At 40.3% G+C, this 288,358-nt stretch overlaps 4 long non-coding RNA genes and 1 other non-coding gene across 7 annotated transcripts; 3 read left to right on the forward strand and 2 right to left on the reverse strand.

Moving 5' to 3' along the window:
• The first annotated feature begins 2,057 nt into the window (after positions 1-2,057).
• Positions 2,058-192,601, forward strand: LOC121642434. Of its 3 annotated transcripts, XR_006010881.1 has the most exons (5): positions 2,058-2,188; positions 66,263-66,372; positions 122,207-122,777; positions 178,473-178,613; positions 192,329-192,601. It is a non-coding gene; the product is annotated as an uncharacterized LOC121642434 (long non-coding RNA). The 3 variants fall into 3 exon arrangements; XR_006010880.1 differs by lacking the exon at positions 192,329-192,601 and having other exon boundaries at positions 178,473-179,057; XR_006010882.1 differs by lacking the exons at positions 2,058-2,188; positions 192,329-192,601 and adding an exon at positions 49,958-50,022 and having other exon boundaries at positions 178,473-179,057.
• Positions 40,795-57,989, reverse strand: LOC121642435. Its single transcript, XR_006010883.1, has 3 exons — positions 57,561-57,989; positions 53,359-53,363; positions 40,795-40,805 (listed from the first exon to the last, which is right to left on the reverse strand). It is a non-coding gene; the product is annotated as an uncharacterized LOC121642435 (long non-coding RNA).
• On the reverse strand, positions 134,668-134,777 carry LOC121642514. The gene has a single exon (XR_006010908.1). It is a non-coding gene; the product is annotated as a U6 spliceosomal RNA (small nuclear RNA).
• On the forward strand, positions 136,010-150,700 carry LOC121642439. Its single transcript, XR_006010887.1, has 3 exons — positions 136,010-136,071; positions 140,002-140,006; positions 150,689-150,700. It is a non-coding gene; the product is annotated as an uncharacterized LOC121642439 (long non-coding RNA).
• A 41,695-nt stretch (positions 192,602-234,296) lies between the features above and the next one.
• On the forward strand, positions 234,297-245,275 carry LOC121642436. The gene is made up of 3 exons (XR_006010884.1): positions 234,297-234,380; positions 235,842-235,848; positions 245,261-245,275. It is a non-coding gene; the product is annotated as an uncharacterized LOC121642436 (long non-coding RNA).
• The last annotated feature ends 43,083 nt before the right edge of the window (positions 245,276-288,358 follow it).

Here is a 288,358-nt window from a genome sequence, read left to right on the forward strand (position 1 = left end):
ATAGTCATTTATAAAGTCTTTATAAGTCCAAATAATGAAATGATTTGACATTGTGGAATTTAACAGCACAATTTCTATATAAAGTTGAGAGCAATTTATTGTCACAAGAAATGCTTCAGGAAATATGGAGGTTTGTAATTTTAGGTAAAGATCAGAATTTTTAATGAAACAAAATCAAACAGCAAAAAAATTGTAGAACCGTTAGTGGAGCTGAAACCACATCCAAACATCAATATACTCAATAAAAATACATTATTTTTACAAGGTACATAAAGAGGGGCCTTAACACCTAGCTGGAATATACTTGTCATGTATTATATGGTGTGTGTGTGTGTGTGTGTGTGTGTGTGTGTGTGTGTGTGTGTGTGTGTGTGTGTGTGTGTATTATTACATATAATATCCATTGTGTGTATATTGACATAATTTTCCAAAATGTCAAGTTTTATTGGTAAAAATATGTACAATGTAGTAATGAATGACGTAATTTCAGTAGGTACAAATGGATTATATAGGCATGGTAAAATAAAACACATTTTAAACGTGTCTATATCGATATGAAAATATTGGGGTGGCGTGGCTCAGTGGGTAGAACGGTCGTCTTGTATTCTGAGGGTTGCTGGTTCGATCCTCGGTCTGTCCAGCTCATGTTGAGGTGTACTTGAGCAAGACACCGAACCCCAAATTGCTCCTGATAGGTCGTGGTTGAGCACCTTGCATGGCAGCTTCCACCATCTGTGTGTGTGAATGTGTGTGTGAATGTGATGTACAATGTAAAGTGCTTTGGGTATCATTCCAGGTACAGGGAAGCGATATTTAAATACAGACCATTTACCAATATTAAAAGAATTTAAATAAATTGAAAAACTAAATAAACATAGTTAATTTATATCGAAGCCACATTGTATTAAGCTGCACATATATTTATATTCACATGTACATTTATATTCATGGTTTTTATACTTTGATCTATTTAAATGCAACAACGGAGCATTGGATAAAGGTGGGATTAAGTTTGTTACTTCTTTCTTAACATGTTAAGAACATGTTAACAGCTTTTAGATCTGATTCACTAATTTGATTATTTCAAAATAAAACATTCATTCATACATTCATTCATATTCATTTTATATCTGTTAGATTTTCCAACAGAGTCTCAGGTTTTATTTTAACATCTTTTCTTTATTTAAATTGATTCACTCTGAGATTAAAAATGTGGAATCCAGTAGTTAAGAAGCAGGTCTCTTCAACCATTTAAATAGTTTTTATTTTTTAAATAATCCATTTATTTTACAAAACTGAAATTATTCATATTTTTATATCTGGCTCACATGTGTCCTACAGAGAGAAGCTAAGGACTGTTAAGAAAACTACTAGATTACTATTTGTATTTGTATTTTCTGAAACAAAATAAACCAACATGGCGTGTAGACAGGAATCAGCTTTACAGAGAAGATATGTCTGTATGCAACCTGACATCTAACTACTTTCACATGTAATTGAATTAAAGATGCACAAGTTACTATTCAGGAAAAGTTAGGGATAAGTAACATTTGGGTGAAATTTACAGCAAATTTAAAAATGTGTTAATAACTCATCATCTGTTAGGTGTCGTGTTGGTCTCGTCATGTCAAAATGTGAACGCTGTGATGAAGACTTCAAATACAAGTTGTCACTGAACCAGAACATTTAGTGGTTTTGACTCTTCTTTTTTTGTGTGTTTTTGTTTTTTTCTTTTTGCAATTATTAATCCTATCTAAGTGTGGTACTTGTACATTCAAAATGTTAGAGAAAGTCAAAGTTATAGTGCATTTTATTCTGACATAATGTAAAAAGTGGCATGTCCCTAAAGTTTTGCAAATATCCGGCGCATTTGTCTTTGTAAAAAAAGTATGGATTTTAGTTGGTTACTGGGTCCATATAAAAAGGTTCATCTGCATGCAAGTTCTCAAATCCGGAGCAGTCAACCTGTAAAACAGCAGGTGTCATACTTTCTCTGGCCTGCAGGTGTCGCCAAAGCGTCACTAAGAGCAGGCGTCAGCAGCGTGTACTGTACAGTAGGACAGCTGAGCTTTATTTTGCTTCCCTTGACACCACTAGTGCAGTTGGACTTGACGTCTAGCAACGCAACATCCCAGACTTTAAACAACCAGCCACGGCGGCTCTGCATGTGAGTCCACTGCATTTACAGGTAGGAAGCCTCCGACGTTTTCTTAGTTATTACTGTACACCTGCGCTTAAAAATGATGCATACTGCTTCTGTCTTGTGCATATGGAGGAATGTTCTGGTTATGCTAGCTGGGGTGGCTAAGCGCTAGTCAGGCGTCCGGTGTGGGGTCTCACTTTGGGCCAGACGGGGGAAGTTGCTGTGCAGAGTTGGAGCCGCTTTGCAAGCTGCGCCAGACTGCAGAGCTAAGCTAACTGAGCTTAGTTAGCACACATGAAGTAGACCAGCCCTGGCACCCATCCATCCGCCGGGGCCGCAGCACCTGTCCGCTATGCCTGCGTCCCTGCGGGGGTGACGCTCCTCTCCCACCACCTTTCACCTTGAGGGGACACTGAGATCCTTTATATTCCGTCTGCTTGCTGTGTTAGCTGTCATGTCCAGTTCATTTGAATGAACAAGCTAGCTGGGAAGAAGTATGATAAACTGAAGTGACTAATATTTTAGGCCAACTTTTCTTTATGCAAATGAGACATGCAGTTCACCTGATGAACTGATGGAGCAGCTTCTTCTGGGTTTAGGGTTTAGCGCTGCAGGGTGGGGTGAGGACCACAGTGGGGCACAAAAACATCAGCATCCACACTTATCCTCTGTCTTCTCAGTTAAAAAGTTATAATTATGTAAGAGCTCCTATGGCCCCCAGCCAGAACAAACCATCAAATCAGCTTCTTAGTCTATTGAACTCTCTTTTGAATAAGTAGAAGTGAAGTGAAATGTTTAACACTTTAAACAAGCCCATGCCTCAAACTGGAAACTAATGCAGTCCTGCAAAAATGTTGATCTTTATGTGACACTGCTGCCATACTCCAGCCCTCTGATGCTGCTCACATTCAGCTGATTACTGAGCTCTGATCTGTGATGAGCTGCGTGAAGGGCAGGGCTTCTCTCTTTGTGGGTAACTGGGGTGAATTTAAATACATGCTGAATGTGTCTTTTTTTTGTCCTTGCCTGGCTTGATGTATGGAAATTTACCACTCTGTCGCTTGTCCTGAATGTCTCAATCAAGAACACCTTGAGGAGCATGATTGTTTCTTTTCCATCTGTTTTACCTGACTCCATCCTGTCCGATATGCATGCAAACTAAAGCTCCAGCAGCCTTCTTTTCCCCCACACAGCCTGGTACGTTGTAGAGGTTGACTGTTGGGTCAGAGCAGAGTCCACTGCAGATGTCTCTGAAGCTGAAGTTGGTGCTGTTGCTGCTCTTCTGCAGCACCTGAGTTGTTTGGCTGCGTCTGTGTTAATATTAAACCAAGGAGAAAGTCGAGCCCAAATTGGACCCTTTATTGAGATTTGCGTCCCCTTTAACGGAAGTTAATGCTTCCTTTGTCACATAATTTTTTTAAACACAGTTTGTGTAGATGTAGGTGCAAATACAGGTCTAATGTCAGCTTCATAAACTGCTGTAGTACATTCAGATGTATAATTTATTATCCGGGAATGGAGAATGATTTCTAATTAATTCACTGTGTTGGAGTCAAGTGCTTTTATACGATGTGAACGTGGCCCTCAAGACTCTGTCATGAAGAGATGATTGTGAGATTACTTAGTACGAGGGAAGTCGTTTGGCTTGACATAACATAACCAGTATCTAACAAGCTTTTAAATCCACTGCTGACATTTATAGTGATTATATCAAGCTGTGCTAACTGTGCTAGCTGTCATTCAGTTAGCACAGCTGACAGAGACTTGGTCTTCAGAGGCAGTGAGTTTAACTCTGCTCATTTTAAGCCTCCATGATCAGCTCTAAACTGGAAATATGAAACATGTTTATGATGAAATACCTGAAAACTTTTAGGATGGACATACAGTATATTGTATATTTCTGGTACCATTAAAACTACCGTCATTCAACAAACTTTTAGGAAAACAGTGAGACTGCTGGAAAAGGGAGGGATGAGCTGCAAGCAGCTGCAGCAAACACTGATGCAAACCATGCAAGTTTTAAACCACAAACCACAAAATCTGATGTTTTTTAAATAGTGACATACCAAATAACATGATATTAAGTGTTGATGGTGCACATTGTTATTTTATGACTTGTTTTATAATTAAACTCTGAATGACTGCTTTAATGTAGAGCAACTGTGTAAAAGATACCGAACAGTTTATGATCATGTATCTCACCACAGTTTACAGTGATCTGCTTAACCCTGACCGCTCAGGTCAAATTTAACCTGTGTGGACGTTTGACAGCACCAAAATGACCCTAAACATCATACTATTGTCTGAAATTTGACAGCTTTTGCTCAAGTGACACAAAAATGAAAATGTTTTCAATTTTTATAGTTTTGTGTAGGTGCTACAGAATCTTGTACTCTGAGGTTGTTTCGGGTCAGATTTGACCCGTATCCATTTAAACAGATTTGAGATCTACCAGTGTCGGTCAAATCATAGAAAAAAGGTGGTTTTAGGGAATCTTGAGACTGTGAAACTGTACAGACCGTGATTATGTGTTTTTGTTTACATATATATACACACACACACACATATAATGTTATTTATTTATTAATTTTTATGGGAAAGCGGTGACAGAGTTCAAGTGGGCCAGGAACTGTTTGCATTCCCACTACATTTGGTTTATACAGAAACAGGTCCCTGTTGGTCTTATTAGGGGTATTTGGAGGTGATTTGGGGGAAGATGTGTAAGAGCAGGGAGACAACATGCAAGAAAAAATAAACTGTGCTATTTGTTGGTCTTCACACAAGAAGCCAAAACAAGTTGTCAGAGGAGAAGGAGACGTAACTTCTGTCCTTTAAATGACAATAATAAACATTTTATTGTTTAATATTTTGTGTTTAGGTGATAAATGATAAATTATTATTGATAATCATGCCGTGGTGTTTAGCTCAACTGCTTCGCCTCATGTACGAAGACTTCAGCTCTTTGACAAGGTGCTTGGCCCCAGCCGAGGCCCTTTGCTGCATGTCTCTCTCACCCACTTTTCTGTACATTAACTGTAAAATAAAGACCACTAGAGCCAAGAAAATAATAAAACAAAGGATAATTATAATTTCTTATGATAGGCCTATGGCAGCGAAGACAGTGTTTATTGATTGTAAATGGTTAAACATGGTCATATTATAAATGCTAACAGTTCCAAAAAGTTCATGCTATTATTAAATTAAGTAAACATAAAAGCTTTAATAGTTTTATGTAAAACAGGACATTATATTGTGTAATAGTAGATATTTTTCTCCAAAAACAGTGCTGTAAAACCTAAAAAATACACTTTTCCTTCTCTCTGAAATATTTCTAAACATTTAATCATGTATTTATCTGTGTGACAAAAGCTATTTAAAGTGATCTGTAGTTTAAAATTTGCTATAGAGAAATAAAGAAAAGTTCAGTATGGGTCAAAATTAACCCGGACCATACTATGAAGGCACAAAGTAACCAGTATGTGAGGGTAAAATGCATTTTTAAACTTTATTGGCGCATATATTTGTGGCTAGGCTTGAAAAAATAGTTGAAATCAGTATTTTGACAAAAGTAAAATATTCCAGCTGCTCTGTAAAACATAGACTAAGAAAAGGTACAACACTGTTTCCCTGTTATTATATTGGTGGAGGGGGGGTTCATTTTGATCTGGTCTTCTAAACAGCACCAAGCCACAACAGAAGTCATTTCAGGTTCCTCTTTCCTTTAGAACAGGTTTATACTTTGTCTTTTATTAAAAACATTATAGTTACTGATCTGATTTACATGACGGTAGGTCGTAGCTGCTCTCCAAAGCGCCGTCCCCACGATGCTGAATTGCAGGAAAACTGCAAAAGTATTTTAGCAAACCACCCTTTTACCCCCACGAAACCAGGGATTAGCCTCCATGAAACCGGTCATGTCTGAAACCAGGTACCAAGGTGGTAGGTTTGAGACCTCCACCGTCTGTGGTATCATGAGGACAGCGTAACCGCACCACTAGAGGACGTCAGTGTGATGAATACGCGGCAAACACAACAACAATCATGGCGTCTGTGACCAGCTGTGTTGTGGTGCTGGTCCAGACAGTCCTGGCTTGTTACAGCTTTAGCACCAAAATGCTCTGCTTGAACAACACAGTGCTGCGCTGCTGTAGCATCAACAGCGGGAGCAAGCAGATATGTCATTGTCAGCACATGCTCCACGTCTTGTTCTAGCTCTGGAATGTTACTCTTTAATCATCAATCATTAAGTAGGAACACATCTAAAACCTGCAGGACAGGCAGTGGGTCTTGAGGACCAGCGATGAGAAACGCTGTTCTAGACAATGAGTTCCAAATGTCAGAGTATGGGAGTATTAGATGGGACGAGTTTTGAGGACAATGACAGATTCTGCTTGTTGAAGCTGTGTGGGTTCCCGTGATGAGCATACTGTCCTCTGCATTATATACTTGACATTATTTAGAGTAAACAGGCTAATTAAACAGCTGCTGTCATGACTGAAAGCTTAACATTGTGGCCACTTACCACCTTAAATGTGCAAAAACATTTGATGTAAGAATGCTGTGTCATCCATCATCCCGTATAAAACCACAGCATAGTGAACTACACTGCTCATTTCTAACTGTGCATACCATCATTATTTAACATTAGAAATAGTATTTTACTTCTCAAGCTCCTCCTGAACTTTGTCTTTCCATCCGCCAGGACCCGGACGCTGCTTACTTCGCTTGCAGCTAATGCGTTTGTGGGGGGATTCTGTAACTAAAACAAGCGCACCCAAAAGAAGACTGTGGCAACCTCATTGGCCAGCATCATATCTGGCTTTCTATTGGCTGGGGGACTTTTGGTAGGATCATCTCGCTACAATCAAAATACGCAGAAAAAATCCACAAGGAGACATTTTTAAAGTGCAGAGCAAAGGTCTGAGTACAAAGGGGAGGGGTTTAAACTCAAGAGAGGAGCATTTGTAGGAATTTGAGAACAGCAGGTTTGTTTTGAGAGCAAGAAAAACACATCTGAATGCAAGCAGAGGCTTTTTGAGTGTAAGCAGTGTTGTAAGAAAGAGATGTAGAAGATTTGAGCTTGAACAAAACAATTAATGTTCTCAAATCTACCAAATATATTCTTAATAAATGGCAGGATAAACTCCTCATAATAGAGCAGCTTTGGGATGTGGTGGAACGGGAGATTCTCATCATGGATGCAGCTGACAAACCTGCAGCAACTGTGTGATGCTGTCATGTCAATATGGAGAAAACCTCCGAGGAATGTTTCCATCACCTTGTTCAATCTATGACACCCAGAATTAAGGCAGTTCTGGAAGAAAACGTTACCAGAAAGGTGGACATAATGAAGTGGTTAGGGTGTGTATATGAGGAAAAAAAAGAAGAAAGTTGAGGAGAAGGTCAGCTGACAGACGGTGTATTCTTAGCTGCTGTAATGTGTTCACGTCTGCCAGGTTGAGCTGTGCGAAGCAGACACACACATGCTGCACAAGTGCCTCTCAGAGCCAGACTCCTGTGTCCGTCTGTCTCTTTGTTCTTACAAGTCAGAGTGTGTGATCGAGGCTGTACCTGACCGCCAGTGTGTGTGTGCATTCAGTGAAAGTGAGTGTGTGTTTTTTGCCCTTTGCCAATTAGCGGCTTCTCACCTCCTGAGGCGAGAGGCTGAGAGTGTGTTCGACAGAGGAAGGAGACTTGACGGGGCTTGTCTGCCGCTGACGGCTCAGTCTGAGCCTGAACTCACACATACTTCAGTCTGAGCGCCGACCCAAACACACCCATGTGTGCCAGTTGTTGATAATAATGGGCTGTCTGTGTGTGGGTCCATGTGACACGGTGAAATGTGACAGCATTGTGTCGGTGGAATGAAGGCGTGAGACGGGCAAAGATGAGTGCCAGCCTGCACCAGAGTGTGTGTGTATGTGTGTGTGTGTTACTTTGTCTGGATTGTGCTCATTGGAGTGTTTTGTATGAGCCAATACACTGTATGTTATTGTTCATATTTTAAAAATGGTGTCTGTGACTTTGCAGAGTGAAAAAAGAGTAAAAAAAAAAAAAGCCAGTGAATGATTGAATGTGTGATGGAACTGTCTGAAGATGTGTTGTATGTCTGCCTGTGTTTCTGCAGATCAGGAACCTGCTCAAAATCTGTTTTGCTGAGTCAGGCTTGATTGCTTTTAATCCTTTCCTGCATAAAATTAAAAAGAAAATAGTTTTTGATTGATTGTCAGAAAATGTTTCTTGATTAAACTGGAAAGCCAATTTATTCCTCTTTTTAATTGAGCCACATGCATTTGTGTGATGAGCAGTCGAGTTGAGCATGTGGGTGATACGCCTCAGCCTGGTACCTCGTCCTCATCCTGTAAACCTGCTCGGTGGAGGTTAGTCATCCTGGAGGACCGAGTTCGGTCCCAGACTGTGGAGATATGAGATTGATGCTGGTTGCAGAATTTCATCTCCACATCTCTGCACTGAGATTTCCTCCAGTGAGGTCAAGTCTTGTTTTTCCATTGACGGAGACACTGCCCTACACCATCACTCTGTCTCCACCAAAAGCTGCTCCATGTCTTCTCCACACTCCACACTAATTGGACCTGTAGGGGTACATTGTATTGTCACTGCTACCCTGAAAGGTACTACTGTTGTGCCACCTTGTACCCTAATTTAGCAGTACTGATCTTTATAAGAGACAGTCTGAAAGGGTACAAATAAGTACCCCCTATTGAGGGTTCAACAGCAGTACAGTTAAGGGTACCACTTCAGTAACAATCCTTTGCATCCCTAAAGCAGGGATCTCATTGATAAAGCAGGGACATTTAGCACACCATCCTGCAGATTTTAGATGCTTCCCTGCTCCAACGAATCTGGTTATAATGAAACAACAGCTTGTTAATTTGCACAATGAGCCATTAATCTGAGTCAGGTGTGTTGAAGCAGGTAAACATTTAAAACCTGCAGTATACTGGGCGTTGAGGTTCGGAGTTTGAGATCCTTGCCCCTAAAGATACATTTAGGCACTTTATTTTCTGTTTTTATTTCTCTTTACAATCCAGCTGCTGTAGGCAGAATCTGGACTCATTGTTGCAGACACCAGTACAAATGGCCCTGACAGTGACAAGCAGTCATGGCAGCCTTATGAGACCAGAGATTAAAGATTAACTGTGTGCAGTCTGTGCCAGATTGATTCCAGAGCTGTCGGCCATATCGTCCTGCAAACCTTGACTACAGATCTGTAGAAGACTGGCTACAGTTCCCAAGTGCTGACAGAGTGAAGACAGAGTGAAGATTGAAGTTGCCTTATGACCTGGGCCCTATCCAGATCCGTCAAACGTGGCATGCTTGAAGCAGACACCAACTGATTGCTGTCGCAGGGTCCATGCTCATAGGTGCTGCTACTCAGACGCCCGACTGTCAACACCTGGGGAACCAGAAGCTGAAAACAAGTCAGTAGCAGAGTCAGCTGTTTACAACAGGCAGAGGAGGTTTGGCAAGTTTGTCAGGGGTGTTCTCCACATCCTCAACTCTGCTGCTCATCCCACAAATGCATTTTCCTTACAAGTGTGGCTCCATTTAAAACCGACTTTCCAACAGTATCAGATTAATTACCAAGAAGCAAAGAAATAATCCATGTAAAACTTATTTCTTTACTTTTTGAGCTAAGTTTATAAAAACCACAGTGCAGTGAGGAACAGCGATCTGGTGTGTTTAAAAGAGAAGAAACGGATGTTCAGCCTGCATCAGCCTTCATGCCACGATAAAAAGAATCGCCATGGTATTATTTAATAAATCAAGAAAAATCGTAACTTGTGAGTGAAAGTCTTCATTTTTTATTTAATTTTCTCAACTTAAAAAGGTTTTTGTAAACAGCTTGACACCATAGTTTCTCTTTATTTTTGAGTTTTAGCAAGATTTTCAGTTTCACCAAAGAAAGGAAAATAGTTTTTACATCTCTGTTCCCTTTGTTAAGTTATTTTTTAAAAGATTTAATCTTGGCCAGAGCCAATCATCTTGCAGAGATCTGACTGAATACATTTGAAAATGTTGTTATAGTCGAATAGAGGATCAAAGTGCTGCGTGTAACCCGCTGAGAAGGGAAGGGTTTTATTTTTAACCCCAGCAGACACGCCATGATAAGTTGATCAAAGAACTTATTTGTCAAAACATGGTGCATTCTTCAGTGGTACCCTGCGGAAATCACAGCATTGAGGTGAGTATCCTGTGTGACAGTTAATCTCAGTTTTATTCAGAGAACAGAGAGCGGCTTTCACACATATTTCTGTTGAGTTTTCAGCCTGTTTGATACTGTTTATTTCTGTGTGACATTTCATGGGTTGTGTTACTGATTGATTACGTATATTTCTCTATTTTAGGATTACTGCAAGATGTCAATTTGTACATCGGAAGTAGCTTATTGTGCTGTTAATGTGCAGGTTTTAGTGAAACCAGAGCTGCTGCTTTAATTGATTGATTTCAGAATCAGATAATTAGGTCAGTCTTGGGCTTCACGGTGGTGTGATGGTTAGCAACGTTGCCTCACAGCAAGAAAGCTGCTGGTTGGAACCTCAGCTGGGGCTCTTCTGTGTGAAGTTTGTTTCCTACAGTCCAAGAACATGTATGCTAGGTTAAATGGTGTTTCTGGAGATGACTGGGTAGTTGTTTGTCTCTTTGTGTTGCCCCTTGGATGACCTGTCTAGGATGTCCCATGTCCCTCGCCTAATATCCACAAGGGTAGACTCCAGCCCCCCAATGATCCTGCAGTGGAATAACTGATAGTTTGGTCCTTTTTCTGATACTAGTCAAATGTGAATTATTTCTCAAATTTGAAGCTCTGGTGATATTTGTTGTTACTTATGATAGGACACAGAATTGAAGGTATTTTAATCTGATAATTTAATTTATACAAAGAGGTTTTCAAAAGTTAAGAAAAATATTGGGCAGAAAATTCCCTTTTTTTAAATCTGAAGTCTTTATTTTAACAAAATGGAATAAAATAAATAAACAAAATGTTCATATATGTATGATTTATGTGTGGCATGTCATGGTTATTGAAGTAGAAAAGGCATCTACCAGGGGGCAGAAGACAGATGTTTTATTAAACATTAGGGTTTAATACGATGGAGTATTATGTCCACATTAAGAACAATATTTTTTCACAGGCTTCGAAAATAAAGTCATAATATTACAAGAAAAAAGATGCAATATTACGAGAATAAGGTCTTAATTTTATGAGAAAAAAAGTCGGGATATGACAAGAAAAAAGTTGTAATATTTTAAGAAAAAAAGTTGTAATGTTACGAGAAAAAAAAAATCGTAATTTTACGAGAATAAAGTTGAACTTTTACGAGGATAAAGTCATATTGTGCCAGTTCCAGGCATTTCCCCCTCCACAAAAGCAGCAATTTCCTTCAAGTCTGCTTGCTTCTTTCTGCAGAATCGATTCATTTTCTTGCAGATTCTTTTCAAAGTCCTGATACGTATGATCATGTTGTGCTGATCTGTGTGAAAAGATGAAGCATCTCCTGGTTTGTGAAGCCTCATGAAGTGCTCTACCGCCCTCATTTTAACAACGTTCCTCTTCTAAAATAACTGGTTAAAATATTATTTTTGTAATAACTTTACAACTTTATTCTTGAAGCTTGTGAAAAAATATTTTTCTTAATGTGGCCCTAATACTCCGTCGTAGTTTAATGTAGGGTTAGGCGATATGGTAAAAAAAAAAAAAATCCAGTGTTTTCACACAAAACTTGATTTCCACTTAATGTATTAAAAAAATAAAGAAGAAAGAATAAAATAAAAATAAAAAAAAAGGTATTATTTCTTCAGTGATATGCAACATGCCTGTATCCTGACCTCTTTCAACTGGGATCCTCCCCCGTCACACAGGATAAATTGTAAAATGATTCCCCTGATGCTGGTTGCTGGAGTGTGCAGGCCAGAGTTCAGCATTTCTCACTGCACTCAAATGGACAGCTAAATTCCAGCAGTGAATGAAAAGCTTGCTTGACTATGTATCTGTGTTTTCATGCACTGGAGTCTCAGAACCAGGGTTAAAAATAATCAGAGGCAGTTTAGAAAGTGAAGCGGTAGGAGATGTAGGAGAAAAAAGCCGTATCTGTTGTCTGGAGATATCTTGGTTTTAAAAAGTCGGACGTGGACTGAAAATGATGTTGGGATAAAGGTGCTGAGCAGTTTTCAGCACCACCTGAGCAGCAAACGTGCTTTAAAGTACCAAGAATGTCTGAAACTAAGAGTCAGATGTCACTTAGAGACACTTTTCTAAAGGTGCTCTGTATGACATAACAAAACAAAACATGTTGGATGAAGATGACCATCACAATCCATACAGCAAAAGACCCGAAGTTCTGTGGAGAAAGTCAAATTCTTCTCAAGCGGTGGAAAATATGATTAACACTCCGTCATGCATGAAAAAAATGCAAGTGTGGTTAAATATGTATAATTTCTAAAAATACCACCATATGTGGTTTTGATCACCCAGCACTAAAATCCTGACATCTCTGTATTAGCCGTGAACCTTATCCAAGTAGTGAAAAAGTCTATTATTCAGATGTAGATATTCTGTGACAAAGCCGCTGTGTGACATTTTCCAATAAAGAAATAAGTGAGAAATCCTAGTAAGTTAGTCATACAAGTGACATTTGATTCTAAATGGTTCTGTGTAATTTACACCATACCCAAAGTCCCTCAGGTATTCTCAGATGTGGCTGACGACACCAGCGTACAGGATGAATGTGGGCGAATCCATGACAGAAATTATGTGGCAGCATCATTAGCAGTGATAAAGGTGACATTTATTCCACCCTAAGTAAGCAACAAAACTACTAGGAGAGTGAAGAAGCTGTCAGACTCAACGCCCACACAGTCCTGACAGGTGGTCTAATCAGCCACATGAAGCAGGATCACCTGTGTGGGTTAACGTTGGATTAGAGACCATTTAGAGATGGCAGTTGATAGATTTACAAGACCTGTGTGGCTCTAGAAAACTTTATATAAAGCAAGTTTTACCTTTTACACATGTGGCGAATAAAACTAGTCTGAACATGAAGGGTAAATAAGGCAGTTGTTTTTTTGTTTTTTTGTTTTTTTTCTCCCATCAGCCATGCAGCTTCCCTAAAGAGCTGCAGCAGATCTGCTAAGTGGAATATTTAAAGTGGAGAACAAGAGCAGTCAGACACCCACTCTGAAGTACCTCTGTGTGTGAAGTACTTATGAGCTGTGTCTTACCTGTAGCAGGTGGCAGAAAGAGGCCCCTTGTTGTGGTGGAAGTGGGGCTATTGGACTGGCCGAGCTAACAGCTACACAGAGCGGGAACAGGAAAAGTCTAAAATAAGTTAACCCATATGAACTTATTGGTGTTTGAATTAACATTAGGTTCAGTGGTTAGACTGATGGTGGAACCTGACATGAAGGATGATGATAAAAGGTCGGAGTCTAGATGCTGGTGGTGGGTTTGGAGGAAGCAGACTTCTGTTGGGCAGTAAAGAGATCAGATGTCCACATCTGTAATTTCATATTTAATCATATTTATGCTGCTGGCATTTTGTTTTATTTCATTGTTTCCTACGCCACTTGCCTCCCCAGCTCCTCCACTTGACTCTGCTGCTTCCTCTATCTCACCTGTGTCACGCTGTTCTGTATCTATGGTGCGTTCCAGTTCATTGCCCCCATTTACTTTCATTTATTTCTATACGAGGAGCTACACGTTTTCCTCTGACATGCAGTATCTGAGCAGATCATGCATGTCATCTCATTCTGGCACTTTTTGAACAGGAATCAGCATCTTTGGTCAATGTTTGATTGGTTTGGATTTGTAGTAAAAGGTACGCTCATTGTTTGCCACGATCAGGATTGTAATCTTACGCATGCTTCTTGTCCTTTACCAGATCTCAAGGCCTCTCAGTCTTAAAAAAGGAGAAATTTCCTCAGCATTTCTGAAATTGCTCCACCGTTTCCACAGTGATAAGAAACAATCCAGAAACCAACGTATGAGTCATTGATGAAGTATTTAAGAGGCTTTTAAAAAGATCCAAAAAGTGCTGGAGACAGCAGTTTCATAGTTTTCCTCTGAATGTGTTTCTGGGAAGAGATTTAAACCGTTTTGTCACACAGTGCGTTCACGAACTGCTACAGCATCTTTAATACAGTTCATCCTTGTTTGCATAGCCTCATTTAACCATCCGGCCTAAGTAGTGGTTTAATAATTCAGTGATGTCGCTGCGTGGGAGAATTTACTACTGAATTAGACCCACTTTTTACATTTATGGCATTACCACAAAAATCTCCCCTATAGAGGATTTTTCCATTTTGTTCAGCATTATCATGACGGTGAGATAGAAAGAGATAGAGTAAGGTGGATGTACTTTCCAGAGGAATGCTGTACCGTGTGCTGCTTTGCTCTTTTGTGGTAATTCAATCGAGAAGCTACATTAGCCACTTACTACACACACCCCTAATTATGTTTGTGTGTGTGTACGCTGCACACTTATCCATTCATCTATGAAACTTTGTCTCAGAGTGTGTACAACTGGGTAGACAACAGCAGTGTGTTTGTCTTGTTATCTGCTGTGTGTAAGATCATTGTGTTTTTTAGAATAGTCCAGGTTTCAGTGCTCATGTTCTCACGGTGCCAGTCTGTGCCGTCTTCAGCCTGTCGAGCAGACCTCTAGCTACAGGCTGAGATGTTAACAGGCTGTGGTCTCTGCATTATTGATGCAGACTGCGACGAGGCTGTGCGGGCCATAGGCTACAACTTAAAAAAAAATCACAAAGTGGGATGAACTCTGCTTGAACTCAAAGGGAATTTAGCTAGAGAACGCCGAGATAGAGAGCATCTCTGACTTCCGTCTAAATTGGAAATGGCTTACACTAGGAGCCGAGAGACGACCTGATTCCGGTGACATGATGACTTCACTGCTGCATTTTAATGAGCCAGGGTCCCAGGGCAAGATTCAGATGATTAAATTTGGCTTTTAGGCCGGAAAAGTTTAAGACAGCCTGCCTTAAATAGAGGTCGAGATGCACTGCGGATACCTGTACGACATAAAAGGATTCCTTAATGTGGTGAAAGGAAATTAAACTGGCTGATTTGCTTGACTCATCACTTGGAACATGTGAGTCAGTGGTTTACTGGTTTGATTATCATCCCTACAGTGGGACAGTGGGTGAAACTAAAACAGTTATACTGTTTACCAGTTTATGCTGACCTGTGTTTCTTCGTTCAAATTAACCTTAAAAATGACCAAAAACACAATATTATGACTTATTGTGAACCTGTTTATTTGTGGTCTCATCTTCGTCATAGATCTACATTTGTATTAGTTTTCAGTTTTTTGTATTATATCTTTATTTATTTAATATAATGGGTGTTGGGCGCCAGCGGGGGAGGGCACAGAGCAGTGCTGACTCCGCCCACAACTCATAGGCGAATTGCCTGTGAGTTGTAGGCGGAGTCAGAGTTCAAATAATTACTTCTAATAATTAATCATTTAAATTATAATGCCTGCAGAAGCAGGAACAGGCAACAGGTTTTGTGATTTTTTGCCAAAAACTTCATAATTAAAATTTAAAGACCAATGAGAACATTTTAAATTGTTCCAAATAAGCATTGGAGTCTTTACAGGAAACTGTAGGTTTTCTAGATCTTCTCTCAGTAATTATGTCATCATGAATTTGTGTTTGTATTTCAGGGCTAGTATTTTCAAATATGGTTTTTCTTTTGTGGTTTTGATGTTCATAAGAGGAAATGCTCTACTTGTTTATTTAAAAATAACAGAATTACTGAGAGGTGGTAGATTTTTTTTCACATTTAGGAAACAAACAGATTCAGTCTGCTGTGTTGTAAATGATGCTGAATGTGGAAATCAAGTGGAGACTGGTGGCTTTAATTTATCAGTATTCAAACCCAAATCAGAGAAAGAGTGCAGGTATCCTTTTTGTTATGACCTCGTGATTGTACAAATGACCAGAATTTTAACAAACTCACCTGAAGACTAAAACTGACGGACATCACTGGGTTGCTTTTGCTGTGCTTTTTGGGTCATTAAGAAGGGTCCTGTAAACTTTCTGCATTTGGTAGAATCTGAGCAGACAGTATATCTCCTACACAATCAAGTTATCTGACTGCTTCTGTCTCCTGTAGCATCGTCAATAACCTCAGGCTCATTGGAAACTCATGTATACCCACTCACATATGTTATTCCATCATTCTGGTTCAGGTTTAATTAGTTTTCACCTGTCTAATGAATTATATGAATGAATAATTGAATGAAAAACCCTTGATATGTTTCAGATGCATTTGTTCAGCTTTTCAGATTTTGAAGGGCTTACGAACTCCTTTCTGCTTCTTCTTGTAGATTCACTGTTGTGACCTGGTGAACGTGAGGTCTTTTGACACAGTTGAGTGATAATAAAATATCAAAGGAAGAGTCCTGTCCAGGAAACAGGTTGTGAACTGTCAACTCACATTTTAGTCCTAGAAAAATAGGGTTTTTACCCCGAAGCAAGAAAGGGCTGTATTTACCAAACCCCTCTTTAATTTAAACACTAATGACAGTCTGCACTTTAATCCCATGTTCAGTAAACTACATCAAACATTTTCTTGTTTTATTTCTGGATAAAAAAGTAAACTGTGAGGCAGCATTTGGTGTTTTTAGATTTAGATGTTACCTCAATGATGCCGCTCTGGTACCCTTGCTGTGTCTCAGCAGATGTGCCTCAGGTGTATTGACATTCAAGAGTAATGCAGCTTCTTTTTACAACATCAGCAAACTACCTTATCTTTGTCATGTCCTGATGGTCCATGGGAAAGGCTTAGCAGTGCCAGTGTTCTCCTTGTAGAGGTTGGCTTAATTTATTAATAGCTTAGATGGGGGTCAAAAAGTAAAGCTGGACCAGAGCACAAACTTCTTAACAATGGGCAGTAGAAGCTGACTGGCTTGACCACCCTTAGACTGAGTTTTTCTTGCTGGCTGGTCAGCCAGAGTCCTCTCAAGCTTTACATGGGGTCAGTGTTACCAACTCACAGCTGGATTTTTGGCTTCTGCACCTGCTGCAGAAAGGCGTTGCAGTACCAAGCCAGTATATAGAAGAAGAGTTTGATCAATGATACAATATTTTATCAATACAATATTGATTCAATGGATAATAAATAATTGTACAAATATACATATTCACTCACCAGCCACTTGATTAGGTCCACCCTGGACCCCCTTTTTCCTTCAGAACTGCCTTAATTCTTGGCATCTTAGGTTAACCGAGGGGTTGGAGGTTTAGAGGTTTTGCTTCATATCAACATGACAGCATCACACAGTTGCTGCAGGTTTGTCGGCTGCATCCATGATGAGAATCTCTCGTTCCACCACATCCCAAAGCTGCTCTACTGGACTGAGATCTGGTGGCTGTGGAGGCCGTTGGAGTCCAGTGTCCTGTCGTGATGGACGATCAGACCAGCAACGTTTTTCCATTTTTTATTGTCCAGTGTTGGTGAGTGTGTGTGAATTGTAGCCTCAGTTTCCTGATCTTAGCTGACAGGAGGCACCCGGTGTGGTCTTCTGCTGCTGTAGCCCATCTGCTTCAAGGTTGGACGTGTTGTCTGCTGCTCACTGGATATTTTCTCTTCTTCAGACCATAGAGAGTAAACCCTAGAGCACCAACATTGGTTTTAAGGTACATGATGTAAAATAAAGAATTGCTCCTACTTAGGCAGCTCACTAACAGCTTTTATGGTCAGATATCAGAATGATTGATGGTCCTTAATCTACTTAGAAGCACGTAGAACACAAAATGCTCTGTATGGATTTCTTTGCTGCTTGTCCCTGAATTTTACTACCCTGGTTACCTCTTTCTTATGTCTTCTAACATCCTTTGCTCTGTGGTCTGTTTTCAACGTTGTTTTTTAAAGCTTAGGACTTCACAGACATTCCCCCAAGGCAGTTTTTCCTACAACAAAAGTTCAGGCACATTACTGCTTTAAAAAGAGGTGATTTGTTTTTTCATGCACTGTTGTGAGCAAATTCCGTACATAATGATGCATTTCTTCTAATCCAACCTGCTGTCCAACTGTTGTCCAGGTGCACTGCAAAACTGGCTGAAAATGCCCCTAATTTTACTGACATTGTGTTTTCACTGCATGCAGCTGAATTTGCTTTACACATTCCTCTAGGTCAGGGCTACTCAGTTCAGTCCCACGAGGGCTGCAGTCCTGCAGGTTTTTGATGTGTCCCTGCTCCAAAACACATGAATCTAATTGAGGCTGTTGGATCCATTTATTTTGAGTCAGTTGTGTTGGAGCAGGGGCACATTAGAAGCCTGGAGCACTCTAGCTCATTCAAGTATTCAGTCATCTGTTATTTATGTATGTAAGCCAAGTATAGTTATTAATGCAGACTCCAAGCTGTCAAATGGAGATGTTACAAGTTCTTGATGATCAGAATTCAGACAACATACAAATAAGAAGTGATGAGATATGTTTTTTTGATTTGATGTAAGAATCTAAATTTATTTAATTCTAGCTGTTATCAAGAAGTTTTTACTGCAAGAAACTTGCCTACCCTCTCAAACTGGTACTGCTGATGCCTCAGAAATGTAAATTAGCAGATGACGTCTTTTTGCCCTCAGGACATGAGCAAGACTTTTAAATCAGGATAAAAAATCTGCTAGTTGGCATTCTTTAATGTCTCCCACACCACTTTTAATGAAGGATGTAAGGTCAAAAAAATAAAGTTTATTTTGTTAACAACATTGGACATAATCATAGACAGCCTTTAACCTGTGAGAAGAAGCGGAGTCTGTACACACCAACACACGTCCTTGAGGCTGCTGCTTCGTCTTCGAATTATTAGAATTTATCTCTTGTCACTCACTTTTTGGTTAATGATCTATCATTTTAGTGTTTTGCATTTCTGCTGGGAAGCTAAAACCAGCCAAGAAAAACCAATCTAAAACATTTTTGTATCTGTCCCATTAGCATTCGGCATCCACCTTTAATCTTTGTTTCAAGTAGATGTAAATGCTTGGGAAATGATAGAAGAGTGGAAATTTTTCATGTAGGAAGTAAAGGGGTTTATATGACATAACTTCTTTAGCACTTCATGTTCTGCTTAGGGGTTGTGATCTGTAGGGCTGTGTCTGTAGGGTGGATATTGACAGTGAAACTGGACTCAGTGATCCACATATTTATTTATGGTAAATGATCCACTGTTGTATGGGGCATTTTAATCTTATTTCTGCTCTGCAAAGCTCTTTGCATTGTGTTTTTCATTGATTCAGCCTACATTGGGGCAATGTGTTTTCAGAGGAGGGTTCAGTGTTTTGTCCAGGGACACAGAAACAGGGAAATTAGTGAAATTTGCTCATATGTTTGCGTGATCTGAAAAAGAATGAAAAAGAAAACCTGGATGGGAGTTGAATGAATTTTGACTTCTGCAGTCCTGTTGATGCGGATTGGCTGCCATGTTTCTATCAGTTTAGCCCAGGGTAGCTGTGCCTACACAAGTAGCTCACCACCACCAGGAAGGAATGTGGTGTGAATGAATAATGGATTCACTGTAAAACACTTTAAGGTCAGTTATGGAAGGAATTTCAAAGGAGTAGGGTAAATTCCTCTCGTCTGATTGTAATAGAATAGACAAAGTTAAATTAGCTTGGGAATGCGAGTGACACGGTTTGGCGGAAATGAGGACGGAGAGGCAAGAGGCAGTTGGAAAGAAGGAAAAAATCCAAAATTCAGAATAACAGGGACCACACAACAGGGGAAAAACCATAGGGAAACAACGGCTGATGTGACAAAGTAAACTGAAACCAAGAGGTATAAATACACAGAGGAACTAATAGGGAACAGGTGAAGTGAATTTGAAATTAAACCAGGTGCGCTAACGAACAGGAAGCAAAACACAATACACAGGGGAATGACCTACAAAATAAAACAGGAAATGAGACAAGACAAAGAATCCATAAACTAAACCAAAACCAAAACCACACAGACAATGATAAAATCAAATCCAAACATAATCAATTATTAACTAAAATTACCACAAACTACACAAATGATGCTTGTGGCACCTACAGCTGCTACTAGTCAAAGTTGCTGCATTTCACACGGTCGACCATAACATCTTTCTAGACCGGCTGAAAAACTCGGTTGGCCTTTCTGCCACTGCAATCAATTGGTTTGAGTCCTATTTAAATAACAGGGACTACTTTGTGTCTATAGGTAACTATAAATCTGAGCGAGCCAAAATAACCTGTGGGGTTCCCCAAGGCGCCTTCCTGGGGCCACTGCTGTTCAACATCTACATGCTGCCACTCGCTTAAATTATGAAAAACAACAAAACATGTTACCACAGTTATGCTGATGACACACAAATCTACATAACCATCTCACCAGGAGACTACAGTCCGATCCAAACTCTGATCAACTGTATCGATCAAATTAAAGATTAGATGTGCCAGAACCTTCTTCAGTTAAATGAAGACAAAACTGAAATAATAGTTTTTGAAGCCAAGGAAGAAAGATTCAAACAGCAAAGTTTAAAACTAACAACCAAGCCGGAAATCTGGGAGTTGTCCTGGACTCAGACCTGAATTTTAGCAGTTATATTAAGACAGTGAAGTTGGTCTATTATCACTTAAAGAACATATCAAGGATTAAAGGACTGATGACTCAGCAAGATACAGAAAAACTTGTAATGCTGTCCTCACAGGCAGTTAGTCCAGATTGCTGCTGCTTGAGTCCTCACTAAGACCAAGAAAGTGGATCATATAACTCCAGTCCTCAGATCTTTACACTGGCTTCCTGTCTGGCAAAGAATTACTTCAAAATCCTGCTGTTATTCTACAAAAGCCTGAATGTTTTAGGACCAAAATACATTCAGGATCTTCCGGTTTGTTATGAAGCAACCAGATTCCTCAGGTCATCAGGGTCAGGTCTACTTTCTGTTCCCAGAGTCAGAACTAAACATGGAGGCAGCGTTCAGCTTTTATGCCCAGAAAACTCCCAGAAAACTGCAGGTCTGCTGAAACTCTCAGCAGTTTAAAACCAGGGTTAAAATCTTTTCTATTTGCTGCCTTTTATCAGAACAACTGTTAATTCTTCACATTGGAACTTTATTTTGTGCTTTTTATTTATTTGATTTATGCCCTTTTTTTCTTTCTGTTTTTATTTAATTTCTTTTATTTCTTTTAAAGTTTGTTTTTAATGCACTTGTTACTGCTCCCTGCACCCCGCTGTAATGCTTTTAATGTTTTATGTAAAGCACTTGAATTGTCTTGTACATGAAATGTGCTGTACAAATAAACTTGCCTTGCCTTAAAGTTGTGGTGACTGGTAAACAAATGCAATATCCCAGTATTTCTTGAATCAAACCTTCAAGGGTTAATCTTTCCAGTTAATTTGTATAATCTAACATTCAAGCAAGTCTCCTAAAAGCTCACCTTTATTGCATTTTAATTTTATGTGTCTGTCTCTGCAACATTCACTGGAGAAATGATTATCTTCATTTCTTTTTGTAGGTTTTTAAATACCTCATGTTGTATCTACGACTTTATATATTATTAATGATACTATAACTACTGGAGCATCTTTTTTGAATGAACTCAGCACATGTCTTATTTATGACACCAGTGTATGTTGCGGTTTCCTGTGGGCCACAAGACTTAAATGAGTCCACAGTGTGCTGTAGAAGCTTAGTTTCCCCCTTCATGCATCGATGGTAATCACAGTAAATGATCCACCCTTTTACTCTGATTTCTGCTCTGCAAAGCTCTTTGCATTGTGTTCTTCATTCATGCAACCTTCACTGTGGCAATGTAGGTTTTTTAGGGAGGAGTTCAGTATTTGTCCAAGGAGACATGGACGGGGAAAAAGCTTTCGATCTTTTCATTGCCACGTCCACAGCAATCTATATATGTTATTCAGTTTTACTTATAGACAGCAAGGCTTCCTTTCTCTTTTTTCCTGACATAGCCTCAAACATATTCCAAGTTCTTAGTTTAATCTGTGTTTGTTGCTACAGATATGTTTTTCTACATAGATTACCAGGTTTTTCTACATAGATTACCTGGTTTTTCTACATAGATTACCTGGTTTTTCTACATAGATTACCAGGTTTTTCTACATAGATTACCTGGTTTTTCTACATAGATTACCAGGTTTTTCTACATAGATTACCAGGTTTTTCTACATAGATTACCAGGTTTTTCTACATAGATTACCTGGGTTTTCTACATAGATTACCAGGTTTTTCTACATATATTACTGATGCAACAGACCTATGTTTAAGTCTCTTCCTCCTACTTTAACAACTGGACACTTTGGGACTAATAAGGTATATTTTGATTTATTAATTTAATTTCAAATATTCTTCACAGCACTGTTCTTTAAGAGGAAATGAAGTTAAATAGTCTCAGATATAATGTTAGATAGTTAACTTTTAGATAGCGACCTGGTGAACTGGTTTTAAGACCAGCATTAATGATGGCTTGAACATGTGGGGTTAGGGTTGGTATTGATTCATAACGTATTGATTGAGGCCAAGCTAAGCTAGTTGACTTTTTGCTTGTTAGCTTCTTTGGTGGGGAGGTTTTTCCCTTTTCAATACATTTTTGGGACAACTTTTTGTCTAATGGAGAACAAAATGAAAAGGGAAAGTAAACCATAAAATGAAGAGACTCCAAGTTAGTTTCCACATTTTGTCGAGAGCAACTATTGACTGTTGCTGACGTTTTCTTGCTTATAGCCTTTGGATGGATCAGCAAATGCCACTTCTCTGGTAAGTTTCTACATTTCTACTGATCTTAAAGCTTTAGCAATTTTTAACTTCTATTTTTTTACACATAATTTCCATCTGAGCATCCACCAGCTTGAAACTGGGTATGAAGCTATGTGGGTGTACCAGCTCTTCAAACTTTGGCCACTTTATTAGGTCCACCTTGCTAGTACCAGGTTGGACCAACTTTTTCCTCCAGAACTGCCTTATTTCTTTGTGTCATAGATTCAACACAGTGTTGGAAACGTTCCTCAGAGATGTTGCTCCATATGATAGCATCACAGTTGCTGCAGGCAGCACACAGGTAGGCTGTGGTGGTAAAACAGTGTTTCCTCTGCCCTGCCCCCCCAACAACACACACACCCACCCCTACAAGGTCATGTTAATTTATTTTAATCTAATTTTCTAGTCACAACATAAGTCATCCAGGGCTCCAGACTGCGACCAAATGAATGCATTTTGCGACTAAAATGTGAGACAGTGCGAGTGAATTTTTCATCTCCTCTACAATGGCGATCGATACATTTGACGGTCTTTTTCTTGTATCAGTTATAACTGAATTTAATTTGTCGCTAACCAACTTCTGCTTCCCTCTTCAGCCCAGTAGTTCACAGTAATGCGCAAATTAGCTGCTGGTTTGCCGACTCAAACTAACTTCAATACGAGACAAGGAGACAAACACCAATGTGCGTGTGAGCGGGAACGAACGAGCACTGTGATTGGCTTATGTGTGGAAAGAGGCGGGTCTTGGGGGAATTTATTATTCCGCAGTGTTGCCAACTTAGCAACTTCGTCGCTATATTTAGCGAGTTTTCAGACCCCTCTAGAGACTTTTTTAAAAAAGCGACTAACGACAAGTCAAGCGACTTTTTCTGGTATTATTGTAGACTTTTGGAGACTAACGTGAATAAATGTAGTTTACTCTTATCAATGAGGAGTGGGTGCTGTGCAGACCCCTCCCCCGTCCAAAAGCATGAATATGAGGCCTTCTTGCAGCAGCAGTATTCAGAGCAGACGACATTCGCCTCTGTTTCATGACCAGGCTGAAAATTAAACGTACAAAACTGCTGCTGGAGGATCCTGCGCTGGCTTACCGTCAGAGTAATGTCTATTAATGAAGAGCGTGGACAAAAATATTTAAAAAGTTTTTTTGCCTTTCCCACGACATTCCTCTTTATGGCAGCATCCATTACAACTATATGTACCAGGCTGGTCATGTTAATTAGCGACTTCTAGCGACTTGTAGGACATCCAATAGCTACGTTTCTTACTGAGGAGTCGGGAACAGTGACTGGAGAGGAGTATCAGTCCCTGAAGCTGTTTATTACCAGGAACTACATGGACCAGTCATACCATGTCCTGTGGGGGGATGATGGGGACAAAGTTCGTTCTGCTTCGACTACAAAGTTTTCAACTACTTGTTTTGTATTAGTGCAGCCAGTAAGATGTTTTTTTGTTTGTTTGTTTTTATGTCAACTGCTTCACAAAATAAAATGTGAATTGTAAACATTGTAATTTCTGAATTTATTGTTCAAGTATTTATCACTAGTACAGTGAAAATGAGAGGAAATGTGAATATTTGCTTTGCAAGGTGATTTCAGTGTGCGCCCCTAAATTTTCTGCTTGCGCTCCTAAAAATTTAAGTTAGGGGCCGCTGTGTTCCTCGTAAAAAAGTTAGTCTGGAGCCCTGTCATTTAAAGTCACATTTCTGCTAGAACTGGTTTATCCTTTTAATAAAACTAAACAGTCTGACCGTATTTATCTGATTTACACCTGTCATAGCTGCTCTACACACCGTGGACAGAGTGCATGATGGAAAACAGGCCAAGCAGCTGGTAATTAGGCAAAAATATCAGCATTTTTAAACTCTACCAAGAGGGGAAGATGGAAGCAGTCGCGCTCCAGTGAGGAGTATTTCTCCTGCTGCTGTGGTACGGCGACAGCGTCATGTCCTTCAGGGGATTGAACTTTTTTCTGTCCTGAGTGATTTCTCCTTCACATTTCAGTCATTAATAGAGACTTAGTCTGTGATGACGTTTGAAAACACAACATGACTTCATAGCTGAGTCTAGCTGTCAGATGATGATTAAATTATTTAGTCTTCATCACACGTGTCATATTCCCACTGTAATGCTGTAACGGGTAGACTACCTAGTGCGGCTACAGAGTTCATGAATACACGATTCAGCAGAACTGATTCAAGTCAAAACGGACTAACTATGATGGAGGAAACACAACTTTCCACTATATCTTTATGTTTTTAATTATTTTCATTTAGCTTTTCTGTAGAAATATTTGTAAATCATTTGGTTCCATTTCAGCCTGAAGCTTTAAATCGGTTAACGTGTGGTACTTTGTCCATTATTAACATCAACCATTAGATTTTTACGCTGGTAAATGTTGAGCTAACATTAAAAACAACAGAAATATGGAAATTGGTTACTTATAAAAGCATCAGGAACCTTTTTGTATACAGCTAAACCAAACGTTGGCTAGTTGACTTGACTTGAAGGAATAAAATGGACATCATTGACAGGGACTGTGTAGAGAGGGTTTCAGACTTCCGATTTCTTGGTATAAGTTTAGAGTAGGACCTGGGTAAGAATGGGTAAAGCAGTTGGATGGATGGATTGCAGGTCTTATTCAGACACAATGGGACCATTTTGTTCTCACGTTTGACAGACTTTTAACTGTGAAATTAAATTATAAAAAAAAAAATCAATATCATTAAGGTTTATAAAGGTAAAAATATCCCACCTGTTACCAGGCAGCTGCACTAAATTAAATGTGTGTGTATGTATGTGTGTGTGAGTGTGTGTGTGCTTTAGTCTGCTAATACAGTGTAGTGACTCAGTGTGTGTGGGTTGGTGTAGGCTGCAGTAGGTTCGGGTAGGATGGTTTTGTGCATGTGAATGTGAGATAAGGCGTGTTACTGTGGGCCAGCGGAGGCTGGTGAGGGGTTAGCTTGGGTTACAGGTTGGTGTGTATGTGTGTGTGTGTGTGATTGTGGAGGAGGAATAGCCTCAGAGCCACTGCCAAGACCTTCAAGGAAGTTTCCATGGCTCTGAATCCACAGCTTTAATTGCTGCTAGTCTTTGTGAATACCAACAGGCAGAACTTACTCTCTCCCTTTTTTCTAGTCTCTCGCCCCGTTTCTTTCTCTTCTTGTGCTTTTCATGTCTCTGTCTCCTTTCTGGCTCTGTGAAAGGGTCTGGGTGTGTTTACATCCTTAACTCAGTAGTTACAGGTAAGTAGTTCTTTCTCATGACAACTGCTGCATATCTGTTAACAGTGTTATGACTTTATCTTAAAGGGGCATTATGTAACATTTTCTGGTGTTTACTGGCCAAAATCGATATCTGCATGTATATATGTGTTACCATTGGTGTATTATGACCTCCGCTAATGATCTGACACATTCTCTTAAGTGATAAATCTTTAATTTGTTCATACATATGATGGGTAAGCTGGTAGGGAAGCGCCATGACGGTCTGCCATCTTAAAACTACAGCTGCTGGCAAGGGACAAAAAGCACCAACTACGCGTTTTCCCTGCGAGCCATTACACAGTGATTGGAATGTGGGAGGAGAAGATAAATGAGAGTGACTTACTACCCTGGCAAGTTGGAATATCTATTAAATTGTAATTCACAAAAATGCAGGACCATGCATATGCAGCAGCAGCACGGGAGCGTTTTTACCGTTGGCAAGAAAGCGAAAAAGGGGACTTTAAAGGCAGCGCGACCAGACCATACAAAAAGGAGGATCAACATTATGCTACTCTTCCCCAGCCAGAAGGAGCTCAAGACAGATTTTAAAAGGGATGCTAAAGTTGCCGCTTTCTCCTCGACAAATTAGTTCCGCCTAAATGAGCCTGAAGCTTTTTTCTTTGGGTTTTGTTAGACAGTGTTACTCGTTGCTCGTTACCATGGGCAGCATAACAGTAGTTTCTGCTAAAATACACCAGCCTCGTTGGTCCAGAAGTGTATGTTTACGAGGTTTCAGTCGCTTCCATAGTTACGTGAACACCGGCTTTCAGTTGAGGTAAAGCCAGACTAAAAGCCGGTGGGAAGGCTTTATAAGCTGGATTTTAATGTGACACAAAGCCGGTGCTGTGTCGAGGCCTTTCATCGGTGTTGTCGAGGCTTTTTGAGATACGGCGGCTACTGTTTTTGCAATACTTGTTTATGAAAGTGACACTATATGTTAACACGTACGATGGCAGTAATTCTTACACAATGTCCCTTTATTAGCTGTTAGCTGTTAACTGTCATCCTTTCAAGATGTGTAAATATTTTTTTGCTAATACTAACTTGAGAAGATCACAATACATTGTTCTGCTTTTAGTTTCAGGACTTTGCCTCCAGATCACTGGTTTAAATGAAATGAAGACTGGACTTTAACCCGTTGGTAGCGGACCTCCTGTGGGTGGGACATGACAAATGAATTTGTATTTTGTATTTTACTCAATCTCCGTTTCAAGTACTTAAAAGTTATGCACTACTGGAAAGCTAAGATTCTTGAAATTTGCATTATGCATGATATTCCAGGCTTAGATCATCCAGTACTTACTTAATTTAGACCAGTTGCAATCTTTGAAGCCGTACTATACTCCAGTAGCAGATGATGCTGCAGCAAAAACAGACCTGTTACATCAGCACAGGTCCAGTAAAATAGTCGTTCCACAAGTCTCTCATCCATAAAAACCTGTCTTAGGTGGAAATTGTTGGATTATAAGGGGTTAAGGTGGGGTAAACAGCAGGTCTGCCTTTGTTCATATTTAAAGTTATTCAAGTTACTCATTGACAGAATTTTGATTATTGTTCTTTATCTCCAGAGCTCTTAATTAACACACACCAAACCACCAGATGTGGGTTAAAATTCATCTTGGTGAATAAATATGAATGAAACTTTGGTGTCCAGTTCAGCAGGTGATGAAGGAGGCAAATCATTTTCAGTTATTTGTCCTGGCAGTGCTATCACTGCATTTTACAAGTACAGCTGGATGAGGAGCAAAATTCAAACATAGTGAAGGAAAAACAAAAATGTAGTGATGGTTGGACGGTGTAAAGAACGAGGCTGTAGGCACAGCAGAATGTTGATGACAGAAGAGGAGGTCAGACAGAGAAAACTTTCAGTACAAAATGGCTCTTGGCTCTCTTATATAGGAATTTTCTTTCTTCTTCATTTACTTCTTCTCATTCACTACAAAGAATTGGCTCTTAGAGCCGGCTCGTCCATGAACCACACATCTCTAGTTGGAAGAAGCTTGTGTGCCGAGTCCGTCCCTGCAGGCACTGCATCAGTCTGGTCACAGAGCCCCTCCATGGCTTCAGTTAGGGGTGTCTGGGCAAAGCTGAAGATCGCTGACCTGCCACGAACAGTCAAAATGATGGATTCCACTTCATATCTGCTGAGATTATGCTGGTGTGTTTTCAGTTAAGCACGTATGTGTTTGCACAAGTATATTTGATTGATAATTTTGATTTTATTTGGGAGTATATTTAAACATAAGCCAAATAAAAAAGGAAATTGAACCAAAAATACCAATATAATGAAATGTTCTTGTTCAAAAGGAGTTGGGAGAAGCCAAAGCTAATTTAATCCCACCCCTTGTCTATACGCCAGTGAAAAACTAGATAAATGTGTTAGTGTTTTGCAGAAAGTGTGAAGCTGATCTTGTGTTCAGGGCTGACATTGCTGGAGTGGTGCTCTGATCATTACGCCCATCAGGATGAAGAACAAACTAGACTCAGTTGAAGTGAATGAGCAAATGAGACCAGGAGGCTTAATGAAAACTGAAAGCAACACAAGACTAACATAACCCTAAATACAAGAAACCAAGCGCCTAACCCAGGAACGTAACAAAAACCAAGAACATGAACCAGAACCAGAACCCTGACAGTAAACCACGAACATGAAACAAGAACATAACAGTACCAAAGAACATAAACTGTGTGTCATTTCTAGATATCTGTGTGCATTTGAACATACATTTGAAAGTACCCAAAGTTATACACAACATGGTTTATACAGTTTACAAACCATGCCTTACACATACAACTACCCAAAGTTACACACAAATTAGCTTACAGTTTGCAAATCAGGTATTACACACGCACACACACACCCACACACACACACACACACACACACACACACGCACACGCACACGCACACACACACACACACACACAGAGTTGATTTTCTCTCCATAAATCTGTGTTAAATCTTGGTATGAAAGCTGCTGGTGCCTGCAGCAGTGACTTACTGGAAAGTAGCTCAGACTTGAAAATGAAGGCACAAAGTGACTACAGTAATGTTGAGGAAGGGGGATCTATTCTTTAGTGAGAATCACGTCACCTCTGCATTGTGTGTGTGTGTGTGTGTGTGTGTGTGGAATGTTTGTGCCGAGCGCTGCAGTCTTGTCTTGCCAACTGTTCTGTAGGTGGCACCTGGCCAACTGTGACAGTCCTTTCTGGGGGCGTCAAGTCAAACACCACGCACACACATGCACACGCACACCCATGGAAATGCCATATATCTGTCAGTGAGGCTGAAATGAGCTCAGTGCCACCAGGGGGCTGTACGCTCTTCAGCAACGTGTGCATGATAAAATCCCATGAACTATAAAAGCCGATCTGTCGAGTGGAACTGTGTGTGGACGTCTTTGTCTGCACATACAACATGTTCTGGAAAATTCACTCTCACACACACACACACATACGCACACACACATACTCTCCATCTGACTTTGACTTTCTCTGTGTCTTTGTTTTTCCCATCTTGTCTGTTTCTCTGCCTCTGTAGCCCAGTTTCCAGCCAAATATTATGTAAATCAGGATGCAAAAAATGAAAAGCTGATAGAAAATTGCTAAATTTTCTTTAAATTTTTGAGACAATTTAAGTAGGAAGTTTAATTCTGATTATATAACTTTGATTAACTTGACTAAATAATGATTTATCCACAGTTTCCAAGCAATAACATATAATCATTTACACCAGAAATGAATTGGTATGCATGAGGTTAACATTATGAGGTGGGGTGGCTGTTAGATGTTTCACATTTTTGGTAATGTTAAGGTATGCTGTCCCAGCAGATGGAAGGAAATTCACATCTCTTCTCCACCGTGTCAGGATTATGATCTGGTTGTTGCTCCATCTGTTATCCATCGTGTTTCACATACAACAGTTACGGTCTTTATTCAAAGGGACTGATCAAGACTGCATCACATTTCAATCATGTAAACATATGGCTTTTAAAAATAAACCATACTGTGACTTTAACACCTTAAATGATTCATGCAAAACATGCAAAATTGTTACACTTATAGAAACATACATCTGCTAAGCATCATTTGTAGTAATAACCTCTACAGGGTTTCCAAGATTAAAGCTGACCTGAAGCTAAAGGTTAATTTTCTTTCCTTTATCTCCATTTCCTGTTATGTCATTGTGCTTCCTTGACAACCACAAAGGAGGTGTTTGTAATGGGAGCAATTAATGAGTTCAAAATATTCATTGTAAGAAATTAAATATTTCAACCAACTTTCCAATATGCAGCTGTTTTATTCTAACCACCCCCTGGTAGTAATGTGTTACTACCACCACAAGGTGGCGTAAATCTTCTAAGCTGCTTGTCAACCGCTAAGAAACCAACCGAAAAACACGTTACTGTAGCTAGACTCTGCTACAAAGTGTGCAATACTTTGCACATTTCTTATTTTTGTACTCCATTAGCACCAAATCTCAAAGTTGGCAGAACAGTTCAGTGTGAAACAGCTTCAAGAAAATGAATGAAAATGAGAAAGCACAGCTGTTAAGTGGAAATTAGAGCAATGTCGGACAGTTGTTGTGTATTTGATTGTTTTAATTGTCAAGGCATAAAAGCGGAATAAGTTTTCCCGTGTTGCTCATGAAAAACACAGTGAGCAGGCGATGCCATGGCCGGTTTGTCTGTCTGATGACACCAAAGGCGTGGACTGTTGCCTATCTGTGGACATGAAGGGGAAGTTGAGAGACAGCTGCCTGAGTAGGAGGCAGCATGAGTTCATTGCCGTGAATTTACTCTATTTCAGTGAGAGCATCACTGACCCACTTATTCAATAAATGCATTAACTCTACAGCTGAATGAATTGGACATATATGTCATCTGTCCGATTGAAATCAATCAGATTGAGAGATTCAATCTGACATGTTCACATGGACGCTGGATAAAGTGATCCGATCAGTTGTGGAAAGATTTAATACGATTGTAATGTAAGAATTTCTCATTCAGTGACAATACCAATGAAGGACCACCAAAATCCACTTGTAGGTGGCCTAAGCTAGTTCTGTCCCCACGCTTCACAGCTTCTTGCTTTTCTCCGCCGGCAGCGTCAGCTAGTTAAGCTGTCAAAATCACGACGTGTTGTTTTAGACGCTTCTTAAGCTGATCCGAATAACTTTTGTCAGTATCTTCTCTTCAGGTTCTTCTGTTCCGCCTCTTTATTGGACATTTTACTCTAGTTTTAAAGATGATGCACGCTGCAAAAATGCTCTTTATGTCTTTCAGATGTAGTTATGTTCAGTTGTGCACGTGAATAAAAATAAACATTTCTGATTTCCAGGTGTCTGAATTTTTCTTTTAAATTAATTAATGTTGCGTATGTACCAACAATCCAGACTTATTTTGCATTAGAAAACAGGAAATAGACAATGTATATGTATATACATCGCTCTGGCCACCTTAAGTACTGTCAGGCGAATCCAGAGAGGAGCCGGACACAAGCGCAGGTAAGAACAAAGGAACTTTAATAGAGCCTCTGAAGTACAACAATGGTTGTTCTGAGTCGCGAGCATGAGTGAGAATACCACACAATGTAGCAGTCTGTGCAGAGAGATTATAATGGCAGGTCACCAGGTGCAGGCTGATGATGATTGTGATGGGAAGCCGGTGTGTCCATTATGTCTGAAGCAGAGGGTTTCTGGGAATTGTAGTATGGAAACCAGTGATCAGTACTCCGGAGATGCGGAGCGCACCCGAGAGGAGGGAGCAGGCATGACAAGTACGAACACTTTTATGTTGTCTTTACATTAAATACACAGAAAATGATATATATCTATAGATTTCTTAATGAGGAAAGTAAAAGTATTAAATAATAATCATACAATAATTAAATAGAAAACAAAAACAAACAACCAAAGAGGGGAATAAAAAGGACATGAAACAATCTCCCCACACCCTCACTAACACAAGTTCCCATTTAACTACATTTTTTATAATTATTACCATCTACATAAAGCATTAAGAGGATGGCTAACAGGACTGAGATTGAGTGAATTCCTCTTTGTCTGATATGACAGAGTGGGTTTTCAGGTCTCATTAAATGGCAGAAACCTATCTTAGTGTTTATCTTTTCTAAATGAAGTGTTTAGTCACCAACCACATCTTAGATGAAGGGACAGCTCTGGTTTTCCACATCCTCACATTTATTTTCTTTGCTACGATGAAAGAGAAGGAGAGGAAGCCCTTCTGCTCTTCCTTTCATTTTTGAAATAGCTCAGAGGCACCAAGAATTAGTAGAAACGGCTCTGGGTTGATAATGTTTTTATTAACCTCACACGTGATGCAACAGATGTCATTCCAGAAAAAGTAAAAAGCTATGAAGTCTGGTACCGGCACCTACTGAGGTATTACATTTATCACACATAGGGGACATCTCTGTAATTTGTTTTCCGAGTGGTAAATATGGATCATTTTAAATTGAAAAAGACAACATCTGGCATTTTTGGAGCAGGTGTGTATTTTTTCCAAGACATTTTTCTGATATGTTTTCTTGGATTTATACTCCAAAATCTTCCTCCCATTTGGATCTTGTTGGACTTTTATCTCCCTGAATGTCTGTGTGCCTTTTCTGTGTTCTTTCCCTCTTTACCTAAGTTCGTGGAAGAGTGATGTGTGATAAAAAGCCAGTTAAAGGCAAAAAAGAGGTGGATCTTCTCTGCTGATTGGCTCTGATCCACAGTTGTACACCGCATCGTGAATTGGTTTTAGAATGACGACGACTGCAAATTAGATATCCAGTACGATGAGGAATAACGCAGGTGAGTCAAATATCGTTTCAAGAGGAAGAAAACATTGTTTATATTAAGTTTACGGTCAAGACAAATACAGTTCTGTCAAATTCACGCTTCTTATTTCCACCCTGACAGTTGTCATGACTGAGGTGACTATCCAGGCATCAGTAGGACCCTGAAATTTCCACAATGTAAAAAACATTGACAGAATCTCGGAATTTAATAATAAAACTGGAATCAAAAATAAATGTGGAAATTGCTCATATAATCTGTTAGCCCCACTAACGCGAAGTGTTTCATAGGGCCTGATGAGAGTTGAATGAATTTTGACCCTCGTCTGTGTGACGTCACATGACCTGCAGAGATCTAGTCTCCTCCAGAAGTTCAGAGTGGCTACAGGCAAGGCCGCTCTACTGAAACTGCTCTCCTGTCAGTTACTGATTAACTACGGGTTGCCAGATCCGCTGGTCAATCCTCAGTCCTTATACTGCTGGACCTGTCTGCTGCCTTTGACACGGTCAACCATCATATAATGTTCTCCACACTCTCGGTGCTTGGCATCTCAGGATCTGTCCTCTCGTGGTTTAGGATATTGTTGCCTCGGTTTCCTGGTCTTGCTGATTTGCTCTCTACAACATCAGGAGGATCAGACCCTACCTGACTGAACACACAGCCCAGCTCCTGGTCCAGGCTCTGGTCATTTCACGCATTGACTACTGCAACTCCTTACTGGCTGGCCTGCCTGCATGCTCAGTTAAACCTCTGCAGATGATCCAGAACGCAGCAGCACGTCTGGTCTTCAACCAGCCTAAAAGAGTTCATGTCACTCCGCTGCTAATCACTCTTCACTGGCTTCCAGTTGCAGAGCATCAAAATCAAAGCTCTGCTTCTGGCTTACAGAACAATAACCCAAACGGCTCCGGCCTACCTTCACTCCTTAATCCAGAGCTACACTCCCTCTCCACAGTTACGCTCTGCCAGCGAAAAACGCCTAGTGCTCCCACCACAAAACCAGTGGTGCAAAACCAGTAGCTAGACTCTTCTCCTCTGTTGTTCCCCGGTGGTGGAACGATCTACCAAACTCCGTCCAAACCGCAGAGTCCTTATCCACTTTTAAAAGCAAGCTAAAGACTCTGTTGTTTAAGGAGCATTTCCACACTCAGCTTAACTATTTTACGCAACAGAATGAGTTAGAAAGATTTGTCCAGTTCTTTGGCTCAACCAAGTACTGAAGAAGCTGCATGCACTTATGCCCAAGATGATATTGTGTGATGAAATCGTGATGTTGTATTTAAACAAAATGACTTACAAAAAACTACAAAAAACTTAAAAACAAAAAAAAAAAAATTATATATTATATATATATATATATATACATATATATATATATATATACACTGTCTCTAGCACTACATGACAGCACCTGGGTCCAACTGGACTTAAAGCAGTCTGACTACCACTTAATTATGACGTCCCATCTTGTTTGAATTCTTGCTTGTGTTGTTCTTACTCTCAAATGTAAGTCGCTTTGGATAAAAGTGTCTGCTAAATGACTGTAGAATAGGCTAAGAGGCCAGGAGAAACTGCACAGTTGTCCAAAAAACCGAATGGACTCAACACTAAAAAAATGAAAAAACTCTTTTTGTTTCTGGTGAAACGGAGGGGCACATGAATGCTGGTAAAGTTTCCCAAATGTTCCAGATATGCACTGAAATGCAAAATACAATACAAATAGTTCAGAAAAAAATAGACAGTAAATGCTAAAGTAGTTGAGATATCTGGGACATAAACCATGAAAGTGGTTTGTTTTTGGTGTGTGTGTGTTAGCTGCACAGCAGACGAGTGGCAGTCTTCCTGTCTCCCACTGTGTGTGACGAAAGCAGATCATAAGACCTGAGAGTCTGCTTACCTGGCACTCACCTCCCTTTATCTGTTTGTCTTCCTGCATCCAAAACTCTCCATCCAGTCTAGCTGTCTGCATGTCCATCTGTATCTGTTTATCCCGCCTTTCTCATCCCTCTCTCTCTGAAACTCCGCCCCCCCTCACCTGCTTTCATAAGAACAGGCGCACATGACGGACTGTCCTTCCTGTTTCTCAGCGCCAGTCAGCTGATCTTGAGCCACAGATTTAGTTTGAAGTGAGCCGTATCTGCTCAACACTGTCTGTGTTTGTGTTTCATGTGTCTGCTGCTTTACTAAATTTTAAATATTGGTCATGTGGCTCAGCTCAAGAATTTTGGCGTATTTGGCTCGTTTCATTTACCCCAGTCTGTCAGTCTTTGCTGCAGGGGAACATGCATGTCTGTACCAAAGTGATGAATCTGGTTTATGAAAGCAGAGATTTCTTTCAAATCAACAATCCCATTTGGCCTGGAAACATGTTACAGTGCAGCTTCTCCCTAGTCTAAGACTGTTTTAATACATTTCCTTTGTCTTACAACCCCAACACCTCCAGTACTTTCCAGCTCTAGTCCACTAAAGCACAAGTGGCTGCAGGCCAAAGAGCCCAATGCATTTTTCTTCCATATGAATTGCTGATTGACTCTTCTGATTGCCAACTGGCAGATTCCTGTTGTGCATCTTTATTTTCAGCGGAAGCATTTCTGCTGTGTTAGCGTTCAGTTGCATGAATAATTTTCTGACACCACTTCAACATAATGGCAAGGCAGCATTTATTTAAGGCAGATTAAGCTTCATTAAAATCAGATTTCTCACAGCCTTTTCAGATTTTGGGATTCATTACATTTTACAATTTATTATAGACAACAAAGTTCACTTTTGATATTCATGCAATGATATATCCAAGAGTAGAACGCCATGCTCTGACATTGCATGTCAGATTGTAGATGATTATTTCATGTAACCATCATTAGAGGCATTAAATCCTCTTTAGTTAGAGCAAATTTAGACCTGAAATACACCTAAAAGCAATGGTGCAAGCTTTTTGGAGTCCCAGCATAGATCATGCTACATGCTCATCTCTTTGGCATTTCCCATCATGCAAATCAAACCTCAGCCGATAAGGTCAGCTCATTTTGGAGCTTGCAAATCCAGACCAATATCATTTCATGGCGTTCGCAGTCATGCCAGTTTGTGCGTGTACATGCTCCAGCAGCATATGGCAGTAACATGCTGTCAGGGGAGCTTGTCTCCTGGCTTGGCCTCCCCAGCCCCGGGACAGATGGTGGCTCACTGGGCCCCGGAGAGAAACTGTGCTGCTCAAGACGCTTGGCCCGCTCCATCCTCTTACCTTGGCTCGTCTTGTTTGCCTGGTGGCATTTTTTCCTGCTGCATGAGAAATGCAGAATTAAAGAAAAATCGTTACCTTAAAATCGCACCATTAATAAATGATCTTAGTTTAATAGCTCACCCAGGGCTTATTATCTGGAGTCAGAAATTAGTTCATCATAAATTGGTTTGGTACTTAAAAAAATAATAATAAATGAATGTAGCACCCCCTGGACTTTAGAGGTCAGTTACCAGTCACATGTCAGCATTAAATTAAAATTATAAGAGTACAGTCGTCATGAACCTTTGTGTTTGTGTACCAACCCTGCTTTTCCTGGAAATGGGCCAAACTTACTATGATCACCCCTCAGTATCTCGTCACTCTGTGTGCTGCATGTATATTTAAAACGGCTTTCTGAATTTATAGCTATACTAGGAAGATCGCAAATGCTCTGAGAGAACACCATCCTACCTCATTGTTGGTTGTGGTTCATGCATTCACCAGACAGTGCTTTCTATTTCAGCTGGAACTGCTCATCTTTAGTAAGTCAATCAAGCTTCTTGTCCAAATGTAGAACATTTAGAGGATGTGAGGAGGTGTAGAGATATATTTACTGCTAATTCCTTTACATGATAAAACCAATGTGAAATTTATTTACTACTAAAATTAAGATAGATGTCAACATCACTATAAAATGTCAGCGTGGGGTAGGGCTGCACAATTAATCGGATTTTGATCGTGATCACGATTTTGGTGGCTACAATTAAATTAATCTGATCGTCAACGATATTTACATTCAAAATGCGACTCTGCTGCATGCATCTCTGATCACATACATTCTCAACCTGTAGTCTGCCAACCACCAGGGGGCGAACGCAAGGCCAAAGCTTCATTAAGCTGCCTAAATAACGAGGGCGCAGTGGCGCACCCCTTTTACAGTTGACAGCTAGTTGTACTCAGTGTTGCCAACGTAGCAACTTCGTTGCTATATTTAGCGAGTTGTCAGTCGCCTCTAGCAACTTATTTTTTAAAAAAACAACAAGCGACAAATCTAGCGACTTTTTCTGGTGATATTGGGGACTTTTGGAGACTGACGTGAAAGAGCGTATAGTTTACTCCTCAATGAGGACTGGGTGCTGCGCAGACCCCTCCCCGTCCAAAAGCACTCAGTAGAGGCTTGTTCCTCACGCAGCAGCAGCTGCATTCAGAGCAGGAGACGATCGCGTCTGTTTCATGAGCAGGCTGAAAATTAAACGTACATAGCTGCTGCTGGCTGATCCCGCGCTGGCTTACTGTCAGATATTAATGTTTATTAATGAAAAGTGTGGACATAAACATTAAAAAAGTTAAAAGTGTTGTGACATGTTGCAGACTCCTAATTAAAAACAATTACACTTAAAAAATTTAAACTTAAAAAATAAAGAAAATATTGACTGAAGAATTAAATTTTATAATTTTTTTGCTGTTCAAAACATTCTAGGTTGTCTTTTCTTCAATTTTTGCCTTTCTCACAACATCCCTCTCCATGGTAGCATCCCTTAAAACTGTATATACTAGTGATGGGATGTTCGGCTCTTTTCAGAGAGCCGGATTTTTTGGCTCCCAAAAGCCTCTTGATTTAGCATCTTTTGTAGCCCCATAATTTACATCAGCTTCTCAAAAATGAATGGTAAATGTATTATATTTTTTATCATCTATTCTAATTTAAAGTTTAATTTTTCACAAAAAATTGTTGCCACATAGTTTGTTTATAATTGGTGCAATAAAAATACATGTTTTTCCAAACACGGTGAATAATCGTGATTAATAATCGTGATTACAATATTGATCAAAATAATCGTGATTATTATTTTGGTCATAATTGTGCAGCCCTAGAGTGGGGGCAGATTACTTATCTGTCACACTCATCTAAGCAGAACCTGCACATCATTTAGACAGGATACCATTTGGCCCACCTGCCAGATGCCCTGCTGTGATATGGTGATGGGAGATAAATAAAAAAACATACCTGATGACCAACTTTGCCTTTAGGAACATGACACTTAAAAATCTCAAAATTATCCGGACATCATAAGAAGTTTTACCATTGATCAGATGTTTGTTGGGCATCGATTACGTGCAGCAATGCCACAACAGATCCGAATACTCACCTGGTGAGACCTGATCCCTGGATGCTCACAGAGCTACTGTAGCAGGAGCAAGAACAACAACACACAATAAAGACACTGATGATGAGGGCTCATTTCAACTACAACTACAGTTTGGTGAGATCACTTACAGCATATAGTTTCTGATTTATTATTAAAGATTGGCCAACATGCAGCATAGTGAAGAGAAACTGCTTTGTTTATGTGATACTGTTACTGCTGAGGTAAAGACCAGGAAATATTTCACCTGTGTGCCAGACTTGTATTCCAAAGTTAATAAAAAAGTGAAACAAGAATTAATGAAATGGAGTATGAATTTTTAAAAATGAAATATATATAATTATTTCATTATTATTCTATGTCAAGGGTATTTAACTAAAATTTAATATTCAAATTATTCAACTTTGCTGCAGGGGAACATGCATGTCTGTACCAAAGTGATGAATCTGGTTTATGAAAGCAGAGATTTCTTTCAAATCAACAATCCCATTTGGCCTGGAAACATGTTACAGTGCAGCTTCTCCCTAGTCTGAGACTGTTTTAATACATTTCCATTGTCTTACAACCCCAACACTTCCAGTACTTTCCAGCTCTAGTCCACTAAAGCATAAGTGGCTGCAGGCCAAAGAGCCCAATGCATTTTTCTTCCATATGAATTGCTGATTGACTCTTCTGATTGCCAGCTGGCAGATTCCTGTTGTACATCTTTATTTTCAGCAGAAGCGTTTATATATATATATATATATATATATATATATATATATATATATATATATATGTATATATAATACAAAAATATGTGCATATCAACAAACATAGACACAACAGTATTAAGAGAAAGCCTGTCAGAGTAGTAAAGTTTTAAGTTTGTTTTTGTTGTTAGACATTGACCTTAAGTCTGCAGGCAGTTTGTTCCAGAGAACATGACCACAGTAACTCAAGGCACCTTCCGTGGCCTTGGATCTGATTCTAGGAACAACTAGAAGTGTTGACCTGAGGGACCTGATGGGGTCGTGCACAGTGAGCAAGTCAGAGATGTACGGAGGGGCTGTACCATTTAGTCCTTTATGAACCAGAAAGTTGCTGCATTTTGTAATCGTTGTAATCATCCAGTTGATTCTTTGGATAATCCTGCAAAAAGGGCATTAGAGTAATCCAGTCAGCTCGATATGAATGCATGTAACAGTTTCTCAGAGTTTGGTGGACATGGGATCAAGAGAAGAGGTACAAAATTTCAGCTGGTGAATAACGTTTTCTAAATCACGAGAATGAGAACATTGAGCTTGCAGCAATAGGTGTGCGATGGGGATTAATGGGTTACTCCAGAAAACCAACAAATTATTTCTAATATTGAAGACTTTTTCAGGAAAAAGGTAGAAAATTCATTACATTGGGATGTGGAAAAAAATTCAGTTGGTGATGATTTGGAAGGCTTAATTAGCCTATCAGAAGAAGAGAATAAAAAGCCTGAATTAAACTAATTATTGTTTATTAATTGGGAAATGTAGGATTGCCTGGCTAATTGCATTTCCTCATTATAGATTTCTAGATGCATTTGAATAATTATTATTTCTATATGTCTTTTCAGCTGTCCAGCAGATTCTTTTTACCATCCTTAACTTTTCACTGTTTCTCCAAGGTGCTTTTTTTGATCACAGATATTTACAGTTTTTAATGGAGAAATGTTAATCATTTCAGATAAAGTTGCACATAAGTAATTTGTCATTGCATCACATGATGGACGTGTTGGTAATGTGTTCTTAATAAACTTAATAATGAATATATCAGCTGCATCTGACCTAATAGGTATTGATTGTTGGATTATTATTGGTGATGACGGGGGAGCAGTTACTTCTGATAATATGTAGAAATGGTCAGATATGTCCACCTCAAAAATATCTGTAACTGAGACATCAAGACCTCTGGAAAACATTGAGTGGAGTATGTCATTTTTAATGTGGGTGGGTTTGTTGGTGGGTTGGTTGGAACCAGTGCTAATCTGACTTCCTGTTGTCTTTCTATCATCTCCAACCAGTCTGCCCATCCTCCTCTGACATCTGGACATTCTGGTCCAGAAAACTGCTGCTCACTGGATATTTTATCTTCTTCAGACTCTGTAAACTTTAGAGAAGGTTTGTGTGTGAAAATCTCAGTAGATAAGCAGTTTATGAAAATACTCAGACCAACAAGCATGCCACGTTCAAAGTCACAAAAAACCCATTTCTTCCTCATTTGTTGGCCAGTTTGATCTTCACAGTCGTCTTGACCCTGTCTCCTTGACTGCATTAAGTGGCTGACATGTAATGACTACAAGTAATGACGCATCAACAGGTAACAGTTATATGACACAAGACTCTTATGTCTTGAAGCTATAGTCTATTTTCAAAAGAAAAAGTTGTAACGTGTGCAGAAATAGGTGTATTGTTTTTTTTTTAACAATTTAAAAGCCTTGAGGTCTTGGTTGTTGTTTGCCTGAAGTCAATGTTTTCATGTCTCGTGGAGACATTCACTACCAGCTTCATCGTTTACAGAACTCCAGTTTTTTCAGATAGTTTGGTTGTGCAGTGCAGCTCAAGTTCAAGGACTTCTCCACTTTACAAAGACCTTAATGAATTCTTGGCACTGTCAAATCAGTTCTTGCTCCTCTCCATGTGTCTTTAGGCTGTAACACAAAGAGTTTATCTTTGCACTCGACAAAGGAGCAACATCAATCTTCAGATTCAACACTGTACTTTTTACACACTTGTTACAGACAAACATCTTACAGTCGCCCACAGTCGCTTTCATATTTCTTTAAAATACTGACGCTGCTCTCCTACAAAGACTTTTTTCTTGCCCTGTAGCAGAGCAGATCCATTTGATTCATGCGTGATTGAGTGGTGTAACCTGTCTCTCCCACTCCGTCTTCACCTCCTGCTCTCTCTAAGGAATGTAATTCTTTTCCTTTTACTTTTCTTCCTCTCAGAATTCCCTCTCATACGCCTTCACGCCTCCTTACTCTCCTTTCCCTGTTTCTTGCAGGCATGGGGTAAATGAGCACACGGCTAGCTGCCTGCTCTGTCGGGCGTTTAAATTTGGTCTGAAGGGATGGTACAATTCCTGATCCCTTTTTTTTTCATTAAGAATATTTCTGAATGTATGAGCAGAATCTTAATGCACTTATTTGGTGAAGGACATTGACATTCAGATAAATTCCTGGTCATGATGAGACACACCCACATGCAGCACTACCTGCTTTTTGCCCTCTCTTCGCTGCTACCCATCGGTAGTGCCACCTCCACCAGCACACATACATCACTGGCATGCAGCACACCCTGTCATGTGTGAAATGGGCTGTAGTTGATCCCTGCCCTGGGTGAGGAGAAACCAAAGTGTTTCAGCAAACGAGATGAGAGCACATCCAAGGAAAAAAAAGAAAGTCAGTGAAGAGACATGAGATTAGAAAACAGGGAATGGAAAGGCAAGCAAGAGGACAGAATGACGAGGTCTGAGTCAAGCTGGCAAACAGGTTTTTTTAGCTCTATGAGGAGGAATGAAGGAGTAGTGGACAGATGGGTTTTGTGAAAACATGAGAGGATTGGTTTCAGGAGAAAGAAAAAGATTATAGGATAAAGAAGGAAAAGGAGGTTGCAAGAATCGACAGCTCTGACATAAACCTTAACCTGTACTTTCTGTTTTGGGTCAGTTAAAAACTATGATGACAGATTAACTAATAACAATCCAAAAGGACAACCACTTATTTTCTATGCAGCTACTGAAAGGTTATCTGTCTCAAAGATTTACAAGTGAAAGCTGAACATAGACACCACACATGAGATTAAACCACAGCAGGAACTGAACAGAAACTATTTCCAGCAACAGCTTCAGCAGACACTGCCAACAGCTGGACGCTGTCTAAGAGCAGACTTTCCAAAGAAAAATGAATAATCAGCTTTAAATGCATCACATGAAGTGCCATGGTTGATGTTTCACATACTAAAGTTTTAGGCTTAATTTCTGAAAAATAATTGTGATTTGATTTCAGTCTTCCTCAATTACTGTTCCTCAATATTAGGAATGGGATCATCATCACGATATGGAGAGAAAAAATCTTGTAAGGATGTGCAGTTCAAGCAAAAACACCATTAGAAATGTCTGGGAATTACGCTCGGTGTGTTTTCCAGTTGAGTGGATGATGACGTTTGAAGGTTATGTAATTCAGTATCATCAGTTTCTTCAGTCTGATACTGAAAGTTTTTTCGTAATGGGGCTGTAAACTCAAACTCAGCTAATTCCATCAATCTGAAAATTTTACCTTCAACAAGTGAAGCTAGAATGTCTTTAGCTATCATCTTTGAGATGCTCCATTAGTACCTAATCTCACAACACCACACTTGTAACCTGAGGGTTAGGGGTCAGGGGTCGACCAGACCACAGCGACCAGGGCACCTACACGGATACCAGTACTGTGGAAGGTGCCCCCGCAGGCACAACCCCCGGCGCAGAGGGCTCCTTTTTGTACCAAGCTTTAAACATGTTTATTTCTGCTGTGAAGTTGGTCTTTTTAACAGTCTATGGGGATTGACTCTGTTTTAGAGCCAGCCCCTAGTGGATGAGGGGTGAACTGCAATTTTTTTGCATTTCCGCATAAGCTTCACATTTTACCGGCGGAGGAAAGTTCAAATCTCACAGGGATAATTTGCTTTGGAGAAAAGCGTCTGCTAAATGACAGTAATGATGCCGGTAATTTAGTCATTTGTTTTAATTTATGAAATAAACATGTACAGCTACATCTGACATTGGCAGCAGTTTATTTAGTGTTAAATAATATTTCTTTCTAGTTGCTGGGTGTTCCAACTGGGTGGGCGGTGCAGAGGGACACCATCACCACTATCAACCAGGTGGACAAGGAATTGTGGGTAATAAAGACCCTCTGGACAGAAATTGGGACAACAATTAAAAACAGCTTTGTGTAAGAATAAATAAACAAAAGGAAATCCACCTCTTGTGTGTTTCATTAGTGTAGCATCACTTCTAGACCTCCAGCCTCCAGTCTGCGTCCCGCTCTGCTGGACTGAAGGACCAAAGCTACTTTTCACACTGATGCTACATGCTGGCAGCAGACTGTCACCTTATTTAGCTGACTGTGTTTTATAACATATAAATTTTGTTTCACAATGACAGAACATATTTTAGTGGTTGAATTTCTTATTAATATCATCTCCCTTTTTTACTGAAAATCCTGTTTTTTCTCACTGAGTGTGGCTCTTAGAAGTATTAATATCGAATGTGTGTCTTTATTTATTTCTGCAAACAATTTTAATATCTAACGTGTTGTGAAAGGTAATAGTGGATTGTGTACAAATGTCTCACATTTCACATCATTTCCTTGATTTTAGTTGCCGTGAAGGTTGGAACATTTTCCCATCAAGTTTGGTTTTCGTAAATCCCAAAAGTTGACTATTTTTTTTTATCCTACGATAAATAAGGCCCCTGGCATAGAAAACAAAGCTTTTTTTTCATTTTTCCTTAAATGTTTTTGGAAAGTATATGCCAAAAGGAGTCACCTTTTGAGTTAATAAATAATAATAATAATGGATTAGATTTATATAGCGCTTTTCAAGGCACCCAAAGCGCTTTACATTGTGTGAATCCATTATTCATCCACTCCTCACTCATACCTGGTGATGGTAAGCTACGTGTGTAGCCACAGCTGCCCTGGGGCAAGCTGACGGAAACGTGGCTGCCAGTCTGCGCCTACGGCCTCTCCGACCATCACCGAACATTCATCCACACATTCATACACCAGCGATGCCAACACATTATTATATTATTCACAATCTAGAACATTCCTAAGATTAAAGAAGGCCTAAAATGCTGGATTTAGGGTCAGCACTCAGCCCATGTTCAGAGTCAGGGTTACATCACAGATTATCGTATCTACGCATCCATAGGCTACCATTTTAACAACTCTTAGGAATTAATGTTAAAATAATAAATAAATAATTAAAATGACAAAAGTTTTATTGAACTGGAATCTAAAAACTATTTACAGAAGGTGCACAAGTAATTCAATGATGCTCCGCTGCATCCAGTTTGATTTAATAAATGAAAGTAAAGGAAAGCCAAGCTTATTTGTATAGCTCATAAAACATTAAAAGCATCACAGCGGGGTGCAGAAAGCAATAAAAGTGCATCAAGAACAAACTTTAAAATGAAATCAAAGAAATAGAATTAAAACAAAAAATAGCTAAATAAAGTAGATAAAATGCAGGAAATAAAAGTTCCAGTGTGAAAAAAACAGTTGTTTTGATAAAAGGCAGCAAAAAAACAGGATTTTGTGAGGGACGTGGTCTTTAAAGACCTGTGTAATCCCATATTGATGGTGTTTAAATAGTAATATGGTAATCGTTAAAATAACCAAAAACTCCTGTGTATTCCTAAAATATACATATAAATAGACAAAACCTATAAACTCCTAATGCCGTGGCCCAATGCTAATTTGTAATGGAACGCAGGCCATTGTCAGCAGACGGTAAAAACAGAACTGGAACATGCCACGCGTAGCAGTATCCATTGCAACCACAGTCGCGTCCATAGCAACAACAGGAATGAGAAGCAGCCTTTTCATGGCTGTAGTCACAGTTTAAATGTCATGAATTTATGTTGGATTTCCTGAAAATACGACGTAATGCTGAGGATTTGAGGTCTGTCGGCGGACTGGTATCCAGTCGGATGGGATTGGGAATCTTCCTGGATCAATGCTGCTGATCAGTGATATGGAAAAATGATAACAGTCCACTGCCCCATATGAATGGGCTGTTAACCACTGATAATGTTTATTCAGCCCAATGAGAAGGTCTGAATCGGCAGCCTGTCCAATGTCGAGCGCCTCATTAGGTGTCCGCAGTGTGACTGTACTTCTTCTTATTACCAATTTTAGCAGTGAATTGATTCAGGAGGATAAAATTATCTTTTCATTTTTGTAAATGAAACAGTCAGTGGGTTTCATTTAAAATGATCTTATGATGTAAAAAACACACAAAACTAAAGAACAAAACTTTCATTGTTAATTCAGTAAAATTATGATAAAGAAATGAAAAAGTTTTTCTGCCTTTTTCGTTGCCGTTTCTGAGCCAGAAAAGTGCTGCAAACAGGGCGACAGAACGCCTTCAATAACTTGGACACTGACTTGGTCAAAATTTTGAAGGATTATGTACAAATATTCATGCACTGCTTTTTGTAGGAAATCATAAGGACCATTTGTGAGAGCAGTCTGCACTGTGTGTGTGTGTGAAGCCGCCATCTTTTTCTTTTTGAACTGAATATATTTCAAAATGAAGCAAAGGTCTGTATTGATATTTTATGTTGTTAATTATATTGTAATATTTTATTCGAACCTCCACCAGCAAACTCGAACCAGCTACCTTCTTGCTGTGGGGCCACGATGCTAACCACCACCGTGCAGCCTGTTTTTCATTTTATTTTTTATTAACTTATCACTTGACTGAATAATTTATTAGCACAGATACATACAATTAAGTGAATATAAGATACTGTATGAAAGACTGAGATCTTTATTAACACTGTGAGTTCATCGACATCCATCCAGTTTATGATTTCAGTGGAGAAATAAGTAAAACAGAAACAAGCTAAAGTGGCCACATATGTCAATAAGCAGATATGATGTTATCAGACGTTAGAAATGACCAAATCCCTGAAATGAGACTCGGATGACATTCAGGTGAATATTCAGGCCTCAGGAAAAAAACAAAGTGGACAAATGAAACTGAGACGGGAGGAGACGAGAAGTTTTGACCAGAACTGGAAGGCTGACAAGGACAGAATAGCAATGAGAAAAATGAGGCAAAAAGATGAAAGAAGATCTACTGAAAAAGGAGGAGTGCAAATGTAGAAGAGGGAGGAGAGCAGCAACAAGAAAAGGAAAGGATATGAATACTGGGAGGGAAAAAAAGATGGAGGACGAGAGTGTAGAAAATTAAAGCGGTGGAGAGTTTTAGGACAGCATAAGGGCACGAGGAGAATAAGGATGGATGTTAGGAGGAAAGAGCGAGCGAGCATGGAGAGAAGTGCACAGACAGGGAGAGAGAGTGTGGCACTGCGCCACTCTGCAGCAGCAGCACTGACTGACAACCGTAGCCTGACAACTGACTGTCTGTTTGTGCTGGCTGGCTGAATGACTGGCTGACTGGATGCAGCCGTGTCCCCACAGCGATGCCCTTCCCCACCGCCCTCTCTGTCTCCTTCTCTGTCTCTCAGCAATGCAGCACCAAGTTTATTCTAGATTAAGGAGAACACTAAGATTTGACTTGTATTTTTAGAAAATAGCTGTTTTTGGTTCTGTTTTTCAGACCACATGGGAGCAAACCACACGTCCTGCTGCATGCTTCAGCATTACATCACAAAATAACGGAGTTAATGTCTGGACAAATACAGGCTAAAGAGTTAGTGTCCTCTAAAATAAACTCCTTTATTTTCATCTTTGCTCATATAACCTTGAGTCTCTGTTTTTACTTTCTCATCTGTCACACTTTGACAAAGTTTACAACATAATCATCTTGAGCTCCAACTCTCCAAACGCCTCGACAAGATTAAAACAGATTTCATCGCCAGTGAAAGCAAACACAGCACTCGGAGCGACAGATAGCCCATAAAGCACATAAATGCAGGTCTCCTGGTTCCCCTACTGCCCCGACCATTATTATCCTTCAGAGTGAAGCCAAAGATAAATGAACTTGAGATACGACCGCAGACTTAAAGGCTGATAAAGGGGTCATAACGTGTCTGACTAAGTGCCCTTTTTCCTCCGCTTGGGTCATACATGATTATCTTCAAAGGAAGGGAATCTTTAAGTTACCGCTCAGATTGGATCGTCACAACAAAAACGGGGCCCCTGCTTCACAAAGTTGTACCGTTCGTTGGCTCTGCTGCTGCAATGCAGCACTGTCGTCCTCTCAGCTCCCTCTCTGTCTCTCCCGCCCTCACCACGTCTCTCACCCTTATCTCACCTCCTGTAACACACCACCACAGCTTTATTTTGCTTGCTTGGAGGTGGTCGGATGAAGTAATGACTTTAACATTAACCAGAACCTGTTGTGTTGTTAATGTAAATCTTTTAGACATTTAAATATATAAATGCTTGTGTGGCTGTTGGAGCAATGCAAAGCCTGTAGAGATAAGCTGGGTTAAATTGTGCATACAAGCTATAAGCTGGCCTTCATCTGGGAGCAAAGCTCCAGCTCGTACTCTTTCAGCATTTTCTCTTTGTAGTCTGTCATGTTAAATCAATAAACATCCATCTGCTATGCATTTTTCTCTAAATATGGGAGTTTATTTACTACAGTACAGCTACTCACAGACAGTGGAGATCACAGATAATAGTGCATGTAATCAGACAGAAGACTACTGTGCCAGGGTCTGAAATTCATTTTTCCAAATAAGTGGGAATTCTCCCCCCACCACATTCTTGTGAGCTCAACTGCAGGCCGTCTTCTATCCAATTTGTTCATGACATCACATTTTTTTGCTTTACTGTAACTTGAGGGTCTCTCTCAACTTTATACATGATGCAGTTCATCACTCTACCTTCTGTCTGCAGTGAAGAGTAATGGGTATTTTTAACAGAGGCAGACAGACGTCCAATCCTCAAGTCCTAATAACATATATCTGTCAAAGATGATTATTCGCTTTGATTCAATGCTGACTGACTGAAAGCTTCAGTCAGTAGAGGCTGAAAACAACTAACTTCATAGCAAGGAGGACAAAGCACCTGAAAAACAACAAATAATCAAGGACAGGTGAAAAGCTCAGACGACATCTGATGGGACATTATTTACTGGCAATAGCCAATACCAACGTTTTTCCTTTAATCATATCGTTAGTTTATGGTTCTTTTTCATCTAAATCAGTGTTAATGCAGATACTTCTGGTATCTCAAGGGAAAATCACATTATTGTGCAGTGCAGTATGTGCAATATGAAATGTGTATAAAACTCTTGAACATACATACTTGAAAGAAATGTTTTTGGAAATGATAGTAAAATATACAAATAAGAAAATAAAATGTTTTAAAATTATGTTTTTTTTTTAATGATAATAAAACAATTAGTCCCATAAAAGTATGTAGAAAACATATTTTATATTAGTATGGTGGTATTGTGATCTCCTATATCACTTTTCTATGTATTTATTTTTTTTAAATAATCTGCTGGCCTGACTTAAATTAATACGTGTTGAAAAATTACTTTTGTTTACGTTAGTTTTAAATTTTCGTACAACACTGTAGTTAAGTTATAAGAATTTAATGGTATAATTATTAAGAATGTTCTTTTACAGAAGTAACTAAAAAGGTACTTTTAATGGTAACACATTTACTTTTGGGGTAAATAATCAACAAAGTAACTAGAAACTGTAACTAGTTATTTTTTCAGTAATTAGCACAACACTGCACAGATCACACCCACATTCAAGCAAATTCCACAATATTCCATGTTTTACTATTGATACCAGTTTCATTGTCATGTGAAGTCGATGACATCACAGCTCCGTGAGCAGCCCACGGCTTAGACTGTCAGCACATATTTTTTAGAGGCTGCCCTCATGTGGCTGCAAAACACTTTGTCATGTAGATGTGTGTTTACGAGCAAGGACCACGCCAAGACAATGACTTTACTGATTTATTGAAGGTTTAAAGGGTAAGGTTGATGAGGCGCATCATCTGGGGCGTTACGATAACATGCTGGGTGGATGAGATTCAGGATGGAGGTACCATCTCAGGATGTCAGCTGCCCTGGATTTTTAGATGGCACCTGAGAAGAAAGAACACAAAGAGGAAAAGAGGAAAGGTAGAGAGGCTGTAAGGAGTAAAGAGGAAGGATAAATGGACCAAAGGCCAGATAAAGGGAGGTTAGATGAAGAAAAGAGGGAGACTGAAGTGAGTGAGGGATGGAGAAGGAGGGGAAGGCTGACTGGATGATGAATGAGGACAGGGGTGGTAGGGGTGAGATCAAGACAAAGAGAATTGAGGAAGTGAACCAAGTATAAGGCGGCTCACCAGGTAATTGTAGGTGTTGAGGTATGACCCTGTTCCCAAACCTAAAGTAACCTGTAAAAGTTATTGTTTAAAGCACTAACCAACATAGAGAACCTTCGAAAGTACACCTGGGAACTAAGTGTTCATAAGTTTAATAATTTTTCAGTTATCCTTCGTGAGCTATATGTTTGCTGTCTATTTGGTCAATCGTTAATCTATGACAGCATAGGCACATGCTTCTTTAACATGAAATCTTCCTATTTTTACAGCATCCTTGTAGTTTAAATAAATGTCTGCAGTCTGTAGATGATGAGGGATAAAATACATTACAATTGCTCAGTGGGCGCATCAATTTGTTTTAATGAACAGTCTCCGCCAGCAGGTGAAACCTGCACACATCAACATTGACAGACAGACCCGCACAAAGCTGTACCAGAAGCAAAGACACAATCAAAATGACAACAGGTTGGCAGGGGTGTTACTATGAAGCAACATCGGTGAACATCAACATCTGCTGTATGTCAAAATGTTTGTCTGACTGAGTGAATATCTGTCTGTCTTCATCTCTCAGTGACACGGGGTTTGGTTCTTTCTCTGTCTGCTGCATCTGCTGCAAGAATCGACCTCATTAAAGTGAGCTGAAACCAAAAGAAGGTTCCAGTTTTTCCATCAGTGTTTGTTGGTGGCAAGAGATCGTAGCCCAAGTATCCAGGAGTTCAACCCAGTCAAGACATTCTGGTTCCTTTAACACGCAAGAAGTCGAGAATCTGTTACTTTGCTAGGTGCATATTTTGTTGTAGTGTGAAAATGCAAAAAGAAAAATGTTCTTTTTTTTTTTTTTGTTATAGTTTGGACCCTCATATAGCTTTAGATAACCCAGTCTGAAAGGACTTCAAGCCTGAACTTCAAGATTATGACATTCTCTTTCTACAATGTGCTGTGACCCTTGCACCCTGAAGCACTCTGATTGTACCAGCAAATTTATGGCAATGGTCAAAATCACTTGCAGTGTAGTGATTAAGTGTCCTTGTGCAGCTCTCAACTTTGCCTCTGATCCATTCATCAGTGCAAAGCTTGAGGGTGTGTGAACAGGTGAATGCGCTTTACACCACAGAAGTGCTTAGAGTGGTCAATGCTACTTGGATAAAGCAGTGCTAATGAGGAATGGGTTGTGGTTATTGAATTTTATGCCATGGTCTTGTTTTAACCAGCATCTGATTGTAATGTGTTACTTTCAACACAAGGTGGCAACAATTAACCAAACTGTTGCTAACTGCCAGGAAAAACAGGAAAATGCTTCACTATTGCTAGGCACTGGTACAAAGTGTGTGGTGCTGTGAGAGTCAATGCTAATGGAATACACGTAAAAGAAACATGCAGAACCAAAGCATCTATAAAAACATCTGAGTGGAGCCTTTTGTTGAGGTCCAGTCTAACCTCTGCCTGGTAAAGCTAGCATATCCTAAATTTACCACGAATGTGCATTTGAGAGCGAAGCATCCAAAGTTTGATGTTAGACGTGAAGAGCAAGTAGCCAAGCTAATCTTAAAGAAGCTAGCAAATGTTAACGGGCCAGGTTAAGAAAAACAATCTGACTGAAGAAACTGGGTGAAAAAGCTTCATTCTCACAGATTTATGGACAGATCTTATAGAGCTGTATGCATACTCATACATACTCATTTGGAGAATACACAGGTGGAGACAAAACAAATGCTGTAGCAGCATACTACTCTTGCTAATCTGCTTTCCATGGCTACTAGGGGAACTAAATGGAAAAGTTGGCAATTTGTGTAAATGACCATGCCAGTAACCTGGTGTTAGTCAACACCAAATACATGCCAGGTGTGGAGGTGGGTTATTCAAAGAATGGTCAAATTTCTTTTAAAATATTTAAATCAGGATGAGTCATTGTGCCGAGGCAGGACATTTTTCCAGGGCATAACACAAACAGGGACCACCTCTGCTTTAGGCTTCAGGACACCACTGTGTGTGGTGTGTTTGCTCTAAAGCAGGGATCCCAAAGTCCGGATTCCAGTCTGGATCCAGCCCAACTTATGCTTTTAATTACAAAACGCTATTAAAGTCTTTTTCAGAAATAATCTTCCATAAATAAATAATTCTTTATATTAGCATATATTAAATTATTCACTGTGATTTAGTGATAACTATGTTCACCAAGTTTTGCCGTTCCGCCCATAAAGCGGTGTGTTTCGACCTGTGACACCTAGACTGTGTCGTGACCGCTGACTTGCAATTTGTCTGTGAAACAGGTAGGAGGACACAAGCAGAGGGCTGCTATAAAAGACAGGAACCAGTAGCCCATGAATACACAGGGGTTTGTAATGTTAGAGCCAAACAGAATCAGAGTAGGACGGGCATTTGTGACAACTCCGCTAGCAAAAAACTAAACGTAACCAGAGCCATGTCTCCCACCAGGCTGGAGAAACTGTTCTGTTTCTGACTTCATGTGTCACTTCAAGTTAAGAAGTAAAAAAAAAGAAAATAATAATAATTATATATATATATATATATGCATATATGTATATGTGTGTGTGTGTGTGTGTCAGGTGTTTATGTTGACTGTTTTTCCTTTCTTATTTGCCATTCTGAATTTTCTCCAGAATGTAGTAAATTGAATTTATATTAAATATTTATTTAAGTATTTATTTGTAATATTTTTGTTGTTATTATTGTCATACTTTTGTATGTTGTTTATGAAAGAAAATACTTTCCTCTCATCTAGTCAAATTATCTAAAGCTACCTTTCCTGTAAAACAGGTTTCTACTTGGTCCTTTTTGTTGTTGTTCATCTTAGTTACATGACATGGGTGGTATTTCGCCCTGATGTGAACACATTGCAACCAGTGGACAGAAAACTTCAAGATTTGAAGGCTGGATTCGGAGGCTTGTTTGAATGCTGTGAATTGGGACAGTGCTTAGTGCACCACAATGACGTATGTAGCCGATGAATCTGCACTTCAAAGTGTGCAGACCCTGAATTGGGACACACTATATAAGACCTTAGATATATAATGAAGCCTGGTCATGGAGAGCTTTATATTTGAGGAGAAGAATTTTAAATTCTATCCTAGATTTAACAGAGAGCCAGTGAAGAAAAGCTACAACTGGAGAAACCTGATCTGTACTACTAGTTCTTATCAGAACCCTCGCTGCAACATTGTGGATCAGCTGGAGACTTTTCAGGGTGTCTTCGGATTGTGATCTTCAATACAAATGCTAATTTAGCACATAACCTGACAAGCTTAAACTATTTGACTCTGTGAGTTTGCTGCTCACTGATTCATAATACTGTATATCACCTCAGTTTACACTTCTGTCCGGAACAGCCAGTTGGTGCAGAAGTGGCTTAAAATGCAGCACGACATAAACAGCATCTAAAAATCCCCACTTATTAACATGTAATTCAAAATTTATAATCTTTCATGAAATAATTATTCAACACATATTTCTACAAGGCGTTATACGATCACCAGTGCATTCCTTATGATCAGTGTGTGGTGGTCTTCAGCTCACAGCCATGTGCTGAAGGAAACAGCGAGCCCTCTGAGACCAAAGTCGCTTCCTTTGTTGTACCTTGTTTCACGCTGCTGCCCGTGTCAGCTAAGATCCAATGAACTTTATTAAATGATATTGCTGTAAATGTGTGCGTGGATTTTCTGCATTATAAGGTCTACATTTCTCTGAGATTATGCACAACACTTTCAAGCATGTGCTGCATATCTGGTCCCTGTGCTTGGTGAATTAAACACACTGTGGGCTGAACTGGACTCAGTTATAATATATAACCCATTACAACCTTAGATAAAAAATAAAGATACCTGTAGGTTTTCTGGAAAACCACTAAAACCTTTCATTACTTTGTCTCTAAAGAAAAACCAGAAGCATGAAATGAAATAATTTGAGAGATCAGAAGAAAGAATTAAAGGACCTGCCTTTGATGTTCCATACAGTTTCTCTTCCTCTGTTTGTTTCTGTCCTCTTTTTTATACTCATTACCTCTGGTTCTGTCCCTGTCCCTCCATTTTTACTCTGTCACCTACCTCTGCCATTATTCTGCCCACATGTCTAGACTGAAGACGTTTCCCGCTTGTGTGTGTGTGTGTGTGTGTGTGTGTGTGTGTGTGAGAGAGAGAGAGAGAGATATGTTATACAGAAGTGTGTCTGCTTTCTCAGGAGCTTCTGGTGTATTTCAGGCATCTTTGTGTTGACAGAGGAATCATTATTGGTCGTTTTGGAGCAGTGAGACAGAGCTTCCTAAATGAAGATTTCACATAAACTGTTGTTGACGCTGAGTCACTACCAGGGATTTATATCACCAGAGATAAATAAGATGCTGTTAGCTGAGTGAGAGGAACTTCCTTTCCTCCAGCACTGTTGGCCAATTAAAGATGTGTCTGAAGTTAATTAAGCCTAACTTGTGGGGGGTGTAAATCACACGTTGGATTGCAATTCAGTATTGACTTATTGGGTAATGATTAAGGGCCCATTTATGCACGATGCAGAGGACAGATTGACAGACTGATGGACAGTTTCGTCCATCTTCTGCATCGGGTATGTGCATAATTTGTCCGTTTTCAGGGCTCCTAATTATTTGTCGCTTAATACTGAAGACGAGGCAATACCTCCAGAAATTGCGGGGGCAGTGTTGAGCTAACATGCAACCAGCGAAAGGAACAAACCAGAGAAGAAGACGAGGAACAGAAAGAAGATGACGCAGAAAAGCCAAATACAAAGCACCCGAAGAAGAAGACACAGACAAAGGGGCCCCTGGAGCCCTGAGCCCTTCGCTCGGGCCGCCCTGGGTGGCTGGTCCCTGGCCTGGCCGGCGGCTCCAGATCTTGGCCCACTGGGACCTGTGCCCCAAGACCGTGGGGGGCTCTTGCTGGGGCTCTCCTCTGGCGCCCTTCGGGTGGGGCTGGAGTCGTCTTCGTGGTGGGGTAGCTTGGGTTAGTGCTCCGCGGATGCTGCTGAGGGCCCAGGTCTCTGGGCTGCCCTGGTCTGCCTCTGACCTCCGTGGAGGCGTGGTCGCATTTACATGATCTCACTCACCACTCTTCATCACTGATCACTACTTATTCCTCATGCTCTGCATGCTGACACAGTCACTGAGTTGTCCAGTGGTTTTTTATACTAAGAGATCTTTTTTTCTTTCTTTCTGTGAGTTAGTATCTGGTCGCTGTTGTGCTACTTTCATGATATTTTTTTTTTATTTGGTCATTATTTAAGAACTCTAGCAGCTAGCAGCTCTGTTTTTTTGTTTTTTGTAAAAGTTGTAGGAAATTTTCTGGTGTGTTCATGTACAGGTGTAACAGTTTGTTGTCTGGTGATGGTGTGGATTGAAGGGTCTTTGCCTTCTGTCTGTGATGTTTTTGTCTCTTTTCTTTCCCTTTTGCTCTTTTTGCTATTTTCCATCTTTTTCTGTCCCCTCCGGTCAGGTCCAGCAAGATTACATAGATTCCATGATTCAAAGTAAATAAATAAATAAATGAATCAGACTATCAAGAGGATAGGCCTCCCCTTGGCAGAGCAAATTTGTTCAGCACAATACAGCAACACGATTATGATTTTGCTTGCTATGATGCTGGACAGGACATGTTTAAAAAACAAAAAAATGCTGAAGTTAACTCTGAACTCGGCACTGTCGACTTGTGGATGAACTGACTTATTACCCATGGAAACGTAAAAGACACATGGAAGGATGAGGGTGGCCATGTATGACAAAACTGCCTGTCTTCTGCATATCGGTCTGTGTCGAGCATAAATGGGCCATTTGAAAGGCTCCTCACATCAAGATGAGAAAAGAAGGGGAGGAGAAGTTGGGCAGGACATGGCCATATTTAAATTTAGCACAAAAATAAAGGAATTGAATGTGTTTGGTGGATTATTCCTTTGTTGTAACCATATTTCTTGGTAATTAATCTAATACTGTTGGAAAACCTGTTCATTTCCCTTTTAAATGGAGCCACATTTGTAAGTTAAATGCATTTGTGGGATGTGCAGCAGAGTTAAGTATGTGGGTTGTGCTCATTAAAAACTCAAACTGCTGATTCTGTTATTGACTCTTGTTTTGAGCTTCTGGTGTTCCAGGTGCTGAAAACCTGACACCAAGTGATAATTTAAGACGTTTAGTAAAGCTCCATGGGTGAAGAATTGTAGAGACATGTCCTGACTCATATCAGCTACTCACGTCTTCTAAATTTAAAAAGTTCTGATTGGCTCTGCTCTTTTGTTTCTTGTTGACATGATTGGCTGTCACTCACTTTGTTCAAAGAGCTAGCGCTAGCTAAGAACTAAGCTAAGTTAATAACGACTAACATGTGTTCAGTCAGAACTTCAGGATCAAAGAAAAGAAGGAAGGACATTAGTCGTTTATATGTTGTTGTTGTCTACTCTTGGACGGGTTAGTACTGGAAATTTTATTTGTTGCAGCTGTTGCAATGACAATAAAGTTTCATAAAGTCATAGGAATCGCCCAACGAGCGTCACTTTTGCTCTTTAGAAACCTATGGGTGACGTCACGGAGGCTCCGTCCATCTTTTATATACAGTCTATAGGTGTGTCCCAATTCAGGGTCTGCACACTTCGAAGTGCGGATTCGTCGGCCACATATGCCATCATGGTGCACAAAGTACTGTCCCAATTCACAGAATTTGAAGGACCCTCCAAATCCACCCTTCAAATCCGTACTTCGTTTGGCTCCAAACGAAGGCTGTTGGTGATGCATCCTTCGTGGCCTCTTTTCTCCCAGAATTCATTGTGCTGAACATGCAAACTCCACACAAAAAGGCAACCGTCCCCCAGGTTCGAACCTCCCCCTAGCCAAGGCTCGAACCAAATAAATTTTTTTTCAATTAACACAGTGAACAACCCGGGATTTAAGAAACACTTTGGACAAACAGTATCACTGCCATCTCAACAGCATGTTAGTGGAGCGTCTCTCCTGCCCTGTATGATGAGTGTGGTGAGTGTGTTGTAAAGGACGTGGCTACAGTCCAGTGTTTCGCCACCGCTACGGACCTGTGGTCAAGCTGCACCATAGAGCTGTATATAAATGTCATGCTACACTTTATTGATGCGGATTTCAACGTGAAAACGAAATACCTCCACACTAATTTTTTCCAGATCAACTTGGGCATAGCTGCTGGTCTGAGACAAACAATAGCCACGGGGACCTTCTGGAAAGAAACTAGTCTGTATTACCACAGACCACGCTTATAATTTGGCATTTTTCTGGACTTATCCAAGGCATTCAATACCATCGACCATGATATACTACTGAGGAAGATGCATCATTATGGCATTAGAGGAACACCACACAACTGGTTTAGAAGTTACCTATTTAATCGACAACAATATGTTAGCATTAATAATCATATTTCAATAAATAAGGAAATTAAATATGGGGTCCCCCAGGGTTCAATTCTGGGCCCACTGCTCTTTCTTATCTACATTAATGACTTTGTAAATTCATCCGAAATATTACATAAGATTATGTTTGCTGATGATACTAACTTGTTTCTTTCACATAAAAACTCAATAGACCTACAGACTCTTTTAAATGCTGAATTAAATAAAATAGATAACTGGTTCAGGTGTAATAAACTTTCCCTTAACATCAGCAAAACAAACTACATTGTATTCAGATCAAATAAAAAAGTAATTGACACAATCAGGATCTGTCTGAAAGTAAACGATGAGAATTTATTACAAGTCAGTTCTACAAAGTTCTTGGGGGTTCTAATTGACAAGTCTCTTAACTTCAAAAGCCATATTGACCACCTGATATCAACACTATCCAAATATGTCGGTCTGCTCTTCAAAATAAGACACTACCTTCCTTTAACTGCACTCCTCACCCTGTACAAGACCCTGTTTGAGCCCCATATTAATTACTGTAATGTCATATGGTGTAACACATTTCCCAGTCACCTAAAGAAACTAGAAGCCCTACAAAAGAAGATGGTACGAGTCATGTCTTGGTCCAGTTTTAATGCCCCCAGCCACCCCCTATTTTCTCGCTTACATCTTCTTCGACTTAAGGAGCTAAATACATTTCAAAATGCATGTATAATGTTCCAAATTGTGAATAATATGAATAATAGGCTGTCAGAGCTCATTCCAATCTGGGCCCCAGCCCATACTCATGATACCAGGAACAAATATCTCATCAGTGGTAAAAAAAGAAGACTCGCTAGCACCAGCCTGAGCATTGTATGCAGGGGCCCTCAGATTTGGAATGAGCTCGACGACAAGTTGAAAGTGTTAAAATCCATCTCCACCTTTAAAAAGATGTTAAAAACCATTCTAATCAATTCATACAAACATTCCAATACCTAAGCTGTAAACTCTCTAGCCCTAGGGAAATTGTTTTTTTTTTTTTTTTTTTGTGTGTGTGCGTGTTTAGTATGTAATACTATTGTTGTCGGTACATTAATGTTGTATGATTTTTCTCTCCTTCTTTTTCTTCTTAAAATTGTCATTATGTATACAGGTTCCTGCTTATAAGCTTTAGGTAGCTTCCTAAGGAGACCTGATTTATACACGATCCTGGCTAAGCCATATGAAAAGGTGTAGAACATGTGAATGTGAATATGGATGTGTATGAATAAATGAAATGAAATGAAATGAAATTTAGTAGCAGTTGTGCTGCATGTACATAGTTTGGACCCTTTAAATGACAAGGACGTCTTGCATTCTCCTTTAAAGGCAAAATAAGTGGCATTGACACCAAGTGTTTCAAATCAGAACTGCAGTCGAAAGAGAAAAACACGGAGAGAGTCCCACCTTTTAAAAGATTCTCCAGTATAGATCCTCGTTTTATTCCGTTTTTGGTTGTTTGCTTTTTTGCAGGATGCCGAGGCTTTTTAGGTTTTTCTGAAACTATTTCTGGTACGCTTCTTTTACTAGCTTCCATACCTGCACACTTCTGCTCGTTTGGCGACATAAATTACCAAACGATGCGTTGTTTGGCAACCGTGGGGAGTCGCATATGATTGGTTAGGGAACCAGGAAGTAGGAAATAGCTACACAGTGCGACAAAGTTATTCCATCATGTAACTCTTATTTTGAAAGAAAACCTTGACAAAAACATTGTTGATGTAGGAGACATATTGTTTAAAGGGAAGCTACCTTTTATCCCTCGCAACGAATGAAAACATTTTAAATTATTTTTACAGAAAAAAATCCTAATTATTTAGCCTTTAAAGGAGAAGATGAGACACATAACAAAGAAGAAAACTTATTCATCTATTTGTTAATGCAGAATGACTTCTGCTTCTACCACATAACAGCAAAATATGTAGCAACATCAGATCTTAACCAAATTGGTTTGATTGTATGTGTATCAACACTTTAAGTGAGATCTTCCACACTTGACCGCAAGTTATTTCTCCATTCCAGAACCACCAATCATTCCAAACACATGTACTGTATGTTTTTGGCGAGGCAAGTTTGTTTGTATAGCACATTTCATGTATAGGACAATTCAACTTGCTTTACATAAAACATTAAAAGCATTACAGACGGTGCAAAAAAAGCATTAAGAAATAGTAAAAGGCAGCAAGAAATCACAATAAAATCATAAATCACATTTAAATGATTAAAACAATATAAGTTAAAAAGTTACCGTGCTGATTTCATGCATAGTCCCATAAGAAAAGAAATGTTTTTAACCTGGATTTAAAAATGTCTACATTTGGTGAAAGTTTAATCTCCACTGGCAGTTTGTTCCACTTGTTTGCAGCATAACAGCTAAATGCTGCTTTTCCATGTTTAGTCTGGACTATGATCTGGACTAGTTGATCAGAGTCTTTGGATCTAAGAGCTCTGCTAGGTTTTTATTTTCTGAACATATCACAGATGTATTTTGGGCCTAAGCCGTTCTGGGATTTGTAAACGATCAGAAGGGTTTAAAATCTATTCTGTGACTGACTGGAAGCCAGTGTAAAGATTTCAAAATGGGTGTGATGTGTTCAGATCTCTTAGACCTGGTTAAAATTCTAGCAGCAGCATTTTGGATGAGCTGCAGATGTTTAATGCTCTTTTAAGGAAGTCCTGTTAAAAGACCATTACAGTAATCCAACCTACTGGAGATGGATGCATGGATGAGTTTCTCTAGGTCAGTGTTTCTCAATCCTGGTCCTCGGGGACCACTGCCCTGCATGTTTTAGAAATGTCCATCTCTAACACACCTGACTAAAATGAATGGATCATTAGCAGGCTTGCAAAGAACTTGACAAGCAGTTCAGTTAATCTGAATCAGGTGTGCTGGAGTTGGAAAGAACCAAAACATGCAGGGCAGTGGTCCTTGAGCACCAGGATTGACTGCAAGACTGCTCTAGGTCTTTCTAGGAGACTAAACTTTTAATTCTGTTGATGTTTCTGAGCTGGTAAAAAAGCTGTCTTAGTGACAGCTTTGACGTGGCTGCTCAAAGTTAGGTCTGAGTCTATCAACACTCCAAGGTTAAGAACTTTGTCGGTGATTTTAAGATTCCGAATCTCCAAATGTGTATTAATTACTCATCGTCGATACCAAACAGAATAATCTCAGTTTTGTCTTCATTTAATTGTACAAAAATTCTCCCTCATCCAAGTGTTTGCTCCAGACACTGACACAGTAAGTCTATTGGGCAGCAGTCGTCTGGTGACAAAGACACATAAAGTTGTGTATCATCTGCATAACTGTGAAATTAATGCTAAAGTTCTGTAATAGTTGACCCAAAGGGAGCATATACAAGTTGAACAGAAGAGGTCCAAGGACTGGCCCCTGGGGTACTCCACATGTCATGAATCTCGCTCAGATTCTTAGCTGCCGATCGTAACAAAATAAATCTGGCCTTCTAACCGGAGTTTTGGTTATGTTTACTCACAATACCATGCATTGAACCCACCGTGTACTTCTTGTGTTTGGTCTGCTTGAAGTGGAACGAGATTCGCATTTGTAGACAGAGTCCGCTTTTATGATCTAAATCAGTTTGTTTGCACGCTTGCAGTACCCCAAACAAACCAGATTTTTCGAGTAAACAGACTTTAATTCGAATCAAAAAGACTTGTATCAACACTTCAGGACTCCAGTGCAATGTAAAAGCAAGTCATGAGGAATAGATTTAAAGTCAAGATGTAGCAGAAATAACTTCAAGTAAGCATGAAGCTTTGTGGACACATGATCCCATTGACCCCAGAGTATTGTTTTTTATTTTTTAATTTGGTTATTGTTGAATTATATGTTAATGGTGGAACTGACAAGTGTAACAAGGGAACAGGGAGAGTGAGGAGAAGAAAAAGGAGATAAAGATACAAACGAGAGAAAAAAGCAACTTTACAATTAAATTCAAATTAGAGAAACCAGATGACCAGCTGGTCTGTAAGAAAACATCATATAGCCTCTGTAAAAAAAACAAACAAAAAAAAACAACAACAACAATGCAGACCATCAATAGGAGCATCTATAAAAAAGACAAACTTAGAAAAAACATGAACGAAAACAACACCAGCAGAAAGTATTAGAAACCATAACTGCAGCCAGTAGTGGTTGGTTGGCTGGGGTCAAAGCCCTCAATATACTCAGAGTTGCGACATCCGTTGACTTCTCTGTGGGAGCGGTCATGTGGGTCATGGAGCCTCCAATAGTTCAAAATAAACCCCGCGCTGCTAGACTCTACTACGGAACAGACAGCAGCGATCAGATTACTGAGGGTGGATACTAAATAAATATATTATTGCTGCACATACATGTTTGTCACTGAATGCATTATTATGTTAATGTTGATTTAAGTGATGATCAAGTCATGTTAGATTAAATAAGTGTAACCAGCACACGCATTTCATACATTTTTGGAGAGAAATATTCATCTCAACCAACAAGCTAGCATTTATTAAAGCTCAGATATGATGTTTCCTCATTAGCCGCTATATTTCACACTATTAACCATCCTTACAATTTACTTTTGTAAGGTTAAATGGTTAGGTTGTTACGGCTTACTTTCATCTAATTATTAAAACCAGCCTTGTGGTAGCATGTCATGTTCCAGCAGGATGGACTTAAAGACAAAGACACAATGCAGACAACACAGAAGATCCCCTTCAGACAGGACTGTGTATCTCAGCTGCATTTAAATTGTTTGTATTTAAAAGTCCAAATCTGCACTGTCTCTCTTAAACTGGATTTTTTTTACTTGATCATTCTTAGTTTATTTTCTTCCCTTTTTGTCTTGTTTTTTATTTTCAGTTGTGCCACATATATTCCTATGTTTTTAATGTCTTTGTAAAGTCCTTTGAATCACCACATTGTTGAATTGTGCTGTACAAATAAAGTTGCTTTGCTTTGAATGTAAAAGGAAATGTCTCAATGAGTAACAACTTGGTTTAACTTAAAACTTGCTTGATCTACTGGTGGGACTGGCACCGACAGGACAAGAAAACAAGTGAAAAACAAGTAAAACTTTTCAAAAAAACTAACTTTTTAATGACATAAGACAACAGGGCAAGGCAATACAGTAAATAAATCCAGGGCTCCAGATTAACTTTTTATTATAAGGAACACAGTGGCCCCTAACTTAAATATTCACATTTCCTCTCATTTTCACTGTATTAGTGATAAATACTTGAACAATAAATTCAGAAATTACAATGTTTACAATTCACTTTTTTTTTTTTTTTGTGCAGCAGTTGACATAAAAAAAAAAACATGTTACTGGCTGCACTAATACAAAACAAGTAGACATAGAACTTGTCAAATCAAATGAAATTTGTTGATTCGATTTTCACTTTGTAGTCGAAGTAGAGCCATCATCCCCCCACAGGACATGGTATGACTGGTCCATGTAGTTCCTGGCAATAAACAGCTTCAGAGACTGATACTCCTCTCCAGCCACTGTTCCAGACTCCTCAGTAAGAAACGTAGCTATTGGCTGTCCTACAAGTCGCTAATTAACATAATCAGCCTGGTACATATAGCTGTAATGGATGCTGCCATAGAGAGGGATGTAGTGGGAAAGGCAAAAATTGATTAAAAAAGACAACCTAAAATGTTTAGAACAGCAAAATAAACAAACAAATAATAAATAAATAAACAATAAATAAATTAATTAATTAATAATTCTGTCAATATTTTCTTTATTTTTTTAGTTCAGTTTTTTAAGTGTATTTTGTTTTTTAATTAGGAGTCTGGAACATTTCACAACACTTTTAACTTTTAAAATATTTCCACACCCTTTATTGACATACATTACTCTGACGGTAAGCCAGCACAGGATCCTCCAGCAGCAGCTTTGTACGTTTCATTTTCAGCCTGGTCATGAAACAGAGGCGAACCTCGTCTGCACTGAATACAACTGCTGCCGCAAGAAGGCCTCATATTCGTGCCCCCGAGACCCACCTCTTTCACACATAAGCCAATCACACTGGTCGTTCGTCCCCGCTCACACACACATTGGCGGTCATCTTCTTTGTTGGTGTTTGTCTCCTTTTCTCGAATTGAAGTTAGTTTGAGTCGGCAAACCAGCAGCTAATTTGCGCATTACTGTGAACTACTGGGCTGAAGTAGGAAGCAGAAGTTTGTTAGCGACATTTTGATGACGAAAAGTCAGTAGGCTCTGGAAAATTACTGAACAGGTAATCACTCTATGATTTTCTATTATGTGTAATGGTTATATATAACATTTTACAGACAAGAAAACAGTCAATCATGGTGAACTGTGCAGCATTTGGATGCTCCAACCGGTCTGAGAGGGGCTTCCCAATATATGGATTTCCGAGGGACTCAAAACAGAGGAAGAGGTGACTTGGTCGGCAGGAAGGGTTTTATTATAGCTGCACGAATAAGCAACAATAAGAAACTGTGTAAGGTACATTATGTCTACAGAGGTGACAGAACAATACCTTTTTAATTTTTTAATACGTTTCTACTAACCTAAGTCATACTGAACATCAAAGCTGGGAGGCCATGGGGTTAACAATATCTATAACATAAAAAGGCAAAATACATTTAAACAAAAACTTATCACATTGAACAGACATACTTATTTTATTGCAGGACGTCTGACAGAATGTACATGCATTTTCGTGACTTATAAGACTGATATTGCATCAACTTACCTCTGAAAACGAATGGAATGCATTGGCGATGAACGCAGTCTGATCTAGAACCACTGAACGTCTACTGTAAGCTGAAAGTGCGCCGGCATTTTTTGTACGTGGGAGTCAATCTGTGTGTCCCAATTCTGGGTCTGCACACTTTGAAGTACAGATTCGTTGGCCACATACGTCATCGCTGTGCGTGAAGTACTGTCCGAATTCACAGAATTTGAAGGACCCTCCGAATCCACTGTTCAAATCCGCACTTTGTTTAGCCTCAAACGAAGGCTGCTGGTTATGCATCCTTCGCGGCCTCTTTTCTCCCAGAATTCATTACGCACAAGACGGTGGCAAATCAGCAACCTCAGAAGAGTCGTATTAAGTTTAAAGAAAGTTTTATTTAAAAAAAAGTACGCTTTTTTAAAACTATACTTTAATATATACATTACAAAATCAAGTACATTTAAAGCATGTTTGTTAAATGGTGACATTAAAAGTCGGTAATATTTGATATTCAAGGACTTTTAAGGGGTTAATGAAGTGTGTACCGGCTGGAAAACAACAGAGCCTCAAACTGTGTTTTTTTTTTTTTTTTTTTTTTTTTTACTGTCGGTGTTGCCGCGCCGTGTTTAGCGTCCACTGAAGTGTCCTATGAGTAATTTCAGAGGTTTAAGTGATTCAATGTCCTGTGTTGTTGCTATGGCCCATTTCAAGAACATTAAGCAGACTTCGAAGTGTGCAGACCCTGAATTGGGACACACCTAATGAGAGTGTTGCGACTCTGAGTATATCGAGGGCTCTGGCTGGGGTGACCTGGTCCTCTATGTTGTTGGGTGGGGCCTCTGCTGCCACAATGCGTGGTTTCTTGACTCAAACAGGGCAGACAGCCTGGTTTGGTCCCTTCTTATTTCACTGGGCTTTTCACTGGTCCTTGTGTGCCACAGCGATCACTGAGGTCTTCTGACCAGGGACTCTAAGTAATCCCAAGATTCAGACTGAACCTTAGAGCCAGTCGGTCCTTTGCTGTTCTCGCTCCTAAACTATAGAACATCCTCACTTCTATATCAGGGCTGCCCCCAGTGTAGACACTTTAAAAACAAGCTTACAACACACTTCTTCTCACTGGTGTTTCAAGATTAGCTCCAGATTGTTTTCAATAGTTGGGTCTGTGATTTTATGTTCTGTTGGTGTACTGTGTTATTCTGCTATTATCACAGCTCTGTGTGTACTTTTTGTGTTTTTATTTTTTATGTTTAACTCAGGTAAACCCCTGGTTTTTAAAGTTGACTTTGATGCTTTGCTCAGGTTTCAAGTATCAGTAAAAGTGGCTGTTTTGTTGTAGTGTTGAAGGCATTTCACAGCAACTATTCACATCAGGATCATATTTGACTGACTTATGACTGCTTTTACTCACCAAGGAAACAACCCACAAAATCTTTCTTCAAAATTAACATTAATAAAGAATTTGTCTTTTCATCTAATTTTATTTAATTTAATTTAATAAAATACAGTTGCGCAAAACATCTGCTCACTTATCAGGTGAGACATAGTGATAAATATCTGTAAATCTATCACAAGCAAGAGCAACATGTGAGACAAAGACACAGTTGATAAAGACATTTTCCTGCCACAGCTCAGCGAGGTCAAAATTAAAGTCTGCTTCTATTCCCAGATTCATTGGTAAATATTTACAAACTTTAGAAAAACTTGGGAGCTTATGTAACAGCGTAATTAAGGTGCTTTTGTCCTTAGCAATCTCTGCAAAGTCGATGTACCTTACAAAAAAGTTGTCTACCTTGTTTCAATGCATCTCATTAATGTGTTTTTTCTTTTTTCTTACAAATAAATTGTACTCTATGGCTTGGATAAATAAAACTTGACAAAAGAATTATTCCATTGTTTTCTTTTCACACGAGTTGATTACAATAGAAAAAGAACAGAATTTCACATCTGTGAGAATCACTTTGAAGGAAGACTATGACTGAAACATATTGATTGTATCTGCAATAAACTGATCAAGCCTCCCGCTGACACGTCTGGTGTTAGTGCTGTCAGACCACCCCCTCCCCCCACCTCTTGTATAAGTCCCGTTAACCAGTACTGAGAAAACAATGCTGATTTCCTTCTTGCTAAATCAACAGGGAGCCTGTTTTTGTTCGGTACATTTCTGCTGCGAAAGCCTGGTCAGGACAGCTTGTCTGGCTGCTTCTCTTAAAGCCTCGCTGTGCTGACAGACAGACAGACAGACAAACAGACTGCTAGTTCCCAGAATGGACACAGAATGGAGGCTGGAGTCAGTTTGGACTGAACGAACCAAACATTTTTAGTAGCACACACACCCACACACACACACACACAGCAGACTTGCTGTGATTGCACAAGGCAATGGCTGATCATTTTCACTGCTGCAATGATAAAATTTCATTTTAATCTATATCACCAGGTAAAAAACTGCACTGATCAGATACACTGTGCAAGCAGGTATATGAGTACAGAAGCGTTTTCTGATGAACACATTTGAATCCTTCTGACATGCACTCCTCCAGGCTATTTATAGAGCTCTGCCTTTATTAACACTTGTCAAGACGACACTCTTATATTACTTGACTTTTATGAAAAGATTTATGACAGATACTGTCAGTTTTGGAGTGTTAGAATAAACTCACTTCATCATGTAATCAATATCATAATTTCCTGTGTGTCACTTTGATTTATAGTTTTGCCCACTGGCTACATCAGCAACTTTGTAATGCAGGGCTTGTTAACTTTGTGATTTCAGTGGGACGTGAAAGCGATCTATGAGTGTACATCTTGACTGACTGCCTACTGGGTCTTTCTCATGCTGGAGATGAGGAAAGAATATGTATTTCAACAGGTTATCTGCTACAGGTACTATTATGGCTTTCAGACTTTTATATCTTCTTGTTTGTATCTTCTTGGGGGGTTCTGCTGGAGGTTTTTCTTTCAGTTAAAACAGGCTTCTTCTTTCCACTGTTGCATCATGCAGGTCCTTAGCTAGGTAATTAATTTTCATGAACTGGTTTATTTAAACAATGATTGTAAATTGGACTCATGTGGGTCATATAATAGATTTGCTTTGATTGGATTACAATGAATTAGGTTGAATTATGTTTGGATTGGACTGTCTTTAAACTGACCTTTGGCAGATTTATGTACTTCTGCGCCACCTAATCAAGGCTAATTCAACATCCACCTTGTATCCTGTCTCTTCTCTGAGCTTTCTCCAGCCAGTCCAAGTCAATCTGATGTTGACTCTTGTCTCGTTTCTTGCTCTGTCACTTTCTCTCTTTATTTTCCTCTCTTCCTCTGATAATGTCTTCTTAGTTTTCCTTGATGAATCAGTAAGTCATGATGCACATGCAAAATGTAGTGAAAGGTAGTGTAAATTGGCACTATAAAAATAAAGTTGAATTGAATTGAACTGAAAACAGAAAATTTATGCAGGTATGGCTTGACTAATCAACCAGTCAGTTTTAATTGGCCTGATTAGTTAAAATTGCTTTAAATGCCCGTCTTTACTGTGTATATTGTTTGGGTCAGTTTTTTAAAGAGACTTCAGGCTTCAGGTTTCTACCAAACCTCATATAATGTGATATTTCACCAAATCTGATACCAAAATGAATAAATAAAAACATAAATCATTTAAAATGTTGTAGGATTGTAGTCAGCGGTTGGCCAAGAAATCTTGATGAAAAAGCAGATAAAAAAAAAATAAAGCTTATCCAACAGCCAAATATCTGCAGCGAGTAATGCAGTCAAGTCAGCTCAATGGCAATGGCAAGAAGAAGATCCGGGGAATTAACAGCTATGCCCTGCCAGTGATCAGATACCCTGCTGGGATAATAAGTTGGCCAAAGGAGAAAGTTCAGACCACATATGTCAAAACACGGAAGCTGTTCACCATGCATGGAGGGTTCCACCCCAAGTCCAGTGTCCAGAGGCTATACACTAAGTGCAAAGAGGGAGACTGAGGACTAGTGAGCATCAGGGCCACTATCCAAAATGAAACATCCAGGCTCCATGAAAACATCAGGAAGATGGCCCCAAGGGATGAAGCACTGAGTGAATGCCTCAGGCAATGGAACCTGGAGGAGAATAAAATGGAGGAACCATCATGGGAGGACAAGCCCCTGCATTGGATTTACCAGCAGAGACATCGGAATGTGACTCAGACTGGAGAAATGTAGCCGAATGCTAACAAAGAGGGGGAAAAACGGTTCCCTGAGAATACATCTGTGACCCAGAGCGATTTAGGCCCAGAATACATTTGTGATATGTTCAGAGAATATAAGCCTAGCAGGGCTCTTAGATCCAAAGACTCTTTCAACTAACCCAGACTAGAGTCCAGACTTTAGCTTTTATGCTGCAAACAAGTGGATCAAACTGCCAGTGGAGATTAAACTTTCTCCAAATGTTGACATTTTTAAAAGTTAAAAACATTTATTTTCTCATGCACCTATGCATTAAATCTGCACACGAGAACTGAAGAAATACCAAGGACCCAAGGAAGCGCTGGAGAAAGCCTGGAAGGTGAAGGCAACAGTAGTACCAGTGGTCATCGGAGCACTGGGGGCCGTGGCCCCCACACTGGAGAAGTGGCTCCAACAGATACCTGGAAAAACATCAGACATCTCCATCCAGAAGAGTGCAGTCCTAGGAACAGCTAAGATACTACATAGGACCCTCAAACTCCCAGGACTCTGGTAGAAGACCCGAGCTGGAGAGATAAACAGCCACCCAGCCTACCCAGGGAAGTTAGGAGGTTGGGTGAGGGAAGAGTTGTTTTTTTTAAGGCTGTCAAATGATTAAAATTTTTATTCAGATTAATCACAGCTTACAAATTAATTAATCATGATCTGTCACCATTCAGACTATGTCTGAATTATACCTGTTTTTACATTATTGTATCAACGGAAAGAGCCAATGTCTAGTTAGGTTTTTCTTCAATTTTTTTACATTAGATAATCACTTTAGTTGTAATAATCAGTTCAATATTTAATCATATCAAGACCTAAAAACATATATTTCATTTGTGCTGCCCTTTTCCTGGTCAGTCCCCCTGCCTGCCCCCCCATCAAAACTTTTCTAGACCCTGTATATCTGAAGCATAAATCCATCTGTCTTCATAGATGTGTGCTTGGCTGTCTGAAAAGAAAACAATATCTAATCGAAACAGGCTGCTGCAATCAGCCTGTTTCATTCTTCAGCATTTAACAGTGACATGGGTCTGATTTAGATGAGACTGATAGATGTAGCCAGCATGTCCAAAAACAGCAGTTTTGGTAAATATGTGCTGGTGTGAACCATGAAACGCTAGTTTCCTCCTTCTGAACTGGATGATAAACATACAAAACAAAAGATATGGTACTAGCAGCCGATCAGCTGATCACTGACAGCTGTCATGATTCACAACAGGAGAGGGAGGGGGGAGAAGAGGAGCTGCCACAGACATGGGCAGGAAAAACTAAAAAGTGCAGGTGTTTAATCCTCTCACCGGGAAAAGCGTGAGTGTTAAAACACTCTCATCTTCCACGAGTGTGACACCCTCAAATAGAGGTAGTTGCCGTTTCTTCCATCTTGCCTGTAGACACCACCATCTCTCGCTGTCCTAAATGACAAATATTACGTTTCAAGATGCATAAATTAATTAAAAATCTTAACGCAATTAATTACATACATTAGTTACTGCTGTAAACGCATTTTTTTTGACAGCCTTCATATGTATATATTATATATATTCATTAATTCTTTATCTGTTCTGCTTTGACCTTTACAGGTCGTGGGTAAGCTGGAGCCTATCCCAGCATTTTAGAAGGTTACAGGCAGGGTACACATGGACAGGTCACCAGTTCATCGCTGGGCCAACACAGAGACACAAACAGCCATTCACACACACACACACACTCCATGCATATCTTTGGACGGTGGGAGGAAGCTGGAGTACCCGGAGAGAACCCATGCATACACAGGGAGAACATGTGATAGAAAAAGACAGAGACATAGGCTGCATTCACACTGCAGGCAAAAAGGGCACAAATCTTTTTTACTTTTTTACCCATGTGGCCCATATCTGACTTTTTTAATCTTTTTTTTCTTGTTGCATTTCATCAAAGTTTTATGTCATTGAAGCGAGATGTCACAATTCTGCACCAGTGGAGGCAGGACGTGCAAACACTGGGTACTGCATGGGATTTCTGCACATGGGGGTCACTTTAGGACTGTAGACTGTTCACACTTTTATCTGCTGGTAAGTGTAAGATAGAGGCCAAATGGGTCGAACAGATGGAAGAAACAAAATCAGCAGTTCAGTGTTTCTTAATGAAGCAAGGTTTATTAATCCCAGTTGCATCCACAAGCATTCTACGGTTCCTTACTTTCCTCTCGAGAGCTTCCCCAACAAACTGATTATATACCCCTGTAAAAACACACCGGCTCTGATTTAGGCTAAACCATTTCCTTAAATCACCCACACCTGTAGCTCTGAAGTGCTGGGTTGGCCACTCCCAAACTCCTAGCCTGTAATATGGGTTCAAACACAGCACAATGTTAAACATGAGTGTAACAGATGCCAGAAAAAATAAAGTCCAAATAATAGGGACAAGTGGTGAACTACAGGTTCACCCACTTTGTCACAGTAAGTTACAAGAGGTCAATCAGACCCTCATTAGGGGTTTATTTTCACATAAACTTGCATGCACATACAAATATGCTTTCACACACATATTTTTATTCACACACTGAAGCAAAACTGCAGACAAACCTTTTTTGATGGCAGAATGGCTTTGTTATGGCAGTGGGTGTGATTGGATTGTGTCCTAAGCAAGCAAATCTTTGACAAGATCACACACCAACAGTGAAATGTAGTTTGTTAGATTTCTGTAGAGTTGATAGCCTTTGGTATCTTCCTCAAATGTAACATATTTTATTGAATGCATCCCCACCCTGCACTCCTTTTAAACAGAAGGGAGGAGGGTTAGAGATTAAAATGATAACAGTTTCAGCCGGAGAACATCACAGAGGAGGTAGATGTTTTAGATCCAACAGATGGTTGGTGTTATTGGTGGAGGGAGCTCATCTCTGAGCTCAGTGAAAGCACTGATGATGAAAGCTTGGTGGCCTCAGAACACCATGTCAGCAAACTTCAAATAAATCAGTAGTGTATAATTAGAGTCTAATTCATTAGGCAAATATATATATATATATATATTTGACTCTCTGTGAATTCAGTGTGTTGGTTTTAAAAGAAATTGGTAATTGAATGTTGTGCATATACAAATAGCTGAACACTGTCCAGTCCACAAACTTTGGTGTGGTGCTAAAATGTTATGTTGACATTTGTTATGCTTGGGGACTTGCAGGGTCTATATCCTTGTGCAGGCTGGGAAACAAAGTTGTGAGGTTTGGTCTCCCAGTCTCGGGATGCTGCAGGGCAACGATTACAGGAATGTGCATAATAAATGGAACTGTACCATCAAAATGAGACAAAAAAAAAACAAACATATTTTGATGTCACCAAATTACATATTGCTACTTTAAGATATGCTGCTGCTATGACTAGTATGACAGGTATGTTTTGTGCTTACTGCCAATGGAGCTTATATTCATCACACTGGCTTTTAGCTATTTCAAGCATAAAAAACCCTAATCTTAAAATTGATAAGCTATAAATTAATACGCTTCTATAGCAAATTTCATGTACAGGACAATTCAAAGTGCTTTACATAAACCATTAAAAGCATTACAGATACTAAGAAAAAGTAAAAGGCAACAACAAATAGCAAAAATCACAATAAACCATAAATTACATTAAAAAAGTTAAAAAGTTAAAAAGTTACTGTGCAGATTTCATGCATAGGTGCATGAGAAAAGAAATGTTTTTAACCTGGATTTAAAAATGTCTACATTTGGTGAAAGTTTAATCTCCACTGGCAGTTTGTTCCACTTGTTTGCAGCATAACAGCTAAATGCTGCTTCTCCACGTTTAGTCTGGACTCTGGTCTGGACTAGTTGACCAGAGTCTTTGGATCTAAGAGCTCTACTAGGTTTATATTCTCTGAACATGTCACAGATGTATAGCAAAAAATGTGTGAGCCAAATATGGCCCGCATATACGTTTTGTTTGGTCCATATTTGGCTTTTTCTTATGCCGTTACTCCATGTAAGTGTAGCTACCAAAACTCAGCCACATGACCACCACATGTAGCCCACCAGGAAATTGCCAGTAACTCGTATTTGGACTGGAATACTTGCTAGGCTGGCAACACACATCTGGACCCAAGTGACAACTACTTCATTTGCTGCTTTTTCCTTCTGTTTTTATGTACTGCTTATACTTTTTCAGGGTTGCAGGGAATCTGGAGCCCGTCCTAGTAATTAGCAGGCTAAAAACAGGGTACATTCTGGACAGCTCGCCTGCCCATAGAGAGACAACCACTTAACACTCACTCCTAGGGAAAATTTAGAGTGACCAGTTAACCTAACATGGATGGTGGGAGGCAGCCAGAGTACCCGGGGAGATCATGCAAACTCCACACTGAAAGGCCCCAGCCTGAGGAGTTAGCTAGCAATGATATGCTTGCTAAATTTGGCAGAGGTTGAACTGGACTTGTTTATTTTCTTGAAGGGGTTCAACTCAAAACTTGTTGCTGGTTGTTGTAATTGGCTCTGCATGTTTCTTATGTTTGCACTCCATCAGCATTGAGCCTCACAGCGACACACACTTTGTACTAGAATCAAGTAAAAGCGAAGCTTTCTCCTGCTCTGTTTTCCTGGTGGTTGGTAAACAGCTTGGTAAACTTGTGGTGGTACTAAGTCATTACTACTGCATATATATAGATGGCTGCATGAAAATCAACACCCACCCCTAATCAGCATCATCTTGAACAGATTTAGAAAATATTAGAAGAAATGCAGATAAACATTAGTTTCAAAGATTCTACTGTTAAAGTTTAAACCATATTTCTGATTTAGTCTATTAAAACTCCTGTCTGTAAATTAATGAAATTTTTATACTGAAGGATTTTTAAGTTTAGTTAGGTTTGTTTAGGAAGAGTGGACATGATTTAAAGAAATGTGCTATAATTAGCTGAGCTGACCTTGTGGGTAACCCCAAGTATGACCTACAGTGGTTGTTGTGTGAAGAGGGCAGCTCAGAACTACAGCTGCACAGTGCATGCTGACAAGAAGTGATTAGATTACTTTTAATCAGCACTAAGTGTCTGGATAGCCCCGATCCAAGATAGCAGTTATCTGTATGTTGTACGCTGTGTTCACTGTCTCAGTAGAAAGAAGCTTTATGGACTTTAGTTTCCTGTGTCTCTCTGTCTCTAATGCAGTTTTTCTGCACAGTAAAAGCAAGTCTGCAGCTCTGAGCTCAGCTGGAGAAAAAACAGTTAACCTAAATCCAGAGGTCTTTCCAACGGGGTGGGGAGCTGCATCAGTCTCAAACTCGCTCTGCTGTTATGTCCTGAACGTAATGTTGATGTTGCAACACCAAATCAGAGATAGCTGGAATGTTATGGAAAATCTGTTGACTAGATTTTATTTTTGACAGTATAAACCTAACATATTTAATGTTTTTTTTAATTAACGGCAGTCCTTAAAAACATACGACAACAATGCCATGCCAATAAAAGAACAAATGAATGATTACAAATAAAGTGTTTAAACACTACTTTTTTACTTATTTATTTTTGGATTTTATCCTTCCTAAAATTTTCCAACATTTGGGATAGGTCAGGCCAATCCAATCCAACCACCGCTCCATCCTCCACTGCTAAACATTTGTAATGTGTGCACAATGTGTGTTTTTTTAATGTATTTATTACTTTTTTATAACATCTTGTTGAAAAATGATTGGATGTGCCTGGAAAAGATATTGTCTAGATGGATGCAGTGATGCACAAGGATGCAGACCCTGGCTTTTGGACTCGTTGGATGGTCTGATTTTCCTGTGTGATGCTCTATCTCAGATATTTACAAGCTCAGAGAAGTCACATCACCTCTCGGGAAGGTTAACACAACACTTCTGCTTTATGTTGCATCTGTGAATGTAACTTTGTATTGTAGTGCTTGACAAAGCTTTCCCAAAGTGATTTGTTGCCCATGTGGTCATATAGGTTATTGATGAATGACTCTTCTTAATGCTATGTTCAGAAGTCAGAGATGTTCACCTTGTGTAGGACTGTAATCTATCAGAAATACACAGCAATCATTACAATCTGAAATATAGTCAACAAACTTAAAATAATTCTGTAATTATCTGTAATTCTTCCAACTCTGTGACTTTACTTCAGATCAAACTGCTCCCTATGCTGCCCCTACTGGTTACCTGCATCTCGTGAACATGTGGTGTTAGGACATGGACATGCACAAATAATACTTCAAACAAATGAGAAAATGCACGAGGCAGCCATAATTACCATGCATAACTAAAAGCAAGTATATTTTCAGTGCATGTCACTTGCAGGAACTTCTGCTGTTGTGCGTGTTTAAAGTTAACCAGTATGGACAGGAGGAAAATCGAATGCAACTCCCATTAATACAACTGAGCTGAAAATGTAACACCTGCTTCCTTACACACCAAAATTTCTCCAGATTACAAGATTAATTAGTAGGTTAAATGTGTTCATTCTTTCCAATCTGTCATTGAGACAAATTTTTTCATTTGTTGACAAACTTCAGTGTAAATGGTAAATGGTAAATGGTAAATGACAGTATAACGCTTTTCTAGTCAGGGTGACCACACACTACATGTCACATTTACCCATTCACACACACAATTATACAGCACCTCTATTGGTACATACTAAGTGCTTTCTACTGTCACTTACATTCATACCCCAACAGACACATCGAGAGACAACGAAGGGTTCAGTGTCTTGCCCAAGACACTGCCCAACCGACTTTCCGTTTAGCAAACGACTGGTCTTCCTCCTGAGCTACAGCAGCTCAAAGTGTACATCTAGATTCCTCTAAGACTCAGCCAAACCACGTCTGCAATCATGTTAATATCACTTATTTTAAATAACCTTTGCTTTTTAAATAATCTAATTAATGGCACAAAACTGCCCGTTTCCCTAAAACACCCAAATGGCTGCACATTAGGAAGTAAAATTATAAGTTAACTCCAGCTGCAATAAAACCAAATAAATATAGGAATTAATGATTTTTAAAATTCTATTTACATATTTTTATTTTGGGTGGTAACTCTCTTCTTGGCTTTCACATATCAGTGGTTTGCTTTTTTTTTTATTAATAAAATGGTTGTCAAATTGCTTTTGCATGCGGAACCCTGTCTGCCAGAGTGAAGTGTGGTTTAAGGATTTAACTACACATTCACTTGCGCTAACTACACATATAATTAAAACACAGGGTTGGACCGAGGCTGTGTCAACATGCTTGATATGACAGCAGTGCTTTAGTTTATTTTTTCATCAACATCCGCAGATTTCTCCCAGATTTTTTCTAATTAAAACGGTGCATGAATGCATGAAACATCCTGGCACATGATGCTTCATCCATTTGGCCACCAGTTAACTGTTCTGATCCAGAGACCTTTACAAAAGCACTCAGCAGGTTTTATGAGCTTGTTACTTACTTGTTGACATATGCACATCTAAAAGAAGCTAATATTAGCCAAGATAAGCCTGCCTGGTTGCTTTACTGTTTATCATCATATGATGGGGTGATTTATTCTTCTCATTGACATCCTCAAAATTTCTTATTGTTCATTTTTATTTGAACTTTTCAAGGAATTTGTGTTTCTTTTGTGGTGTGCCATATGGATCAGCTTCTTGTGGTACATACTTGTTTCAGCATAAGGGTGTCCCAATATTTTGATTTTTATGGCACGAATATTGTCAGAGAAATAGTCATAGGACTTTAAGTTTATTTATTTTTTTCAATCTTTTGATACAAACATTAAATAATATACCAACAAAGTAAACAAAAGTCCAACTCAACTAAATTTCCTCTGCTCCGTAAAGACTAAATAAATCCTACATATTGACTCTGGAATTCTGTCAGAGAAAACAGATGGAAAAGGCTACAGGACCTCTACCTGGTCCTTGTTCTGGAAACTACATTATAAAATGGTTTTTAACATTTCTTTTCAACCTGAGTAGACAATTTAGAAACAAAAGGAAAAAACCTCTAGCTAGCTTTGACTTCCAGCTGTCCGTTAGCAGAATCTCTGCTGTTTGAGACATAAATGATACTGGAAGAATGGAAATAAATAACACGTATGTGTGAAATTATATATGTTTTCTTATACGTCCCATTGTACTCTGACAACAAAAAAAGGCAGCGAAATAGTGAAACAATGAAATGCCTCCTCTGCAGCTCACACGAAGCAGAAACAAACAACACAGATTTTGTGTAACTTGTTTTTGTTCCGTGCGCAAGTTTCGCTGATCTGAGACGTAGTTTATACATATTCTTTAGAATTAGATTAGTTAATTGTGGCGTTTAATACGCTATTAATTGTGAAATCAAGTAACTGAGCCATTCTTATTTCAGTACAAGTTATCAAGCTGCATAAGGAGGATTACTGTACCAATGCTCCAGTTGTGCTCATAATATAATGTAAAAGTGATCATAGTATAAAGCCCTGGACCCCAAAGTGCACATCTTTTGTGTGTGTGCTTTGCCCATGATTCTCTTTTTAATCACCGATGCACCTGACCGTGACAAATTAAACGTTTTGTTGCAGCATTAGCTCTTTTTAGCTCAGGGTTGAATCAGTTCCATTCTTTAAGACTAAATTTACTCTGGAGGCTTTTTCTCGTTTTTCTCAAGTTTGTTCTTGTTCGTGGACAAGGTGAGATTTAACCAAGGTCTCTTGAATAACAATGAACAATTTTGCATTTTTTTTCTTTCACTTTTACTCATCAGGGAAGTTTTTGTTAAAAGGCCGTTCACCACTTTCTCTCTTTCCAGCCCTTGAGAAGTAAAATAGCTCCTTAATACCTACCCAACATATCCAATCAGTTTCATTATCTGTATCAGGGTTCCTCCTATAGGCTGCCTCCCATTTCTTCCTCTTGCACCAATGAACCTCATAGTACGAGCTCACCTGGGACAGTGCATGTGGAAAACCTTCACGTCTGTTTACCAGACAATGGAAACTCTTCAGGGGAAAGCTGAATGTATACGATGCTCATCAGTCTTAAACTGTCTCGGATCCCATCAATAACAGCAGCACTGTAGGGCCTGAAGCATGAATTCCCGCTTTGTGCCAGGCTTGTTTTCATCAATGGATTGTAGAGAATCAGCTGAAAACAAATTGGTAGACAGAGGCTTAGAGGCATAAAAATACTCCAGAGATCCATACTGTTGCATACAGATGAGATATAGAATGAATTTTATATCCAGTGGAAAATTGTGGGGAGAAACTGAAATGGAGCATAACATAACTAATGAGGACTGCATATGAACTAATCCGGCGACCGTTTTGTGTGTTGCGCCATCTTGCTGCGCCGTCATTACTGAGGTGGTGATTCCTAATTACCTTGTAATTGTAACATGGACACCAGTATAGATATCTGGACTGACAACAGTCAATATGACAGCAGGTCATATCTCCTCTGCTTTCAATTGTGTCTGGTGGTTCTCCCCGATGCGAACAAACCGCCTTTCTGGACAAACAGCGTCAGCGTTTTTTTTTTTTTTGTTTGTTTGTTTGTTTTTTTTACCACAATTAAAGTTTTCCATTACTGTTCAATCAGCCAAAAATGTGCAAGCTCTTCCAGATTTCCTTAATATTGTTAAAAAAATATAAAAAAAAATATTAAAAAAATATTACTTTACATTAATACAAATGCCACCTCAACAAAAGCTTAAGGTCTTCTTCTGGTGTTTGCATGTAAACATGTAAATGGACATGGACTTTGAGGGAATGTGTGTAAAAGTAGCTTTGTAAATCATGGGTTTTAATTGCAGCCGTGGGTTTTGGGTGTAACAATTAGGTTTGCTAAATTCCAGGAATTTGGTCATTTTTCATGAGAATTAATGAGAATAATTTTATATATTGAAGGGTTAATTAAAGCAACACTGCTCACTTTAGCGTCCCCTAACGATGGCTAATTCAGCATCTGTCTTCCATCCTGTCTCTCCTCTGAACTCTCTAAGCAAGTCAGTCCAATGTTGACTCTTCTTATCTCTTTCTGTCACCTTTCTGTCACTTTCTGTCTTTATTTTCCTCTCTTCCTCCAATAATGTAATCTGTGCTAGGGGTGGGCAATATCGGCCAAACAGGATAATGCAATATATATACACACACATATATATATATATATATTGCTGGGCAACGATTAAAATTTTTAATCGCGATTAATCGCATGACATGCTGCGATTAATCGCGATTAATCGCATCGTTACGCGAAAAATGTCTCTTGAAAATGCAGTAAGTTTTGGTTTACAAACACAACATCAGGGGTCTCCAACCTGCAACTCTGGAGCTGCAAGTGTCTCTCTGGACCTTCCACAATGCCTCTAAATACGTGGCTAAAATATTTTTTTTAAATCTATCTTTCTTGTCATTAGGTTGGAAACCATGGATTTTTTTTTCTTTCTTTTACATCATTTTCCACAAATATCTACATTCCTTAGCAGAAAGTCTGTCTATCCTCTTTTCTTTTTTTTTTATAAAGGTTTTATGTTTTTCTTTATTTTAAAACCTTAAAATGGAAATAAAAATGTGGTTCTTAAAAAATAACAAACATCCTATGGTGGCTCTACGTTAAAAATATATATTAAGTTTCCTTTTTGAAAAGTCTGGTAACATTTGCGTCTCTAAAGGAGTTTTATTTAGCTGGCTGAGGGAAAAATGGCTCTTTGGATTGGAAAGGCTGTAGACCCCTGGACTAAACACATAAACAGGTTTAGCAGCAATTTTCTCTTTAAACAGCAACAGTTAAAATATTTCTTCATATATATTTATAAAATCAAATATTTATGAGAAAGAAGGATGAAATGTTCAGGATTTATGAACTAAAAGGTAAAAAGTCAGCAGGATGAATTTAAAGCTGTGAGACTGCTTCCTTCTAAACACAGAAGGAACAATATGTGATGAATATCAGCATCAGGTGAACAGACAGAAAGCAGGATGAGAATCTCACAGCTTCTAGATGGTGAGGAGAGAGAAATATTCACAATATGCACAATAACTTCCATCCATGCACCTTCAGTGTTTCACTATCCAGGTTTCTGGCCTATAATTTCTCTAAACTTTAATTTTCAGCCACCGCTACCACCGGGAGTTAAGGGGTTAACATCTCGTTCCGGGTGTAGTGTCAGGTCTGTAAATGTAACTGTAAACATGCGTGGTATCCACAGAAAGTCCAGAATCTCAGCTACCAGCTCAGTAAAACCATTTCTATCACCAACAAACACAGTTAAGATAACAAATTATTTAAAGAACAGCTACACAAAGTTCGAAAAATATGTAAACACAAATGATGTCTCCCCGTGTCCACCCCACGGCATGAACACGAACAAACAACTTCTACTGAAAGCTCACATCTCACAGATTCCACAGCTGGAAGTTTAATCTCGCTATGACCAAGATTCACCGAACCAGAGGCAGAAGAAGGCCCGATTTATGCTTCACGTTTGTAAAAGTCAGAAAACATATCTTACCTTTGCTGTCTTGCACACTAAAATAACAGTAAAATATAACAGCAAAAATAGTAAACTGTAACAATGTAATAAAATTTATACATATATTCTATCTACAACTTTATTTTTATATTAGCTAATCCATCTAACCTATCTGAGACATTATTTCATGAACAGGTTGTGAGCTTAAACCTCTGAAAGAGGAAAGTTTTGCAGCGCTTCTTTCTTGTACTTTTTCTGCACAGAAAGGCGAGTTTGGTGAAGCCTTATTTTAAGGAACACTGACACAACCGATGGCAATAAGTTGGAAGGATGGTTATCAATGCCAAACTGTGTCTCCTCAATGTGTTCCCAGAGCAAGAAAACATCCTCAGAGCCGATCTCTTCCTCCAGCATCTGCTGGAGCAGCAGCTTCAGAGCAAGAGACTGAACAAACTGATCCAGAAGGCTGGTTTTGTGTTGGGGATAACGCTGGTTCTGGTCTTGTGCTGAGTATAACTCTGGTTCTAGTCCTGGGCTGGGGATAACTCTGGTTCTGCACTGGGGATAGCTCTGGTTCTGTGCTGGGGATGACCTTTGGTACTGGTTCTGTGCTGGGGATGACTCTGGTTCTGTTTCTGTGCTGTGATAACTCTGGTTCTGGTCCTGTACTGGGGATAACTCTGGTTCTGGTTTTGTCCTGTGGATAACTCTGGGTCTGTGCTGGGGATAACTCTGCTTTTGGTCCTGTACTGGGGATAACTCTGATTCTGTGCTGGGGATGACCTTTGGTACTGGTTTTGTGCTGGGGAAAACTCTGGTTCTGTTTCTGTGCTGTGATAACTCTGGTTCTGGTTCTGTACTGTAGCTAACTTTGGTTCTGTGCTGGGGATAACTCTGGTTCTGGTCTTGTACTGGGGATAACTCTGGTTCTGGTTCTGTCCTGGGGATAACTTTGGTTCTGGTTCTGTCCTGTGGATAACTCTGGTTCTGTGCTGGGGATAACTCTGCTTTTGTTCCTGTACTGGGGATAACTCTGATTCTGGTCCTGTACTGGTGATAGTTCTGGTTCTGTACTGGGGATTACTCTGGTTCTGGTTCTGTTCTAAATAATGCTGCAGAAGCTGCTGAAAACTCCTCACGTCCTCAACTCAACACAGTGAAAAAACAGCAGTGTTCAGTGTGAGGCCTTGTTAAGTCCAGTGCAAGGCAGAAAGATTCTTGGGAAGCCCTCACAATGAAAAGACCCTGGAGATGTGGGAGAGTTCTGTTATAGAGTGTATTTTTTGATAGTTTTGTAGATTTCCTTTCATGACATAACTTTCATAGCTAGAACTAAACAGCTCATTATAGGACAGCAACTACTCTAGCGACTAAATACAACTAATATTGATATTCAGTCCTACTTGTGAAAAGTAATTCTACATTTCCTGCTTTCGATGGTCCACCGATTACAACAAGGAAACACTGCACAGTGCTCTGGCATCTTTCATCTGTAGTAGCTGCTGTGTAGGTTGGCATAGTTGTGACCGGTCCAAGATGGCGGACACGTTTCTCGCGCTCCAGTAGACAATGCAGCGTCTACTATTTATGTGTCTCTGGTAGGGGAGATAGTGAATAGACTTGTCTGCAGCCCTTTCTAGGGTCAGCAGTCAGATAAAAATCTGTTCACCTTAACTGCAGCTTGTGGATTTGAGCAGTGCTTTTATTCAGTTAATGAAGTTTGGACCAAAATGGAAAAGTTTAAGAGTTTGAATTAAGTTCAAACTATCAAATGCTTTCATGGCATCTAGGGATATAATTCTCTTCCTTTACTTTGGGGTGTGTCATTAAGTTTAATAATCCTTAGATATTGTCCCCCTAATATCTTCCTTTTATGAACCCCATCTGATCAGGAAGGATAATTTCTGTAATAAATTTCTTGATGCATTTTGCCAGAATAGCTATTAAAATCTGCAAGTCCATGTTTAATAATGAGGTTGGCCTGTATGAATGACATTTGGTGGGGTATTTACCATCCTTATGCATCACTACTATAGTAGCATGTAACAATGGCGGTGGAAGTGAAGACCCACGTGCAGGCAGCTCAGACAGGAGGCAGGTCGGTGCAGTAGCATCTCTTCAGGAGGCAGCCATTGGTCCAGATTGTAACCCATGATGAAAAGCACATAAGAGGTGATGTCCATAACAGCTTTATAAAATTTGTTGAAATATCCGTCTAAGCCTGGACTTTTATTATTCTTCAGCTTGGTAATTATTTGTCAGGTTTCCAGTTCATTAATGGTTTTATCTATTTCTGTTGTCATAGATTCAGGTAGTTCTTTCACTTTGATATCTGTGCAAGTATCTTTTTTTTTTCTTTTTTTTAAATACAGGGTCTTGTAAAGATTTGCAGAAGACTGAGACATTTAATCTGGCTTTGTGAAAGTTGAATTATTCTCCTTTTCTGTTCTACCTTGGATGATTGTTGTTTTTCAAGTCTTAATGTGAGCAAGCCCTGTTCCCATTGGTGTACCTTAAGTTGCCCTCTATCCTTTCTGTGATGAAACGATCTAGATCGCTGTGAGCCTGTTTTAGATTATTTAATATACTGGAGGTTGTTGTTCTTTTATGTTGCTCTTCTAGCTGCTTTACTCTGTCCTCTTGTTCTTGCTGGTTTCCTTTCCGTTTTTATGTTTCCTAGCTCTTGCATATGAGATTATTTGGACTATTACATAGTCCAACAGAATAAAGGATGGTATTTCTGGTGAGTTATTTGTATTTTACAAATAAGGGAAACTCTATCATTTAGGAGTGATTCGTTAAATCACCATTGTTGAACTGATGGTCTGGTCCTATTGATATGACTACAAAATGGGTGTGATCAGATATAAAGGCAGTCTATACTTTTCAGATACTCACTTCTCCAGAAGTTCACTGGACCAGATTCTGTTGATAAATGAGCATTTTGCTCATCATGGAGACGTGACTTCCATGCAGGTTGTCTATCTAGATGTTAAAATCTTCTCCTAGGAACAAGATACCAGAGCAGCACTGCACCATCATAGAGAGAATAGTGCGAATAAAGCCGGGTGTGTCTTGATTTGGAGCATAAGACATATTTCAACCCCATCATAAATTGTAAGGGATTTAGCAAACTGGACCGTAAAACAGTATCAGGACAGAGGATTGGATTGAAAACAGGTTTATTGAATAATAGTGAGTGGCTTCCAGGAAAACCGGGTCCGGTCTCGTAGCCCGCTAGCCTGCGAGAATAGGAGAGCCAAGGTGAGAACAGGTGACAAACTGGGGATTTATGAATACAGATGATTACGTACCGGCGGGAGAAATTGGAGCGAGCCGGCAGAATTCCTGTATTGCAATAACAGTGAGGAGATCCGCTGCGTCTGTCGGGGCTGCTGAAACAGGATGGGTTAGCAAGGGAAGATGATGGTTAAACTGAGACTTTGAGTTGGGTATGTGTTCAAAGAAGGGGAGGGGGTCCGGATGGTTCCTCCAGCGGAAGGGAGAGAGAGAAACAGGTTGCGTTAATCCAAGATCCAAATCCACATCCAAATCCACATCCAAATCCAAATCCACATCCAAATCCACATCCAAATCCAAATCCAAATAGACAGTCCAGGGGTCAGATTATCAGCTGGGTCAAATAACAGAAGATCAGAGTTACCAGACAGGGGACAGGCAAAAAATCCGGATATCCAGGTCAGAAACGGGTCGGAGATCAAAAACAGGCAGGCAGGCAGAAATCAGGGCTGGAAACGTGCAGGGAGTTAACCAAGACGATCTGGCAAAGGAGTGGTGTTGTGCACTGGTATATAAAGCACGCAGCGCAGGTGGAGCGCATCAATAATCAGGAGCGCACTGGAGGAAGGATGCCTTCAGGGACAGCTGGGAGATTCCAACTATAGGCAACCACCGTGACAATAAATAAATCTCCTGCTGGAGTCGTTATGGTCTTTGGTTTGTACAAAATTAACCTGTCTATGTATCATTATAGATGCACCTCTTGATCTGCCCAAGATTTCTTTAGTTTCTCATGTTCAGTATCTAAGAGGTGGGTTTTCTGCAAAAACACAATCTGATAGCAGTTTATTTTTGATTAAGGATTTTCTTTCTCTTTACTAAGCAATGAAGGCCTTTGACATTCTAACTTATCACCTTGAGAGGTCTCATAGTTCAGAGACGGTGAGAAACATATATAACTTCAACCCCAAAGTAAAATAGTGAAAACTGGTAGTTAAAATAGTTGGTGGGAATTAGAGGTGGAGCATGGCTTTAATTCAGTGTTTCGATGACTGTGTGGGTTGATATAAATGAGTCTATGAGCAGTTGTTGCATTGTGTAGGTAGGAAGTAATGCAATGCTTAAATGTGGAAAAAAACAAAACAAAATAAGAACATATAATTAACAAGTAAGGGGGGTAAAAAGAAGACCTCAAACATAGAGGTGTGTGTGGGCATACAGAAAGCGACTGGATAACCCATGTAAAATAACCGAATAAAGTTCAGCGCTTGACAGCAGCATGTGCCTGATTGTAATTAATAATAATACATTTTATTTGAAGGCGCCTTTCGTGGCACTCAAGGACACCATACAAAGATACAAGAAATATTAAAAGGAAACAGCAATAAAAAATAACTAAAATCAATAGAACAGACAGAGCAGTATGTATCAGATGGAATAGGCAGTCTTAAACAGATGTGTTTAGAGTTGTGATTTGAAATGGGGGAGTGAGTCGATGCTTCTGAGTTGGGATGGTAGTGAGTTCCAGAGATGGGGAGCAGAGCAGTAGTGGTGAGATGGGCGAAGGGTACAGACAGGTGTATGGAGGAAGAGGATCTGAGAGAGCAAGAGGGAGTGGGAACATGGAGGAGGTCAGACAGATATGGGAGAGCGAGGTTGTGGATGGCTTTAAATGTGAACGAGGATTTTTAATTGAATACGGAACTCGACCGGAAGCCAATGGAGCTGTTGCAGGACAGGAGTGATGTGGTGGATCAAGGGGGTTTGAGTTATGATGTGGGCAGCTGAATTCTGGACCAGCTGAATTTTATGGAGGGACTTGTGAGGGAGACCAAAGAGGAGAGATTTACAATAGTCCAAACAGGAAGTGACAAGACGAGGATGGCGGCAGTTTGGGGGGTAAGGGAGGGACGGAGGCGACTGATGTTATGTAGGTAGAAGAAGGCAGATCTAGTAATGTCTGATCAGTCCTGTGGGGCACAGGTCCAGGCTACAGCTCAAACATGCAGCTGTGCGAACAATCCTGTATCAAGAAGGTTCGCCTTGGTTGGAGTCTGTGGATGTACACCTCAGGCTTTCCCAGAACATTGGATTAGCCTCCTGTTGAGCAGTTGAACTACGAGCCTCGCTCAAAGCTGTAAAATATATGGAAATCTATGTGTTTGTTCATGTTGTCTTGTGGATCAGTGTATGAGGCATATAACATTTTCAGACAGATCTAATATGTGCAAAAGATACTGTCGATCAGTCCTCCATTTCAACGTCTGGAAGGATGAGCTACTTAATATAATCCATAGCTTTGGATGCATTCATGAGCTCCTGCTCCTCGTTGTTGGAGGAGATCCGGAGCGTGGCTGGATACAGTAGACTGTAGTGGACTCCTGGATTTCCTTGAAGCATCGGTGAAGGCCGCCCTTGCAGCGTTGGCAATGTAATCAGGGAATGATGAACAGATTTCTATTGTAGTTGAACACGCCACCTTGGTCTCTGGCTTTTCCCAATATATCCATGGCATCTCCATTATGTAATTTGACGGAAACTACACGGGGCTTGGCTCCAGATATTCTTTGCGTCAGACTCAGGTGAGAATGTTGAATTGATACCTCTATCCAACCACACCCCTGATACAGATATTTCCTCTCCTCATCCTCTCTTCCATGTCTTCATACTTCTCTTTTAACTCTTCAACTTGCTTTTTGAGATCTGTTACTGTAGTTTGTACAGAAACTACTTAACTGGTCTTCATTGGTCTTCACATTAGCTTTCACTTGCTCAACCTCTGTGCATAGTGGCTGTGCTGTTTACAATCTCTGTTTTCACATCCTTTATTTCCCTATTTAACAACTCAAAATCCTTTGCTAATGCATTATTCTCTTATAAAAAGAGGATATTGGCTTTGATTGTAGCAGGGGGCGGGGCCGCTTCAGATCTGTCAGGACTTTCTTGGGCCTTAGGTTAAGTTGACCTTCATATTTGTATTTTCGGAGATTTGATACCATTAACGTCTGTTTTGCCACCTACTGATTTTGCAGGGTGGTGTTAATTCAGTATTTACCACATTCAATGTTTTATTTTAAATCAAGATGTCATTCAGAGTCATAACTAAGGTGGATCCTGCAAGAGCTCGAGAAATTGATTCATTCAATTTTTAAATGGTTAGGGTCAGGGGATGAGTAGTATTTGAATCAACTTTCATGTATTTGTTGTTACGTGAATGAACACGAATGAGATTTTTGGATATTTTGACCAAAGACCAGCTGGAAGCAGGTGGTCTCTTGCAAAAATCCATGAGTAATTTATATTGTATAAGAGGAAACAAGGTTTAAGGCTTTCTCAGTTGTTTACAGTTGCTTTGCTGTGAAATTCAGAAAAAGAAAAAAAACAACAACTTTGTTTTTACCCAAAAAGAAAGGAAAAGGAGGGCCCCATGCGCTTCATGGGTTCAGAAAGTCAGCTTAGAACAAATGGTGGAAGTCCATTTGGGAAGCCTGGATGTGCATTAGTCAGCACTTCCTGTTTCTGATCACTCAGGTGGCTTGGTGTCAAGAGTGCAGTTCAGATATAATGTGTCACATGATCCACATGTGACCTGAAAGCTTAGATGGATGTAATAACATACAGTATAACAGCAGGTTTTACCCTGAGTATTTCAGCAGCTGACTCGATGCCACTGAAGACGTAACAGTCCACTTTAGCCTTTAAATCTGTAGATGTACACTTGATCAACTTGACAGATTCTAGGAACGCTTAACGTTTCTGGACCAAGCTTGTCATCATTCATAAGCAATGTACGTGTTCATGGGTGAATCTCACAACTTGTTTCCACTCTTAATGGCTTGAAAAGGCATCACAGTTGTTTCAAACTGAAACGTTTCTGTGAGTGTTAGGTTCACTGTGGTGTCAATGAGAGGAAACTGAAGGTGCCTTGACTTTTACTCTGATAGAAGTAATGTAATAAAAGCAGTTCTTCTGGTTTAATGAGATAAATTTGCAAAACAAAAAACATAAGTGTTTAGTTTTTCAAAACTTTATAAGATGATTTTTTAAATCAAATTCTCTATTCTTCCATTTTGTTTTTTTATTTATTAGATAATTTGATATAAACAAATAAATAAATAAATAAAGTTTTTCTAAATTAAAGGGATAATTTTACAAAAGAATTTCTGTTTAATTTTTCTGAATTGTGGTACTTTCCAAATAATAAAAAGGAATTTTATTATTATTATTATTATTTTATTTTTACGATATATCAACGTTGGGCGCAAAACCTATAAATTTCAAAGTTTTACCACATAAAAACTTTTCAGAGTTGCTTGTGTTTCCCACAAAGAGCCAATGAGGGAATCTGTGAGTTTTGCTTTCTTTAAGGGTGGTTAAAAAAGTCGAGGACTTTTCTGTAAGTCTGTATACTTCTCCGTTTTGTTGGGGTGAACCCTACATTGATAGTAAAAAGAAATCAGTCTATGAGGCTACAGGGGAAAAACTCATTTAATACACATTTACTAAAGTTAACTTTAGTCTGATTTGTCGTCATTAATTGTTTAAATCTGAGCTCACACTGACAAAAGTTGTGGTCAGCAAATGTAAATGTAAATGCTTATATATTTTAGCCTGTAGCTTATATGTTTATTATATATGCTAACAATGCGTCATTGAATAAAACAGCTAATTGTTGATATAATAATGTTTTCTATTCAGCCACTGACAACCCTAGAGGTGATTGAAAGACATGAAAACCAGTTTGACTATTTATAATAATTGATAGTTGGTAGCTAACTCTAATTCATTCCTTCATAGAAAATGTATAGTGGACAGATTAGCTTATGCAGCACTTAACAAATGTTTACCAACACTAAAAGGGTCGATAGGAAAGACGTTTTACGACTGGGATTCTGTAACCTAACAGCATACACCTAACCACAGCAAAAAAAACTCAAAACATGACGTGTTTCCTCGGGTTAGACGTCTTTGTAGCTGAAACCTTGGTTTGTTTTCGCACACACAGCTAGACAACGCTTTATATTGCTGTTATTTTCCAGTGTGTGTAAGCGGAACAGAATTAGTATGAAGCAAAGGTATCTACTATTTTCATGTTTTTTATTTTTATTATTATTTTTTATTTCCTGCCTGCTAGATATCAAGTTTATATATTTATTGATTGGTTTATTTGGGACATTATATATTAATAAACTGTTTTGTAAATGTAGTAAAATGGCTTTTTTCCATCAGTAGTCCCCATGTGCTGCTATGCCGCCATTGTTTTTGTGGTGACACAGTCATACGTGAGATTTTTAAGCATATCTAACTGAATTGGAAAAAAAAGAAAAGAAGAAAAAGTCAACAGGTCGAATGTTTCCCAGTGTAACGGAGAAACAGTAGCATTTCTTCTACTGAAGTAAAAATAAAAAGTGTGGTGCTACTTAGTCGTAAGTCACTCAAGTATATACAGCTCGTTACTACCCACCGCTGGTTACCGTGCAGGCTTTGCTGTATAACTCAAATCTGGACCTGAACTGTCAGAAGTAAGGCTGTTAGTCTGCTGACATTCACCATCATTTTCCACAGACTCATTTTTCATACAGCCACAGGGGGTGAAATACTTCCAGGGGCTTCAGTCGGAGTTAATATCATACTCTGTTTTTTATAAACACAAACTTTTGGGCTTTAGTCAAAGTAAAAGCTCTAATTACATTTCTGTCTTGTGTTTATTGTGTTCTCAACATGTTAGAAAAGGTGAAGCACAAAGCCGATCCTGTTTTTGTTTTTTAAAGAAAGAAAGAAAAAAAACAGATTTCTTCTGTGTATTTTAAGAGTACGCACAAACCTTGTCCACGTGCAGTCTGACACACACTCCTGCTGACAGTGTTTCTGTTTTCTACCCTAGCTACGTTCTCCTCTGCTGCAGCCTGACAACTCCAATAACACCAAGCTGCAAAAGCTGGAGCAGCAAAAATCATTTCACTATTACATGTAGAGGATAACTGTACGGCGGCCCGTCCTTGTGTGATGCTCTGCGTGTGTGTGTGTGTGTGCTTGCATCATGATGACACTGATTGGCAAAAGCACTCCGTGCTCCGGCTTCCTGCCTCAGCCTATCAGATCCACACTCGAACCTGCCTGCTGTTGATGTGTTTTACTTCTAGAGAAGGAAGCCAAACGTGTGATAGTTAACCTCTTCTCACAGTATCTGGTTATCTCTCATAAATATGATGCATTTTGCACACAAAGGAACAGATTAACACCTCTCTGGAGATGGCTGTCAGCTCTGTATCTTTCCTCTCACCACATTGTTGTGGTTTTTTTAAAGAGAGGTTGATTTATTCAGGTGTTCAGGATGCTGCTGGCACTTCAGGAAGCTACGCTGGTAGGATCTGCAGCAGGAGAGATGAGTCTGAGGTCTGAGCCATGGCCTGTCCATAACCTGTTCTATCTTCCGTGTGCAATGAAAGGAAAGAGATGAAGCGGTTTGAAAAGAAAAAAAAAATGTGAGAAACAAAAGCCTTGAAGATTTCAGGTGCAAAGGACAAAATACAATTATAAATTTTGAAATTTGGTGAGGATGGAGGCTGTTGCTAAGAGCTCAAGGGTCCATTCAGTGCTTCAAAGCCTAAAACTAGAACAGTATATGAAAAATGAAAAAGATGTCCTTCAGGAATGAAAACTGGAGTTACAGACCGACACCATTATTTCTGTAGAACATTCCAACACTGCGTGGCTTCACAAATATAATTGAAAAGGTTAGTTGAACCCAGGGTATTATCATGCTACAGCTCTTCTTACAATAGCTGCTTTTCAGTAAACTCAAATCTGAGACGCATATTTGAAATTTTCAGCTTTGAAATGTAAAAAAATTTAAAAAGAAAAGTCAAAGGAGAACAGACAAGAAAGCTTGAGTGGGGTTTGAGATGCAACATCAAGGCTGGTTTAAAATGGACACGGTTGCACTGCAGCTAAGAACAAAGAGATGGGTCAGAGCAAAGTTAAGAGGGAGAATTATGGCCTCTGTGTTTTGTTTTTCCTTCTGTCACTCTGAGTCAAGGATGATAGTCTGGTGTAACTTCAATTTATCCATTTCTGGCTCGTGTGCAACCATCTGAACAACACAGTCCTTTTGCTTAGTGATGTTTGCAGTGTTTCTTACAGGGACCTGTTGTGCCCCCCAAGCCTTAAAGTGTGCTGAATCTCAGCCTGTTGGTTAAACAACTTAAAGACGCAGTACAGAACTCTGGAAGATTTTCTCAGTGACATGCTAACTCGGCATCCATCTTGCATCCTACCTGTACGGTGAGCTCTCTCCAGCCAGTAAAAGTCAGTCTGATGTTGACGCTTGTCTCATCTCTTGCCATGTCCCTTTCGCTCTTTCTTTTCCTGTCTTCCTCTGATAATGTCTTATCTTTTTTTTTTTTTTTTGCTTAATCAGCCACGATGTATGATCAAATCGGCTGGTATGTTTATATCTGCTTGCCAGCATGTCATTCTTCCGGACGTCTCCAGAAGTGCACATAACAGATGTCACTGTGGCGTCAAACGAGTTCAGAACTCAGTTTTAAGGTTGAAAAGTTACATAGTGCATCTTTAAATTATGCACATTGTACAATAAGTCTGGCTGTATTATGTCAGATCACCACTAACGGCCTTACTAAAGTTTTCTTCCCATCATCCTGGTTGGAGCCAGCAGCTTATCGCCAGCTAACAGGTCATTGTTCTGATATTTTCTATTTAATTTTCAGCTGAATTGAATTCATCAGTGTTTTTCCTCCAGGAAGGCTTTAAAGTCAGCTTAAGGGTGTTTAAAAATAAATGTGGAAGGTGCGCTGTCCCTTTGGATCAATAGCAATTAACCAGATAAAAAAAAATAAATACATGAAAAAAAATCCAAGGTGACTTTAAGTTAATTTAGACAAAGCTCACACACTGTTATTCCTCCTCTCTGCTGAATAAACTGGACTCAGTCAGATGTAGAACCTAAGTCATTTCTCATGAGGATAAAACCGCCTCTGATCTATGTGAAATGATTCTGGATGTATGTGTGTGAGTGTACATGTATGTGTTGGGAATAGCAGACAGCAGCGTGTGAGGTAGAAAAGATTCAATATGGGCCACCTGTCGGAAGCAGTGACACGCACAAACACACAAACATATGCACACCATGATGACAGGGGTCATTGTCAGGGCAGAACCACAGCAGAGAGTAAAAGAGCTCCCCCACTTGCTCCATTACACCCCTCCTGGACTCGTCCTCTACCTTTTGCTCTTTTCCTCCTCTCTGTTCACATTTTCTCTACATCCGCTTCCGCAGATTTATTTTCTTTTTCTCTGTATTTTATTTGTCTCACTCCACCTCCTTTTTCCATCTGTATCCAGCACGCAGCAGCCTGTGCAGGGCTGATAAAACCTGGGTAGGTTATAGGAAGAGTCAGCAGGGTAGAAACAAAAAGCTGCTGCTGGGTTTTAAATCTGAGCGCTGTCACCTGAGCACTGCTTGGAGACTGCTGCTCTGGGATACGCCGAGTGGCTGTCTGGCTTTGTGGCAGGGAGGGCGGCTGGCTGATGAGTGGCAGGCGTGCTGAATGGAAGGCACGATTAGCTGGCTGGATGGTTGAACAGCTAACCTGAGACATCCTGACAGGAACCCTGCCACTGCTGGGAATAAAACTGCTTTTGAACAAACATATTGGAAGGTAGTGACGGATAAATTGTGTATGAGACTCAACATTTAGGAGCACGGAGAAATGCTCCGTACTTTTAGAAAATTTTATTTGCAGAGCACCAACTTCCGGTTCAGAAAGACGGATTATGGGCATGTGATGAAGGAGGAGAAGCTGCATGTTTTGTTCTTGTGGTTAAGATGACAGAAATGGCACATTTATGTCAAATCAGTAGGCTTCACCTCATGAAGCTAGCTCAAGTTTATTCAGGTTATTAGAGAGGGCGTGTCCAATACAGTCAGGTTTTTATCACAGGAAAGGTGGTAAGGAATCGATACAGGGTTAGGCTTGGCCCCGGTATCCTCAAAGACATCCATCCATCCGTCCGTCCGTCCGTCCGTCCGTCCGTCCGTCCGTCCGTCCGTCCGTCCATCCATCCATCCATCCATCCATCCATGTTATTTTTATAAATCGTAAATGAGTAACTACAGTTATGGAAAAAAAAAAAACATTTTGATGTTTCTTTTGTAGCCCAAGACCAGTAGCACCAGTATCACAAAATCACACCACGGAGCTGTAAGATGAGAGGAGAAAATCATAATAAATTAACAAAGCTACTTTTGCTTTAACAATGCCACTAAACATAAAATAAAAATGAAATAAAATAAAAATAAAATTATCACAATAATAATAAAAAGGAAGAAGAAGAAAAAAAAAACAATCTGTGTGATGTCTGAGCATCTTTGTCTCTCAGGTTTGAGGAAAATCAAAGAGAACAGACCCCTAAAGATTGGTAGGTGGGACAGGCCCTATTTGTCTAGTAATCCTAGTCAATAATAAACAATCAATATATTAGTTTTGTATTGTTTCTATGGGTCAACATAGTTCATATTGTAACAGACTGACATATTACATGTAACCATCATGTTATGTTTGTTACCGTGGTTACGGAATCAGTTCAGCTGAGATAAAAAAATATTCTGTTACTGTAGTTGTGACATTCACAGAGTGTCACTGAACATGTCAGAAGCTTGATCAATGCAGTGAATGATGACGGTTCCCATTTAACAATTCTGATTGGGTGAAAGTTAAGTCATTAAAACTTTACATCGTTTTGTTCTCGTGGCTTTCAGAAGAAAAATACAGTTCTCAGAGTATGTAACAGGCTCAACAGAGGAGCTTCTTTGCTTGTTTTTGGCGTTGTTGAGCCCACATCAGTCTCTGTCTTCCTGTTAATAAATCGTCAGCAACACTGAATCACATTTCGCTGTTCAGAAGCCTGTAAGAGTTCTAACTTCAGATATGCTATGAATACGATGGGAAATGGGAAGAGAAGAATAAAATAAAGTAGAGATAGGGGTTATATATAACCATGTAAAAATGTTGTAGCACTCATCCAGACAGAAAATGACAGAGAAACTCAACCTTCCCCATTTCCCCTCAACCCTCCCTCCCCATCATCTAACTCGCCGTCTCCTCCCTCCCATCGTAAATGTTAACTCACTAAAGAAAACACAGACGAACGTTCAGCCAGACACTGTGCGTATGTGTGTGTGTGTGTGTCTGTGTGTCTGTGTGCAGGCTTCATATTTACACATACACACACACACACAAACAGGAGCCAGACAGTGTGCATGAAGTGCAGCTTCACTGAGTCCATCAAGTGTAATGATTGCAATAAATTCCCTCCTGGCTGCTTCTCTCAGCATCCTCTCCTCTCCTCCCCTGCATCTCTTCATTGCACTCTCCCTTCTTCTGTACATCAAACACTCCCTCCCTTCCTCCCACCCATTCCACCTCCATCCATCAAGGCCTCCTTCCCTCCATCGTGAAACCCTCCCTTCCTCCGTTCTCTGTCTCCTGGACTGTGAGTTTTTGTAATGTCTAGTGTTTCAGACTGGGTGGGCTGGTTTCATTCTCATTTTTTCTTTTTCTTTCTTTTTCTTTCTTTCTTTCTTTCTTTCTTTCTTTCTTTCTTTCTTTCTTTCTTTCTTTCTTTCTTTCTTTCTTTCTTTCTTTCTTTCTTTCTTTCTTTCTTTCTTTCTCTTGTCTTACCTTTCTCATCTTTCCTTTCTTATTCATACATATCTTACATCTCTGTTTGAATTTTTTTATGAAGTCAGTATACATATGGATTGTTTTTCTCTCTACAGTCAAACATTGTTCTCCTCCATTTTCCAAAGTATGATGCCAGTAAGTCAGCAGCCTCTTCTTTGGCCTCCCCTCCTACACTCCCTCCTCCCCATTCATCTTTTACACATTTTTCTTTGAGTGTCCCCCGTCCTGTCTTCAACTTACAAATACAGACCTCTATCACTCTCAGTCCTGCTCACTAGTGGGCAGATAAATCATCTGCAGAGGGGAAAAAACTGCAGTGACTCACCTACCATGAACCACCTCAGCAAGAGAAAGAGAGAGAGGGAGAAAGAGAGAGGTTGCTCAGAAAGAAATTAATAAAGTGACTGGAAACGTCAAAGGAATAAGAATGGTTTTGAATACTAACACCAGCCAGCAGGAGACGGAAAAAGATCAGACCAGAGAGAGAAAAACATAACAGTCCATATGACAGATGAGGATGGAGGAAGATGAAGGCAGGGAGATACCCACAAAGTGGGGGTAGCTTGTGCAGGTGGAGGGGTAGCAGGGTTAGAATAGGGTCAGATGGGAAGGACACCTCTGAGACAAAGTGACAGGACTAATTGATGGTTGTTCTTCTGACAGCTGTGTGCTGCTTTACCTGAGTACTGCAGCCTGTCTGAAGCTGAAATGTTGACATGAAGCACACTTCCCACCGTCAGCCGCATGAGAACTGCCCAGTGGCAGCACTCTGAACCACGGGCTGGCAGCTCGTCTCAGATAGCCCAAAACAAACACTAATACACTATGGGTCATCTTAAAGCACCATATAAATAACACACTGACATTAATTGTGTACATTCATGGAGCTGCTGTTGCCCTGCAGTGCCCCGAGGCTGAGGAACCACACCTTTTATTTTCCAGCCTGGAGCATCATGTGGAAGCTGGGTTTGGGTTTATGGCCCCAAGTCCATGAACGTGTTAATTTTTTAATGAACGTTGAACTGATTGCAGCATATTTTAAAATAAATATGTGAACATGAACCTCACTGTGAACGTGAACTTGTTCAGATTATGTGAGGTCCTGAAACAGTCTCCACCTACATTTTCCAGCGCTGCACCTAATTCACACTACATTACCCATAATGCATCGTACACTCTAGAATAACAAACTAGCAAAGTCTGTGCAGTCCTACTCTTAAATTTAAAGTAGAATCAAAAGAAGATAAGCTGCAGATGCATCACATGCTTCGTTTGCTTATGATTACAAACGGTAATATTATGTACTGTCTGCAGAAGATTCCAACAGTAAAAATCTAACATTTCTACAGAAATTATGTCTTCTGTCACTTAAAAAGCAAGTTAGAACATCAGCTTCATCGATTTCCAATTTGAAGAGACATGAGAAGTTGAAGAATCTGTCCAGTTTGAGAGGATATCTGCAAGTCCTACTCAATAAAAAAAGCCATTAGAAAAGAACAAAACCCCCTCCCAACAGTCCCAGATGAGTCAGATCACACTGTTTGCAGCCTTCAGGGGTTTCTTCAGTTCAGTCTTTGATTCTCAGTTCTGATTTAAAACGACTGAGATGAACCGAACTTTGAACTAGTTCATGAGAAGCATAAACTTGCACAACACTGACCAAGTCCTATGCCAACAACTGGATATTAACACAGTATCTGTCTTGAACACACACCAATCCTGACTCCGCAGAAAAACGCAAGACATTATCGGATTGCACTCTGTTTTCCTGACTGGAGAGCTCAGAGAAGAGATAGGATGCAAGACGGATGCTGGATTAGCCTCTGTCACCAGTAGTTTTGCTTTAATATTTTACTTTATAATTTCTTTAATTTCTTTTTTACAGAAGAAAACAGTTGCAAAAATGCAATTAAGGATTACAATAGTGTACAACATTATGATAATCTAAAACAATCAACTGAACAGCTAAAAGTTTTAACTTTTGCCAAATTAGAAACTTCAGCTCCTCTTATGAGCTTTAAGTTTCAAGTTTGTCACATGCAAGATGGTAGTGAAATTCAGTCGTACATGCATCAGAGGCTGTGCACACCCAATTACCAGTAGTAAAAATATAAAACAACACAGTAATAAACTAAAAGGACAAAATATATAAAATATGCAGTGACTTTGCAGTGATGTGCATGCTATACAGACTGAATATATATATATATATATATATACACACAATATTTACCATGGAAATGGTAGTACAAAATATAAACCTCACACTGGCCAGTGTGACCACAGGGTAGAGTACACAGTTCTGGCACCCTGAGGGGAGAAGCTCCTCCTGAGTCTCTCTTGTGTTCGCATTGAGCCGCAGCCCCCCCCCCAACACACCATTGTTGTATGAATTAAAAGTCTTAACTTAAATTATTAATATTAAATTATTTAATATAAATTAAAATGGACTTCTACCTGAGTGAGACTAATAAAATGGATGTTAAATACCACATAGATGGTAAAGCTGTAGTGTGGGTTAGTACGACCAAAATGACATGTTATGGTATTTTTTGAAGGAATAATACATATTTCATTGTATTTGATGGCATTATTTTCTTTCCCTGTATGACAAGGTATTAAACACTGATTTAAAGAAAATTTTGTTCAGAATATTTGCAAAGAATAGACTTTTCCACTAGGAGGTTACAGCCAGGAGCAGGTTTTTGGTGTATGGATTATTGTGCCGTTGTTAATCTTTATTCACCTCGTGTTTTGTTTGTGGGGCTTAGTACCTCTAGTCCGTAACATCTGACTCTGGTGTCCTCCAGCTTTTTCAGTTTTACTTGAGGACATGGAGGGTGCAGATCTTAGTTTGTGCATGTTTGTGGAGCCATATTAGCCTCTGGAAACAACTTTACTTAACTAGTAGTTTGATCCACATCAGAACTTTTAAAACCAAAAGATCTCCAAACAACAGATACGGCTCCTTTTACCTGTGTCATTACTTTCAGCGTCTGCTACAGCTTCAATTTCTGACCTTCCTTCCTCCATTTTCACCATCCAGTGGTGCAGCAGTGAAAATGGTCCCCCTAAAACAATTTCCTGCTACATCATATTCCCAACATTGTTTGGGCCACAGGTGTCAAACCCCAGTCCTCAAGGTTTTTTTTCCCTCCTCCAACAGACCTGACTGAAATTAATGGGTCATTGTGAAGTGGTTGACAAGAAGGTGTTGGATCCATTTGATTTGAATCAAGTGTGTTGGAGCAGGGAAAGAACAAAAGCCTGCAGGATTGCAGCCAGAATTGAGTTGGATTAAAATTGCCTCGTTGCAGAACATCAGCAAACCAGAAACTGTTGTTCACTGAATCGATTTGATAATGTTTACAGTTTACAGCCATGTTCCCCCCATCATGCTGCCTTCATGTATACGTGATCCATGCAATGCACACTCATTCTGACTGATGAGAAGTTAGATGGTCCCACTTCTCTTTTTCCTAAAGGATGCAGCATCCATGATTTCAAATGTTCTCCACTTTACCTCAAAAAAGACGGAGAAGGAGACAAGATTCTTTAGATTTTTTTCTTTCTCTTCTTTACTTGGCAAACGTTTAAGTTGTCTTTGTGGATGCAGATAAACTGTATATCCTGATGGTTTTGTGTGTTAATGGAGTTCTACTAGATAACAATACATGTTTTCAATTTAGTCCAAAAGCTTTTCAAATTCTCAGAAACTGACAATTTACTTCCATTTGTACAATTGTGATAAATTATTTAGCTGCCTCATTCTCTAAAGTATTTACCTATCCTTATCAGATATTCAGCTTCTTTTTTTTTTACCTCAATCAGCCTCTTTGTAAACAGAACATGAATTAATGGAGGAGGGCGATATTTATCTGGTGTGTCCTGTTGTGTTGGCTTTGCTCTGAAACTGATGAGATTTATTTGCATTTAGTTTTTTTCTCTCTCCTCTTCTAACACACTGAAGTTATTAGCGGCAAAGCTGCTTCTTGTTCTCTTTGCCTGAACAAACAGTGGAGTCGACAGCTACATCAAGTTTAATTAGCCTCTCCTAAATTTGTAGCGTGCTTCGAACTTGATCATTATGCTTATGTAAAATACATAGAAGATGCTTCTCTATGTCTTTAAGCATCTTTTCTTTCTGTTTTTTTCCTCACTGTCTGACTACATAGTACCTCTAAAGTAAAGTTTTTGTAACAAATATATTATTCATTCACTTACAAAAACTTTCTTAATAAAAGAATAGTGTGTAGTTACTTATCAACGACGGCGGAGTGTGTAACATAACCCTGAAGTTCAGGGGCCTCATTTATCAAACTGTGCTTAGCAAAGCAAACTACAGGTGGCGTCTGCGGCACGAAAAGAAATGCTGCGCACTTCAACTTCCAGATTTATAAAAAGCCTGCACACGCATGTCCCACGCCTGTTTCCGTTTGTAAATCAGAATCAAGTCTAAAAGCGGGCGCACGTGAGGGAACGCCTTCCCATGTCTACATGGTGGCTGTAAAAGGTCAGGTGACCGCCTGGAATAAATATTCATCACATCATTTCCATGAGTTTTTAGAAGGGAAAAATAGGAAAGAAGTGGATGTTTGGAGGAACAGTGTCATGTTTAAATGTAGAGTGGATTTCTTTTCCTTTTGTTTAAAACCAGATGCCAAGAAGAAAGAAAGCAAACTGCTGGACGTCCAACATTAATTTACTTTGTTTCTACGTCACAATCTTTTTTATTTTAATTCAAGGAAGGCATTGCACTGCTATGACATCACGCTATTACCAGCTGATGCATCTACCGTTGTCCGGACCAGGTAAGGGTATGGTTGGGAAGGGTATTTAGCATACCAAACTGCACCAAACCGACCTGTTCCAAGCCAGACCCCTTGGTGGAAACTGGGTTTTAGAGAGAGCTTAGGCACCCTGCAGCTGAAACTAATTTCTCATTTCTCGTGACTGCAGCTAAGGCTAGGAATGTAGATGGCCAATAAATAAGTAGCTTTGCCTTTAGGCTCAGCTTCTTCTTCACTGATGTAGAGCTTGCATCACTATGGACGCCACACCAATCCACCTGCTCCATTCTTCCCACCTTTTGAACAAGACCCTGAGATACATGAGCTCCTCCATCTGGTGAAGGATCTTATTCCTTATGTAAAGGACATGCCACCCTTTTCTTGGCAGATTTGTTGGTTTATAATCACTACAAAAAAATTTCAACTGCAAAATTAGCAAATTCCTTGAGATTTTAGCTTAACTTTGTTAAGTAATATTTAATAGTTAAGAACTTAGTTAAAAACTTAAATATTTCTTCTTAGTTGCATCTAAATCATGGCTCTTAACCGGTTTTCTGCCCTTTCCCTTGAGTAGGTAGACACTTTAACATTATGTACTATAAATAATAAAATCCCCAAATTATTTGCAGTCATTTGCATATTTTATAAGGTAGAAGGTTTTACTTTCTCAGCAGATTGGAACAAGAGGCTGGACCTCCGTTACTTCCCTGAAATTATGAGTCACAAAAACCTGAAAGGCATTTCTAGGCACTGTCGTTCTATAATACAGAAAATGAGTTGATACATCAGTAAGAGATTCATTTCAGCTGTGTCCTGGAATAAAAGATTTTATTTTGTTGTTGAACAGTACCTCCTGTAAAGTATAAATTTTAGGTGAGACATAACACTGTACCTGAGGAGCATGTTGAGTGTGAAAGATGGTGTTTTTTATTATTTAAAAAAATACCCAAGATTGAAAATTGTCATTGATATTCACACAAATTGAAATAAGGCTTAAAATTGTTGTATTACAAAAACAATTTGGCTGAACGAAGCCTTGCGATTGTGCATCTCTGTGCTAGACCCCTGCAGAAATGACCTGCCTGTGCAATAAAATATCTTCCAGTCCAGAGGTATAAAACTGTAACAAGAACACACATGCACAAGGCGTACATGGAGAATATATGTTTGTGAGCAAGAGAGACAAAGAGGAGGAGGGGGAGGAGGGCAGGCGTATCGACTCATGAAAGTTGTGGAGGGGGAGATGAAGGAGTGGCGCAGGCGCCACGGTTATCTCTCTCTGAGACATTTTTTAGTCTGTTTTTCAATTTACAGTTAATGAGATTTTCAGCAGCCGCTCTCTATTCTGTTGTTAGTGTTTATCCCATCCTGTCTTCACAACCCCATCCTTTAAACCACCGCAGTTCTCCCTGTCTGAGCCGGATTGGCTTGTTTGTATAAATAGCTTACTGCCGCAAACCCTGCATGTCTCTTATTGTGAATGTAGTGTAGATATACTTGTTCATACATGTGTGTAAATGTGTATACATTATGCGTACCAAAGGGGGTGGCGGTCGTGCATTTGATTCTGTGTGTGTGCCTTGTAGCAGCATGCACTAAGGCTTTTCCCTGAATCCCTTTTTCTGTTCTCCTTTACCAGAAGACATTTGTTTTCATTTATCAACTGAGCAGACTCATGCTCAGCAGCATCCTCCCTGTGGCTCGGTTTAAGGAGGATTTTTCTTCATTTCTCCAACCTCTGTCTTACAGTTTGTCTTAGTCATAGCTGCTGTTGCTGTTAACCTCTAACCTTAAGCTATCGGGGAAGAAGAATAACAAAGTTAGTGGGTTTTGGTAGCTGCAAGATTTCAAGTCCAACTTCTAAATGGAAAAAATTATTGCAATTAAAAGGGATGTATAAAAAGAATTGCAGGTAAAACATGATTATGTGTTAAACATGATAATTACCCGGAGCTTAATGTTCTAAGTGCACATTAGAAGTAGCTCGTTATCTTGTTTATTTAAAGAAATGTTTCTATTTTCTGAGAGGAGACGTCTGTGGGGAGCATGGAAGTCACATCACTGGGAATATTACCTCATATCCTTATTTCTAAGATGTGAAACTGAAGTTTTGACAGTAGCAGTGTGACACCAAACCAGCAAACAAATAATATTTACTCATATCTGCTCAGTTGCAAATCAAATCAGTCTGTACAGACAAGATTTAGATCAACCAGGAGGCACAGACACCACAGAGATGGTGATCAGGCGCCATGGTGATTTTCAAATCGTGCATATCTGTGAATATTAAATAAATAAATGATGCCCTGACCAGGAGTGGATGCAGGCCTGACAGCTGGTCAGTTTATGTAGGAATGAGCTGCCTGATGCAGGCAGCTACTCAGGAAGGTGATTGGCTGTGTTGTGAAGCATGCAAGTACAAGGTTAACCACAAATCAGCTCAGACAACTCAACACGTATTTTTAGAGCAATTTGTGGCTTGTTTTTAGAGAAAGATAATAACCTGTCATGATCCAGTGGTTTGTGCCAACGTGTTGATACCATCCACTTTTATTGATGTTATATCAGAGTACTGTTATTAAAACCATTATCCAACAATTATTATTAATTTTAGATCATATTATTTTTGGCCAGGCAGATTTACTGTTCATGCCACTAAGAAAGAAAATAGAAAAAACATTTGTGAGCTATAATTCCTTTTTTTAGATGTATGTAGTTTTTGCATTTATCGGCTCTAATTTAATCACCTCTATCCTAAGCAATGTGCTGATTCTGCAGTATATTATTCAAATTGAGAGAGTACAGTTTTTATAAATACCCTCTCTGATGGGGGGCTGCACAGATTCCATCAATCACACTGGGATATATACTCACCGGCTACTTTATCAGATCCGCCTTACTAGTACTGGGTTGGATCCTCTTTTCATCAGAACTGTCTTAATTCTTGGTGTCATATATTTAACAAGGTATTGAGGTTTTGCTCCATATTGACATGACAGCATCACACAGTTGCTGCAGGTTTGTCGGCTGCGTCCATGATGAGAATCTCCCGTTCCACCACATCCCAAAGCTGCTCTACTGGACTGAGATCTGGTGTCTGTGGAGGCCGTTGGAGTCCAGTGAACTCATTGTCATGTTCTAGAAAGCAGGTGGAGATGATCTGAGCTTTGTGACATGGTGCATTATTATTATAGGCTGTGCTGGTTAAACCAGGCCAAGTTGGTACCAAGGGACCCAAAGTGGGCCAAGAAAATATCCCCCCACCATGACACCAGCAGCAGCCTAAACTGTTGATACAAGTCGGGATGGCTCCATGTTTTCGTGATGTTTCCACCAAATTCTGTGCCTAGATGCATCTAGGAAGGATAAGGGTGGTGTTTGCAGAGCTATTCACTTTGGGAGCCGTTTTAGAGGAGCAGCAGCTCAGACTTCAGGAACAGCGGTTCTGTGTGGATGAAATGTCCAAACGATAAACTGTAGAAGAATCACCTAAACTCATCCTCGTGTGTACAGGGCCTTAGTGTGAGAGGTTTTTGGTCTTTATCGTTTTCAGCTGTCTTCTTAGAAAGAAGTCTTTAATGGACTGAGTGGGAGATGACTACAGCAGAAAATCTGCCAGAGAATTAACACAAAGTGAGTTTGTGTCGACAACAGTCATTGCCACAAACTCTGTGTCTTGCTTTGCCCTCACTTACTGATATTGCATAAGTCCAGACTCATCAGACCAGGAAACGTTTCTCCATCTTCTATTGTCCAGTGTTGGTGAGTGTGTGTGAACTGTAGCCTCAGTTTCCTGTTCTTAGCTGACAGGAGGCACCTGGTAGGGTCTTCTGCTGCTGTAGCCCATCTGCTTCAAGGTTGTACGTGTTGTGTGTTCATAGATGCTGTTCTGCATAGCTTGGTTGGAACCAGTGCTAATCTGTCTTCCTGTTGTCTTTCTATCATCTCCAACCAGTCTGTCCATTCTCCTCTAACCTCTGACATCAACCAGACATTCTGGTCCAGACAACTGCTGCTCACTGAATGTTTTCTATGCTTTAAGACCATTCTCTGTAAACCCTAGAGATGGTTGTGTGTGAAAATCCCAGTAGCTCAGCAGTTTGTGAAACACTCCAACAACAACCATGCCACGTTCAAAGTCACTTAAATCCCCTTTCTTCCTCATCCTGATGGAACTTCAGTAAGTCATCATGTCTACATGGCTAAATGTTTTGAGTTGCTCCCATGTAATTGGCTCATTAGATATTAGCCTTAACAAGCACCTGAAGAGGTGGACTTGATGAAGTGGCTGGTAAGTGTATTTCATATATTTACATGGGGACACAATCATATTTTCTTTAAATGGTCTGTATTTATATAGTACTTTTAATGTACCTGGAATGATACCCGCTTTACAATATACATCACAATCACCCATTCACGCACACACTCACACACTGAGTGACCCATCATGAGCAATTTGGGGTTCGGTGTCTTGCTCAGGGACATGTCGACATTAGTTCAACAGGCCGAGGATCGAACCGGCAACCTCAGGCTACAAGACAACCGCTCTTCCCACTGAGCCACGCTGCCCCTTTAAATATGTGTGTCTTGACATGTTACAGGGAAATGAACTATTAAGGTATGTGTTTAAAGTAGAAGTACGTGGATTTTGCAGTAAAAATGCAGTGGAAGAACAACTACTTCTAAAATTTACAAGCTACACTAAGTAGGGAAATAAATATGCATTAATGAAATGTATTTACATGACAAACCAATACACAAGACAAACACAAACCAGCATCCTTTAAAAGAGTTTCATCAGTTTTAAATTTTTCTCTCAGTTAAATTAAACATGGCATGCCACGCTGATTCGAATTATTTATTGATTTAAAACTAAGCTAAAATAAAGAAGCCGCGTGTAAAAAATCCTTAATAATTAAAGAAATTAAATGATGAGAAGCAGGTGCTGCTAATCAAGTGTTAACTGATCATCAAGTGTGAGCATGTCAGAGAGAGTTTTAGTAGTTTTCTGGTCTCGAGTGCTGACTTATGCAGAAAAGCAGAAAAGACTTTAGCAATAATCTTAGAATATTAGTTTACGTGGCTGAAAGGAGATGAGGAGGAAGGACCCAAAACCTGGACTAAACGTGTCAAAAGTATTCACATTCATTTTCAGGTAGAAGTATAGATGCTGGGGTTTATCAAGACTTGTGTAGAAAGCATGGACAGAACATTTGCCACAAAAAGAAATCATCACAATGAGTGTATAAAGGTTTAACCCGTTAATGGCTAATAACGGCGGGTTAATATAAAAGCATGTAAAAAAATAAGGAAAAAAAAAAAAAATAGGGAAAAAGAAACTAAATACATTTTAACATGAGATAAATTAATACAAATAAAAATGGAGATGGATTGAAAAACAATGAATTAAAAAAAATAAATGAATAAGAATGAATGAACTAATTTAATAAATGAATAAAAAGGAGTCCAGGGTGGCTCTGGCTGCAGGGTCGGCAGCTTGGCCCGCCGTGGCCTGAGCCCTGTGACCGCGGGGGGCTGTAGCTGGGGCCTTCCTCTGCCACCCTCTGGGTGGGTCTGGGGTCGTCTTCGCAGTGGGGTGGCTTGGATTCATGCTCTGGGTTTTCTGCTGATCGCCCGGGTCTCTGGGCTGCCCTAGTCTGTCTCTGACCTCCGTAGAGGCGTGGTCACGTTTGCATGATCACACTCATCTCTGATCACTCCTCATTCCTCATCCTCTGCATGCTGACAGTCACTGAGTCGTCCAGTGAGTTTATACCGTAAGAGGTACTTTTATTTAGGGCTCTTTTTTTGTGAGTGAGTTTCTGGTACTTCGGTTGTTGTTGTGCTATATGTTCATTTTGTTGTTTTGTTTTGTTTTGTTTTATCTTTTGTTTTTTATTTGGTTATTATTTAGAAAGTCTTGATGGTTTTTCTGTAAAAGCCGTAGGACATTCTCTGGTGTGTTTCTGTACGGGTGTAGCAAATGGCTGTCTGGTGCTAGTTTGGATTGGAGGGTCGTTGTCTTCTATATGTTGGGGCGCTGTCTCCTCTTTCTTCTTTCTGCTTTTATTTTTGTTTCTTTTCGCTGTCCTCCTACTTTTTCTGTCCCCTCCAGTCAGGTCCAGCAAGATTACATAGATTCCATAATTCAAAATAAATAAACAAGATTAAATAAATAAATAAATCATATTATAAAGAGGAGCCTTATACCAATAAAGCCAGATCATCATTCTGCTGCTGCCATGCTGGACAGAACTGGTTAAAAAAAAAAGAAAAAAAAATTTTAAATCAAGGGGTTAAACTGTTCTTCTTGGTCAGATCGGATAAGCTAACGTGTTTCCAGTTTTATTCTGATTGGACATTTGATGAGAAACTATTAGACCAAGCAGGAACCACATAAGACTTTAAATTTACCCTGTACTAGAGTTTTAAAACTACTGTATTTTTGTACATAAGAAATGTGAGCTGCTAGTAGCTACGTTGTGTTTTTAATGACTCCATAATATAATTTTGCTTCAGTAATTTATCCTGACATTTAAAACACAGGAGGAAGTATTAACAACAGGAGTCACATTTTGAAGTAGAAGCACGGGAAACAGGGTGGAAGGTGTGTTTTACTTATGAATGCAGCATGCTTGTTTCTAACTTTAAGTCTGTGTAAGAGTCTGTGTATTCTTTTGTCTTTGAACACGCCTAATTGTCACCCACATTTTTTCCTTTTGCTCTGCTGTATGTTATCTCACAAAGCAAATATAGCCTGCAAGTATTCGTATAAACATCTATTGCTAGTTTCATTCGTGCTGTAGCTCCGAGCTATGGCATCATTGTGGGAATTTCTCAGTCAAGGTACACATTATCTCTAATAACACATCTCTAAACTTTTGTTATGGGCATATACTGGCTGGGGGTGGTTGGGACTTAATGACTTTCTGTGGATGGATATCATGGATGTGTGTATGAGAGCCGGAGGTTACATGTTAAAAGTTTATGTTTGCTTCAGGTAAAGAAGCTCTGTTTGTGTTTGTAAGATGAGACATATATTTTAGACTGCTGGGAACAACCTGTAAGTTCATGTGTGGTTCTTTTGTGAGTATGTTTAAATGTAGTCTTACATTATGAGCACATGAATTTTCACACACTGCACAAGTACCTGAAGGTATTTGTTATGAGGAAACATATTGTAAGTTTGCTGGGGTCCTGAGAATGGAATAGACAGCAGGATGAGTTATCATGTAGGACGTGATACTAGAGTGACACAGACTCCAGCTTCAGGCCAGAGGACATTGTTGTACCTTATCTTTCATTTTCTTTTAATGCTTTCTTCCCTTGCCATTTCCTGTAAAAGAAAACTTGTTAAAGTTGATTGTAGTGACATTATAGGCTGGTTGCTCAGTGTTGGAATTAAAATATTAGGATTATAACAAGTTATATGGGTAAAAGTCTGGCCATGACATGACATGAGAGACACCTTTAATCAGTATTGCTGGCAAGGCTACGTCTCTTCAGTCTGCTTATATTTATATGTGCTTTTTTCCAACCTGAATTTAGGACAGTGAATAAAACAAAATGTAAATGAGCCTACTTGTAGCTTACTAATGTAAGTTCAGAATTCTCAAAGAAATTCTGTGCAATGATGTAGTAGTATTGATCCAAATAGCACATATTAATCAAATATTGATTTTTTAATCATTTGTAAGACACATACTACTGAAGCTTGGCAAAATTTCACACTACTGTAGATATAAAAAGATGCTTAAATCCAATGGGTACCTTTTCAAAGCAAGTTTTTATAACCACTGTCTTATTCACACTATGCACTTAATCTTAAGATACATATTCTAAAAGTAAATCAAGTAATGTGATTATTTTTTTCTTCTTGATTTTTGAGCCTGTTGCTGTTGTTGATGTGACTTCACCAAAGCCGTACAGTAATGGAAAAAAAAAACAAAAAACTCTCCATCAGCTTGTCTGTAAGCTGACAGCAACAATAACACTGAAACATGTCAAATCATACACAGTTTTTATAGTAAAAATAATAATAATAGCAATGAAAAACCCTCAATATCTAAAAGTAAACAAAACTAGGTCATAAGAATCAAAGTATCCTGCTGAAAATACAGGAAAAAATCAACAAATAGACTGTGAGACAAAGCAGCAAATGAGGTTACATTATTAGACATCACACACACACACACACACACACACACACACACATACATTACACTGCTGTCCCAGCTTTTGAAGTGTGACAGCTGATGTGGACTTGTGTGATGGTGGGCTGTCACCTCAGACATGTTGTCTGTCTGTGGTGACAGATGTGTAATTGTATTTAGAGGCGAACAGCAGTGAACAGGGAGGAGGCCACGGCTGTTTCTCCTTCATTCATTAGCTGGATTGTCATTCTACACAAAACTAGAAACAATCTCAACAACTATCAGAGAAATAAATAAATCTTGCAAATGAATGAGATCCAGATACTGACGGAAACATGGCAGCCAATCCGACACCACCGAGCATTCATACCCTTACATCAGGGGTAGCCAACGTTGGTCCTCGAGGGCACCAATCCGGCAGGTTTTCCAGATTTCCCTGCTCCAGCACACCTGACTCAAATTAAATGGATCCAACAGCCTATAAGGATCTCCACAATGACTCGTTAGTTTAAGTCAGGTGTGCTGGGGCACGGAAATCTGGAAAACCTGCCGGATTGGTGCCCTCGAGGACCAAAGTTGGCTACCCCTGCCTTACATCATTCATACACCAGCGATGCCAACACTGGAGGCAAGGAGGGTGATGTGTCTTCCCTAAGGACACAACAACACATGACTGGGGGAGTGGGAATCGAACTGCCAACCTTCCAATTATTGGACCACCCGCTCTACCACCTGAGCCACTGCCAGTCTCACATGCCAAGAACATCCCAGCTCAGAACGGCCCGAATGAAACTGTAACAGTACGCAACAGTGGTCTTTGGCTGATTGATGCAGAGGAAGGTGAGCGTGCAGCGGCTGCGAAGCTCCAGGACTCGGAACCGCTGCACTATACCTGCATTATTATCAGCCTCATTTTTCTTAGTCAGCTTCTTTTCTCGCTGCAGTTTATGGCTACTGAGAGACTGAACTGAGAGATTAAGGAGTCATAACAAGTTGTTTCATGTAGAGTGTCACCTCTAATGTCCACTCACGGCAGAAGAAAATGAGCCATTAGGCCTGACCATCTACCCTGCTGTCTGTTGAGACTGTTTGAAATGTTACTGTGGACTGGTGCAGTTTGCAGCCAGAAGCAGTACCTCTCAGAATGAGGTTGGGGGAAGTTCCTGGGACAACGTCATTTCATGACACTTTACAGACAAATTAATTCAAACCAGTTCATTGTCATCTAATCTGGAGAGGAAAGGAAAGGGAGAGAAACAGGGATGGATAACTAAGGGATGGCTAACCAGCCCTAACTATAAGATTGATCAAAAAGGAAGGTTTTAAGCTTCATCTTAAAGGTAGAGGGGGTGTCTGCCTCCCAAATCAAACTGGGAGCTGCTTACGTAAGAGAGGGACCTCCCATTCTAAGCATAGAGACTAAGAACATCTGCTGTGCATTTTCCTTTAAGTTTGATACTTCTTCAATGCATGTCTTAAAGTCTGAATGTCCTTTTCTGTGCCTATCTGGGGTGTCATTCCACCTCAATCAGTCTGCAGTTTTCTTCTGGAGACATGAATCACTCTGCTGGTCTGTCTTTCTATCTTTTGATTGGAAATGAGGTGGATTTTTTCTAATGTCTCTGCTACCTCTAGCTGCTGTGTTTCCATATGCTCTCTCTTTCTCTCTCTTTCTCTCTCTTTCTCTCTCGTTCTCTCTCTCTCTCTCTCTCTCTCTCTCTATCTATCTATCTATATGTATATATATATTCATGTGGATGTACAGACTTGAATGGCCTGTACTCTTGTGCGTGTTTCTGTCTTCATTGTGGAAGATGTTGGCGTCTTTTTTCTTTTCAAAGAGACTTTGAAAGCACCAGTGCTTTACCAGATGAAAATTGTTTTATCTTACAAAACTAATGGTCTTTTTATCCTGTTTAGAGCTTCTTCAAAGGAAACTATATTCACAGTTTGAGCCCATTCTTTACTTTTTTACTGCTGTTTTAAGCTGTGATTTGGCCCCTACACTCCTTACTTCCCCTTTAATTGTATAAAATTACATGGTTAGATAAAACAATAAACTGGCACACATGTTAAAAAATATACTCGAACTGAAAACAAATCTGGTTGTCTTCTCAGACATGCAGAAAAGTCATTGAAAGTTCAAAAGTTGTGACCAGATATAATAAACATCTTGAAGAAAAGCTCTTCATCAGCTCTGTTTTTTAACCTCAGAGATGTCGAGCCTGAGGCTATAGAGTCAGAAGTTTGAAATTAAAGCTGCTTCTGTTACATTTGGAAGTATGTTGTGAGTAAAAAAAATGTGAAATGCTAACACAACAGATTTTAAGAAAGCCTTTAATCATGGTACATGTTTGTAAAAAGCTGCCAGAGATAAACATTAAAAGGATGAAAATGATTTAAAAACTGTAATTAGCATCCCATTGCTGAAAATGTTGTGTGCATGGATATCATGTAAACGGGCTTAGACTGCATGCAGTATGCTCAGGTTTCTCAGACCATCTGCCTCCTTGAAAAAAAAACGGCTAAATTAACCCCCCTTCCAGTGTGTTTTTGGAGAAATCTGCTCAGGCCGTGTGCTGCTATGCACATTAAGCAGACACATCCCTTCTGACATTAGAACAGATGAGCTAAACATTGCATGTACTTGTACTATAATGCAGGAGTAGCTTGTAATCTGAAGCAAACACCACCCGTGTTACACGTGATTCTGTGTTACAGTGGACAGCAGCATGTCAGTGGTGTCATGCTTTATGATTAATTAATCTAAATTAATGGTATAAACCTAATTCTTTGCAGTTTATAGTATTTAAAATAGTTCCTCCAAGTTTATTGATCCCCATTCAGTGCAGTACATTTTTCTCCACCTACCACTTCTTTTTTTTTCTTCCCAGTAAAATAAAGCTTGGGTTGCTTGGTGGTGTGGGGGTTAGCACCATCACCACACAGCGAGAGGGTTCCTCGTTCCAAGCTCAGCCGGGGCCTCTGGCTTCCTCCACAGTCCATAAACATGCTTTATAGCTTATTGTTTATTTGAAATTCACTTCGGGCTGGCGACTTGTACAGATTGTACCCTACCTCTTGTACCTCTTGCTTACAAGCAGCCAGGACGGGCTCCAGTTCCCCCCCACAACCTTGCACTGGAATAAGTTGGTATAGCCAATGTATGGATGGAATACAGAGCTGCCAAATTCTAGACAATTATACTTTCATTGGTGGCTTGTAGCTTTTTATAAAGATGCTGGTCAGTAGACTGGTCTGCAGTATTGCTATCCATTTGCATTGAGTGAGTTACTTAGTTAGGTGGATTGAATGCCCAGTTGAGTGTAGCCTAGGTTGGCTAGCATCAGCTGCTGTGCAATCACTAACCTCTGTGTAACTTTCAAATTCTTTGCACGGAGATCATTTTTCGAGCTTGAAGTGCTCTGATTGCAGAGCTCTAAATGAACTTTGTCATCAGTAGCCAATAGGGCGGCAGATTCCTAAGGTTACTGGTCAACCAGAATTCACACTATCCCAGTGGTTTTTATAGTGAAAAGTAACCAGATTAGAAGTGCATTTGAATGCATTTAATCTTATATGTTTTTTATTTCCTTCTTAATCAGAAAAGCCCCTTGTACTGCTATTAAAGGGCAAATAAGTTACTGTGTGTGTGTTTGTGTTGGTGTGTTAGTGAGAGAGAGGATTGCTGATGAGATCAGAGACATTACCAGTAGTCTTACAATTGTAAATCTGAATCCAAAGGAGTCAGTGCTTCACCAGCCATGAACCTCACCACACGTCACTGGCCTGCCCACAGATCCATCTGGGCTTTGTTTGGCTTTTTACACATAGATGTCCCAATTATGTGGCCATGTTTTATATTGTCCCTCCATATTTTAAAAATTCATCGTTTGAGCAGTTTGCTGCTCTTGTTAAAACATTTTCACATATGCACTGAAGTCCTGGACTGTTACAGAGATCTTTCAGAGAGGTTGCAAGTCCAGACAAATGTCCACAGAATGTGAATCAGACTCACAGAGCACATTTTCAGCCCAATGCTCAATTAAAATCTGTTGAACACCAGCAGGTCAGACAATCTGCAATCTAATCAGCAAATCTCCTGGAATATTTCTTCCACGTTAGTTGCTGCTTCATTTTTCTCTCTGCAGACCTGCATCTTGTTCTTCACTTCGCTGTGTTCAGATGCATCCATTAATGATGTCAGAACGCAAAGATGTTCATGTGTGAAAAGTTCTTTTCCAAAGTGTACTTTCTGCATCTCATTCTGCCTCCTGTGTACTATAAACAAACCCCTTTCCTCACATTTCCAGCTGTGAGTGCATCTGTGTCAAAAAATATCCTGCTATGAAACACCAGTGACTCATCCAGTGCGTGTGTGAGAAAGGCTGCAGTTTTTAACAAAGTTTGTTACTGATCCAGTAAATCTAAAATTTTAAAAAATATGGTTGAACTAAAATAAACAAGAATGGTTGTTTGGGATCAATCAAAGCAAACAGGAGTGTTATAATGATTTACAGACATTTGTAATGCAGTTTGCCGTGTTTTCTTCCTCTAGTATTCTCTATGTTTTGACTGGGAATGACGGTGAGTCAAGCTTTTCCTAAATGGAGTGCAGTTTTTGTATTCCATCTGCCTTTTTATGTAATTATTCCCCACTCGGGGAGAAAATAGTCTGTCCACAACGTGATCCCTTAGGCTGTTTCTCTATTTTACTGTCTCTCTTTGTCTTCCTAACCTGCATTTAAACCCAATACTCATCCATGAGCCCAGTACTTTTGCCTCCTCAAACCTGGACCGTATTTCCTCATCTTTTTGCCTCATCTTGACGATGGTGACTGCTAGTAAAGCAGCCCATCCGACAATAAACAGATCGGGAAACATGTAAAGTATCCTTGAGGAGAAGACGTTCCTTTCTGATGTCTTTCTGGAAGTGGAGCACATTTTGCCTGTGTGGTATTGTCCTGTCAGTGGGGATTGTCAGATTAGGCCTATAGTTCTTTAACATGTCCGTACTTATCTACACCACAAAGCATACACACATCCAAGCATAAATAATGGCCACTGGTATCATGTTACTGACATCAGCTTCCTGCCTGTCATTTGCCACTCTCTCTGTGGTTTATGTGTCTGCGTGTCCGGCCTCTCCACACCACGCTGATGCATGGCCAGATTAGGCTCGTCAGATTTGTCACAGTGGGCCGTCAGTCAGCGTGACACAGAGCCACATCTTGCAAGGATGTGATGAATGATGCCTTTAGTCTGCCTTTTGTTGTCCTTTGCTTTTCCAGCCGTTTTGTGCATCACTTCACACTTTTAGATGTTTTATTTTCTTGCCTGCGGTGAATCATGTACTAGATAATTCTTCTTAAAAGGGGGTAAGATAGAGGTTATTTTTCCAGACGTTTCTGCCTTATTTAACAAGAAAAATGGAGGATAATATGCTCCGGTGATGTTATGAGTGTGCGCTAACTCAGTGTGCACTGCAGAGATTTGATCGTTTAGAAGAAGTTTTGTTGCTGATAATTATTTTTAAATGCGTAGATGAAAACTGGCTCTTTTTTTTAAACTTTTTTCTTTAAAGATGCACCAGATAAGTAGAGAGTTAGATGTTGAAAAATTAAGAATATTTTTTTTAAATGGATGAATTTGGTAAATGTGAATATTGTATAAACATTAATTGTAATTTTTTTAAATAAACTGTAGTCCCAGATGTGTCCTTATAAGGTTGCACTTTTTAAATGCTTAAATATAAACCTTTACAAGGCAGGGGGATAACGTATTATATATTTTATATTTTCTTACTTAATAAATCTCACTTCAGTTTTTATTATGTGGTAAGTTCAGGTGGACAGGATTACTACACAGATGTGGAAATATAGACAAATGTACATTTAAATTAAACTCTTGAAAAGTTACTCATAATGTAAAATACAGTTTTTTATTTTTTTTTTTTCTGTTTTTTTTTTTTTTTTCAGATACTTGGAAATAATTGTTTTATTATAGTTTTTTTTTTAATTATTCTGATATGTAGTTTGAAATGCTTGTTTAAATGGTAAACTGAGGCAAAATATTGTTGGAACTACACTTATTTTTCCTCAAAAAATGTTCATAATTTGTTTTCTAAAAGCAGAGTTCATTGAAAGGTAAACATCTTAATAATGTACTTCCTTTCTCTAAAATTAAGGAAAAATTGGGGATTTTTTTTTAATTTAAAGGTTATAATGTTGATATTTAACTAGTGCAGCCTACTGGAGATCAAATTGTGCTGCATGTGTTCTTTGTACTAAAATGAGTTTGAGACCCCTGCTTTAAAAAGTATATAAAAACAAAAACAACAACAAAAAAATTGTATTAATAATGGCTGTAATTATTATTCATCTACAATAGGCTATGCTGTAATAGAAACTGTTGGGTGTTTGGTCCTGGTTTGGACAGTGTTTGGAGTTTAAATCCTCATGGAGGAGTTAGACCTCCTTGGCTCGACCTTAAAACACCTCAGATAACTGCAGCCTGGCCACAGGCCAAGCTCACCAAACCAAGGTACTGTGTGGAAGGGAGTAATGAAGCAGACTAATGCAAATCTTTATTTAATCGTTTAGGATCTTGCATAATCTTAACATGTGTGCCCTAAAAAAACCTCTCATCTGCCACCGGCACACACATTTTTTATTATCAGAGGGTTCTCATGCGAGAGTAACGTTTGTAGAAGCTAGGAGATCAGTCTTTGTAAATGCAGTACACACACTGTGAATGATTACATGTGTTTAAATGTTTTACTGGTACTCTGTATCAGTGGCTCCCAACATATCTTCCTTGGGGACCCCATTCATGCAAATACTAAAAAGCCATGGACCCCCTGCCCCACCCGGGACCGAAACCATGCCTGGTTTCATGCTTTCAAAAGTGAGATTCTCACCATAATTAATGTTTTGAGTCTTGTCTAAATAAAGCCAAAGTTACATTAACAGCATAGAGCCTTTTTTTTCCTTAATATAGGGACAATGTTTGGACATTAATCACAATGACTCTGAATGTTCAACACCTCTGGGACTTTCTGTACTCTTTGAGGGACCACCTTGGGGTCCCGGACCCCAGCTTGGAACCACTGCTCTATATGAACTGGGAAATTTTAAAGGCCTATAAATGCACATGCTGCTAAACATAATACACAATATAGGATGCCCTCTATAGGATATGATGATTAACCATATATCCAGTGTTGGCATCGCTGGTGTATGTGTGAGGCTGACTGTTCAGTGGTGGTCAGAGACGCTGTAGGCACGGATTGGCTGCCTCCGGACAACTGTGGCTACACATGTAGCTTTCATCACCACGTATGAATGAGGAGTGTACATGGCTGCATGTTAACCACATTCTTTATTTACCGGGAGAACAGCAGTAGCTTGGCTAAGAATAGAATATTTCCTTGTCATGAGAATTTTAATATCCACTGTGACAAACGTCCAAATTTGTCTTTTGCCACAGAATTTTGAAGAGCAATCTTGGCTGTTTGGATTGTGATGGTGCTGGTGGTGATCCACTGCTTTCTCTTTAACTGATGTCTTTCCAGCTGTTTCAGTTTTACCTGAGGATGCGGAGGGTGCCGATCTTAGTTTAATACATTCTTGGTCCACATGTTTGTGACTTAGGTGGTGCAGCCTTCAGTAAAAACTTTTTCTTGACATAATTTCCAGTAGCTAGTAGTTTTAAAAACCAAATGATCTCCAGACAACAGTTTCGGCTCCTTTTTTCTGCGTTCATGTTCAACTTGAACATCTCCTAGAGCTTCACTTTCTCCATCCATTTTTATCACTTGTCATCTCCAATAGCTTTGCTGCTCTGCTGCATGTTCCCTGCATGTTCCCCCATCAAACAGTTTCCTGCTGTCCAGGATATTTAAACCAGTGTTTGCTGTATAAGACAAATTCATACAACAAAAATAAGAGGAGTTTTCTTTAGAATAAAATTCCTAATCTATTTGTGTCTTCTAAACACAACCAAATAATGAAATGCATAGTTGAATGAAAGGCATAGTCTTTGTAAGATAATACAACAATACAGCCTTATTAACCCTTTAAAACCTGAGATCCTACAATTGGGGGACTTTAAGAACAGATGGTGCCAGACAGCCAAATTTAACCAAAATTACCATTTTGGAGATCTGTCCTGTATTAAAACCTCTCAAATTATGTTCTGATTCACTATATCAGGCTTGGCTTTGCAGAGATAATGTTCCCACATTGTTCGATGATCTGATAGAGGTTTAGAGGTGCAGCTGCATCATACCAAAGATATATTTCTCATCCTGAAAGTGTTTGAAGCAAATCTGAAACTTCTTTCATTTATGCAATGTGCCATCTGATATTTACGTTCCACCAGCTCCATTTGTTGTGACTCCAAAAGTATTCAAATTGACCTTGTAGTTGCAGAGTTATACTCATTAGGGTATGCAATTTTCAAGCACAGGCCTAAAAAATAGGCCCATGACTCAAAGGGTTAAGCTTCTTCTGATTAGTTGATTCATCACCATTAGTGAACACAAATGTATTGTCTCTGTAAATTAGGTTAACTCGAACCCCCCGTTTTGTTTTTAGAACAATAGTAGGTTAACCATAAATTGAGTGGCAAATGGCTCATCTCCCCAAAGCTGTACAGAACTTCATAGTGATTTCAGTCTCTTCTGTATACAGATTCACACACCCCAGAGTTTTATTACTGCATCTATCATTGCATAGTACACACTTCATCATTTACCTCAACTGAACTGCATCATATTCAAGAATCTGATTTCTTTCATGTCAGCAGTTATTAGGTTAGTATTGGATTCTTTTGCAAGCAAATGAAATATTTAAGCTAGTTGCAGGGTTATCTTGCAGTTTGAATCGGATAATCCTAAGAAAAAGTTAAACATTTAAAGTCTGAGCTACCCTGATAGAAAGTTTCCATCAGAGATGTATTTTCAGCCTGTGCTGTTAGATAAACATTTGCAGCATAACTCTGAATCACCTCAGTAGCCTCAGATCTTCTTTTTGTTATGCAATCACATTCTTTGCATGCTTGAATTTTCAGTGTAACAGATGTGAGCAGCCCCAGGTTAAATAGTCTGTTCCGCAATCCATGTTTGTCTGTCTGACTGCTGTCTCGCTGATAAGCATATGTCCCCGTGTGACCCAGCGGAGGAGTCGGAGCTGGCTGTTAGTGCTGCTAGTTGTTGCCATATGTTACCAAGCCACAGAAATATGCTTCATTACTAATAATCATGGAGACTCTCCTCAATTCACCCACTTGAGAGGAGTTGGAGGTCACAAGCAGCACAAGGGATGGAGACACTAAAGCTTCAATGCCTGATTTGAGAACACTTGGTTAAACCGTTTATTATTAAGCTTAGTGGTTTTGTTGCTTAAGTGCAATCTTTGAAGGCCACTGTGTAGCCTTCTGTGTATCATTAGAGTTCATTTCTTTGCAGACAGCTAGACAAATGTACGTGTCAGATGCATGATTTTTAGCTTCTTATTGCACCTTTCCTTCTGTGCATTTTCAGCCAATGCTCCTGAGGCATCATCCATGTCGAGTTTTTCCTGTAAGTGATGACACACATTGACACTGTAAGGAAATGAACAACAGACTCAGAAGCCATTCAAAGCCAATGTATTGTTCAATTATTGCTAGTTTGTCAGCCTAAACACAGAATTCAGTACCAATGAGTAGCATGATGCATCTGGAAATGAAAACAGTAATATAAACTATGTTCATTTACTATAGCCAGAGATGGTTTGGGGTTGGCAGTCACTGGAGGTATCACATCATCCTCGATAGCAGATAGCTTTGTCCATCGTTTTCACAGTCTATGGCACTAAAGGGACAGAGGAAGAAGAAGAGCAAGGTCTGCGCTAGTCCTTTCACACAGACATGGTTCTGGTTCTGGCATTGGTTCTGTCCAAAGTCTTACAACCTCTGTGCTTTCTGGCTAACCACACACACCAGTTTAACCAGAAACAAAGTGGGAGGACTTTACTCTGCGGAAGTAAATATCAACATCTTGGAGATTTTATTCTGAGAGTTGGTAGTTAAGTCATCAGGCTCCAATATGGTAAAAGGTAAATGGTCTGTATTTATATAACACTTTACTGTACCTGGAACGATACCCAAAGCGCTTCACCTTATACGTCACACTCACCCATTCACACACACATTCACACACTGATGGCGGAAGCTGCCAATATAAACTACTATTTACCAACATAAACAATAAGCTACATTCAGATGACTGAGTAAATTACATAAGATGTTCGAATGTCAACAAGAACTTACATAAATATTTACTTGGTCTGGCATTCATTTCGTGAAACACTTTACTGAAACAAAGAGTGTAAAGCAGCACTTTGGGAAACATGACAGCCTGGTTTGTAAAAGGGCTCTGGGGTGATGCATCATCGGATTGTAAAAAAGATGCATCTAGGAAGGATAAGGGTGGTGTTTGCAGATCGATTTACTTTGGGAGCCGTTTTAGAGGAGCAGCAGCTCAGACTTCAGGAACAGCGGTTCTGTGTGGACGAAATGTCCAAACGATAAACTGTAGAAGAATCACCTAAACTCATCCTCGTGTGGACAGGGCCTTAGTGTGAGAGGTTTTTGGTCTTTATCGTTTTCAGCTGTCTTCTTAGAAAGAAGTCTTTAATGGACTGAGTGGGAGATGACTACAGCAGAAAATCTGCCAGAGAATTAACACAAAGTGAGTTTGTGTCGACAACAGTCATTGCTTCATACTCTGTGTCTTGCTTTGCCCTCACTTACTGATATTGCATAAGTCTAGACTCATCAGGTCAGGAAACGTTTCTCCATCTTCTATTGTCCAGTGTTGGTGAGTGTGTGTGAACTGTAGCCTCAGTTTCCTGTTATTAGCTGACAGGAGGCACCTCGTGGGGTCTTCTGCTGCTGTAGCCCATCTACTTCAAGGTTGGATTTGTTGTGTGTTCAGAGATGCTGTTCTGCATAGCTTGGTTGGAAAAAGAACTAATATGACTTCCTGTTGTCTTTTCTATCATCTCCAACCAGTCTGTCCATTCTCCTCTGACATCAACAAGACATTCTGGTCCAGACAACTGCTGCTCACTGGATATTTTCTCTTCTTCAGACCATTCTCTGTAAACCCTGGAGATGGTTGTGTGTCAAAATGCAGTTTCCCAGTTTGTGAAACACTCAGACCAACAACCATGCCATGTTCAAAGTCACTTCAATAACCCTTTCTTCCTTATTCTGATGGTGGAACTTCAGCAAGTCATCTTGAGCGTGTCTACATGTTAGGAGTGAAAACTTTGCAGTTCATTTCAGTACTGTTATCAGAACATTATGACACAGCACATATTGTCCTTTAAAGCAACAATCTTTTCATTCAGTCTCCACCAACTGCAAAAGAACAAAACAATCTCCCTCTATCGCCTTCCCTTACTTATTTTTCATTCCACATGTTCCTCGGCTTTTGTGTTTTGCATACCTTTGAGGCCTGTGTACTGCTCAAACTTGGAATCTTACAACTGGATAGAGCCAGAGATAAAAACAGCCCTGCATCAGACTCCCAGTTGTCCTTAGATGACCGGAGAATGAATAACCACCTGGAGATCAGTTATTCTACAATAACTTATTATTAAGTTATTCTACATTCTACAAGTTATGACAAGCTGTCCTCGTCTGACACAGCAGACAGACAGACAGACAACAGTTTGGAGGCGGGAGGAGTAATTTCTTCCCCAATGTAAACACAGATATTCAGACGAATCAGGCTAAACTGACTTTTGCAATCATTTTATAGTTGGAAAGACTTTAAAAAGGAAACTTCCTGCTGTACTCCTGATAAGCTGTTGAGGCTTTGTACAAGCCATTAGCTTTATGTGCAATACTGCATTATAAAGCATTAGTACTATAATAGAATCAGATATAAAGTCTGTGCTCCTGGACCCCTGAATAGACCATATGCTGTTTTATGCAGGCTTTTTTGATGGTGCAGCAGGACTTAATATTCTTACGATTCAACAGCTTCCTTATCAGCTGCTGGAAGAGGTACATGTTGTAAAAAGCCAACTTTTTTAATGTATTTAACTCCTGCAACACCACAGCTCTTTACTTGGTTCCACTGATGAAACTATGGTTTGTGTTTACTTCGGTATTGTATTTGCCTTAGATTATGTAAATACGGGATACAGCGATGTCACATTTGTTCAGAGTACAGGTTCTTACATTTGAGTACTTGTCGATGCAGAGTACTGATATGAGTACTAATAAATCCCATTACAGTTCACTGGTAAAGAGTTTGGACCAGAATGTCTGTCAGGAGTGTGACATATCAAATGGGTCATCCTGCAGCCATCCTCTAAATGTAAGGCTTGAAAACTATCAGAAGCTTCATAAATAAAGGATAAAGTGGGTTTTGGTGAACTCACAGCTCTCAGACTGCTCACAGACTCAGGATCGGTCTGTCATGCTGAAGAAAGAGCCAAGCCTCACCCAGACCCGGCGCTAAGGGTGGGCCCTAGTGGGCAAGGCCCTCCCATCCACAAGTCAGGCCCTCCCATCCACAAGTCAGGCCCTCCCATCCACAAGTCAGGCCCTCCCATCCACAAGTCAGGCCCTCCCATCCACAAGTCAGGCCCTCCCATCCACAAGTCAGGCCCTCCCATCCACAAGTCAGGCCCTCCCATCCACAAGTCAGGCCCTCCCATCCAGCCTTTTCATTTTAATTTATATACTTTTCAATATCATTTTCATTTATACTTATTTAACAGTTGATTTTATACTAAATGATCAAAAATAGAATCAGTTTCCATATGTGCTTTTTCACATTGAGAAAACTTATCTCTCGAGATATTTGCAAGTTGTGTGTGTGTGTGTGTGTGTGTGTTTGTATATTTGATCTATGTGTGTATGTAATCACCAAATCCCGCGATAACTTAAAGATCATAATGTGTTCTTTAAGTTATCGTGATATTTGGTGCGAAGCTTAAATGAAGTAGTAGCAGACTGATACCTTTGGATTAAAAACATGAGAAAGCGATTTAACGATAAGGTGAAGAAAGGAACATGTCAGGTGTCACACAGCAAGAATCAACCACTTCCAGCAGTTCGGATGATTCCAGCAATGTGACGAGACCTAGCAAGATAGTAACCATAGCAACCACAGTTGCATGTGTCCCATCTGCCCCTCTTCCTCTGGAGCATTGTCTCCAGCTGGATAAAAGGCAGTCCAACTCGTCCTTACTAAGTGTAATAAGTCGCAATTAAATGTTTCGTATGTCCGGTTTTTGTCTGCTGCAAATGTTTCCTGATTTTTCACAGTTGAAGTTGCAAAATGAACCAGGATCAATTTGGTTGAGCTCTAGTTGCCTTTCTCTAAGATGAACTTATGTAAACTTGTGCAGGTTAGTAACTTACTGTGTGTTCCACCATGGCTCATCTTTGGCTGGGGCGTGGAAGTTTGTTGAGCGGCTGGAGTATGATGGAAACGTTGTGGTCAGCGTTTATGTTGTTTTGTGCAGTGTTTGATCCATCGGTCCGAACGTCTTACACAACTGAACTGAATTGAATTGAATTGAATTTCATTTAATTCTAAAGTCTGATTATTGATGGAATGACTTTGTTATTTATAAATTAAATGTTGTATTTGCTGTTAAATCTGTCCTGTTACATCTGATATCTGTTGGATCCGATTTCAAGTGTCTGCAAAAGTTCTTTTTTTTTTTTTTTTTCATTGCAACATTTCATGCGATTAATCGCGATTAAAGATTTTAGTCATTGCCCAGCACTCAATTGTCATTGCCTTAAACTTGTTCCAGTTTTTTCATTTTGGCCCACTGTGTATTTGAGTTTGACACCCCTGCTCTAGCGGCATGTGTAATCAAATGTTATCAAAACTTTCTCAAAGGCGTTAGCGTTCAGCGGCGCCGGCTCCTTAAAGTTTGATGCTTTGCCTTCAAGCACAGAATCCACTATGTCTTACACAAAACACCCAATCTGCACCAAACGGAACATATCACACTCCAGTTCCATGCTGACCACATCTACATGTCCACATAGCCCCGCCCCCTTGAAACAGGACATATTTTTAACCCTTTTAAACCATTTCAAACTCATTAATATCATTCTTCATGAAGTCAGGATTGAAAATACTGACTTCTTGCAGCATCATGATTAAAATGGCTTCCTGTGAGATTTGCTCTACTCTGGACTCAGTTGACCAAAGCAGGTGATATTTTGCAGTTGTCATTAGACTCCCAAACATGTTTGTACATAAATATGGACTCAAATCAGAGCGCCCCACAGCGGCCACATAGAGTTACCCTGGTGTGAAAATCATCCAAGTGTTTGTATTAAAGTAATTTGGTAAGAGTTTGGTAAATTGCCGCCTCTTTGTGGTTGTAGTAACTCATTACAACCATTTCACTGTCTGTGAATCGTCACACATTCAAGAACCTTCACCAGTCCTGCAAACCTATTTTGCTCTATTCAGGTTTTTTTCACTGCAGCAAACCTTTAGTATTTTGTTTTATAGTTGGAAGTTTCTGAAGACACAAGCGGAATTGCTCCATCACCTCTTAACTTGTTAAACTGCCTGAACAGGGATAAACTGAGGATTACCAAACACACACACAGACACACAGTCACCTCTGCATGTGTCGCCTCTCACTACCAAACACAGAATGATATGTTGTAATTCTGTTCTAATGCTGTAATCGCTTAGTGCACTGTGGAAACATCCATGCCTCCATTTTTACTGATCGCTTCTCTTGTGTCTTCTTTCAAATTATTCATTTCCTTTACTTTTTGTTCATGACCTCTTTTATTTTCTCTTCTCTCCTGTTCTTTTTTATTTTGTCTTCCTATTTTCTATTACTTCTCTCTTCCTTTAGAATTTTTTCTGTCCTCTTGTGTCTTTTCTACTCCTCCCTTTTTTCTTATTTTCCTCCTTTTCTTATATTTTTGTTTCCTTTCAGTCTCTGACCCCTTTTGATTTGTTTAAATATTGGCTAATTTCAGTCAACTGGATGATTATTCAGGCAAATATTCATCTCACAGCCTGTTTTCTTTCTGGATGCTAAGATTGCTTGGTCATGTGTGGAGAAAATGATGAGTCACCATTAAGGTGCATAATATTGTCACGGTGGCCCAGATCATTCCCCGCCTTTTCTTTTATACAGGTTGCTGTGTGTAATTTTGCTGCGATAAGACTTGATAAGAACAGGCAAACAGAGATAAGCATGAGATATGTTGAGCTTTTTAAAACGTCAGACAGGGTGTGTTTGTTTACTGCTTGTCTGCTTTTTTTCCACCAACAATTTCTATCCCTCGACTTTTTCACGTATCATTTCTTCTCTTGAACTTTTTTAAAACCGCCGTCTCTTTATTTTATGTCTGATTTCAGCTTCTTTTATGTCTCTGCCTCCTCTTCTTTTCTTTGATAATTTTCTAGCTTCTTTCTCTTCTTTGTTGCTTTGCTTCACGTGGGTTGTCTCCCTCTTTTATGTTTCAGCAAAGGCTTTCCTCCTGTGTGATTTAACTTTTTTCCCCCTCGACATGCACCATCCCTCGTTTTTATGTCTAAACACCAAGTAAAAAAGTAGTTTTGTTTTACTTCTTTTACCACAACTGGTCTTCCTCCTGTATTTCCAACCTCCTCCTCTTTCCCTCTTATTTTTTTTGTCATGAATTTTTATGCCTTTCTCAGACACAAAAACCAGCGCTTGGTACTTTTGAAATGTAAATAAAGTTTTGTTGTTCCCTCAGCCTTAGCCTCCTCCAGCCCTGTTTATCAGGCAGACTTCAAAGTGGCACGCTGACATGCGGCGCTATCTCTCCCCCTGCTCAGAGAAACAGGGTCACAGGCGGCGCTTGGCTCTCAGAAAAACTTTTCCCTTTCATGTAAGAACCTAGTGGGTGAGAAGAGCTAAAGGGGGCCATGCCATCCAAGCACTCACCCGCTATCCAGAACTCGAACACACACTGGGGCTCATCTACAGCTCTGTGCATGTGAACATGGGGAATGTGGGTGTATTCATTGACATGTATTACATTTGTTACACTTTTTCCCAGCTGGTCATTTCAGGTCAGCAGTTAGCCCTGGCCATGTTTTGCTTGGGTGTAGCTATACCTCCTGTTGTTTTTGGTATCTCATTATTTTATTTACTGAGTTGCTCCCTCTCTGTGTTTTTTTCTCTAGCTGAGGAGCCAGCGTGAGGGTGCCGGAGTAGCTTGTACTGAGCTTTGGACTGCAGCTGCAGCACCTAATTCATCAGAGGAAGAAAAAAAGGGTTGGGAGAAAGAAGTGGAGACATCATGTTGGCTAGTGCTGAGCATAAGCGACAAGCTTAAAGAGAGTTCAGATCAACCATCTTCCTAAACTATCCATCTTTGTCATCTATCTCCCCCCAAACACACTGTCAGTAGACAGCTAAACTCTTTATTCAGACCAGTTAACCCAGCATCAGTTAAACGAACAAGAGTGACGACACAAGCTGTTACTGAGCAGAGGAGGGACACTCACCCGCTGCAGGGTTTGATAGACAGCCACCTTTAAATCAAACACATGGGCTGTTGATGAAGAAAGATGGCAGCGAGATTGGCAGGTGCCACCTCTTCCTCTCGACCACCCTCCCTCCCCCCAACGGCTACTGCTCGGGCCAGTTAAGGTTGGTCTTTTGGCATTCATCACAGCATCTGCAGCAGCTGGAGGAGCGTGGGAAGGAGCAGTATGCAGGAAACTGATTTACCGGCCACAAATGCCTTCAAAGGTAAACATACTGATCATAGAGCATGCTGTGTGTTTCTGTTTGACAGTGTGTGTTTCAGGTCAGACATCTCACATGTATTCAATCAGAAATGTTCCTATAGTTATAATAAATATCAGGTGGGGTTGTGCATTCAAGCCACATGTCACAATCTTTTTTTATCATGTTTGATTTGATGAGCTCATATTCCTTATTTGATACTCCCCTGAGTCACTATTTTTGAAAATTATCTATATCTCTTTCTAAGGCCTCAGATCTGATCAGCGTGTTGGAAATGTTACAAATGAATAATTTAATGTTTTATTGAAGAACAAGAATGCAAATCTCAAGATTGGTTAGATATTGTTTTACATGGTTTGTGAGGACCGGTTACACTGTGGTGGGGTGGTTAGCGCCATCATCTCACAGTAATGAGGTTCATACTTTGGCCGGGGCCTTTGTGTGTTTCTATATTCTCCCCGTGCATGCATGTGCTCCCTCCAGAGCCTCGGCCATGCTCCCACAGTCCAAACACATGCTTGTTAGCACATTTCTTGATAACAAATTTAAAAATGAACTCATGTTCAGATTATGTGAGGTCCTCTAACAGTCACTGCCTACATTTTCACCGGCACTACTACTTTGCACACTACTTTACCCACCATGCATTGCATACTCTAGCATAATAGACCAGCAACGCAACGTCAGTGCAGTCCTGTTCTGAAATGGCAAGTGGAGGTGAAAGCATGTACATCACATGTTCAAATATGGTTTGTGATGACTCCAGAGGACCACTGTTTCAGCATCAACTTCTGAAACTATAAAAATAAACTTTTGACTGTTGTGTTTATATAAAACTTCTTTAGATTAACATGAATGCCCTGTTCCTGATAAAACAAGGTTACTCTTCATAATTTCAGCATTTGAAAAGAGAAGAAGTTTTCCTTTCTCTTTTTGGCATAAGAGAGGATAATAGATTGATCTTTGTCAAAGACTGTTATTCTTAAACAGTTCAAAGTCTGACTGTGTGATCAAGACCAAAAAAGAAAAAAAAAGTAGATATTTCTGTATAAAGAACACATGAAGCACATGAAGAAAGAAAAACTGACCTGAACAAAAACCAGTTGGTAAGAAAGAGTCTATGTTTTATTGGACTGAAAATAGGGTTACATAGGTTAACACAGATAGAATAAAAAAGAAAAGAAAAAACAAAACAAAAAAAACCAAAGGGATGTCAATAACATAACAAAAGCATGGCTATATTTATAATACAGATAAACATAAAGAGAAACAGCATCCTAAATGTCTGATACCGGGACGAATAGAAATGGAGACAGGACAGAAACAGTCGTGGCTGCTTATAGATGAGACAATACACACATTTGCTGGCAGGTTTATTCTGACACGGTGACTGGCTTAATTATAGTAAAGTTAATGACCTTAAATCATAATAAACCAATAAGAATGACAAAGGTGCAAATTCTCCATCCATATTAAGTTGATCAGAGTTACTAAAATGTGTTACTGATGTACAACCTGAACTCTAAGAAAAGTGGGACTTTTTGTAAATAAAATGTAAATAAAGAAAGTCCAGCTTTCGAAAATCTTATGAACTAATATTTAATTCACAGTAGAGTATAGAAATCATATAAAATATTAAAACTAATGCATTTTACTCTAGAATTTGTTTACTTTTAGGAGAGAAAAGTTCAGATCTCAGATCTAAAATTTATTTTAAATTAGCACAGTGAGGTTTGGCTGAGTTGTGGAGAGAAAAGTGTTCACTCAGTTTTTCACCTGGTGCTTTATTTTATTAAGTTCACCAGTAAAGTTATATCCGCTGTTGTGTGTAGGAAATGGTAAAAGTAGGAGCTTAATTCCAAAATCTTTAGGAGTATCCTGTTGGATCTTGAATAATTTCATGACCACTTGAGGTGTTCAAAGTCAGACCTCGAGAGCTGCTGTTCTGCAGGCTTTGGATGTTTCCTTCTGCAGCACACCAGAATCAGATTCTGACACATTGCTTGTGCCAGAAAGACAGAATAGTGGCAGCAGGGGGCAGATGCTGTCATCTCAGTGTCAGAAGGCATCGGAACATAGGGCTGGAAATCTCAGTCGGTAGAGCATCCATCGGCCATGCAGGAGATCGAAGTTTGAATCCCAGAGTGGTGAATCGCTTTGGAGAAAAGTGTCTGCTAAATAACAGTAATGATGCTGATAATTTAGTCATTTGTTTAATTTCCATTTCCTTGTTTTTTTGCTGTACCGTCGGTGTTGCTGTTTCCCGTTTTTCTAGATTATGTGCGTACAGGAGGGTCAGAGTTGTGTGGAGGTAAGAACATTTTCACGTCAAGTTTGGTTTTCATAAATCCCAAAAGTTGATTATATTTGGCGTTCGCCGGTTTTTGTTCCTACGGCACGTTGATAAATGAGGCCCCAGGAGACCGCAGAAAAACAGAAAAACACCAGTATTTCAATAAAAACCTTTAAAAGAACAATACATGCTGTATTTCTGACTCATTGTGATGACACAATTTCCTTCTTTTTCCCAGCCTGGGGCATCACATAACAGCTTTGTTGTGCTTTATAGCACTATGCTACATGCCAACAACTGGATATCAACACACTGGCTGTTTTAAACATGCACCATGACTGATTCAGCAAAGAAACTCAAGAGGACATTATCAGAGGAAAAAGGAGTGAAAGGGACAGAGCAAGAGATAAGACGTGAGTCAGCATGAAACTGACTTTTACTGGCTGGAAGGAGTTCAGAGAAGAGACAGGCTGTAAGATGAGTTAGCCGTCAGTAGGGGGTGCCTCAATGTGATAATCCTCCAAAGTTCAGTAATGCAGCTTTAAATCAAACTGTTCTATTATAGCTGCTGTTTCTTGTTACTGAATATGATAATTTGAGAGAATGCACCATATTAACAAGCTGAGATGACTTTACTTGCTTTGTTTTCCCATTTTAACATTAATACTAATGCTAACAGTGGAAGCTGATACGGCGAACGGTCCTGTAAACACATCACGACCTAAACTACACAACACCATTAGCAAAAAGAGGGAAAAGATCTATTGTCATGATCTGTGGGTTTTGGTTTTTGTTAGTTTAGCTTTTGCCTAAGTTGTGTCTTTGTTTTATATAGTAGAGTTTCCCCTTTTGTATTCTATTTACTTTCTGTTCACTTCTGTTACCTTCAGTCTACATAAACCTTTATTCCTGGACCTGTCTGCCTCCTGCCCTTCTTCCTTGCATTTGAGTCCATCCCCCCACGTACTGTGACGCCTAAATATCCTGTTAGCTGTATATCAGAAGGTCTGCAGATGCTCCATGATGAGCACAATCTGATACAGAACAGCGGAAGAAAGAAACATGCATTTTTTTCTCTTTTTATGATTTAACAACTGAGCCAGTCTATTGGATTATTCTTTTTGTTTGTGCTTCATTGTTTTTTTTCTACATCCCAGCTCAGTAAAAATTCTTAACCTCTAAACCTGTGCATGTAATCATGCAGACATATGAATTAAAAACTAACAGAGATTTCAAGCATAGTTTCACAGCTTGTAGTTTGCAATAAAAAGTCAGATTTGAAATATTCTGACTTTTCACTGTAAGCCTTTAAAGAAATTAATTTGAGCATCTATTACTCGGTGTGCATACTGGCATTAATGATGGACTCTGCCAAGTAAAATTCTTTGACTTAACAGATTTGCTGTGTCGCAGAGAGAAAAGCAGTTGTCAGCTCTGCTTCCCACATTATTATCGACTTAACTTGAGCTTAATCGCTTTCTCATTAACACACAATACCTTAATCTAATTTTGAGTCTGGTAGCTAAAGTTGTATAAAGGCAGACAGAGAAGGCACTGCTCTTCTTCAAGAAAATCTACTCAACACTTTCCAAAATGCTGCTTTAATAACAGATTAAAACCCATGGCATGCTGACTTGATCATGAGATAAAATCAGCCTTTTTGTGTGTGTGTGTGTGTTTTTTTGTAAATAAATAAATCATAATAATAAAATAAATTAGCCTATTTTAAATAGAAAAGGACTAAAAATGTGTGCAACCAGGACGAAAATGACATTTTAAAGGAACAGCCAGTTTTAAGAATGAAATTTGTTTTTTTAACTGAATCTTCCTGAGCAGCAGTGTTAGCAGAATTACCACATTATTATTATTATTATTATTATTATTATTATTATTATTATTATTATTATTATTATAGTGAATAAATTACTGAAGAATTAACCAGATTTCTGAGTCACACACTTATTTAATCTATCTTATACTCCAGTAGAGAAAATCATAAGCTCGAACATTTATTATAATTCCTTTTCTTTTTTAATTTGAAAAATTTAAATGAAACGCTAGCATAGCTCAAAGATTTTCATTTTATCTCCTTATTCAATGATAAAAGGATTCAGACGATAACAGCAGGATGTTGTAACATACCTGACATATTTCGGCTGCTACCTACAACCTTCCTCAGAAACCTCCCCTGAGGCTTTATCAGCTGTTTTCTGGAGGAGTGGCCGTCCCAGCAAACTGGTATGGCCTCGCCCCTCCACCGTGTGGTGGTCTCTAGAGTAAGGAGCTCACTCCAGAGACTAATCTAGCATCTAGCATTCTTTCCTACGACTCCCAGTCAAGCTGTCTGACATCAGTTTACCAAGAGCCGTCTTTCTTCTTTACAACACTTCAGGATTCTCAGCTCTTTCGATGATCCACAGATATGTATTCAGGCTGTATTCACATCACTTTTGAAGGAATGTACATTTTTAAAAAAATTCAACACAAGACGAGTCAAGGCAGCTCCAAGTCTGCTTGATGTTTACTGGTGGATTCAAGCTTTCGCAACCAAACATGGAGCAAGTAGTTTGATTTTAAACACCACTAATGGCAAACATATTTCAGTGCAGTTTCTCTAATAAGGTGAGAATAGGGGTGGAGTCTGATTGTAGAATAAACATAGGCAAAAAGAAGAGCTTATCACATTTAGTTGAGGAATGAAATATAAAATTACCTATCTGAGTGCAATGTATTTATCGGTTAAATAATGGAAAAATAAGTGATGTTTCACAATAGAGCTGGACATGGTTTCAACAATATTTGTTACATCTATTACGTTTCATTGTGTAATTGCCCTTAACAGGTCTTAGTTGTCAACATACGTGGTATTTACAAGTAGAAAACAGCAAGTTATTGTATCTTAATCATGAAGAAAATGTGACATCAGGCTCAACCCATAAGAACCCGACGTGACATATTTGTCACATACAGTTTCTGAGACATTTTGCTTCAATTTATGGAATAAACTTTGCTCAAGATCCTGTTGAACACAATCTAATACTTGTCTTCTGTCCCCTAATAGATACCCAGAAGCAAAAAAGCCATATTATAATATTTTTCAACTATCACATGGTAATAAATGGTAGATATCCCTCCAAAAATGTAAATTGTTTTGTTACATTTTGTTACAGGGCCAAATAAAGATCTCATATTTAAAATATTTTACTTTTCTCACCATTTTTTAATGGGTCAGGCCTTAACAGGTTAATATGGAAGGAATCATGGTGGTATGCCACTCTGTGCAGACTGTAACAATCCTAATGAACAGCCAAAACAATCATGACTAGATGTAAAGAGCTTGTGGAAAGTTGTTTTATCTAAATGAACTTAAATAGACATTATTCTTTTGTTTTTCTTTTATCTAAAATTAGTTGTGTTTCGGCTCTATGGCAAACTCCAATTAATCAAATCAATGCAAAAAATGTCCTTTTCCTTTAAAAGTAGTACTACATAAAAACAATTTAAAAAAAGCAGCAACTTTTGTTTTACAAGCAGTAAACCAATAAACAGCTTTTAGCAGCTGTTTTCTCTGTGCACACTAACAGCTCAAATAGTTCTTGTAAATCTCATATCAAAATTAATGAAATAAAATCAAATATTTATGACAAAGAAGGATGAACATTTCAGGATTTACTAATTTAGTTAAACCTCTGCCAAAAGTGAAGATTTGCAAATACTCTATTTGCACATCTGTGTGTGGACATATATAACCGGGGTTTTAGGTTTGGAAACGTCATTGTCTGCTACAAAAATACTCTTTGTTTACAACAGCATGGATGTCCTCAAAACTGTGTTGGCATTATCCATTGTCCAGGCGCATTCTGTTTGTTTGTTTTTACAAGCTCAAATACTGCTCCACATAGACGACCACAGGCGAAGGACGAGATTAAGGACAGTTATTTTCCGCCAGCTAGCCATTTCACGTTCGAGGCATTTTCTCCGTCAATAGAGAAGCATAGACAAGCTGTATATAAAAGATGGGTGGAGCCTCTGTGATGTCGCCTGTAGGTTTCTGAAGAGCTGAATTAAAGCTCATTGGGCAGTTCCCACCGTTGCCATCTTGGCAGCATCACACGTGTCATCATTCCCAGAAAATCCAAAAATGGGAAAAGAGGAGGAGCTGAGAGGGGGGCTGTGAGCATGGGGGTCGATGATTGACACCAATCAAACTCTGAGATGCCTGTAGCTAAGAGCTAAATGAGCCAACTCGGATCTAACGTGAGCTAACCGGCTAACGGAGGTAGGCAGGCTAAAGCTAAGGCGCACTGTTAGTCGGCTAAAAACTGTGTTTGTGCAACACTCTCCCTTACCTGTCAGTCAAAAGGACACGCCCTAATTATACCGAATTTCAAAATTAAATAACATCTAAATTGATGAGTTAGTAAAAAATTCACCCCCTCACAGTTGTCATGAAGGTAAACTTGACCTATTAATCCTAAAATGGATTTTTGTACCAGGCTTTGAACATGTTTATTTCTGCTGTGAAGTTGGTCTTTTTAACATGAGAGTCTATGGGGATTTGCTCTGTTTTGGAGCCAGCTCCTAGTGGATGAGGGGTGAATTGCAATTTTTTTCTCTTTTGCATAGGCTTCATATTTTACCGCCGGAGGTTGCCGCTTGGTTTTGGGTCAGACCGGAACGCACTACCAGCTGGTGGGAGAACTTTGAGCAAGAAATCGTCCTCCAAGAGGAATGCGTGAAAATTTCCACATGCCACGGTCCTCGCTCTTGTCATTGGGGGAGTTATGTCCTCACATAGAGGGGCAGTCTACTGTTATGTGATCACCGGTCAGAGTTGTAAAAGAGAGTTGCCTGCACACTATACTATTTAGCTGACAAGGGTAGATTAAGAAAAACTGCAAATGCATTTGGACTGTCAAGGCAGGTTGTATCAAAAATTGTTCGGCAGGTGTGTAAAGCTGCACTTGGGACCCCAATACATACAGCTGCCAACAACTGAAGGTGCTGTGCATTCACTTGTAGAGAAATTTGAACAGATACATGGCCTCCCTCAGTGTCTAAGTGCTGTGGATGGCACACATGTGGAAATAAAGCAACCATCAGCCATTTCCTCTGATTATCTGAATCAAAAGAGAAATTTTACCGTAAATATTCAGGCCACTTGTGACTACAAATACTGTTTTATGGCCATGGTAAAATGACCAGGAAGTGTACACAACACCCGTGTTTTCGCCAACTCGGCTATCAAAGACTCTTTCAAAAGTGGAAAAATCCCTTCTTGTTCAAAACAGATTGTTGACAACAAAGCACACATCCCAGTTTAAATTTTTGAGGGACCCTGCCTACCTCTTGCCACCGTATCTAACGGGGGAAATACTGCTCAAGAGCAGTATTTTGGACTTTTTGTCCAGAGCGCGCATGTAATAGATGTAATGTATGCAGTTGGAAGGCTAAAGGCCCGTTTTGGAGCTTTGAGGAGAGCTATGGACATCAATCTGCAGGAACTGCGATTTGTCATTTTTGCATGCATAATTACTGTGAGGCATATAATGGCACAATAGACGACAACCATGTTACTGAAGCCATTCAGCATGACAACGACAACCAGCCAGACTCAGAACCAGACGTCAGAGGTGACGGCTTGACAGGTGAAGGGAAGAGGGTCAGGAGAGTCTTCACCCAGTACCTGGATCCATAAAAGGGACAGTGTTGTCGGGAAAGGGTGAAAACTGATGTGGGGCAATGACGTTATACCAAAGCTACACACACAATTGTTAAGTGGTGTCATTATATAAATTGTTTTTGGTAAATGTTCACATATGTTTATAGTTCACATATTTATTTGCAAAAATTTTAATTGTTATTTTGAAAGAAATATTGTGCTTGTCACTGAACATTTGAAGGCAAAGTGCAAAAACACTCTTGACATCTATATAAATAAAAATAAAACAGCAAAACTTAAATAATGAAGAGGCTGTTAGTGCAAATAAAACTGTTGTGTTAATATTTCACAACATTAAAACACCCTACATTTAATTAAATGACCTCATGAGAGTTTTTGGTGCAAACCTATTTGTAAACAGTTGCGAACACTTGACATTTTATATTTCAAACTTAATGCTTGAACATTAGGAAGGACTATAGCATTTATTTATCATCAGTGAAAAGGGCTGGGGTATAGGAGAACCCTGTGAGCCCTGTGCTCTCAGCAGTTGTGCTGGGATGGGTTGCATCTTGTGTGTTGATGGTGCTGATTGCATTCTGTTGTGTTCCTCTGACAGAAGGTGAGTTGTTTTAGAATTAATTAAATGTTTGATTTGGGTGGATTGATTGTAGTGATGGTGTGTGTGAATAAATGTGTCCTATAGCTTCATACAGCATGTAATGTAAAGGTTGTATAAGAGGAGGCTGCACGACTTGTCTAAAAAGAGAAAAACCTTCAGCGATGGATGTAGTGAGCATGCAAAGTGAATTTGTAATTTTAGCAATGTTGTCAGCTGCTTGTTTTTCTGATGTTTCCAAAAAGTCCACCAATTTCTTCTTTACACGCTAGTCCTCTTCATGTGCATTAAGTCACTGGGTCTCAGCTGGCAGCTTTCTCTTCAAACGGTCATGTTAGTTTAGCCTTTATAAATGAAAAAAGAATAAAATCATAAGTAAATATTGAAAAACTGATTTTAATTCTATTTTAACCGCTTGCATGCGACATAGCAATGAATTAGCCACTTTTGTGCATGCACTGCTAAGCCAAACAGACTAAATTTATAATGAGTCAATGCAAATACACACCTGAAGCAGGTCTGTCCTCTGTTTCACTGCAGTTGTCACGCTGCTTTCCTGCTCAGTGTCTGACACAGTATTGCATGGCTCTACCGTACATGAGGAGGACATAGAGGGTAATGGAACAGGGAGGCAATTGTCCGGGTCATTTGTTTCGATGCCAGACAACATGGTTATAGTGGCAGGGAAACCAGCCCATATTTGTTCATACGACTCAAAATAAAGAAGAATGACTCTGCCATACCTGCTCCTGTGTCCAGTCAACGGCCAAGCGATATTTGCATCTGAGTGCCTTCATTTTTTGGTCATTATAGCCCATGTTAGCTCTCCCCTCCATGGGGAAACTCATCGGAGGTCTCCGTAGGGTACTGAAGTGTCAATATGTCAATATACTTGCTTTGGCAAGACTCCCAATCAAGGTTTTCTTGTGTCTTGTTGACTTTATATTCCAACACCATGTTCAAGAACAATTCTGTCTCCTTATGGGTCCAAACGAACGTGCCTGGCACCATGTTTCATGTTTTGTGGAAGTGACGTTGTGAGAAGTGAGGTTATTCTAATGGGATAGGATTAGGGGCGCTATTGCAACCTAAAGGTTTGGTATGCTTATGAATGTGCTTAACAACACGGTTATGCAGATAGGTGTGGATGGAATTTAAAAAAAAAAACAGCAAAAAAAAAAAAAAAGCAGGTGGTGTGGACCCTTTTTTTTTACTAGATAGAAGGGGTAAGAAATTTGGTTTTACAAAAACCCGGCTGCGTGTGTACAAGCCTCCTTTTTTGCTCTCTAAACTACTCTGGCTAGTTGGGTCATGGACAATCAACATCTGAGTTTGTCCTGAAATGTCTGGTACCAGGACATTAGCAATAGTTACTGTGGGTGTTGTGGGTTGTGGGGAAGGTGCTTGTGGAACGCTCATATGAACGCATGGGTGCAGGTTTTAGAGCATTGTATTGATTAAATTGGGCAGTCTTACTAACTTTACCTGTCAGTAACTTCATGGCTGATAGGTGCATAGGCTGACAGCTAGTTGTCACCATGTAACTTCTGATGTTCTTCTGTTTTTTTTCTAAGTGGTGCTAGATAGACTACAACACTATCATCAGCTAAATGAACGGGCATATTACATGTTTACTCATGTCTCATGTCATGAAAATTAGGCCCTATAGGTTTTGGATGGACAGAGCTAGAAGGGATCAGCCATTCACTGCTTTGGTATAGATCAGAATTATCAGGTTTTTTTTTCCCTTCAGCAAGGAAAATTGCATTATTGCGGCATGGAGGTAGACCACATGCAAATAAAACAATCTAAAACATCAAAAGAAAATACCGAAAAATATGAGATAAGTATGTACAAAACTAGAAGATCCAAATATGAATACACAAATTACACAATATTATATACATCATTTTCAGGAAATTTGATAATTCACTCATTTAGGGTGCAGCCGCCTGTCACTAAATGAATTTTCCAGTGCAGACACAGTGTTGTGCATGGGTCAGACATTTGTCAGGACTGCTGATCGCTTGGCTAGCAGTGTAATCGGTTATGTCGTTATGCAACTGCTTACACTCCCATTAGTTTATCTAAGTGGCTGTGGTTCAGTTTGAGGTTCAGTGATCCAGAAATGGCCGGGTTGACACTTCGATCCTCATTATAAGATCCTCCAGATTTTACCACATAATGCAATTTGGACTGTAATTAAAATATAATTCAAAAACTTAAGCTAGTGACGTATAACTAGCCAGCAAGTTTAGTCAAAGTTCATCTATTGCACAAGTGCATCACTACCTACACCTTACACGAGTGGTAATTTCTTCATTATGTACTCCCTAAATAGATAAAAAATGTGGGGTTTAGTATGTTTGGGGTTTTTAACCCTATGTTGGTAAATGTATTCTGTGAACACAGATAGTTGCTTGTATGCATTTAGGATAATTTGGTGTAATAAAGATTGCATTGTTGGTCATTGTTGGTCAGACATATTACATTTATTGTTGATGAAGCAGCTGATAAATTTAACTGTGGTTTATTATTTTTGTATTTATTGTATTTCATTTATTCACTTTTAAATTATTCAATCTTTATATTTAATTTAGTTATTAAACTTTGTATTTTATTTATTTTAATTCTGCTTTTATTGGTGTTTTTGTTTTTTTTTTTAGTTTAGATTGATTTGAGGTTTGTTTAATTTTTTTTTTTCTGCTCAAGTGTTTTCCTCATAGGGATTCTCAGCATCAGGAGGTATGCCTGCTCTGGTTGCTTGTTGTTGCCGTGGGGATTGTACTTGTAGGGGTAGTCAGGGCCCTGCACTGCAGCCTTATGGCTGTGGTGTGGGCCTGGTCTGCCCTAATCTGGGTCATTCCCATGGTGACGTCCTTTATGGTAACAGGTTGGGTTGGCTCTTGGTGTGGATGGACCCCTAGGATATTGTTTCCTCATCTGGTGCCAAGACAAATGTTTATTTTTTACTGTTATTTTTTAGTTAGAGACAGTTTATTTTAGAGTAGGGTCAAAGGGTGGAGGGTGGGACTCCATGTCCGCTTAGCTTGTATGTGAGAGAACACGATTTGTTTCATGATAAACTTCGAGTGTGCTTGTGTTTTTATTATTTATTATTATTATATATTATATTATTATATTATATATTATTATTATATATTTATTTTTTCATACTTTATTAATCCCAAGCTGGGAAATTCTTTCTCTGCATTTAACCCATTCTAGTTGCAAGGAGCCAGCACCTAGGGAGCAGGTGGGGGTTGGGGGCCTTGCTTGGGGGCCCACAGTGGTGTAATCACTAGGCTACCACTTACCCAAAAATGTGGAAACGCTTCACGAATTTGCATGTCATTCTTTCGCAGGGGCCATGCTAATCTTCTCTGTATCCATTACAATTATTAGAAATAAAGTTTGATTTGATAATCTAGATGCTTTTGCTTTATTGAAGTAATGGATATTTAAATATTGATATTCAGATTTAATTTGTAGCATGCAGTGAGATACAGGATCCAGATGGGCCTTGATGTCCCAACAGTGGCCATCAATAATAAGGCAGGCCCACAGCAGTGAGTTTTTGGTTTGTTTCTCCTGGGCCACTTCATCAGTTCAACATGGCAGATGGTAAGGAAGGAAACCTGCTACGGTTTTGTTAGTTCTAAAGTCATTAATTCTGGATAGTCATAAAGTTACACTAATGAAATCACAGTTATGAATATTGCATAGCATTTCTATCAATAAATGGCCTTCAGTAATTTCAGACTGAAATTAATTCTGTTATTGATGTTTCCTTCTGGGGGAAGTGTGCAGCTTGGAGACTCTTTGTCTTTCATCTAGCACCACCATCATGTTAATTCTCCACTGTTAGCATGCTCAAAATTAAAGATACCCTATCTAGCTGGTATAGTTATTATTTAAGTAATAAAAAAGTTGTTTGCTTCTGCAGAAAAACTTAAATATTTTGACTAATACCTAATCTACCTGAACTAATAACCAAAAGCAGGCTGCGCAGTGGTGTGGTGGTTAGCACCGCAGCCTCACAGCAAGAAGGTTGCTGGTTCAAGCCTTTTCTGGGGGAAAGTTCAAACTGGGGGTGTGGAGTTTGCATGTTCTGTCCGTGTATGCGTGGGTTCCCTCCGAGTACTCAGCTCCCTCCCACTGTCCAAAGGTTAATTGTTTAATTAATTAAATTACAGGTTTTTGCATTTTACATTTGGTTACTAAATTCTCCCTAGGAGTGAGTGTGTGTTGTTTGTCCCTATCTGTGTTGGCCCTGCGATGGACTGGTGACCTGTCCAGGGTGTATCTCCCTCTCACCTGTTAAAATGCTGGGATAGGCTTCAGCTTACCCATGACCCGTAATGGATAAATGTGGTACAGGTAATAAATGAATTAATTTTAACTAATTAAGATCCAATATATTTATTACTAATTTAGAAACAACTTTTCCAATAGTTTTTTTAATAAACAGACCCACTAAAACCACATTGTTTGCAGTGGGTCTAAACCGAGTTTGGTACCAGTTTCACGTCATTATGGCAAAGTGTTCAGTAATCTCACTTTTTCACACATTCAGTGGATTTGAAGGAGCCTCTAAATTCACGCTACAAACCCGCACTTTGTTTGGCCTTAAACGAAGGCTGGTGATGCATCCTTCGCGGCCTCTTTTCTCCTAAAATTCATTGCGCACAAGATGGTGGCGAATGAGCAGCCAAGCTCAGAAGTACATTTCTTTTTCTTTTATTTTTTCAAACTACACTTTAGTAGAAATGTGACAAAACCAAGTACATTAAAAACATGTTTGTTAAACGGTGGCATTAAAATTCTGTCATATTTGACATTTGAGGATTTTTAAGGGGTTAATGAAGTGTGTACCGGCTGGAAAACAACAGAGCCTGAGATAGTTGTGTGTTTTTTTTTTTTTTTTTTTTCACATTATTACTCAGTCATGTTAACGTTCACTAAAATGTGCTATTTCAAGAACGTTAAGCGGACTCCGAAGTGTGCAGACTACGTAGGACACTCCGTAGCCTACGTAGTCTGCACACTCCGAAGTGTGCAGACCCTGAATTGGGACATAGCTGGTGATTAACCTCTCCAGGTGTGTTTTAGGTGGGTGAGGGTGGATCCATCATCCTGGATTTTTATACCACAGATGTTGCAGTTTGCTGCTCTTTTATTTGTCACTTTTTATTAAGTTTTTAATACCCCAAAATTACAATGGTACTGCAGCAACAGATGTGTTGCCATTGTTTTAAATGATTGAATGTGCGGACGTCTGTGGTTGTGTAATGTTACATCAGTGTTACGTTTGGGGAAATGACAGCAGATAACACAGAAAGCAGACAGAAGCTCTGACAGAGAGAAGATCATGAAAAAAAAAGATTGTTACGAGTCTCAAATCGCGAACATGTGTTGAGTCTGAAGTCACTGGAAATGCAACTTAAGTGTGACCCAAGTCCAAGTCTCAGACACGAGTCCCATCTCTGCTTATGTGTGAACTGAATACAGAGAGTAATGAACAGCTGTCTCTCTCCATAGATTAATGGATAAATGTGAAAACATACTTGCTTTTAATCATCCTCATAATGGATGCCTCATGTATTTTGCATTTTTTTGAAGTATTGTTTGTTCACGTCCTAATAAATAAACACTGCATGCTTGCAAGCTGCAACATGCAAGTAACCAGTAGGGGGCAGTTAAGAGACCAGTTTGACCAGAATCCTAATAAATCCTGATATTCAGCAACTCTATTCAGTCTAAATTATCCAATCTGGCCCCTAATGGAATCTTCTGGTAACAAATGCCCACAAGTGCAGTCTGCTTAGCTGGATCAGTGAGATCACGAAATCACAGGAGAACTGGAAAATCTTGTGATTCGTCACTTTCAGGATAAACATTTCATAGTCCATGATGAAAAAAAACACTGAAACCCAGTGACCGATTAATCACGTAATGTTTACATGGTTTAGCAAGTGCAAATCTGCATTGGGGCTTTTATTTTGAAAATTACTGGAAGCTTTTACTTCTCCCGTGTCTGATTTCCTGTCTGGCCATATCTGAACTGCTGACACATTCTGGATGAGTGGTCTGTCAAAAATAGACTCGATGTGTATGTTTAGTGGAGAGCCACACATGCTTTGCATCGCACCTGGTGTGAACCAAACCACTGACTAAAACGGCCGGGGCGCAGCCGGAATGTGGTGCACAGCCGGAATGTGGTGCACAGCCGGAATGTGGTGCACACTGCGGAATGTGGTGCACACCGCGGAATGTGGTGCACACCGCGGAATGTGGTGCACAGCCGGAATGTGGTGCACAACCGGAATGTGGTGCACACCGCAGAATGTGGTGCACAGCCGGAATGTGGTGCACACCGCGGAATGTGGTGCACACCACGGAATGTGGTGCACACCACGGAATCCACAAATGTGAGGTTTAAAAGCAAGTATATATTTGCCATTTATTGCCAAAACCTCTGTGAATGTGCTAAATGGAAATAGATGGAAAACTAACCTCATGTGTACATGACTGGCTGAATAATTTAGTGAATTTGATTAGTATTTTTGCTTGAATTGCTCAATCAGGGAAATGGATGCAAAGAAGGATTTAAATTAAACCACAATAGAAATTGAACACTTTTCTGCGAGGTAGAGAAAATGAATTCTGCTTCATTTAGTGATTAGAGGTGAAGGTTTTCTGTTTAGGTGAGTTTGTGTGTAAGAGAAACATCTTTTTTTTGGTGTATGCTTTGTTCATGCATCTGGTCCCTGGAATTGGCTTCTGTGAGACAGATTCAGGGCTGTGTTGAAATAAACAGACCTCTAAAGGTGATAACAATAATTGTCAAAGATGTCGCTTTTCAGACCAGATTTTCATAGAGCTGCAGTAAATTTCACATTCTGGCATTTTTGTTTGCTGAATCCCTTTGTGATTTTTTCCATCAGCAACATTGAACAGATCACACACAGGAATGGTGATCCACTCTACAGGTCTTGGTCCAAGCAATTTCATTTTTCAGATCAAGACAGCTTGGTGGCTTAGAGGTGGCTCTGTGAGCACAAGGTAGCTGACAGAAGTTTTATTCTCAGGCAGATGGGATCACAGAAATCACAGTCTGTGAGCTTTAACGAAACCACACTGATAGACTGACTCAACCAGGTTGACTCATCACGCAGCAGGCTGCTCTCTGGTACTCGGTTTTAGTTATTTAAACTAAACATAGGGCATAGTGGGGCTGGTGTGTATAGCATAGTTAAGATTTTGCTGAATGTGCCAGCATCAGTTCTTAACACACACACACACACTCTAGTTTATCTATAGATATAAGTATACTTCCTACTGTTATTATTAGTGTGGTCAGCGCCTGCATCAGCTAAGGAATCACTCCAGAGTGAGGCTTTCTATCTACTCTCAAAGCACTTTTATTACATAATTTATCAGCTGTGTGTGTGAGTGTCTGGGTTCGCTCTGGTCAGTCTCTGCTCTGCTGAGGCCCTGAGGGGGCGAAGAGGGGAATGAAGTCATCGAGCGATAGTAAACAAACGCGGCAACATTCAGATGTAGGCAGACACGGGTGGTCGATAGCTGCAAGGCTAATGCAGGGTTTTGTTTACCCAGCAGGGTTCATGTCAGGTAAAACAATCACTGTCTGAAACATGCACACACATATAAAGCGTGACATTTCACTTGGCCTTGCTTGGCCCGTGTGTAGCTCTTTTCTCTACTTTTTAATCCACACGGATAGCCATGGTGTTTGTTACTGTATGCATTGTGTTCTGTATGAAAGCAAGTATTTTTACAGCTCAGGCAGCTCCAAAGGCTACTTCACCAGCATTGGAACGTTACTTGTTGCTCTCATTAACACCCTCGCTTGTTGGCGTAACTCTCTCACATGTTGTAAAACAGCAGATTCGTCTTCTGAAGCCCCTTCTATTAAAAAAAAAAAAGGAGTAATTTAATTTATTTTTTTGCTTATGAATGTACATCTTTAATTAATCTTTTGGCAGTCGAATCAAAATGATCTTTTGCAATGATAAATTTCTAGACAAAAGTTTGTACACACTTACTCATTAACCTTCTCTGACCTGGTATCAACATACCTGGACATTACATTTTTGGTTGTCTGCATCATAGTACTTAATTAACACTTTGGCCTGATACACGCATAAGGATTTTTTAAATCTGATGAAAGTTTTTTGATCTGTTAGCGACTTCACACAGTAAGATAAAAAAATCTGGCATTTAACAGTTTTGATCATTTTGTGTGTGGTGTGGTCCGATAATCTCAGCACAGAACAGCGCACATATAAAGATGCTGTCCCGCAACCGATCTACGATCTAGTCCTCCGAGTCAGAAATCCCGTGTGATCAATTGTGATCTATTAAAAACAAAGAAGAAGAACCATGGCAACAACCAGAAAAACGAAGAAGAACCATGGCAACTCAACACCCAGCATGGAAGAGGATATACAAGACGAGGGAATGATGGTGGTCTTGGGACTATTATTAACAGAGAAAACCAGATCTGAAATAAATACCAGACTGGAGACAGCTTGAATGCGGACTTTATATCCTTCCTTGCTCCCCAGTCAGCTCGCTCTCTGATTGGCTGCATTCTGTTCACGTCACAATCCACACAGTCACAGCTTAGGAGTCGTCGTCTTTCCACACACATGAAGACTTTTGGTCGTAAATATTGAACATGTTCCATACTTCCGATTGTCATCCAGGACCTGTTTTGGAGCCGATTGTTGGGACGAATTCGGTCTTAATACACCTCAAACCAAATGATAACTTTATAGGAAAATCTTATAAGATGTAAGAGAAAGGGACATTTGCCGTTCCTGGTCATGAATGGGCGTAATCAGGACAAAAACAGCCCGATAATCTTTATATGTGCACCAAGCCTTAGGAAGAGGATTTAAGTGACTTTGAACATGGCATGTCAGTATTGCAGAATCTACTGGGGTTTTCACACACAACCATCTCTAGAGTTTACCGAGAATGGTCAGAAAAATAAAATATCCAGTGAGCAGCAGTTGTCTGAACCAACATGTCAGAGGTCAGAGGAGAATGGGCTGACAGGTTGGAGAAAAAGCAACAGGAAGTCAAATAACCACTGGTTCCAACCAAGTTCACTGTACTTCAATGATCTCCTCAGTTACCAGATCTCAATCCAATAGAGCAGCTTTGAGATGTGGTGGAACGGTTGATGAAGATGAAGATTCTCATCATGGATGTGCAGCTGACAAACCTGCAGCAACTGTGTGATGCTGTCATGTCAACATGGATATGAAGAAATGCTTCCTACAGCTTATTGAATCTACACCACCAAGAATCAAAGCAGTTCTAAAGGTAAAAGTACTACTGGTACTAGAAGGTGGTGAGTGTATAACATTTTAACATAATAGAAACAAAATTTAGATTGAACTGTTCTCTTTACATGCAAAAAGTTTTTTCCACTGCACATTAAATGAATAATCTAAACCTGAAATATTTGTTTTTTCTAAGTTACTTTCCTGCTTTATGATAATATTGCATGTCTAAGGTTGCAAGGCCTCTAGTGATCATGAAAGCAGTTGGATGTTCATTTTGAAGATAGCATTCATAAAGGTGAGGGTTGCTGTAACAGTGGAAAAAGAGGTTTTCTAGCTTTAATCAAATTATGTTATTGCCAAACCCAAACAAGAATGGAATGTTTCAGCATTGACCATGATGGTTTTCTTACCCAAACCAAGTAGATTTGATTGCTAACTCTAATATGGTCATGCTGTTGTCTTCCCCTAACCAGTAAGGAACCACAATGTTCTAATGAAGTGTAACTCAGAAGTCAAAACAGTTGCAATAAGTTGGTTTCTTACACAACATAAATTAGGGGTGGGACTTTAATGCGTTAATTACGATTAATTGCAAAAAAAAAAAAAAAAAAAAAAATGTATGCATTTAATTGCAGTTTTTTATTCCAAACAACGTGGAGCGTTGATGGACACCTCAGAGCTCGGCTAAAACTGTTTTGCTAATTTAACTACTTTGGTGCTATATTTAGCGAGTTTTCAGACAAATCAAATTACTCTATTTCAGGGATCTCCAACTCCGGTCCTCGTGAGCTACTGTCCTGCAGGTTTTGGATTTTTCCTTGATGCAACACACCTGACTCAAATCACTGGGTCATTAACAGGCTTGTTCAGAGGTGTGTTGTAGAAGGAGACATCTAAAACCTGCAGGACAGTAGCTCATGAGGACTGGAGTTGGAGACCCCTGCACTATTTCAAATAAGCGACTGGGGACAAATCAAGACTTTTCAGGTGTTATTGGAGACTTTTGGAAACTAACGTGAAAGCATGTTTAGTGTTCAACCAGCGTCCACTAAAATCCATTTAAAAAAAACTGTTGCTTTTTAAAAGCAAATATTGTTATGCGATTAAAATGGGATTCATTGAAATTAATGAATTACAAAGCTTGTAATTAATTAGATTAACTTTTTTAATCGAGTCCCACCCCACCCCTAAAGCACGACACAACAGTGTGCCATCAACCTAGCTGCTTCCCTGTTATGTTGTCATGCTTTGAGAGGGCTGCTCTAAATGTTCATGCCGCATTTCATCCAACTTTGACATCTCAAAAGTGAAAAAGGATGGTTCGTTGACAATTTTTCTTTTCCGATACATTTCACTGCAACTGTTTTCCTTTGTTCACCAATATTCTATCCCAAATCTGCATCAAGCCATCTACTATATTCCATTTTATTATCTAACTCTTATGTTTCTCACTATCCTCGAAGAAATTCTGTAGTCAACAAATAATATGACATTTCTTAGTCTCAGACGGTATCCACTGTTGTCTACTGGATCATAATGCAACTTGTCAATTCTCCCATGTATCCTCTGTAGAAAAGAAAGAGAAGTAACAATGACCTCTCACAGGAACCACAATGGAAGAAAAATAGAGCATTGGCACTTTTCAAATGTGGAAAAGTTTCTCACAATCTAACAAGTGTCATTTTTCTTTCGGCTACATTTTCTGACACTTTCCCTGCGGTCGTTGAGATATTGTAAAGAGACCAAATACAAGTCACTTTAAATCCCAGCCTGTCTTTCTCTTCTCTTTTTTCTCGTCTCTTCCTTTTCTGCCTCAGACACATTTTCTCACATTTTTCCCTCCCTCTGTGGCCACCTTCTTCTGTCCATCGCCATTTATCTCACTCTGTCTGTCGTCCTACCCTCCTCCCTCCTCTGCTCCGTCTCTCACATTGTGGTCTCCCACAGCAGTCGATCCATATTGAATTGTACTAATGTGGAGTCCTCGTCCATCTATAAAATGACAGACAGCTCATGGCTATTACATGGGGACATCCTGCCCTTCTGCTTGTCTGCTGACAGGGGCTGACGCCTCAGACACAGTGGAGGATATTTGACTCTTTTCTATCCGTCTGTGTAGGACTTGAATCATATGCAACATTTTGAGGCTTCAACCAGTTGTAAATTTCTTTTAGTTTCTTCCCACTGGTTTGGAGACACTGAACCAGCTTAACTTTGATCAAAGTTACATTTCTATACAACAGTTTTTCTCACAGTTGTTTGAATAGCAGATTTCCCCAAGACAATTACTCTACCAATGTCCTAAGGCTCCCCGGAGTTCAACACACTAGTTTTATGCTTTAATTGTATCTCTGAAAAGGCATCTTGCTGCAGAGCAATAGTAAGTAGGTAGAGAGTAAAAGATCTTAACCCTGTGGGACCAAGAATGCTGAGAAAAATCAGTTGTGCGAAACAAAACCAAACCGTTCAGAATAATCAGGAGATAATCGCACACATGCTCAAGGCAATTAATTCAAATTTCATGATCTGCTATATTTCATTTCTGCACTTAAAAAGAAGTTGCTTCAGCACCCACCGTCAATTCTGATTCCTACCGAGAAACATACATTTTAACAGGATTGCAGAGTTGATTTAGGACTCTTTCTCACTTTAGACAGCAGTATTCCAGGGTTTAGGCTTGTTCATATTGCAGCCACTTGCCAGAGAGGATTGTCAGGCAGCCCTTTATAATGCCCTCATTGAAATAAATGTGGGGGCTGGGAGTTCGTATACTGTGATATTGACACTTTGAACAAGACCTAATGTTCCTGATGAATACATTTATATCAGGCACAGGCTTATACTGTATACACTTAACCTTTGCATGGATAATTCTAAAGCTTCTGCTGATTTGTTTTTCATTGATGAGTGACTATGAATATCACAAGTAGCAGTCTGGCTTATTCAGACCAACCTCTGCAGTGCTCTGCATGGTAGAAGTCAAACAGTTCAGCTTAATACAGATGATACTTAAATATTACTTCAATATATTCATCAACGTAAACCTGCTGATAGAGTAGTGAGACATCTGCAGAAGATATGCTCTGATACTTGCTTGTGGTTGGGACCCCTGTTTGTGTGTGTGTGTGCATGTGTGTGTGTGTGTGTGTGTGTGTGTGTGTGTGTGTGTGTGTGTGTGTGTGTGTGTGTGTGTGTGTGTGTGTGTGAGGCACCGAGAAGGTGTGGGCATATTCATTGTTCCCTGACTTGGCACCTGTACTTTGGGGTTTAGTCCGGTGGATGAGAGGGTAGCCTCCCTCTGCCTTCAGGTGGGGGCACCAGTCTTGACTGTTGTCAAACAGCAGTTCAGAGTACCCACCCTTTTTGGAATGCTTGGAAGGGGTGTTGGAGAGCACTCCTTCCGGGGACTCCCTCGTTCTGCTGGGGGACTTCAATGCTCACATGGGCAATGACAGTAAGACCTGGAGGGGCGTAATTGGGAGGAATAGCCCCCCTGATCTGAATCCGAGTGGTGTTTTGTTGTTGGACTTCTGTACTCATCATGGATCGTCTATAACAAACACCACGTTCAGGCATAAGAGTGTCCCCATGTGCACTTGGCACCAAAACACTCTAGACCGCAGTTTGATGATCGAGTTTGTAGCCGTATCGTCTTACTTGTGGCCGCATGTCTTGGACACTTGGGTGAAGAGAGGGGCGGAGCTGTCAACTGATCACCAGCTGGTGGTGAGTTGGCTCAGATGGTGGGGGAGGATGACTGTCAGGCCTGGCAAACCCAAGTGTGTTGTGAGGGTCTGATGGGAACGTCTGGTGGAGTCCCCTGTTTCAACTCCCATCTCCAGCAAAGTTTCAACTCTGGTGAGGCGGGGGACATTGAGTTTGAGTGGGCTGTGTTCTGTGCCTCTATTGTTGAGGCGGTCAACTGGAGCTGTAGCCATAAGGTTGTTGGTGCCTGTCGTGGCGAAAATCCCTGAACTCTTTGGTAGATACCAGCAGTGAGGGATGCCGTCAAGCTGAAGAAAGAGTCCGATCTGGCCTTTTTGGCCTGTGGGAACCAGCTGATGGGCATCGGCAGGCTAAGCGAAACGCAGCGTCGGCGGTTGCTAAAGCAAAAACTTGTTTGTTTGGAGGAGCCATGGAGAATGATTTCCGGACGGCTTCAAGATGATTCTGGTCCACCATCAAGCGGCTCAGGAAGGGGAAGCAAAAGTTTTTTTTTCTTGAAATCTAAAACTTACTCTTCTGAGCTTGGTGGATCATTTGCCACCATCTTGTGCTCAATAAATTCTGGGAGCAACGAGAACGAAGTGCAGATTTGAAGGCTGGATTCGGAGGCTCCTTCTAATTTTTGGAGCTATGATAGTGCTTGGTGCACCATGATAACGAATGTAGCCGACGAATCTGCACTTGTGTGCAGACCCTGAATTAGGACACACTGTAGAACAGTTTAGGGCTACTGGTCTGTAGTCATTTGGTTTAGATGGTTAGGATTTTTTAGGTACTACAACAAGGCATGCTGAGCTTTGTTCTGAAATTAACCTACTGAAGAACATGTTCAGCTCATTAGCTCTCTCCAGACCTCCATCAGTCTGATCCCCCTTTAATTTGAAACCAGTGATATTTTTCATTCCTCACCACACATCCCTCACGTTGTTCTGCTGGAGCTGCTTTCTAACTTTTTCATGGTGTCCTCCTTGCACTTCATCTTTGTTTTAAGTTGTTTTTGTGTTGTCTTCAATAGCGCCCTGTCTCCATCCCTGAAGGCTTTTTTTTTATTGTTTAGCAGCTTTTTCAGGTCACTGGTGATCCAGGGTTTTTTATTGAGGAAGTGTCTCACTGTTCTTGTTAAGACGATGCTGTTCACACAGAAGTTGATATAATCTGTCACACACTCAGTCATGGCATTGATGCCATCTCCATGTGGTTCACAGATGACATTCCAGTCTGTGACCTTAAAGCACCCTTTCAGAGCATCTTTGGCTTCATTAGACCAGGTTTTAAAAGATGGCTGGTTGTTACTGAATGACAGGCTTGTAGATGGAGGTGAGAAGAACCAGATTATGGTCTGATCTTCTTAAAGGAGGCAGGGCAGAAGAGCTGGATGCATTTTTAACATTTACATAAATAAAGTCCAACATCTGTTAAATTGTTGGTAATGTTGCAGACAGGGATGTTGTTGAAGTCTCCAGAGATTACAATGAATGTGTTAGGATGCTGTGTTTGTAGCCTAGCAACGATGGAGTTGATGACATCACAGGCTGTGCAGCGGTACCAAGTATAATATAAATCGCTACCAGAACAACACAGATAAACTCTCTGGGTAAATATTATGGATGAAAACTCATGGCTAAAAGTTTCATGTCCCTTGTGAAGATCTTCTCCTTTACAGTGACATGCCCAGGATGCACCAATGGTGGTTAAACGGCTCTCCAGTTCCACCTCCCTTTAGCTTTTTGCAGACTTTCTTATTGCAGTCAGTTTGCACTGTGTTCAAGCAGACACATTAGAGTATGTGTGTTCACCGACATGTGGTTTATTCAGCATGTCTCAGTGAAGCATGTAATACTGCATTCTCTGTATTTTTTGAGACCATATTAGCACTTAAAGGTTGTCAAGAGGCAATCTCACGTTACCCACCAGAACGGTTGGAAGAAATTGTTTGAATTTTTCTCTCTGTCTCTCTTATCTTGGTTTTGGAGAGCTTCATCAGTTGATCCCACTGGTAAACAATTCTTAAACATGTAGAGTATTATAAATGTGCACCATGTGGCACATTCTTTAGAATGGTGCATAGTGGTGCAGCAAAGTCATGCTGCCTGACAAGATAATTGTATGTGTTTTTGCATTTTGCTGAAGGTATGAATCTGTGTGTTTCCATGCATGTGTATATGCAATGAACTCACAATATTTGCAACATACTTGCACACATGTGTCTATGAATATGCACATATGTGCATCCATATTTATTCCTCATAATTATCACATTGACACGTGTGTGTCTGTGTGTAAGTTATATGCCAGAAATGCTCTGAATCAGACACAGTAAGTCATCATCTTCACCTGATTTCCATTTCTTTGTGTTAGTTTGCCTAGGAGTCATAAGTAAATGTTAAATCTGTACTGTTTTAAGTCTATAAAGCAAAAGTGTATGGCCCTGTATGAACTGATCTTGACAATGTAAGACTGTCGGTTGTGTGATACTGTCCATTTTATTTACCATCCAACAGTTCATTCCAGTGACTAGTTACAACTGAAGGAAAACACTACATCTTTCAGTTGTAGGTTTTAGTTTTCAGTTTATTTCAGACAGGTTTGGAGTCTGGATTTGAATCAGGCCATTAAAACACCTTGATTCTTTTGTTTTTTTCTTATATTCTTCTGTAAATTTGCCAACAGGATCATTGCTTTGAATCATTCTCCTGTTGCATGACCCTGTTTTGTCCAAACTTTAGATGTCATACAAATGATCTCATGCTTGACTCTGGAATATTTTAGAATACAGAAGAGTTCATGTAGATGCTATGGTCTTCAGGTACCCAGGTTAAACCCACATCATCAGCCTTCACTGCTGTGCTTGACTTTGTATCAGGTGTTTGTGCTGCCATGATTTTTTTAGACAGAAGAGGCTTGTACATTGCAACCCTTCTGAATAATCATACTTTTTCAGTTTTCTTCTAATTGCACACAAACTTTGACATTTGACATACCAACTGAGGCCTGTAGAGTGTGAGATGTGGCTCTGGGACATCCAAGTCTTGGATGACTGGGAACTAAGGATATCCTGATCAAGTCTATCAGACTGACTTCCCAATCAGGCACCTTTGAAAAATCAGTATCAAGTCACTGAGTCACCTTACTTTCTGATTTCTGTTGTTTTAAGTCAGCTAGAACAGTCTATGGTGATTAGCACATGGCTAATTTGCATATCAATACAGAGTCAGGTGAAGCTATTTCTCAAAATTCATTGATAATTTACACACGGCAGTTATTTTACTAGCATGAATATATCACTTTTTTCACCATTTAATGACTCAGTGAGAGATGCAAAATGTAAACATTACATGGAGAATCAGTATTAGCCAACACTCACTGACACTGATAAATGATGGACTCCTAGTTGTTTGGATATTACCTCAAAATCCTTCACAAATTTATGAACAGCTGCAGTTGCTCCTCTAAGACTATTGCTGATGTCTTTCCACCTTGGAATTATGTTAATGCACACCAGAGTGCTCTAAATCAGCAGTGTGCCAAACTGCAGGTGCTTTTTTTCTTTTTTCTTTCTTTTTAATTGTTATCTTGAAAAAACAAAGTTGAGAGGACGAGATGATTAAGGTGGGCTAAAAGTAATGGCCTTTTCCGACTAGTACTCAATTAACCCAGCCTGACACCACTCTTCCCGATTTGCGGGTGTTCCCATCAGGATTTTTCTGGGGCGAGTGGATACATTTTAGCAGCTACTTCGTTGGGGTTTTGAAGGTGTGGAGCCAGGCTGAAAATCATGACGTGTCAAGATAGCAGGCTACAACTGACCAGAATTTGACGCCATGGAATGAGTCATGAAAGCGACTCCCGACTCAACCATCTTTAAAAGCTCGAAGCCACGACTGTGGATACTAACATTGGCCACAGCAGCAGCAGAGATGGGGTTTCAAAAACAATACATGGTCCAATACTGAGGGGAAGACTTTTTTGTGCTGTTGGCAGATGAAAAAATGCAGAGTGAGCTGGACGGTGTAACGGAGAAGGCTTTCCAGCAACTAGCAGATTTAATGGCGGCCCACGGGTTTCCACGGAGCTCCAAACAGTGCTGGAAAAAGCACGGGAAGCAAGAGGGCAGAAAGCAGCACTGAGGAGAGCTGAGCTCGAGCATAACGCCGCTTAGGTGGACATGACCACTTCGACTTTTGTACATACCTGTATAAAAAATAGTCTTTTAATAAAAAGTAAATCTAATGCACTTGTCTTTACATAATTTCTCTATTGAGATTCTGGTGAAGAGCCATGTATTACATAGAATTATTCCTTATTCAGATGTCAGTTAAAACATGGGGGTTAAAATACATCTAGCAATGACTGAATATGGTGGAATCCAGTAAAATCTAAGAGAGGCTGAACTTACAAAATGGTAACAATTCTAGATAAGTTCTACATTTAGAGTAATTTAATAGTCAGTGAGGCATTTGTGATGTCAATTGTATGAATCTAGCCCAGTGGTTGGCTCTGTTTTAACCATTTTCTGATTATGAGCATTAAACAAAGCAGCACGTAAATCACGAGCTCAAAGCCTGCATTATTTTTCCTTGTGCGTCACAAACAAATTACTTTTACGATACTTGCCGCCTTGCAAAGACGACCCCAGAATACGGTCTTAATTGCTCTGTATTGTAATGGGAACAATCAAAACCGGGGTGGTGTGGTGTGGTGTCGGCTGAATTAAGGTAGGGGCTAAGTGGGTGCTACTGTGAAAAGGCCATAGGTGTGTGACACCTGATTTTATTGATCAAAACAGACCCCATGACAGCTGATGGGAGGGGCTACAGTCATGGTATATAGACCTGTGTGTAATTATGTGAATGAGCGTTTAGTAAAACTTAACAGTCACACACGTCACAATTTTACTCTTTGTCAGACTTGATAGAAGTCAAATCTGACGTATTTATCAGGGATGGATGCAGCTCGATCTGACGTCAGCTTTTGTCCATTGCTGTACAGAGACATCCCAGTACAGAACAGCTATGGACTGGAGTGCCCCTCGGATCCACCAGTTGAGGTGTTGGGAGAGAAGAAGATGATGGCTAAGCTAAATTTGACTTTCAGTGACAGCTTAGACAGCATCAAAGACAACACAGAAAGTCGTCCTCTATAGAAGGAAAATTTCCATCTATTCAGAGAAATACTGCAGCTGCAGCTTTGCTGAAGACTTTGAAAAAAGTGATGAATGTTTAAAGCCCAGTCTGTGGTTAGATTACTTCGAAATATTTCATTCCAGCTTAAATGTCATCAACGTGAATGAATCTCATCCAGACTGTCACTGGCAATGTGGTGATACTGGTGATAATGTCTGAAGGGGATAATGATGATGATGATGATGATGATGATGATGATTATTATTATTATTATTTAGTGGCTATTTTAAGTGGATGATATGTTGTCTGTTAGTTTCTTTCCTCGTACATCCATCCTGCAGCTTACAGGTTGTGCCATTTATCGCAGCTTTTAAAAAGTGAACCAATTTACTCTGACTCCAGGTATTAATTTTATTAATACGGTAACCATAATTTAAATAAATAAAGTAATGAATTAAATTTCTTGATGCTCTGAGTTGTATTCTGAAGGTGCCAAACTAAGGCAGAGCAAGCCCTTGCGTTCCTTTTTTTCCTAATGTTTCTAAATAAATATACAGTTTAACTCACATGTAGTTTATTGTGTTTTTAAATTCATATTTTATATAAGATAGTCATTTAAAGCTTCACCAAATCTGATAAACACATCAGTATTTGCCATACCATCCACACAGTAGAAGCTCCTGCCAATTAGCCAGTGGAGAGCATTTAGTGAGCAGTATCAGCAGCAGGAGAGGTCCCATTTACATCAACAGTAACAAAACACAGCTGCGATATGATCCTTGTAGTGCAGCACAGCACAGCTACGTCCTGCTGCGAGGCTGCTGTGGAGATACATGTTGTCATGTTGCATCGGCCTGGTGGAAACACCCAAGGGCGTGTCTTCAGGGAAAACATATCAGCTGCATTTTCCAGCTGTCCATAAACTAAAAGACACTATGTTAATCTGTGCAGCACTGTGCCCTGGCAGAATCATGGATAGCACTCCTCTGGAGGCAGATTTACATGCTTTCAGTCTATTTCCATGCATTAACCACAATAATCATGTAATGGGCTCTGAGCACTGCTAAAACATGTGTGACCTTCAACTCTGGGATTCGCCTGAATGCTTCCTGTGCAGGGATGGATTTTTCTTCTGTGCTCATCACATGCCTTTTATCAGTCTTTGAAATAGTGCAGCTGTAGAACAATAGATGCATTTTTGTGCTGCTTTACAAATCTTTTCCCCATCAGAAATTCACTCATTAGCTCCACAATAATGGATGATGTAATGATTTATGGGTTATTGCCACTTTGGTTGAATAGGAAAGCATTTTTATTCTGTATTGATTATGTGAAATAAGAAAAAAAAACACTTTAGCAGGGTGTTGTGAAAAAAAGGCAGAGCATATTGAATATAAAAAAATCCTCTCAACAAAAACATGTAGAGTATTATAAATTTACATTATCACACAGCTATTTTGCTCTCAGTCTTCCTCTCGTTTCAGCTTAAATAGCTGGCACAGGTGATTGAACAAACTGGGTGTTGACATATAAGCGTTCTCAAAATGATTTAAAAGCATTTAACATTTTCATCGCAAACCAATGACTCCTACATGGAGCAAGGACACATCTTTTTCATTGCATGTTCATTTAACCGTCCTTGATTTGTTTAGCTGAGCAGCCAGCCAGCCAGACTGCCTATCTGCTCTGATTCAGTTGTTGATATGATGGCTGAGGTTACTGAGTTTAAGTCGTTATTTTGGCTCAGCCTGTCGGCGCTGCCTGCCTGCTGAGATCCTGGCTAGGTAGCAAGTGGGCGTGCGTGCGTGCATGTGTGTGTGTGCCATGTGCACTTGTCTGTTTTGCGTGCACATATGTGTGAGCCTGTACCTTATTCATGTGTGTGGGCGATTGCGTGGGCAGAGCGTTAAAGCTGGTAGTGAGCAGGCAACCTGAGGACATATTTATGAGGTTTCTCTTTGTCGACACTAAGCAGTGAATATTAACCTGATGCGCTCTCAGCACCTTAAGCTGCAAAACAAGCAGAGCTCACATTTTTATGTTTTCTTTCTCATCTCAGTAATGCACTGATAAGAAAACGGGAGGAGGGCTAGCTCACACTGCACCAACATTGCTGTCGGGCAATTTCATCATGATGAAGATATCATCCATCTTGTGTCTACATGGATGCATGTCCATGCAAGACTCATGCAGCTCTTTTAAGATGCTGCATGAGTCATCACAGTCAACAGAGTTGGTGTAAAAACCTTCAAATTTCAACTGATGTGTATGAAAATGTACTTAAGTTAATTGAGCATGCATTAAAAACCATGTTTCTGAATGTTGATTGATGGAAAGCAGACATTCATGGAGAAATTTTGGGAACTTGGGAAGGCTTGGGAACAACATGCAGCTGTCAGTTATCCTGTTCAGTTGTTACAGTCAGAAAATTCAAACATAGCTTATTGCATGGTTAACCCTTCAAGCCTGACCTGTCCGTGTGAGGGCTGAGATGATTACAGACATAATCACTCTTATGTCCCCCCAAAATTTTGACACTGTGTAAAATGTAGTTAAAATAGAACACAATGTTGTAAACCTTTATTTAATGCACAACAAAACATGAACAACAAAAAAACATTTTTACCATTTTCACCAGTTTAAACCTGAGTAATCCTGGCATTGTCATCTTGGGAAAAAAAAGTGGAAAACAGTATTGATGAAAAGAAAAACACATCATCAGCTGTGTCAGTATGTTCAGGTGGTAAGCTCACCTACCTGGGGCGATCTGAGGTTGTTTGGTTTTTGTTTTATTTTAATTATCACCTTAAGCATCACCCAAGCTAAAACAAAAGGAGATCTATACATGTTTTAGTTTGACAGAACCTTTAGAGGAATGATTTGTTTTTAATTATCTTTTAAGACCTATCAAAATTGTCCATCTGAGGAACCATAAATGATCTCCTATGAAACTTTGGGGCACTTTTGTAGTTCACCTAGCCGTGTGTGTGTGTGTGCATAGACTGTATAAAACATGAACATAATAATCCACTGCCTGATGTGAAGCCATTTGTTTTAGTAGGAAGCGCTCATCATGACTTCCCACTTAAAATGAAAAGGTCATCTTCTTTCCTGAAAAAAAATAAATTTCCCCTGCAGAATATTATGGTTCCACTAGCTGGACTCAGTAATCAGGGTGCTACTGGTCCTTCTTAAAACAACTCGAATATGTCAGATCAACATTCAGGTACCAATCTCCACTTCCAACCTCTTGTTAAAACCTGGACCCATTTGGTTCCAAGAAGACCAACTTAGCTGAATCCCAAAGTCTCTGCTTCACAACAGCGGTTCAGTAACCAGTGATTGATGTGATGGTGAAGTCATCCATGTTTTATTAACACAGCAATTGTTGCTTGTCTCTGCTACCACTTTCCCCATTTTCTTGACCACACGAACTGATGGATGCCTGATAGAAACCAGTTTGATGACCATGCAGCTCAAATAAAGCTACAGAGGTTTACCTTAGTGAATATTTATACACTGACTAATCAATTTGTTAGGTACACCTGTTAAGAGCAATATCTGGCAGCAACTCAACACGTCTAATCATGTAGACGTGGTGAAGACGACTTACTGACTTACATCAGAATAAGAAAGAAAGGGGATTAAAGTGACATGGCTGTTGGTCTGAGTATTTCAGAAACTGCTGATCTACTGGGATTTTCACACACAACCATCTCTAGGGTTTACAGAGAATGGTCTGAAGAAGAGAAAATATCCAGTAAGCAGCAGTTGTCTGGACCAGAATGTCTTGTTGATGTCAGAAGTTAGAGGAGAATGGGCAGACTGGTTGGAGATGATAGAAAGACAACAGGACCTCAGGGAATGCAGAACCATCTCTGACAAGTCTCTCACAACAAGTCCAACCTTGAAGCAGATGGGCTCCAGCAGCAGAAGACCACACCGGGTGCCTCCTGTCAGCTAAGAACAGAAAACTGAGGCTACAATTCACACAGACTCACCAAAATTCAGATGGTAGGATCAGAATCTGGAGGGAACAACATGAAAGCAGGAATCAAACCTTGTATCAAAGATTCAGACTGCTGGTGGTGTCATGGTGTGTATGATATTCTCTTGGATCATTTGGTCTGGTTTAACCAGCACAGCCTACCTGAGTATTGTTGCTGACCATGTCCATCCCTTTATGACCACAGTGGAGCATCTTCTGATGCTACTTCCAGCAGGATAATGCACCATGTCACAAAGCTCAGATCATCTCCACCTGCTTTCTAGAACATGACGATGAGTTCACTGGACTCCAACGGCCTCCACAGTCACCAGATCTCAGTCGAACAGAGCAGCTTTGTGTAGTGGTGGAACGGGAGAAAACAATTCTTTTGTTTTAATGTGTATATGTATACATAACATAACGTGTGGCTGGGGATGACCGTAACGTGCTTACTAAGACTTACTAAGGTGGTGGTGAGGGCTATGAATGCCAGCAGACTCAGAGTGCAGCAGCGACACCCCTTCCTGCTTAACACAGCATTCAACACAGCTAATCAGTCATATGTTTCAATAGTCTTGGCCTCTAGCATTCTAAATATATCTACACAAACACAAAAAATGTGGTTTCTCTGTCGCCTTTGTGGTGTCTGGCCACCTCCTTGCAACATAACGGCAGCCATTTCTGCATAAAGTTGTGCCAGTAAATGCCTGCCCTACACAGTGCAGGTTTGTTGTCACATGGCGTGACCTGATGAGGCACACACAAGTATATTCACTTCCTGCCCAGAACACACACATACACACAAAGCAGATTCTCAGTGATGCACAGTCTGGACTGCAGAAAGGAGACTCAGCCTGAAGGTCTCCTTCCACTTCTCTTCCTCTTTCTGTCACTGTTAGCCTCTTTCTCTCTTTCACTATGGCTGTCGATTGTGCCAAGTCAGCACATCTCTGGCATACTTAATTATCTCGGTAGAGACAGAGAGGGGAGAGACAAGGGGGAGGTGAGGAGGGAAACAGAGAGAGGAATTATTGATGAAAAGAGAGGATTTGAATAGAAGTAAAGAGTAAAAAAAGAGTCATGTTTATGATGAAGGAAAACAAAAGGAATGAGAAGAGGGGAGAGAAGGTACAAGAAAAATAGGACTGAAGCTGGTTGGAACGATGCCCCGGTCTTTCATGGCTCACAGATGTATTTATAACTTTACTGCCCTCAAAGCAAGAACGCAGGCTGGAGGGCAGAGAGCAGGACAAAAAAAGAGTAAAATTCAGAGATTGATGGAGACCGAAGAGACATTAAACAGACTGGTCCAGACAGTTACCATGGAGAACGCACAGTACTAATCTGCAGTGTGCATCACTTCTGATGTTCTGCCTGTGCTTCATGCTCACTGTAAAAACAAACGTTTAGGATCAAATGTTAACGTGATTTTACATGTAGACTTTGTGGATCACAGCATTAACTAACAGAGTTCTCCACAGATGTAGAGGGACTATTTGCTTATTTGTAAAGCATGCTTCTGCATGCAAACAAGGCTGCACAGAAAATCCTTGCTTAAGTTTGAGGGTGTGAAGTTAGTGGATCTTAACTGAAAGTTTCATTCCCAGTCTGGAAATCAGTTGATTGCTGTCTGATTCCTGCAAAAGGAAAGGGTGTACTTTTCTTTTCATAATCATCTTTCTACACATGTATAGAAACTATTGAGTGGAAATAAACACATATTTCATATGCATATTTTTTCATATTCATTTACTTTCAATTATCATCTCTGTGCAAACGTGTTCTACAGCATGAGAGGAGTTTCTCTGCAATCAGAGCAACTTCATTAGCATCTATTGACTTTAATGTCTTGGACTTAATTTCAAAGCCAAACTCTGAAGTCCCAGTGTGGGACTTTTGCTTTTCAGGCAAACAAAAGGGGGATCCCGTTAACTTGGAAGGGCAAATTTAATCGACTTGCAGCAGAAATGTGGTCAGAAGTTCTCATTTCACAAATGTGGAAAATCATCTCACCAACCCACCCAGTTCATAGACCTGAATTCATAGACTCAGCTGATCCTTTTCTATAACTCAATATTTTCAAAGCTTTTGAGGAAGTGATTAAATGAAACCATAACAGCGCCCGATGACACATTTGATTGATGATGTGTAAGAAATCCAACCATTCAACATAGTTGAAAACCTGCATTTAAAGAAATACTGATAAAGTTTACTAAGCAGTATTATTAACCTGAAAACAGCTTAAAATTTGTAGAGCAAAATGAAAGATGTCATTCAAGGATTTCAGGAAAGTGAACTTTTTTTCAGCCTTTACAGATATTGATTTTCAAATATAAAAGAAATTAATATTCATGATGGGGTATTCTTTGCCTATAAAAGGCTGTTATTCATCTTAAGGTGTCTGTGTATTATTACCCTAATGTCCATAATGTGAGCAGTTCTTCCTGCTTTAGAGAAGATGCTTGTTGACCCCTCTCTTTTGTCCTCTTCACCCCAAACCAGTGGAACATCAAATCTTAATCAATCCCCCATTCATGCTCAGGATGAAGGATTGGTGAAGATTTGATCCAGTCATTCCTTAGCTAGGCAGTTATTTCTTATTCATTGTCTTATATGGACAGTTATTATAAACTGGACAATTTTTGATCATGTAATGGACTTGTTTTAACTGGATTATTATTGGTAGTCAATTGGATTAAATTAGACTGTGTGTCTAAAAGTATCTTGAGATGACTTGTGAATTGGACTGTACAATCCAGCTCAATTGTTTAGGCTCAGGTTATCATAGAGATACAAAAATTAAAAATAGTTAATTAAATTGTTGATCACAATTATTTCATAGTAAATCATTAAGCTGTTAGAATTAAATAATTTTGACAACCATATGTCTATAAAGCGTATGTGTCATCAGACAATAGCCATCAGTTTCGAGACTTTAACCTGTTAAGCCCGACTGACCCTCCGGTGGGTCCAACAGGTGTAAACACAAGTTCATGTGTGTAAAAAAGTTACTTTAGTGATGTAAGGATATTTTATTTATAATGTGTCTTAAAGAAGAATACCTAATGCCACTAAATCAACTCTTCAAGTGCATTTGGTCAACAAAGAATTTGTTTAATAACAACTTTAAAATACGTATGCCACAAACAACACCACCACCATTACAAGTAACACCCGAAACAAAATGCAACACAACGCGTGATCCGTTGACTCCACCCAAACAAATTGGATATCAAATAAAACTATAAAAGCTGCACTTTCATATGATACCAAGCATAAAAAGATATTCGCCAAGCACCTCACGTCAGTCTCAAAACAAACACAAAGCTAACCGTCGCATATCACAGCAGCCTTATCAGATAGCATGTTTATCACTAAATACACCAAATCCCAAACTATTCTCACAAACAGCCACATATTTTATTTCCTTACCTTTTTGTGGTCATTTTCAGTCGGTCCACATTGTTCTTCGACCAAAACTCACAGCGTAGTAATCCATAATGGTGCAACTGCGCAATGCGCTAACATGTCATATGCTCCCATTCACAGTCATTTTGTTGTCTTGTTGTGGGTCTTGGCAGAGTAAATAAAGTTTGGTCGAATTCTACATCTTACAAGCTTTCCGACAATATCTTACAATTGAACAACACTTTATCTATCAGGTATAAATACTTGCACGTAAACAAAGGAGCATCATTGCCATTTTGCTGCAGTTACGCACGTGGGCGCATCGGAAAGAGCGAACATCGAACAGCGTTCATTTCTTTGCTTCATTATAACTTTTTATCCATTTAGAACGAAGGATAAAAGCCATAAACATGTCCAAGAAATTACATAGAACCAAATACACCGTGTTGGAAGTTCTGGAGGAAACACAGACACAGCACAATTTGGCACAGTTTGCGTATCCAAGTGGCCAAATAGAAAGTCCGCCTGGTACTATCCACACTAAAACCTGCATAAAAGCTATGAGCTTTGTTCTGTTCTCATGAAACTTGCTGAATCCATGCAGTGGTATCTTTATGCACAGAATGATTTCTATCATGATGTTTTCATCTGTGTACAAAAAAACAAACAAAAAAACTGCCGAGGATATTTTCTTTAACTTATGGTTTATGACAATTTGCACAGGCATATTAACATTCACAATGTTTCTGACACTGGATTTATATTCCATAGGGTCTTACCTATCCACTGAGACCACGTTTATGTATATTGACCTAAAAATTACAGAGTTATTGTTGATTTAATTTGGGTAGGTCTGTTCAGGCAAGCCACACCTCCAAAAACCCTCGGGCTTAAAGGGTTAATTGGACCAATCTGTTTCTCTTCCTGGCTCTCAACGTGACTTTAACTAAAATCCTGACATGTGATTGGGCTCTTCATACTACTATGACTACAAATGGAAATTAAACATCTTCTTCTACCAAAATAACAAAGTTACTTTGGCTTGGCTTAGCTTGTCATTAGTGTCTGAATCAGTCAATCATTTTATGTCTATTTATGTAACCTTTTTCAAGGAAAAAAACGAGAATGTGGGCTTTGTCTATTAAAAATTTCCTACATTTTCTTTGCCAATGCCAAACAGTTTATTCTGCTATTGACTCTTGTTTGGTTTCGTTTATTGGATTGGATGATTGAAGTCTAAACAAACAGCGGCATCAGGATCATGTGGAACATCCATATACAGCCACAACATCCTGGCACCTCTTCCTGATGCTGGTGACACACTGCTGTGGAATGGCCTTCCCTTCAACCAGCATCTGTTGTGGTTTTGTTGGTCACTCTGGTACCAACAGCGCAAGCTGATCCCACAGGTGTTCAGTGGGGTTCAGGTCAGGACTTCAGGCAGGCTTTTTCATCTTCTCCACTCCCAAATTCTGGAGTCAGTCTCTTTGTGGGGGCAAGCATTGCCATCTTAGGGGATCGTTTGTCCCAGAATTTGGAGATATGAGGTTGCCTTATTTCCACAGCCTAGTCTCATCTCAATACCCCTATGCATTGAGATAGACTCCAATAATGGCGAGCCACACTGCCTTCACCAAAAGTTGTTACCTTATCAGTGCAACAGTCAGTTTAGCGTTCTAATAATAACTATTACTTTATTAAATTAATTGGAAACATTTTCTCTGCTTTTAGCCCCAATGTAGTTGCACTAGGAGCAGTGGGCTGCCATTTCACAATGCCCAGGGAGCAGTTGGGGCTTAAGGACCTTCCTCAGTGGCCCAGAGCCCACGGGCTCACCATGATCGACAGTCCAGGAATTTGAACCCTGGTGCTCCAGGCCCAAGTCCAACTCTCTAACCACTAGGTCACAACTTCTCGCAAAGAGGCTCTCCATGTCTTCTCAATACTCAATACCCTGTGATCCAACTAACCACTGGAGCAGGGTCCATGCTTACAGGTGCTTTTAATCAACCACCAATCAGGCACCTGATTGTCAGCACCAAAGGTACCAGAAGCTCAGAATGAGAGTCAGTAGCAGAATCAGCTGTTTGGCATTGGTAGAGAAGATTTGGCAAGTTTTGTTATGGGTTCAACCCATCATACACAAACTCAAACTGCTCATCCCACAAATGCATTTTCCATACAAATGTGGCTCCATTTAAAAGAGAAATGAACAGGCTTTCTAAAATTATAAGATTGCCAAGAAACATTCTTACAATAAAGAAATAATCCACCAAACAATTCCTGATATATATGCCATGTTTATTACACATTTAATAGCCTGGTGGTGGCGCTAGAGGAAAAGTCAGACAACTTAGAGGATCATTAGCATTCCTTCTCAGGGAACTGTGAATATCTGCTCCAATTCGCTATCTGTAACAAGCTAATTCTGACAGGACTAAGGAGGTGGCCAGACTGATAGACCCGCTCCAAGTCATACGGCTGAGAATCCTGGTTTAATTGACTCCAGGATGATCTCACATGATAAAGGAGATTGGACAGGCCTTGGTGGGAGGAGGATAATGTGAAATGTTCTTGTTCAACTCCCACTGTAATATCACTCTATGTCTCACCGTCCTAACATTAACGTCAGCACTTCATAGGAATGATAAAATGACTTCATATATCAGTTTTACCCACATAGAAAATCAATTGTCGGGGTGAAATAGTTGAGCATGAAAATGTAGGACACAGAATGGCCCATATTTCATTTAATGGCTCTTCCCGGACGTTACAGGATAAACAGGAGTTTTTTTTTTTTTTTTTTTCCTTGTTCTTTTTCTTTAAAAGGTTTGTATTGTTTCTTATATTTAGGCAGGTAAATGGTCTGTATTTATATAGTGCTTTTACGCAAAGTGCTTTACATTATACGTCACATTTACCCATTCACACACTGATGGCAGAAGCTGCCATGCAAAGCACTCAACCACAACCACCTCAGGAGCAATTTGGGGTTCGGTGTCTTGCTCAGGGATACCTCGACATGAGCTTGACAGGACGAGGATCGAACTGGCAACCCTCAGGCTACAAGATGACCACTCTACCCCACTGAGCCATGCCGCCTCTAGCTGCAGCAGAAGCAGCCCAAGGATTTTAAATTACTCTCACGCTTGTGAAACACTCACCCAGAAACAGACACCAAGGACACTTTGGTCACCCCACACAAGCACATGGAAACTCGCTGCCCCAGTCTGTCACTGGCAAGCAGCAACTACGACACTTTGTTATATCACAACCACACACACACTTCAACAAAGTGCAATTCACAGCACACACTTTTAGTGAGTCTGCATGAGCAGTTTTCCTCCCTACTGTGGGATTTGATTCCTCCTTGTTAGAGAAAAATGCAGGAGCTGAAAGTAACAGGAAATGGCATTAGAACAGAAACAACCCTCTGTGCATCTCTCAGCAATAATTTCTTCAAACAGAAAGATTCCCCTTTGAGACCCTGAATGGGACACATTAAGTTCTGCTGAGACTCTGAAAGACGGAATGTCCTGTCGTCTGGTGTCGTAATAAAGAGGCCAGAACAGTTTGAGGATTTTTTTTACTCTTCCATTTGTGCTGTGATAGCTAATAATCCTCCTCTTCCTATTACTCATCATCATTACGTCCTCTTCATTTTCTCTTTCCTCCTCTTTGTGAGAATACTTCCCTTCTGCCCGTCTTCCTATTCTAGTCTTTTCCCACCATCGTGCTTGTCTTCCTCTCTGGAGCAGACTTTGTTCATGCCCACCTGTCAAGGCTGTCAAGCAAACATCACTGGAGATGTGAAGGGAGTTGAGGTATAGGGGAAAATAGAGAAAGAGGGCTTATTCATATCAAAATGTGCAGTAACAGGATTGGCTGATAACAAAGTTTAGTTAGTCCATATTTATGTTTTAGTGTTAGAGGTCCGGGTAAAATAAAATAAAAAAGAACATTGATCATGACTTCGGCACATACCACTCACTCAACTCTGAACGGCAACATCGAAGTTGCATCTCAGCTGGTAAATCCAGCCCCCACACTGCAAAAGCAGCTCAAGAAGCACGGCAAACGCGTTCAAGCTCCCTATCTACCTAAACAAATGTATTTGTCGTCTTAGTAGAAAATAGTTTTGGAGTCATAGTAAAGGGAACACTTGTGAGATTTCCTAAAATGTTTAAGTATCAGTATTTTCATTACTGGTGAACAATAAATGATGATGGTACATAGCACAAATAAGAAAGATTTAAAGCTTGCCTAAACAAACAAATGCTTTCAGGATTAATATGAATATCTCTTTGAAAAGATGCAAGATGAAAAACTAATTTGGGGGTACAGAAAAAATTGCAAATCATAACACAGAGAAAGCCCACCCTGACATTATAGCCTAATGGAAAACTCAGAAAAGACTTTAAATTAGAGTAGAAACAGAAATCTAACAAAAAATAAACTCAACTGAGCTAAAACTTCCAGGACGTGACAAATGATGTAGCTGACAGAAGTTTAAGTATGACATTTGTCAGTGGGAATGTTCATTTCTGTTCATTGGTGGATAATACTGATCTTAGTATGTTTGAATAATGCATTTTGTTCCTGTTTTCCCCTTCAAACCATTCACATGAACAAAGCTTTTTAGGCAATTACTGGTGTAACTATGCCAATGTGGCACAACCAGAAAAATGGTTGGAACAACATCACACTTTATAATTAGTTTTGTGGCCACAAAGCCCATCTGTGTATGAGTCACATTTGTGGAAAAATAAAGACTGCACACCCCTGACTACTCTGGCACTCTTGATTGGTTGCTGCAGTGTCTCCAATTAAACAAAACTCCACTTCTGTTGTAGTTTGACATCTTTGGGAAATTGTAAATGCTTATTGATCTGGCTTCACACTATCAAAGCCCTAAACAGAACATGTCAGGTCCATTATATTGGTAACAAGAGCTAGCTTTACCTGTGGTTGGCTAGTTCCTTGTTTCAGCAGTTCTTCACAGATCCCAGATTTTCTTTTCCCGGGCCATTTCTTTTAGCTCTTATGAGGGAATTCCAAGGTATTCCCAAGGCTAAGGGGCATAGTCCCTCCACCGTATCCTGAGGCCTCCTCTCTGGGGTTGTGGCTCTGTTGCCGCAACACCTTACCAGGGAGGCGTCCAGGAGGTATCCCAGCGAGATGCCTGAGCCACCTCGTCTGGCTGCTCTTGATGTGGAGGAGCAGTGACTCTACTCTCAGCCCCTCCTGGATTATAGTGTTATAGTATTATAGTGCTGTTTTACTCATCTTTTTTTGTTTATGTTATTGTTGCCTTAGGGATTTTATTTGAATTGTCTTGTATACCACTTTGGTCAACTGAGATTGTTTTTTAAATGTGCTTTAAAATTAAACTTGACTTGAGTTGGATGCATTATCTCATATGGACAGCCCAGACACCCTGCAGGGGAAACTAATTTTGGCCCCTTGTAACTGTAGTCTGATTCTTTGTTCACTACCCACAGCTCTTGACCATAGGTGAGGATAGGAACACAGATCAACTGGTATCAAGAGCTTGGCCTTTCAGCACAGCTCCTTCAACATGACAGACCTATGCAGAGCCAATCTGCCTGTCAACCTCCTGCTCCATTCTTCCTATGCTGTGAAAAAGACTTTGAGATACTTGAACTCCTCCACTTGGGCAGGATCTCGTTCCCACCCTGGAGAGGACACACTACCACCTTGTTTCAGATAAGAATCATGGTCTTAGATTTGGAGATGCTGATCCTCATCCTATCCTCATTCTTTATAAAGATTTTATCACAGATCTTCATGAAATTTGGCTGTCCAGCCAGACCCAGCAAACAGTCCAGTTTGGTTGAAGTTCTCTGCTTTTCTCAGCCACTAAGTGTCCAAACAGGTCCAAACAAGACAACAGGAACTGCTACAGTTCCTCAAAGGATTAAAGAACTAAAAGATAAGTATTTTACAGTATATTAGATCAAATGGGTGTGGCAGTAACCTAATTTCTCAAATCCTTACATTTGTTAATTTGAATATTCACAGGAACCACTAAAATAGTCCTAAATGATGGTTTGAAACAAAGAAATTCAGTTTACTTAACAAGCAACTGCAACATTATGCTCTCAAATAAGCATGTAGCGACATGCTAACATGACTCCCATAAAAATCATATGAATCATAGACACATCCTGTCTGCAAAAACTTAAAGTGAAGAGAAAGAACACTGAATCTGTAGGTAAACTTAATGCTTACAGGCTATTTATAAACACAGTTAAGTCACGCAGCACAGGCTAAAATGCCTCATTAACTGCCATACTCTTGCTGAGGAAGCAACTGGTCAGTCATCTCCATCACAAGGCGTCCTGTCAGTCATAAAAAACATTTATGACTCTTGAAAAGTTTGCAAAAACAAACAAACAAACAAAAACAATACTTATTTTTTTCTTCCTGATTCATATTTATAAGCAGAGGCAGTTTATTTGTGACCATAAAGGATGCATTTTATCTTTTTTCCTTTTTTAACTTGTCCTGTCCAGCATGGTAGCAGCAGAATAATGGCTCCTGTGTTGGGCTGAAAACTTTAGCTCTGCCAAGAGGAGATTCATGGGCATAAGGCTCCTCTTGATAAACTTATGTTTATTTCTTTCATTATTTAAATATATTGTTTTATCTTATCTATTTGGAATTATGGAATTTATGTAATCTTGCTGGACCTGCCCGGAGGAGACAGAAAAGGACAGTAATAAAGAGAAGTAAAAATCAAAGTGGGAAACAGGAAGAGGAGACAAAGATACAGTAGATAGAAGCAACAACCTTCAGTCCAACCTAACACCAGACAACCAACTACACCTGTACAGAAACACAACACATAATTTCTTACATCTTTTACAGGTAAACTAAGCTAACAGTTATTAAGACAGAAACACAAGATGTATCACGACAACAACCAAAGTACCAAAGACACATTAAACAAAGGAAAAAAAGAAACCAAACAAAAGAAGCTCTTGTTTAAACCCACTGGACGACTCAGTGACTGTCAGCATGCAGAGTGTGAAGAATGAGGAGTGATCAGAGATGAGTGCGTATGACTATGCCTCCACAGAGGCTAGAGGCAGACTAGGGCGGCCCAGAGACCCGGGCAATCAGCAGCAATCCTGGAGCACGAACCCAAGCCACACCACCACGAAGACGACCCTGGACCCCAGCCAGAGCCCCCCGCGACCACAGGTCACAGACCCCGGCGGGGCCAAGATCGGCAGCAGCTGACCCCGCCAGGCACCAGCCATCTAGGACGGCCAAAGCGAAAGGCCCCGAGCCCCAAGAGCCCAAAGGCATTTTGATTAAAGTTACTGGATAAGTCAGCATCCCAATTTGAAGTTGGAAGATCGATTGAGTCTTCTAGTTTAGATAATAGTCTATAAATTTTTGAAAATAGCTTTGGGGCATACAGATTCAAGAATTCTGCTACCCTGATAGGTAGCTGCAAGTTTAATTAATTAATGCTATATTTTGTTACATATATTAGATTAAAAAGTTAGTGCTGCTGATTCCATATTGTGTAGTGAGAATGTTAAATGACAAGAAGTTTTCATTTTCTATTATATTATTATAATATTATATATTATATTATATATTATATATATTATATTATATGTTCTGTTTTAATTAGGCCCGAGCACCGAAGGCGGTGCGAAGGCCTATTGTAATGCAAGCGTTTATTATTATTTTTATTTCGCACAATGAATCGCATTTTTGGGGGCCTGAACATGCTCCAAAACTCACCAAATTTTGCCTACCCCCCCATTGGAATGCGAAAAATTTAATAATTTGGGGTGCTCAGGACTGTTCAGGCAAAATTGAACGAGAGCGCCACCTATTTGTGATGCCCCTCCATTGCAAGTTATCAATCTTCATGAAACTTTGTACACATGTTCCACATGGGAGGGCAAACGAAAAATGAAATTATAGTATAGGTCTAAATAGAACAGGAAGTCGGCCATTTTGGGTCAAAGTCGCCATTTTGGCGTTTTACTGACCTCGCATTTGAACGAACTCCTCCTAGAGATATTATCGTATTGACACCAAAATGGCTGAGGATGTTCAGAAGGCATGTGTGATCAAAAGTTATGCAAAACTCTCTCAAAGGAGTAACGGCGTACAGGGGGCGTGGCCTCAAAGTTTGATGTCTCGCCATGAAAGACGAAATTGATATAACTCCCACATAAAACAACATTTCTGAACCAAAACAGCCACGTATGATACTAGTCCCATCCTCAACACATCTATGTGGTCATTATTGGATTATGAATAGGCCACGCCCCCTGGCAACAGGAAGTCATGTTTTTTACTCGAAGACCCACTTCTCTGACGTTTTGAACACAACCGGGGTCAAACTGCATCAGACACCTGAAAACAAGTTGGGGATGATATCCGGTGAAGACTGTTGCTCTACACTGCAAAGCAAGACCGTGGCGCCATGGCGAACTTCGATAAGACGCCATGACATCATCAATCACTATAACTCCCTCATTTTTCACCCAATCACCATCAAACTCACAGGGCTTAGTCATGGTCCGGTCCCGAACACACCCATATGATCACTTCCGGTCTAGCCCTAAGCCCCGCCCACTTTCAACAGGAAGTGCTTTTTTGCAGTTGTCGTGGTCCTTCTCCTCAGGCATGAACCCCAGACACTTGAAAGTGCTTCACAACAGGTCAAACCCTTTCATGATACTACAATAAAAATCTCAAGTTCCTTCGCCAAACGTAACCATGGCGAATCTTGGTCCGACGCCATCAAACAGGAAGTACTTGGAACTCACCCGGTGTATCATCGATCTCCACCAAACTCGGCAGGAAGGATCGTATTCAGACGTGGAACTGAGCCAAATTGACATATGCTGGAATAGTGACATAGTGGCTCTATAGCGCCCCCTACAATATTTTGATCAACCAGCTTCGCCCCCTACGTGGACCGACATGCATGAAATTCACCACATTGATTTACTATGCCAGGATGCACAAAACTGTCCTTTAGACCTATTTGCTAATTTCAACAGGAAGTCGGCCATTTTGTAAAACGTGTCATTTTCAGGGTCATTTTGGCCTGTTTCTTGCCATTGCATTTGAACGAACTCCTCCTACAGATTTTATCGTATTTACCTCAAAATCACTCTGAAGCTTCCAGAGGCATGTGTGATCAAAAGTTATGCAAAACTTTCTCAAAGGAGAAAGGGCATGGCGGGGGCGTGGCCTCAAACTTTGATATCTCGCCATGAGAGACGAAACTGACATAACTTACATATAAAACAACCTATCTTGACCAAAATGGTCCCGTTTGATGTCATTTCCATGCTGACCACATCTACATGTCCAGATGTTGTCACCTGGACATTGCTCAACGCTGCATGGCCAGACGGTGGCGTCATGACAAACTTGGATAAAACGCCATGACATCATTAATCAGTATAAATCCCTCAATTTTCATCCAATCACCATCACACTCACAGTAATTACTCAGGGTCTGTTCCTGAACAGATACATTGAACAACTTCTGGTCTTGGTCTAAGCCCCGCCCACTTTCAACAGGAAGTGTCTTTTTCAGACACTGGGGTCCCTCTCCTCAGGAATGAACTCCACACACTCAAAAGTGCTTCAGATCAGGTCAAACTCTTTCGTGATACTACCGAAAACAATCCTCAAGTTCCTTCCTCAAGCAAAACCATGGCGAATGGCGTTCATCGCCATGAAACAGGAAGTATTTGCAATTGACCCATTGTACTCCCGATCTCCACCAAACTCGGCAGGAAGGACAGTGGTCAGGCCTGGAACTGATTTAAATAGACATATGCTGGTTATGTGGCTCTATAGCGCCCCCTATAATTATTTATTCTATCAGCTCCAACCACTGCTTTGACTGACATTCATGAAATGTGGCATATTTATATAACATGCCAGTACAAACCAAAAAGCCTCTTCATGTCCTGATGTTTTCAACGCCATAGCCCCGCCCCCTGGAAACAGGAAGTACCCCTTTTATCCCATTGAAAACCCTACACACCTACTCAAACTCATCAATATTATCCTTGATGAACACATGACTCACAATATAACAAACTGCTTACACCATCATGAATAAAATGGCTGCCTGTGAGGTTTCTGTCCCTCGCCATCAAACAGGAAGTGGCTATAACTCTGGACTCGGTTGACCCAATGACGTGATACTTGGCAGTTGTCATTAAAGTCCGAACCTCAACATGTTAGTACAAGATCAAACACTATAGCTCCACCTACTGGCCATGTTGATATCTGCAGATCTTAAAAGCATGATTGTGTTTGGATTTGTTTCACACTATTGGTCAGAACAAGGTCATGACCACTTCTGATGTCATTATTAGGCCCATTGATGTATGAGATGATGGTCAGAGAGAGACAATGACCACACGAGGCAGAAACATGGGGACGACTGAGCGTACAGCTGCCAGCCAGAGCGAGCTTGCTTGGGGAGAGAGGTTGCAGGCCGAGGGGGCGGTGCAATAGGCCAGAGCGGCGCCAGAGGTGCGAGGGCCTTCATCGCTGCTTGCAGCTTTAATTTTTTTTATTTTTCCACTCAGTGAAGTTTATCATCTTTTTGTTTTGCAGGATGTCAGGGTTGTTCCAGAGGGGTGTAAGCTTACATGAAAAAGTGAAGACTTCGTTCTTGTTAGAAAGTCCCACCAAGCCACTAAAGAGGAACTCATGTTGACGCTTTTAAAACACTCATGTGGTTTGATGGCTGAGCTGATGAATGGCAGGTCAGAGATAACCAGATCCTCACACAATCTAACCATGGTTCATTTAGACTGCTAGGTTCAAGCTATTTGGAGATATATTACAGCTTGTTAGCTAAGAAAAAGTGATTTAAGTTGGGTAGCTCCAATCCACCTCTGTCTTTAGTCTGTTGTAAAGTTTTTAGACTAATACATGATGGCTTGTTTTTCCATGGAAATTTTGAGATATGTGAGTCCAGTGACTTAAACAAGCTGGAGGATGGTTTAGAGGGTATCACTGAAAACAGGTAGTTGACTTTAGGTAGAACCATCATTTTAATGGTGGCAACCCTCCCATGAGTGCTATGGGTAAGCGCCTCCATCGTAAAAAATCATCCTCTATTGTTTTAAGTAGCTGGACATACATTTTATCTTTGTTAGTTCTGATAATCTGGGAGAAATGTTTATGCCTAAATATCTAATGTTTCCAGACTGTATTGATGTATTGTGTGTGTTTTGTAGGTCACAGTTAATGGACATAACTATAGTCTTAGACCAGTTGAGTAGTCAGATATTGATGAGCATTTGTTAGTTAGTGTGATTGTCTGGGGGAGAGACGTCGATGAGTTCTGGAGGAAAAGTAATACATCATCAGCATAAAGACTTATGTTCTATATTTTTTTTTGTGTGTAGATTCATAAGGGTTCAATAAAAACAGCAAAAAGTGAAGGAAAAAGTGGGCAGCCCTGCCTGGTGCCTCTCTGCAAACGGTAGCTTGGAGAAGTTTGATCATTGGTCTTCACACATGCATTTGGGTTGTTATATAATATCTTTATCCAATCTATGAAAGATGACCCAAACCCAAATTTGTATAATGTTGTAAATAAAAATTTCCAGTTTACTCTGTCAAATGCTTTTTCTGCATCTAAGGAAATGACTGTGGATTCCAGATTATGTAGAGTAGAATTATCTATGGTGTTAATTAATCTACACATGTTAGTAGAGGAATGTCTACCTTTAATAAAGCCCGATTGGTCAGGATGTATTATTAGAGGGGTTATTTTTTCTATCCTTCTGGCCAGAGCTTTGCTGATTTAATTTAAGACTCACATTTATTAATGAAATTGGACGGTAACTGGATGGAAGTGTCAGGTCTTTTCCTGGTTTTAATAGTAGAGTAATATTAGCTAAGTTCATATTTGAAGTTAGATTTTGTTTTTCCTTTCTTTCTAATATATTGTAGAAAGTGGGTGCCAGCATTGTCCAGAATTCTTTGTAGAATTCTGCTGGGTAACCATCTGGACCTGGAGCTTTATTGTTGGGCATATGCTGGAGAGCTTCATGGAGTTCGCCGACTGAAAGGGGTGAATCCAAGACCATTTTATTTTCATGTTTTAATTTTGGAAGATTGATGCTACTAAGAAATTTATCAATATTCTCATCTGTTGTGTTTAGTTGTGATTTATATAATGTTTTATAGGAATCTCTAAAAGTGTTATTTATCTTGTCAGGGTTGTGGCTGATGTTTCCTTCTGGATCTCTGACAGAGGAGATGGTTGTTTTCTCCTTGTTTGTTTTTAACTGATTAGCCAGTAACCTTCCAGATTTCTTGCCATTTTCAAAGTTCTCCAACGAAGTCTTTGCACCAAGAATTGTTTTTTTTTATTTATTATTTTGTTAAGTTCAAGTTTAGCTTTCGATATATCATTCAGTATGTGTTCTTCTGGGGACACATGGTAAGCGTTCACTAAGGATTTAATTCTGAGTTCTAACTCTGAAATTCTCAAAGTTTCCTTCTTTTTTATGGGAAGACAAGGAAATTATTTTCCCTCTTATTCCTGCTTTTCATGCTTCCCAAAGAACACACGTTGACGTTTCTGGCATGCCGTTGTTTTCTAGATATAAGGACCATTCTTTTTTAAAGTAGCTGATAAACTCGGGATCTTTAAGTAATGACGTATTAAACCTCCAGTTTCTAGTTGCTGGTTTATTGTTCTATGGTAATGGGATGAATTCTGATTTCTGACATGTCATTCATCAGTGAGCTGCTAGTTAAGAAATAATCTAATCTAGAATAGGAATGGTGAACTGAAGAGAAGAAGGTGTATTCTCTTAGTGTGGGATGGTGAGAGCACCAAGCATCACAAAGACCAAAATCCTTCATGTACTGTTTTACAGTTTCTGAGGATTTCCAGACTTGATGAGCTCCTGTGGTACCGTGTTTGTCCAATATAATGTTAAAGTCTCCTCCTATAATTATTCTGAGTGACCATAGAGTGAGGTGTAGAGGGAGTGAAAGAAGGAGGGATCATCAACATTTGGACCAGATATATTTACAATACATAACTTAACATTTTGAATAGATAATGTAATTATTATAAATCTGCCTTACAAAAGATTCATTTCATCAAACAGTTTCCTGAACCAACAGACTGTTGACAACTCACTGTCAAACTAAGATTTGTTTATTTTTACATGTCCCTGTTATGTCATTTCTATGGTGAAAGAGAACAGCATCTCAGTTCCTCCGTATGTTTTCGACATATGGTAATTTGGCAATAAAAGTATTTGAGTCTTTGAAATCAGGTGATGCCACTGAAAGACCTGAAAGAAGAATTAATATTCTGTATTAATATCAATCTAAATGAGAGCATGGCATTGACTTAGCATAATGGAATTCAGAAATATAACTTGACTGGATCCCTGTTACCTTCAGAACTGCCTTAATTCTTAGTGTCATAGATAGAACAAGGTGGTGGAAACACTCCTCAGAGATTTTGCTCCATATTGACATGACAGCATCACACAGTTGCTGCAGGTTTGTCGGCTGCATCCATGATGAGAATCTCCCGTTCCACCACATCCCAAAGCTGCTCTACTGGACTGAGATCTGGTGACTGTGGAGGCCGTTGGAGTCCAGTGAACTCATTGTCATGTTCTAGAAAGCAGGTGGAGATGATCTGAGCTTTGTGACATGGTGCATTATCCTGCTGAAAGTAGTCATTAGAAGATGCTACACTGTGCTCATAAAGGGATGGACATGGTCAGCAACAATATTCAGGTAGGCTGTGGTGGTTAAACCAGGCCACATTGCTATAAAAAGGCCCAAAGTGGGCCAAGAGAATATCCCCCACACCATGACACCAGCAGCAGCTTCAACTGTTGATACAAGTCTGGATGGATCCAGGTTTTCATGATGTTTCCACCAAATTCTGAGCCTAGCATCTGAATGTGGAGCTGAAATGGAGACTCATCAGACCAGCAACGTTTCTCCATCTTCTATTGTCCAGTGTTGGTGAGTGTGTGTGAATTGTAGCCTCAGTTTGCTGTTCTTAGCTGACAGGAGGCACCCGGTGTGGTCTTCTGCTGCTGTAGCCCATCTGCTTCAAGGCTGGACGTGTTGTGTGTTCAGAGATGCTGTTCTGCATATCTTGGTGGGAACCAGTGCTTATTGGACTTCCTGTTGTCTTTCTATCATCTCCAACCAGTCTGCCCATTCTCCTCTGACATCAACAAGACATTCTGGTCCAGACAACTGCTGCTTACTGGATATTTTCTCTTCTTCAGACCATTCTCTGTAAACCCTAGAGATGGTTGTGTGTGAAAATCCCAGTAGATCAGCAGTTTCTGAAACACTCACACCAACAACCATGCTACACTCAAAGTCTCTTAAATCCCCTTTCTTCCTCATTCTAATGCTCAGCTTGAGCTTTATCAACTTGTCTTCACCATGTCTACATGACTAAATATATTGAGTTGCTGCCATGTGATTGGCTCATCAGATATTGTGTTAACAAGCTATTGAAGAGGTGGGCCTGATAAATTGAGCACGGATTTTGTCTGGATATTGCTATTAGCACAGCTTCCATGAAAAAAAATGACTTAATTTCTGAAGAAGCTGCAGCTTCATATCAGACTATATCTGGATCATATAGAGCTTTATTTAGCTGCACAGCATGTGATTTACTGTTAGGCTATAATGGGCTTTAAGAGGTCAAACAATAGTTTTGTTTGGCTGGCATACTTTCTCATTTCACCTAAGAGTCTTTGACATAGAATTGAAATGCATAGAGGAATACATAGGCAGAAGATGATCATTTAATCAAGAAAATCCTGTACTTTTAAGTCTTTCTTGCAATCAGAAAGACAGTTGCTTTCATTTTGCTACAGAACCCTTTAATTTCTATAATTCTGAAAGGTGCTCTGAAAATGCAGCGAGTTCTTGTGAGTCACTGTGATTGATATAATGAGTGAAAGAGGAAGATTAAACAGAAACGACGCATTTCAAAAGACAACCTCAGTACTGCTAGTGAAGTTTAAGCTGTCAAGGTTTCATATCAAGAACAAATAACAAAGCAACAGAGATTGATTTTCTAATAAACCAAGATATTTCTGGTTAAAGTCACTGTACTGTGACCTCTCATTTAAGCTGCCACATGCAGTAGATGTCCTCTGTGTTTTTGTTTTCCTCCTGCTCATTTCTTCAGCCTTCTTGATACAGAAGAGCTTTGTAAACCTTTGTGTTTTAACCTGCTTTTTTTGTTTGATGAGATGAGGGGTCAGGTTAACTGTTGTTTCACATTTGTTGTGGAATTAGCTTTCAATTCAGAGATTTGTGGGGCATCTTTACAGCAGCATTGCCTAAGAAGATGTGAAAGAAGAGGAAAGGGGAGAGAGCATCGACGGAGACAGATAGCTAGAAGATGGGAGAGTAAATGTGATGGCACACTGTGAGAGGGTGGACGGAGGGCTAGAAGACGAGATGGAACAGACTAGATGGGAGAGTAGGAGAGTAATAGAGATTGGGATTGGCATAAGGGAAGATGAGACTGAAAGAGGAGGTTAGACAGATGATAAGAGTAATAGCTGAGACAAAATGAAAGACAGTGAGGAAGGCTGGGCAAGTCGCTAAGGCTTCACTAATTGCCACTCCAAAAAAAAGGGGGAGAGGGCTTTTTCCAAAATACGGTCATGCTGGTCTGTTCTTTGAATCAGATCTCTGTTCCTGCCCCTCCTCCTTCCGCCGCTGTCTAGACAAGAGCAGAACAAGCTGTTCTTGTTATGGGAGGAAGAGGAGAAAATGTGCAGTGTCATTAGGCCGCTCGCTGGCAGCCGGGCGAATCGGAAGGCCTGCAAGGTGTTTGTTCCACTCTGCACCATACATCATAGGTATGAGCTGCTGAAGTTTGTTGGGGTTCATTAACTACATCAAAGACAAAACAGCTCCCTCTCCTCCTAACATTAATGAATTAGCTTAAAAAGTTTTTTTTCTCCCATGCTTTCATCTCTCATCTATAGACAATCAGAGAATAAAGAAGTGAGATGTGAAGAATCTGGCTGAAACATGATTACAATACCAAAATAGACCTGTGCAATCACATTAAGTAATGAGTTTGGCACAGGTGTCAAAGCTGATTTGTTACTGAGACAAAGACATCGTGTATTTGAATTTTTCAGTAGGAATCGTGTAAATACATCCAATTCTCTCAGTCTCACGTACAGTCCAGAAATGAAGCTTAACCCATTTGTGAGACTAAATATGGATGTTTTTTTGTTTCATTTGATGTTTTCAGAGGAAATTTTGTAACTAAACTAATTACATTTTATTACCTTTTAGAAGCAAAAGGAGAAGCACAATTGTTTGGTAGCATTGATTTTTCTGTAAAATACAGCAAGTAAGACACTTCAATCAAGACTTTGAAGGGAGCAATTCAAGGAAAATACTTTCATTTAAATGTTCTTCATACATTCAGGTTTTTGAAGTCACTACCAAATAAAATACTCAGCTAAAAACACAACTCTGGGATTTTGTTCTTGGCCCACCACATCTGAGAATATGTCCTTCAGTGAGCCCGGCAGATTTACAGATTTACTTTAAAGTTACATGCAGAGCCCGTCTGGTGACATTGGTAGAAATATATGAATCCCAGGCCACCCGTTATAAAGTCATGGCTTCTCAAGGCATCAGAGCACTTTACATTGAATTGATTATTCATTTAGTCCACATTGGTGGAGGTAAGCTATGTAGCCACAGATGCCGTGAGGCAGACTGGTGGAAACGTGGCAGCCAAACTGAGCCAATCACTTCTCCAACCATCACTGGTAGTATCACTACGATGTTGACACTGGTGGCTTAATTGTCGTGCTCGAGGACACAATGACAGATTGACTGGGAAGAAGCAGACGACCAGCTCTACCGCCCTAGCCACTGCCTACCTGAACAGTTTGCTACTAAACAACAAAGAATTCAGACAGGGCTCCAGACTGCGACCAAATGGTCGCATTTTGCAACTAAAATGTGAGACAGTTTGAGTGAATTTTTCATCTACTCGCGCAATGGAGCCCAATACATTTGACGGTCTTTTTCTTGTATCAGTCATAACTGAATTAAATTTGTCACTAACAAACTTCTGCTTCCCTCTTCAGCCCAGTAGTTTACAGTAATGCACAAATTAGCTGCTGGTTTGCCGACTCAAACTAACTTCAATACGAGACAAGGAGACAAATACTAATGTGCGTGTGAGCGGGGACGAACGAGCACTGTGATTGGCTTATGTGTGGAAAGAGGCGGGTCTTGGGGGAATTTATTATTCCTCAGTGTTGCCAACTTAGCAACTTCGTCGCTATATTTAGCGAGTTTTCAGACCCCTCTTGCGGCTTTTTTTTTTAAGCGACTAACGACAAATCTAGCGACTTTTTCTGGTATTATTGGAGACTTTTGAAGACTGACTTGAATGAATGTAGTTTACTCTTGTCAATGAGTAGCGGTGCTGTGCAGACCCCTCCCGTCGACTGAGGAGCTCCCAGCTGTATTCAGAGCAGACGACGTTCACCTCTGTTTCATGACCAGGCTGAAAATGAAACGTACAAAACTGCTGCTGGAGGATCCTGCGCTGGCTTACCGTCAGAGTAATGTCTATTAATGGAGAGTGTGGACAAAAATATTTAAAAAGTTTAAAGTGTTGTGAAATGTTCCAGACTCTTAATTAAAAACCAAAATACACTTAAAAAACTGAACTAAAAAAAAAGAAAATATTGACAGAATTATTATTTTATTTTATTTATTTTGCTGTTCTAAACATTTTTAGATTGTCTTTTTATCAATTTTTGCCTTTCCCACTACATCCCTCTTTATGGCAGCATCCATTACAGCTATATGTACCAGGCTGATTATGCTATTTAGCGACTTCTAGTGACTTGTAGGACAGCCAATAGCAGCTTTTCTTACTGAGGAGTCGGGAACAGTGGCTGGAGAGGAGTATCAGTCTCTGAAGCTGTTTATTACCAGGAACTACATGAACCAGTCATACCATGTCCTGTGGGGGGATGATGGGGACGAAGTTGCCATTGTGCTTCGACTACAAAGTGAAAATCAAATCAAATCTGATTTGATTTGATTTGACAAGTTCTATGTCTACTAGTTTTGTATTGGTGCAGCCAGTAAGATTTTTTTTTTTTATGTCAACTGCTGCACAATAAAATGTGAATTGTAAACATTGTAATTTCTGAATTTATTGTTCAAGTATTTATCACTAATACAGTGAAAATGAGAGGAAATGTGAATATTTGCTATGCAAGGTGATTTCAGTGTGCGCCCCTAAATTTTCTGCTTGCGCTCCTAAAAATTTAAGTTAGGGGCCGCTGTGTTCCTTGTAAAAAAAAGTTAGTCTGGAGCCCTGTTAGAATTTGAGTTTACTGCAACTCCTGCCAGCTGATATTGAGCTTTAATTTACCATTTTTCTAGAAAAACATTTAATGAGTGCAAGCCACTCTCTGCTCATCCATCCTGTCCACTTCTCCCAATGCTTTATTACCCATCCCTGTTCTGACACCTTTTTTGTTTTGCTAAATAGTGGAGGTTGTTTTTCTTCTGTGTGCTTAAAGAGTCTGAGAAAAACATATTTTTGTTTTGTTTTTTGGGGGGTTTTTTTGCACTGAGAAGAAAGAAGTAGGTAAAAACATATCCATGGAGATGACATGAGGTGAGCATGCCTCTACCACGCTGTTATTATTTCTTAAAGTCTGTATGAGTTTTAATTACATATTACATTATGATTATGTTGGCAGTGATGGATTGGAGCTTATTCACCACTGAGATTTTCTGCTTTCACTTGAGGCTATGTGGTCCGAGGGTTTTTAGCAGCCCTGTAGAAAATTAAGTGCACCTAGTGTGCAAATTAAAAACTACAATGGGAGAAGAAATTCACACACACATCCACATGCTATGACTATTGTTCAGTTTCCACAACATGTCAGAAGTCTTAATTGGAAACAGGATTAAAGTTAGAAAAACGGCAAGAGCACATTAGGCAGGGCCGCTGCCACTGCCAGCCATGTGGGTGCCCTAAGCACAACTTCTTTGTTGTGTTTAGGGCACAACAATAAAGTTAAAAAAAAAAAAAAAAGAAAAACTTTTGCATTAACAATGCCACCAAACATTTCATAGATAAATAAAATCAAAATAAAATGATGAAAACAATTATAAAAAAAAAGGAAAGAAAGATCAGTGTAAAGTCTGAGCACCTTGTCTGTCAAACTTGAGTTTGAAGTAAAATCAAACAGAAGAGACCACCAGAAGATTGGTGGGTGGGACAGGCTCTAATCGCCTATGTTACTAATAATTATTAATACAGTATCAATATATTAATTTTGTATTATTTCTCTGGATCGACATAGAAATAAAGTTGATGTTTCTATAGACAGACTGTGACATGTTACATGTAACCATCATGTTAAGTTTGTTACTGTGGTTACAGAATCAGCTCAGCTGAGGTAAAATGTTCTGTTACTGGAGTAGTGACATTTACAGAATGTCATTGAACATGTCAAAAGCTCAATCAGTGCGGTGAAGGATGTGTCTTATCTGTGATTGGCTGGAAGTTAAGGGGCCTCATGCATCATGTATGTGTGTGGACAGACGACGGAATAAGTTGGTACGGCTAAAGTTACAGCTGTTAACGACTAATGGCAGAGCTTGTTTGTTTGTTTGTTTTTGCCGTTGTTGTGGCCCACAGCAGTGTGTGTTCCTGTTAATACATCGTCAACAACACTGTAAAACATGTCGCGGTTCAGGAGGCGGTAAAATTTGTAACTTCAGATATGTCCTGATTATAATTATGATCATTAAAAAAAAGAAAGAAAAGAAAACAAAAAAATAATCATAACTCTAAACCAGGGATAGAGAAAGAAAAAAGAACCACAAGTTAATGACAATAACGTTGTCTTTGTAGATAAAACATAAACTTAAACATTAGGAACAACAAGGAAGCTGCAGTCTGAGCGTGAAGTGCTCTGTTGGGAAAACTGGACATCTTTCAGGCTAACAATGGAGGCTAGTTTGGTCACTAAGGGCTTTACATTTGAGGAGAATAAATTTAAATTCTATTCATTGGAAGCCAATGAAGAAGAGCGTTCTCATCAAGAATTTAGACAGTCCTGGGGCAAAGAGGGAGTTCAACCCAGTATAAGCAAGGTTGACTGAATGAAGGGGCCAGTAAAGATCTAAATACATAATTATTTAATGACAATGTCCTTTCCTTGTGTTCATGTTTTAAGAATATTTTGTGATTATTCTTTTCTTTTCTCATAGAAATTAATATTAAATTGATTAGTTGATGTTTCTTCTATAAAGTCTTTGTTGCCATTTTATAATAAATTTTCATTTTCATTTCTTCTCTGCATTTATGTAAAAATCTTACATCAAACAGAAGAATGTGAAAGGTTTAGAGACGAAATATAGCAACAAGTACAGATAAATGTCCCCCTTTAAAGTATTTCAGCTGATATTTCCGCTCTATCTAATAAAAGGAGCATACTATTGACTGCCATCTACACATCCATGCATTATAAATACAAGCAAACTTTGCCTTCCTCTTAAGCTCTTCTTTCATTTTTTGTTTCCATGACCGCATATTGACTCGTAATCATTCAAGGTTCATATTTCTGCTCCTCTCTGTGGAGCTTTTGACGTGTTGGAGTCGTGGCTTCCCTTCACCACACACATCACGCTGGAGGCCACTCTAACACGGCCTTGCTTTCCAGTGCATCAAACACTTTCTTGTTGCTATTCTCCCTTATTATGATTAAAGTTTTGCATGATTATTTACACACACATTCATGGGTTTGAGGTTTTCCATTCAACAGATAGTGCTAATCAGACATATTAGTATTTAGAGGGAAAGCATTTTGGTAATAACCGTGACAGGAGCACATTATGGTTTTGGGCTGCAGCACATCAAAGGCTTGTTTGAAAGAGGTGTTTATTTGATTGCTGTTTTTTTCTTTCTCTTTTTTTATCTGACCTTGTTTTTTGTGTGAACACAACACATTAACTCTGCTTTGTGTTTGAGTTTACAGGTAACCTTGCACATTCGGAGGAGCAGATAACAGGCAGAATTTCAAATAACAGTCATGAGCATTTTGCAGTTTTTCGGAGCTTTTTAAAACATGCCTGCATGAAGTGCAGCAACACTGCTTTGTGTGTGTGTGTGTGTGTGTGTGTGGGTGGGTGGGTGTACTTTTGTAAACGTTTTGTATCAAAATGGTGTTTTTCAGATTCTCCGTTATTTAATTGTTTTAAACATTTCAGCGTCTCTGCTGCAGAGAAATTCAGTTATAGTTGTTCAAAGACAGCGATGACTTCAGGACCCTAAATAAGCAGAACATTTTGTTCTGTTTGGATGCTAAATGCAGCATCAGCCTCGATGCTCGGGCTTCGCCCTGCTCACAGAACAAAATGTTTGGAACAGTTGTGCTTATAAATGTTTCCTATCTTCTTGCCTCCCCCCTCCCCTCATTCCCTGTTTGTACAGAGTGCAAGTTCCACTGCACCAATGGGAATTGCTTGCGTCTGGGCTCGCTGATCTGCAACCAGCTGAATAACTGTGGGGACAACAGCGATGAGGAGAACTGCCCCGTGGTCACCCAGCACCCTCCACCGGGCATCTTCAGCTGTGAGTGCTGCAGGATGCAGTTACACCTCCGTTCTTCTCTGTGTGTCATCTCACACCAGCAAAGTACACTATACCTGCTTTTCATTCTTCCTTCATCCCCCTCTTTACAGTCTTCACTGAGCAGATAAAATGAGGATACTTTCTGGTGTTCATGGAGAACTTTTCATGCAGTGTATACCACATTTTACCAGACTTGAAATGTGCTGCTTTTCATTGACCTTGTGAAGGTCACCTGCTTCTCTAAAAGCATAGACGAGATTGTATTCTGAGATGGTTTCCATTCCTTTAGACAGAGGGCAGTGATTTCTGAAGGATTTGAGTCTAAAATGCTTGCAAGCATTGTTGTTTTACTCAATTTTATAAATGTCTGGATTAATTTGCATTTCCTGAGCAGCAGCTGTTCCAGTGCTTTGCTTGTTTTTGCAAAAGATGCCTTCAGGACTAATGTAAGGCTGTTGGTCATTTGCATTCTGGAAGTTCTCAGAGCCTAGCATGCACCCCTTTCTTAAAGAAATGGTTATATAAACTTCAATGCAAAGGTGCAAGACATGAGTAAATTACAAACTGTTAAAGCCTTGAACTGGTTGCCCAGTTGTCTCGTGGTTGTTTTCACCTTTTTTAAAATTGGTATTACTTCCCAATTTATCTCAGATGAGGGAAGTTGATGTCATATTTTTATCCTTAATTTCTTTTCTGACTTTGATACAGCCTGCTATCACTCAAAATCCAACCTAGTGGACTACATCTGGTGCCTCATTGAAACTGAACATAGTTAGGGTGCATTCACATCAGCCTTTTTGATTCGAATCGTAGTCCGCTTGCTCGGAAAGTCAGCTGTGTTTAGGGTATTGTGAATGTGCAAACTAATTCTGATTCAAATCAAAGAAGTGGACTCGTCCACATACAGGTCTTGATCTGTTTCTAGTGGACCAAATACGGGAAGTGGACTAGAAAACAAACCAAACCAATAACAACCAAAACATACACGCGTCTGTGCATCAGCTCAGGACAGGAGAAATGTCTCGCGGACAGAAATGGAAGAATTCGGTAAAAGTTCTGATAGAATTCTGATCTGATCGCTAGGATCAATGCAACTCCATGTTTCTCTGTTATGTACTAGAAACAGAAGTTGTTCTGCATTAACCAATAGATGAACGAGTTTTCTTCTTTGTTGTGTGTCTCATCTTCTCCTTGAGTAATTCTTGGTGCCACTAGATGTCAGTAATTCTTGCACACTGTACCTTTAAATTAAATTGGACTTGGAATGGACTTGTACTTATACAGCGCTTTTCCAGTCAGTTTTGACCACTCAAAGCGCTTTACACTTCTTGTCACATTCACCCATTCACACACGCACATTCACACCCCGATAGGCAACGTGGGGTTAAGGGTCTTGCCCAAGGACACTCCGGCATGTAGTCAGTGGAAGCCTGGAATCAATCCGCCTACCTTCTGGTCGAAAGACGACTGCTCTTCCTCCTGAGCTACAGCCGCCCCATTAAAAGAATATTATTTTCCTAAGGGGAAATTATCATCTTGTTGTAATAGTAGTTCATTATTCCATGAGAGATGGCTGCTGGCAGGAATGATTTCCTGGATCCTTCTGTGTTGCAGTGGAAATGAAGAAGCCTCTGACTGAACTGTGTTGTGCAGAAGGTTGTCAAAATTTTCAATCATGTTCATCACCTTGTGCAGCATTCCTCTCTGAACAATCAGCTCCAGCAGCACCCCCCAGAGTTATCCCCAGCACAAAACCAGACTCCTGCAGTTTGTTCAGTTTCTTCTTTAAGTCTCTGGCTCAGATGCTTCTTCCCAAACAGATAGCCACTTAGCAGGTTGAACTTTCCACAGCAGATTTATAGAAGATGTAACATCTTAGTACAGACGCTAAAGGCTTTTCTTCTAGAAGTAGAGTCTGTCCCTTCTTGCTGACAGCCTCTGTTCTGCATCTCTAGTTTAACTCTCTGGTACATTTGTCATTTTGATTGCTGAGATTGCCGTTGCTATTAGAAGATTGCCATTTTGTAAAAAAATATATTAACTGAGAAGAATTACTGTTGCAGTTACTGTTTACAGGATTTTTCGTTCATTAAGTTCCAGTTTCTACACCTTTCGACATATGCATGTAGGTTTGTCTTGAATCAAGCTTTCATGAGCACCACCTCTCCACCACTCCAGCACTAGCCACCTCCTTCCACCCACCCCCATCCCCCAGACTGCTGAGCACAACTGTCCAGGGAGTGAGATGAGAGTGTTCCCTCCACTTGTCAGGATCAATGGAAACACAGAGGAGGAGAGAGAGGGGGAGATGGAGGTAAAGATTCAAAGATAGGGATGCAGAGGGAGGGATGCAGAGAGGGAAGGAGAGGGTGAAGGACACCAATGGGCTCCGATGGCTGTCTGCCAGGCCACTTTGATGTGTGGCGGCGTTCTCTTTCAACAACTTTTAGGAAGAGAGGGAAAACTTTTTACAGCAGCACTTTCATCCTTGGCTCAGAGTGTGTATGAGCATTTTTGTGTTTGTGTGTGTATATGTGGTGGGCTCCTTACCTTCTCCTCCATCTCATCCTCTCATCTCACCCTCCTTCATTCACTCCCCCGCCTCTCACCTCCATCCCTCAAATGCTTTTCACCTCTCCAACCTTGTTGTTTTGTGAATTCATCTCACTTATTTTCTCTCTCTCTCTCTCTCTCTCTCTCTCTCTCTCTCTCTGTCTACCTCTGTAGTGCTTCACAAAGCACAGGGAGAAAACTTTTTTTTGGTGGGGGGGTGGGGTTGTAGCGAGCCTCATTTCCAATGGATAGAATCCTGAGCTGGGTACTTAAAATATTTAGCTGTCTAGGGCGAATGTTAATGTAAGTGTCTGCGGCTGGTGTTATGGGAAAGCTGTACAATGATTGTAATTTTCTGAGCCAGTGCACATTTTCTGGTGATGCCTGAGAGACACGGTGGGAGCGAGGGATTGATGGAAGCAGAGAGAAACAGAAAGAAAAGGGAGAGATTGCCAAAAAAAGACCGGCAGGGGACTGAAAAAAAGTGCAGACAGGCTCAGAGGGAGAGACAAAAAAAAAGGACTGGGAAAGGAGACGGGGGCTAAACAGCAGCATGAGAAGTGGATAGACAGAAAGAGAGAGGGATGAGACAGAGAAAGGCAGGAAGGGAAAGGAGAGGGACATAGAAAATGTTTCTGTGGTAATGGAGTTTGCCATCCTGTTGCTGCCGCTGGCTGTTGCCGTGGCAGTGGCAGACAGATGGATCATGAATACCGTCTAGACACACTGCAGCCTGACGCCCCACATCTCACTCCCTGCACCTCCTTCTCTCCTCTTCTCCCTCTCCTTCCGTCATCTCCTCTACTCATTCCTGTGTTCTCCTCCCTCACAACTACTCTCAGCTGTTTTATTAGTTTAGCATACAAATAAAAGGAGATTTAACCTAAAAGTACCAGTTTTAAAAACATAGCTGATGGACAGATAAAAAAAAGATGATTGACAGCGTTTGACATGACAGCATCACACAGTTGCTGCAGATTTGTCAGCTGCGCATCAATGATGACAATCTCCCGTTTGACCACATCCCAGTGGTGCTCTCTGTTTTTATTGGTTTCAACTTTACATTAACCCTTAAAACTCTGCTATATCGCTAGCATCCCAAGCTTTCACTTATAATGCCAACGGTTTCTCAGTGTGTAACTCTGAGGGCTAAATTGTGATGGAAAGCTTTGTTTTTCAGTCATTTATATCTCATCCTGGAGGTTTAAAATCCAGCTACAAAATATAGTATTTATTGTAGTATTTATTCTGAGACTATATCAAGGATCGCCAATTGGGCTAGTTTCCTGTGGGTTTTCAGTGTTTCCCTGCTGTAACACACCTGGTTGAAATGGTTCTCCAACAGCGTGTTGTCAAGTTCTGCAACTCATTTTTCAGGTGTGTTGCATCAGAGAAACATCAAAAACCTGTAGTACACTGACCCAAGAGGTCCAGAGTTGGTGATCCCTGCTCTGTAAAAATATCGCTCTCACTACTATGTTGATAAGAGACCTCTATTTTGACCCGTAAATTATGAGGAATCCACTTCCTGGTAAACTTTCCACTACGCTTAAACTGATGGTAATGTCCAATCAGGAGCAGCTAAAGATCAACTAGTGAGCAGAAAGTTTTATATATGTCTGTCAAGAACAGAATAACTCTCCTCTATGGCTGCAAAAAAGCCACAAAGACATTGTAAACATAAGGTGGCACCAAAAAGCAGCTGATTTGGAGTTGGTTTTGTGAGGATAGCAGGTAAATAGTACCATAAATAACTAAGTCAGGAAAAAGTGTAAATATGTAAAAAGTTTATGCTGTGTTTGTTTCAGTGCCAATAATATTTCTCCTGAAAGCCAAGACCTTGCAGACGAGAAAAAGCTTGGTCACAGTTGATCTGTGTGTTATTTCTACAATGTACTGTTAATAAATTGTTTTCTTGTTCTGGTTGATCTTTATGCTGCTAAATCCATTAATACTTTCACTTTAGATAATTTTAGGCTCATGATCTGAGAACTGAGACTGTCCTCAAAACATCATGTTTGAATGTTGACTGGGATAAAAAGGGGTTGAGGTTCTGCATGCATTTTATATATAAAAACATAGGCAGATCAAGAATAGCATAAAATGGCCTGGAGTTTGAAGGGTTTAAACAGGGGAATCTATCCACCGTGGTCAGTCCTAAACCATCTAAGTTTACTTTTAAATAGTCAAGATACAGTTTGATGATAATATCACATGAACGACTGATCTGAGAGAACCTGGCAGAACCTTCTCTGTCATAACGCCTGGATATTTTGTCCTAAATTTAGTTGGGTTTTGAAGCACCAAGACAGTACTACATAAAGACAATGAAGACTGTTAAAGGAGTCTCTAATTGTCATGGGAATAACTCAGTAATTGACTCACTAACTGCTATCTGAAGCACCGTTTTGCCCATGGAAAACCTTCAGGGAGAATATTTTTTGTAGTGTGTTCTGTTGCAGATCACAGGGTGAATGCTGCCATTTCCCTTCAGCCAGGCTTTTCTCACCTGTCTCGTTGGACCCTGTTGAAGAATAAGGAGTGGACAGGGAAGGAGACAAGAGCATGATTCGGATCGATGGTCAACTCTAGCTTAACCATTGATCCAAATCCAGTGAGAATAGTGCTTCAATAATATCCAGCAAGCCTAAAGGCTGGCCGATTGATTCCGTTTGTGTTGGAGATTCATAACTGTGAAGGCTCAATATTGACTACCAGGTCATTCCACGCTGTCTTGAGTGCCTTAGACGGCGCTGTTGTGTTCCACTTAGAACTTCACTTTTTTTCTTGACACTGCAGCATTTCTTGTCTTTTGACGGCATGGCTTTTCAATCTGAAAGAAAGTCACTGCTATATTGGAAGAAGAGCATCAAACCTTTGCCTCCTTTTCACTCTTGCATTTTATGAAGTATCAGAAACAAGATAACAGTTATTGAATTGTAGACTATAATATAATCATATGTAGTGAACTTACAAATCTGTGCTAAGAATCTGTTCCACCGTGTTCACCTTCTAGTCAGACATTTGATTATTTGCTTTTGTTCCTGGGAGAGTAGTTTGTATTGTGGTTTGAGATGATGGAGTAGAAATTGTTAAAGCCTCAAATCAAAACTGCAGCTAAAAGTTCTAGTGGTGTGTACAGATGCATTACTGTATCTAAATTTAATGGATCCATCATTATATATATCAAGCATCCCTTAAAGGAACTTTGTCCTTTTGAATGAGACATATTTTGGTATTATTTATTTATTCATTTACAATTCAATGCTAGTTACACATACAGCATTCACTCTCTACTCTGAACAGCCGAGGCTTGAACTAGGAGTCTTCTTACAGTGGATTAAAAGTGCTAACCACCACACCACAGTGCAGCCCAGGAAATCTGTAAGATCCAAATACCCACTTAAAGTCGTATATTGAGAATTTAACATTTCCAATGCAGCATCATCACAGGCGGTAAAGCCACAATCACTTTTATTAGTTAACAAACTGTTCTTTGACCTGGAAGTTTGTTAGATTTAAGATTCTACTTTGAGCTATCATCTTAATTTAGATCACATACACCACCAGAACCCCTTGGTTGAATTTACTTGAAAAGCTTTGTAGCTGGTTGCCTTAAGTTTTTAAGTTAACACAACATTTTTTACGGTGAGGAGGAAAAGCCACAGTCCCTTCTTAAATGAGACTGCAACCCTTTTTCAGAGCAGTCAAGGTTAATTCCACTGCCTTCTGTGATGTTGCCTTCAGGAAATCCAGAATCTTCAAATTTGACTCCAAAAAACCACCAAGAAGTTGGATTTCCTTGTTGGGAACATGGCTCTACTCTCTAAAGTTTATGAACCCTAACTTTCACATTTTAAGTCACTTCCCAGAGAAGTAGATTACAGAGTTGATGTTAAAGCTGTTCATTTGCTGTACTTGATCTAATTAACAGACAAAGCTCTGGTTGGACATTATCAGCTCATTTATATCTCATGTTAAGTGAATGTTATAACTACTGATGAGAATTGATGTTAACTGCAAAGCAAGAGGGCAAATATGGAGAAAGTTTATATTTCCAGTTTTTACATCCGATCTACAGAGGTGAAAAATAAATTGATTTTGAGGTTGATTTAATACTAAGATACAATAAATCCAGTATTATGCCAAATGTGTGGGTAAAAATTAAGATGAGGAGGCTGGATAAATCCATGCTGACCTCCTGTTCCAGCTGCTTTAATTATAAATGATTCACTGAACAACATATTGTCAAACCAGACATATTTTAAAAGTTTTTGAGTAGGTAGTCATTCTAAAGATCTAAGTACGCTCTCAAGGACAGAAAAAGTTTTTTTTCTTTATATATGGCCTTTAAACAAAACTTTCCATCTTGAGAAATTAACCTTCATCCTCCTTATCTTTTTATATTAGCTGCTTATGGCTTCTGCTTAGCAAAGGTTACACAGTTTGGCTTTAATAGCGTCATTTACTTTCTATTTATTAACTTTTGCTTTATCAGAAGCTGAAGGTGAAATCTCTTATGTGTTTAAAGTTTCAAGAAAACAAGTAGTTAATGATAAGCTGTGCATTGAGAAAGGTTAACTTATCTTACAAACTTCCAAATGGACTTTGTTCACTACATAAAATCACAGTTAAGTTTGCACATAGACCTGGCAAGTGTGTCCTGTGTTTCATTCATTCATATATATATATATATATATATATATATATATATATATATATATATATATATATATATATTTTTTTTTTTTTTTTTTTTTTTTAAGAAAAAAAAATCTTTTTACAAGGTCTGGAACAGAAAAAGGAAAAGGCTGAAGCCATTATTACCTATCCTGTACAATCCATAAAATAACCCAGAATATCAGCAATACAAAGAGAAGGAGAAAAAATAAAAAAATTTAATAAAATAAAACATAAGACCTACTCTAAATTATTCTTCTTAATCAACCCATTTTAGGGTGCAGGACTATAAATAATCTATAAGTGGTTTAATAATAGGAAGCTTTATTTATTATTCTGATGGCTCTTTTCTGGAGTTTAATGATAGAATCAGTGTTCTGTATGTATTTCCCCAAACCTCGACACAGTATGACATGTATGGCATTATAAGCGAACAAACAATATACACAGACATTTCTTATTTTAAAAAAATCACTTGTTTTGTAAACAATAGTTTTATGTATTTTATATGTGACTTCCAACTGAATTTATGATTTAAAATTACTCCCAAATATTTAGTTTAATATAATCGTTCAATTTCAACTCCATTTAAGACTAATGGAATTTCACAATTTGCTTTTACACCACCAGACGCCATAAATTTTGTTTTATTTTCATTAATGATAACTTTTTGACATCAAACCAGCTTTAACTCCTTTTCTACTGTAATCAACACTTCTTTAATATCTGGTCATGAACAAAATAAATTTGTGTCATCCGCAAATGTAATACATTTCAAATTATTAAATCCTGTACCAGTATCATTCAAATAAAACATAAATAACTTAGGTCCAATTACAGAACCTTGTGGAACACCACAAGTTATTTTTCTAAAAAGTGACACAGTATAATTAAATCTAACATACTGAAATTTAATATTAAATAACTTCTTTTCAAATTTAGTGTAACACCTTTTGTGCCATAGCACTCTAATTTCTGCAGAAATTTGAAAAGATAAATTGTGCCAAAAGCTTTACACAATTCAAAAAGTTACTCCTAAATCCATATTGATGGTCACTCAGTAACTCGTATTTTTCTATAAAACCATCCAATTTACAAACAATTTTTCAAGTATTTCTAAAAACTGAGGTAGGAAAGACAAAGGTCTGTAACTTGTTACAATATGTTTGTCACCATTGTTGTATATTGGGACCTCCGTAGCCATTTTCATCAAATCAGGAAAAATACCTGTTTGAAAGGATTTATATTATTATATATATACAGTATAAGTAAATGGTGTGAGGACACAGTCCATTACTTCCTTTATAAGTGACATAAAATTGTATTAGCATCTGTAATCTTAAGCTTTTGAACCACTTCTAATACATCTCTCTCACAAACTCCACCAAGGAACATTGAATTGTTACAGTTGAATGCAAAATCAAACTTATGGTCTACAAAACTAATTTCTCTTGCTAGGTTTAAGCCTGCATCCATTCATTATCTATACCACATTGTCCAATGAAGGGTTGCGGCGCAGCTGGAGCCTAACCCAGCATTTAGCAGAAGAGAGGCAGGGAACAGCCTGGACGGGTCACCAGTCCATCCCAGGTTTAAGTCCACAATAACAACAACAACAAAACATTTAAACTTATTAGCAATTTTCTCAATATTTTCAATAACTGAATTGTTATTATTCACAAAATATGTTGGAAAATCATTTTACTACAGCTTTTTGTCATACCATGAAGCACTCTTCAGGTGTCCTTAATCTTATTTTTGTGTTTTAGCAGCAATTGATCTCATAATAGCTGTCAATTTGTTTTTATATTTTTTTTGTACTTGTCCTCCGTATCCTTTGTTCTCTGTGTGATAGAGCTTATTTTTCTTTTTAAAGCTTTTTCCAACCCTTCTGTAAACCATGGTTTTTCCTTCTTTTTTGGATTATGTCGTTATTCTTTCAATGGGCAATGGCGGTCATGAAATAACAAAAATGCATCATATGATTAATTGGTATGGTCTACATAGACTTCCTGCTAATCATGATTTATAAGGTCTGCCTTGAGGGCCATAACTGCCTCTGGTGATTTTGTTCTGACTAAACTACTAGACTGTGTGTTTTTTTCATTTCTAACACAGAAAAAAACAGGCAAAAGATCACTTCCACTGATCACTAATAATCCACTAACTGTTTTCACATCAATTACATTTGTAAAAATATTATCAGTGTTGCAGCATCTTGGTTATTCTTCTGGGTTGTACAATTAATGGATTAAAACTTAACATAATTTAACAAACTCTGCAGTTTTCATGTGATCTCCAGACTTCACTAAAGCAATGCTGAAGTCACCACAAACCAAAGTAGTCCTATTATTATGTTTTTCATATAATTCAGTAATCTTCTTTATCAGTTGAACAGTACATGACGTTGGTGTTGTTTTGAAGGACCTACAGAGACAGATCAGAAGGTTCCAGGATTTATTCCAGCACAGTTTTTTCACAGAGAAGCTTACGGAACTTACGAAGCCAGGAAAACGAACTAGAGTCCGGAGATCAGTCAGAGGAGTCGGGACTGGGAAGGGGTAAGTAGGGAAAGTCCATCAGTATGGAAACGAGGTCCGACGAGGAATGAGTAGGGAGCTGGAGTATTTGATTACAGGTGTGATTGGTTAGTATTCTGGAGATTGGCTGCGATGATGCATGGCAGGAGTGGGTGTGTCCGTGGCAGAGCTAGGCGCGGGTCTAACAGGCGTCCTTCACGTGTGACTAATTAATATGTTTTTGGATCTTTCAACTTTAATTTCAGTTGTTATAGATTCCATTAAGGTATCAATAACAGTGGTGATTTCCACAATATCTTTGCATTTAAAAGCAGACATCACAACCAGGGCAACATCCCTGTTTTACCAAAACATTTCATAGCCCTCTAATCCATCCTGCAGGTCTTTTTCATCACTTAAGCAAGTCTCTGAAATTGTTGAAGACCATCTTTCATCTTTCTTTCATCTTTCATCCTCTTCACCGTGTTATTCGTCATTTTCACTGGTATTGATCCAGCTCTGGAATGTCAGTCTAGCCTGTTCTGGTCTTCCATTTAGTTGGAACATTATTTTGCAATTCCGGGTCCAAGTGTCTTGAATCCGCTTTTCCTTTTTCAGAATTCTAGCTTGTCTTGCAATTTTACAATTTCTCTTAGTCAGATGCTCGTTTACATAAACCCCTGTGCCCTTCTTTTTTTCATTTTTGCCTGCTTTAACGGGTCATGTTTGTATTTTTTACTCACAAATCAAATGATGATGTTGGACCTGTTGGGCCTTCTGTCTCATATTTGGGGTAAAGTGTGGCAAACAGCTATATTTTGACTGTCTATAAGAATATCTTTGCTGCTGAAGAAGTTCTTGACTTGCTGCTCAAGTGTGCATAATTCACCTCTTGGTGCATCCTCACCCTCCTTGTCAGCTGCTGCGGTCTGTGCATAGATACGACAGGTTGTCCCATCCTTGGGTACTGCTCCAAATCATCTACTCTTTTTTTCAAGCTCTTCAGTTTTCTTGTCCTTTTCTTTGATCACACCAACTGAAAGGTTTCTTCTTTGTGGAAATAAAATTACTAATCAAACATGTTATTTTTTTTATTTTCCTGATTTTTTTCAATGGATTAGAAGGGCCAAGCAACTACCGCTACTGCCGTAGGTAGTACAGAGAATTAAAGAGAGAGAGAGGGGGGAAAAAAAAAATAACAACAGTAATAACATTATTTAAAAAAAAATCAGTATTCTTTGCCTTAAAGATGGTTTTAACCCTTTAAAGCATCTCTTAAGAAGAAATGAGGAGAAGATTTTATTTTTTTATCTGAAGGCTTTATTTGGCCCTTTAAGAAAATGTAAAAAAGAAATGATGCAAGAGGTCGCAGAAACTGTATCAAATATGATACATGCAGCATGAAAGGGTTAATAGTTGGATCTAGTGTTTTCAGGCGGTAACTACACATTGTACAACCCTGTTCAATTATGCTGACTCATCTAGGTGCACAGATTTAAGAAATTTAAGTATATTCATAAATCAGTAAAAAAAACAAAACAAAAAAAAAACACTTTTTACCATAATAAATTAAACTGAATGAACCAAAGTTATCAGAATTACCAAAAGTGGTGTTAGCAGGATCGAAGATATGATGAGTTGCATTACCTGAACCAGAATATGCTGGCATTTTTTACTTCACCCTTCTTTCTGCCCTCTCCACCCCCAACCGGTTGAGGCAGATGGCCGCCCTCCCTGAATCTGGTTCTTGTGGAGTTAAATTTGGCCCCACTGCCTCTGGCAGATGTAGTTGCCCCAACTGTAAGTTGATGTTTTGTCACACATCTGTAAAAGCTGTAAACGTTCTCTCTGCTCATACTGCATAAAGGTTGTGTGGCATTGTCATCTTCAATATAGACTATTTTAATATGACAGAAGTGATCAGAGTCCTGGGAAATTGTTAATATGCATGAAATTGATCTGCCACAGCAGCGGCCAGAGTAATATTTAAGAATGAAGGTAAAGACTCTTACTGATGGACTCATGTTAAATCAGTATAGCCTGAAGTTCTGCTGCAGACTCTGCAGCAAGTCTGATATTTAAGTCTGCCTTATGTTTTTGTACTAATCAGCACATTTGCTCCCATTTTTCAAGAGATATATATTTTTTATTAGATTTTTTTATTAGCTCAGCATTTACACCACCAGTCAAAAGTTTGGACACACTTTCCTGTAGGATTTAATGAGAAAGTGTGTCCAAACTTCTGACTGGTGCTGTATTTGCAGTAGGTTTACAGGTTCAGTTTCCTGTCTTCTCCACCATTAAGCTTCATAAACATTGATTATGTCATCTTAAATATAATAAACAAGAACATCTTTGTGTGCATTTTAGAAAGAGAGAGAGAGAGAGAGAGAGAGAGAGAGGGAGGGATTTCAAGCTTATTAAGATTCAGATTAGTGGAGGTGTCCAGTTCCTCGGGCTGGTGTCTGAGTGGATAAAGAATTTACTGTGAGCAGACACAACATACAGAGCACTAGTGAAAGCAGTGGATGAACACTAATTAGGACCTCCCTCATTCGTTTTGCTCCTCTTCTCACTTTTGCTCTCTATAGTTCTTCCTTTTATGCCGCTGTCTTTCATTCTCTCTTTGTCCCTCTCTGTCTAAGCTCTCCGTCTTTGAAGTGTGTCTAACTTCTTTGAGGCGTGTCTGGCCTTAAGTCTGCCTGCCAGGTGCCAGGTTAGGCTGACAGCAGCTGCAGATCCTAAAAACTGTAACTGCCGCCAGCCTCGTCACACCATTGCTTAACGGTGACAGCTCAGACCGTCTTCCTTCCATATGGTGAACTCTGAAGACAAACCCCCCTGTGGAGTCAGAAAGAGGCGATCAGGCAGAGGTGAATGAAGTATCTGCTGAATAGCTTTTGGATATTTATGAGGGTTTAACACAGAAGATTGTTAGAGAATGGTGAAGTATTTTATAAAGTAGGTGGTCTGCTGTATTTCTCCAAAATATTTACTAAAGACAAGTTTGTGTTTCTTTAATATTATTGGTGGTTGCGGTCACTGGTATGTGTTAGGAGTCGGCATTTTGAGCTTAAATATTCCAAATCTGAATTCAAAAGCTACTAACTTGTGGATGGACCTTCTGCTGGATGTTTTACTCCCACATTAATGTATTACATTAATTAGAAGTAGGATAGGCTAGCTCTACCTGATGTACTGTTCCGTGTGAAGTTGCATGTTCTGCCAATGCATACATGGGTTCTGGCTTCATCCTACAGCCCAAAAACATGCTTGTTAAGGTAGGCTGTGTTTCTACATTCTCCCTCGGAGTAAGTGTCAGAGGCTGTTTGTCTCAGAGCGGTGGCCCTGCAATGGACTGGCGACCGGTCCAGAGTGTATCCTGCCTTTGGTCTAACTGCAGCCTGCATTGGAACAAGCAGGCATGGATCTAAATATGTCTGTTTATGTTTAAATTCCACCTTTAAGTAAACTTTTTATCTTTCTCATATACATTCCCATACTATTAAGACTACAACTTTAAATCATTTTCCACATTATCAAAACTTGTATAATTAAACTTTCAAATTTGCTTTGAAACACGTTTTGTTGCACTCATTCATAAAGACATCACCCTGTGTTTAGAAGCTCAGGTTATGAGCATGAAAAATGACTTTAGAACAATAAGCTGTGTGTAATTTTTCATATGGCTTCACAGTAGAAGTCATCATCTGATTGGTTCAGTGGGTGGCGGGTTTTTGTCTTACTGGATCATGTGGTGATGTTTCTGATGCGATGACATCTTCAGCTGCCGTAGCCTCACTGGAGCCGTACTTTCCGTTAACCCCATCTTCTTTTTTTCATCTGAAGGCTTTCAGAATATCTGTTTTACATTGTGAAGTTTCAGGAAAGCTGTAACTTTTACCTGGCTGCATATCAAGTTCACTTATTTCTGTAAGTGCTGATTGTTTTATTTGCTTCCAGGGTTGGGAATTCATATAAACTTCTTCAGATATTGTAAGAAAACTCTCCAGCAGCGGCGTCTGGTTCAGTGAGAAAACACTCCTGTTCGATGTTTTCCTTTCAGCATAGTCTACATTCCTGCACTGTTGTAGAATGGAGGATTTTGTCTCCAGCTACCACTGTAAGAAAACAAAATGTGTTGTGATGTTTCCATCCGGCCAGCCCCACCTCAGTGGTTAGTATGCATAACAGGCACACTCCGGTGAACAGGTCAAGGTTGGAGGTCAAGGGTGAGTGGAGCTAATGCTTTCATGCTCTTGATTCAGCTCCTCTCGGGTGTAATACCCGCCTGTCAATTTGTTTGAGCGGCGGATTTACATAATGAATTTATATTAGCCAGTGTTCTCCACACTCCCTCCTTCGCTCTCCTCTCTCTCTCCTGCAGTTATTCCCTTTGCTTTCTCCGCCACCCACCCCAAACCTCCTCTCATCGAGTTTACCAACTGCCCAGAGAGCAGACTGTTTAAATGCAAACGAGCCTCATTTTCAAACTGACGCCACAGCCCAAGTATGCCTCGCATATAACAGCCCGAGCCCCGCTGAGAGGTTTCGACAGGAGATGGATGGATGGAGATGATGGAAGAAGAGAGAGAGAGAGAGATGGAAATGAGAGAAAAGAGGAGGGGAGATTCTTGGAAGTAATGTACGAGCGTAAAATAGGATGCGGAGCAGCAGGGCGGTGGAGCTCGTAGGTGTCAGTCGCTATTGACATTCCTGCCAGAGAAGAAGTGATGAACAAGCTGCTGTCGTGTTAGTCATAACATTCCTTTCACTACACAATGATGGATTTTTAATGTATGCATCAGCATGGGGCCAAGCGCAACATGACCATAGTGTTTTCTTTTTCTGATACACAAAAATTAGCATTGAGACTCTGGTTTTATAGATCACTCTGCCATTGTTTCTGAATGGAGAGGCGCTTTGATGTGACTCTTCACAGAAGAAGGTGGGAAACTGCATTAATTCAGACATGCAGATTCTAACTGGAGCTCATTCTGGAGAAGAAGAGGAGCAAGTTGTACAAGGTCACCTGCAGGTCACTCTCACACTGTATTTCCTAGATTTTTCTTGCTAGCCTTAGAAATATAACAGTCATGATATATGGTGGAATTTTTCTAAATAAGACTGATTTCACAGTGTTTAACAGTTTGTCACATGACTGGGTATCAACCACAAGAATTACTGCAGCAGATTGGCTGATAATAGACTATTCAGTTATCATAACAATTACACATTTTACTAAAAAAGTAAAATCACAAATCCGTCTTTCTCCACAGAATAGATCAGAACCAGGTCTTTGACTCCTATATATGCATTGTGTCCTGTAGTCCAGGGATCCCCAAATCTGGTCCTCAAGGCCCACTGTTCTGCAGGTATTCCATCTTCCCCTTCTGCAACACATGTGACTCAAATGAATGGCTCAATAAGCAGAATTGTGCAGAGACTGTCAGAGATCTGCTGAGTACTCCAAAGCCTTAGTGAAAGCCTTTTAAATTCCAAACATTTTAAAAGTATTTGTTTCAAACATGGTGACTGTCAGTACTTCGTGACTAAGTTCATGGTAAACTTGTTCTCTCCAAACTTTTGCAGAATAGGACGTGTTCATAAATGTCGTTGCTATTAATGTATCCTCCCGCTGGAGTGAAAATGAGTCTCCCAGGTTTTCCAGTAACTTTACTCAAATTCCTGCAGCAAACTGTTTATTCAGACAAAGGGAATATTTTCGGTTTTTCTGTGTTTTTGTCCATCATGGTCTTTGCCAGAACATCAACAGCAGCAGGAATGGGTCTTCAGTGGTGATGAATGCTTTTTTTGGCCTCAACCACGAGCAGAGACATTACAGAAGAAGTCTCCACTTTTGATGATGTGGTGGAGACTTTTCACACTGTGTCTTCTGTTGACCTGGATGCAGGCAGTTTCCTCCTTAGGTGGCTTACCAACATGACAGGCATGCTGGGTGCTGCTGGAGATGTGCTAGCTTTGTGCAACTCTTAGCTGGTCTTTCAAAATGGTTTGGGTGGACTGCAGTTCATGCACATAAATCCCAATAAAACACTTTCACCTAAATACTAAGAGAATTTTTCCAGCTCTACTTCCTGTTCTTTTCTTTGGCTCTTCACTCTGTGTTTTCAGCAACATTGCTGCAACGCTTCAACCATGTTTTATTCGGTGATATGTGATTGGCAGGTTGATTCTCAGGTTGTTCCAGAATGTGTCAAAAATCTTGGTACTGAGGTTGTTTTTTTTTTTTTGTTTTTTTTTTGTGTGTGTGTTTTCTTGTTTTTTTTCTTTTTCAATAAATTCAACTAAATACTGAACAAAGTTTTTGTTAATAAACTTACATTTGGAAATATTGATATTACATGGTCGTTATACATTTTAAAATCACACTATTTTTGTTTTTATTGTTTTATTTCCTCACGTATCCCCTGGAGTCTTGTGTACCCTCATTTGAGAAACAGTCCTATAGAGTCCCAATAATTCCATTGTCAGAAACTGAAAAAAATATGGCACTGCAATAATTTCATTAATCAAAGAGGTAAGAAGAAGGCAGATTGACTATGAAGGAGCTGCAGACACAGCAGAAACTGGGGTGCCTGCTTTTAGACCACTTAAAGACACACAAACCACTTAGACAGACAGACTATATAAACATTTAATGAATGATTGACCCACGACTGCCCACCATCGCACAGCTCCAACCTCCTCATCAAGTATGCAGTTGACACGACTGTGGTGGGTCTCATCAACAACGACGCTGAGACAGACTGCAGGAGCGAGGTGAACCGACTGGCCTTGAGGTGTGAACAAAACAATCTCTTTCTGAACGTGGAGAAGACGAAGGAACTTGCTGTGGACTTCAGCATAACGCGCCCCCAGCATGCACCTTTGATCATCAATGTTGCTACGGTGTAGAAAATGAGCAGCACCACGTTCCTGGGTGTGCATGTCACAGAGGACGTTTCCTGGACCATCAACACCACATCACTGGCCAAGAAAGCCAACCAGCCTCTACTTCCTCTGAAAACTGGCCATCGTGTGCACCTTCTACAGAGGCACCATCGAGAGCATCCTGACCAGCGGCATCACCGTGTGGTACAGCATCTGCTCCACGTCCTGCAGGAAGACACTCCAACGCATCGTGAGAGCAGCTGAGAAGATCATTGGTGCCTCTCTCCCCTCCGTGCAAAACAGCTACACCTCTCGCTTCACCCATAAAACCCTCTGCATCGTGAGAAACCCCACCCACCCCACGTCACACAGCTTCTCCAACCTGCTGCCATCAGGAAGGACACTGTGGAGTCTGCGAACCAGCAGACTGAAGGACAGCTTCATCCACCAGGATGTCAGGATGCTTAACTCTCTCCCTGCTCTCCCCCCTTCCACACACACACACTGGACTCTGACACCCCCCTTGAACTTTTCACACCCTCAGGTTGACGCCCTCAGGAACAAGCATCCAGCCACTTTAATCACTTTAACCAGACCATAAGCTAACGAAATCTTTTTTTGCGCTGTAACTATAAACACATATTTCACTGACTGTAATTTGCTATTTATCACAGTGTTTTATTGACATAGTGATAGTATTTGTTTTGTTTTGTTTATTGCTTGACATTCTTGTATTTCATGCACCAAGGTTTGAGAGACCATAATTTTAATTCCCTATTTGTCCTGTACATGCTGCAGAATTAACAATAAAGCTGACTTTGACTTTGACTTTGACTTAAAGTATCAGGGAGACTCCTGAAGCGAGTGGTGGAACGTAGTTTGGTCAGTTCTCTTTTCTTTAATAAACCCATGACTCCAAGACTACTAACCCCACAGGAGGCACGGTGGTGGAAGCATCATGCTGTTGGGATGGTTTTCATCTGAAGGCTCTAAGTAATTGGTCAGAATTGAAAGAATGATGAATGGTGGTTAGGTACTGCCAAACTCTTGAAGACAACCTCTTTTGCTTTTTCATAAAATTTAGGCTGGGACAGATTTTGAGTTTCAATTTCAGCTTGACATTGGCCAACGTAAACATCTTCTAAAACTAACTGGTAAAACAGCACTCAGTTTTAGAAGAAACTTCTAAATGTCATGAAATGATCTTGTCAAGACCCAGAGCTCCGTCTAATCGAGAAACATTGGTTTAGATTAAAGATGTCTGAACTCTGGCAGAACAAATCCTGCTTGAGGGAATAGAAAGAGTTTTTATATGTAAACGCAGCGCAAAAGTCAGTAAATGAATGTTTGGTGGAATATTTCTTTGCTGTAACAATGGTTTCTGGTAATAAATCTTATACTGTTGGAAAGTCAGTTTATTTATTTGTAAGGAAAGGGCATTTGTGAGATGAGCAGCAGAGCTGAGTATATGGGCCTTTTCTGTGAATGCCAACAGCTGATTCTGTTAAAGATCTTTGTTTTGATAACAGCACCTGTCAGCAGTGGTCAGCAACATGGCTGATTGCTGCACTGATAGGGGAGCAGCATTGGTGGAGGCAGTGTGATGGTGTGGGGCAGCGTCTCCCTTACTGAGCTGAGATTCTGCAACCAGTAAATATCTTTTCTTTACATAAGCAAGTTAAACTTGCCCCCGTCATTTGAACTCTACTGTGGTAATTCATTTTCTACTTTTTTAAAGTAAATTATACTTTAAGAAGAAATAAAAAACACTACTTTTCTTTATAGTTTATATAATATCTGCATGACCACACAGCTCCCACACACGTTGCCATTAAGCCTGCAAGAGAGATGTGTGGTCATTCACATCCACCTTTCAACACACACACACACACACACACACCTGACAACAACGGGGACCGTGCACCACTGTTCATGACAAGGAGCCGCTGTAAAACTTCCCTGGAGGCCCTCGGTAGCTGTGTGTGTCACAAAGAGTGTATAGTTCACTAACATGCCTTGTACTGTAGTTAGCAGCTTGTTTTTCCCCTCCAGCACCTCCTCCTTCTCTTCTTCATGCTTTTTTTTCTATTCCATCAACTCCATAGTGTATACTAGGTAATAAGCCCCCTCTTCTCCCTCCTTATACTTAGTTTGATAGACTTGTCTGTCATCCTCCTCCTCATCCTCCTGCAGTCTATTTGGGCTCAGTGTGTGTGCTAGGTAATGATGCAGCTGGGCCATTAAAAGCAGGGGGCTATTTGACAGCGCCCCATGCTTTTCATTCCCTACCCTCCCCTCCCACCTTCACCTCCCTCCTACACACACATATACAAATGCGCGCATACACACAGGGCCTGAAAGAACCCAAATGATCCCCCACAGGAGTAAATGGAGCCGTCACCCTGACGCTGAGTATTTCTCTCCAGATGAGGATTGTGCATTTGTTTTGAAAAAAAAAGGAGAGAGGGGAGTAATGGGGAGGGGATGGGGGGTAAGCTGAAGTTAGGTCTCTGTGTCTCCACCGACTGTCTCCCCTTCCCTCTACTCCACCCTCCCACTCTGTCTTTTAGAAGATTGTGTATGCATGTGTTTGAAGTCTGTCCATTTGTCTTAGAGGATTGTGTACAACTTGTATTGACTATTGAGTGTGTGTGTGGGTGTGTGCGTGTTTGTATGAAGGGGGAGCTGAAGGTGTTAAAGGCTTGATTTGAATAGCCTTCATCCATCAGCCACTGAGGTCGACAGCGTGATACTGGAAGTTCTGGGTGGTCCAACGTTTCATTTAAGACGCCCGTTCTTCATATACGTGTTTGTCCTCCGTAAGAGTCGGAGGGGCTGTTGAGTGCTCACACACATTTATGCGAACCTGTGTATCTGTGGTTCAGGTTTTTGCTTTATATGCAAAGTTTTGGAAATACTTTTACACATCCTCCAAGTTGGATAAGATCTCCCTTAATGTTGGGCAGAACAGATTGGACTGCATAGACAGCTGTAGTATAGTACACACAGTGTGTACTAGATGTGAAAGTTTGCTTTTAACTCCTTGTTTACTGTATTATTAGGCTATAAAATGTGATTAAGAATAAATAATGAAAATTATTTAGATGAAAGTACTTGGATTAAGGCTACAGGTACAAAAATTATGCGTTTCATCTTAACACAGTACCAACATTCAGTAAATTTGGCTACTGTGCTAAAGTAGTTTCCTCCTCTACATACCACCATCTTTCCCCAAATGAAGTATAACAACTATAAAACCTGCATGAAACAGTTCTTGTTTTGCATCTGTTGGTTCTTCCAAAAACTAAATTAGATTAGATTAAAAAAAGATTCTCAATCCGCAATTCATTCTTTCTGAAGCAGGAAACAAACCATGGGGTTTCTCTCCAGCATCCAATATAAGTAAGGAAGAGGACGTTGTTTTATACTCTTAGAATCAGCAAGTTTACCTATATGGCTAATTTGTTAAGCACAAAATTAATACCACTGGCCATGAACATGTGTGTGTATATGTGTGTGTCTGCACACTGTCTCTTATTCTCCTGTTTTATATTTTTGTGAAGCACTTTGTGCCACATTTATTTGTATGAAAAGCTTTGATTTATTATTGATAAACAGCAGCAGTTGTGCCACAGCTAGCTGCTGCTGTTAAATCAGCTAGCTACTTTCATAACAATCCACTTTGCATGCACGAGAGACAGAACAGATCAACGTCTGGCATATCAACAGTTTCTGCTGTATGATCATGTTCTCTCGTAATAGTCTTGTAATATTTCCAGAAAACAGCATGTGAGTATCCTTTAGCTGATACTGTAACTTGTATCAATGCTTGAAAAAGACAAAGACGTTTATATCCTGATTCTTAAACTTGGTTGTATTTTCCATTTCTGGGATGCTGAACATGATGCACAACATTTAGAAAACTTTTATTGAGTTCTGGGCCGGATGGGATTGCAGTGTTGTGCACAAACGCGTTTAAAAGGAAGTGTTCAACACGTTTGTTTTTCTGTAAACGTTTGAAACGGTAATTATGTAATGGCCCTCTAAGGGTACTTTTGGTCATCTACTAATAATGCTCAAGATGTTTTTTGGAGAGAAGGGATCATCTTGCACATGCTTGGACTACAAACGGACATTTTTGGGAGCGCAGCTGTTTTTCTTTTTGTCTTCACCGTCATTGTGACGGAGTTGTTGTGTTGCTCTGTTTCATTCATGTATGATGAGACAGTAGCCGTCCAACCGGGCTTTATATGGTTGATGAATGTCCTTTGTTAAAAGAACATGCACTGTGGAACCTCCGGTACCAGAGTAGCTGTGCGTTTGTCAACCTCATGGTAACTTTACTAGGCCAACTGAGCTAATTTCTCATTCCCCACAACGCGTACACGTTGAACTGAACTAAAAGTAATTGCAAATAAAGAACGTGAATGTGAACTCATTCAGATTACAGTACAACAGCAGCTGCCTACGTTTCTCCAGCTACACCTACTTCGCTCTGACATCCCCACGACGCGCTGTGCACTCAAGCATAACAAAGAATAAACGCTAAGCTTCAAGGGCAAGAAGCTGCAGACGCAGTGTGTGCAGATTATGTCCACCTGCGCTTGAAAAACAAGTCAAAGCATTGCCAACTTCTAATTTGAAATCTTTTCACAGATGTGCTGGATGTGTAAATTTTCTTATAAGATTTCTACATACTTTTTTTTCTTGCTTGGGTTCTTTGAACTTTGTTGTGATGAATTAATACATTAAATTATTAATTTAATTATCTAAAACTGTCATGGAGGAAAAAAACAAACAAAGTTCTCTGAAGTCATTTCCTGATTAGTTGCCAATGGTTGCTAAAATTTATAATGTTTGAAAAGGAGTTTAATAAAGTATTTTTTAATTTGATTTCTTAAATTTGTTGCCATACATTTGGCAAAGTTTAGGCACAAAACAGAATCATTCTAAGGTAACCTTCATGTTTTTAGTGGCTGGACTGAGGTAAAAACTCTTGATAATTACTTTAACATGACTCAGTCCTTAGCTCACTTTTAATCATTATAAATAAAGTCTCCCGGGAAGCTAATATAGGCATTACACAAACCCTTATGTTCAAATGAAGAGTGACTTCTCACTGTGAGTTGCTCCGTCCATGCATTTACATATATTACTGTTTGTACGACCCATGATTTGAAGGGAAAGTGTAGTGTGTGTGTGTTCACAGCGAGGATTCTGCACACTCTTCCTCCATCTGCTTTTACGGTAGGATGGCTGGTTGCCACGGAGCTAAAAGGTTCATGCTAAGGCCTCATTGTAGTGGTGCTTATGTCCCTAAACTTCACATCCACTGCAACGAACCACGCGGCTGTTTTTGTTTCACTTTGCAGAGCTCCTACCAGAAGAAATTCATGTTTTCTGCTTTTTCATCTGTGACCACCAGGACTAATGTTGACAAACTATTTGCATCACAGCTGCAGATTAATTAATGCTCTTTAAACTTCTCATTTACAATCCCAATTCCAAAAAAAGTTGAGACACTGTTATTTCCAAACCTTATCAACCCATATTTTATTCCTAATAGCACACCACAGAAGTTTAAACTGAGACATTTACCATTTATTTGAAAACATTAGATTTTTTAAAATCTGATGGGGTTAGCAACGCGTCTGAAAAAAGTAGTTCTTTGGTGATGTTTAGCATGATGTAGCATCCCCTCTCCTCTTAACAGCTGTCTGGAAATGTCTGGGAAGTGAGGAGACCAGTTGCTGGAGTTTTAGGAGATGAATGTTGTCCCATTCTGGTCCGATGCAGGATTCTAGCTGCTCTACAGTCCTGGACCCTGGTTGCTGGGTTTCTGCTTTCATGTACTCCAGATGTTTTGTATTGGTGAAGGCCTGGACTGCGTTGTTGTTGTTTAGTCTTAGTTTTAGTCTTCAGGATGAAACTGTTTTAGTTTTAGTCACATTTGACTCATTTCTAAGTTTGATAGTTTTACTCCAGTTTTAGTCGACAAAAACTTAAAAAGGATTTAGTCTAGTTTTAGTCAAATAAAAGCAAAAAGTATTAGTCTTTAAACAAATTAATTTAGGTCAAAAATACATATTAAAAAGTGGAAACAAGGCTGACAGGTTATAACAAGTATTGCAATTCATAAAACAAGTTAACCTTAATGCTTTGGCAGGTCCTTTACCAGACTGACAGCTTTAGCCGAGACTTTCCCATCAACAGGGAAGCAAAGCTGGCGTGTTATATTTAACTGCTGTTGGGCAGAAACCTTTTATTTCTATATTTGATATTTTTTCATGAATTGATGCCCTACTTCATCATACAAAAATGTCACACAAGAAAATAGCAGATCTATAAGTTCATCATATAACAACACATTGTGAGCTTGATGTTTGGTTATTTTCATCAATAATTAGAAAATTAAAAGGAATGCTTTTAGACTTCCCAACCAACAGCAAATTCTTTCTGATCTACTTAGGGGCATGCATTGCACAGATAAAGTGCTAACTGTGGAATCAATTACTCCAAAAAATACAAAGAGCAACAACATCCTTACTTTGGTAACATATACATGCCCAAAATATGAGCAACTTGCTCAACTTGACCTGGTCTGCCAGTGAAATTATGATGGATTATAGTTAAAATATGTCCATATATCGTTTCATTGCTTCCACCAAACCCCTTCGTTGACACTGCCATCATGATTCATCTATGAATGAATGAACTGCTTGTCTGTGTGTGCGCTGCATGTCTGGTGGTGGGCGTGGCCAAGGGGCAGCAGCATTGCTGACTGACAGATTGTGCTCACAATATGCAGAAATGTCGTGTTTTTAATGCCGGACAATCAGCCCTGAACATTTTCGTCTCATCAGCAAAATCTCACAAACGTCTCGCCATGTTGTAGTCATCAGAGAGACATTTTTAGCTCGTCACTGTCTCGTTATCGTCATGAAAAAAAGGTTCGTCAACAAAATAAATTTGTCATCGTTGATGAAAATAACACTGCTGGACTGCAGGCAGGCCAGTTCAGCAGCCGGACTCTTTTCCTGTGAAGCCATGCTGCTGTGATGGATGCAGGATGTGGTTCAGCATTGTCCTGCTGAAATCTGCAAGACCTTCCCTGAAAGAGACGTTGTCTGGATGGGAGCAGATGTTGCTCTAAAACCTCCATGTACTTTTCAGCATTGACGAAGCTTCACTGATGTGGAAGCTGCTCACACCATAGGCACTAATGCAGCCCCATCCCATCAGAGATGCAGCTTTTCACCTGTCCACTGATAACAAGCTGGATGCTCCCTCTCCTCTTTAGTCTGCAGGATACGCCGTCCATTCTTTCCAGAAAGAATTTCACATTTTATGCATCTGACCACAGAACAGTTTTCCACTTCACCTCAGAGCATTTTAAATGAGCTTTGGTCCAGAGAAGACAGCTGTGTTTCTGCATCCTGTTCACATCTGGCTTCTTCTTTGCATGATTTAACCTGCCTTTGTGGATTTTAGGGTGAACTGTGTTCACAGACAGTGATTTCTGGAAGTCTTCCTGAGTCCATGCCGCGATTTCCAGTAGAGAATCATGTCTGACTGACGACCCCAAGATCACCAGCATCTAGTTTGACCTTCAGCCTTGTCCCATGCACACAGAGATTCCTCTGAATTCTATGAATCTTCACATGATTAACATATGCTGTAGATGGTGGGATCGTCAAAGTCTTTACAATTTTAAGTTGAGGAACATTTTTTCTGAAATTGTTTCACAATTTTTAGACCCAGTTTGTCTCAGATTGGTAAACCTCTGTCCATCTTTCATCTGAGAGGCTCTGCCTCTCTGAAGTGCTCCTTTTATACCCAGTCATGTTACTGACCTGTTAATCTAATTAGCTGTCAAACGCTCCTCCACTTGTTTCTGATTTCTTCAAATTACTTTTCCAGCTTTTTGTTGCACCTGTTCCAACCTTTTACAGATTTGTTGCTGCCATCAAATTCAAAACAGCAAATTTTTTCCATGAAACTGTAAAATGTCTCCATTTTAACATCTGATATGTTGTTTATGTTCAACTGAATTTTGTATCTATTTATCACATTTATTATGGAAATGCTTATAGAAAATGTCTTTCAAATATTTACAAAAGAAGAATTGAGTAAGTTTGAGTGACTGATGACGGTAATTAGAGACTTATTTTGATGAATGCACAAAATTTCTGTCTGGTTTACTTTTCATAGTTTTAACAGTGGATTTGTAGAGGTGGAATAAAAATAAAAGCCTCATACAGAACTGGGAATATTACATATGAATTATTTATGGACCACAAATGTGATAAGAGAAGTTGAAAATGAGGAAAGCTGGAAACTGACATCCCCATATCCCACCGAGGGAAAACAAGCCTTCCAGGATGCTTCTCTCTCTCTCTCTTTTTTTTTTTTTTTTTTTTTTTCCTGGAGTCTGATGCACAGGCCTAGATTTTAAGTGGATGCCATTCAGCACTGATAGTGTGTGTGTGAGACAGCAGAGTGATAATTATAACTGTCTGACACCTCTGGGTTCCCAGTCTGGGAGGGCTCGCCCAGCACCAGTCAGTCAGACATCCGTGTGTGGGAGTTGTGTATGTGTTGCGTGTATGTTTATGTGTGTAGGGCACGTTTCTATCTGCATCATCTACTGTCACAGAGCCACCGAGTGTAAGAGAGAGTCCCCACGGACAACCGCAGAGCGTCATTCCTCCTCTTCCTCTCCACCTCGCCACCTAGGACGGCCCAACAAACACTTGTGATTCTAAAAATGTGTATGCGGTATGCAAATCAAAAGCTACTTTTCCTGGACCCCAGGGGGTCCTGAGTGACTGTGTGCATGTGTGAATGTGTGAGAGAGAATAGAGAAGTGAGGGGAAGACAGAGAGATATGACACTGTGTTGCCGTGTTTTTGTATCAAGCGGTGAACCCCTGGTGTTAAAACTCATTTGTCATACATGCCACAGCCGGTTTCAACTCTCAGTTGAGTTTGTGTGTGTTTGTGTGTGTGTGTGTTTGTCCTTTGCATCTGAGAAGCCAAGGTCTATCAGATGACTGTGTGTGGCATTTGATTGACTTTTGTGTCAGTGAGCTGCCACTTCCATGTAGGAAATGAACTCTCGTGTCTCTGCTGACCAGACGCGTTGAGTTTCAGTCATGTCCAGTCGTATTAACGCTGCAGTCACGGTTGCTTTTAAAGCTCTAAAAACTTTATTGATCCAGGGAAGTTGACAGAGCAGCATATCCTGATTCACTTTCACAATCTGCTGACTTTAAACAAAAGTTTTTTTTTTGCTATTTTTAATTTATCTGTTGGCTGATCTGGAGCTGCACACAGCAGCAAGGCTGATAATTCCATTTAAGTATAAATACAGCTGTTTGTAAATACCTTTTATAATTATTTCTGTATAATATCATGTCAGGAAAATTTCCTCCATGTTATGAAAACAATTGTACATACTCTAATAACTAAAAAAATACCTTTAATTTTTCCATCTTACTCCATAAATCTAGAAGAAGTGAGCCTACAGTCTGTGAAAATGAGGATTTTTCTCTTTTAAAGAGTAATGTGATTTGTTTCCACTTGTCACATTTCCCTTAATGAGATTATTATTGTTTGATTGTAATGTTTTCTTTCCATCTTCTCACAGTGGAGATTTGGGAAACAGGAAGTCTGACAGAATGGCATCAGCAAGGAACATCATTATGAGATTTTTTTATGTTTTTTTTCCCCTAAGTACTAAAGCAAGTACTCACAAAAATGAGCAGCCAGAATCCATTTTAATGACTTAATTAGGAAACCAAAGCAGCCTGTGTGAGGCTTTCTCGTGGTATATTTCCATGCAGAAGAGGATGAAGAAGAGAGCAACATCTAGCATTTAAAATGACTTGCTACCTAACTGTTACATGAGGAGCTGTGCCTTTGGGCCTCCCAGTCTTGGTCTTTCTTTGCAGTAGATTTTTGGGGATTGAAGTACCATCCATGACAGAGGTTTCCATCCCAGACATCGACAGATCCAAGTCTTTGCAGCAAAGCTTTCCTCCCAGATGGCAGCAAAGCAGTCAACAGAGCAACTCCAGCTTCATCCATCGTACTGTTGTGTTGTGTCTCTGACTGTCACCTTCATCCTCAGGCTCATCTTGCATCTGATTTAGCTCTTTGTCCTTATCCTATTTACTTTTCCTCCACTCGGCTCCGCTCATATGTTAAACCTTATCACCAGATGAGCAAGTAGAAGAGGCAAGGATATCAGGCGCTGTCATTTTACACTAACATCAATTAAAAATGATGTGGGACACATCTGCATCATCTGAGTATTGTTTTGTCGCTTTATTAAGTTATTTCTGGCAGATTAGCATCAAATCTCTGTGGCAATGATATTTTCCTTGAACTTTGAACCTTTCAGAGGTCAGGAATGATGGAAAAAACTCCACCGGTATTCTCCGTGTGTCTTTGCTCATAGCCAGAGGAGATAAAGGCTCAGTTATTAATTATTTTGCAGGGCCCTGGGTCCTGTCCTTGACCAATGCTTGTGTACCTCGTGCTTGACAGGGCCATGTTCCCTGCTCCTCTTGGGTCTATGTTCTGTGGGCCTGTGCTCCATGGCTGTGGGATTCAGGATGTGGCCTTCCTCTGGGTGGGTGCATGGTTGTCCCTGCGGACTTCCTCGGTTCCATGCTCCATGGTGGCTGCTGGTTGTCCAAGTCATGGTGCCCTATTTGTCTGCTTCTGATCCTAGTTTTTACTCAATTTGTGTCATGGCTCACGCTCACTTCCATTCCCTGCTTCCTGCTGACCATATTTGGATCACCAATCACTGCTATCAGGACAGCGCAGCTGGAGGACATCAAGGCATCATTATCATCTCCATATAAACCTCACCCGGACCTCCAGTCATCGCTGGATTATACTACTCATCGTGGTAACCAGTCGTACACGTTATCAGATTCTGTTGTGTCTTCCTGTGACTAACCTGTTGACGTCTCTCTTCCAAAGAACCAGTCCGTGCCTCGCCTGCATCTTGGAAAACCCTGTCTGCCCGCTCCAGCCCGTCCGTTCAGTGAACCCTGCCAACCTCATCTGCACCTTTCAATAAACTGTTCTTTGTCATTCTCCAAAAGCTTACTCCTTGGATCCATACACCACATCCATGACAGAATAATCCAGCCAAACCATGGATCCCTCGGAGCAAGCCGCCAGAAAGACCGAACCCGGAAGCGATCTTCATCACGCCGTATCCGCACAAGGAAATCTACTGGGTCAACACTCTCAGGTACTCCGATCTCTGGGAGAAGGACAACTCGTCCTACAAAAACAATTAGACGATCTCTCCCGATCATTATCTGCCCTGTTTAATCAGCCATCTCAGCTCTTAGCCTCCACAGCCTCTCAACCCGTCCCGGCGCCGACTCCTCCCACGCCAGCACGTGAAGTCCACATCCCGGATCCTAAACCTTTCTCGGGCGAGTTGGGGAAGTGTAGGGGATTCCTACTCCAGTGCTCACTCGTCTTTGATCAAAAACCACAGACGTACGCATCAGATCGATCGAAGGTATCGTATATCATTGGCCTACTAACTTCCAGGGCACTAACATGGGCGGAGGCATTCCTGGAGACCACGCCCCTCCACACTCTCTCTCATCAGGTCTTCACCACCGAATTATTAAAGGTTTTCGACGGCCCAGTTCGGGGCCGTGAGGCGGCCAAACGCCTGATGTCTCTACGGCAGGGAGATCGGAGCGTGGCAGAACTGTCAGTGGAGTTCAGGACGCTGGCTGCTGACGCTGGATGGAACTCTGCAGCCTTAATGGATCATTTTTTGCAATGTCTCACAGATACCATGAAGGACGAGCTGGCCACTCTGGATCTACCGACAACTCTGGACGAGTTGATAAATCTAGCCATACGTTTGGATAATCGCCTCCGGGAGAGGTTCCGCGAACGACGGACCCCATACCAAGGCCCGTTCCTAGGGCGGGGTTCATTCACACCGCCCAAACCAACCCCGACCTTCCCCTCTTCAGCCCCCGAACCCATGCAGGTGGGTAGCACACATCTGACCCCGATGGAAAGGCAGAAAAGGCTACAAGCAGGTGCGTGCTTGTACTGTGGGGAAGTAGGACACTTCAGAATCTCCTGTCCCATCCGGCCAAAAGACCAGGCCCATCAGTACAGGTCGGGATTCTGATGGGCCGAACCCAAACCAAGACCCTGATTCCGGCCACAATAACCCTTTCCGGTCAGTCTCACTCCGTGCAGGCCCTCATCGACTCGGGTGCAGAGGATAGCTTTCTGGACGCACGTTTGGCAGAAGAAGCCCGGATTCCCCAGGTGCTGCTGCCGCAGCCCATAACTGCCAAAGCCCTGGATGGTCGCACCCTCGCCCAGGTAACTCACACCACCAATCCCGTGAAATTGAAGCTCTCTGGAAACCACACAGAATTAATTGAGTTCAAGCTTATTTCAGCACCCCACTCCCCGCTGGTGCTCGGTCACCCTTGGCTGTCTCTCCATAATCCCCAAATTAATTGGACCTCCGGCTCCATCATGGGATGGAGTGAAGAATGTCACCGGGCCTGTCTTAGATCAGCCGTTCCCCCAGCAGACACAGACTCTAGCAGTACGGCAGTTCCAGATCTCACTTCAGTCCCGGCCGCTTACCACGACCTTGCCGAGGTTTTCAGCAAACAAAAAGCGTCGTCTCTGCCTCCCCACAGACCATACGATTGCGCCATAGAGCTCCTGCCCGGCTCCTCTCTGCCCAACAGTAGGCTGTACAACATCTCCGGGCCGGAACGAGACACTATGGAGAAGTACATCCAGGAGTCCCTGGATGCGGGGATAATTCGACACTCATCCTCACCGCTAGCTGCTGGTTTCTTTTTTGTCACTAAAAAGGATAAGACCCTCCGTCCCTGCATCGACTACCGACCCCTGAATAAGATCACCGTCCGCAATACTTACCCTCTCCCCCTGATCGACTCCGCGTTTGAGGCTCTTCTTGGCTCCACCATCTTTACCAAGCTTGACCTCCGGAACGCCTACTACCTGGTCCGTGTTAAGGAGGGCGACGAGTGGAAAACCGCCTTCAAGACCCCGCTGGGCCATTTCGAGTATCTTGTCATGCCTTTTGGTTTAACCAACGCTCCAGGGGTTTTCCAAGCCCTTATAAACGACGTACTCAGAGACTTCCTCAACCGGTTCGTTTTCGTTTACCTGGACGACATTCTTATATATTCCAAGACCCAGTCAGAGCATGAGAAACACGTCCGCCTAGTGCTCCAAAGACTCCTCGAGAATAAACTTTATGTGAAGGCGGAAAAGTGCGAGTTCCACACAGACACAGTCAGCTTCCTGGGTTACGTATTCACGAGCGGGCAGATGCAGACAGACCAGGCGAATGTTCGAGCAGTGTTGGACTGGCCCACACCGGACTCCGTTAAATCTCTGCAGCGCTTTCTGGGATTTGCCAACTTCTATCGTCGTTTCATTAAGAACTTTAGCCTGGTGGCAGCCCCTCTCACTGGTTTGACCTCTCCAAAAAAGCCGTTTTGCTGGTCGGACCCCGCCGATACCGCTTTCAGGGAGTTGAAGGCGCGGTTTGCCTCAGCTCCGATTCTCACGCAGCCTGACCCATCCCGGCAGTTCGTGGTCGAGGTGGACGCATCGGATACTGGGGTAGGGGCGGTTCTGTCACAGCGATCGGATCTAACTGGCGAATTACATCCGTGCGCCTTCTTCTCCCGGCGCCTCACCCCTGCGGAACGCAATTACGATGTTGGGGACCGTGAGCTGCTGGCCGTAAAATTAGCGTTGGATGAATGGCGCCACTGGCTGGAGGGGGCAGCTCAGCCATTCATAGTTTGGACCGATCACCGCAATCTTGAATACATTCAGTCGGCCAAACGGCTGAATGCACGTCAGGCCAGGTGGGCATTGTTTTTTGGACGTTTTAATTTCTCTTTGACCTACAGGCCAGGTACCAAGAATGTAAAGCCAGACGCTCTGTCACGCCAGTTCGGCTCCGGAGGCCCGTCCCCGGATCCTGAACCAATCATACCTGCATCCTGTGTAATAGCCGCCGTCACCTGGGAAGTTGAACAGAACGTCCGGGAAGCCCAGCGAGCGCATCTGGACCCAGGTACCGGTCCACCTAACAAACTTTTTGTGCCCGACAATGTCCGTTCCCAGGTCCTGCAGTGGGGTCACTCATCCCGTGTGGCGTGCCATTCTGGCCGGGCCCGCACAGCAACCCTCATCAGGCGGAGGTTCTGGTGGCCGACCCTAGAAAAGGACGTCCGGGAGTTCGTGGGGGCTTGTCCAGTCTGTGCCCGGGGAAAAACATCCTACCAAGCTCCCGCAGGACTCCTTCGACCACTCCCCATTCCTGGGCGGCCCTGGTCCCATATCGCTCTGGATTTTGTTACTGGACTCCCTCCGTCCCAAGGTAACACAACCATTCTCACCATCATAGACCGGTTTTCCAAAGCGGCTCACTTTGTGGCATTGCCCAAGCTGCCCTCAGCTTTAGAAACCGCTGGCATCGTGTCCAACCATGTATTCCGTCTCCATGGCATTCCTCTGGACATTGTTTCCGACCGAGGTCCCCAGTTCGTGTCCCGGGTCTGGAAGGCGTTCTGCTCTGAGCTGGGGGCGACAGTCAGTCTGAGCTCTGGATTTCATCCGCAGACAAACGGTCAGGCCGAACGCCTGAACCAGGAGTTGGAGTCCGCCCTGCGCTGCGTGGCTGCTGACAACCCCTCCGCCTGGAGCAGTCACCTTTGCTGGGTGGAGTATGCTCACAATTCCCATGTCTCCTCGGCCACAGGTCTCTCCCCCTTCGAAGCTTCTCTGGGGTACCAACCTCCGCTCTTCCCGGACCAGGAGGCGGACCTTGCTGTTCCCTCCGTGCAGCGTCATCTGGGGCGCTGTCGCCGGCTTTGGCGCGCTGCCAGGACGGCCCTTGGGCGGACCAAGGACAGGAACCGCCGTGGTGCGGATCGGCGCAGGGTTCCCGCGCCTGCGTATCGGGTTGGTCAGCAGGTCTGGCTGTCCTCTCGTAACATCCCCCTGCGGACTGAGTCCCGTAAACTGTCCCCCAGGTACCTCGGGCCCTTTGAGATCTTGGAGGTGCGGAGCCCTGCTGTCATGAAGCTGCGCCTGCCCCGGTCCATGCGTATCCATCCTGTCTTCCACGTCTCCCAGCTCAAGCCTGTTTCCTCCAGTCCTTTGGTCCCCCCTTCCAGACCCCCTCCGCCCGCCCGGGTCATTGACGGTGACCCGGCCTTTTCTGTCCGTCGTCTCCTGGATGTCCGCCGCCGGGGCCGGGGTCTGCAGTACCTGGTGGATTGGGAGGGGTATGGCCCGGAGGAGCGGTCCTGGGTCCCTCACTCCTACCTTCTGGACGCTGACCTCGTCCGGGATTTTCATCGTCGTCGGGCTGCTGGGTCGCCCGGGGGCTCCCCTTGAGGGGGGGGCTCTGTCATGGCTCACGCTCACTTCCATTCCCTGCTTCCTGCTGACCATATTTGGATCACCAATCACTGCTATCAGGACAGCGCAGCTGGAGGACATCAAGGCATCATTATCATCTCCATATAAACCTCACCCGGACCTCCAGTCATCGCTGGATTATACTACTCATCGTGGTAACCAGTCGTACACGTTATCAGATTCTGTTGTGTCTTCCTGTGACTAACCTGTTGACGTCTCTCTTCCAAAGAACCAGTCCGTGCCTCGCCTGCATCTTGGAAAACCCTGTCTGCCCGCTCCAGCCCGTCCGTTCAGTGAACCCTGCCAACCTCATCTGCACCTTTCAATAAACTGTTCTTTGTCATTCTCCAAAAGCTTACTCCTTGGATCCATACACCACATCCATGACAATTTGTTTTTCTGTATCTGCTCACAGAGCCAGTAAAATGTTTTCTTTTAAGCTTCTTCAGAGGTGTATCAGCCAGTTGTTTGGCTTTGCTGTTTTAGTTCTGCTTCTGAAGTTGTTTTCTAGCTTTTGCCTCCTTTTTCTTTCTTCGAAACAAATAATAAAAAAGAATAATATTTAAGTATGAAAGGGAGCCTTATATCCATCAAGCATCCTCTGGCATAGCAAATATGTTTAGTGCAACATGGCAGCCAGGCCATATATATACACACACACACACACACACACATATATATATATATATATATATAGTGGTTCAGTAATTCAAATTCTAATGAATACCCCATGTTTGATTTAGTCTCAGGTAAAACAAGCAGATATCTGAGATCTGGTGAGAAAGTTATTTAAACGGAGGATAGAATAAACATGGTGAACTCTTTGTGATCAATTCACACTTTCTGCTTGGTTCAGTTGGAGTGTTAGTGGATTTTATTGAGTAGTTGGCTTAACTTCAGTCTGGTTTACAGTAGAAAAACGTTGCACCTCCAAGCAGTTTGCTGCTCGGCTGCATAATGTGCTCTGCTGCCAGCTTATTATACACTGACTAGTCATCGAAACCCAAAGTCAGCTTAATGAATCTATGATTGTACTATTGTTTGGCCTGAAATTAATTGAAGTCATTTTCTATAACTGACAGTGCTCAGTGTAGTAATTACTGAGATTCAGGAACACGATGATATCCAGTAACAAATAGTCAAACTGTCAGAGAAGAATCTCAATTCTAAATTTTCAAAAATGCAATTAAATAATTCGAAATACTGGCTGAGCTGTGAAAACTGTGACAAAAGCCTTTTTTCTGTTAGTGAAACATCTAAATCTCTAATTAAAACAAAACATGTTGATCTCATACAAAACCTGAAGGAATTCAGCTTTTATGTCACATGGTGAACATCTGGTGATTCCAGCTAGCGACCGTGCAGTTACATGGCAACTTCTTAAGTTCCAAAGATGTGCTGCTCCTGTTTTCTGCCATCTAAAGATAATAAAATGTTGGATCTTTAAAAAGGTTTGGCAGCTCTGGAGCCATGATCCAGTCTTTTGTACAGACCAGAACTAACTGGACTTTAATCAGCAGACAAAATAGTGTTCATGCACACATTTCTTGAAGTTGTTGTTTGATTCTCATCAGGGTCAAAAAGACAGAAGTGTAGTTGACATCAGCAATGAAATGTGTTCATTTTAGTTAAAACAGTTCATCTTAAAGTTGTGAGACAACAACAGAAGTGAACAAGAACAGAGTCATTGCCTTCCTCCTGACATTGCACTGCTGTACTTTGCTAAAAAAAATGTGCTTGTTTGATTTGTTGATACCAAAATTACTAACAAGCCTCTTGTTAAATAGTAATTGGCAAAAAACAGGGAGGAAGCACATATTTAGTAGAAGCAACACAAAAATGAAAAACGATGAGAGGCAGAGCTGTTTGAGCTCATATGTAAATATTAGGTGTGTAATAATACATTGATAGAGTTGTCAGCGAGATATTAGCTTAGATCCAAATTAAAAATGTCGATTAAACATCAACACGTTAAACATTTCTGAGACATGCTTAAGAGAAAATATGTCAAATTGTGGATTTTAATCTGAAGAAGATAAAAGCTGATATCAGTAGAAGTGAGATGAGAATGAGGACTCAAACGCTGGACTACGAGACGAGACAGTGGATGTGAGACTTCAATCTTAAAAATAAAAATGTGTTGCCAGATGTTCCAGATGCTAAACTTAAAACTAACAAAAGATCAGCTCAGATGAAAACACAACAGTGAGGCTGAGGTATGGGTTACTTACAGTAAAAAGAGGAACCCCAAGACTGCATGAATTTGTGTTGCTCTACACTTGGTTTAATCATTTGCAGGCTGCAGCTTCTGCCTTAGGGTGCATGTACATAGTTTTTTTTGCTTCGCAGAGCGCTCTAGAATCTCTAAGATTTCTAATATAAGATGTCAAGGAGAAATCAGCTGTGCACTGATTAAAGTGGTTAACCTGTTTACTTTAAATGTCTTGTTTACTGATGTTATATGTTACTTTTAAATGCAAGTTCAGTACGCCACACTCATAAAATCGCTCTAAATATTAAAAAGTACAAATGAATACCAGTCCATTTTTCTGACTTTACTACTCCAGTAAAGTGAAACATCACACTGGTATGGTATAAGCCAACTACAAATAATGCAAATGAGTCAGTGTTTTACATTTACAGTGTATGAAATGTTGAACCATGATTAATAGTTGAGTACCAGTGGTGCTGTGGTGGTCGGGGTCCCTCAAATCAAATTCTGCTTTTGGCTTGTATAACGGCTCAAGCTGGCTCTGGTCTACAGTCTGCATAGTCATTACTATCTGACTGTAAGGCATGGTGGGATCAGCCAGCGGCAGCATATGTGTGATTCATTTTCTGTCTGGGTGCAGAGCAGAGGTGAACATCTTCTGCTCTGACTGCAGCTCGGAGGGACTGGAACGCAAGGACTGGGCCTCCTGTGACTGCTTCGGGATGAGGGAGGGGCTTAAAGCAGAGTTGTAAAGGTGGAAACTGTTCAAGTTACCAACTTTTTCCATACTTGCACAGGTGCAGTCAAACGTGCAATTAAAAATTTGATGCACCACCCAAAGCGTCACATGATAGCTCCATTTTTCTTTATGTCACTATGCTAGCAGCTGGATATCAATACACTAGCTGCTTTGCACACAGCTGATTTAGAAAAGAAAATCAAGAGGACATATTGGAGGAGGAAAGGAAAAGAAAGAGAAAGGGACAGAGCAAGATATAAGACAAGAGTCAGCATCAGACTGACTTTACTGACTGGAGAGAGCTCAGAGAAGACACAGGATGTAAGACAGATGCTGAATTAGCCTTCATTAAGATGTGCCAATATGTAAAAATCTACCAAAGTTCAGTAGTGCCACTTTTAAAACTCCAGGTTAGTCTCTTTGTTTTTGATTCTTTCTTTGATTTCAGTAGCACCACCTTCCCATTTCTCCTCCATTTGTGTCTTCTGTTTCATTCCATATTTGCGCTATGATCCCTCCTGGTAATAACATTTCTAATACTCCACTTAAACATTGTGATATTTTTCCTTTATGTTACCTCCTGCAGTCCCTAGCAGAGCTGGGCCACAACTTCTGCAAGTGTGCCATCATATGATAGGGACAAAATTACAGTCCTCATAGGTACAGGAAGTCCCTGTATGTTTGTGTGCAGTCAGCTTTTGATCCCAATCATCACACACACACACACACACATTTTCCCCTTCTCTCCGTCTTCTTGCCTCTTCTCTGGTTTGTTCTTTGGACAGAGTTGTGCTACCCTTTTCAAAGTTATTCTGAGCGCCTCAGGCTTCCATTAGTAGTCAGCTTAATACAGCTTCTCTTTGTTTCAAGGAGAAAGTGATAACTCCTTGCCTAAATTTTACAATAAAACAGCAGCAGAAATGATACCGTTCATCTGGGTACCTCTCTGTCCTTTCCCTTTCTTTCTCTCTTTTCTACCCCGTCTTCCCACCACCACACATCATCTCCCCACCCACCCTCCAGAGTGGGTGCAGTTATAAATCGATTTTTTGGAGGTTATTGCTGTCGTGAGCTGCTTTTAAAATTTGTTTTCTTCTGAAATTGGATTTTTGCTGCCCCTTATTTTTTTTCCTTTGCAAGCAATATGCCGCCTCACATCTACCTGCCATTAGGCTAATCCATGGACTGTTTCATTCTCTGTTGAAGTTTAAAATGGCCTACACACACGTGTGTGTCTCTAACACTGTTTTTGTGTTTGTTAGACAGACTAACAGGGACATACAATCAGAGCTCGCCCTTGTTCTTGGAGACCTTTGTGTCAAGTCTCCCTTGCAATATGCCCATCCATCATGAAACACTCACTCACACTTTATCTGTCCATCCATCACACTTAATCACTGAGTGAACCTGCTGAATTTTTCATGTCCTGATTCCTTCACCTGTTAGGAAAATGTCCAATATTTACTCAGTCTAGTAATCTCTCTCTCCTGCTCTCTGTGTGTAACCTACGATTGCTAGCAGACAGTCTACACAAAGTCCTCTGTCTTCAAAGGCAGCAGCAGGTAGTTCAGCACACACACGTGCACACGCACACTCCTACCTGATTTTGAACTGGAGAATCGATGTGAGAGCAGGGTCCGGCCTGTGATGCTCTCAGATATTGACTGAGATGTGTGGGTGCCTGAGGTGGTATCTGTATCTGTAAATGGTTTGATGGATTTGCAGCATCCTGTAAATGCTGTTCCAGTTTTTTGAAGCACACAGAGAGAAAGACGAGGTGCAACGATCACACGGTGCCGGCGATGACGACTCACTTCTGTCATCGGGAGGTTTTTACAGCACATCAGCAAATGGTTTTTAATTGCCTCAGGTGCTGCGGCTCAAGTGACTGATACATTTTGTTAAACACAAATTCAAGGAGCTTTCATCGCTCTTTGGAACCACTTGATTGATTTTCAGCTCTTGATCTCAGTTTCAATAGTCCTTGAATAAATTAAATGTAATTTGGTCTAGTTAGTGTATGAAATATGCATCCACCTGCACGGTTGGACATCATGAAGGACAGCTTTTTCTGATTTTGAGATGGATTTTTTTTCTGCTCATCATTGAGTTTTCTTTTTGTCATTTGGCTAAAAATATACCAGCGAACACTGTCTTCACATCAAATTGCTTGGCAATTCAAAGCAGATTTTTTTCTTTTATTTGTCAGTGCTGAATAATATAATATTTCTTATCTATATACTGAGTTATTTTGTCATCTCTAAAGAAATACTTGTGTTAAAATTAATAATGGCAGGTATGAATAAAAACTTACCGCCACTTTGATGAATTAGTGACGCTTTCTTTAAGTGAACGAGATCCGCCGACTCCGTCAGAGAGCCAGTCTTCAGCCACTCAGCAGGCAGGGGGCGGGGCCTTAGTTTGATGTGAACAATGGCCGATTCAAATGTATGCATGTTGGAAAAAAATGAGTGAATGAGCTAAAATGAAAAATAAGAAGCATGTGGCTGCATTTCAACTATGTTTGAGACTTAAAAGCTGAGAGCAGAATTTTTTAAATGAAAATATCTGTCACTTTCTTTAAATTCTCGCAACCTTCACACTTTGGTATTTTATTTATTTAACTCGTTTGTTGTGGTTCTGTCTTTAGTTGTTCATATAAAAGTTTGATTTAAAAAGTAAACTATCGATGGTAATGATCTTTTTAAAAAAGCTTAAAAATGGTACTTTTAAAAAAATACTGAACCAAAACTGCTTACCAGCACACAAAAACCTCACTGTTGCTAATTTAGGCTGAAACAGAAGCTCAGAGCAATTCTAAATGAAGAGCTTTTTGGGCTTTTCTAAGGTAACAGAGTCAGATCTCCCATCATGAAGGAAGCAAATCACCACATTTTCGTAAAACACTTTTATCTATTGGCTTCATGTTTACTTTGTGTGTTTGGAGTTGTTTATGAGCTGCTGTCTGAACAAAATGGGGCTGAATGAGGAGAAATTTAAATGAAGTAAAAGAGTAGAAGGAGAATGTGGTGGTGGTTTGGTTGGTGAAGGAACCAGGCTGGTTAGTAACTGGTTAGTAAGTTATTTTGTTCCTTGCTGTAACGGAGTTGTTATTCAGTATTTTCATTTAAAAATAAATAAAACAATGTAGAGAAACATGAATAATAGACACATTCAGCTGCACTTTTATTCTGGATAAAAAAGTGGGAAGTCTGATTGGTTAATAATTGAAATCTGTCAGCCAACATTGGTGATCAAAAATGTTCATTTACAGCCCTGAACATCAGTGTAGTAAATATAGCATTTTTTTCTTTATTTTATTTTTATTGATTGCGTTTTTCTGTGTTTAAAAGAGTCGCACCTTGCCAGCTGTGGCGTCCGTGGTAACAGTCTGTGGTTTCCACAGTAAGAGATTGAACATTATGGGCTGCAAGACCCCATCATCTCCTCTTTACAGTCACTCCAGAGTTCTTCAGAGACGCTGACTGAAATAGGAGGGACTTGAAGTGTGTGTGCGCACGTGTGTGTGTGTGTGTGTGTGTGTGTGTGTGTGTGTGTGTGTGTGTGGCAGCAGCTGCAAAGCCTAAAGATTGCTGATGAACAGGGAAAGAGTTGCTGACTGAGATGCAGAGCTCATAGTTGCTGGACAAAACACAGTTGATACACACACACAGTTTTTGTCACATACATAAAGTGTGTGATGAGGCCGTGAGGCAGAGGCAGTGACTGTCCAACAGACATGTGCACACACAGATCACACACCTGCAGACTCAAACCTTAGTTTCCATTATGGATTTGAACAGGCTGCTTTAAACAGAGGTCCAGGCAAAGATGCAATGTTAATCTGTCTTGAAGATGCTTTTTTCTCCATCCACCCATCAAGCCATCCACAGGAACACTTATGAATTAAATGCAGGTATCCCTGTCAAGATTTAGACCATTTAAATGAGAAACAGTACATGATCTTTCCTGTATATTCTGGGCCTAGCCCCAGGTCTCCTAACAACTGGATATGCCTGGAAAACCTCTAATAGTTGTCTTGCAGTCGGCATATTGAGCAGATACACAAACAACTCTAAATGCCTCCTTTCATTGTGAAAGGCTCTGAGGGAATCCAGCCACTCTACAAGAAACTAAGACACTTATTTGAACTAGTTTCATTTGCAATTCCACAGTTTTGGGAAGTACAGACAAAGCTCAAGATCATAGATGAGGGCAGCAACGTGAACGAATCTGATCAATGCCTGCATCACCACATTCATCTTTCTTCCAACTTCCCAGTCAGCAGCAAAGCCTTGAGATTGAAGCAGCAGGCAGCAATCCACTGCTTTTCTGCAGGCAACCATGGCTCCATGTTGGAGCTGCTGACTTTCATCCTGTCTGCTACAGTCCAAGCTGAACATCACATTACGATAAACTTAACAAAACCAAACCACGTCATCTGCAACAAAAATAGTTTTGAAGACAGTTTTGAAAATCAGACATTGAAGCAGAGGATCTTATAGCACATTACATGTCTCAGAACATCAAGAGATCAGATGCATTGAGGCCATTCCTCTGACAGTCAATGAGTTTTACCACTCGCATCGGCCATCAGGTTGACAAACATTCAATTTACAGGTCACATTTATCTCTGTTGAGTATACAATAGATGCAGAATATGACTGGTGACACTGCTCCTCCCAGGTCATGATTAATTTACCTGAACTTTGGCCTCTTCACTGCGTCTGCTTTTCTCTCTTGCCGCCGTTTTTCCTTTGTCTCTCCATGATGGATTCACCACTTGTCATGGAAAATGAATGGAAAGTCTCGGAGGCTTCATGTTCATCTCCTGCTTCTTTTCTGCCCTCACTTTGCCCTCTTTAAAGGGGAAGCTCTAGTGCAGGGCTACTCGGTCCTACAAGGGCCGCAATCCAGCAGGTTTTCCATGTATCCCTGTACCAACACACCTGAGTCAAATTAATGAGTTATTGTGTAGAACCTGATTGGCTGTTAGAGCCACCTAATTTGACTCAGGTGTGTTGGTGCAGGGATACATGGAAAACCTGCTGGATTGCGGCCCTCGTAGGACCGAATTGAGTAGCCCTGCTCTAGTGGGTAACCCTAGCTAAATTATTTTTTAAAACTGATTTATTATTTTACAAATATTAAAAGATGGTTTTTACAAAATCTTTTTGTATGAGTAATAGTTCAATGAAAAATTATAGACAGATACTTTATTTTTATTTTCCATTTAAACATGTAAGATATTGGAAATAATAATAATAATAATAATAGTAATAATAATAATAATAATAATAATAATAATAATAATAATAATAATAATGATAATCTTTATCATAATAATCATAGTTTTTTTTATAGTTTCAGATCGTAGTTGAACTTCTTGGATAGTAAATATCACTGTTTAAAATTCACAATACTAAAATCTTTCTTTCTTTCTTTTTTTTAAACCAAATAATCAGCTTTAGCTCCAGTGCAACATCATCAAAAACAGGTTTTTACTGGCCAATAACATGCACACATCATTGATTTCAGTCACTGATTAATACAATAATAATTATAATGATGAGTGATAAAAATTATAGCAATAATTTCCTCAAAAATGACAGTACGTTTGGAGTAATAGTAAAGGGAACACTTGAAAATTTAAGATGCATAAATAGAGGAGAACAATAAAATAATATGGCACAAAGCACAAATGAAAAAAGTTTGAGGTTTGCTTAAAAAAACCCTTTCAGGATGAGTATGAATATCTTTTTGGAATGATGCAGCTATACTGTAGCTCTAAACCTCTATCAGTTTATAGAACAATGTGTAAACATTATCTCTGCAAAGCAGGACTGGGCGATTAATTGAATTTTAATCTCAATCATGATCTGGGTTTTCAACGATCATAAAAAAGCCCCAACCACTTTGGTTTTATTTAACACGGGTTGCCAGCACATCTCAAGTTAGACTGAAGAGTCGCGACTAAATAATCCACCAACTCCCAGAGACACAAATCGATGACAAACATAAACAAACATAAACAAACATTACTTTTTTTTCTCACCAAAGACCAGTACTCAGTTAACACAGTGAACAACCCGGGATTTAAAAGACTCATCAACACTTTGGACAAACGGTATCACTTCCATCTCGTCTCCATGTTAGTGGAGTGTCTCTCCTGCTCTGTATGATGAGTGTGGTGAGGATGTTGTGAAGGACGTAGCTACAGTCCAATGTTTTATCACCACTATGGACCTGTAGTCAAGCCGCACCATAGAGCCGTATACAAATGTCACGCTACATTTAATTGATGTGGATTTCAACATGAAAACAAAATGTTTCCAGACTCACTTTCCCCAGATCACACCTGGCAGAACACAGCTGCTGGTCTGAGACAATCAATAGCTACTGGGACCTGGTGGAAAGAATCTAGTTTGTATTACCACAGACAACGCTTTAAATGTCACACTGACTGAAACCCCCCGCCCCCCTCTTTCTCTCCCTCTCCAATTACGTTAAATGATCAAGATTTTAATTTCAATCAAAATAATGGTGATTATCATTTTTCCCATGATTGAGCAGCCCTACTGCAAAGGCTGGCTCTGATAAAGTGAAGCAGTTTACAATACAATACGGTACGGTATGATACGATATGGTACGGTATAATACAATATGATATGTTATGATATGATATGATATGATATGATATGATATGATATGATATGATATGATATGATATGTTATGATATGATATGATATGATATGATATGATATGTTATGATATGATATGATATGATATGATATGATATGATATGATATGGTACGATACGATACGATACGATACGATACGATACGATACAAATTGTGTCCACATAGGGAAATTTGCCCTGGACTCAAGTGCTGTGCGAACAAAATTAATAAGTAGACAACAACAAACTACTGTATTCTACATAAAACCATCCAACAGCACAGCAGAAGTCATAAATATATTGTACAATACCTTGTAAATGACCATTTTGGCACCATTTGTTCTCAAAGTCACCTCAGCTTTTACAGGGTAGTTATTAAAGTCTTAGGAAACAATCAGTCAAATGCAGATTTTTTTAAAATGTTATCTTCACTCGTTATCCTACCTGATTTATTTGTTTGGATTTCTTACATATTGAATACAAGGGGGAAATATCCTCCATGTGATGTCATGCTTGTTGTTGTGTCCTACCTTGACTTTGATCTGGATAATGACTCAGACAGAGAAAATGTCAATTTTTAGAACACATTTAATGCTGGGATGAACTTAAATGCCACCCTACAACTACCAGTCACGTTCCATTTGAGTTATACTGTCGTAATTAAAATACTGAATCATCAGAGCAGCACTTTTGTCCTGGAAAGAGACCATGCTATAAGTCGGAAACTAAACTGATATAGCACAGCATAAAGAGAACAGCTTTTTCCTTTTTGGTTAACCAGCTGATTGCTTTCTTCCACTAGGAGTACATAGTATCAAGCTCAACAAAATGCATATCAGAAAAATTGCAGCCTGGTTGGCTTATTTGTTTCAAGTGCTGCTGCTAAGATGCTCTGAGAGCAAATGGAAGAAAATGGACTCATAGTTTAAAATAATACAGAAAAGGGAGAGGGAAAAAGTCCCATACTCCCTCTCTTTCTCTTTCTAAATGCAGGCCTGTTTGATTGTGAATTAAACTGAAGTGGAACACAAGAGGAGGAAGAGTTTGAAATGCAGCGAGCAGAGGAAGGGCAGGGAGAAGGGCGAGATAAGGGCTGAGAGGCTTAGAAACAGGAAGAGAGCAGAATGAGGAGGAAGCATGAAGGCAGAGAAAGTAGTGGGGGATGCTGAATCGGAGAGGGTAGAGAGAGATGCTGCGATAAGTACTGCAGAGAGGAAGTCAGGCTGTCAAGATAAAGACAAACTCAGACGGAGGGAGAAGAAGATTAGAGGCAAGCTTTGACATCTCGAAGAACAACTGAGGAGAGAAGGGGAGCAAATAAAATAAAGAGAAAAAGAGTGATGAAAAGGAGGAAAGACGGGCAGGGAGAAGCAGATTGAGGCCAAGGAAGTGTCTTCAGGGTGCCAGCCAGGAGGAAGTGCCAGTCGCTGTAACCACGGCAGTGAGACTGGTCGCTATGGGAACCAGCATGGCTGAAAAAAAACTCTGGTCAACAAGGCCAAGTTGATTCTGTCCCACCTTTTCTCATTAAATGAAATCACAGCAAAATCATCAGAGGACACGTCCGCCATTCCTAATCATTCTGATATTTCAGTCACATAATAATAATAATAATAATAATAATAATAATAATAATAATAATAATAATAATGGATTAGATTTATATTGTACTTTTCAAGGCATCCAAAGCGCTTGATGAAGCATGATCCTGCTTGTGAAAGAAATGCATTAGCGGTGTGACGAAAACTAGCATGTGGGGACATACAGATTTATCTGCAGTGCATGTCCGTGCATATGGGATGAGTGCTCTGACATTTTAAGGGCAGATGGCAAAAGCCGCTGCTATCGCTGCAGTTCAGCTCACTGCCACAAAACTGCAGCACTTACAGGAGCTGCGTTGGGAAAACTCTCCCAGCTGGTATATCTCCTGCAACACTGTTGCTTATCTTGAGAGACTGGGATGGGAGAAACTGGGGACAAGAAAAGGAAAGGATTTCTAAAAACCAGGGGAACACCTTAAAACAGGGAGACATTACCGCCTAAATGACCCTGAGCCCTTTTGCTCTAAACTCTGCTCTCAGCTAATTATGATCGTCTTGAATGTTGGCAGTGGTGTAGTGCAGAGTATGTGCAGGTAAATGGAGCATATACACTTAGTTTTTAAGTGAGTATTAAGCATACCCACTTAAAAAAAAAAATCAACCATTACAGTTTAAATACTATAAACCAGTGTTTCCCAATCCAGGTCCTCGGGACCCCGTGCCCTGCTTGTCTTAGATGTGTTCCTGCTCCAACACACCTGATTCAAATTAATGAACTTCCTCATCAAGTTCTGTTAACGAGCCATTCACTTAATTCAGGTGTTAAAGTAGGGTTACATCTAAAACATTCACGGCAGGGGGTCCCAAGGACCTGGATTAGGAAACACTGCTATAAAACATAAATCCGGGTTCTTTTTTTTTTTTTTTAGAAGCATTAAAGACTAGAACTAAATCATTTACAATATATTCATTAAAAGAAAAACATTATTTGTTTTACAGAAATATGTTTAGGATGCTCTTCTGTCCTGTCAATCAAAGCTCAAGCCTCCTGTTTTATTCTTTGACACGTTCAGGGCATCCTGACCCCCAGGTTAGGATCCTAAGATCAAAACACCTAGTCATTATTTGGCAGAGTGCCTCAGGTCAGATGTAATTCTCAATTTAAAATGCACCTATTACAGGATATTTCCAGTCTCATCTTTATGTGGAGAAGGAAAGTCTGAAAAGGGAAACTAAACAGGCCTTGACATTTTGTGAAAGGCTTTCGTGTCCTTTTTATATAATTTTCCGCAATTTTATCTAAAAGCTACATTTACTACTACTTTTTTTATGATGTTCTATTTATAAATTTAGGTTTTGTTCCGTTTATTAGTGTTCTTCTTTGTGTGTGTGTTTTTTTTACTTGTTTTTTTATTTTATTATTATTTTATTTTATTTATTTATCTTTTAATATATATATTTTTTTACCTGATGTTTTCAGATCCATAACAACACAGGTCATCAGTAACATCCAGACACCATACAGTCTCCATTACATTTCATTTAATTTAGATGGGCACACCAATTCAATTCAGTTCTATTCAATTCAGCTATATTTGAATAGTGGCAGTTTCTAGACCAGTGGTTATCAGACCAATTCTACTCTGCCCCCTTTGGAGGAATAAACATTCCCAGCTGGTTGAGTTCTGCATTGGTTCAGACCCTATATTCTTGGTGTGTCTCAGCATATTTTATGTTAGTTGGTCTCATGATTGTCTTATAACCTTGGAACAGATTTTCATTTATTGTTGCAGTTTAGATTTTTGGGCTGTGGTTTTGCAGTACTGCAGAACAGACATGACAACAGAAGTATCAGATTCAGTGCTCCGTCCTGAGTGGCACGAGGCAATAGTAGAGAGAAAAAACTCCACTCAGCACCAGCTTCCATCCTACCTGCACTGTGAGCTCTCTCCAGACAGTAAAAGTCAGACCTTCCTCTCTTTCTTTTCCTCCCTTCCTTTTATAATGTTCTCTTACATTTTTTTGCTGAATAAGCCACTGTGCGCATTCAAAATGGTGTTCCCTCTGCTACTGACTAGTAATCAAAAAGACCTTATGGTTGCAGAGATCTGCTAAATTTATGGTGTTTCTTCAGTTCCAAAAAGGGCGTGCTTGAAAACCAACTGTGCACATGAAAACAGTGCGTGCACAGTAAACACTGGGCATGTGTACATGATATGAGGAAGTAAACTAGTACTAACAAGAGAAAACACACATGCAGGCTCAGCTAAACAATCGTCACTCGCTCAGCTGCTGGAGTTTTGAGACTCCGGAGGTGGAGACTGTGGCTGGTGTGTCTTATCCTCTGATTGGCTGACAGCAGAGCTAATTTTAGATAGAGCTTCTCTAAAATGTTGTCAACACATGTGAATAAAAAAAAAAAAAGAGATTTACTATATGTGTAAAGGGCGATTCTACTAATTTCCTGGGAACCTAGACCACATTAGACCAGCTCCAGATCAAAAACTACATCTTCAAATCTGAAGTGAAATATTCTACATGATATGTATATTCATTAAAACACAGTTTCTGGTTTGTGAAACCTTTATTCTTTTTGTAAAAGTGCAAATTAGGCTAATTTTAAGTTGTTTTTTTTGGCGTCAAGACCACATTAGACCAGATCCTGAACAAAGAACTAGAATACTTACTCTTCAAACCTGAATTGAAATATCATAGACAGCATCTGTTTAGCTTTTTTTTCACTGCTTTTTATCTAGAAAAGAAAGAAAAACACTTCAGTGCCCCCCCTTTGGAACTAATTCATCTTATCATTTTATCATAGGTATGTCATTCTGGAGCAGAGGCCTAAAAATCAAAATCAAATGGTTAAGAAGAAAGGAAAAACCTCTACCAAAAGCAGATTAGTTGGGGGTGGAGAAGGCAGGGCAGAGTCAACAAGCATCATAACTCTAAGCCAGGGATACCTGCTGGGAAAGAAAAAGAGAAACACAAATTAATGAGAATTTCATATAATTATAGATAGAGAATAAAGGGCAAAGAGAGAAAAGTGCAAAGAGGAGTCCAATGCATCATGGGATGTGATTACAGCAGCTTATAATACCATGCCAGTCCTAACTATAAGCTTTATTAAAAAGAAAATTAACGCTTCTAAATTATGCCACTAAATAAACTTGTGTGTCCAAAGATTGACATTAGAATCAATAATTGCATAGATCCAATCAGTCCAATCAGATGGTGTCATATTCCACTTTATCGAGACATATTATCGTCTTTTATCAAACATCTCAGAGAACTGTTGCAGCTGGTGGATGTGTTGCTAAGACACATGTGCATCCTCCAAATGAACATGTAATATTGTCAGGTCTCATGCACTTCCTGTCTGCAGGGCTGATAGGACATTTTATTTCAGTTAACAAGAGTGTGTGTGTGTGTGTGTGTGTGTGTGTGTGTGTGTGTGTGTGTGTGTGTGTGTGTGTGTGTGTGAGAGAGAGAGAGAGAGAGAGAGAGAGAGAGAGAGAGAGAGACAGAGACAGAGACAGAGAGGTAGATAAGAGTAGAAAGGGAGAGAGGGAAGGTTGCTTGCATGCTGTGACTTGTCCTGTTCGGATTCAGACAGCAAGTCAGGGACCCTGTGGCCTCCCAGCAGTGCAGCATGACACAGCTACTTACTCTCTGCACACACATACACACGCATATACACACACTTGTCCGCATTCAGTCCGATGCCTTCAGGCTGGAAGTAGGACAGATAAAAGAGGAGAGCAAGAAAGAGAAGAAAGTGAAAAACAGGGAGGCGGAAACAGGACATGAAAGATGAAAGTATAGAGAAAACACAAACAAACAAACAAACAAACAAATAAATAAATAAATAAACAAACAAACAAACAAAAGGCAGACTAACAAAAAGAAACACACAAACTGAGCCAGATTTGATGGAGGCAGTGTATTGCGTGATCCGTTCTCCAGTGTGCTCGTGGTGTCGGTGGAGTTGCTGAGTGTTTTTTGGAAACTAGGTCATTGTTCCTCCCACTCAGCCTGTCTGATTCGGCACATAGCCCAGCATTTTTATTTATTTATTTTATTTATTTAACTAGATAATCACCTCTCTCTTGTCTCGTCTTTTATGGCTGGAGGAAAGAAGTGGGATTCTTAAAAGTCGAGCCCATTTTAAATGCATCTGTATGTGTACATGAGACACTGACACGTCAGCCGAAAGCTCAACCATGACCAGAGAGAGGTGCCGGAGGTATGTCCGATACATCCAGCACGGCTCTCCTCCCTCCGCCTTTAACTAATGGCTCTGCGCTGACGGATGAGCTCAGAGGCTTTTAAATATTCAGCCTCTGCATATTGACCGCGCTCAGATTGAATTATACAGTTATTTATTCATCACTCACTTCACACGAGGAGGTGTGACGCACTGCCCTCGTACCAATCTGTGAGACATGCACACACATTGACACACACACATTTACGTACATCACGGGCAGAGCAGACAGGAAGGGCACATAGGCTGAGGCTCTGCTATCCAGGATGAGTAATCATTGTTAACTGTGCCAGCCGAGGAGCAGGAGGGGAGGGAGTGGAAGGGGGAGAAAGTAAAGGAAGGCGAGAAAGAAGGGATGTGAAAAGCAGCAGGAGGAAAGAAAAGAAATAGAACTGATAAGTGGATCAGAGATTACAGTTAAGGATAGCTGTTTCAAGTAAAAATACTATTTAAAATGATAACAACTCTTTGATTACCCCGCCTCACCCTGGCAGGTGTTTGATGTTGGCTAACATCGTCAGGTAGCAGTATGTCTCTCTGTCATGGGTTTGTCTGCAGAACGGCTCTGGTTTTTTTCAGTTGAGTACGTAATGACTGCATAGTTACATGTGAGAGACACCGTTTCAGCTCACCTACAGGATCACCAGTCTCTTCAGTCTTGTGCTGATGGTTTTTCTTGATGGGACTATAAACTCAGGCTCAACAAACTCCATCAAACTTTAAAAACCTTCAACAAATCTCATGGAAGCATGTCTTTATCCATCATTTTTGCTTTTCACATCTAACATTAAACTTTGGTGACAACGCTGTCATTGACAGCTGATTAGTGGATGGACCTTCTGGTGGATGCTTCACTCTCCAGTGACGTTAACGCTCGTGGTAAACTTTGGACAGGCTAGTTTTACCGGGTAGAGGCTCATTTTTATTTATTTCCTTCTACACAGAACTTTTTTGTGAGTTGTTGCTTGTTTCTCTTTTTAGTGCTTACACTGAGAAAAAAGCAATTAAAATGTTTCTTTGCATTTTTTATTATTATTTCTTTTTGACAAAAATAATAAGAATCTGTGTTTTTTAGACTTGTGATAAAAGTTGAGAAACATAGTAACAATAGTTAAATGGTCAAAATGTGAAGCAGTAATACCATAACAATGTCATTTCCAATTTGTTGAAGTAAACCTGTCTGAGCCATCTCTGCCTCTTGGTTTGGGTGTGTAACATGTGTAAGTGTTTAGCTCTATTTCCTCTGAGGGCGCTGGCTCAGGACAGGATGGTTTGGAAACCCTGATTTCTTGAATTCTGTTGTTCTAAGCTGCAGTCATTTGGCAGACGCTTTTCTCCAAAGCAACTTACATCTGAAAGTAAGAACACGAGCAAAAATTCAAACAAGATGGGACGTCATAATTAAGTGGTAGTCAGACTGTTGTGAGTCCAGTTGGACCCAAGTGCTGTTGTGTAGTGCTAGAGGCAAGGCTTTTTTTCAATTTTATTTTATTTCTCCTACCATCTCTACAATAGTCCTTTGATTAATTACAAGATCATGATTTTATCACACATCCTCATCTTGTGCGTATGTGCATGCAGCTTATTCAGTGCTGAGTTGAGTCAAAGAGCTGGACAAACCTTTTTAACTCATCCTGACGAGTAGAAGAGTTAAGCTAAGTGCAGAAATGCTCCTTAAACAACTGTCTTAAGCTTGCTTTTAAAAGTGGATAAGGACTCTGCGGTTTGGACGGAGTTTGGTAGATCGTTCCACCACCGGGGGACAACAGAGGAGAAGAGTCTAGCTACTGCTACACCACGTTGTGGTGGAAGCACTAGGTTTTTTTTTCACTGGCAGAGCGTAACTGTCGAGAGGAAGTGTAGCTCTGGATTAAGGAGTGAAGGTACACATGAGCCTTTAGGGTTATTGTTTTGTAAGCCAGAAGCAGAACTTTTAATCTGATGCTCTGCAATCGGAAGCCAGTGAAGAGTGATTAGCAGCGGAGTGACATGAACTCTTTTGGGCTGGTTGAAGACCAGACGTGCTGCTGCATTCTGGATCATCTGCAGAGGTTTAACTGAGCATGCAGGCAGGCCAGCCAGTAAGGAGGTGCAGTAGTCAATGTGTGAAATGACCAGAGCCTGGACCAGGAGCTACGCCGTGTGTTCAGTCAGGTGGAGTCTGATCCTTCTGATGTTGTAGAGAGCAAATAGGCTGTTTGTTTCCACAGCCAACCGTACCCTCACATGGTAGGCGGGGTATAAACCGGATATGGTTAGATGCATCAGCTATGTAATAGCGTGTCATCATGGCGGCACGTTGCCTTCCTTGAATTTTAACAAAGTAGAATGCAACAGAGAAACAACGGAGGAGAATGGTGGACATCCAGGAGTTTGTGTTCTTTCTTCTTAACGTGTATGTCATGATTCATGGTTCATGTTTTTGTGTCATGTGTTTGGTTTTTGTTATGTTCATGGTTTATGTTCTTGGTTTCTTGTATTTATGGTCATTCACCTGGTAAATTAGCTTATTCACTTCACCTATGCCTTGTTAGTTCCTTCTATGTATTTAAGTCCACTGGTTTCAGTTCCAGTTGCCAGTTCATTGCTACCTGTTTGTTTGCTGCTGTTCACTATTTGTCATTGTAGTCCACGTCCAGTTTTGTTAGTTTCCACTTTCTGGTCCATGTCATGTTAGAGTTTTGCCACCGGAGTCTTTTTCTATTGTGAGTTAGGTTTTTGTTTATGAAACCGTTCCTGCACCAGTCCACCTCCTGCCTCATCTGCCTGCACTTGGGTCCTCACGTCCACGGCTTCATGACAGTATATTTAAACATGGCGCGTTTCCCCCTTTGTTCTTTTTGCCAAGTCGCACAGGAGCTGATGATTCTTCCAATCAGTGGATTGCAATGTGTCAAGCTCCATTTTATTTAGCCCACACCCATGCAAAGAGACATTCAGGTCTGAATAACATGCAACATGCAATTAAATGAAACTGTTTCATGTGTGCAGGTTTTACAACAGAATTACTTTCATATCTGGTCCATGTGAATGATTTTAAAGCTGCGTTAAATCAGGTGTTTTAGCTTATGAAACACTTCTCAGAGTACATTTAAGAGTTTAGCTGTCGGAAAGAAAAGAGCCGGGACGACATACTGTATATCAGTGTATCTCTTTTACCCAGCTGCCACCCTGCTTCACTCTGCCGTGTGCTAGCCCACATTACAGGCTGTGAAGTGCCCGCATGGTGGTCTCAACATACTAACCCGGACCTACACAGACAAATCTTCACTCCACTCTGTCCTGCCCCCACTGAGCCGGGTGATAAAAGAGCTCCGTGTCACTGGGCTCCAGAGGGGGACAGATTCATTACCTGACCTGTGCTGCTGACTGGAACACAATTGACTCTGATGGCTCTGTAACACACCGACACAGAGAGAAGGAGTTAGATGACTGAGTGGGGAAGGAGGGGCAGATAACAGAGATGAACGTGAGAGAGGGGGGTTACTGAGGGAAAGAATGGTTCAGATGGAGCAGAGAGGATGAGAAGCAGGGGTATATATGTGGGGATATTTAAAAGCAAAAGAATAATCAGTTTTAATTTTTCCAGTTAATTTTATAGAAACTTTTTTTTACCTCCGTTATCTAAAATCTTTCTTTTTCTTACTGGTTGTTTCATTAGATGACAACTTGCCCCCTGGAACTAATGTTGGTAATATTTCATGTTTTTTAGAGGAGAGTACAAATAATTAAATGCACTTTACACCTTTCTCTCAGAGAGAACTTTGGCTCTGGAAATACAAAAGTACGAGACCCAGCAAGGATTTTTCTTAAAGCTCATTTCAGCTTTAACCTATTAGATGTAATTTCTTTGTTACTAATGTGCTTCCTCCACCTGAGTTAAATCTTTCATTAAGTTATCTGACCTATAGGCTGTATATTTAGTCTATATTCTATCATTATTCCATGAGATTAATATTGTATTTTCAATATACTTCATTTTATTTGACTCTTGTGTAGATTTGGCCATCGTATTTAGCAACCTGTGCATCATTCTTCTCTGTGCAAACCATCAAAGAAGACTATTAAGACAACATCAGACGTCATGCTTGCTGGACTATAGATCTAGGTCAGGGGTCACCAACCTTTACAAACCAAAGAGTCATTTTCCCCTCAGCCCAGTTAAATAAAACTCATTTAGAGCCGCAAATTTTAAGACGCCTTTGAAAAAAAAGACAACTTATAATTTTTGATAAATATATACTATTGGAAATTTGTTGTTTTTAAGAGCCACATTTTTATTTCTACTTTTGGGTTTTAAAATAAAGAAAAACATGCATTTTTTTGTAAAAAGGGGATAGACAGACTTTCTTCTATGGGATGTAGAAATTTATGGAAAATGATGTTTTAAAAAAAAGCACCTAGTTTCCATTCAATGACAAGAAAAATAGATGAAAAAAAAACATTACTGGTACTTTTAGTCATTATGTTTTGGACATTCAATGCAGTTATTCCATAAAAAACTAAAGAATTGTTAAAAACAAAACAAATAAATCTGCATTTGTTATTATATTTAAAAACATTAGTTAGTTCTTCAGCATTTTTTACCATGTATTTTTTACCATGTATCACCATGTATTAAGAGGAAGATCCAGAGAACCTCTTGCGGCTCTGAAGCTGCAGGTTGCAGACCCCTGATCTAGGTCAAAGCTGTCTCCCACCCAATCCATCACCAGTGGCGCTCAGCAGAGGTGCCAGACTATCACTGGCCTTCCGGCTCTGGCCACCCACTCTTTGTTGCTCTCCCAGAGGCTTTAGTGTTTGAGTTTCCAGAGGCACAGAGGGTTTCTGCTGTCTGGACCAGTTGTCAGTATGGGACAGGCTTCCTATGGGCTTCCATATAAACCAGACATACACTGTGACTCTTGGTCCTAGCTTTCCCCGCTGACTTTTATGTGCAGGGTATAGTCACAAGAAAAATTCTGTCTTTGTCACTCTTACCTCATTCGGAGTGATGGATTTCTGGTATTTAACAAATGCAGATTCGGGTCGTCCAAAAATCTTAAAGATGACACTTTGAGCTGCTCTAGTTGGTTGAAAGCGAGCTCGTGCCACAAGTTAGCCGAGAGAGAACTAATTTCTCCACATAAAAATGAGGAATGAGGTATGGAATGATATAATTTTATCTTCTAGAAATCCAGATCATCAGATTATTCATTATCAGTTTGTTCATAGAACTTATTTAACACCCTGCAAGCTTTAAGCTTTAATGAAGGTCCTGGATAAATCTTTATGTACATCATGCTCTCAGTATAAACCGGGAACTTTCATACATATGGTCTGGGAATGTTATGGAAATAAGTTGCAGCTGCACTAACTTTGATAATAGCACAAAATATTCCAGTAAATCCTCAAACACTTATTTTAAACAATTTATTTATGATAAATGCATCACAATGTGAAAAACAGATATTACTTGCTGGTCTAACAGCAACAAGAAAATAATTGCAGTAAGATGGAAATCACCACATAAGCTTAACATCTCACACTGGTACTTGGCTTTTCTTGATGTAATTTTTTTGGAAATATCTACAGCCCGAATCCATAATGCAAAGCAACAAAATATTCTATTTTGGCACATAGCAGCAGATAAAATTAAAGTCAAAACTGAAAGATGAATTTCAGATTGAGTTACCATTTTGCAGCTGTCCTTGTTCTATTTATTATACCAATATCTCTTGTTTTCTTGTTGCCTATTTATAATTAGGGTCCGATATTATTGTTCAAATGTTTATTATTCTTCTCCTAAGCGCTTTGAGGCCAAATATGACCCCCTAAACACCCATGAAAAGTTGTGAAATTTGGCACACACGTCAAGCCCGGCGGAAATTGTGATATTCTAAGGTCCGCATACACTTCAATGCAAAAGTGGCTCAACAGCGCCACCTAGACACCCAAAAAAATCCCCAAATGAATGGGGTCCCGGAAGTCTACTTCGACGTAGGAAGATGAAACTCGGCACACACGTGTAACACCCCGAGTCGAGCAAAAAGTCAATCAAAGACATGCTGCCATGGCAACGGGGTGCCCACCATCTTGCCGTGTACGTCCATTTTTTGCCCATTTTTTTCACTTTACACACATCGTATCTGAACGAACTAGTCTGAGGGGATTCGTATTCAAATCTTTCTAATAGGAAAAAGCGTGTTACCGTGGCAACCGACGGAAAAAAGCCTTCTCGCCATGAGACACGGTTTGCTCATATCTCCATAGAAATACATGGGATCTGCACCAAAGTTCACAGTATTCATACTTGTTGGGTCCCTAACACATTATAACACCTGTTGCCATGGCAACATAGCATGTTAGCTAGCATGTTAGCATGCTAGCAAAAAATGCTAATTAGGTATATCTACATTTCTGATTCTCAGCTACACATTTTACCATGTTACATTCCATGTTAGCAGGTTACCTAACATGCTAGAAAAAGGTGTATGAGACAGGTGCCGGGGTCAGGAGACTCGGACCCGATGGATGTCGCTTGTGACTTTAATTATGACTTGTTGTTATTGTTGTCTTAAGGTCCGAGGGTTAGGTTGGGTAAGGTGGGGTCGGGGGTGTACAATTTATGTTGTAATTATTGATGCTATTGTTCTTTGTTGCTTGGGGGTCCCCGGCCAGTAGCTAATGCTGTTTGGGGGACCTTGGCATGGAAAAGTTTGGGAACCCCAGCTCTAGGTTGCATCAAAGTGTGTATGATGTACTGTGTGTTATTGCACCTGATTTGGCTACAAAAAGACCCAATCAGCTTAAACAGCCAGGTTTAACCAGCAGTCATCTTCAGATAACTGTGTTTATTCACTTATCAAAATCAAGCTCAAGTCTTCATAAACATCTCTCATCACAGTGTTAAAAAATATATATAAAGCTGAACACGGCTGCTGGAGGAGGAGAAAGAACTCTGTAAGGATAATGACAGCAAAACAGAAACAAAATGGTTTCTACAAGATACATCTTCACACAGAGTTTTTTAGGTGGGGGGGCATGAAGAAAAGCTTTGCAGCAGATAGAGCATGCACCTACAAAAAGAAAAAAGAAAAAAAGAAAACGCACATACTCTTGCTAATCTGTCAAGGCAACAAAAGGAGGAAAGCGAGGGCTGCATTTGCATGACAAACTGGCCCTGCTAGGTTGATGGAAGAGAAAACAGTTTTAGGAGACAGACTGGCTGTGTGGTACGGAGCCTGCCACCTCTGGGTGGGCCTCAGGACCCATAATTGGAGTGTGTGTGCAGGTAGATAGCTGACTGATTTGTTCATTAGTGGGGCTGTGTGAGCCATGAGGTGGTAGTTAGTGGGTTGTGGGATTTAGCTGGATGGCAGGAAAACAGAGAGACAAAATTCATCAGGTTAGTTTGTGTGTGTGTGTGTGTGTGTGTGTGTATGTGTGTGTGTTGGGAGGGGGGGGGGGGGCTATTCATATGTGTTCCTTTGTTGAAGCAAATGGAAAAGTAGTGGGAGTGTTTAATGTCTGGTTATCTAGTGTGAATGTGATCTTGAAAGACAGCTTAGATACATAAACCACAATGCTTTGTGTTTACACAATTAAATGAAAAAAATTAGTGTTTGTGCTTTTGTGAGAGTGTGTGTTTGAATCCATGCTCTGCCTTAATCCCCAGACTGGCAGAGCTGAAGGTTCAGACATACGCTGGCCTCGTTGCTACTGTCAGGCTAATCTAATCCTATCATCACTCTAAAACCTTGTCTGGGTAAAAACACACACACTTTCTCTCTGTCTCCATTGGTTGCTTTTACTTTCACATACATTCACATACACTCCCTCTCTGACTCACAAACCCACTTCTTAAAACTCACATGCGCATTTAGAGTTGAGGAGTCACAGAGATGGCTGACATGGCTTCCACTACTGTAGCTCTGTGTATACTGAGGGCTTTGGTGTATGACTGAGATTTCGCTGACTTGTACAGAGTGTGAGTGCTCACAGTGTTTTGTCAGCATCAGTGTGTCTGATGTGTGTGTTTAAACAGAGAATGTTTTTAGCCACATCAACAACAGAGATGTCAAATACCAAAAAAAAAAAAAAGACGATAAACTATGACGGGGCATATCTTGCCCTAGGTTTGACCAGGTAATGTTCAAGTAATGGTTATGGTCAATGGTGGGTAATGAAGAGAGGCCACAGTGTCTTGTATGTCTCAAAATATTAGTGTCTGACAGTATAAAACCAAAGAAGTTACAACCCCATTTGGGGGGGGCAGTATATTTTATCCAGGGGGGGCCCTGCAGAAAATGTTTGTGAACCACTGATATAGACCATTCTCAGTGATACCACATTGTTGGGCGGTTAGAAGCTAGCTGGGACCCAGCTCCCGCTATCGAGTGACTATTTATTGTTCTTATGTTATCAGACACTTAGTTTTAGCAAAAGTCTATCTGACATGTTTCAACAGTAGTCTTCCGTCTTCATCAGAGGTGTCACTGGATGGTGTGTGACATGTACATATCAACTGATGTTCATTGAGATGGCGTTGACCCGCCAATTCCGCTCATCGGAACGACAGGTCGATGCCGCCCCCTGCTGATGTCTTGCCGCTGCTCCAGGTTTCCAAACGCAGAAAGCCCCCCTCATCCCGTTTCATGGCTGTGTGGGTTCGCTTTCTGGTTTCCCTTTTAACATACTCAAAAAAGAACATCAAAAAGAAATTTAAAGGTTAAACTAAAAAAAGACAAACATGATCAAGAAAAGAACAGGCGCTACAGGAAAACATGAAATCAGGAAAAACGAACCACTGCAAACGGGAAAATCATATCATGGACTGGAAAAAATTTTTCTTTTTTTTTTGTTCATTTACTTCATCACATAAAACATGGCTTACAAATAAACTTAATGACTGTCCTCCCGATTATACACAAGAAGAATATCTATCCTTTTTTGTTTGCTATCATTGTTCAAACTTTTCCAGATTATCATTTTGCCATATTTTCTCAGGAGTGCAGACAAACACTAAGATGGATGGGACATAGGCTTGGGACAACCGGAAGACAAAATCAGTTACATTACATTCCAATAGACTTGGAAAGTGTGCAAAACAAAGTTTTTTATAAACTTACCACCGACAAAGTGCTTGCTACACAGCTGAGAGCTTTCTGACAGCTTCCAGTTATCTTTTAACTGTCTTTCAGGGTCAGCTGGCATTGTGTAAAGGGAAATCCCATCCTTGGGATGTCAATTGGAACATGCAAAGGCACAACACAGATGTACCATTTTATTTATTTATTTATTTATTTTTACAAAAAAAGCTACAGCTATATTACCCTAAGTATTAGCTCACCTGCGTTGACTCTCATATAAACTGGACAGACATCCCATTCTTAATCAAAAGAGTTCATTTTGACGCTGGCCCACTCTTTGCAGCTACAACAGCTTCAGCTCTTCTGGGAAGGCTTTTCACAAGGTTTAGGTGTGTTTATAGGACTTTTTGACCATTCCTCCAGAAGTGCCTTTGTGAGGTCAGACACTTATTTTGGACAAGAAGGCCTGGCTGTCAGCCTCAGTTTTGTCTTGTCTTGTGTCTTGTAGCATTAGTTTCCTGTTCTTAGCTGACAGGAGGCACCCGGTGTGTCTTCTGCTGCTGTAGCCCATCTGCTTCAAGGTTGGACGTGTTGTGTGTTCAGAGATGCTGTTCTGTAGACCTTAGTTGGAACCAGTGCTGGTCTGACTTCCTGTTGCCTTTCTACCATCTTTTTTTAGACCATTCTCTGTAAACTGTAGAGATGTTTGTGTGTGATCATCCCAGTAAATCAGAACTACTCAAACAAACCATGTCATATTCAAAGTCACTTAAATCTCGTGTCTTTCTCAATATGATGCTCAGTTTGAACTTCAGCAAGTCATCTTGACCATGTCTACAGGACTAAATGTATTAAGTTACTGTCAAGTGATTGGCTGATTAGATATTTGTTGTTGCAAGTATTTGAACAGGTGGACCTATATTGCTAAAGTGTTCCTCTGTACATCTCGTATAAACACATTAAACCCAAGGTAGGATTAAATAGTCTTTTTTTTTTTATTTTTAAAAGGTTCTTAATATCTTAATCAATTGAAATGAATCAGGCATCCGTGGGAAGAGCAGCTTTACTGGCTCTTTATTGTACCACTCTTACTTGTACAGAAGAAATATTGTCATAGGAAAAACACACAGGGCAAAGTATATACTATGTTTTTCTTTTCTCATCCATCATTGGAACAGTTGGAATTTCACCATAGGAGACTCACATTGCAGCCTGAAAAAAGTGCGGACATATTCTCTTTCCACAGTTGTCTTTTGCCAAGTCCATATGAACGGCCCTTCTCATCTGTCTCTTTAACTCGCCATGTTTTCCACTGAGGTGAAGGAAAAGTTTTTAAGAAGACTTCAGAGGTATATTTGACCCAACCAGGTTTGAGATGGGCAAAGAGCATGTGAGAGAGTGTGATATGTCACCAGAAAGTGAGCAGCTGTTGTTTGAAATGATGACAGACATTGTGGGCACAGCCACTACAAAGTTCACCATGGTTATCTGAAATACTGAGGTTGTGTTCAGACTAATGTTAGCCTTTTAAAAAAAGGCTGAACCAGGCTTAGTTCTAGCTCATCAAGCAAAGTATTGCTTCATTGTTTTCCTAATCTTGTAAAATGTTTAACTTTGACTTAATCTGTGCAGTTTCTCCTATTGTAAGTGATGCAGCCTGATTTGGAGATGGGTTGGGGTGGTGTTGCTGCAGCTGGGCTCACTGGTTAGACTGATTGTAGTTCGCCTGCTGCTCATTTTTCTCTACTATGAACTATGTCATTTATGTGCAACCCAGAACACAATGAATGATGCTTTTTAAATTTAACATAGGCAACTTAATAGTTTGAGATCTGTTTTTCCACAAGTGCACTGTTAAATTTTACAAGTTGGATATTCTCAAAGAAAATTTGAAAACTTGTTGCTTCAAACAAATTAAGTTTTAGTCTTGAGTGGCTGAATAAATTAACTGGAGTATTGCTTGTAGAATTTGAGATGATGTCTCACAAAATCTTGCTTTCATGTGTGTTGAACAGTACACCAGTAGCACCAGTAGCACTGGTGTTTGCAGCAGGGACTTGGGGCCTCATTTATAAAACTGTGCATAGCAAAGCAGACTACAGGTGGCATATGTAGGAAAAAAAGGGAAATGCAGCGCACAAAAACTTGCAGATTTATAAAAGCCTTTTTCCGTTCAAAAATTTAGAATTAACTCTAAAGGGAGCGCCTTGCCACGCTCACATGGTGGCCATAAACGGTCAGGTGAATGCCTAGAATAAATATTCATCATTTCATTTCCATGATGGCTCAGGAGGGAAAAAGAGGGAAGAAGAAGCTTTTTTCGGAATGTGAGACTGAGATCTTGATGGACCATGTTGAAAAATGAAAAAGGGTTTAATTGGTGGCACAACGTGGGCATTACCAGTGTCAGAGGGCAAGACATGCCAGAGGCATTAGATGGTGCGGTTGGATATCTCCGTCGGTAGGGCATCCATCTCCCATGCGGGAGACCAACGTTCGAATTCCACAGAGGGTCTGAGTGCACAACTGCAAGATGACATGATTGTCACATTTTTCAGTGTTCATATATGGAGGCTAAAGGCTAAAGTTAGCTTTAAACACAGTTTTAGCACCAGAGTGGACACATAAACATGGCTGCCTTGTTATTATAAATATTTCTAATCAGATTGCATTAATGTCTCATGAATAAATTGTGCTAATGCTCATTTTCCTCTCGAAGTGAATCATGTCACTATTGACTGAGGTAGTGCTCATACTGTGGCTGTTTAATATCCAGAAAGACCTGGGATTAGTCCACTAAAGGAACATTGAAATATTTCGATTTTTTAATAGCACTGAAATAGAAAAAGAAGTATACATGAATGTGTTGTTTTTTAACCCATCAGCTGTTGAAAAGCCTTTAAAGATTTTGCTTTGTACTGCATGAACTGCAGACACATGCTCGGCCAGCTTGATGGAGGATTAGGGATTTTTGGACCGGCTGCTTGACATCCAGCTTTCAGTTCATCTGTAAATGGCAAAACCCCGTGACCCGCCTTCCACCCCATCTGCATGTGTGTGTTTTGCTGGTGTATCTCATTAGCTCTAGGTTAAAGCATGGAGTCCTGGCGGTGACAGGTTTATTAAATATCTCGGGGCCCACAGAGGACATGGCAGGGAGGGAAACCCCCACTGCTCATGTAATTAATGTGGCCACTCAATGCTCATGTTTGGGGCCTCAGTGTGGTAGGCAGCTTGTATGTGTGTAAGCCCGTATGCCTTTCAGTTAACCAGAATGAGCGTATCTGTTAATGACTATGTGTGTGTTCTGGGATGGTTGTTTTCCTTGTGCTGGGCAAGGATAAGGGAGGTGGGGGCTGGTTTGAGACTGTCACTGAGGCGAACTTCCTGCTGAGTAGAGATAAAGAAAGAGGGAGATAAATGAGAGATGAAGATGTGAGATAAAAATGCTTGGAAGACTCAGAAACCATCTTCCCATGATTAATTAATGAAATTGTTTTCCATGTTGGATTCTTCTCTATGATGGTTGAGTCTGTCCTGCAAAATAAACTGAGAGAGAAGCAGGAACTTGTACAGTGGGAACTTTTACTGGAGCCCATGAGACCTTTAGGGAGTTTATGAACCTTAGTTTGACTGATGAGTCTCAGTAAACTATTAAAGTTCATATAATATTCTTAAGAGGTAGTACTGTTCTTTTCTAATGAACCATCCTTGAATTGAGTTTACAACGTTCCCTGTGCACTTGACTGGGAAATCTGAACACCTTTTTTTTATTACCAGCCAACAGATGAAGGTCACGAGCTTCACTTAATGTCTACACAGTGTTTCCCGCCTGTTCATCCTGAATAGAACAGACTCAACAAAACAAGGCAACTGGAAAAATGACTTCTTTTCTAATGGATCTCCATATCTGCTGAGACAGCAGATGGTAGGGATATTTTTGGCATCACCAGCATGAATCCATGAACCCAACCTGCTTTGTCTTAATAGTCCAGGCTGCAGCTTGTGGTTTCCAGAGATGATTTTAATATCCCAGTCTGAATATTGATTTGGTTTGCTAACCCCTTTATGTCACAGTATATCTTCAGCTGATCTCAGGCAATATCAATCCGGTTTCACAAACATGACTTGAGTGGATTTTAGTGACCTTCCCTGTCGTAAGAGCTAAACATATCAGAGCGCTGTTGGACTGGGGTAAAATGGGAGATTGGGAGGGTAATTGCACAGCAAATCTACCAAAAGTTTTGTGATAAATTATGTCAGCATGGAGCTGAATCTCAAAAGAATTTTTCCAACATCTCATGAAATCCATGGTAACAAGAGCTGAAGCTTTGCAGAGACAAAACATAGATCAATACAGTATTACCGCAAGCATCTTTAGTTCAGATCTAAAATAATGTGGTCATTTTTTAAGGTGGACCAAATCCACATCATTGTCATTGTCAGATGTGGAGAACACAAACAGGAATCTACAACGGAGGTCTTCATTCTTCATCTATACCTGAGTTTAGATGTTAAGGGTCCTTATTGTCTAGAGTCAGTTGATTAAAAAGAAAAAAAATTATTATTCTTCAACTAGATTCATTAGATTATAAACAATGAGTCCTAAATAAAGATATCGTTTATGACTATGATTGGAGAATAGACATAGGATTAAAGAATAAAGCTTCCTCAGTTAAATCATGTCATTTTCACTTGCAAGCATGAAGGACACTTGATATGCGTTAGTTACTTGGAGGCTTTTAGGGATGGAGTTTAAACAAATGCACCTCTAAATTTATTGTTGGACAAACAACACAACTTAGTTTAGTATGATTATCAATGCCATTAATACACAGATGACCTCAAACATTATGATCCCAAATATGCTCCACGTTGTTTCATTAAATGTGACATGGGCTCTACGGCAAGTCTGAAGTGTCTGCCATAAAGACTTTTGCAACAGATCCTTGATATTGGACAAATATGTCAATTCAGCAATAGACAAATTTAAAAATAAAGAATAATACTTTAATTATCAAGCGGGGCCTTATATCCATAAAGTTCCTCTTGGCAAAGTAAATTTGTTCAAAGTCAAGTTTATTTATATAGCACATTCATACAGCCAAAGCCTCCAAAGGGTTTTACTAAAACCAAACCACACAACCGTGTTGTTTTCAGCACAACACAGCAGCCAGACCATCATTCTGCTTGATATGATGCTGGAAAGGCCTATGTCAAAAAATAAAATAAAACAACAATGTTACTCCCCACTTTCTGAAATAGCAAGGTTGTTAGCTGTTAGAGTGCAATGTGTGTCATTATAGACGATCTCTGCACGCATGTGCATGAGTTCTGCTTTTTATCTGTAAGTTATATTAAATGGAGTTGGACATCTTTCCTCAGCCAGTGGATCTTTGTTAGTTCAGCCGTGTGAGAGGAAGGAGTACCATGCAGAAAGTTATGAGCAGAAGATGTCTCCAGTGTATTATTTGTGAGCGGCAAAGCTTCTTTTATGTGTGTAAGGGATGTTTACATCCACGGGAACCTCACAGGAGAGATCACGGATCCAAGGGGATGCACCTGCTGCAAGTATGTCAACATTAGGCAATACATCCACTAGAGTGAAGTGCAGAGTTCAGCGTTTATATTTGAGTTCTGACGTCAGTTTCAGACTATATGAAACAGTGATGGTGGAGGGGACCATATACAGTACATTTTCAGAGAGATATAAAAACAGCACATTTGACAACGGTGGACTGTGCAGCCATTAAACACATTGCAGCTTATTCTACATTCTTCTTCACTGGTCCTTTCAATAGTTGCCTGTGAACTGTACTGCACAACACTGCCCCCACAGTTTGTGGTGGTACTGCTGCTTCTGCTACATCTGGATAGGCATCCAAAAGCTCTTCAAAAATAACTAAATGAACTGAAATATGCACATAATGAACACAGAGGATGGACGGAGGGCTTCATTCGTATGCAAATTTGATGTATGAGCTCTAACATGAAACTTTATTTGCTGCCATCCACAGCTGATTTGTGGATGTTTTTTTTGGGGATATTTTGCTCTGAAGTGACAGAACATGGCCATGGAAGATTTAAGATATGCTATCTTTAAAGGGACATTGTATAAGAATTACTTCCATCTGACACAGGAATCGTTTATCGCATTCTAATGTATAGTGCATTCTAGCGTCCTCTTCTACTTTTTTGTTCCCTTCCTGATCCTATTCTTCTTCTCTGGTTTGTTCCTTTTGCTGGTCACATATCAGCTACTCTGCTCAGAACTGCCCATGCGATTTCCGGAGGTAATGCTCTGTCTTCTTCAACAAACGATGGATAGCCAAGCTCCTAGCTGTTATTGCTTCATGCATTAAAAACAGACTTTAAAAGAAATTAAATAAATTAAATAAAAACAGAAAGGGAAAAAAAGACGACTCCAGGAATATGCATAACGAATGTCCATGTGCCATCAAACGAGTCAGAAGCACAGCATTTTAAGGTCAGAAATTTATGTAGTGTTGCTGTATCCGAACCCATTCTCAAAATGTCCGGTTCAGGTCAGAATAAACAGTTAAATATCAAAGGGTCAGCTGAATGCCAGGGTTTATTCCGCCTTTCCAGTACTACCAACCACATATCCAGATTAATATACATTTCCAGTTTACAGTTTGCCCTTTCATCAGTCTGCTTTGGTGAAAAATTATCCATGTTTTTTTCTTAAGTCTTGATTTGTAACTGCAGAAAAACAATTAAGCACAATAGCGAGAGAATCTGAAAGTATTTTTTTAAATAAATGTGTCAACTTTCATGTAAATTCTCTTCAGTGGTTTTCGTCTGCCTCTAAAATCTGAAAATACAATGAAACTAAAAGGGGGAAAAGGAGGCATGGATCACAGTGAAAACAACAACATAAAATGGGAAGATAAAATATGGAGCTGGCAGAGAAGGGGGTCTGATTAGCTGCTTGGAGAATGGTGAGTGACAGGGACTGGACAGTGGTGAAAGCAGGCAGAAAATGAAATGATGATATGGGCAGCTCTCCCACCTGCACGGACAGACTGTCTCGCCAACAAACCAATCACTCTCGGAGGAAGCAGCCTCTCACAGGGTGTCACTGGGCAGACAACAAGCACACACACTTACACACACAAATCAGATAAACTGCAGCACAAACCATTTTCCAGACCACTGCCAAATGTCTCAAGCTCAGTGTTAATGATCGTCTGGATTTTGCTTTCTGCTTCTGATAGAATTCAGTTTGATTTACATGTTCAACTTCCACAGAAACATGTCTGTCACACATGGTTTAAACATGAAAGAAATGTGAGCTTCCAGCAGTAACAGTGACTGAGATGTACCATGCTGTGAAACAAGAAAGTAAAAGACTTTGCTGCAGCGGCAACTCCCATCAGCCCACGCAACATTAGCCTGATATCGGCCCCGTCAACACGTGTACCGCCTTATAATGAAAATGAGCCTTGGGCACAAAGTCCTGTGTTGTGAGGCAGAGTGACTGCTAGTTCAGTGTCTCAGATACTTCATGAGACCCTTACAAAAATACTAGTCTTTTATCCTGCCTTTTGTTGCTAGTTGGGAACCCTCTACGGTGTTTTCTGTGATGCTGGAGCGTAGTCCAGAATACCAGCCTGAGTTCAGAGCAATTTCACTGACATGTTTCAACCTCAGGTCAAATATGATTGCAGATTAATTAGAAAGCAACGCAAGCTGCACGTACATTTTCAGTTCCAGTTGTTAAGTGAGGAAACTTTCAAAACTAATGCCACATGCTTCTACCTCTGTGGACTTTATGATGCTCAGGCTGTGCTGGGGTGGTAGATTCCTAAATTTACCAGCCAAGCCAAGTTTGTTTTTGAGGAAAATAATCCAAATTCTAAGTGCTACTGAATGCTTTTAATTATGTCTTTAAATTGTTTTTATTGATATTTTTAAGACCTAACAACAACAGCAACAATATTCTCTCAACATTTTCTTTTTCTGCAAAGAACAAAGCAACTTTTGCTCTAAACACATTCAAACTGAAAAACTTTGAACTTTAGTTTCGGAAATTATTTTACAACAAGAGGAATGTTGGTTGTCCAACATTTTGGAATATTTTGAGGTCAAAGATGTATAAAAAAGAATAAATACAGCCATATTAAATAGTCATCCTAACTCCTCATTTAAGTGACATTTAATCAAATCTGATCAGAGACTCCATCTGACTAGTTTGTTTATTTTAAGTACACTTAGGCTGAGAAAATTCTTGCTTTTGATTACAGGTACATGTATTTATTGTGTCTGCGTCACGTTTTATTGTGTTTGTTTGAAGGATAATTTGGGCATATCCTCAAAAATGAAAGCAACACTACCTGAACTTTGATTTTCACATGTTGCCACCCCCTGACAAAGGCTAATTCAGTATCCAGATGGTAAAAAACAGTCTTACGTTGACTCTTGTCTTATCTCTTGCCATGTCTCTGTCTTTTTTTTCCCCCCCAGTTCCTCCGAGGATCTCTTCTAATGTTTTTTTGCTGAATCAGCACGTTATGGCCAGTTTGTTTACATCTGCTTGCTAGCGTGTTGACGCGTTCACAAAGGGAAACTCAGCTGCAATGTCACGCAGGGTCCTGGATGAAAAAGTTGCCTGGAACCTCACCGTTTAAGCACGTTATTACAACTACGGAAGCCGACGAGAGTCATAAATATGAAAATGTCAACAACCTGCACAATTTTGAGTATCCAGGTGTTTGTTCATTTGTTTTTTTTGTTTTTTTTATGCCAATAAGTTACAAGCGTGCCCTCCATGTATTTAGTACCAAGCTACTGCTAATAGCTAATGTTATAGTGTGAAATCGTATTTCAGCTGATTTATCAAGGGAAGGTGGGCGATGTATTGATTTGAAATAATTATTATCTGCGAGATATTTTTGTGTTAAAATGCTTGCGGTTCTAGTGATTAAATCACGACGAGAAACTGGTATTACTTTGGTCTACTCTATCTGACTAGAAGGAGGACAACTACCTCCACCCTCATTGACAAATCAGTTTAAATAAATTATGAAACATGAGGAAAAGCTCTCAGAAAACACGTCTGAAAGACGCACACGGTGATTTCTGTGAAGAGCAACAACTGAAAACTGTTGCAATGGAGCTTTTCTACTGTAGGCTAACTAACAAATTAGCCGTTTCTGCCGTTTTATATAGCGAGTAACAGTAAATGATCTGACTTAAACAGGAGGATAAAGTGGTTGCTGGACTACCCTGCCCTGTTTCTAACACAACGCCAAAAAAAACTTGACTGTTAGATTGAATTAACTCACCTATCCAGCAGAAAGCTGCAACCTCCGTGTCAGTTTTGAAGTCTCTCTCCTTCATCAATTGCCTCCATCTGGTAAATGCTCCACCGATGTACACGCTTGTTTTCTCCTGGTCATTATTTCTCTTTCTTTTCTTGGCTATTTTTTACTCGGCCTTGCAGGGCAGAGTATGGATGGTCCTCCATTTCAATCTAAACGTGCAAGTTAAATGATCCATGGTCGTCTTTGCTTTTCCCCCAGTCACCCAGATGATAAGTACGACCTCTTTCTTCTGCCTGAACTGCAGCGACAGATCATTCACAGAGCCGGAAAAGTAAGAATCACTGTGACTGCAAAAGAATACCTACACCTAAAGTTGATTGGTCAACCAAATGAAGAATACCTTGGGAACATGGCGATTTCAAAACAGTTCTTAATGTTAGCCCTAAAAATGAAATCAAACACAAATAATCAAACAATCAAGCTCTACTGAGCCTTTGTACAACAGAGCAATTGGAACTTAGATTTGACTTGTCCACCAATCACAAACCAACTTTTAAATCACGTCAGCATTCCCGTCAGCTGTCCGAAGGCAAACAGAAGAAGCAGAAGTCAAGGAAAAGACTTTAATTCCTACTTTGGTACAAAAAGAGTAAGATTTACTGCTTCTTAGTCTGTGTGAACGTCTACATATTGGATGTTCATATAATATTCAGAGTATCAGCATTTGAACATATTTGTGCTTTGAATCAGATGTTACAGAGCCTCCAGGTTATAGCCAAGCATGGCAGCATCTGTCAGTAATCCTCACATACGGAGACATGGATCAAATAAGCATAATTTCCGCTGCTAATTCCACCTCGTCAGACGTTTTCTCCACCTCAAATGAGATACTGCTGCTGGCTTGAAGCATCTTTAATGTTGTTGTGTAGCCTTGCCTTTGGTTTTAGCACCTCAGTTTGAATGATACGGTTACAAGCTGTTGTGGGCTGACTTGTTGACTTCCCATAGTCCTGCTTGCTACCACCATGATGGCAAGGTGGGGGGCGGTGGCTCCTTTAGGAAAGCAAGCTGTGAGACGGGACGTTCGCCGGCCCAATACAAGCTGTTAACTTCGTAGTCCTGCTACATAGCTGTAGGATGGCAGTGATGCAGACTCAGGCTGCTACAAGCTGTTATGGGCTGTGCTGTATATGAGCTTCATGTTCAGAGTCAGAGCTAATAAAGCCGTGTGATAACATTTATGTATATTAAACCCAGCTTGTTCAGGCAGGAGTCCATTGGAGGCAGCTGTGATAGTGTGGGCAGCGCTAGCGCTAACCTGCATGTCACTAAGTTCTGCTTGGACGGTAGCAGGTCTGGGGTGCTGCAACATGTTCCCACTACCATCCATCTGTCGGCACTCGCTCCGAGCTCAGCATCTCTCACCTAATATAGTGTTTTTATTGTATTCCTCACTATCAAAGCTTTAGCATTTTGTGTGGCGTGGCGGGGCAGGCAGATAAGGGGAGTGCTCAGGGTGTTTGGATCACAGTGACTTGTTCATATGAGCATCCATCTGTTCCAATCCTGCTGCCTTCACAGTCAGGAGCTTATACCCTAACACTGATGTATGTGAGGGATAATATATGAAGCTGATCTCAGTTGAGTAAATTATTAATGAACTACCTGAGCATAAAGCATTTATTTAAAGAAATGATCAAATCACCTGCCAGTAATGAAAGATTTTTAATGGAAAAATAACTTTTTTCATTAAAATTGAAAGTGGAAAAAGGCAGAAGTAAATTAGAAACTAATTTGTTCTTAGAATCAAAGTTAAATTAGTCCTCATTAAACCTCCAAATCATTTTTGGATTAGACATTGTTTCAGCTAATTGAGTGACGTGAAATCAGAGCGGCTAACACGGCAACACAGCGGTGTGTTTTTTTAAATAGTCTCTGCAGCAGAAAACAAAGTCCAATGCATTGCCTTTAAAATATGAATGCTGAGGAGAGAAAAGCTGATAATAATTATCCTTTTTTTAATTAAAGAAATGTGATATTGGAACAGGAGTAGCTGTATGCTGTGTGTGTATTCAGGTGATGGGGTAGGATTACCAGGAGGTGCTAATGACTGAAGAAGAATGTCTGATCAGGAACGTGTGGCAAAAATTTTTATTACGCTGTGGAGTCATTAGCATCATTACAACATTGTGGTAAGTGATTGTATGTAGTTCTGACTGGAGTTCTTTAAATGAGATGTCTCTGTCCCACTGTTTAACTGTGAGATGCTAAAGGATGGTTAAAGCAAAATTTTCTTACTCATAACCCCTCAGTGCCTAGAGTTTGAAGTTAGCGACATACCATCTCCATCTTTTTTAAATGTTATTTGTTTTATATAATTGATTTAATCAATTTATTTATCTATATTAATTAACTATTAATGAATAGATAGATTAATATAAATAGATATAGATTAAATTGATTTATATTTGTTTCTTGACGAGGGGGCTGTTATGAAATGAATGAATGAAATGAATGAAATGATGTTATATTAGTGTTTTATCTTTTTTACTATTTTTTTGTTTGTTTTGTTTTGTTTGCTCTTATGTTATATCTGACTTTTATTTTAATTTTCTGTGCAGCTCTTGGTCCAGCGTGATTGTTCAAAGGTGCTTTATAAATAAAGCTGAAGTGGAATGAATTTGTTAGAGATCTTGGAGTGCTTTATTGATAATGCCTTTGAGTGATGCAGAAAGTGACCACAGTCACCAATTCCAGATTTTAACAGATAAAACAAATAGCCGAAGCAAAATTGCTCCACTTTTATGACCTCAAAAGATCATGGAGATCATCTAGATGCACTGAGTGCAGCTGAGGTCTTGTTAAAAACACAGAGGGGATCAGGCTTTCACAGTGGCAGCCCCTAGACCAGGGGTAGCCAACGTTGGTCCTCGAGGGCACCAATCCGGCAGGTTTTCCAGATTTCCCTGCTCCAGCACACCTGACTCAAATTAAATAGATCCAACAGCCTATAAGGATCTCCACAATGACTCGTTAGTTTACGTCAGATGTGTTGGGGCACGGAAATCTGGAAAACCTGCCGGATTGGTGCCCTCGAGGACCAACGTTGACTACCCCTGCCCTAGACGCTAGAATAATCTGCAGAGCCTACGAAGTTCTTCAAATCCCATATGAAAAGTCACTTTTTACCTTGAGTTTTGATTCGAGTTCAGTTTTAAATGCAAGGCTTTTATGTTGTGGCATCTCTTTGTTTTAACTTATTTTTAGTCAATTTTACTTTATTTATTTATTTATTTGCTCTTATCTTTGATTTTTGTTTTATTTATGTGACGGAAAAATGGCTCTTGCTGTTGACTTCAAAGCTCTGTTTTTGACTCATTTTGATACCTCACTGACATTCATTATTTTTATTCTAGAAGCCAACTTTACCCTGCAGTGTCCTGAGACTAAACAAAAAGCACTACAGAACTTTTTTTTTTTTTTTTTTTTGCTAATAAAGTTTACCTTTCACTACACTGTGTCACACCAGCAACTGGATATCAACACATTGACTGTTTTGAACTCCTCCTATGGATGATTTAGCAAAGAAACACAAGAGGACATTATCAGAAGATGTATGGAAAAACTAGGGAGACAGGGACAGAGCAAGAGATAAAACAAGAGTCAACATGGGACTGACTTTTACCAGCTGGAAAGAGCTCAGAGAAGGGACAGGATGGATGCAGAATTAGACATCATTAGGAGGTGTCAATGTGCAAAAATCTGTGGTTTAAAAGGCCTTGTAAAGCCCTTTGACATTTTCATTTATCAGGGATTGTGTATACAGATAGGTGATGAGCCAGCTAGTCAGAGAGCTTCCACTATGCACTGTTCACTGCTCATTTAAAAACCAGAGTAATTACCTGGACATAGCACTGAGGTTCCACCTCTTGTTGAGTGACTATAACTAATCATTGCTTTAGCTCAATTTATCTCTCTGGCTGTAACCTTACTGGTTTGTTTCTCTGAAAGGAGGCAACGCCTTTGAGCTTTATTAGGCAGATCTCAGGATATCAAACCTACCTATACATACTAGGCGGTCTATTTCACCTACACACTTGTCTTTCCCTCTGACTCATACCTGCTAACGCCACTGGCTGCAACTATTGCTGCTACTGCTCAAACAATGCATGTGGCTTCTTTTCCTGGCTCTGCACCACCTTAGCATCCACCTGTAGGCTCGGGTTGGGGTCAGAGCCTGACACCAAACTCCAATTATGTTCTTTTAAAAACATTCACGCGAGTTGTTTGACTGCAAGATGTTAATGGCTGAAGCAAAAAGTTGTTTTCGGCAAAAACTCACCGTCCACTACCTGCTTAGCAGCAACAGATGCAGATGAACATTATGAAGATGAATTTCTGGTGGGGCAAAAAAAAAAAGAGTTGAAATTAAGTGAATATTAAACTTATACTGTGTACTCATCAGAAGAATTTTTAAATTGTTCACAGGCTGTTGGTGAGTAAATAAAGCAGATGTTTGCTAACATATTTGTGTCATGTAGTAGACGACATGACAAAAGAAAGAAAATGAAAATCGCTTTACTTTTGCTGTACTTAGTCAAAATACAAAATAAATTCACTGTACTGCCACACTCATGGCTGTATGTGTGTGTACCTTGAGGTAAATGCTGAAGTTGGTATGCTAACACACTTGCTGTGGTAATGCAGACAAGCTCATGTTCAGTAGCTGATGTAGATGAGTGACAGCTAACAGGAATCATTCCACCCACTTCCAAACAGCGGGTGCACTCACCACACACACCCTTCATAGTATGTATAGTACATATATGGTGGTGCAGATGGCAGCACTGGAAGAAGGGAAAAAGGACCGTCTTACGGCATTGATTGTCAACCATTTTGAAATAAGGGAAAACAGCTTGTTTTTAGGATCAAGTGTGCGCTCTACTTACAACACGCTACCTTTGGGTCAAACTACTTCTGGATTCTCAGGTAAATTCTAAGGTGAATTTGGACACTGGCCGTTGTTTCTTCTGACTCTAATTAGCCAATGGAGGTTTCCATCATCAAAATTGACCAATGGATTGCCATGCCCTCCTCCAAGAACACCTGAACACCTGCCTTTACAAAATTACTGCTCCCCTTCAGTGTTTTCTGAACACCCCTTGGGAAGCGGTACTGCCCCACAAAACTTCACAACATGATAAAGTATGTCTTTAGGGCACATTACTTAAAAAAGTGATTAGTTACACAAAAAGCAGCTTAGTTAGTAATGTAGTTACAGCATTACAGTAAAAGTAACTAGTTACCCAGGAAAGTAGTTATTATTCTGTTACTTTTTAAAATGTTCAAATATGTTTCCTTTAACAGAAGTTTAATTGTAGTCCAGTTATTTACAATCCATCCATCCATCCATCTATCATCCATCCATCCATCCATCCATCCATCTATCGCTCCATCCATCCATCCATCCATCCATCCATCCATCCATCCATCCATCCATCCATCCATCTATCGCTCCATCCATCCATCCATCCATCCATCCATCTATCGCTCCATCCATCCATCCATCCATCCATCCATCCATCTATCGCTCCATCCATCCATCCATCCATCCATCCATCCATCCATCTATCGCTCCATCCATCCATCCATCCATCCATCCATCGCTCCATCCATCCATCATCCATCCATCCATCCATCCATCTATCGCTCCATCCATCCATCCATCCATCTATCGCTCCATCCATCCATCCATCCATCCATCCATCGCTCCATCCATCCATCCATCCATCCATCCATCCATCCATCCATCCATCTATCTATCTATCCATCCATCCATCTATCGCTCAATCCATCCATCCATCCATCCATCCATCCATCCATCCATCCATCCATCCATCCATCCATCTATCGCTCCATCCATCCATCCATCCATCCATCCATCCATCTATTGCTCCATCCATCCATCCATCCATCCATCTATCGCTCCATCCATCCATCCATCCATCCATCCATCTATCGCTCCATCCATCCATCCATCCATTCATCCATCCATCTATCGCTCCATCCATCCATCCATCCATCCATCCATCCATCCATCCATCCATCAATCCATCTATAGCTCCATCCATCCATCCATCCATCCATCCATCCATCCATCCATCCATCCATCCATCAATCCATCTATAGCTCCATCCATCCATCCATCCATCCATCCATCCATCATTCCATCCATCCATCCATCCATCCATCTATCGTTCCATCCATCTATCGCTCCATCCATCCATCCATCCATCCATCCATCCATCCATCCATCCATTCAACTACTTAATGAAATGGAAGCTTATTAGACTAAATTACTAACAGAAAACATCAACATTAATATGTACTCAGGCTGCAGACATTTGGCCTCTGTTTGGTTTACTGTGACATTTTAAACTTTTTCAATTAGTCATCATCACTCATGCAGTTGTTTTGCATAAGTAATAGTATGTTTTGGTCAGATGAAGACAGCTTCAGTGTGCTTAATTATACTAATGGGCTGCATTATTGTCAGTAACAGTAACAGCGATGTAACGGTGGGAAGAGTAATTAGATTACCCATTACTAGGGGTGGGGGGAAAGTAGTTTTTTAGTTGTATAACAATGCGTGGATGATTTAGAATCAATGTACAAATCTTAAATTATTGATTTTTTAACTGTTAATCAATAACATAATGTTGAGGAATGCAAATGACAGAACTTGAAGTGAAGTGAAGTATCTGGATAGATGATGGTGTGGACATAACAGACATGATGGCTGAGCGAGAAATTCGACCCGCTGCATTAAAAGCTAGCATGTGGAAGTATAAAAGTACAGTAGCCCTCGGTTCACTTCAACTTAACCAAAAACAAGAAGCAGACTAGAGTGCAAATGACACCCAAAACATATATGTGTGTAGGCTGATAGGCGACTCTAGCCCGGAGAAATGTCTCATGGTCAGACTTTGAATTAGACGGCAGTAAAAGTTCTGATAGAAATATGGTCAACCAAGAACTGCCAGGATCTGATGCAGCGCCATGTTTTGCTGTGATGTGGTCATCAGAAGATGTCCTGCATCAACCAGTTGATGAACCAATTTTCTTTTTTGTTGTTTGTCATGACAAATGTGAGAAATGATGTTCCAAGTTTCCTCTCAGAAAGTAGTCACAAACAAAACGATGCATCAGTAACTATTTTGTTATCACACTGTGTCCATCTGAATCATAATCAACACCAACAATACCAGCCATCATCTTCACTGGAATAGACAAGTGTGTATTCAATGTGTTAACTTTTATCTTTTAAAACTGTCACACAAAGCTCACCTGCAGCTGGATTAATATATTCAATCGCATTAACACAAACTCTGTACTAAACTCTCGACACTGACTATTAAACGGGAGATGAGGCTTCCCTCATGTAACTGTTACTTCGGTTTTGGTTGCAGACTAAATTCATCACATTGGTTTAGTGCAGGGGTGGTTCGGTCCTTGGGAGCCGCAGTTCTGTATGTTATGGATATTTCTCTGTTTCAACACACCTGACAGTGTGTGTGGAGGGCAGAAACCTTGGAGACGATCGAGGCATGGAAAATGGTTGCTGTGAAAATGCCTACACTGTCACATTGCGGAAAAGTAAGAACTTGCATCAAGATCAGAACATTTCTGGTGAATCACCAAAACACAGTTCAGTACTGCATCTGTGTGCAAGTAAGCTGTCAGCATATTTCCAAATGTTGCAAACTTATATATTTCAAAGCGACATATTGAGATATTGAGAATAGCCACACACATGTGTATGCTTTTTGTGTGTGTGTAAGTACCGTATGTATGGACTTTTAACTGGCGGAGGCTGTAACCTGCGTCACCTGCAGTCTGTAATCACTGCAGTTTATGGCTGCATAAAACAACACAAAGACACTATTGGCTCTCCCCTTCCCTCACTTTTACACACACACATTTACAGCTGCCATGTCACTGTGTGATTATTACCGTCTGGTTTGTGGCTCTTATCAGTGTTGTGACTGAAATAGCTGCCAGGGACACGCAAATGCACCTTCACCCTCCACTCCTCTCTCTCTCCGTCTCCTTTACTTCTCTTTTCCTCGTCTTTCTTCTCCGTCCTTCGTCAGGCGGTGATGGTGCGTCGGAGTTGAGGCGTTGCGTCTGTGCTCACCGAGCCGCACTGGGTGCCAGTTCAGGAGATTGGCATTAAAGCCAGACATGAGCTCATCGTCCCAGCTGGGCAGACAGCCCATTACAATGCTCAGCAGGGCCCTACCGCAGGGGTGAAGAGAGCTCAGTACCTGCTGATTGTCTACTCTTCCTCACTGTCTGCATCTCTGGGTCCTCTCTCTCATTCTTTAGCATTTCTTTCCACTTGTTCCCCCTTTAATCTTTATCTTCTCTTTGCTATTTTCCTTTTCCCTTGTTTTTTTCTCCTCTGTTTTCCCATTCATGTTTCTTCCTCTTTTGTTCTCTTCTCCTTTAATTCTGTTATTTTACCTCTTCTTTTTTGTGTTCCTGTTTTCACACCTTTCCCTTTTCCTTTTTATGTTCTGTTCGCTGTTCCCATCTCTTCCTCTCAGGTATTTATCTTTTTCCTTCATCTCTTCCTGTCTCTTTCCTCTCTTCTTGTCTTTCATCTCCCCCTGTCTTCTTTTTTAATCCCTCCCCTTCATTCACTCGTTCAGTGTCTTCAACCTTAGGTTCTGTCTCTTATTAAGTCTCTCTCCCATTCACACAAAACTAAGGCACAGTGCATCTTTCTCTTTGTTCTGTCATCCTTCTTTTTCTTTTCTCTGCTGTTTCTGACACACATACACACACACACACACACACACACACAGAGGCAACTTTTCGGTGAACGCTGTGGTGTCATTGCAGTGGTGCCTGCGGCAGCTAGAGAAGTGGGGAGCGGTGCTTCTATAAAATGACAGGGGCGAAAGCTAGGTGTGTGTGTGTGTGTGTGTGTGTGTGTGTGTGTGTGTGTGTGTGTGTGTGTGTGTCTGGGTGTGTATGTGTGTATGTGTATGTGTGTGTTTGCAGAAATAACAGGGATGGGAAGCCAGACAGCTGGTGCACCTGTGCGGACAGGATATGACACGGCACTGCAGCCAGACAAGGGCAGGAAGCAGCAAATCTGATGTGGCTTGCCAGACGTTTTTTATTGAATGCAGCTCTCTGCTGCACAACTTGACTGTCTGGAAAGGCATTTCTGTTACTTAGCAAAGATTGTAAGCTACACTCAACGCCTAAACAAACACACTTTTTCACTGGCACGCCAGCTTTGTCAGCTGGTGAGATGCATTGCGTATAATTCATGAATCCCATTCATCCTCGGTATTAAGTCTGAGTCATATCCATCTTTTGTTCTGACATTTGGAATGACGCTCAGTAATACTCCACATGGAAGTCACGGTGTGGTTGGAGTTATTAGTTTATCTGAAAATGTGCACGCGCTTACATTACACATCTCCCCTGATAGAGGAGGCGATTCTGTTCTTGCTTTGTATGTTTATGTTGGTCCAAGTTATTTTAATAATAACCTGATTGTACCTCTACTTGAGACTTTGTTTGGCCACGAAAATTCTACGACTTGTAATTACGTACCAAGGGTTTAAAAACCCAATTCTTTTCAGTCTTTTACAATTAACAACAAGAAAATAATCAGGTATAATAAAGTTAGTTCCTGAAGAAAAATGTCCCCTGTATCATAATTCAGTATTTGTGTTTTGCCATTTTCACCATTTTCAATGTTTACAGTTTTTCTCAAATGCTAAAACACAAAAGCCAATCCCCTAAACCAAATGACCAGTTGTCTAAACACATTTACTAAATCTAGCCATCATTTTCCAATATCATAAACACATTTCTCATGAAGACACAATTCACAAAACACAATCCTCCATTCGTATAAATCTAAACACATTTTTCCTTGCTAAAACACAAGTTGCAAAAGAACTCTGCTCATATTCTCAAATGAAAGCTCATGTGATGCAAAATGCTTGCCACAGTCAGCAATATTTGAACACAATGAACACACCTGGCGTCATTTATTACACACAACGACTCAAAATTGAAGAAACCCGTTGGTAATGCTGTGACCACATGTATAAAAGCAAGTTCAGTTTGCTGAAGATCCCAAACAAACAAAATGGATGAAGGCAGAGTCAGGGGAAGAGGAATTCGAGTCAGAGGAGGAAGAAGAGCTGTCCATGGAAGAAGAGGAGCAGGCCAACGACGAAGAGGAGTTCAAATCAGAGGAGGAAGAGGAGCAGGCCAACAAGGGAGAGGAGAAGATGCAGGAGGGAGAGGAGGAGGTCCAGGACGGAGAGCAGGACAACCTCGCACCATCATTACGGATGAGATGCGAGCAACAGTCATTGACCATGTCATTGTCCATGGCATGACAATGGCTGTAGCAGGGCTAAGAGTCCGTCCAAACCTGAGTAGGTTCACTGTGGCCAGCATTATCAGGGCTTGTCCACCGGCATGCTGTCCTTGGGTCTTACAACACTCAACGTCTCCTCAACTTTCTAGAGGAGCTAAGAGACATCCTCCTGCTCTGCCAACACCATCCTGGGCCCGCACATCACATTTATGTGATCATTTGGGACAATGTCAATAAAAAACCTTCACACCCTGATCATGTTTTCAAGAGTACTGTTGTGTGCAATAGATTCTGCCATGAGTTGTGTTACAGTAGTGTACATGCAGTATTTTCTATAGATTTATACTCTTCATATGAAACTCACAAATCTAAATGCCTAATCCTCTGCAGAGATCTAAGAAGATCTGTTACTGTAAAGTTTCTAAAAATATGCATTGGCAGTTATGAAACAAAGACCCGTCTCACAAATTGAGCATTGTGTTTTCAATTGTTTTGCTGTAGTGTGTAATGATGTGTATAGTGTTTACATTTGTGAAAGCTTCGAGCTGCTCTTTTGGTGTGGAAGTTTGAGCTTTGAAGTTTGAAGGTGTGGTTGTGTTTATGTAGCTTTAGAAAAGGGTGTTGTGTTTAGACATTGGGGAACATGGAGGAAACATTTGTGAAATGTGTTTTAGCATTCGAGAAAAACTGTAAACACATTTCCAGAAATGTGGCTCAGTTTCCATCCATCTATCTATCCATCCATCCATCCATCCATCCACTTATCATTCCATCCATCCATCCATCCATCCATCCATCCATTTATCATTCCATCCATCCATCCATCCATCCATCCATCCATCCATCCATCCATCCATCCATCCATCCATCCATCCATCCATCCATCCATCCATCCATCCATTTTCTACTGCTTATCCAGGGTCAAGTTGCTGGGGCAGCTGCCTAAGCCAGGAAGCCCAGACTTCCCTCTCCCTGGCCACATTAGCTAATTCAGGGGGCATCCTGAGGCATTCCCAGGCCAGCCAAGAGATGTAGCTGCTCCAGCGTTTCCATGGTTTTCCCCAGGGTTTCCTCCCAGTGGGACTGGCCTGGACTACTTCACCAGGGAGGCATCCAGGGGACATCCTAACCATATTTCCAAGACACCTCATCTGTCTCCTCTCGATGTGGAGGAGCAATGACTCTACTCTGAGCCCTTCCCAAATGACTTCCCACCATATCTCTAAGGGAGAGCCCAGCCATCCTGCGGTGGAAACTCATTTTAGCCTCTTGTTCTTGTTCATTCCGTCTCGTTCTTTCGGTTACTACTCACAGCTTGTGACCATAGCTGAGGGTAGGAACATAGATTGACTGGTAAATCGAGAGCTATGCCTTTTGGCTTAGCTCCTTCTTCACCACGACAGACTGATGCAGAGTCTGTATCACTGCAGATGCTGCACCGATCCACCTGTTGATCTCCTGCTCCATCTATCCCTCACTTGTAAACAAGACCCAAAGAAACTTGAACTCCTCCACTTGGGACAGGACCTCATTCCTGACCTGGAGAGAACAGTCCACCCTTTTCTGGCTGAGGTGTTGATTCTCATCCCGAACGCTTCACACTCGGCTCCAAATCATTCCAGTGAGAGCTGAAGATCACGGTCCGATGAAGCCAACAGAACCACATAGTCTGCAAAAAGCAGAGGCCCAATCATGATGCCACCAAACTGATCCCCTCAACACCTCAGCTGCACCTAGAAATTCTGTCCATAAAAGAACAGAATCTGTGACAAAGGACAGCCTTGGCAGAGTACAACACTCACTGGAAATTAACTTATTGCCAGCAATGCGGACAAAGCTCTGGCACGTACAGCTTATACAAAGGGGGGTCCACTGTTCCACGACTGGGACGAAAACCACACTGCTCCTCCTCGATCTGAGTTTCGACTATCTGATTGACCCTCTTCTCCAGGACCCCTAAACAGACCTTACCACTGAGGAGTGTGATACTCCTGTAGTTGGTGCACACTCTCCAGTTACCACCCTAGTCTGCCAGTCTAGAGTCAGTGTCCCCGATGTCAGTGCGATGCTGCAGAGGCATATCAACATACCGAGGAGCTTTTTAACCACCTCAGTGACTTCAGCCCAAAAGATAAAAGAGCCCACACCAGGGTCTCTTGACTCTGCTTCCTCATCGGAAAATGTGTCTGTGGGATTGAGTAGGTTTTCAAAGTATTCCTTCCATCGACCCACAATGTCTCAAATGAAGTCAGCAGCCACCCATCTCCACTGTACACAATGTTGATGGAGCACTGATTCCCCCTCCTGAGCCGTTGGATGGTGGACCAGAGTCTCCTTGATACTGTCCAGAAGTCTTTCTCAATAGCCTCTCCAAACTCCTCCCATGCCTGTGTTTTTACAAGGCAATTCAAAGTGCTTTACATAAAACATTAAAATTTAGGGCAGCTGTAGCTCAGGAGGAAGAGCAGTCGTCTTCCAACCAGAATGTAGGTGGATCGATTCCAGGCTTCCACTGACAACATATCGAAGTGTCCTTGGGCAAGACACTCAACCCTAAGTTGTCCCCCATTGTGCCTATCGGGGTATGTGTGTATGTGTGTGTGTGTGTGTGTGAATAGGTGAATGTGATACTTAGTGTAAAGCTCTTTGAGGGGTCAAACTGACTGGAAAAGCGCTATAAAAGTACAAGTCCATTTACCGTTTGCCAAAAGCATTACAGCGCGGTGCAAGAAACAGTAATAAGGGGGTGGCATGGCTCAGCACGGTAGAGCGGTTGTCTTGTAACTCTAGGGTTGCCGGTTCGATCCTTGGCTGAGTCGGGTTCATGTCAAGGTGTCCTTGGGCAAGACACTGAACCCCTAATTTCTCCTGATGGGTCGTGGTTGAGTGCCTTGCATGGCAGCTTCCGCCATCAGTGTGTGAATGTGAAGTATGATGTAAAGTGCTTTCGTTCCAGGTACAGTAAAGCGCTATATAAATACGAACCATTTACCATTAAAAACAGACTTGAGAAGAAATAAAATAAAGACAGAAAGCCCAAAATAAAGTTCCAGTGTGGGGAATTTAACAGATGTTTTGATAAAAGGCAGCAAACATAAAAGTTTTGTGACGAGCATAAAAGCTGAACGCTGCCTCTCCATGTTTAGTTCTGACTCTGGGAACAGAGAGTGGGCCTGACCCTGATGACCTGAGGGATCTGGTTGGTTCATAACGAACCAGAAGATCCTGAATGTATTTTAGTCCTAAACCATTCAGTGCTCTGTAAACCAACAGCAGGATTTTAAAGCAAATTCTTTGAGAGACAGGAAGCCACTTTGAGCAACACTGAATCTGGTCCCTCTAGAGACCTTTTTGCCATGGGTGACCCTACCAGGTGTATAAAGCCCCCGACAACATAGCTCCTAGAATCTTTGGGATGCACAAACCCCTCCACCACAATAAGGTGGCAGTTCAGGGAGGGGATCCCTTGGTTTACTCAGTTTTCCGAACTCAATCAAACACAATCCCAAAAAGGTTTACTAAACTTAGCACAAAAAGTCAGGATTGATTGAAATAATCAACCAATGTGTTTGACTGATTATTTCTCCTCTTTAAAATTACCTGTTTGTGTGTATTATAGATCATAGAAAGCCTGATTAGTTACCTTTACAATGACATACAACTTCAAAGTATCATCCTTCTGTGGAATGAACGCAGCTAAACGAGGGGGTGATGCCCTAATAAAATGGGCCAACATCCACTGCAATAGTCTCCTGTTGTTATTTACTCTGGTTCTGAATTTCTTGGTGGATTGGATGATTGAATTCTCCCAGAGTGAGAAGGAAAAAAATGACACAGATTGGCCATTTTTAAACTTTATTTTTCACTGCCAGTAACCTCAGTAATGATGAATATCTATATGCAGCCACAACAATCTGGTATCTCGTCCTCATGCTGGTCACCAGTTAGGTTATGTTTAACTGTGGGATGGCATCCCTTCCCTCTACCAGGAGTTGTTGAAGATCAACCAACAAGGTTGTGTTGGTCACTCTGGGATGTATAGCACAACCAAGCTGATCTTACAAGTGTTCAATCTGGTTGAAGTCTGTACTCACAGCAAGTCATCTATCCTCTTCACACCCAAATCCTGGAGGAACTCTGTGATGATTCTGGCTATGTGGAGGGAGAACTTTGTCATCCTAGAAGATAGAGTTAGATCCCAGATCTTGGAGATATGGGATCACTATTGGCTCCAGAATCTCTTTCCAATATGCCTGTCTATCAATCAGGTGCCAGTCATACATCTGTGAAAATTAAAAAGAAGGGATCCAACAAACACAAATGGCTTTACTTTTTGTGTTCATTTTCCTTAAAGACTTTACAAATCTCCTGCAAAATTAAACACAGCCCTAAAAACCATCTTCTGTTCTTCTCTAAACCAATTCCTTCCACCATAACAACACACAGCTGCTTTCTGTTTATGTCTGACAGTTCGTCAAACAAACATATATCATTCAATCAAAACACAACCATTAGAGGTGTCCATTCGAGTTTAGGCCTCTCTAGGCCTCTAGGACACACTCAAATACACACATCTGTGGAAGTTACTTTTGTTTTTGTTATTTTTAATAAAGTGTAGGATTTTTCATGTCAGAGTAACATTTACTGATCTATGTGCATATGTGAAATAACAGTTACTTTACAGTATGGAGCAAAGCTAGTAATTTAATAAAGATGCGGTGGAAAAGTTTGCACATAATTGAAAGTTATAATAAAAACCATATTAATTGTCACTGCAAAACAAGACATAGTGCATCTCACCTCTGGTGCTCATCAGAACTATTTACTCACCCTGTTTTCCTCTTCATCATCCACCTACTATGCTTCCTCTTCCTTCTTGCTGTTCTATCTTCTTTTCTAACATGATTAAAATTCACCTTAGCCTTGTTTCTATGAAAAAGTTAGACACAAGATTGAACGATGGTGGAGTTTGGGAGGTTTTAAACATGTGGTTTAGAGTGATTTTTCAGTAAGAACAATGGAAATATATTTAGAGTTGACTAGCTTGTTGTTATCATTTTGTTGATAAATGTACTTCACTTTTTCTGAATTGTGTGTAAAGTTTCATTTAATTTTGAAAAACTGTAGCACAGTCGTGAATTGAAAGGTAATTTTTTTTCTGCTAATCTCCCTTTGTCTGAACTCTTTGGTCATTTGTACCATCATAGATTGTAAAATGAGATGTAAAAGAACAAAGCTGTAGTGGCTGAAATACTGCGCTTCCTACATTTCCCATCATGCAGTTCAGTAGTGCTCCCTGTTACTTCCATACAGGGAAAACACCACAGTATTTGAACTTACTTTGAACCTTCCTGCCTCCACAAAATGACCCATGGGATGAGCCTCCTGCATCCTCCCTGCATCCTTTTGTGGTTTCTGATGAAAACAAGGCATAACTGATTCAAGGCTCAAACCCATGCTCACGAGATAGTTTTGGTTTCAGAAGTAATGGCAAGACAAATAAAAGATGGAAGGAGAACTGAAGCCGACACTGAGGAAGTAGGGCAGTTTTTCCACTCCATGCTTGGAATAATGCATAAAAATGGACAATTTTCCAAAATCTGCCACAAGATGGCGCTATAAAGTAATTTCCAGACTTCACAGGATTGTTACTCTAGAAGTAATGTCCTTTTTTCTCTTTTTATATACATACATACATACATACACCCACACACACACACACCCCCCCCCCCCCCCCCACACACACACACACACATATATATAACTTAGTTGAGTTCCTTTTTTTTCCCTTTTTTGTTTCTTTTCCCTAAACAGACCTAAACACATCCCTGATGCATTCACTGTCACCTCATAAACATCTCAGCCAAACCTCCCATCCTCTATTGCTCTATATTTTTTTATTTTTACAGTCAGATATCATTCATATTAGGATGATGCAGGCCAAATATACTGAAACCTCTCATGGTTGCAAGTAAAACTACCATCAGAAGTCATAGTTGGCTGTAAACACATGGTGGTGGTATTTCCTTTCCTGACTGCATTTACTTACAAAAAGAAAAATATTTTAGATTTTTTTTCTTTCATTGCATGAACACTTCATATTTTCAATCAGACGGTCATAAAACAGCAGCAGTAACGCTCAACGTGAACTTCTAAACCAGCATCAATAACCAGGTAACCCCTCGTGCAGCTCCTAAAATAGATGCACACACACGTGCCAAGCGTGATAAACCTATCAAACTAAAGTTAGCATTCGTCAAATACATGATGAGACAGACGTTTCCCAAGAGATGCACAGGGGGACTGCGTGTGCACGCTTGTGGTTGTGTGTGTGTGTAGACTGCAGGCAGGGGGATGGTAGGGGAGCTGGTAGACTGGAGTGCATTTGGTATTCAGTCGTGCCTAGTATTTATCTGTCTGCTGGCTGTCTAGTCTGGTCTGGGCTGTTAGTGGTTTCACCCTGCATGCTCCCCAGGGGACTAAATTGACGCTCCAGACAGGCTGTGCATGTGTGTGTGTGTGTGTGTAGGTTGTAAGAGTGAGAATCGATGCTTGTCTGAGTCTGTCTGTGGATGAGAGCTTGTCTGGGATGTGTGCACATGAGAGTGACCTCACATAAAGATATGGGGGGAAAGAGAAAAGAAAGTGTCTGGATTGATATTTCTCCTTTGGCTGACAGCGCAGCAGTGTCTCAATTTGTTGCTTCGATAAAATTATGACAGCTGCCAGCCTTTTGTAAATTGCGTCAGGGTTATGCCTCTGTTTTTCCACTTCCAAAGGTGTCGGTGCACTCATGCAGGAATGTGGAATTCACTGGGAGCTTCCGTCAAGGAAAATATTTTTGCATGACTGAATTTAGAACTTGGCTGGTGATGCAGTGCATAACGTGGAGCATCAGTTGGAGGCCTTTACTCTTTGTCATCTACTTATTTTCTTTTACAGAGGTCCATTTCATTTTATTGTCTTTGCTTCCTGGTGTCTGCAGAATGAAAATGATCAGACTGTACCCCCCTCTGAGCAGACATTCCTCATTTTTCAGACCAAACACACTGATCTTCTCTCATGTTACTCTTAGGAATTGCGGCAGATGTGATTTTTTCTTTCTTTGACCTGTATTGATGGAAGTGAAAATTTGAGTGTGGGTTATGGAAATGGTTTATGGAAATTGTGAATCATAAGCCTTTGTTGTTGACACAGTGCTGCAGGCCTGATCTTATATACTTTTTGCATCTGCTTTGGCTAAACCACTGTGGTTGGCCCCATTAGCTTGACTGCATCATCTTAACACCACAGTCTGCTCAGTATGTCCAGTTGTCTTACTAACAGCTTCTACTTATAAGGGAGCTAGTGCCCCCTTAAAGCAGCCCTACTCAACAGTTGCATATTTTCACACTTTGGCTCCTCCAAACGACGACTTATTAAGCATCCATCTTGCATCCTGCCTCTTCTTTGAGATCTCTCCAGCCAGTAAAAGTCAGGCTGGTGTTGACTCTTGTCTTTTGTCTTGCTCTGTCCCTTTCTCTCTCATTTTTTCTTTCCTTCCTCTGATAATATCAGTTTGGGGTTCTTTGCTGTATCAGACATGGTACACATTCAAAATAGCTGCTCACCTGATGCTTCGGGCTGGAAAACAAAGTTATTTAGTGCCGTTTCTCAGCCTTGGGATGCTGCAAGGCTCCAGGAATGTGCAAAGTGAATGTCAGTATACCATCAAAACGAGTCATAAATGTTGAGGTCAGAAAGTTGTGTAGTGTTCCTTTAAAACATCTCAAAAGGTTTCTTAACTCTGAAAAAAATGATCTCTCAGCATAAAGCAATACTGTGCGTAAGTGGAAATGTTGGCACGCTAAGTCTGGGATGTCCATATTTGGTCATCAAAGGCCGCCGTTCTGCAGGTTTTAGATTTTTCCTGCTTCAACAAACCTGACTTTGATTAATGGGTGATTAACAGATGACAAGTTAAGCCCCATTTCCACCAAGGCGTCTGGTTCAGTATAGGACAGTATGCTTTTTATTGTTGAGTTTCCACAGGCATAATATAGGAAGGGGGGCCAGAATATCCAACCTTAGCCAGCGTCCTTTTTTCCCCAGTCTCACTGATCCCACTCTAGAGGGTGGAGCGTGACACAACGAAATACATTGATTGGTCAAATGAATCTTCGCTTCTTATGTGACTCAGCAATAAGAACAGCAGTGCCATGTTTACACAGTGTACAACACAGTGTATCTTTTGTTGTTTAAAGCCACATGCCAAGAAGAAAGAACATAAATTGCTGGCTGTCCACCATTCTCCTTTGTTTCTGTGTCACTTTCTCCTTCGTTATACTTCAAGGAAGGCACTGCGCTACTACAACGTCATCACATAGTGCTGTTACAGAGATATTACATCTATCACTGTCCGGCTTATCTCCAGGTAAGGGTACAGTTGGCTCTGAAAATGCAAGAAGATCAAGGTTTACTACACAAAACAGACCCTTCCCGAGCCGGAACCCTTAAAAGAAACTGCACTAAACTGTTGAGGAGATCCACTTCATGTAAAATCAGCTGTATTAGAGCATTTAAAACCTTCGAGAAGTGGGCTGACTTTGGACATCCCAGCACTAAGGAGATGGTTAGCTTCCACACGGGTGTGACTTAAATGCTTCATAAAAACATGATTTTACAACCCAGTCTAAATGATGGACTCTCATTTGTTTTAGACATCTTAAAACACTAGGACTACTGGCCCCTCTCTACCTAAAGAATTATGTCCTCTTGTGTGTGTGTGTGTAGAAGGTACATCCTGTTTCCAGCTAGATGTCATCTTCGACGACTTTCTATCGATGTTGGTTCTTGACATATTTTTTTTCCTTTTTCTTCTTTTTACCTGTCAGGGTGTTGAGGACTCAGTTATACTTCATTGTGCTCAGGTACATAGACACATAACCTCTGAGGCAAAGTTTTTCTTATTGTAACATCACTTCTAGTCTGCACTAATTCTGGGGTATGGCTGCACAAAACTTTATATAAAATAAAAATTGAACTAAGCTTGATTTGTTGGAGGGCCTCCACTAGCTCTTTGATGACCATACATGGACCCTGCACCACAGTTTGGGAAACTGCTGGTCTGGAGTGGCAATTAGAGCTGCTCTCAGATTTGAACAGCCGAGTTTATTTATAGACCGCAGACAGGCTGTGTTTGCTTGGAAGTGTGTGCTGGGTGGAAGGGCTCTACTTTGGGTTAGTTTCCGAGGGGATGTGTTTTGGTGGGACAGCGGAGGTGGGGGTCTGGCTTCTAATGCTACACATGTGCCCCTGAACTACAAGAATGGCATGGGGGGGTCACCTCAAGGTTAGCCCCTTCAACAAGCAATCTCCATTGGCTGCAGCCCATCATAACAAGGGAGTGAAACCCGAGGTGCACATCCCACCCTCCCTAAATAACACACCAGGCCAACCAGTATTCCTATCCCCCCCTGCACTGCTTTCTCGCTCTCTCATAGCCATTTATTGTCAGCTGCGACCTGGCCGTCTGCTAGCTTTCTCAGTCAGCCCCCCACCCAACCAACCAACTCACACACATAAAAAAACACGTGAACAACACCCTCTTCACTCAGACAGATAGACTCACAAAGGCTACTAGCATTATCCTGTCCCATCCTCTCTTTCCTGCTGCCATGCTTCCTTACAGCCCTCTGTCCCAGTCATATATGAATGTCACATTTAGTTGCAATTAGTAATAATAAATTAGTGAACATACATATATTTAGCTGTATTAGAGGAACAGTTAGTTTAGCTATATTTTATAATATTCATGCGTTATTGCTAATTAATGCCCTCTTTGGCTAATGTATGTAAGAAGTGTTATGGTTAGTAACCACTGAAATCTCTAAAACGTTGTTTGGCTTTGCTAATTATCCCCTGGCCGTAAACGAAAAGCTAAACTGATTGATGTAAAGACAAAATGAGTCTGGGAATAAATGTTTGTTAATGTGGCCCACTTCTGTTGTCATGTAAACAAAAAAAAAGCATTGAGGCTGGTTTTAGATCTCAGATTAGCTATATATAGCAAAACGACGCTTCTGTGTAGATTTTGTTGCCCAGGAAGCTTAAAATGCGCACTGGTTAGTTTGTCAAAGTACAGACAGAATTTTCCGCTTTGTGTTTTAAAGGCAACGGCTGAAATATGTGACATTTTCTTTTGCTGTCCCATAGTTTTTGCCTAAATTGAGTCCGAATTATGAGATTTCCGTGTGCTCCTGAAGGTAGCAATTGTAAGACCCACCCCGTCTCTCCTTAAGAGAAATCGGATTGGCTGTTGCCTCGCTCTGTCTGTTGTGGGCGGGGCTCCAGCCTGCTGTGTCTGCTCTGCTCTAGCAGAGGAGGGACAGCTGCTCTCAGCGGCGAAGGAAGGGACTGAGAAATTGTACGATGTATTCACCAATGGCTCGTACTCGACTCGCCTTCTGAATCACTCTTCGAGTCGCTCCGAGAGAAATATGGCGTGAGACGAGACGTACGAAGAAGTGCGAAACTGTCGGGAGTTACTCGTTAGCGGCGGACTCTGCTGCCGCTGCCTGGAAGTTTTCTGTTGTTTTTTTCCGTCGGGGGGCCCCGACGGTGGCGGCGGCGGCGGCTCTATCCCCGGAGCGGTGTCCCGGTCCGCCCAGCCCCATGCAAAACGTAACGGCCCCTGGCGGCCCCGGCAACTCCAATGTCACCTGCTCCTGCAACTGCACCGTTTCCCAGCCACAGGGAATGGAGATATGTGAGTAACGTTAGCAGCCGAAAGTGTCCTGACCTACCGAGAGACTTTACTCCTTAATCCGTTTTATGTTCCCTGTGTAGCTGAAGAAAGATAACAAATCAGACTTAATTTTCGTCCAAGACGGCAAAACAACCCTGCTTCTAAGACTTAGATTTTTTTTTTTTTTTTTTTTTTTTTTACAGTAAACCATAAAGACTTACAAGGTGTAAGGACAGTCTAGCAGAAACTTCATGCAAACTTTGGTGCTTTTTATATATTTGGTTGACCTAATCTCAGCCTGCTGCAAAAAATACTGCAATTTAATCTTTTGCATGGATTTACAGAGTTAGCTTGTAACCATTGTGCATACTTATAGTTTATATTAAAGTCTCAATATATTTGCTTTAGCTTAAATAGTTTTCTTTGTCTTTGAAAGTTTTTTTTTTCAAAACAATATCTTGTCTGAAGTATATACGTGTGTGTATGTATATATATATATATATATATATATATATATATAATACAGTAGAGCTGCTTGGTCCTGCATATGCTTTGCGGCTTCTCCATAAGGGGTTAAATAGTTTGCCTGTCAGCACAGACAGGAAACGCTGGAATGGTATGTTATGTCTGTCTGCCTTCTGAGCAGCCCAGAGAGAAACTATCATTATCAGCTCTGCCCTAATGCTGCTGCCAGCTTGATCCACTGCAGATGTTCCTCTTTATGGCTGAGGGAGAGTGTTCAGGAAAGAAAAAAAAACACACACACATGTAGGCAGACTGGTAGTGATGCAGAGGACAGTAAGACAGAGTGTGTGCAGTGTGACAGATTTGCAGACAGACAAAGACAAATTAACAAGAGACGAATACATTACAGACAGGCGAGTAAATTCATAACCAAGCCAGCCAGACAAGTACCAACAAAGATAAACACAATCATGCAGACACCTCTGAAGCCAGACAGGCAGATACATTGACAGACAGACAAGCTACAGACGCACAGAGAGATGGACAGACAGAATTACAGTGATGTGTAATTTCCATTGGGGCTGAGGCCAGAGCCGGGCAACATGAGGTGAACACAGGATATTAGATTTAGATCTGGCAGCAGCGTGTGGTTGTGCTGACGCCACATTGTAACCAAGAAGTGTGTGTCTGTGTGTGCGTGAGCCTGTCTGGCAGACGGTCCGCTGTTCCACTGTTCTGTGGTAAAAATATACGGTCAACCACAAACTCGTGCATGTACCGAACCACCGATACGGCTTCAGATGAAGTCAGATGACTGCAAAGCGTGTTGTGGAGTTTTTACAGCGTACTTTAACTGAACACAGGCCTGGTTATTTTTTTCACTGTGTTACTCGTCATCTGAACATCTCACTAGTTGGTGGGAGCTCCATTCACAAGTGGTTTGAAATAGCCGTGTCCTACTGTAGTGGCCGTCTGGTTTGAAAAGAGCTCTTGTTTGTCCACTGTGTTGTCATGCAGACTGGGCAAGGCTGAATAATGCAGCTCATGCTTTGATGATTTATCTGGCTGAAGAAAAGAGCTACAGTCTGCCTCTTCTCTTTTTTTCCTCCCTTCTTTAAAGCAAAGTGTGTTTCCTCTTTTATTCAGACAAGGAGGAAAATTGAAAGGGACTACGAACATACAAGCATCACAAAGCAGACAGTGTCACAGCCAAGAACTGAACCTCAGCCTAGACTCTAGGGTTGGCATTTAGGATTTGAAAGACAGAGATCCTTTAACAAGTGGTATATTTTTCTAGCTGTTGCTTGGTTTCATTATTAAGTTTGCGTTCTTAGCTTTAAATCACACTTCTGTCATCTGATGGGAGAGGCCAAGAATCACTTCTCTCTGGCTGACCACAACTTTCATAGTCATTGTCTTTTGTGATATTCTGGTCTCTTAGGGCTGACACTACAGACGTGTGTTCTGCAAACATTTTCCACTCTGAAGTCAGTTAATCTAGTATTGACCATTACTGCAATCAGCCCAGTCTTTCTAAAGCCCTGTGGGGAAATGCTTTGTGCCAACTGTGCGAGGTCATTTCACTTGAACTTAATGCAAATTCCCTTTCATTTCAATCAAGGAATGTCCTCTTGATAGCATAGCAGTAGCCTGCGTCGTAACATGGATTCTTAGAGGAGGCAAAAGTCAACTCTTGAAGTCAATTTGGGTAAATTGGAAAAGGAGGCGTTAACTCTACAAGTGATGCACTTTAGTTAAGACGAGGAATTCGGTTGAGATTGTCCAACAAGACAAAGATGTGTCTTCTTTTCAGATTTTCTTGGTTGTAATGTTAGGTCAGACAGTAAGATGGTCACAGTGGCAGAAGTGGCAGACTACATGTTCATCCTTGACCAATCACAGCTCGATGAAACACAAGAACAATAGTGTCTGCAGAGGTGTGTGCCTTTTTGTGTTCAGAAATGTTTACATCAATGGATTTAACCAAATGGACTGTTTTAATTGTCAATCATTGAGCCTGTTTTTCCTCTTTGCTTATGTCTTAAAGAACGTTGTGGGCTCCAGTCATGATCTTGAAGCATGACATACTAGAGGATAAAACCATTTATTGTCAATCTGACTCCAGTTTTCACTCTGCTCACCCAATAAATAGGATTGGGGTACAAGGTAACTGGAGAGAAAATAGTTCATTAATAGGGCTACTGCACCTGTTATTGACTGTCTGCTTGGATTAGTAGTCCTGAGTACTTATTCATATCAGCCTGATCATTTATGATGTCAATCATGATACTCCATATTTTAGACCCATATAACCATGTGTGCTGTCAAAGTCTTCATAGAAAACCTTCTCACATCTCATCTATCAGAGTAAGCCATCAATAACATATGACTTTGTCATCCTGACAGTACAGGATAAAATAAAAAATGACTCCTAGCTAACAGCTTTTAAGTATTTCGTCCTAAAAGAGAAAAATTCTGGTGTTCAATGTTTATGTAATAACCTTGTTTTAGATAATCCATGTGCTCGTTTCTGGGGGCGAAGTCGGGGTATCCATGTGGCAGAGACATAACTGACTGTCTTTGTGTCTGCATACGTAACATTTAGTCTGCAGCCGATTCAGCCAGACGGATGAGAAGTGCCTGATCTGTAATCCTGCATATGAGCGCTGTTAGTATGTATGTGGCAGCGTGGTCATCTGTCAGCTACCTCGGGCCAGGCACGCACATTGCTACTTGTTGACTCTCCCTCAAACACATGTGCAAATATGTACACATATGACACACACATTTACACCCAGCTATATGCACTCAGACACACACAGACGAGCACTCTTAGGCTCAGCCAATATTTACCCTGCAGTCTCCAGCCAGACAGCCAATCCAATCTCTCAATAAGCTCTTTGTTGTTTGTTTGGGTTTGTTTTTTTATTTTTTATTTTGTTTTAGTTTATTATCTCTTCTTGTTGTTTTTTTGTAGAAGAGTTGTTGATTTGGAGTGGCTTATGTTTGTTTCATTATAAATGTATTAATAGTAAGACTTGTGTGAAAAGATGGCTTCAAACTGTGAGTATGAGGAGAAAAGTCTTGGGGATGGGAGTGGCAAAGGCAACCAAACAACTGTGTTTTAAAAAAGAAACTCCTCCTTGCTCCTCCCAGACAGATTTCTTTGGCGATCACTGCTCCTGTAATTAATTTCACAGGGAATTTCTGCACTTGGTTAGTGTTTCTCAATAGAGCCTTATATAGTCTGCCACCTCTCCTGAACTGAGGGGTTATAGCACCGAACAGCAGCGCTTCCACTTCCAGGAGTGAAGAAAGAGGCCCTTGTTTTATGTAAGTAGGTGGTAAGGGGTCCCCCAGACTGAGTTTTTTACACCTTTGGAGTTGACCTCCACTCACATGCTGACACTTTAACTCAGATTCTGGCACAGAGCGGCCATGCAATGATTATAAAAACCATTTTGGCTATGTCTACCACTCTCCTGCACTCATATATTTTAGTGGTACTTAAGTACATTTCTTGAGCCAAACAACTGATAAATCTTGACAATTTTCATCATATTTGTTGACTTGAAGTTGTTTGTTACACATTCAAGAGAAAATGCTGCTTATGAAGAGCTGCCACGTTGTATAAAAAAGGAAAATATTCTGTTTTGTTACACACTGAATCCATCTGGTGACTTCGGAACGTTTGGGATCACCACAAGCGTTGGATGTAAGGTGCTGTGCTTTTGAAGGATGCTCAGCCAAACATTAGTTTGTAAGTACTCACTCAGTAAAACTGCAACAGGAAGCGGGTTAAAACGGAGAAAAATAGCTAAAAATGTGCACATATGCGTTTAACCAGTTTAAATATCAAGACTTTGTGGAGTTTAGCAACTTTGTAGAAATGGTTGGGATTTTTTCAGCTTCTAAGAAGTCATTTTCAATTGGAGGATGGACCATTAAATCTGGCCTGGAGTGCTTTATTCATGATTAGGGCTCCTTTATGTTGGGCCCAGATTTTAGTTTGTATTCACTTATCCCTTCTTTTAAGGCTTTAGTGATGCATACAGTGTGTTTTTGTTTAGAAACACTTACAGAGACCGTTAGCATCATAGATTAGTGAATGGACAGCGGTGTGGATGTGTGCCTTCTCATATTTATTTGGTCCGAGTGTGTCATCCGGTGTCCAGGATGTTTAACTACTTACTGTGTCAAGTTAGCACAGCAGAGCTAAAATCTGTCATGGCTTTTGTGGCGCCTTTTCTTTTGTTCGAAAGTATTTTTTGGTCTTAAATCAACTCATCTATTTCCTTTTTATTTTTAAACCCGTGTTCTTATGTGGTAGCTGTGTAACCCTGTGTTTCTGGAATCAAACCGACAACCCTTGCATCTGCAAACATTGTGAAAAATACAGCCCAGAGCTGCAGCTCGGCTCACGTCAGATGAGCAGGTTAACTCGAGGCCGCAACTCCAAAGTCCGCAGCATGTAAAAAGGTCAGTGGTTGCGTCGTTCAGCTTGTCCTGGCAGCACTCTCCCTGCTCAGCCCCAAACAGTTTCGTCACTGGCTGCTGGGATTCCCTTTGTGTCTAGATTCTGCACCCCCAACACACACAAACACACACTCCAGACCCCCACCCTAAGTTCCCAAAATGCCCTTGGGACTAGGGCAGATTTGTAGCTTCAGTGTGTTTGAAGACAGGCCATCCGTCAAGTATGTGTGTGGTGGTGATGTTTGTGGGGGTGCGTGGGGGGTTTAGAAGTCTGGTGTCTCGGTCAGCATCTATTTTCACACTCCTCGACTGTCTGAGATGTTAAAGAGCTCCTGTCTCGTGACTCCAGGTCTGTGGATGTGCGTGGGACATAGTTTTTATTGTTTATTTGTTTTTCCAGCGCTCTGACACATGTGATGCGCGGCATGTTCACTGCCCTTTATCAATCCCCACGCCTTGCAATTACAGATGGTGTTGTATCATATGAAACCAAATAATCCCCAAAAACTGCTGTGGCCCTTGCCATTTGTCAGATTTTGGTTAATCTGTTTGTTTATCTCAGCAGGAAGAGACTCAGACAGAAGAATGACATGTCTTCTAGTGGTTTGCAGGGTTTCGCTTGGATTTTGAAGAGGCTGACATGGTGAAGTCTCCAAACTGGTCACACTGGTGTGGGGTTGGTTTGTGATGCCCCCATAATCACGTCAGTACAGGAACTTGAGTCCTTCAGCATGACAGATTGCCACGCTCAGCCATTTTTATGTTGCATACAAAGAAAATCTTTTGCATGACCTCTTGACTTTCAGATATTCTGTAACAGAGGAGCAGACCGTGGGATGTCTAGGCATGCAGTTACAGCAGCAGTGCTGTAGTCGGGGACTGTGGCACTGACTGTGCTTCTATTGTTGTTTAGAGTACTTTAGTGTTTCCAGAGGAAGCTGTGCGGTCTGAGAGTTTTGATGTGATCAGTCTGTGATGGTTGGGTGTGAGAAGAACAAGTTTAAAAGTGGACAGATGAATTTGGAGTTGTTGGATTAAAAAGCTGAAGTTAGAGGGTCTAAGCTACATTAGTCACGGCCATCTGACAGAACTCCTCAACCAGATTTAATCAATAGAAATATCAGTGCCAGATTTTTGACAAGGAAGAAGATGGGTTGACTCTTCACTAATGCAGTGGTTCCCAATCTGGGTTCCCTGACCTGGAAGGGGTCCCCACAGAGCCTCTGTCATTGTTCAAATGAAGATGTCCACACAGTGACGTGTTAAGATGTATTTGCTTTTTTTTTTCTCTTTTATTAGTATTAGTATTATTATTTAGATGTTTAATTCACATGGAAGTAGCATTTTGAGAGCCTGAAAACTTTAAAAACCAGACCCCAAAGTGAAATAAATGGGGGTCTGCTATTCAAAATAATAATTATATACAGAGATTTTTTTCCTTTTTTTTTACAGAAATGTAAAATGTAATGTGAATAAAATGTTTAAAAAAAAAAAACTTAGTAAATGTAAATGGACTTTCAACTTTAACCACTCAAAGTGCTTTACACTACCTGTCACATTCACCCATTCACACACACACACACACACACACACACACACACACACACACACACACACACACACACACACACACACACACACACACACACACACACACACACACTCATACCCTGATAGGCACATCAGAAGGCAACGTGGGGTTAAGTGTTTTGCCCAAAGACACTTTGAGGTAAGCTGTGTCGACTCAGACAGAAACTGATCCATAAAATACCAAAGCTTTGGTCAGAGAGGTGTGAGGAGAACCATAATTCAATGAAAACAAACCTAAAGTCTTTAAATAAACTTTATGATGGGGGAAAAGAAGTAACACTACAACAGATCAGAATGTGTGAAATATGCTCCAGCTATGTCAACAATGTTGATTTTGTTGCCTTTAAAGGTCTGAATACAACTTGCTGTTATGTGTATTGACAGACAAGCAGTAGCGTGTTGCCTAGCACCACCAGAAGTCCTCAGAGTACAAAATACACCTCAGTTCTGCTTTCAGCAAACAAGATGAAGAATAAAAAGTGTCAATATTGAGTCACTATTAAGGTTGTTTGGAACAGAAGTGAAGAGAGTTAGAGCAGAACTGCTGTCCCCACACATGTGGATGTCTTCTAAATCTTATTAGTTTGTTCATGCAGTCAAAACTTCAACTTATTTGCTGAATCTTACCAAACTTATGCAATCACCTCAATATGTACCAGATTTACTTGAATATTAGTATTGCACCCACTAGTTCACCTTGTCACATGGGGATAAATCTAAACAGACTGTGCTCTGGATCTGACCTTATCACAGGAAATTACAAGGATTACAGCAGAAGCATAGAAACAGAGGAGGAGGTGGAGTTGAAAACAGAAAGTAGAGGAAGTATAGTTGGCATTTTGATCGTAATATAACAGAAAAACTCTCTGTGGTCATACTTTATTTCCTTACTTACTAGATAAGTGGCTGTAAGTAAACAGATGCAAATAATACACGATGTGTCAACATCGAAGACAGAATTCTGCCAAACCTCACAAGGATGTACATTTTTGTAAGTTAGCTTGCATATGTAATTTTTTCTTCCACTTTTTAACACAGTTTAACCGCCCAGCCAGGAGTCAGTTGGTGCAGGATCTGTGTAGGAGTCGGAAAAGAAGCCTCGGGTGCTTGGATCCTTCTGCTTGTCCTTCTCTGTTCCCTCGACGCTCCTCTCTCTTCATTAGCCATTCAGAGGGCTGTCTGATTTTTGGTCCCTCTTCGTCCCAGTCCAGACACGAGTCAGACAGCAGTGTCTGATACCTACCACCCACCCCCTCTCCTCTCCCACCACCACCACCTCCTCCACCAGCTGACCCCAATCAGGCACAGGACCTTCTCCATTGTCTAGTTGGGGGAGCGGGGACACTCAGTTGCACATAAACACACACAGAGACAGACTCAGACAGGGGTCAGAGAGATAGACTGTCTGGTCTAGTCTTGCCTGCCTCTCTGACTCCCAACCCCCAACCATAACGCAGCATTTCCCCCTCTCCATCTCTCTTTCCGTTTCTCTCTGTCTTCTCTTCTTTCTCTTCATGTAGACTCACCAGAACCCCAAGAAGCATCTGATGCTTGTTATGCAAAGTGTTTTCTTTGTTTGGCATTGTCTTGCTAACTAAATTGCCTTAGCATTATCATCTACGGCCATTTTCAGCCTTGTCTGCACATTGCGTGTTTGGGGATGGTGTTGTTTTTATTCATGGTCCTGTGTAATCCAGCATCTACCATCACACTACCAGGAATACTGACCTTAAATGAAGATTGTACCTTGAACATTCACTCTTTTCAGCCACAGTGTTTCAGTGACTGGTTTCCTGAATAGTTTCCACATCTTACTTATGAATATAACCACTAACAGATGTTTCTGTGAGATGTTTTAGTGGTTCTTGAATCCTTTTTCAGCCAAGTGCCCCTAAAAAAATGCAAAGCTTTGTGGTTGGAAATTGAGGTAGATAACGCTGCTGTATCAGTGCTGGATTTATTAAACTTTGAAACTAAAGAAACACTTTCAAACATTGTTAATGTCAATCATCAATGACTACAGTCACCTACAGTAACCTTTTCTCTTCACTGTAAGCTCAGACCATAGAGAAATGAGTCCCCCCCCCCCCCCCCCCCCACAAATTTAGCACAATAGGATTTGTTCGAAAGGTCTGTCACTATGGACATATCCAACAAAAGGAATAAGTTGTGGATCTACCCTCACTTTTGTAAATTCATCCAGCTGGAGTGAATGGAGTGTATTAGACAAACAGGACCTATTGATGTGGACGAGGAGAGTTAAGTTCCAATCAGCCTTTCATCTCTGAGCTTCACTCTTGGCATTTTGCTGGAAGCTTGCCTGTCTCCTGGCTGGCGTTGCTAATGATGATTCGGGCTCCTGCTCTGTGCGGCATGGAGATCCTGTGTGTAAATTATTAATATAGGTCATAGTCACAGCATCCGGCTTGGCCCGGCCCAGTGCCGTCCCAGCGCTGCATACCCACAGCCTCCCCCATCTGTTGGCAAGATTAACCCAGCGGATCACCAACACCAAAGTCTGTGCCGGGCGACGATACCGCACATAACAGAATTCTCAACACAGAAAGCACGTCATTCCTATAAGTTCCACCGTCAAATGTCCCCACTTGTCAAAACTTCCCATAAACTTGTAGTCCCCATTCATCTACAGCAATTATATCTTCACGAGACAAGAGATTTTTATGAGATCTCTGAAGAAAAGAGCCTCCCCTGATGAATTGCATCAGTCCGTGTGTGAGTTGGTGGGTGGGACAGTTCGGGAGTCCCATTTCATGCACCAGATTGTTTTCCCTCAGTTAATATGTGACTGTAGCTGCAGTAAATGTCTGCTAGTATAACTGAGTGTCAAGGAGCCAGAGAACATAGCAGTGTGTGTGTGTGTGTGTGTGTGTGTGTGTGTGGGTGTGTGTGTGTGTGTGGGTGTGTGTGTGTGGGTGTGTGTGTGTGTGTGTGTGTGTGTGTGTGTGTTGGATCCAAACAGAGAAAGACATGACCTCTCAGCTGTTTTGTCTGCAGTAGCATACTTCAGTGACATTCAGCATTGACAAGTAATGAATCAGTCTAAATTCCATGTTGGAATCTATTTAGAGAGAAAAAAAAGAAACTCAGTTCAAAATGTTTCTTCATATCTTTGTTTAAGCTCAAGTGAAACTAAAGACTTTCCACCTGATTTCTGTCCTCCAAACGGTGGGAAAACTGCCACAATAAGCAGCACTGAGAGGTTACTGAAGTCATAAAGGAGTGTGCGCGTATGTAGAAGATATTAAGTTGTTGATATCTTTGGTAACACTCTGTCTTTGTGTCGCCCAAAAGAGTTCTACCTTGTCAAGTCAGAAGCTTCTTTTCATTCTGCAATATTCGCCTTGAGCTGAACTCCCCAAGTGCCACTTCTACAGAGAGGTAGAGAATGAGAAGAGAGAGATGGAAGAAATTGGTGTGGGTGGGAAGATGGAGACGAGGAAGATATGACAAGAGGGAAGAGGAAAAGAGTGAGATGGGGTCGTCATGTCTGTATTGCTCCGCTGCTCTCCAGTGACTTCAGAAAGGGAATTTTTCAAACTTGATTTCATAAAAACACATTAGAGGAAGGTTTTTATTTAACACTGTGTACCTGACCTCGGCTGGATCGGATCAGTCCATCTGCAGAGCCACTTTTCTCTGTGCAGGCGTAAATAAGTTTATGCCCTTTAGCACAAGATGTGAATTAATTTAAATAAATAATGAACTTCATGACCAGTTTTAATTTGAGATCACAGGGCTTCAATTATTTCCACATTTATCCTCTCTAATGTTGCAAAAGCTGAGTCTGCCCAGCATTTATCAAGTACACAAGGATTTGAAGGCTTTTTTTTCTTTTTTGAAATAACAACATACCTTAACACCTTTTTAAATACCGAAAAAGATCTTTCTTCTTTTTAATTCTGCAGCTGATGAGTGTAAAACGTTAAATAGATTAGCATTTTTTGAATTTTTGTTTCTTGGTGCTCTTTGACGTCAAAAAACACATTTAAACTTTTGTGTTGTTTTCTTTCTTATATCGGTTGAAAGAAACCTGCTAACATCTGTCCCTGGAGTGCAATGTGAACGTGTTTTATTAACATTTAGTGCAGCGTTGCAGTAGGTGAGGGCTTTTAATGCAGAAAAACATAATTACCTGGGATGTAAATCACAAGCTTGACCTTAAAGACATTAGAGCCCTGTTTCTGGCATGTTTTGATGCCATGCTGACATTCAGTATGTACATTTCTGGAGCTGTCATTGCCCTGCAGAATCCTCAGGCTGAAAAAATGCACTTTACAATTTTTTCTCCAGCCCAGGGCATCATGTGATAACAGGGTTACACTTTACGGCATCGCATCACACACCAGTACCTGGATATGAACATGCTAACGGTGAACAACCCTCAGAGAAGAGACAGGATGCAAGATGGATGCTGAACTAGCCTTCGTTAGTGGGTGGCCAAATGTGGAAATCTGCTAAAGTTTTGTAGTTTTGCTCTAATGTGGTGTCTTCTATTCATATCAAATCATAAAAAGCTATTTAAATATCAAAATTTATTCCTAAGCTTAATCATACTTTTAAATGAAAAGCTATCGTTTTAAACACAAAAGCAAACATCTGCATTGGTTAGAAATTGTCTAGATAGTTTCACTCAACGTGGTTCTTCACAAACAAATCAAGAAGATTCCAACATAAAGCTCATTTAACATCATCTCACTGATTACTCCCTGTAACTAAACAGAGGGTAAAGTAGTTCCACAGAAAGCTGTAGCCCCGGCCTGGCATGTCAAGGCTGGGGCCTGAAAAGCTTAAAAAGCCAAAACTTTCTGCAGGGATAGATTTGGAGTCAAAGTGAAAGTGGAACTCCCTGCCTCTTTTCCAGAAGAAAGCAAACCTCATTCAGAATTTCTCAGCACAAACAGCCACACATGCAGCCTTGGAGCAGAGCCTTTCTCTACAGTGTCTGTATAAGGAGAGTAGTGTTTTCATTACTGACTTAGTATTTCTGTTAATTCACCATCTATGTCTTACTGCAGCCTTCCATCGACAGTTCACGGTTTACCAGCAGCACTGAGGTGTTTTTCTTTTTTTTCCCATGCAGGCTGTCATTCTTCAGTACTTCCAAAGCCTCAATCATTTAACTTTTTAAAAATCACCGGGGTTCAAGTTTCTTATTGCAGCTGCTGTAGTGGTTGGCAGTCCGTCTTCAAACGCAGCCCTCCAGGAGCACGTTTCATTTTTCAGAAAGCCAATAAATGAAACGGTAAATGAAAGATGGCACTGAATTACTAATACTTGTGGTGTAATGACTTATTTTTCCTCTTGTAAATTCCCTCAACAAAGCCTCAAAATTCCTTTCGTTCTTGCTTTGGCACTAGCAGAGTGAAGCAGTCAGCTGCTGAGGGGTGGGTTTACTGTAGTTTCTAGGTTGCTCTTTTGCCCAGAGGACAGGAATTTTACTTCTTTTTAAGAAGACACGAGCCACTCCCTACATTTAACCATCTTCCCCTATCTTTGACCTTCTTCAGCCCCCCTCCTCCTTCTGCCGCGTCTATTTATACCTCCATCGACAAGACTAAAACATCCCGGGCATCTCCAAAACACACTGCCACCATTACTCAGAGTATGCCTCCTCGCTCTCCCCCTACCCTGCGCCTTTAAAGCCTGCTTCTTCCTATGCTGCCTCTTTTTTTTTCTTTTTTTTGTGTCTTCTGTTGTCGGCAGCTGTTGCTCAGCGCTGCACCGAAGTTCAGCCTGCGGTCACGGCCAAGTGTTCCAGAGAAGAAGAAAAACTTTTTTCCGATAGCGGCCTTTTTTTTTTTTGTCCCCCCTGCTTATAAAATCCTTTATCTTGCTTTTTTTCCTTCCTTGTATACACGCACAACTCACTTCTTTTTCCCCTCCCTGCTTCCCTTTCAGTCTCTGGCTTCTCTTTATCCATGCTTCACTTTCACTGTCTTTATCATTCCTTTTGGTTTCTCTCTCCCTCTCTCTCTTTCCCGTCCTCTCCTTTCGATCTCGGTCCTGCTCCTGCCTAATCCTGCCTGCCAGGCATTGCTTCATGGTTGTTAAGCATCTCAACCCGAAGGGGCCAAAAAAAAAAGAATTGAGGGGAGGAAGGAGGAGGCGCTAGTCATCTGGTGAAGCCTATTGAGCAACTTGATCGTGGTTGTTTTGCTCTGTTGGCTCAGCACAATGAGACCGCATGTGGAAGACATGTTTACACCCCTTCATCTGAGAGTTGGAGTTTGGAGGGAGTGGGAGAGGAGGTAGGAGACAGAGGAGGTGGGATACGAGAGAAAGAGGGAAGCAGAAATTATGACAAGAATGTATCTGTGTGTGTGTATGTGTGTGTGTGTATATATATATTTAAGTGAATGGAAAAGGAGATGTGGGGTACAGAGGAGGCTGTAAGCGAAGAAGAGGATGAAAGAGAAGAGATAGATGAGTTGAAAAGAATACAGATGGAGGAGAGTGAGAGGAGTATGACAAAAAGAAAAGAAGAGACAGACATAATGAGAGAGAGACTAAAATAGAGTCAGAGAGACAGTCCATCTTGGAGGAGAGACTGCCAGTGTGACAGTGAGTCATAGCAGAAAAAAATGCCACGCAAGCATATGCTGCTGTTGAGGAGCCATCTTTTTCTAAAATGGAAACCAGTTATAATTTTCAGGCATAGATGAAGAAGCTGTGAGCATATTGAACTGTCTTATTACCGACAGGCAGAGCGTAATTACACACCAGAGGATGAAGCACTTTGTCTTTTGTTTTTTTTAAAGGTGCAAAGCTTTCTGTTTCTTAATGATGCGTTTCAGTGAAATGTTCATACTAGAAACCATTTTAAAATTTTGTTATATCTTATACAAGAAACACCAGTTTAAACTGCCTAAATAATGTTGGGAACATAACGCAGCAGGAACCTGTTTGAGGGGGACCTTTTACACTGCTGCACCACTAAACCTGCGTGTTATTGGAGAAGCTGGGCAGTGAAAATGGATGGCGAAAGTTCGGAAAGGGAAGCAGACATTGAAGTTGAACATGAGGACACAGGAAAAAGGAGCTGTATCCGTTGTCTGGGTTTTAAAAGGTCGGACGTGAACCAAACAGCTAGTCACTGAAAATGATGTCAAGATAAAGTTATCGTGGAGGCGGCAGTACAAGCAGTTTTTTTTATCACCTTAGGCTGAGAATAAATTTTCTTTTTAACCTCGTGTTCTCTAGACAAGAAGCTCTGTTGACTGTAAATGTTCACATACACTATTTGTAAAAACTTTTGGGTGTTTTGCTTTTGTATGATGTCAAAATGTATTTAAATGCTCTATAACCTTTACATCTGTGCTTAATTTGATGTCCTCATAACTTTTAAATGCACATATACAACAGTTCAATGTTTATATATTTATTACACAACATGCAGTAAATAACTAACAAGGTTATAAACAGCAAAAAAGACTAAAATGTTTAAATGTTTGGGTTCAATGACAGCTTGTATGGAAACATGCCTCTTCATCATAATGTTCACATTTAGACATGACCAAACCAAACAACATGAAATACATGGCAAATTATTGAGACATTGAGATTTGATGTTGTGGTTTTACCACCACTCTTGTTAGATTTTGTTTTGTTAAATTGTTCAAGATTTATGAATTACCTTACACCTTACATTCATCATTTAATATCAGTCTAGCTTAAATGTTTTACATTTTCTGTAAATTTGACATGAAAGTTGAATATCCCTAATGTTTTGTGAGTAGTGTAGGCCTACTTGCTAATGTTTTATATGCAGACGAACAACAGCAACGGTATTGTCGTTGGTATGTAAGGAACATTAAGCAAGCCCACCATGTCTTGTCTTGGAAACTTTCCATTGTTTTTGGTCCCTACGCTGCGCCTACTGGTTAATCACATAGCTTGTGACTGTATAGTGTTAATTTTTTAGAAGGTGCACAAACGCAAAATATGCAAGGCAGGGATGAGGAACATGTCAGTTTTAAAGCAAGTACGATTTGTATCCTCCACATCGTCAGGTAAACCTGAAAAAGCCGCACGAGTCAGATGTCATTTGTTTTCTTTTGTGTTTGCTAGAAGAAAAAAAGCAAGCAGTGGATCTAGAAAGCCAAAGACAGATTGAGGGCTAATTCCATGGTATATACAGTGATTTAGGTCATAGCCCAGCCAAAGAATCAGACGTATGTAAATGCTGCCATTAGAGACTATATGGTTGTTCTGTCGGCCAGATTAATTGTATTTTCCTGCTTCTAAATGTTGTTTTTTATTTTATTTTTTAATTGATGAACAGTTGATTGGTGATAAATGTGAACACCTTTGGCACTGTCATGCATTAGACGTTCAAGTAAATCTAATGATTAAATGGCCTAAATTCTACTATATACCCCATCTTAAAGTAGAATTTATTGTCTTAATAACAGTCCAAAGATTTTTATTTTCCCATCACATGAAAGCAGGAGGCCCTCATATTTAAGCAGATATAATTAGACTGGTTATTGGATCATCACCACTTTGCTCTCATGAACTGACCCAACAACCATGCTGAACTTTGAGTGGACTTTTGCAGTGGTATCAAACTGATCCCAGTCTGACCACAGCAGAACATTTAAGTTCAGCTTGGATGCGTCCCATACGTCCCAGAACTCCTGCGTTCCACCCCCACCATCTCCTGCCGTCTGGGTTTAGCTGATCACAGAAGCCTCAGAGAATTTGTAGCACATATGCAGCATGCAGCCTACGTCTGGAAGGTGTGTGCCTCATCACCCCCGCTGATGTTTGAAACCCGCATCGTAAATCTCACTGCCTCTCTCGTGGGGGAGAGTTGTGCGCTGGATGGAGGGGAGAGAGGGGGTGCATGCGCTATCAAATGAACATAAGCCAGGGAAAAAAAAAAAAAAAAAAAACAAGCTGACAAAAACCCACTCATTTCTTCCTCCTCCAATCCTCTCTCATCTGTTTTTTTTTTCTCCACGGCTCCATTTTTGTGGTTGTTTGGTGTCAGAGATGAGACACGAGACACTAAAGCTTTGTTGTTGGTCTGGCTTTAACATCTGTCTGCTTTCACCATGTTCTCCTGCATCTTCCCATTCTCATCTTTTCTCTTCCTTCTGTCTCTTCAACCTTAGTAATGATTTATGAATCCTTTTTCAGTGCTATGTCTGTAATTTTTATTTTATTTATTTACTCTGTTCAGTCAGCATGATTTTACATATTTTTTTACCTTCAGCAGCCTGTGGTGTTGACCTGTACAGAAAAAAATCTCAGTTGACAAAGATGAAGTTTCACTCAGTCTGATAGCTAGATATTCTGCACTCTGTCAGTGAATTCAGACTCATTCTCCCTTTTTAAGACAATCACCAAAGCTCCATAGTTTCTCGCAAAGTTATACATTTATTTGTAACTATTTGCAGCAACAAATTGATGCTTATTTTGCCCTTCAGTGAATATTTTTGGATTTGCAGGTGTGTTTGCAGTTAGGACGGGGTTTAAAGAATCAATCTATCAATTTGAATTGATTCAAATTCAATAAAACCAATATTGATTAATAAAACTTGGGTATTTATTTATTTATTTATTTTTTAAATATGTCTTCAGCTTGTCGAGATGCCGTCAAATTCTTTGTTTTCATTCACCAGTATGGATTACATTCACCTGTAAAGTATTTTGGACTGTATTACTGCTCACGTAAGCAAACGCTAAGACCAAGGGCTCTCACGTCATTAGCTAACGCTAAGACCACGGGCTCTCACAACTACGGGCTCTCCCGTTATTGGCTAACGCTAAGACCACAGGCTCTCACAACTACGGGCTCTCCCGTTATTAGCTAACGCTAAGACCAAGGGCTCTCACGACCATGGGCTCTCACATTAGTAGCTAACACTAAGACCAAGGGCTCTCACGACCACAGGCTCTCACTTTATTAGCTAACGCTAAGACCAAGGGCTCTCACGACCGTGGGCTCTCACATTAGTAGCTAACGCTAAGACCAAGGGCTCTCACGACCACAGGCTCTCACTTTATTAGCTAATGCTAAGACCAAGGGCTCTCACGACCAAGGGCTCTTACGTTATTAGCTAACGCTGAGACCAAGGGCTCTCACGACCACAGGCTCTCACTTTATTAGCTAATGCTAAGACCAAGGGCTCTCACGACCAAGGGCTCTTACGTTATTAGCTAACACTAAGACCAAGGGCTCTCACGTTATTAGCTAACGCTAAGACCAAGGGCTCTCACGACCACAGGCTCTCACTTTATTAGCTAACGCTAAGACCAAGGGCTCTCACGACCATGGGCTCTCACTTTATTAGCTAATGCTAAGACCAAGGGCTCTCACGACCACGGGCTCTCATGTTATTAGCTAACTCTAAGACCAAGGGCTCTCACGACCACGGGCTCTCACGTTATTAGCTACTGCTAAGACCAAGGGCTCTCACGACCACGGGCTCTCACTTTATTAGCTAACGCTAAGACCAAGGGCTCTCTCACGACCACGGGCTCTCACTTTATTAGCTAATGCTAAGACCAAGGGCTCTCACGACCACGGGCTCTCATGTTACTTGCTAACTAATACTACTACTACTGGAAGCTACGTATGTAGCCACAGCTGCCCTGGGGCAGACTTACGGAAACATGGCAGCCAATCCGTGCCCACGGCCTCTCCGACCACCACCGAACATTCATCCACATACATGTAGCAATGCTGCTGACAATGGAGGCAAGGAGGGTGAAGTGTATTGCCCAAGGACACAATGACAGATTGACTGGGGGAGCGGGAATCTAACCGCCAACATTCTGATTATTGGATGACCTGCTCCACCACCTGAGCCACTGCCGTCCCTTGTGTGTTTGTTTAAAATTCTGACCGGTGCACATTAGATGACAAGGTATGGTATGATGGCAATTGCTACAGACTGAATCATGAAATTTTACAATGTAACTAGAAACAATTCTTAAATGTGGAACATGGTGGATTTCGCTCCAATGTAGGTGTGATCTGTTATCTCCACCAGTTTAGTTTTTATGGTCTCTGAGCCTCATGAACAAGAAAATCTAGATGAGAGCTGAATGAAATTAGACCTCTGCAGCCCCCCGTCTGTGTGATTTCACCTGGACTGACGGGGCTTAAGTCTCCTCCAGAAGTTCAGCAGTGGCTGGTAGAATCACATAGGTTGTCCAGAAAACTAAGAAATTCAATGCTATGTCATTCTAGAAAAACATTTATAAAGCTGCATCTGTTTGTGGTGAAGCATCAGGCTGATAATATACTGACTGACTGATGAGGAACATCACCAGAAAACAAGAGCAGCCTCCATTAAACTCACACCGAGAGTTTGAGCTGCACCTGGATGCTGTCCTGCAGAAGATCAGAGGAAAAACATCAACTATCGCCAAAACTACTGATAAGTGAAGCTGCTGGGTGTTTAAAAAGAAAGAAAGGAAAAAAATGTTTTGCTGGTTGGGCTTTAAAAACATGGCCAGAGAGAAGGTGCCTTTAATGAACTTTAAATCTAAGTAGATTTTACTTGTAAAAAAGTTGATTAAATGTAAATCCAGGCGAGAAAATTTTCCAGAAAGCAGCACAGCCTCATGATCTATTTCAAAGTTTGAAATGTTTGGCTTCGTTCAGTTTAGGAAAGCTGGTACTATAAAAATAAATGCTTTTTCCCTCCCTTAACATTTAATCTTCAAATAAATATTAACCTCAAATAAATATTAACATAATTCTTGTTCACAATAATTTAAACTGTAATCAGTGCATGTGGGTAATTATCAAAAGGAAATCCTTAAATTTTATAAAAATGTGGGGCTGAAAGCAACACTGGGAAAATTTAGGTGCACTTTAATTTTTTGCTGATATTCCTAAATTAAAAAGATTTTGTGCACCATCACAGCCCATGCTAAAATTTAGTCTGGAGCCCTGTGCCATAATAGTTTCTATCATTTGTCTTTCTCTTGTGGTTGAGCAGGTGTTTACATTACGTTGTGTTGTCATGTGTTTAGACTGAGTGTGATCACTGCATTCTGGTCATTTCCAATAAAATGCCATAAAACAGCTCCTACCTCCTGGCCTTTGAATTAATTGTCCTTATAGTCTCCCAGCAGTCAAAGAGAAAGTTAATTAATCTAGTGGCAAATAGACGGCTACTTCCTCCTTGTTGTATGTAAAACTTCCTCTGTCTTAAACTAAATCTCAATACTGAAATTGACTGGTTTGTGTTGTTGAGACTTGCTTTTGTGTCTAAAGAGGACGGCTTGTCCTCATGTTAGTGTGTAAACAGATGAGTAATTCACACAGAAACACACACACTTTTTAGTCGGTCTGACCATATGAACCATTGCACAACATGTTGCAGCACTCAGAGCTTTGATCATACAAAATGTACCACAGATATTCTGACCCCAGCTGACCCTGATCAACTACACATACATACTTTAACCTTGACATTAATTTGACCCTCCAGTCTGGTTCAATGGCTGAAAGAGAGCAGAGTCAGTCTGGCTTTATTGCAGAAAGGGGGGTTAGGTGGGAGTTCGGGTGTGTCTAGACACTATCCTGCTTGTCTGGCTCTGATAATGTACACACACACACACACACCCAGACACACACCTGAGTGGCTGCGGTCCAGCTGTGAAGTGACGGATGAATTCTTGAACACTGCCCTCATCTCTCCGCTTTGCTGCTTATCATGAATATTACAGCAGTGGAATATTGATAATATTAGGCTGCGCTGTAATATTCATGATGTGTTATCACAGACCCCCGTGTTTTCCCTATCGCTGTTCATGTTATATTCATGCAGATGGAGATGATATGGCTGTTTTAGGCCCTTTCAGGGAGCCTAAGTGAAGATTTGTTACCAGCTTAGCATCGGATCTCATCTTTGTGGCTTACATTTACGGTGTAATCAAAGTTAGACTTTCAGCAGGGAAATTCTCCAACACAACTGGCCTGGTACTTCTCCTTTAATCGCAACCGTTACATGAGAAGTCCTAATTCCAGTTTCATTTTTCATGTTGCTAATGACAGTTGTGAGTGTTGCCTCCAACCGAGCACGAGTCAGAGGCAATCTGCTTTGTAATCCGCTGAGCCGTTGCGCTGCAGTCTGATTCCCGGTGCTGTGTGAGCGAGGGAAGAAGGGATGGATAGACGGCGGGGCAGAGAAATGAGACGGAGCTGTAATTGTTTGTTCTCTTGTTGCTCTGAGTCCCCACAGCATGTCTGGCACCTCACTCTCTCTTTTCTGTCTGTGTCACCATCTCTCTGTTTGCATCTCCCCTCTTCTCTGACAAACTCAGTATGATCTTCCCTCCTTCATCACCCTCTTCCTCATTTGACTCAAAGATACCTGTCTAATGGGTGCACACATGCATGCACACAAACGGGCCTCTCCCAGGGCTAAGCAGCCCTAAACTAGTTCACTTGTTTCCACAGAGAGACTGACTGATTGTAGCTGAGGGTGGGGAGGCTGGAAGTAGGCTGATATCTGCTGCACGCTGCATCTCATGCACGTACACCGTGGTTGGCTGTTGCTGCCAAGCTGATACCAGCCGTCTAGACGTTGCAGTGTTCGGCTCTCCCAGGGGAAGGAGAGGTGTGTGCGCCTCATTTCCTCCATTTCTCCAAGCTCTTTTCATCTAACAGACCCATGCTCGTCTCCTCGTCTCCTTCCATCCTTGTCTGTGCCACAGAGTGCATGTGTATAAATGTATGCGTGCCAGCCAGGTTGCTGCCATGGCGCCCCGGCAGCTCTGGGCCTTGTTGATCACAGCACCGTGCCCAAGGGTTCCCATAGCAACGGCAGTGGCAGCAGACAGGGCTGTGTGTGTGCATGTGTATGCATATATGTGTGTGTGTGTGTGTGTGTGGGCCCACTGTGGTGGGCAGCAGGCTGTGAACTCAGCAGGCCTCTAGCTGGGCAGCAGGAGAAAGACGAGCAAGTTGGAGCAAAGAAAGCGGTTTGTTTTTCTCTTTCTACTCGCAGCTTATCCGACAGGTTTCTGAATATGAACATGTTTAACACCTGGACAAGAAAACTCAGAGCTTGCATACCTGGGGACTTTTGAAGTGATATCTGAAATGGTGCAGGATCTTATAGTCAAGTGCAGCTTGGATTGCCAGGTGCAGCTGTGAGTGTGCACATTTGTGTTATGAGTCAGATTTTGAATGCAGCAGGAAACAGGAAACGAGCCAGCTGCAGGTTTTCATGAGCGTGCATCAAACATAGGTAGAATTAGCGTTTTCTTGCCTACTGTCAGTGTCAGAGTAAATTCACATGGAACACAGTAGAAAATGTAAATGATAATCTCCTCTGAAAAGAAACTACATTACTTTTCTTGGGGTTTGAACTGTGTTTGGTTTGGTTGGTCTTTTAGCTGAGTTTCTCCCTGTTATTTTGGCATGCTACATGTTAGGATTACCGCTTCCTAGTATGTGCAAGCATCTTCTGTACTGCACGCGTGTCTTACTGGCTCCTGTACAGGTGGCTCTTGACAAGAAGAGGTTAAAGAAAGAAATTACATATCCAGCTTTCAGTTTTGCAGAGGCCGAGACAATTTGATAGAGTTTCTTATGTAATTTCCATCTGTTTTCTATTGTTCTGTCATTACCCAGAGCTGCATCCGGTCTGACTGCATTTTCCTGCAGATTCCATGAACTACAGAGTCTACCCCGTGGATTTGAGGATCCATGACAGCTGAAGCTTTGTCTTCTTGTGGCATTTCTTTTGCTGGTGGGAGCATCTCTCCTGCTCTGAATTAGCCAGCAGCTAGCATGTATACATTCACTTCCAGACCTGAATTCCACATTACGTTCCCCTGATTTTGGACAAAGGATAGCTCCATTGTGCCATCTAAACCAGCCAGACCCAGTTTTTTTCAGAGAAGCATCTTAATGTCACCAGATTTCAAATGTTAAGTTTACTGAGCAATAACAGTGTTAGAGGCCCTAGTCCAGTGTGTGCAGCCTCCATAGATAGCCATTAGCCTGATTCTTCATTTCAGGGCCAAGCAGAGTTAGCCTGTACACCCTCATTAGTCAGAGGAGTGAGTTTTCCCAGCGTTAACTGTGTCGTGTTGCCAGCAGGACTGAATCTGCTGTACAACACAACCTACTATAAACACAACTATAAACTATATAAACTATAAACTACTACTATAAACACAACCTACTATAAAAGTTGAATTTCAGTATGTTCTAGCCTTTAACCTGCAAAACACATTGTGTTTCTGTTCACAAAGGCATTTTGTTTTTTATTGTCAGGAAACTAGAAAAAAGATCTATTTAATCATGATGCTTTCAACTCTTGTCCATCATTTGTGTCCTCCTGGTCCTTCTGGCTAATCTTTATTAGCCCATAAGCATTTTAACAGGAATTATTTGAGCAAACAAGGTGAATTTACCCTTTATGAGGAAAAAAAATTCACCACTATAAAACATCCATGTTAGTGTGTCTTCAGAAAGTGCTGTGTGTGTGCCCTGGTATTGGCTTTTGTTGTTTGCTGTGTGTCTGACAGCTTCTTTTCACCGACAGGTCAGCTGAACTGTCTGACCTCCCACTGGCCTCACTAACACACACACACACACACACACAGGTCAAAGGGCTGTAGTTGGGTCACACTGTGTGTGTGTTTGTGTACACTCACTCTCTCCGTCCTGTTTACGTTCTCTTTTAGTTTAGTATTGGATATTGGAGTGAGCTACAGCTGCTGTTTGTCTCCTGGCTTTGAAATTGAGGAATTATAGAATCAATAATTTTGATTTAACAGTGCAGTAATTCATTATTGCATTCTTGTATTTATGTTTGTACTCTTTCTTTTTCCAAATTCTTACCCTTTCTATTTACTCATCTGCGATTGTATGCTGGTAGCTTTTTCTGATGAAGCTAATAATCCTGTTCCAGACTCTCAAGAGGTGAAATTCGCTGCTTCTATTTCAAACAAATACAACACAAAAAGGCTTTTTAGGATGACAGAACCCTCAGGTTCTGGGAGGTTATATTTCATCATTTCTGTTAGTGTTATTTATTACTTTTTACATTAAATGATGTCAAAACAGACCATTTAATCTTTAGAAAACCGTTAGTTACAGTTTCTAAAAAAGGGATTGTTCAGTTCACTTAAACATTTTCT

This window comes from Melanotaenia boesemani, chromosome 6, assembly GCF_017639745.1.
Source record: "Melanotaenia boesemani isolate fMelBoe1 chromosome 6, fMelBoe1.pri, whole genome shotgun sequence".
Taxonomy (NCBI): Eukaryota; Metazoa; Chordata; class Actinopteri; order Atheriniformes; family Melanotaeniidae; genus Melanotaenia; species Melanotaenia boesemani.